The sequence below is a fragment of the Bos mutus genome, chromosome 17 (genome assembly GCF_027580195.1).
Source record: "Bos mutus isolate GX-2022 chromosome 17, NWIPB_WYAK_1.1, whole genome shotgun sequence".
NCBI lineage: Eukaryota > Metazoa > Chordata > Mammalia > Artiodactyla > Bovidae > Bos > Bos mutus.
The window spans coordinates 59,127,270-59,415,627 of NC_091633.1; the positions used below are offsets into that span (position 1 = coordinate 59,127,270).

The 288,358-nt window shown below is 39.7% G+C and overlaps 3 protein-coding genes, 1 long non-coding RNA gene, 1 other non-coding gene and 1 pseudogene across 10 annotated transcripts; 4 read left to right on the plus strand and 2 right to left on the minus strand.

The window, feature by feature from the left end:
* Window positions 1-17,131: 17,131 nt before the first annotated feature.
* Window positions 17,132-102,441, minus strand: ANAPC10 (anaphase promoting complex subunit 10). Of its 4 annotated transcripts, none has more exons than XM_070386601.1 (5): window positions 102,336-102,441; window positions 99,967-100,093; window positions 79,240-79,330; window positions 65,348-65,468; window positions 17,132-17,457 (listed from the first exon to the last, which is right to left on the minus strand). In XM_070386601.1, exons 2-5 carry the CDS (start codon window positions 100,079-100,081, stop codon window positions 17,227-17,229), a joined length of 558 nt encoding a protein of 185 aa, XP_070242702.1. In that variant the 5' UTR covers window positions 100,082-100,093; window positions 102,336-102,441; the 3' UTR covers window positions 17,132-17,226. The 4 variants fall into 4 exon arrangements, with proteins under 4 accessions (XP_070242702.1, XP_005908342.2, XP_070242701.1 ...); XM_005908280.2 differs by lacking the exon at window positions 102,336-102,441 and adding an exon at window positions 101,532-101,668; XM_070386600.1 differs by lacking the exon at window positions 102,336-102,441 and adding an exon at window positions 101,223-101,502.
* On the plus strand, window positions 99,124-99,230 carry LOC138991554 (U6 spliceosomal RNA). The gene has a single exon (XR_011467525.1). It is a non-coding gene; the product is annotated as a U6 spliceosomal RNA (small nuclear RNA).
* On the plus strand, window positions 101,744-132,456 carry ABCE1 (ATP binding cassette subfamily E member 1). 2 transcript variants are annotated; one of them, XM_005908279.3, is made up of 18 exons: window positions 101,744-101,875; window positions 107,975-108,108; window positions 110,564-110,649; window positions 113,395-113,492; window positions 114,512-114,629; window positions 114,996-115,133; window positions 115,291-115,360; window positions 115,575-115,671; window positions 116,526-116,615; window positions 121,413-121,534; window positions 124,595-124,816; window positions 125,966-126,025; window positions 126,125-126,183; window positions 127,593-127,703; window positions 127,788-127,930; window positions 128,051-128,173; window positions 130,656-130,767; window positions 132,222-132,456. In XM_005908279.3, exons 2-18 carry the CDS (start codon window positions 108,006-108,008, stop codon window positions 132,267-132,269), a joined length of 1,800 nt encoding a protein of 599 aa, XP_005908341.1. In that variant the 5' UTR covers window positions 101,744-101,875; window positions 107,975-108,005; the 3' UTR covers window positions 132,270-132,456. The 2 variants fall into 2 exon arrangements, with proteins under 2 accessions (XP_005908341.1, XP_070242698.1); XM_070386597.1 differs by having other exon boundaries at window positions 108,002-108,108.
* A 4,738-nt stretch (window positions 132,457-137,194) lies between these two features.
* On the minus strand, window positions 137,195-179,775 carry OTUD4 (OTU deubiquitinase 4). Of its 2 annotated transcripts, none has more exons than XM_070386595.1 (21): window positions 179,485-179,775; window positions 174,965-175,048; window positions 172,450-172,500; window positions 167,544-167,590; window positions 166,926-166,998; window positions 165,781-165,862; window positions 163,849-163,981; window positions 160,399-160,456; window positions 160,037-160,154; window positions 159,878-159,942; window positions 156,372-156,466; window positions 155,239-155,339; window positions 154,949-155,135; window positions 149,630-149,792; window positions 147,566-147,689; window positions 147,211-147,266; window positions 146,440-146,520; window positions 145,428-145,566; window positions 144,611-144,871; window positions 143,542-143,582; window positions 137,195-142,186 (listed from the first exon to the last, which is right to left on the minus strand). In XM_070386595.1, the coding sequence occupies exons 1-21, from the start codon at window positions 179,641-179,643 to the stop codon at window positions 140,975-140,977; spliced, it is 3,330 nt and encodes a 1,109-aa protein (XP_070242696.1). In that variant the 5' UTR covers window positions 179,644-179,775; the 3' UTR covers window positions 137,195-140,974. The 2 variants fall into 2 exon arrangements, with proteins under 2 accessions (XP_070242696.1, XP_070242697.1); XM_070386596.1 differs by lacking the exon at window positions 179,485-179,775 and adding an exon at window positions 177,962-178,040.
* Window positions 179,028-184,971, plus strand: LOC106701074 (uncharacterized). Its single transcript, XR_011467476.1, has 4 exons — window positions 179,028-179,300; window positions 183,496-183,651; window positions 183,926-184,071; window positions 184,706-184,971. It is a non-coding gene; the product is annotated as an uncharacterized lncRNA (long non-coding RNA).
* An 85,538-nt stretch (window positions 184,972-270,509) lies between these two features.
* Window positions 270,510-270,798, plus strand: LOC102281748 (small ribosomal subunit protein eS27-like; annotated as a pseudogene).
* Window positions 270,799-288,358: the final 17,560 nt, after the last annotated feature.

The window sequence follows — 288,358 nt, forward strand, 5'->3', positions numbered from 1 at the left end:
AAAGGATAGATAACTTGGCTCCTGAAAATAGAGAACTGAAACTAAGATCCCCACATAAAATTGGAAGGTCTAAACACTCAGTTGAGGGGAAGAACTCTGCCCACACAGCAAACGAAGGCAATAGACAATAGGGAAACCCGTTTTCCTGTGCTTGGGCTCTGAGTGGGTAAAATAAATCTCTTGAGAATTCAGAATATGGCCTTGCACAACAGAGGACAGAATTTATATCACACGTCATCTACGGAGCCAGAAGCCATATACATATCTTATTGTCGTTTAGTCCCTCAGTCGTGTCGGACTCTTAGCGACCCTATGGACTGTAGTCCATCGGGCTCCTCTGTCCATGGGATTCTCCAGGCAAGAATACTGGAGTGGGTTGCCATGCCCTCCTCCAGGGCATCTTCCCGACCCCGGGACTGAACCTGCCTCTCCTGTGTGTCCTGCATTGGCAGACAGATTCCTTACCAGTGAGCCATGAGGGAAGCCATATATATAATAGGCAGATTCAGTAGCCAAATAACAGATTAAAACTGAAGATATTAACACAATAGAAATAGATGATAGAGACTACTAAAGAATTATGACTAAAAGAATTATCATATAACTAATTAGTCTAAGTGAAAAAGTAAAAGTGTTAGTTGCTCAGTTGTGTCTGACTCTTTGTGACCCCATGGACTATAGCCCACCAGGCTCCTCTGTCCATGGACTTCGCCAGGCAAGAATACTGGAGTGGATTGCCATTACCTTCTCCAGAGGATCTTCCTGACCCAGGGTCCACACTGCAGGCAGATTCTTTACAGTCTGAGCCACCAGGGAAGCCCAATTAGTCTAAATCTCCTCCAAATTCTGATAACTACTACAAATTCTGCATTCCTTAACAAATAATGAAAAGTAGATGAGCAGCTGTTAAGGGAAAGATTAATAAGTGCATTTTGAGTAAAGGTCAGAGCAAAACCAGAAATTCAGTTCAGTCACTCAGTTGTATCCGATTCTTTGCGACCCCATGGACTGCAGCATGCCAGGCTTCCCTGTTCATCACCAACTCCTGGAACTTACTCAAACTCATGTCCATCACATCGGTGATGCCATCCCACCATCTCATCATCTGTCGTCCCTTTCTCTTCCCGCCTTCAATCCTTCCCAGCATCAGGGTCTTTACCAACAAGTAGGTTCTTCACATCAGGTGGCCAAAATATTGGAGCTTCAGCTTCAGCATCAGTCCTTCCAATGAATATTCAGGACTGATTTCCTTTAGGATGGACTGGTTGGATCTCCTTACAGTCCCAGGGACTCTCAAGAGTCTTCTCCAACACCACAGTTCAAAAGCATCAACTCTTTGGCGCTCAGCTTTCTTTATAGTCCAACTCTCACATCCATACATGACTACTGGAAAAACCATAGCTTTGACTAGATGGACTTCCACTGGTGAAGTAATGGCTCTGCTTTTTAATATGGTGTCTAGGTTGGTCATAGCTTTTCTTCCAAGGAGCAAGCATCTTTTAATTTCATGGCTGCAGTCACTATCTGCAGTGATTCTGGAGCCTCCCAAAATAAAGTCTCTTACTGTTTCCATTGTTTCACCATCTATTTGCCATGAATTGATGGGACCAGATGCCATGATCTTAATTTTTTGAATGTTGAGTTTTAAGCCATCCTGGTGACACAGTCGGTAAAGCATCTGTCTACAATGTGGGAGACCTGGGTTTGATCCCTGGGTTGGGAAGATTCCCTGGAGAAGGAAATGGCAACCCACTCCAGTACTCTTGCCTAGAAAATCCCATGGACGGAGGAGCCTGGTGTCCATGGGGTTGCAAAGAGTCGGACACGACTGAGTGACTTCACTTTCACTTTTTCACTCTCCTCTTTCACTTTCATCAAGAGGCTCTTTAGTTCCTCTTCACTTTCTGCCGTAAGGGTGGGGGTCATCTGCATATTTGAGGTTATTGATATTTCTCCCCGGAGAAGGCAATGGCAGATATTTCTCCCAGTGATCTTGATTCCAGCTTGTGCTTCATCCAACCCAGCATTCTGCATGATATACTCTGCATAGAAGCTAATTAAGCAGGGTGACAATATACCACCTTGACCTACTCCTTTCCCAATTTGGAACCAGTCCATTGTTCCATGTCCAGTTCTGACTGTTGCTTCTTGACCTGCAATACAGGCTTCTCAGGAGGCAGGTAAAGTGGTCTGGTATATAAAGAACTAAATTTTCACCACTGAATTATTTTGAAACCATGTAATAATATACAGTTGTGAAAGCACTTAAGAGTTAACTACTGCAAGGAAAATGACCTCCTCTTGGAAATGTGTAAATTGAGGCTCTTTCTTCAAAAGTACCTGAAAAATACAGAGCAAGCAACCACCTATACAGGACCTGGAGAATATAATCTATAAATTAGAACTAACACGGTAGTTTGAAAGTTGGGAGAGGTGGTGAAGCAAAGTGTTATACTCTTCTTTAAAATTTTCCCTATATATAACTATTTGCAATGCTTATAAATTAATGATCAATATATTCACCATTTTCTCCTTGCCTATTCTTCTGAGGCCCCCATATAATAGACACCTATATAAATATCTCAGCATGATATCAATATGTTTGTTTAAATCAATGTCTACACTTAAAATTTCTGCCTAGCCACATTTAAAACAGACAATGAATCTTGTCTGTTTTATATTTCCAGTCATTTCCTGTCACTTCCTATATTGGTCTCTCATCACAGCACACCTGGGTTTCTCATTTAGTCATCAAATATTTGACTGTAAGCTTATCATTTATTAAGTACCCTTGTTATAGACACTATATTATTTTAAAGCATACAGAAACTATCTTTATTGCCTCCAATGCTTCCTGCTCCAGTTGAATCTTACTGATTTAATCCTCAAAAAACATGTACCTATCTATTCAAAATGTACCTATCTATTCAATATGCAAAATGTACCCAGCTATACAAAACATGTACCTATCTATTCGACACTCACCTATCTGTTCAAAATTCAACAGTTGTTTCCCTGAAGGAAGATACAGGTCAAACTTCCTACTTGCATTGGTTTGGGCTGCAATTCATGGGGTCACAAAGAGTCAGACACGACTGAGAGACTGAACTGAACTGAACTGATCTTTCAAATAAGCCATATGGATTTTTTCCTACCAGAGAGTCAAAGTGTATGAAAAAAACATATATTTACAAAAAACATGTAAGAAATATAAGGATATGAAATGACAGAAAGAAAAGGAATGGAAAAAGACATAACATTTAAATACTAATCAAAGGAAAACAAGCATAGCTTTATTAAATCAGACAAAGCAGACTTTATGGCAAAAAAAATGACTAGAGACAAAAAAGTACACTTTATAATACATGGTTTGATTGTTCAGAGAGAAATAGTAACAGAGCCTCAAAATATATAAAGATAAAATTGACAGGATTACTAGAAAGATTAGGCAAGTCCACAATCATGTGGAAGATTTTCATACAATTTTCTTACTAATGGATAGAATTAGCAGACAAAGTAATCAGAATATATAATATTGGACAACACAATAAACCTGACCTAATATATATATATGGAGCATATATGATATATATGGAGCAATCTATATATATATATATATATAATTTGTATGAGACATGAATAAAAATTTGAGCACATGCTGGGCTATTAAAGCAAGTTTCAACAAACTTCAAAAAATGTTTTCCTTTCACAGGGTGACTGTGCTAGAAATGAATGATAAAAGAATATTTTGAAAATTACCAAATATTTGGACAGAAAATTAAGCAATGTACTTCTAAATAAATGATGGGTCAAAGAGAAACCTTTTTACAAAAGTTAGAAAATATTCTAACTGAAGATATGTATTAAAACATATTAAACCAACCAGAGCTGTACAAGTCCAAAGAAAATAGAAGAAAATAATAAAAAGCAGAAATTAATAAAGTAGAAAATAATAAAAAGCAGAAATTAATAAAAATAGAACAAATATACATAATAGAGAGGATAAAACTAAAATTTAAGTCTTAGAAAAGACTAACAGAACTGATAAGTTTCTACTGAGGCTGACAAGAAGAAAATTGAGACATCACATATAACAAAGTCAGGAATGATGAGGGATCTACCACCACAGATCCGACAGACATTCTAAATATCGTAAAATGACACTATGAATAACTTATGCCAATAAATTTGAAAATATAGATAAATGGATAAATTCCCAATAAAATACAAATTACCAAAACTTACACAAAAAGAAGTACAAAAATCTGAATAGTTCTCCATCTATTTAAAATTAACGATCAAACCTATAATTATGCCTTCACAGTGAATTTTATAAAGCATTTAAGAAACCATTCATCTTACACAAACTCTTCCAAAAAACAGAAAAATTTAAAAACTTTCCCATTTGTTTTATGAAACCAAAAACATGACAAGGACAGTACAAAGAAAGGAATCTCACAGGTCAACTCACTCATGGTGAAAAAGTCTTAAACTAATTTTTAGCAAATCCAGTGATTCACATGTAGGATTTATTCCAGGACAGATGATTAATTTAACACTCAAAAATCATCTAATATAATTCAACATACTATAAAATAGAGAAAAAAAATCTTATGGTTATTTCAATAGGTGCAAGGAAAGCATCTTATACATTCAATATTCATTCATGATTTAAAAACAAATAAAAGAATTATTAATCTAGAAATACAAGGGACTAGCATTGATTTTATCAATATTAAGTATTTCTCTGAAAAAAATATAAAAAACCTAAGCAAACATATAAAACAGGGAAATCTTGAAAGCTTTGCCATTGGGACCAGAAATAAGATAAGAATGACTGCTTTCAATGTGACTTCAATACACCACAGGAGGATGTAGCTAGTATGAAAAGGAAATAAAATAAGTAAAAGTATAAGAAAAAAAAAAGAAACAAAATAGCCATCATTTAGAAATGTAAAAAGAATCTACAGAAAATTCTAATTAGAGGTAAGTAATAAATTTGCTAGATATAAAGTGAAAATAAAAAATTAATTTTACTTCTATTTACCAAAATAAATTTTTTAAAAGTATCATCCATAATATCATCAAAAATACCAAATTCTTAGAAGTAAATCTACAAAACATGTACAAGATGTCTCCCTAAAAATGTATAAAACATCATCAAAAGAAATTAAAGACTTAAATACAAGGGAGTTTTTAGTGACTTAGAAGACAATATTGTAAAAGCATGTTGTTGTTCAGTCACTAAGTCATGTCCGACTCTTTGTGATCCCATGAAGTGCAGCATAATTATCAAATTGATCTATAGATTCATAGCAATCCCAAGAAAAATTCTACCCAGTTTGTGTGTGTTTGTGTCCACACATGCACGCATGTACCCTGATAAGCTGAATTCAAAATGTATATAATAATAATAATGAAAAATGTCAAGAATACTTGAGAGAGTGTTAAGAAGGAACAGACTGTACTTGATATAGCTATACCTGATATCAAACTGTTACAACCCAACAGTAATAAGACAGTATGTTTTTGGTACAAGAGACAAATGGGATTGTGTAGGGAATGCAAAAACATACCATACACATACAGACACTTGATTTGAAATACAGGTGACATTGTAGAGCAATGGGAAATTATGGTCTTCAATGAGTGGTGCTGGGTCAATGTATATGGAAGAAAAAATTGAAATTTAACTCATCATCTAAGATGGATTGCACACTTAAGTCTACACAACAAAGCAAATAAAGCTTTTAGAAGATAATATAAGAGAATATCTGTACAATTCTCAGGTTGGAAAAGCCTTCTTACTGCACAAAAATCACTAAACATCATGGAAAAGATTAATAAATTGGTTTATATTAAAAGTGAGAATTTCTGTTCATTAAGAGATCCCATCTTTAAGAGATGAAAAAGGAAAACCATAGAGTAGAAGACAGTTACAACACTGATAACTGTCAAAGCATTTATAACCAGAATATGTGAAGCACTTTTATAAATCAACAAGGAAAACAAGATAAAAATTTTAAATGAATAGACTAGAATACTTCACAAAAGACATTATCCAAATTGACAACATATGAAAAGTGGCGTGATCTCGTTAACTACTACGAACAGAAAATTAAAACTACAATAAGACAACACTACATTCATCAAAGTGGCTACAATTTAAAAGACCAACAATACTAAATTGCTGAGTAGATGGAGCAGCAGAGACTCATACCCTGCTGTTGACATGTGAATGATTACATGCACTTTTGAAAATGATGATGAGTCAAAAGACAGGTAGTAGAATTTCGTAACAGCATTATTTGTAATAGCTTCAAATGGGAAAACACAATAACAAACATCAGTAGAATGAGTAAACAAATTACTGTCGATTCCTACAAGAGGGGCTTCCTTGGTAGCTCAGCAGTAAAGAATCTGCCAGTGCAAGAGATGTGGGTTCCATCCCTGGGTCCCGAAGATCCCCTGGAAAAGGAAATGGCAACCCGTTCCAGTGTTCTTGCCTGGGAAATCCTATGGAAAGAGGGGCCTAGCAGGCTACAGTCCATGGGGCCACAAAACAGTTGGATACAAGTTAGAGACTAAACAAAAACAATATTTCAACAATAGAATACTAGATATATAGCAGTAAAAATGAACAGACTACAGCTATAAGATACAGTAATATGAATATATATTACAAAAATCATGCTGAGTAAAAGGAAACCAACACAAAAGAAAATATACTGCACATTGTATGTATTAATACATATGGATATTACATTAGGGGTAGAGGTCAATCTTAGAGGGAAGGAAGGGACAGTGGTTGAGATGGCACATGAAGAGGGCTTCAAGGAGGTACTTTAGCCGTTGGCATGGATATGGGTGTCCACTTTGACCTAATTCATTGAGCTAGTGTTTGGTGCATTTCACTGTATACACATTATGCTACACACACACACACACACATACAACTAAAAAGGAAAAAAGCTCGTAAAACCTTTAGCCAAAGATTACACAGATAGGGTTTAGGTGCTCATATAATTCCTACATTACTGAGTTACTTCCTTTTAGCTTGTAAATAATAGAAAATTTCACACATTAAAAATCTCTTGTATTCACTAGCTATACAAAGCGGAGAAGGCAATGGCACCCCACTCCAGTACTCTTGCCTGGAAAATCCCATGGACGGAGGAGCCTGGTAGGCTGCAGTCCATGAGGTCGCTGAAGTCGGACTGAGCGACTTCACTTTCACTTTTCACTTTCATGCATTGGAGAAGGAAATGGCAACCCACTCCAGTGTTCTTGCCTGGAGAATCCCAGGGACAGAGGAGCCTGGTAGGCCATCTATGGGGTCGCACAGAGCCAGACACAACTGAAGCGACTTAGCAGCAGCAGCAGCAGCAGCTATACAAAGAGCATATGCAAAATTGTTTCTATTATTTAAATCAAGAAACTGTGCTTGCACTATATCATTCTTCATATCACTAGTATATTTCATGATATAAATCTTAAAAGATATTTCATATCTTTAAAAGGGATTATAGTACGAATGGATTTCCCTGGTAGCTCAGGCAGTAAAGAATCTGCCTGCAATGCAGGAGATCCAGGTTTGATCCCTGGGTCAGGAAGATCCCCTGGAGAAGGGAACAGCAACCCACTCTAGTGTTCATGCCTGGAGAATTCCATGGACAGAGGAGCCTGGTGGGCTACAGTCCATGGGGTTGCAAAGAGTCAGACACGACTGAGTGACTAACACACACACATAGTATGAATAATACGGTTTCAAAGACTTCTTCATTTCTAAAAGAAGTCTTTATTTTTTAATCTAAAAGTAATTAGATGTAAGACAAGCACAAATTGGACCCAAAGGACTCAAGTTGTATTTCTACTAAATGATGACTTTGTTTAAACACATAACACATCCAAAAACTCAAATATTTTTATAATGGCCACTTGAGAGCCTTATTTAGAGCTGTGTATAATTTCTGATAGTTTTGCTTTCAAGTGGATTTTTCTAAGAATTCCCTTTATTATCTAAATCTCTGGAACGAAAGGAGAGAACCTGAAACAATGACTGGGCATTTCTGTGGTTCCACAAGAATCATCCACTGAGCAATTCCCTTTGGAAAAGCACAGATTTCCACCCAACTGTTCACCCCAGGCAAACTTCTGACAGTCTTCTTCAAGGTCCAATCTTAATTAAGACAAATGTTAAATAAATCTTTTGATTTACATAAAACTAGTTTAAAAAAATAGTTTAGTTCCATAGTCTCCTTCACAACTTACAATGGTGGTAGGTGTTAGGCTACCATATTGCATCTTTTCTCTTCCAAAGTTTTAATAAAAATATAGCATTTGGAAATGACATGGAGAAAAGGGAACCCTCTTGCTCTGTTGGTGGGAATGTAAATTGAAACAGCTACTATGAAGAAGACTATGATGATTCCTTAAAAAACTAGGAATAAAACTACCATATGACCAAAAAATGCCAGTACTGGGCACACACCCTGAGAAAAACATAATTGAAAGAGATGTATGTACCTCAATGTTCACTGCAGCACTTTTTACAATAGCTAGGACATGGAAGATGATTCATCCATTGACAGATGAACGGATACAGAAATTGTGGTACGTAAATACAATGGAGTATTACTCAGCTATAAAAAAGAATGCATTTGAGTCAGTCCTAATGAGGTAGATGAACCTACAGCTACTGTAGAGTGAGAAAGAAAAAGACAAATATTGTATATTAAAGCATGTGTATGGAATCTAGAAAGACAGCACTGATGAATCTATTGTTGCGAGGCAGCAGTGGAGATGCAGACATAGGGAAGAGACTTGTGGGCACAGTCGGGGAAGGGGAGGGTGGGATGAATGGAGAGCAGCAAGGAAACATGTATGTTACTATATGTAGAACAGCCAGCCAGCAGGAATTTGCCGTGTGACACAGGGAGCTTGACCCAGTGCTCTGTGGAATGAGGTGGGAGATAGCAAGCAAGTTCAAGAGGGAGGAGACAGATGCATACCTGTGACTGATTCATGTTGATGTGCGGCAGAAACCAGCACAATATTTTTAAAGCAATTATCTACCAATAAATTTTCTAAAAAATAATACAGCATTAAATATAAGAGGAATATAAGGGTATAAAACTAGTTACCCATATCCAACAGGGTAAGATTAAACTTTCACCCCATTCTGCCCTACCTTTCTTTCATCCTAAATTAACACGTTACTAAAATTAAAACCCTGCTTACTGTAATCTGAATATAATCTCCTCAGTCCTCCACAAATGCAGTTTTCCATGCCTAAAATGCCCTCTCATTTATCTCTACTTAAAATTGCACAAACTGGACCCAAATTGGAAATTTGGTCCAAATTGGATCCACTGTTCTAGAACCAGTGTATAAATTTAGAAACACTTCCTCCCTATTCCTGATGACTCCCAACTAAAAGGAAACTTAGTTCCTTTACTCTGAGCCACTCTCTACCCCGATACTCCATCCCTGAGGAGGTAAACATTTGATTTGTAAATATAGGAAAAATAAAATTCCATCCTCCTTCTAGGGAGCCTCCTGACTCATTCAGTGCAGCCAGTTATGACCTGAATCTTAAGGATTCATTATTAGAAAAGCCCAAATTAGCTAAGACTTAAAAACACATCCATCAATCTGTAGTCTGTCAAGAAAGAAGGTGATACTCTGACCTTTACCTTCACTATTTCTCAACTTGTACATAAGCTGGCAAGAAGGCCTCTTTAGATACCCTACGTGCATGAATTTCTCTTTCCTAAGAACCTTACTGACTACCCTGGGCATTGGTGATATTTATCCTTATTAAAAAGATACTTATCTGTTTAATGCAATACTACATTCTATTAAGTATGCATGAGTGTCTGTGTTCCTAGCTATCATCAGCTAGATTATAAATTCTTTCTAAACAGGAAATACGTTTTCTACTTATTTATATTCTACACAGGATATAAGGAATATAATCATACATGTTGTTTGAAAAAAGATAGTTTTTCTCTTGGAAACTATATGCAGTACAACTGACCACAGCAGTGTAGAGTCAACATCTTTTTTATTTAATAGGGATAAGTAATCAAGTATCCTTAATAACAAAAAAAATGACAGTCGATTATTTCCATCTAAATAAATCTTTATAAAATGTGTTGCATGCTTTCCAACCTTAGTAAATGTTATATGTCACTGTATTTATCTCTCTTCATTGGCACAGTGTTACTAAAATGATCAGCTTTGTTATTAGAGATAGTCTAGGAGAGTGACTATTATTCAACTGATTAAAATAGATAAAATGTACCCAAAATGACACAAGAATCCAACATTTCTTTTAGAAAATCAATCCTTATCATTAAATTCCAAAGGGCCAAGAACAAACAAACAAAAGAAGTGGCTAAAAGCAGCTAAGGAATTCAGAACTAGAATCAGCAGTAAGAGTGGGTCTAGGAGACTGGCTTAGAACTAGTTAAGACAGGGTCAGAGAACACTGGAGCTTCCTGTTCAGCGTGATACTCATTTCCTACCAGTGGGAATGCACATGTGTATTAAAGTGCAGGGTTGTTAGCATCTATTCCAGTTTGCAAGATTAGAAAGTTTTATCTGGTACCTTTTCTTTTTTTGGTAAGACTGAATTGACCTAGAAAGATGTGAATGAGGTGAAACTAAAAGTGATAATTCATGTGGAGAAAGAATCTTCAGGGTTTACAGTTACTGAGTATAGAAAGATGAAGGAGAAGATTCAAAAGTACACCCAAACACCAGCCTAGCAGTTGAAGATTTCAAGAAAGAAATGAATTTTGTTCCAAATAGCCCAAATGATGGGGACAAAATGAAAGAAGACTCCTGAAGAATAAGTTCTTTGTATCTCTTATCAGTTACTGAATGTTACCTTAAGAAATAAAGTTTTAAAATAAACAGTAAAATCCCTTTCCTTTGTCTTGATAGACACCTGAGTGTGTTATAACTCAACAGCTGTTACAACTTAACGGCTTGTAATCATCCTCTTTACTAAGCCTACAGTCTATTTTGTTTTGTCTTCACATCCATTTAACCTGTGATTTTCATGAATTTTAACAGTTGAAAAACAAACAGCTGGCTGAATGCTCTACTGCAGTCTTTTGAATACTTTGCTTCTTGGTAAGCGATCAGCATTTTGATATTGCTGTAGTAATAACAGGAAATGATCTGTTAAAATCTGGATCTCCAGCTATAGATGAATGCCAGGGTAAAGAGGATAGCCAGTCTCAGAATAAAGTCTATAAAAATAGTTGGGGGAGTTCCTTCTAGGACCACAGGGAGAGAATCGTAATTTGCTCTCAACATTGGAAAAGTAAATGCACAGTGGAAAATCATCTTACGGTGATCACTGAACTCCATCAGTGGAAAGTTTACAGCCACAAGTGCAATAATTAAAACAACCGAGATGGTAAATACTAGAGTTTCAATTATACACGGTGTGAAATATCATCTCCTGAAATATTAATTCACTCAGAAAAAGATTTCATAAGCAGGTAGACTACCTTTAAAAAGGTGTAATTTTGCTTATGTTGGCAAAATAGTAAATCGGTTCTATTAACCAGAAAGGACAAGAGAAAATAAACAACCATCGTAGGATTCCTCCTAAGTCACTTCAGTCATGTCCGACTCTGTGCGACCCACAGATGGCAGCCCACCAGGCTCCCCTGTCCCTGGGATTCTCCAGGCAAGAACACTAGAGTGGGTCACCATTTCCTTCTCCAATGCAGGAAAGTGAAAAGTCAAAGTCAGGTTGCTCAGTCGTGTCGGACTCTTAGCAACCCCATGGACTGCAGCCCACCAGGTTCCTCCGTCCATGGGATTTTCCAGGCAAGAGTACTGGAGTGGGGTGCCATTGGATTAGCCATAGAAAAAAGGGAGGGTACTTACACATAAAACTAAAATATAGACTGGTTAATATTAGTAAAAAAATAATTTCAACTTTTCATATAATATTGCCATGGATTATAGACATTTTCTTGAATTTAAAGTGGGGGGAGTCCTAATTAATTAGCCTTTAGATATGACCTGTTAATAGAATAAGTCATTATTATGGATAATTAATAAAGTAATCCCTGAGGCTTTTGTTGTTGTTGTCTTCTCTCTAATGCTTTCTAGACACCACTGCACAGAAGCAGGCTCAACTAAATGGCAGATCATGAAGCGCAGAGAGCCTCCTTGTAGATGGCTGGTAAACAGCCTTGTACAGCGAACACGTCCAAACACCATACCCCAGGGAGTCATAGCAGAAGTGAGGAAAGCCAAAACAATGTGGGCAAAAGAAGGTAATCTTGCTTTAAAAGATCCACAAGGCAAAAGTGTCTCCAAATAACCACAACTGCAAAGTATTATTTTCCCTAATGCTTTAACATATTCTGCAACTCATCATTTTAAAAATTGATGAAACAAGCTAATAACCAAGAAGTCAATTAAAAATGACATATAATAAGACATTAAGAATTTAAAGCCAGATTTTCTAACACTAGAAACACATCAAATCTCTGTATTTGAGTCAAAACTTTATACTCTTAAAAATTTGTAACTAGTAGTCATAATAACAAAAAGGACAGAGCCATGGTGTCCAAAATTACTTTTCAAGACTGGCCTGTGTTTTAATCATTGGAAGCTTTCAAACATACAAAACATCACTGGATTCCTGACATTCAAATCATCTGTTTCAAATTAATCATTGTTATTCATGTAAAAGCAACGATAGTCTGGATTTGAGAATAAGCTTGGAAAGTGAGTGAGCTAGCTGATGTTACAAACAGTCTTTCTTTCCGGAATTCCACCTCCTCCACAGTGCCTTCTCCAGCTTTACCTCTAACTTCCTGAACAGGACGTCAACTCTCTTTTCTACAGAGCGATCTTACCGCTCTAAATTCTGACCTGGTTATCAGAGACCTATTATTTCCCTCAGTAGACTAAAAGCAACTGGAAAGCAAAGTCTGCATCAGATTTACTTTGGTTTTATTATTACATCTAATTCAACACTCAATATATGTTAGTGTTTTGATAAGTTGGGTATTTACTACTCTTCAATGAACTGTTGTATTTTATAATTCCACAGTTTTATGGAGTGTTTCTTGTGACAATATTTCCTCAGTTGATAAACTGATTTTTAAAGTGTCCAATACTTTGATTACATGTGAAATGAAAACATCTAAATCTCACAAATGCACAGTTTTATCAATACTCAAAAATGTATACTGATTGCAGATGAACCCATGAATTTTCTGTCATTGTTTTATTAACTGTTAAAATGGATTTTCAATGCTAGTTTTCTCAGATTCTATACAGTAAGAAATATAACTACATTGAGTTTAGCATTTTGTGTGATTCCTATGTGAAACAGGTAGAATAAGCTATTTTTTAAAAGTCAGCTTTATTAAGGCATTTTAAATGTGTAAATTGGCAAATTTTGGAGTATGTATATAGCTGTGAAACCAGTACCACAGTCAAGATAATGAACATTTCTGTCATCCGCTCAAGTAATTCATCCCTCTGACTTCTCTCTACAACCCATCCAATGCAACCACTGATATGCCTTCTATCACTTGATGAGTATGTTCTAGAGTTTTTAAAAAATGGAATCATACAGACTATAGTCATTTTAGTGGCTTCTTTCAGCATAATTATTTTGGAAATTTATCCACATTGTTGCATGTATTCATTAACTTCATTTATTTGTATTACTTAGTATTCTATTACATGGATTTACCACAATTTGTTTATACCTTCTCCTGTTGAACAACATAGGCTTTGCTGCCAATTTTTAGGTACTACAAATAAAGCTGCTATGAACACTCATGTGCAAGTCTTAGCATGGACATACACTCTCTTTTCTCTTTGGTAAATACCTGTAAGAGGAATGATTGGTCATATAATATGCATCTGTTAAACTTTTAAAAAAATTACCAAATTCCTTATCAACATTGTTTATTTATCAATTACATCCTTATCAGCAGTCTGACATGAGGTCCAGTTCCTCCATACCTTTGCTAACACTTGCAATTGTCTTTTTAATCACAGACATTCTAGTGGCTGTGAAATGGTATCTCATTAAGATTTCGATTTGCATTTCACTAACATCCAGTGGTCATGTATGGATGTGAGAGTTGGACTGTGAAGAAGGCAGAGCACTGAAGAACTGATGCTTTTGAACTGTGGTGTTGGAGAAGATTCTTGAGAGTCCCTTGGACTGCAAGGAGATCCAACCAGTCCATTCTGAAGGAGATCAGCCCTGGGAGTTCTTTGGAAGGAATGATGCTAAAGCTGAAACTCTAGTACTTTGGCCACCTCATGCGAAGAGTTGACTCATTGGAAAAGACTCTGATGCTGGGAGGGATTGGGGGCAGGAGGAGAAGGGGACGACAGAGGATGAGATGGCTGGATGGCATCACCGACTCGATAGACATGAGTTTGGGTGAACTCCGGGAATTGGTGATAGACAGGGAGACCTGGCGTGCTGCGATTCATGGGGTTGCAAAGAGTCGGACACGACTGAGCGACTGAACTGAACTGAACTGAACTGAACATCCAATGAAGTTGAACATCTTTTCATATGCTTATTTGCCAATCATATGTCTTCTTTGGTGAAATGTTGGCTTAAATCTTTTGTTCACTTTAATTGAATTTTTTTTCTTCCTATTCAGTTATAAGAGTTCTTCATATATTCAAGACACAAATCTTTTATTGGATATATACTTTCAAGAGAGAAATAAAACTGCTTCAGGTAATTATGCATTGTTATTGTACTTCAGATAATCCTTAAAATAGGGGAACCATTACCTCCATAATCCTCCACTACCAAGTTTTCCTATGCCTAATGAGGTAGTCAGCCAGCTGGCTTATGGAAAACAGGGAAAGGGAACAGAAGCAGAAAACGTACTGAATTTCCCAACAATCTTCTTCAGATCAGATCAGATCAGTCGCTCAGTCGTGTCCGACTCTGCGACCCCATGAAACACAGCACACCAGGCCTCCCTGTCCATCACCAACTCCCGGAGTTCACTCAGACTCACGTCCATTGAGTCAGTGATGCCATCCAGCCATCTCATCCTCTGTCGTCCCCTCTCCTGCCCCCAATCCCTCCCAGCATCAGAGTCTTCCAAGGAGTCAACTCTTCGCATGAGGTGGCCAAAGGACTGGAGTTTCAGCTTTAGCATCATTCCTTCCAAAGAAATCCCAGGGCTGATCTTTAGAATGGACTGGTTGGATCTCCTTGCAGTCCAAGGGACTCTCAAGAGTCTTCTCCAACACCACAGTTCAAAAGTATCAATCTTCTTAATCCCTACTAATTTTAGGAGTTTCTTCACAACCTATTAGTATAGTAGGAAATAACAGACTGCATCTGATAAATGATAATTATTACTAATAAAACCTCCTGTAACTTTTATTAGATTTCTCTGTATTTGAGATGAAGACCTTGTGTTTACATAAATTTTTCCTTATCAGACTAACAAAGAACATCTAATACAGTGCCAACTATATATTACTCTTCTTACTTCCTTGATTCGCTCCTGTTTTTAAAACTCCTATCCATGTTTTTCTTCAGCTCTCTCTTCTTTCCCTCCCAGTACCCCACATCTGTATTTGAGATTAATTTGCTGATCTCAAATGAGTTTTGGTTACAGACTTCTTGCTGACCATATAGTCACCTACCATGCTTCTTACTCTAAGGAGAAAATGAAAATAACAAACTCTTTGTGGAACTCATAGAAAAAGAGCTGAGGTTCTGCTGAGTCAAAAAAATGAAACCTTTATTTTTTATAGCATCCACATAAATCAGTGGCCACAATAAATCAAATCTACCACAATAAAATCAAACCCATAATTATTTTTTAAACTTTGTTAATTTAAGACTTCAGTCTACCCAGTAATGCAAGAACCTCTGAGGAATCTTTCCCAAACAAGGGCCAATAAGGGGTGGGAATTCCCTGGTGGTCTAGTGGTTAGGACTCCATGCTTTCACTGCCAAGGGTCCAGGTTTGAGCCCTGATTGGGGAACTAACAGCTCACAAGCATGTAGCACAGCCACAAAAAGAAAAAAAAAAAAAATTACCCAATATAGGGAAGTTCTGTCTCCCTCAAAGTAAGAAATATGGGGCAGCAAGTAGCATTGGGAAAAACATACAGAATCAAATGGATCCATGTTAAACCATGGAAAGAAAACTCATTTAAGCACCTTTAAAATATTTTTATATGTAAAGAATAATTTCACATATTTTAAAAAATTTTGTGAGCTACATTATATTCCTCAGGGAATGGGACTTCAGTGTCAGATACAAATTTGAAACTAACTATCCTATAAGCAGCATCAGAATTAGGATAAACAGTAGATTATAGTAGCAATCTGACACAATATTAGGATATAGACAACTGGGGTTAAAAATATTTCATGAAAGTACAATAATTATGCTACAATTAATGACACTCCCCAAATCAGAGTGGTTCTCATAAGACACTGAATGCTAAGCTTATTTTGACAGTTTTTTAAAAGGCCTAAAAAAATAAATAAATAAATAAATAACAGGCCTAGTATTGGGACTTCTCTGTTGGTCCAGTGGTTAAGAATCTGCCTTGCAATGCAGGGGTTCACAGGTTCGCTCCCTGGTTGGGGAACTAAGTTGTTCCATGCTGTGGAACAACTAAACCCGTGTCACAACTAGAGTCCGTGTGCCACAAAGGAAGAGCCTGTGTGCTGCAACTAAGACTCGAACCAACCAAATAAACAAATTAAAAAAAATTTTTTAAAGGCCTAGCATTAATATAAGACATTCCTCTGGATAGAAAAAACTAATAATAATTTTGACTTATTAAAGATAATATCTATTGATAAAACATAGTTTTGTTCCCAAACATGCAATACATCATTACTCTAATGAATGATCACTATATAAAATAATTACCTAGTTAGCAAAAATACTTGTGTATATCTTAAAATTTTTTCAGTTCAGTTGGCTTTCTTTTGGTATAAGGAAAATTAAATGATTGGTTCAAGTTCATTTTTAATAATTATAAAATATGTGAGCCTTATTATATGTTAAAGAAAATAAAGATATTATGACCCAAAATGTATTTATTCAATTTACAATAAAATACTTTTCAATGCATACCAAATTGCAAAATAATTAATTTATTTTTCAATAAAGATACCAGATTTAATATGTACTGATAAGATGTTTAATGACTTTTGTTCTAAGGTCACCTTATTGAGCGATACATCATGAAATCAATGGTTGTACATCTAGGAAATTTACCAATGGAGCTCTCTTCCACTGGTGTGTATATTTTAATCTGTCTCATGTGGGTATCTCTTCCATTTTGGTGATTGGCTAGAACAGCAATCTGTATCATGAATGTGCGAGTTGGCTTCTTATGATTATCAGTTAAGGGAACGTGAATCCAGCCACTTGGTTCCACCAATTCAAGTTGCTGCCAAGAAAAGAAGAGTCAGATTATGTTTTCATCCAACAAAACATAATTTATTCTAATGAATGCATTCTAAAGTTAACTTATAATTAACATTTTTCTCACTGAGAACATGACAATATAATAAACATTATCAGTTATCTGGCACTTCTGGCATGGTCCATGGTTTTATAGTTGTTAAGCACCTATATGTACCATCTTAGACAAAATAAAAATAGAATTATTTGCAATTCAGTATTTAATGAAACTTGTATAACATACCAAGATAATCACAATGGTGTGATCACTCACCTAGAGCCAGACATCCTGGAATGTGAAGTCAAGTGGGCCTTAGAAAGCATCACTACGAACAAAGCTAGTGGAGGTGATGGAATTCCAGTTAGTTGAGCTATTTCAAATCCTGAAAGATGATGCTGTGAAAGCACTGCACTCAATATGACAACAAATTTGGAAAACTCAGCAGTGGCCATAGGACTGGAAAAGGTCAGTTTTCATTCCAATCCCAAAGAAAGGCAATGCTAAAGAATGCTTAAACTACCGCACAATTGCACTCATCTCACATGCTAGTAAAGTAATGCTCAAATTCTCCAAGCCAAGCTTCAGCGATATGTGAACTTCCAGATGTGCAAGCTGGTTTTAGAAACGGCAGAGGAACCACAGATCATCATTGCCAACATCCGCTGGATCATGGAAAAAGCAAGAGAGTTCCAGAAAAACATCTATTTCTGCTTTATTGACTACGCCAAAGCCTTTGACTGTGTGGATCACAATCAACTGTGCAAAAATTCTGAAAGAGATGGGAATACCAGACCACCTGACCTGCTTTTTGAGAAACCTATATGTAGGTCAGGAAGCAACAGTTAGAACTGGACATGGAATAACAGACTGGTTCCAAGTAGGAAAAGGAATACACCAAGACTATATTTTGTCACCCTGCTTATTTAACTTCTATGCAGAGTACATCATGAGAAACGCTGGGCTGGAGGAAGCACAAGCTGGAATCAAGATAGCCGGGAGAAATATCAATAACCTTAGATATGCAGATGACACCACCTTTATGGCAGAAAGTGAAGAGGAACTAAAAAGCCTCTTGATGAAAGTGAAAGTGGAGAGTGAAAAAGTTGGCTTAAAGCTCAACATTCAGAAAACGAAGATCATGGCATCTGGTCCCATCACTTCATGGCAAATAGATGGGGAAACAGTGGAAACAGTGTCAGACTTTATTTCCTTGGGCTCCAAAATCACTGCAGATGGTGACTGCAGCCATGAAATTAAAAGATGCTTACTCCTTGGAAGGAAAGTGATGACCAACCTAGATAGCATACTGAAAAGTAGGGACATTACTTTGCCAACAAAGGTCCATCTAGTCAAGGCTATGGTTTTTCCAGTGGTCATGTATGGATGTGAGAGTTGGACTGTGAAGAAAGCTGAGCTCCAAAGAATTGATGCTTTTGAACTGTGGTGTTGGAGAAGATTCTTAAGAGTCCCTTGGACTGCAAGGAGATCCAACCAGTCCATTCTAAAGGAGATCAGTCCTGGGTGTTCATTGGAAGGAATGATGCTAAAGCTGCAACTCCAGTACTTTGGCCACCTCATGCGAAGAGTTGACTCATTGGAAAAGACTCTGATGCTGGGAGGGATTGGGGACAGGAGGAGAAGGGGACGACAGAGGATGAGATGGCTGGATGGCATCAGAGACTCGATGGACATGAGTTTGGGTGGACAGGGAGGCCTGGAGTGCTGCGATTCATGGGGTTACAAAGAGTTGGACACGACTGAGTGACTGAACTGAACTGAACTGTATAACATACAAGTTTAGATTTAGACATGTATAGATGTATAGGGCCAATGGAAAACCATGCTGATACAAGTAAGAAAAGACTCATTATGCAGAACATAATGCTTCTGGTATATTTTATTTTAAGAACCATGCCTAATATATCCAAACTCACCAAACAATAAATCAGATTCCATATAAACTACAAGAATATCAAAAGAAAATCAGTCATTGCATAGGCATCAAAGCTTTTTTTCTTGGAAAACAGTAAGTCATTTATCTAGTCTGAATGACAACCTAAACCTAAAATCTAGATTTTTAAAATGTTTTTCCAGATACACTTAAAAAATTTTTCATTTTAACCAAGAGTCTAAACTATCCTTCCTTAACAAAAGAAGAAAAATCATAATTCAAAAAATAAACCTAAATTTAAAAAAAATTTCCCAAAGTTATGAAACAGTTTTTAAAAGATAAACACTGATTTTTAAATTATCTTAGTTATTGAATGGGCTTCCCTTGTGGCTCAGCTGGTAAAGAATCTGCCTGCAATGCGGAAGACTTGGGTTCGATCCCTGGGTTGAATACATATGAAAGATGTGCATTACAGATAATATATGATATTATTACAGATAATTATTACAGATAATACTTATCAATCCATCCCAATAGCAATGGATATCAAAGAAACTCAATCCAGATTCCACGAGTTACTCTAGAAAAACTATTAAATGAACACCACTGTATCTTTTTTCCTTCTCTCCCTTTTTTTCTTTCTTCTCTTTGTTTCTTTCTTTAGTCTTTCTTTTCATTTTTTATGAAGGAGGGTGAGTAGACAAAAGGAGAGTTGGGCAAGAGACAGAGAATTGGCATCTTAAAAAAGGTAGTTATTTTTAAGATGGAAAATTTCTTTCTTTTAATTTTAAAATATAAGAATAAATGAATCCCTATCCTTCATGGTATTTTCAGTCAGTCGCTTTCTATAAACTTCCATTAGCACTGACTTAAAATAGCTGAGTCAGAAATAAGATATTCCTGGTTTCTATGACTAACCTTTTAATCATTCAGGCAGTAAATATTGTATACTTATGATAAAAGTACAGTTAAGCACAAAAAACATAATTAAGGCCTTATTTCAAATCTTTTAATAAAGCTTTAGAGGCAGACAAAGACAAACGGCCTTTTGGTTTCATTCAGTTTTTTCATGTATAAAGTAAAGGGATTGGACAAGTTTTCATCCAATGCTCCTTTCAGCTCTGACATCCGATGATTCTAAATAAAAGGAGAAAGTTGTGGTAGGAAGAATAATGGGCCCCTAGGGATGTCCATGTCCTTCCCCAAGTTCTCTGAATATGTTAACTAACACGGCAAAATGACTTTGCAGATGTGATTAAGTTACAGACCCGGGGATGGGAAGATTATCCTGGATTACCTGGGTAGGTGCAATGTAATCACAGGGTCATTATAAGAGGAAGGCCAAGAAAGACTGAAAGGAGATGTGATGATGGAAGCAAAGATTGAGTGATGCAACCACAAGCCAAGGAATGTGGGCAGCCTCTAAAAGATGGAACAAGCAATGAACAGTTCTCCCTTACAATCTCCATTTAAGAACCCACCTTGCTGACACCTGATTTTAATTCATTAGGTCCATTCTGGACTTCTGACCTTCAGAACTGTAAGATAATAACTGTGTGTTGTTTTAAGCCCCTAAGGGTGTGGTTATATGCTATAGCAACAATAGGAAACTACTATAATGGATACCCACAGGAGTTCAGAGGAGGGGAAAAGCACTCCTGGCTAGAATAATCTATTTTCCAGGTAAGTATACAATAATGAATCTCAATAATGACAAAAAAGCAAAACTAAGATTCTGTTCATCTCCTTACTGTTGTTGTTTAGTTACTAAGTTGGGTCCAACACCATGACCTCATGGACTCAGCTCGCCAGGCTTCCCTATCTTTCACCATCTCCCAGAGTCTGCTCAAACTCACATCCACTGAGTTGGTGATGCCAACTAACCACCTCATCCTCTGTCACCTCCTTCTTCTCCTGCCCTCAATCTTTCCCAGCATCAGGGTCTTTTCCAAGGAGTCAGTTATTCACATCAGGTGGTCAAAGTATGGGAGCTTCAGCATCACTCCTTCAAATGAATATTCAGGGTTGATTTCCTTTAAGGTAGACTGGTTTGATCTCATTGCTGTCCAAGGGCTCACAAGAGTCTTCTCTATCGCCACAATTCAAAAGCATCAATTCTTTGGCTGTCAGCCATCTTTATGGCCCAACTCTCACATCTGTACATGACTACTGGAAACACCACAGCTTTGACCATATGAACCTTTGTTGGCAAAGTGATGTCTCTGCTTTTTAATACCCTGTCTAGGTTTGTCATAGCTTTTCTTCCAAGGAGCAAGTGTCTTTTGATTTTTTGGTTGCAGTCACCATCCACAGTGGTTTTTGAGCCCAAAGAAATAAAATCTGTCATTGCTTCCACTTTTCCCCCTTCTATTTGCCATGAAGTGATGGGACCAGATACCATGATCTTAGTTTTTTAAATGTTGGGTTTTAAGTCAGCTTTTTCACTCTCCTCTTTCACCTTCATCAAGAGGCTCTTTAGGTCCTCTTTACTTTCTGCCATAAGGGTGGTATCATTTGCATATCTGAGGTTACTGATATTTCTCCCATCAACCTTGATTCCAGCTTGTGATTCATCCAGCCTGGCATTTCACATGATGTACTCTGCATATAAGCTAAATAAGCAGGAGGACAATATACAGCCTTGACATTCTCCTTTCCCAATTTTGAACCAGTCTGTTGTTCTATGTCTGGTTCTAACTGTTGCTTCTTGACCTGTATACAAGTCTCTCACTGGGACAGGGAAGGTGGTCTGATATTCTCATTTCTTTAAGAATTTTCCAGTTTGTTGTGATTCACACAGTCAAAGACTTTAGTATAGTCAATGAAGCAGATGTTTTTCTGAAATTTCCTTGCTTTCTCTATGAGCCAACAAATGTTAGCAATTTGATCTCTGGTTCCTCTGCCTTTTCTAAACCCAGCTTGTACATTTGTAAGTTCTTGGTTCACATACCGTTACAGCCTAGCTTGAAGGATTTTTAGCATTACTTGCTAGCGTGTGAAATGAACACAATGGTACTCAATAGTACACAAAACTCTGAACATTTTTTGGCATTGCACTTCTTTGGGACTGGAATGAAAACTGACCTTTTCCAGTCCAGTGGCCACTGCTGAGTTTTCCAAATTTGCTGACATGTTGAGACATACTGAATGTAGCACTTTAATAGCATCATCTTGTGAATAAATTTAACCAAATTAATTATCTATCTACTTCTCCTTTTGATAGACTCAATGGTATTATTAGAGTATTTTTTAAATGCTTCACTGTAATGGAAGTTATACTAAGATTCTGTAGTGTATAATTTGGGGCATGATAGTACAGAATTGTAAACGTAGTAAATTATTCAATAAATATTATTAGTACATTATTTCTTTAGAACATAAGAAAATTACTGATCTTAGTCACTAAAAGTATATTACAAAGTATGTATAGCTATTAACATCTCTCAAATAGCTTCACAATCAACTACATTGCCTGAGAGTCATAAAAAACAACTCATGTATCAACTTCAGTTCTATTGTACCCTGTTTAAACTTCTCAGTCATCTCCAAAGAGTTATTATTCTGATCCTGCCATATTTTAACTTATTTCATGGATTAAACAAAAACTCAAATATGTGTAGTAGGTACAATTTTAATGCCTTTTTTATAACAATGATTAAAAGGCTAATATAGTTTAAGTGAAAAATATTTACACTCTTGCTTGTATTTTTAAACAGAAAATTAATAAAAGATAAAATTTTGCCAATTTAACTTTCTTCTTTTTCCCATTTGATTTGGACGTCAATGAATAAAATTTCCATCACCATTAAAATGTAAAATTTTCTATATTCCTGCTCATTCTTTCTTCTTACCATCTCCCCTTTTGGCTCTTTTCCCATATATACTCTCATTTAACATTTTTTATTGGCTAGATACCTCCAGTTCTGCTAACTATAGATGTAGGGCAGGGGTTGGCAAACTTCTGTTATGAGGAGTTTCTCTCAAGTGATCTCTCAGCCTGGCTCCAAGATCTTCTGCTTCCTATCAGCAACCTCTAGGCCACTAGCTCTACTCTGGCTGTATTAGTTCAGGATATCCTCTAAGAATATGTTGATTTAAAGGATTAACTCCACCATAAACAAAGCTTACCTTAACAAGGAAAAAAAAAAAAAAGGAAATCATTTGTTAATGAAAATCACATCAAATATCAAATACAAAGCTGCTCATATGTCGTTTCCTATTGCTAATCACATATCCCTAGAAAATAAATGAGAGAAGGAACAATGACTTGAAAGTTGCCCTCAAGAAAGTTGCTCTCTGCTCTCCTCTCTCACCACCTAGTGCTCCTTCATTAACCATAGCTGTGAGTTGATAAAATTCTACAGACTCTCAAAACGAGAACTGTTATACATGAAGCAGCAGATTCTGGCATTTTAACCATCCTTCCACTTCGGAAGGAATACAACCAGTTAACTGCAATGATGACCTACTTGTAGAGAAAGAAAGTCTAATAGGATCCAAAAGAAACTTCAGAAGTTCCAAATTTGTTGAAAGTAAGGATACCACAAAGGCAGCTTAACAAGAAAGACAGAAGCCAACTAAAAGAGCTCGCTATGGAAAGCAAGCTCTTTGACCCTAGTGAAGAAGGTGACCCCACCTAAGAAAGTCACCCTGAGGTCAAAATCAGTCACTCTGCTACAGAGGGTCAAGACATTAATTCTGGACTTGTAAGTTGGCAAGAGTTTTTATATAGAGACATTTCCTCCAGAAAGAGTTCCTGGAGAGTCAAGCTTATATAGTTTTTAACGGTGTGATCTTAAAGTTACCTGTTTGAAAAAAAAAAAAGAGGCATAACAAAGATAAGAACTAGACAGACTGTTCTACTAATCTACAGGAACAATTCTGAATTAAATTTGAAGTGAATGTCAAAAACAATAATTTCATCAAAAGCCCAAAATGGTGAAGAAATGTTAAGAAATTGCAGAAAATCTCTGGAGGACAAGAACAAGTTAGCCAGACTTAAGTATCACTGAAAAGAAAAACCGATAAGGTAAGTACTAGGGATGCAATGTACACCATGATGACTATAGATAACACTGCTAAACGATACCTGGGAAAGTTGTCAAGAGAGTAGGTCCTAAGAGTTCTCATCACAAGGAGAATTTTTTTTCTTCTTTTCATTATCAAATAATTCAGTTCAGTTCATTTCAGTTACTCAGTCGTGTCTGACTCTTTGTGACCAACATGAACCACAGCACACCAGGCCTCCCTGTCCATCACCAACTTCCGGAGTCCACCCAAACTCATGTCCATTGTGTCGGTGATGCCATCCAACCATCTCATCCTCTGTCGTCCCCTTCTCCTCCTGCCCTCAATCTTTCCCAGCATCAGGGTCTTTTCCAATGAGTCAGCTTTTCGCATCAGGTGGCCAAAGTATTGGAGTTTCAGCTTCAGCATCAGTCCTTCCAATGAACACCCAGGGCTGATCTCCTTTAGAATGGACTGGTTGGATCTCCTTGCAGTCCAAGGGACTCTCAAGAGCCTTCTCCAACACCACAGTTCAAAAGCATCAATTCTTCAGCACTCAGCTTTCTTTATAGTCCAACTCTCACATCCATACATGACTGCTGGAAAAACCATAGCCTTGACTAGATGGACTTTTGTTGAGAAAGTAATGTCTCTGCTTTTTAATATGCTGTCTAGGTTGGTCATCACTTTCCTTCCAAAGAGTAAGCGTCTTTTAATTTCATGGCTGCAGTCACCATCTGCAGTGATTCGAGAGCCCAGAAAAATAAACTCAGCCACTGTTTCCACTGTTTCCCCATCTACTTCCCATGAAGTGATGGGACCGGATCACATGATCTTCGTTTTCTGAATATTGAGCTTTAAGCCAACTTTTTCACTCTCCTTTTTCACTTTCATCAAGAGGCTCTTCAGTTCTTCTTCACTTTCTGCCATAAGGGTGGTGTCATCTCCGTATCTAAGGTTATTGATATTTCTCCCGGCTATCTTGATTCCAGCTTGTGCTTCCTCCAGCCCAGCGATTCTCATGATGTACTCTGCATATAAGTTAAATAAGCAGGGTGACAATATATACCTTTGACGTACTCCTTTTCCTATTTGGAACCAGTCTGTTATTCTATGTCCAGTTCTAACTGTTGCTTCCTGACCTGCATACAGGTTTCTCAAGAGGCAGGTCAGGTGGTCTGGTATGCCCATCTCTTTCAGAATTTTCCAGAGTTTATTGTGATCCACACAGTCAAAGGCTTTGGTATAGTCAATAAAGCAGAAATAGATGTTTTTCTGGAACTCTCTTGCTTTTTTGATGATCCAGCATCTCTTTAAATCATCATTTTACAGTTGTCAGAGAACCGCTAAAACAGAGAGGACTATAGGAGGCCACAGTCTCGGGAGGGGAGAACCTCAGGGAGGTAGCTTGTCTTTCTGAACTCACTTAAAACATGGGGGTGTTTGTCGATTCTAGGACAAGGTGAGATGTTACAAATCATGGTTTTGCCCAGATAGAGAGGTGCTTCTACAAACACATGCAACTATGACTAGTTGCGGTCTTTCAGAAAAGACATACTTAGAAACCTCAAGATCTTTAAGCACACAGCCTATTTTCCCCTCAAAACATCTGCCACATTGTGAAGTTATTTATAACAGCACAAAGAAACAGGTCAAATTAATTTCATTTTAGTATCATTTCAACATGTGATCTATGTAAAGTTACTGAGCTATTTTACATACTTTTTTTTGTACCAAATCGTTAAAATCTGACATTTTACACTTATACCATACATATCTCAATTAAGATTAGCCAAAAGCCACATGTGGCTGAACAGCACAGATCTAGAGTCTAGCCTAGAAATCAATCAAAAAACCATTACTATTATTAACCAAGCTAAGAAGAGGGAAAGATAAATAAATGAAATGATAATTTCATCTGAGAATTAGAATATACTTTTAAAATAGAAATGGTAGAGCTGAAAATAAAACATCTGAAATTAAGAATCTATCAGATTGACTCAACAGATTTTATATATATATTATATATATATAATATATATTCACATATCAGAAGACAAAGTTGACAGGCTCCTTGAAAAAATACAACTTATCAAAAATAACAAAAAAGAACACATAGAAAATCTGAATAGAACTATATCTATTTTAAAAACTGCCTTGTAATTTAAAAATCCATTGCAAAACTCCAGGTCCAGATGGCATTACCATTCAATTCTTCCAAATATTTAACAAAGAAATGGTATCAACTCTGCACAAATGCTTAGAGAATAGAAAAGGGAGGGATATTTTAAAAAAATTTTTATGAGGCCAGAACAACTTTGGTTCCAACAAGTTGTTCTGGCCTCATAAAAACATTTTAAAAATATCCCTCTCTTAAGAAAAAAAAATTAAAGACCACTTTTTCTTATGAAACATAGGAAAATCTAAAACAAAAGAGTAACAAGTCCAACTAAGTGGAGTTTAGCACAGGTATGCAAGGTTGGATTATCACTTAAAAATTAATCAATGTAATTCACTTTTATTAAGGAAAGTTATGACCAACCTAGATAGCATATTTTTAATATGCTATAACTTATGTTGACCTTGTATCCAGTGGCCTTGCTAATTAAACTTTCTTATTAATTCTAATAGTTTATAGGTTCTTTCTTAATTTTCTAGATGTACAGTCATATAGTTTAGAAGTAATATTATTTACAGAGACATTACTTTGCTAACAAAGGTCTGTCTAGTCAAGGCTACAGTTGTTCCAATGGTCATGTATGGATGTGAGAGTTGGACTGTGAAGAAAGCTGAGCTCCAAAGAATTGATGCTTTTGAACTGTGGTGTTGGAGACGACTCTTGAGAGTCCCTTGGACTGCAAGGAGATCCAACCAGTCCATCCTAAAGGAGATCAGTCCTGGGTGTTCATTGGAGGGACTGATGCTAAAGCTGAAACTCCAGTACTTTGGCCACCTCACGCGAAAAGTTGACTCTTGGAAAAAGACTCTGATGCTGGGAGGGATTGGAGGCAGGAGGAGAAGGGGACGACAGAGGATGAGATGGCTGGATGGCATCACCAACTCCATGGGCATGAGTTTGGGTGAACTCTGGGAGTTGGTGATGGAGAGGGAGGTCTGGCACGTTGAGATTCATGGGGTCGCAAAGAGTCGGACATGACTGAACGACTGAACTGAACTGAACTGAATAGAAAAAAGAGAGACACTCACATAATCATTGTCAGACAAAAAAAAGGTATTTGACAAATTCAACACCCATTTATGACTTTAACTTCCAGCAAACAGGAACAGAATACAGTCTCTTTAATATGAAAGGGCATCTTTTCAAACAAATAACCTACCCTCATCATATAGAATGGAGAAATATTAAAATATTTTCTAAAGAGATTATAAAAAGACAATCATCCACTATGACCCCTTCTATTTAACACTGTAGTGGAGGTCATAAACAGTATAATAATGCAAGGAAAATGGAAGGGAACAGAGGAGAGAGGGACAGAAGGAAAGAGAGAAGATGAATAGGATTGGAAGGGAAGAAAAAATAATATTACTTCTAAACTATATGACTGTACATCTAGAAAATTAAGAAAGAACCTATAAACTATTAGAATTAATAAGAAAGGTTAATTAGCAAGGCCACTGGATACAAGGTCAACATAAGTTATAACCGCAACAGTACAGAATTCGTGCAAAGACAGACTAACAAACCAAGAGACCAGAGTTTAGGAACAAACCCACAAATTTACAAGACATCTGATTTTTGTCAAAGATGACACTCACTGGCGCAGTAGGGAAAAGATAAACAAAAAGAACAAATAGAAGGTTTAAAATCCATCACAAAACTATGTATATTTTTGTTATATATAGGTTTGTTATTTATATAAGTTTCTTTAAGCAATGATGCTGGATGAACTGGATTTCCATTTTGAGGGAAAAATAATAATCTTGATTTCTTCACTTCTCACCATAAACAAAAAATCAGTTTCAGATGAATTTGAATTTAAATGTCAAAGTCAGAAACTAAAGCTTCCAAAAGAAAATAAAATATCTTTGTAACTCTGGATTAGGTACAATTTTCTTAAACAGGACACAAAAAGCATCAATCAACAAATAGTGGTCAACTATTTCAGAATTAAGAACTTCTGTTCATCAAAAGATATAACTAAGAGCGTGGAGAAAACAAGTCACAGATTGGGAAATATGCCTATGCCTATGTGTAGAAAAGGAATCCTATCTTAACTATTTAAAGAACTACTACAAATCAAAGAGATATACACCCAACAGAAATGCATACATATATTCAACAGTGTGTATATGAAAATATTCATAGGAGCCCTAGCTAGACAAACCACCCAAATAGATACCAACAGTCAAATGAATAAGTTGGAGTATAGTCACAAAACATAATGTTCTACAGGAATGAAAATGAACAATCTATAGCTATCCAAGTGACAGATGACTCTTACAAACATGGTATTCAGATTCATTTTGATATTGGGCAAAACTAATACAATTATGTAAAGTTTAAAAATAAAATAAAATTAAAACAAACAAACAAAGTTAGTCACTCAGTCGCATTTGCCTCCTCTGTCCATGGGATTCTCCAGGCAAAAATACTGGAATGGGTAGCCATTCCCTTCTCCAGGGGATCTTTCCTACCCAGGGATCAAACCCAGGTCTCCTGCACTACAGGTGGAGTCTTAACCATATGTGCTACCAGGGAAACCCAAGTAAAAGCAAGCCAGACCCAAAAGAGTATATACAAAATATGATGCCATCTCCTAATGCAAAACACTGAAAGATAAAAACAAAAACAAAACAGATTTTTTTAGAAATCCAAGTGAAAGTAATCCATATTGTCAGAATAATGATTAACCTCGAGAGCGCATAAGAAAGCATAAGGAGGGTTTCTGGATTTTTATTGGTTGCTGATTATATAGATTTCTTTAATTCATGAAAACTCAATGAGCCTTTCACACAGTATGTGGACTTTTTGTATCCATGTAAAAATAAAAAGTTAAAAAGAAAAAAGGCCCAGACCTTTCTGCTCTGTCATACATACTCTGTTGTCTATGATCTCTGCAGCAGCTGCAAGCATCATGTTCTCACACACCAAATGTCCAAAAAGGCTTTCTCCTGTTTTAATTATAGAGGAAAATGTTTTCCTGAAGCTATCAGATTTCCCATTGGCCATTTCTGGATCACATGCCTCTCTGCACTAATTGCAAGGGAAGCTGGAAATGGAGTACCAGGCGTTTTCTGTCTTTACTGTGGGAAGTGGTCTCTCTGGGCAAGGAAAGGAGATGGGGGCATGTGGCATTGGTAATCAGCAATACCTGCTGTCCAGGACTGTTATTCGTGACGTCTCAACCAATTTTACCATAGCTGCTTCTGTCCTCCTCCAGTCTAAGCTCAGATTAGCAGCAGAGTCATCAGACAAAAATGTAAACCTGAAACACCTTTCATTAGTTTCTCATTATAGTTAAGAATAAATCCATGATCCTTAACACTGTAAGCATGATCTAGTCTCTGCTTATCTCCTCTGCCTCATGGTGAATGGCCCTTGACCCACATTTTAGCCATATAACCTGCAGTAGGGCAAAAGCAAATTCACACTGTGCAGGAAACTGACTCTGAAAATATTCCAAAGATCGGGGAGGGCAAAGGGACATTGACTATATGTCATCTAAAATGGGTCAAATGTCTTGGATATGCTCTAGTTTAGTGAATTCTTTTTTTATTTTTAAATATAAGAATAATACAAGAACATCTGGTCTGTCACATGAGAGCCTGGCCCCCCTAACTCTAATTTTTCTTTAAGTCTGAAGTCCACTAACTATACAACCTTTTACCAAGATTTTGTTTCATTTTCAAAACCCTAGCACTCATGGTTAATGTGAACAACTATTCTCAACTTATGGCCCTCTACTTTTCAATCCCCACACTCTATTCCTTAAATGCTAACTGTAGATTCCAATTAGGTTTATATCTTTTTTCACATCTCTCCTGATATGAGAAAACACACAAGTATACAAATACATATACAAAGTACTTTTAAACTTTCCAAAGAGGATATTTAAATGCCATCATACTACCGCTCAAATCTAGTAGAATCTGTTCATCAGTCAACAAAGTGTGGACCTAACTGTGTCCTGGATTACTGGAAACTGTGACCGGTGTAGTAAAAGGAAATTATCAATTTATTGGAAATTTATTTATGTTCAGGAGTTATATCTAATCATCCATTATTTCTCATGCACATACCATTTTGATGAATATAATTTATAAATGCTTTGCAAAATAGTTTAGGAAATAATAGACTCCCAGACACCAACAAAAATGACAGCTAAAGAATTTGAAAATGTATAAATCCCCAAAAGCAGGCAGGATGGAGAAGTCAAGAAGAAGCACGGTGCACTGCACCCTAACATCACTGAAAGCGAAAGCACCAGGTAGTTCTGAAGGTAGGAGGGTCACGTTAGGTTAAAAATAAACAAATATTCAAACAGGAAAACAAGTTATCCAATGAGGAAACAGTTTAATGTCAAGATTCTCACCAGTCCCCAGCTTAAGTAGGCAGGTGACCCTCCCTTTCCTACTCCCATAGAAAACTAAAAGTTCATATTATCTGTACAGGTTAATGAAGGGAGGATCTAGATTGAGGTAAAACAAGACAAGATGGCAGCATATTATTATTTTTTTAATGGAGTGAACGTCTAGACATTTAACAGTGAACCTCAGCTCTCTTCATCTTGCTCAGCTACAGGGCTGCTGAATCCCAGGCAGATCACCCTGGAGCCCCTTCCAAATCCCACCTCCTATCCTCCACCCTTCGCCTCTAGGCCAGAGAATGAATTACTATTTTCTGGAAAAAAAATAAGACCATAAGAAAAAGAGAAAAGTGAAAAAAGAACAAATTCATAAAATGAGAGGTACACACAAGTGATGTGAGTGTCCCCAATTTAATATTTTGTGCTAGGCACTATTCCAGGTGGTTGCAAGATATCTGTGAAAATAAAAATAATAACAAAATCTCCGCTCTTGTGGAGCCAATACTCCTACTGAGGGAAGACAGAAAATGAATAACAAATATAATAAATAAGGTATTATATAATATATTAGGTAATAAAAGTGCTCTGAGGGGAAAAAAGCTTTGGGGAAAATACAGAACAGGAAAAGAAGGATCAGAAGCACCAGAGGGCAGGTGTGTGCAGTTTTAAATAAGGTGGTCACAACAGGCCTCATTGAGAAGGTGGCCTGTGTGCAAAAAGATGAAGGTGCCAGCCTTACCACACTGCTGTAAGGCCTGGTAAGCATCAAATTCCATCACGAGCAGCAAATTGCTCCCCAACTGCTAATTTGTGCCTCACGCCTAGGCTATGAGAAAATACCCAAGGCTCTCCATGCATGTAAAAAAAAAAAAAAGAAAGAAAATAAAAACAAAAAGCAAAATTGAAAAAAAGCAAAAACAAGAAAGGAAATCTGAAGAGAAGCAATAAAGGGAGGACAAGAAATTTAAAAACAAAGCAAAGCTTTATTAATATCTTCAGCTTCATAAAGGAAAGCATCCTTAACACAAGAATAGAATGCTATTTTATAAAAAAGACCAAGAAGCAAAAATAGGTCTTAGAAATATACACATACACTGTTGTTTGGTCTCTCAGTAGTGTCCGACTCTTTGCGACCCCACGAACTGCAGCACGCCAGGCTTCCCCATCCTTTACCATCTCCCTGAGTTTGCTCAAACTGGTGTCCACTGAGTCAGTAATGCCATCCAACCATCTCATCTTCTGTCACCCCCTTCTCGTCTTGGCCTCAATCTTCCCAGCATCAGGATCTTTTTCAATGAATCAGTTCTTTGCATGCATGCACATGTGCACACACACACATGTGTGTGTGTATATACATGTATATATGTATGTGTATATGTATGTGTGTGTGTATATATATATACACATACAGGGCTTCCATGGTGGCTCAGACAGTAAAGAATCTGCTTGCAATGCAGGAGACCCAGGTTTGATCCCTGGTTCTGGAGGATCCCCTGGAAAAGAAAATGGCAACCCACTCCAGTACTCTTGCCTCGGAAATCCCATGAACACAGGAGCCTGGAAGGCTATAGTCCACGGAGTCGCAAAGAGTCAGACACGACTGAGCAACACACACACACACACACACATTTAATTATACAAAATTAAATGAACTGCTTGGAATTTGAGAAAACAAAAGAGAAAGACAATAAGAAAATCAGTGGCTCAATGCAGGAAGAATCACTGCTAACAAATGTGAATTCAGAAAGAGAGAACAGAGAAAATAGAGGAAAAATATGAAGGAACATAAGAGCACTTCCCAGAAATAAAGGACAGGTGTTTCCACACTGGTGCGAACCACAAATGCTCAGTAAGATGAAGGAAACACACACACACACCATGGCGGAACCATCATAAAATTTCTGAACATCAAAGGTACAGCGATTTTAAAAGCCTCTACAGAGAAAAACAGGTCACAGGCAAAGCATCAGAAATCAAAAGTGGCATTGTATTTCTCAACATTTATACAGAAAACTATGAGGCAATGGAGAATGTGCTTAAAATTCTGATGAAAAATTATTTCCAAACAAGAATTCCATACCCAGCCAAATCATCCCTCGAGGGTGAGATTAAAATAAAGTTTTCAGTCATGCAAGGTTTCAACAGTTTTACCTCCCATATGGAGGATACATTTCACCAAAAGAGGAAGAAAGTTAAGAAAAATGAAGACCTGGGACCCAAGGAACAAGGAATCTACCAAAAAAGATGAAGGAAATTCCCAAGATGATGTTGAAAGGATGTCTTAAGAAGACAGTTGTTTGTCCAAGTCCTCTGAACAGACACCAAGACAGAAACAGATATACAAGAAATTTATTAAAGGAAACATCTGTGACAGAAAGTGGGGAGGGAGCCAGGGAAGGCTGGAAGAGCTGTTAGACAGCAGTGCAGGTCTGAGCCCAGGAGAAGGAGATGGGGGAAGGAGGAGGGTGGGGTGGACGTGTGATTCTGCAGTGCAGATCTAGTGAAAGTCTGGCACGGCTGTCCAGGAGTCCTTAGGCCATGGCTGCCTGTCAGAGGACTCCAGAGTACCCACGAGTGAGCCTCACTCAGTACCCCTGCTGTGCTCACTCTGGGGCATTGATGGGGTGCTGGATACCGAAAAGCAGCAGCTGGGGCCATCAGTCAGAGATCTAAGAGAAACGGTCTCAAGGCCACCATGGTGGCTCTCTAACATGCCAGCTCTGCTAACCTAAATTGCATTTTCTGGAATTCCCTTCCTGGCATGTTTCTGGTTAGGTGAGACATGAGAGAGATTTTCATGCAAGGTTTCGACAGCAGGAGTGAAGCAGCAGCCATTCTGCATTTGGAGGTAGGTGAGTCTACAGGTTTTGTATCATCAAACTAGGGGCCCACGTAAGTTGTCACTACATGCTGACACACCCCGCTGTCATGGCTCAGCAGCCAGGCCTACGACTGCTCCATCTTCCCCTGAATCTTCCTGTGGGTTCTCTGCCTCCCAAGATGAGTGTGCGTCTGCTCCATGACAAAGGGCATCACTCCTTCCACAGCACACTGACATCACAGGTGAGAGGCAGTGAGAACTGACGTGGATCTCAGTTCCTCAAGTTGGTGTATGGGTTCCAGCTTGCCCTTGCCCTTCACCACTTTACCATCTTCACTTCTGACCTTCTGCCCTGTGGATTTCAAGCTCTAGCATTCAGATGTGAAAGCAACAGCCTTGCAGAATTTATTTAACCAACTCTTACTTGTGTAAGACAAAATCCTTCAAACAAAACTATTCTATACAATACCAGCCCTCAAACACATACACATAAGCATACAGCAGTGCTCTGCTCCTCTGAATGGACTTCCACTGCCTGACACATGGACACAATAGCCAGGCTGAAGGTACAGTAGGGATGCTTACATGAAAAAAAATGTGAAACTGAGAGAGGATGTATGACTGTTTCCAGAAGTTTTCACAAGATCTGTCAGAGAGCTTAGGGATATATCAATAGCTGAAAACATTTTTAAAATTCAGGGGGAAAAATGAGGCAATCATTAATTCTACAAAAATAATGATTTATTTTGACTAATGTGGTCCTGACAGTGAAAACATGTATAATGATTTAGTAAATAGCAAGAAAAGCTACACTAGGAAAATAAAGAGAAGTTTTTGAGAGAAGAAATACGTTTACAGGGCTGAATCCTAATATTTCATAGTAGGAACCTGCCTGCCAATGCAAGAGACACAAGAGATGCAAGTTTGATTCCTGGGTCAGGAAGATCCCCTGGAGGAGGACATGGCAAGCCACTCTAGTATTCTTGCCTGAAAATTTCCATGGACAGAGGAACCTGGAGGGCTACAGTCCATGGGCTTGCAGAGTCGGACATGACTGAGCAACTGAGCAGAGCACAAGACATCATTAGATCATGTCTTTATGGATATGTACACACATTATGTAGACCTGCACATGTCATTTACAAATATGAAAGCAAATACCAAAAAGAACTCCCCCAAATGGCTAAAATAACTCAGAATAAGAGACGTATTCCTGAGGAGTAGGATGAAGGTGTGGGGTAGAGAGAGAAGTGCTGTTCTTGTAAGTGCTGTCGTGGTCCTTTCAGACTTTTAACTTACACACATATTTTATGGTAGCAAAAATAAACTTAAATTTAAAAAATAAAACTTAAGACAATTTGCAGTATAACTGAAAATTAAAGAATAAGACTGATTAAGTTGGCAAAAAAAAAAAAAAAAAAGAGGGGGAACGGAGAAATCTGACAGTACCAAATGAACCAGTTAAAAGATAAAAAACAGACACGAATCTATTGCTTAGGGGATGCAGGCAAAGATGGGAAAACTATTTTTTAAAAAACCAAAGAAATTATCATAAAAGGTTATGACAGTGATTACCTCTAAAAGATATGAAAAGGATTATGACCGGGATGGGAAGAGGTGTACTTTAGCTTTGGGATGCGCATTAAGTTCTTTTTCTTACATTAAGTAAGTTACATATACACATGAACTGCGTGTGGTGCTTTACTGACTCAGGGGAGGAGGGAGTGCCAAGCACACGAGAAACACCCGCAGCAATGCCTGCACAGGTGCAGGGCTTCTCTTGCCATACGAGGCTCAGCTTTTTCCCCGTCGTTGAGCTTCCAAGCAAATTATGATTTGCTATTAAATGAGCTCTAAAATAAACAAATGTACATTTCATTTACATTTTACATTAGTTTATCTTTTATCCTAGAACAAAACTGAGAAACAGAATTTGTATGCATGGTAGGTATGTTAAAACCTTGTGTTTGTACATCTAGCATACAAATTTAGACTTTTCACATATGTGAGTAATTTTTAAGGTATAGCAAATTTAAAACATATATTGTCATTTTAAAACCACAAATCTTGATAGTAAACAAATACTCAAAACAAGGACAGGTTAAAGATAGCCTTTAAGTATACATGGCAGAATTATATCTAAGGAGACAGGCAGTTTGAAGGCTTACGGCTGGATTACAAACCACTGGAAAAGAGATGGGGGGATCAGTAATTTAAGATACCAAAGAATCACTATAAAATACTTTTCATATAAATGACTTAACCTCTAAGTGAATAATTGCTTATTTAAGAAAATCCAATTGAAGTAGAAGGATACACAGAGACCCAACTACCTTCTAAAAAAATAGTTCAGAGAAATACAAATATGGTATGTTCTCATGTGGAATGTAAAAATGCCAAACCCACTGAAATAGGGAATACAATGGTGGCTGCCAGGGGCTGGAGTTGAAGGAATTGGGGAGATATTGGCTAAAAGGAACAAACTCCTAGCTGTCAAATGAACAACTTTTAGGAACCTAATGTCCAGCATGGGGACTATAATGAACCACACTAATATATAGTTCAAAGCTGTTAACAGAGCAGATCCTAAATGTTCTTGCCCACACAGAAAATGGCAATTATGTGAGGACATGGGGGTGTTAACTGACTTTACTGGGGGTAATCATTTCACAATAATACGTGTGTATCAAATCAACACACAGTACATCACTCAACTTGGCAACAGAATTGACATATGATTCTATCTCAATAAAGCAGTAAATAAATATATAACTAAATAAGAAAAAAGATGTTTAGAGTCTCCATGAAGCCTTTAAAAGGTCTTTTCACAATCAAGTTGTCTTTAAAAGGACTGTTTAAAAAACTAACCCAAGACCTATAAGTAGAAGGTGATAAACTCAACAAATACTTTCTGATCAAGAGACATGTAAACATTTTTCCTGCAAGTATGTTACAATTCTACGGAGTTAATAACTAAAAAGTAGACTTCTGATTGCATTATAATCCTACAGACACTTTCAGGAGATGTGGAGCTCTGAAGGGGACTGGAAAGCAAAGTAATGGGGATTATCTGGGAGTGGATGAAAGAGACATCACTAATTAAGGCTGACTCTATTCAAGTTTTCTGGCTCTGCAATTTTTCCTCTTCTATGAGATAATATAACAGTTAACAGCAACTAACATGTTTGGAGCACTTACTCTTTGCCAAATATTGTTTTAAGAGTTTTACAGGTACTGAGTCATTCCAGCTTTGCAACAGCCATATGAGATACACTAATTTCACCTTCATTTGATACACAAGAAATTTGAGGCCCAGAGAAACTAACTTTCCAAGGTTCAGAGGTAAGTGGCAAAACAGGAAGGAACCCAAACCCAAGCAGACAACTCCAAAGCCAACGCTCTTGGTATGTTTATCAACTCAAATATACAAATGCATATCCAACAGCTATGTGTAACTGAAGGTCTTAGTTTCATGAGATTTTAAAGAAAGGCACAGAAGCGCATGCTTTTACAGCCTAGGAGAACACTACTTGTTTCCAAGGCTTTTTTGCTCCCTACGGCTACCATCTAGTGACCTCTACCATGTGTCAGGAAATTAACTGATCTTTGATTTAATCATCCTAACGCCACAGGCCTGATTTATAGCTGAGGAACTTGGAGTTTATAGAGAGGTTATATAATTTGCTGAGGGTCACCTAGTTGGTGAAGGATGAAGCCAGGACTTGAAAGTGATTTCCCTGCCCGAACTCTGAACATCACTAAAAGAATAATGTAGTCTTGAAGTACGTCTCTCTGGAATAAAAAATGAGGCTATGATATATTCTGAGATGAGTACAAGTGAATAAATTATTTGCAGTTCAAGTATAACCCTACATGTGCTTTAAAGAGATATGGAACTCTGAAGCAGATTTGGAGGAAAAGGAAGTAACTCAAGTGTGTGCAAGTCCCACAACACTCATCGTTTCCTATTAGTTACGCTGCCTAGAAGTAGAGCATGATGTTGGGAACAAATGAAGTTCTTCTTACAAATCCAAGCAGAGGTAAAAACCCAATATACACCTCCAGGTACATTGAAAATTACAATGCAAACATCTCTAATACTCTCAATAAAGGATTTTCAAAATAACTGAAGTAGTCCCTCATATACTTTGCAAGAACAGTGATTTCCATTGGCCCGATAACTCATATATGAAACAGATACTGTTAACAAAAGTACAAAAAAGAACCACCCTTTACGTTCAAAACTGTCTACCCAAATCTAGAACATCTGTCTAGAATAGCTAAGGTGGAGTCTACAAGATTGATATTATAGAGTAAGCAGTAATGATTGTATTTTATGTTACTTTTAAAAGCACTGAACTAATTCTACTGCTTATTGCTTAGATATATAGTTCGACTTCACCTTGGCCTGAATGACTATCATCTTAAGAAAAATGTTAACTTGTTTCCTAAAACTGCAATCAGCGACAACTGAGTAGAGAAAGCAAAGACATTTCTGTTCTATTCACAAGCACCAACAAACAGCCCAGTGGGGGAATGGCAGTGTGCCAGGCTGCTCTGTGAGCAATTAGGCTTCGTGGCAATCAGCAGGCTCAGGAGTCTTAGGCCCCTAGGAAACTAGCATGTTAAGGACTTGGTGCCCTTACCCTGCTTTCTTGGAGGCATGTTGAGATATACCTTGTTTAAATGACAATCTCTTCCATCTACAAGACTGAAAAAAAGATTAAGACAACTAATAAGTAGCAAATTGAGAACATGTGAGAGATCTGAATGCAAGCATCACTGCTTACTGGACTAAACATGATAACTGATTTCAGACAGTAATCTCATTTTAATAGTCAGAAGAATCAATAATTAGAAGGTTCATACAATTGCTATAAAATGTGAAAGTGCATTTTAACTGGTGAAAACTCAGTGAAATTCAAAGGCAAAACAACCTGAAATTCTCTCTTGATGAAAAATAGTTGAAATGGATAAAAATTCAGTTTCAGCAAAAACTTTACTAACTTTTACATGGAAAGTTTCTAAGGAAAAAAAAAAAACCTTATGGGAGACTGTGGACATCAACTTCCATTTCACCAAATTTAAACCTGAAGCTCCCTATTATTTCATAAATACTTTCTCTTTTTGATATTTTATGAGTCTGAAAGAAAGGTTGAGGCTGTCAACACTCTGGATTATATTCTGTAAATCTGCTATCTATGTCTTATAAGAAACCAGCAGCATAATAAGAATAAAAATAAATGAAGTATATAAGATTAAAAGTGAAAAAATTAATCTAAGGACCCATAAATATATTTTCAAATATATTTCTTGATTAGAGCAATTAGGTAAGGTCATTTTAAAGATTTTACTAAATCAATATTGTCAAGAAGCCACCATATTTAAGTATTTGAATACTAAACATCTGAATTTTTCCTGAAGTACAGGAAATGTTTATGATATTTGTATATTCATCTCGCCAAGATAGACTTTACTTTATAAATAAAGTAGATTTTGAAGGGCAAAAGTCAATATTTAAATCAATCCTTCATATATCTCTTCAACAAAAGCTCGTTATTTCTCACCTTTACTGCTTGATAATTTCATTTAAAGCTTTTCATTATTTTATAGCCCATAAACATACACGCCTTTTCTCTACTTCCCGATGTGCCAGAAACAATCGTGTAATATACACCTATGATAACTTAGCCCATAAACAGAATTCCTCACAAATTTAAAATGTAAGGACCAACAAATGTTTCACTACACTCAGAAAACACAGAGTCTTTATTCTGAGAGGAATTTTCAGTAAAAAAATGATGTGTGAACAGCAGACACTGATGTTCACACAAGCATACTGCAGACAGCCCAGCAGGCGGTTTTCTGTTTTTTTTGGATTATGCTCTGGAGGTGCTGGCACAATGGAATTTCAATACCATAATTGCTTATTTCTCTGTGTATCTTTAAAATGGCAGGTAAAGAAGAAAAAAAAATCAACTACGAAAATAACAAAACAAAATTGTTTTTCATTCTTCCTTTCAAAGGATGTAATTTATAACCATTACACAAATAGAGAAGCAGCACGAAGAGGGGGGGAGAGAAATAAAGTAATGTTCCAAAGGTTCAGTTTACAAGGACCTCACACTAAGCTTTTTTTTTTCTCTCTGCAACTCTTACTAGAAACAGTATTATTTGCTAAAAATGCACTAGCTGCCAAGAGCCATGGTCCATCTAAAGCAAAATGCTTAAGATGGAAATAGAGTGTTAAGACAGAAAAAAAGGGCAAGATTCAGTATACAAATTTCTGTAAAAATCTATTAAAAAAAAAAGAATAAGATGAATTTGATTTGCTATTTTCTTCCTGAAAAATGATTGCAATACTAGATAAAATACTAATATATATATATATATAACTGTATTAAAACAATAAGATGTAATCAAATTCCAAACTTTCTAATTAAAACTCTTTTTTTTTTTTAAGTTATTGGGAATTCAACACTAGTCTTGGTTCACATGACAGAACAATGGGAAAATTTTCCGAGTGGTTGAACACTAACCCTGACAAGTGTGGAGAGCCAACTACAATACATTATATGGTAGCATAACCTGCCACCCACGTTGCTGAGAGAACAGCTTTCAAACACATGCACTGAGCTGTAAAACCACAAAATCCCTTATTACACATTGTCTTTTTTACTCTAGGTGAAATATACCATCAACTCTTTCCATTATAAATCTTTTTTTTATTACTATTTTTGAAGCCCATTTAACAATTTGTCTTTTTCTTATAATGAAAAAGATGTCTCTTTAAAAAAGGGAAATGAGACAGGAATGTTATCACTTTCCTACAGTATTACAATGAAGGCTGATATCGGCTGCAGTTTCTCAGGGCTGATTTTGTAAATCCCTATTACCCCAAACGAGTTTTAAGCTAAGTTCTTTTTTTTGTTTGTTTTTTCCCCTTTAAAGACCAAGGCCTGATACTGGTTCACTAAGTTTCTTAAAGCATTTGAAAAACACTTGCATTCTTTAAGACAGATGGATATATTGCTTTGGTTCTTTAATAAAATACATGGTCTTCATCATTACTCTCCTCCATCCCCACCCCCGAGAGAGAGAGAGAGAAAACAAAAACATCAAAATCTGTCATGAAATGAGTGTTCTCTCTTATTCTGCATCTCTTCCCCACATTGCTCCCTTCCCCCACTCCGGCACAAATCCAAACCTGTACCAAAAAACAAACAAACAAAAAATAGAGTTATTTTAGAATCCAGGATATAATGCTGCCCCAGATAATATCCTCCTTACGTTGCTGGTAAAACATGTAAATAAAGCAAGACAGTAGGGTGGCAAACACGTTTCATCCTTGTGTTATAGAGCTGTGCTTCCTCAAAGATGTGTTCTTCCTGCTCAGAACTCACTGCAATAATGACTATCAGATCTACAAAAAAGGAGCTAGACATACAGAAGAAGGGTGAAAAAAAAAAAAAACAACTTAAAGACACTAATTTACAGAAATTCAAAGACACGAGTTTTTAGAGATTCAAGATGGTTAAAATCATTCTGAAACGGTGTGTTTCTAATGTTTTGTCTGATCAGCTTCCCTCCAAAATTCTCCCTCCTATCCCTTATGCCCCTCACCTCCCCAACTTCCACACTCCATGACCCACCTCCATCCACAGTCTGCTAACTGAATCACAGCATTATAGGACATAACAGTTTCTTCTGGGGTTTTCATTTGCAATGTTGTTAGCAAAGAGAATTTTATCTGTAAGTGTTTCTATTATACTGACAAGGTCAATTAGTTCCGTGAACTATTGGTCTTTCTGCCTGATAGATCAGTGGATTATTCAACTGGAACCATTCATAATCTATAACTGAATGAAGCCAATTAACCTCTAGAAACATGACAATACTGGTATCTAACGAGATTTTAAGTTTATCTTAATAACATGTCACAGTAATGTCATTTTCCCCAAAACTGGCTGTTGATTATATGATAGAAACTCTTCATTTGTCTAAAATTGAATTAATTTGTAAATTATGACTTATAAATTATATATAGCAACTTCTATTTTATAGAAGTTTACCATAAAAATGTTAAAGCTTTTGAAAAACAATAATCAGCTATGTCTACATTTGCTTATATGATTTATACAACTAAATATAGAATAGGAGAACCTTTTAAAATGCAACATCCAGTACTTTTATCAAGATTTCTAACAAGGTGCAGAAAGCACTACTACTCCCCCCATGAAAGATAGTGGAAATTAATTTGTATTTTACTTCAAATACTCACAAAATCTTTAAGTTGCCAAATATTGCTTATTTTTTAAAAACACAAAAGAGAATTTGCATTGAGTGTTTGCTCCATGACAAGCAACATAAATAAGCCCTTTGCAAACTTTATCTTGTCTCAGAAGCTCACAGAAAAACACCGCTATCCTTATTCTATGCATTAGGAATCTAGGAAGTGGCAAAATTGATGTATGAGGCCAAATCTATCCAGTGTGCCAAAGTATGGTCTTTCAACATGACTTGGGCACAAAAATATGAGCTAATCCCCCATTATCTCACAGTATCATCTTGTAGTATCTGGACCACAGAGTATTGCCAGCTTCAAAACTATCCTGTAAAAGAATGATGCCCAGTTATTACGGAGCAACAAGTAGAAAAAGATGAATGAATATGGGTAACTGATACCCATATAATTATATCAACACTAAAGTTTTATTAACGGTAAGTCAATACTCCTGTTTTTATTCATTTCACTTCCAACTCAAACGTACTCCCACATGTATGAATATATAAGTGATCCACACACAGGCCTGGGCCCGTATATTACCTGCTCATACACACAAAATCATCTAAACTGTCACACTCAATACTCCCAGCTTCTAAGCCAAAGGTATTGTCTACTAGGCTGGGCCACAAAGAAGTAAAAAGCTATCTTAATACCATATATCAAGGTATCAATTTCTTTCCAAAGGATTTTTAAAATAAGTTTTAAGTTTTAAATAACTTTTTCATAGAGTAATTTTTAAATCATTTGACCTAGCGAGTCAACTTAACGTATGTTCTAGCAAAAATTGTGATTAACTCCATTTTTGCTTTATGAATTTCAAACAGAAGCAATCTGTTCAATTGTCTGGCCAAACTGCCCTAAAAGCAAAAGCCTCCCAGGAGAAGCACACTGTGCATTTCCAAAAGTCAAATACTGCTCTCAAATTCTCTGTTCTAGGAGCCTTCAGATTGGCGAGAGTGACTTTCAGGGCTTCATTCACTGCTCAGTGGAAATGTTTGCAAAAATATTTATGCAATCAGGACAGACAGAGCTTTTTTGAAAATACTGGCTTGGCTAAAAGTCATGGCAGTTAAGATGTACATAAATACATTTTTTTAATGGCATTTATACCCTCCTACTCTATAAATGTATTACTACAAATACTGTATTAATTCAAAAGAATACGTTTCCAGAGAAAGGATTTATAAGGACCAAGAAGCAGAATTCAGAGTCATCAGTATTAAGTCAGCTTTGCTTATTTTTTAAATAAATCGAAATAAATGTCATAAGCACAAAAAGCTTCAAGAACAAAATACAAAATCAAAGGAAGTATCCACATTAGTGAGCTGTTACCTTAGTAAAGAAAGCTCCAATATTTTGACACAATGGCTCAATGTGTGCTCCAACAGATTTTACGCTATTAACTGGATCATATCAGAAAGATTAAAACTGTTAAACCACTCTTTTACAAAACGCACAAAATAATGCTGTAGTTTCAAAGGATTATTCCGTATGTTTAATTCAATGCCAATGAAAATTTCATTAAGGTTTAAACAAAAACAAAACAAAAAAACAACTAGAAGATGGCATGGAATATATGCTCTATCTAATTTTGGACAATTGATACACAAATGCCAAGTATCAACACTAACTTTTTAAAAAGCAACATGTCATGTTTAGGTCTGACAGTGAGGAGCTGAATCCAAGATAACCTGTCTACTCTCCATTACTAGCACGTCTGTGTGTGTGTGAAAGTTGCTCAGTCATGTCCGACTCTTGCGACCCCAAGGACTATATAGTCCGTGAAATTCTCCAGGCCAGAATACTGGAGTGGGTAGCAGGGGATCTTCCCAACCCAGGGATCGAACCTAGGTCTCCCACATTGCAGGCGGATTCTTTATCAGCTGAGCCACAAGGGAAGCCTTATATAAGACACATTTATCTAGCATTTTTCAATCTTGTGCAATCTTGGAAAGGAGTATCCTTACTGTGAGTAAGGATAAAGCAAGCAGCCATTATAAAACTTGAGAAAAAAGGAGAATGGAAGGACATAAACTTATGTTGAGAAACTTACTAAGTATCTGATACACTGCAGATGTTTTTACACAGTTTATCTTATTTAATCTTCATGACCACCCAAACAAGAGAAGTATTGTGATTCTCATTTTTTAAAGTAAATAAATAAAGGCTCCAAGAGGACAGAGGAAATGCACCGTATCACAAAATAAAGAAGTAATAGTACCACGAATTCAACTCTGATCTGACAGACTCCAAATCTACGATTAAAGTAGCATGTGGCAAAGACAATCCAGAAACATGTTTCTTCCTCTGGCTTAAGTCTCATCCTTCTGTCCCACTTTAAATACAATATTTAAAACCCAGGCTGCAGATTATGAAACAGACTGGGTTTTTGCCCCCATAAGCCAAGGTTAGAGAACTCTGTGTTCAATGGCAAGTACAATATGACTCTGGGGGAATAACAAGTTTCAAATGACTATGACTTCAGGTTAAATGGAGTTCAGTGAGTCATGGTAATTTCATGCTACTGATAATCCTGATCCTAGTCAACAGAAATTTTAAATTTGAATTCCATATTTGCCTTTGATAATTCTCTCTCAACATAAGGCAACTCTTCATTCAAAATAAGTATTTTACAGCCAGGAACATCTCTCAATGCCTTTCATTATTCTTCCACAGAGAAATGACAAAAATTTTAAATGGATAAAGCTAAAGCTAACATTTAACAGCCAGATTTTACAAACTAGCTAAGAATAATTTTGAGTTGATTTTTATCCTTTCATTATCTTTAATGTGACACAATCTCCCAAATACTACAGTTGAAAAGTGAAGGCAGGCAGAGATTTCCTTTCATTCATCAGCTTGTTCTTACTCCCTAAGTGCCTTTCTTATCCTACTTAACCTGAGCTTATCACCACTGGGCCAGGAATAAGAGGTAAGCTACAAGTCTCCTAGATTCTCCTAGGAGGTAAATTATATTCCCTGTAGTCATCATCTTCTCCAGGATCATACGCTTACACCAGAAAGTGGGGCTGCCAGGGTGGAATCAGTTTAAGAACTAATCTGCCTAGAATTCTTTTCTTTAGTAAAGCTAAAACAGATGCCCCTCTGCTATCTTTAAAATAAATACTAGGGCCATTGCAGGAAAAAAAAAATCGCACAAACATTAACTGAGCACCTATGTGCCACATACTTAGGCATGAGGGTGATTAAGACAGATACTGTCCCTGTGCTAGTGGAAGCTACCAAAGATTTGTGGCAGCTGATAAGAAATATGGCATAAAATTATTAAATGGCAGAAAGGAAAGATGAGGGCACAGAAATACACACAGAATTGTTATTAAGTAGGTCACAAAATTTGGCTCTACAATTCCTGGCAGTCAAAAAAAAGTGGGTATCATTATTGGTTCTGACAGTACAGATGTTCTTCTACTTATAGTCCAAAGAGCTATCATTAAGTCCACTTAGTCATATGTGTGAATTTTTAACTATAAAAATCAACTGCTAATACCACATATTGGTAATTAACAGAGCTGATGAACTTCTCCCCCTACCCACTGCTCTCTTACAACAGTCAGATTTTCATGTCTATTAAAGTCCTTAAGCTCAAAAGTTCTTCAGTAGAGGAACTTGTGTGAGTGTGTGCACGCATGCATAATAAGAACCAAAACACTTTTCCTGAATTCAGATCTGGAGGAAATTTTTACTCTGGATCTGTACACTTTGTGATACAGTAGACTACATCCTCAAAAATATTCCTAACAGAATTACAACAAATTTCATAATTTCTTATGTGTCTCAAAGTAGGTCTATTGGGCCAACAAAGGTCCGTCTAGTCAAGGCTATGGTTTTTCCTGTGATCATGTATGGATGTGAGAGTTGGACTGTGAAGAAGGCTGAGCGCCAAAGAATTGATGCTTTTGAATTGATGCTTTTTGTGGTGTTGGAGAAGACTCGTGAGAGTCCCCTGGACTGCAAGGAGATCCAACCAGTCCATTCTGAAGGAGATCAGCCCTGGGATTTCTTTAGAGGGAATGATGCTGAAGCTGAAACTCCAGTACTTTGGCCACCTCATGCGAAGAGTTGACTCATTGGAAAAGACTCTGATGCTGGGAGGGATTGGGGGCAGGAGGAGAAGGGGACGCCAGAGGATGAGATGGCTGGATGGCATCACTGACTCGATGGACTTGAGTCTGAGTGAACTCCAGGAGTTTGTGATGGACAGGGAGGCCTGGCATGCTGCGATTCATGAGGTCGCAAAGAGTCGGACACGACTGAGAGACTAAACTCAACTGAAAAGATAAATTCTATAAAAGCAATTTTATAAATAATGCAGCCAAAGTACAATGGTTTTAATAGCTAGAGAACATGCATGTCTTCAAGAAATTCCCAATTTTAAAAAATGAGGAAACTCAACTCTTGGAAAATTAGTCTGAAGATCTAAAAATAAGCTTTTGAGACTACTGGCAACTCAGTCATTTTTTACATAAGTTTTATGTGTAATATCTCTTTATTGTAATTCCCAAAACATAGGAAAAGAAAGCTTTCATATTAAGCGGTTAGCAGTATCTAAAATGAGTATAATACTTAGTGAACAATGAAACCAAATGCAATCTTTTTTTTAAAGGACTATACATGTAAAGGGTACTTCATGGCAAATAGAAGGGGAAAAAGTAGAAGCAGTGACAGATTTTACTTTCTTGGGCTCCAAGATCACTGCAGACAGTGACTGCCATGAAATTAAAAGATGCTCCTTGGAAGAAAAGCTAGGACAAGCCTAGAAACCATACTAAAAAGCAGAGGCATCACTTTGCCAACAAAGGTTCATACAGTCAAAGCTATACTTTTTGCCAGTAGTCATGTACAGAGGTGAGAGTTGGACCATAAAGAAGGCTGAGCACCTAAGAACTGATGCTTTCAAATTGTGGTGCTGGAGATGACTTGATTCTTGAGAGCCCTCTGGACTTCAAGGAGATCAAACCAGTCCATCCTAAAGGAAATCAACTCTGAAAATTCATTGGAAGGACTGATGCTGAAGCTGAAGCTCCAAAACTTTGGTCACCTGATGTGAAGAGCTGACTCACTGGAAAAGACCCTGATGTTGGGAAAGATTGAAGGTGGGAAGAGAAGGGGACGACAGAGGATGAGATGGTTAGATAGCTTCACCGATTCAATGGACATGAATTTGAGTAAGTTCTGAGAGAAAGTGAAGGACAGAGGAGCCTGGTGTGCTGCAGTCCATGGGGTTGCAAACGGTTGGACACAATTTAGTGACTGAACAACAATATTCAATTTTCTCACAAATCTCAAAGAAAGTACAATTAAGGGAATAAGTCAAAGGCCACAGTTATTATTGTATAAGGTTAATGTAAAAGAAACACTATGTAAAAAACCCATATTGATTGGCAAGATTCACTACAATTAAGTGAAATGGGAGAAAAAGCAAAAACAGAATCTTGAAGGATGATATACTCGGCCTAAAAAACTTAATTTACTCTGTATCTACCATTAAACAATCACAGAGTACCTTTTCCTCAACTTCAGAGGAGTCTATCAAATCTGAATACTTAGGTAAACTCACACAAAACTGAAATTCAGTAAGTTAAAAAATACAAGATTATTTGAACAGGGACTCTTTGAAAATTAGACACTAAACACACTATTCAGTCTAAATATTTTAGGGTTAGAATCTATGTATTTTCAAAGTTGCTTTCTAAATAAGAATAAATGTATATACTAAAATAGCATTTTTAGTAATTACTGGCTATAAGTCTGTTAATAATTGTTTTATTGATTTCTATTATAAAATTGGAGATGTTTTCTTCACAAAAAAATATCAGGGTACTTATTATTATGAAATCTCATTTGTTTATTTAGCAAGCATGTTCTTCTTCAGGGAAGAAGTAGGGAAAACATTAGCTGTCAGTTTGTTATAATTACTGTATGAGTTCAGTGTGCCCATTAAACCCTAAAAAAACTGCTTACTCTCAGTGGTAGGGAGATAAAGAATATACTATTTTTTATAAAGATTATTTTTTAAAGCAGTTTTTTTATTCACAGCAAAAGAGAGACAAATGTATAGATTTCCCATATACCCCTGCCCCACACAAGCATAGCCTCCGCCATTATCAACATCCAGCACCAGATTGGCACATGTTACAGAGGGTGAACCTCTACTGACACATCATAATCATCTGAAGTCCAAAGCTTACATTCAGAGTTCTACTCCTATGTTATACCTTCTACGGAATTGGACACATGTTATTAGGTTGGAGCAGAAGTAACTGTGGTTTTGCACTGTTGAACTTTGCATTTGATACTGGAATACATTCTTGTGGTATTTGCTCAGCATTCAAATGATCTTTCGATGAATTTGTGGGGGAGAAAGTGGTCTCCCCATCCTATTCCTCCGCTGTCCTAGGACCGCCCCTCGGAATACTTGCTTAAATAAATGTGGTTATGTTATGCATCATTTTAATGCCCATTTCTCACTTAATGTGTTTTTTTTTTTTTGGTTGTGATATTACTTGCTGTTTATTTTAGACTAGAGAAACGATGTTAGACAAAAAGCGAATTCAAGCAATTTTCTTATTTGAGTTCAAAATGGGTCGTAAAGTGGCATTGACAACTCGCAATATCAACAGTGCATTTGGCCCAGGAACTGCTAACGAACATACAGTGCAGTGGTGTTCCAAGAAGTTTTGCAAAGAAAACAAGGGCCTTGAAGATGAGGAGCATAGTAGCCAGCCATTGGAAGTTGACAATGATCAATCAAGATCGTCGAAGCCGATCCTCTTACAACTACACAAGAAGTTGCCAAAGAACTCAATGTCAACCATTCTATGGTCATACAGCATTTGAAGCAAATTGGAAAGATGAAAAAGCTCAATAAGTGGGTGCCTCATGAGCTGACCAAAAATCAAAAAAAAATCACGATTTTGAAGTGTTGTCTTCTCCAATTCTACACAACAATAATGAACCATTTCTTGATTGGATTGTGACATATGATGAAAAGCGGATTTTATACGACAACCAGTGAAGACAAGCTCAGTGGCTGGACAGAGAAGAAGCTCTCAAGTACTTCCCAAAGCCAAGTGAAAGTTGCTCAGTCGTGTCCAACTCTTTGCGACCCCATGGACTACACGGTCCATGAAATTCTCCAGGCCAGAACGCTGCAGTGGGTAGCCATTCCCTTCTCCAGGGGATCTTCCCAGCTCAGGGATTGAACCCAGGTCTCCTGCATTGCAGGCAATTCTCTACCAGCTGAGCCACCAGGGAAGCCCCTTACAGCCAAACTTGCACCAAAAAAAGGTCATGGCCACTGTTTGGTGTGTTCTGCTGCCAGTCTGATCCACTACAGCTTTCTGAATCCTAGCAAAACCATTACATCTGAGAAGTATGCTCAGCAAATCAATGAGATGCACTAAAAACTGCAATGCCTGCAGCCAGCATTGCTCATCAGAAAGGGCCCAATTCTTTTGCATGACAACACCCGATCACACGTCACACAACCAACACTTCAACTTTTTAATCAACACTCAAAAGCTGGATGAATTGGGCTATGAAGTTTTGCCTCATCTGACGTCTCGCCAACTGACTATCATTTCTTCAAGCATATTGACAACTTTTTGCAGGGAAAATGCTTCCACAAAGCATTCCACATAGCAGAAAGTGCTTTCTAAGAGTTCGTTGAACCCTGGAGCACAGATTTTTATGCCATACAAATAAACTTCTCATTGGCAAGAATGTGTTGATTGTAATGATCCCTATCTTGATTAATAAAGATATGTTTGAGCCTAGATATAATGACAAAAATTCACCATCCGAAACCACAATTATGCTTGTACCAACCTGATACCACGAAATGTATCCATCTTTATAGTATCACAAAGAGTATCTTCACAGCTCTAAAAATCTTCTCAGCCCCAGCTATTCGTCTTCCCATCACACCCAACTCCTGGCAATCCGTAATCTTCTTATTCCCCCCTCCAGTTTTGCCTCTTCTAGAATGTCACAGTTAAAATTATGCAATATGTAGCCTTTCAAGATTGAATCTTTCCACTAGGAATATACATTTAAGGTTCCTCCATGTCTTTTCATGGGTTGAGAGTCCATTTCTTTTTAACACTGAATAACATTCCACTGTCAGTTTATTTATGCATTTACCTACTGAGGGATGCCTTGGTTGCTTCCAAGTTTTAGCAATTGCGACGAAAACTGCTATAAACATCTGGGTGCAGGATTTTGTGTAGATATAAGTTTTCAAGATTTTGTGTGGATTTTTCAGGATTTTGTGTGGATGTAAGTTTACAAGACCTTTTAGAACTAACACCCAAAAAAGATGTCCTTTTCATTATAGGGGACTGGAATGCAAAAGGTAGGAAGTCAGGAAACACCTGGAGTAACAGGCAAATTTGGCATTGGAGTACAGAATGAAGCAGGACAAAGGCTAATAGAGTTTTGCCAAGAGAACACACTGGTCATAGCAAACACCCTCTTCCAACAACACAAGAGAAGACTCTACACATGGACATCACCAGATGGTCAACACCGAAATCAGACTGATTATATTCTTTGCAGCCAAACATGGAGAAGCTCTATACAGTCAGCAAAAACAAGACCGGGAGCTGACTGTGGCTCAGATCATGAACTCCTTATTGCCAAATTCAGACTTAAATTGAAGAAAGTAGGGAAAACCACTAGACCATTCAGGTATGACCTAAATCAAATCCCTTATGATTATACAGTGGAGTGAGAAATAGATTTAAGGGACTAGATCTGATAGATAGAGTGCCTGGTGAACTATGGACAGAGGTTCGTGACATTGTTCAGGAGACAAGGATTAAGACCATTCTCATGGAAAAGAAATACAAAAAAGCAAAATGGCTGTCTGGGGAGGCCCTACAAATAGCTGTGAAAAGAAGAGAAGTGAAAAGCAAAGGAGAAAAGGAAAGATATTCCCATTTGAATGCATAGTTCCAAAGAACAGCAAGGAGAGATAAGAAAGCCTTCTTCAGTGATCAATGCAAAGAAATAGAGGAAAACAACAGAATGAGAAAGACTAGAGATCTCTTCAAGAAAATCAGAGATACCAAGGGAAACTTTCATGCAAAGATGGGCTCAGTAAAGGACAGAAATGGTATGGACCTAACAGAAGCAGAAGATATTAAGAAGAGGTGGCAAGAATACATAGAAGAACTGTACAAAAAAGATCTTCATGACCCAGATAATCACGATGGTGTGATCACTGACCTAGAGCCAGACATCCTGGAATGTGAAGTCAAGTAGGCCTTAGAAAGCATCACTACGAACAAAGCTAGTGGAGGTGATGGAATTCCAGTTGACCTCTTTCAAATCCTGAAAGATAATGCTGCTAAGTACTGAACTCAATATGCCAGCAAATTTGGAAAACTCAGCAGTGGCCACAGGAATGGAAAAGGTGTTTTCATTCCAATCCCAAAGAAAGGCAATGCCAAAGAATGCTCAAACTACTGCACAATTGCACTCATCTCACACACTAGTAAAGTAATGCTCAAAATTCTCCAAGCCAGGCTTCAGCAATATGTGAACTGTGAACTTCCAGATGTTCAAGCCGGTTTAGAAAAGGCAGAGGAACCAGAGATCAAATTGCCAACATCCGCTGGATCATAGAAAAAGCAAGAGAGTTCCAGAAAAACATCTATTTCTGCTTTATTGACTATGCCAAAGCCTTTGACTGTGTGGATCACAATAAACTGTGGAAAATTCTGAAAGAGATGGGAATACCAGACCACCTGACCTGTCTCTTGAGAAACCTGTATGCAGGTCAGAAAGCAACAGTTAGAACTGGACATGGAACAACAGACTGGTTCCAAATAGGAAAAGGAGTTCGTCAAGGCTGTATATTGTCATCCTGCTTATTTAACTTCTATGCAGAGTACATCATGAGAAATGCTGGGCTGGAAGAAACACAAGCTGGAAACAAGACTGCCAGGAGAAATAGCAATAACCTCAGATATGCAGATGACACTACCCTTATGGCAGAAAGTGAAGAGGAACTAAAAAGCCTCTTGATGAAAGTGAAAGAGGAGAGTAAAAAAGTTGGCTTAGAGCTCAACATTCAGAAAACTAAGACCATGGCATCCGGTCCCATCACTTCATGGCAAATAGATGGGGAAACAGTGGAAACAGTGACAGACTTTATTTTCTTGGGCTCCAAAATCACTGCAGATGGTGATTGCAGCCATGAAATTAAAAGACGCTTACTCCTTGGAAGGAAAGTGATGACCAACCTAGACAGCATATTTAAAAGCAGAGACATTACTTTGCTAACAAAGGTCTGTCTAGTCAAGGCTATGGTTTTTCCAGTGGTCATGTATGGATGTGAGAGTTGGACTGTGAAGAAAGCTGAGTGCTGAAGAATGGATGCTTTTGAACTGTGGTGTTGGAGAAGACTCTTGAGAGTCCCTTGGACTGCAAGGAGATCCAACCAGTCCATTCTAAAGGAGATCAGTCCTGGGTGTTCATTGGAAGGACTGATGTTGAAGCTGAAACTCCAATAGTCTGGCCACCTCATGCGAAGAGCTGACTCATTGGAAAAGACCCTGATGCTGGGAAGGATTGGGGGCAGGAGGAGAAGGGGACGACAGAGGATGAGATGGCTGGATGGCATTACCGACTCGATGGGCATGAGTTTGGGTGAACTCTGGGATTTGGTGATGGACAGGGAGGCCTGGCGTGCTGTGATTCGTGGGGTCTCAAAGAGTCGAAAACGACTGAGCGACTGAACTGAACTGAAGTTTTCAACTCCTCTGAGTACATATCAAAGTGCAAGCCTACTGGATCATATGGTAAGAGTACATGTAGTTTTTTAAGAAACCGCCAAACTGTCTTCCAAAGTGAAAGCGAAAGTGGCTCAGTCGTGTCTGACTCTTTGTAACCCCAGGCCCCTCAGTCCGTGGAATTTCTTCAGGCAAGAATACTGGAGAGAGTAGCCATTCCCTTCTTCAGTGGCTCTTTCCAATCCAAGAATTGAGCCCAGGTCTTTGCATGGCAGGTGGACTCTTTATGGTCTGAGCCACCAGGGAAGTGGCTGCACTATCTTGCCTTCCAACCAGCAGTGAGTGAGAGTTCCTTCTGCCCCATGTCCTTGTGAGGACTGGGGACTCGCCATCCTAATAAAATGTGTACTATCATCTCCTTTCAGTTCGCGCGTCCCTGATTACGTACGATGTGAACCATGTTTTCAGATGCTTAGGTGCCATTTGTGTATTTCTTTGGTGAGATGTTTGGTAAGCTCTTTGGCCTATTTTTAAAATCACGTTGTTTGTTTTCTTATTGAGTTTTTAAAGTTCTTTCTATATTTTGGATAACAGTACTTTATGAGAGGTATCTTTTGCAAATATTTTCTCCCAGTCTGTGGCTTGTCTTCTCATTCTCTTAACATTATATATTTCAGTCTGAGGTATCTCTAACTATACGATAATTTTGTTCATTTGGTGGCAAAGAATGGGAAGCCACAGATTATATAAGATCCAGAATAAGAACTTATAATCTTCATTATCAAAAATAAGGCAGTAGCAAATTTACACAGCTATTTAAGAAATACCATATAAATTTAGAACAAGATAAGGCTTCAGACAATAAAAATTGTTAGACAGCTAACAGCTAAACAATTTCCCTACTACTGTCTCTAAGTTACAGTATCACTTAGTCTGATTCTAGATCTTTTCTTATCAGAAGTACTTTGAAGGTCGCTTCTGCCCTACTTAATTAAGCACCAGAGATCAAGATTAGCTATGGACCATTTTAGCTAATTATCATTTTTAAGCTAATTACAAAGTAGACAATTTGTTCTGAAAATAGTACTGAGATAGCTGAACTACTGTTTCTGTTTTCTACCATCAACTATAATTGTAAATATGTCCCCCAAAACCTACAAATGCTTGTGGCCACAGAAGAAAGTTATCAATTGGCTTATATTCCCAGAGTTCCTACTCCAATATTCTCAATCTTTTATTCTGAAACTTGGAGATTTTTTTCTTTTCTCCTTAGAAATCTTATTCTCCAAATTACCCTGCTGAAAGGTCTTTGCAAAATCATTAAGCAAGAGCAATCAGCAAAAAGAAAAGCAAATATTTATAAACACGTATGCCAACAACGGGCTTCCCGGGTGGTGCCAGCAGTAAAGAACCTGCCTGCCAATGCAGGAAACCTGAGTCGCAGGTTCAATCCCTGGGTCAGAAAGATGCCCTGGAGGAGAACACAGCAACCCACTCCAACATTCTTACCTGGAGAATCCCATAGACAGAGGAGCCTGGTGGGCTACAGTTCACAGGGTCACAAAGAGTAGGATACAACCGAAGTGACCAAACATGCACGCACACACGCCAACAACTTTAGCATTACATGTATCAATAATTTTCAAGAGGATATACCAAGGGAGTAAACAATTTTTAAATACATTTCAAAAATCAATAATTAATCTATCCCACCACTTACTAATTAGTACTAACTAGCTCACTTCCTCAGGTACAGATTTCAATTTTTCTGAAAAACTTGATGAAATGTCTTGGTAACTTGTAATCTAATGTGATTTTTTTTAAGGAAAAAAATGAAAGAAATACATAGTGTTCATTGGTTCCCAGCTAAAAAACTGCTTTGTTGTGTGACATTGGGCAGCTTACTTTACTTCGTGGTGTACTGCTCGTAAATAACGGCATCGTACTTGGTAAGAAGCTGCTAACTGGTGGCCACATCCAGCAGCAAATATACCTTGTTTGCCCAGCATGTTTTAAAAATTGGGAAATTTCATATTCAAATCCAGATTTATGATTTCTCTTTAAAAACTGCAAGACTGGCAACCCTGCACCTATATTCCCTGAGGTAAGAAAGGCTGCAACTGAGTAACTGGCAGTAACGCACCACCATTAATCCATGCCTTATCCAAAGAGGGGACAGCTTTTGGATAAGGCATGGATTAACGGTGGTGGGTTACCTGCCAGTTTGTTCAGCATCTGAGTTTCTGATGAACTAAATTACCTCTAAAGTTCCTTTCAGTTCTAACGTTCTCATGTTGAGCGTGAGCCCTACAGCACAAGACCTACTTCACCTCTCTGTCTCAGCTTGATTTGAATATGATATCTGACCACCACGTGAGCTCTGGAGAGAAAAAACGGAACTGTAAGTAATGACTGCTTAGCACAGTGACATGTGCAGGAAGTACTTAATAGAACACAGAGCTAACAATAAACACAAATAATAGTGAACGCGACAACTCAAAAACGATTCTATGATCGTCAGCCCAATCTAAATCAAAACTGAGGGACTTCTCTGGTGGTCCAGAGGCTAAAACTCTGCACTCCCAATGCAGGGCACCCGGGTTCAATCCCTGGTCAGGGAACTAGATCGCATATGCTGCTACTAAGAGTTTGCATTCCTCAACTAAGACCAGGAGCAGCAAATTAAAAAAATAAGTATTTTTAAAAAATCAAAACTGACATGCCAATTCTTCTCTTCCAAATGCAACACTGGTCCTATAAAAAAAATTTTGCCTCTAATATTTGGAGAATATGAATTCTTTATTTAACACGTGTGAAATAAGAGGCTGAGAAAAAAAAATCAAAGTCTTTGAGTAGGCTTACCTCAATTCAATATATATTTAAATTATGAAAACTATTTTCAGCAGGTATTTCTTAGCAAGAAACACTGCAGCTCTTTCTGTTGCTGCTGCTGCTAAGTCCCTTCATTCATGTCCGACTCTGTGTGACCCCATAGACGGCAGCCCACCAGGCTCCCCCGTCCCTGGGATTCTCCAGGCAAGAACACTGGAGTGGGTTGTCATTTCCTTCTCCAATGCATGAAAGTGAAAAGTGAAAGTGAAGCCACTCAGTCGTGTCCGACTCTAGCGACCCCATGGACTGCAGCCTACCAGACTCCTCCATCCATGGGATTTTCCAGGCAAGAGTACTGGAGTGGGGTGCCATCGCCTTCTCTGCTTTCTGTTGCTACTACTGTTCTAATCAGGGTCATTTTAGTAGCCAGGGACAAAAACTCACTCCAAAGTCTATAGGGAGAGGGAGATTACGGAAAAGTTTATATACACATGGGAAACCAGGAGAAAATAAACACCCAGGTATCAGAAAGGTCAGGAAATGAAAATGCTGGGGCAGCAGCCACTTGTCCCACCCTATTTGTCACTCTCCTCGCGTCCGTCTCTGTCCTTACACCCACTCCATCCATACGCCATCCTGCCCACTCCTGTACCTCACAGCTTATAATCTTCTAACTTCAAAGCTTCAGTGGTGCACGGCCCTTCACCTTACCCCTCCTTCTTCAAATTACTATGTTTCTGCATCAAGTCTTACTGCTAACTTGCCTGTTTTTTATAAGCCATCCTTTGGAGAGAAGCAAAATATTACAAAACAGAACTACCATATGATTCTGCAATTCCACTTCTGGATTTATACTCCAAAGAACTGAAAGTAGGGTTTCAAAGAACTATTTGCCCACCCGTGTTCAAAGCAGCATTATTCACAATAATCTCGAGGTGGGAGCAACTGACTGTCCATTGTCAGGGGGATGGATAAACATAGCGTGGTCTATCTGTGCAATGGAATATGACTTCGCCTTAGAAAGGAAAGGGATCCTGTGATATGCTACACCGGGGATGAACCTCGAAGGCATCGTGCTAGCCGAAATACGCCAGTCACGAAACGACACATGCTGTATGACTTTCCTCATTCAGAGACAGAAAGCAGACTGGTGGTTACTGGGGTCTGAGGGTAGGGAAATGACAAGGACTTGTTTAATGGACACAGATTTTCAGTTTGGCAGGATGAAAACATTCTGGAGATCTGTTATACAACAATGTGAATATAGTTAACACTACTGGACTATATACTTAAAAATGTTAAGATGACAAACCCTATGGGGTTATTTTTTTTTTTTATCACAATTAAAACTTTTTTTTTTCCTTAGAAGGAATCGATTGGATTTATTTAGATAATCTTCCTGAAGTATACAAACATGGGTCAGTGGCAAGGCTATGGACTGACTGCTGGTTTGACTTTTTTATTAAAGTCTACTGTTTTCGACACCCGCTAGGTTTTCAGTAGGTGCTCAGTCCTGGCTCATTCAGCTGCTCACACTCAGTAAGCTTTCTTTACATAACAGGGGTTGATAATCCATATCTCATTTTCGTACTTGTAAGTAAAACACATAATAAAGTGCATTTTATTGTATTTTTGTATTACATCCTGCCATGCGCGTGTGTGTGTGAAGTCGCTTCAGTCGTGTCTCTTACGTCTCCTGCATTGGCAAGCAGGTTCTTTACCACCAGCACCACCTGGGAAACCCACATCCTGCCATATGATTAAATAAAGGGGAAGTGTTAGTCGCTCGGTTGTGTCCAACTCTTTGTGACCCCATGGACGGTAGCCCTCCAGGCTCCACGGAATTCTCCAGGCAAGAATACTGGAGTAGGTTGCCATTCCCTTCTCCAGGGAATCTTCCCAACCCAGGAATCAAACCCAGGTCTCCTGCATCGCAGGCAGATTCTTTACCAAGCCATCAGGGAAGCCCAGGGTTAAATAAAGGGCTTTCTAATTCTGGGGTTTTGTTTGTTTGTCTTCTTTGCCCTTGACTGTTACTACTGTCACTCTGCCTAAAAAATTTTTTTAAGTGCAGTCTTTCCATAACTGCTGTGAAAATGCTCTTGAAAAAAGCAACTATACAGCACAATGCTCTTGAAAGAAACCCCATCGACTTCATAGTTTCCTTCAAGTATGCATCAGCAGGACAAAACCTTCCAATTTAAAGACTTATGAAACAAGAATACCCATCAGAATCTTCTTACTTAGCACAAATACTATGATAGGAAAACTTAGAATTCTTGCTACAAAAGCAAATCAATTTCATTAGTCTCCAATCTATTAATATAAATTTAGAAACTATCCCTCCAAAGAGTGACTAAACTACTTGCAAGAACTGCCTTAGTTCAGAGCTGCATTAAATACATTGCCTATTACAACATGTCACACAGGCTTAGGAAGGAAACTCTTCAGGCCCTATCTAACTGAGTTCTTGACCATTATCAGTTCTGTGACATTATATTTTCTTGATTTTTATTCTCATCTCTGGCAGTTCCTCTCAGCGTTTTTAATTGGATGACCTTTTACTACCCAATCCTTGAATACTGGCATTTCCCACAGTTTCAGCTCTGGTATTCTTTTCAACCATACGCACTCCGTGAATGAAACTGAAACTCACACCTAAGCTGCTACTTACACATGGATGATTCCCAAATCTATACCTCTAACCTAGACTTTTTCCCTTGGGTTCAGTTTCATGGACCTGACTACCCACTGAAAAGTCTTCCATCTGAAAGGATACAAGAAATCAGAGGCAAAATTAATTTCATTAGCTTAAACTTTCTCTCCATCCCCACCTCTATGGTCCTTACTCTATATTCCATTTCCAATTAAATCGCAATATTCAACCAGATGCCAGACATAAGAAGAATGCTAGATGTCCCGTTCTACCTACTTGAATCACCTGCAGATACTCCCAGGTAGCAATCATTCACAAGTCCTGTGGATTCCACTTCAAACACATCCCTTCCTCTTGAACCCAACCGCTCTCACTTTAGTTAAATCCTCGTAATTTGTACCCTGATCCCCTGGAGGAGGAAATGGAGACCCACTTCAGTTTTCTTGCCTGAAAAATCCCATGGACAGAGGAGTCTGGTGGGCTACAGTTCAAAGGGTGACAAGAGTCGGACACGACTGAGCGAGTAAGCCCGCACTCACAGGACTGCATGCCTGGTTTTCACATTGCTCCAGTCCATTTCACCATAGCCAGGATTTCACTTTATCAATGTTTCCTCATTTCAAGTCTAAGCTCCCTAGAAGTCTGACAGCAGGCACAATCTGACTTTCACCTATATCATTTTCAGTGGAACAATTATGTATTTACTCTACAAAAAAAGGTAAACTCCTTACATACACAGGCCATTACCATCACAGTAAATATGCTGAAAGAATAAACACTTTTCCAGTCTTTCCTGTGACGCCTCACACCTACCCAGCTGTCAGGCATGCTAAACTCCTGGCAGTTCTGCCATCATGCCAGACCTGCATGCTTCCATACCTTTGTACGGAACCTTTATGTTGAAACAGCTCCACTTTATTCTCCACCTGAGGAGGCTTTACTCTATCCTTCAGATTCAGTCGAACCATCACCTCTTTTAGAAAAAAATTTCAAACTATCACTATCATTAAATTAAAAAAATTTTAAACTACTGTGTTCTCATACACGCTGCGTGTATTTACTAAACTGTGATTGTTGATTTATTTGCCTGTCTCTTCCACCAGACTACAAAGTGCTTGAAGGCAGAAATAGTGACTATCTCTGCTGTATCCCTTGTACCTAATACAGTGTCTGGCACTTAACAGCCTCTAAATAAATATTTACTGAACAAAGCAAGAATTTGTATTACATGGGAATGCCAGGCTATGCAAAAAATCTATAGTTTAAGTTTGTGGTCAAACAAAAAACAAGAGATACAAAGAAGGTTCCTCTCCTAAAAATAAATATACTCTTCTATTCTGTAATATATTTTAGTTTCAAGAAGAAACATATGCCAAATGCATAGTTATCTCAACTCCATTTTAGAAATAAGTAATGTATGCATTGATAATTATGAATATTTTTCATTATGTTTAGAAAGGGATAAAAGACAACACTATTTCTAGCCAAAAAATTGTGTGTACCACACCAAAATATTCTACACTCATTTCAAAATGTCCTAAAATTTGTTATAAAAGCTGATTTTAAAAAATATTTTCTTTCCAATTAGCTAAATTCAATAAAAACTATTTTTTCCAAAGAGCTCAGTAAATTAAACACTGTCTTATCAAACCAATTTATGTCTGTAGATACCACCTAAATCATTCTACTTTATATCAAGTTGCTTAAAATAGGCCTCTCATTAGAAAGTAAATAAAAGTAGATTTTAAGATCAATGGAGAGAGTCAGAGCCTTTGTCTGCATCTCTGCACTCTACCACACACATTAATGGAACGCAAATTATAATAGTAAATGTTATTTTAACAGAAGAGCTGACTTATTAACCACTTCTGTCAAAGTACCATATATGGACTCTCATAGCCATGCTACTGATTTAAGACACGAGGTAGACAGCCAAAATGCTCGCCCACACGGAAGAAAAGGAAAATATCATTATGGCTCTCTTAACATTAAAGACTTGTTTCAAGCCTCCTCTTAAAAAAAGAAAAAAACACTTGGTAAGAGCTTTATTATCTGAAGACAAAAGCAAGGCTTAAAATTCACTTAAGCGCTCAATTTTGGGCTCCATCAGTACTTGATCCTCTTGTGACTACAAATTTTAGAAGTAAAATACTAACAAGGAACCAAAAGACAACTTTCACATATGCTGAAAACATCTGCTTAACCTTAAATTAGCAAGTTGTTTTTCATAAACTGTGTAGAAGTAATTTTGAGAGCCACCAATATATGTTTAATAAATGACTTTCATTTTATATTTGAGAACAAAAATTTCTACAATAGTTTTTTTTATGGGAATGAGAATACACACAGAGATAAAAAGAGAACTGTCTTTAGTAAAAACTTTATTTTGTATTGGAGTATAGCCGATTAACAACGTTGTAATAGTTTCAGGTAAACAGCAAAGGGATTCAGCCATACATATACATGTATCTATTAGCCCAGCTAGAAAACATAGATTTTAAATTTTCTTAAATTTTAGCTGGGGATGTATTCTAAAATGATCACATTTAATACACAGTAGTATTCTGGTTCCTCACACTAAACAACAAAAAATTTCCTTCACACATATTTTCCTTCTGAGAGCAAAGGAAAAGAACAACATTAAACCAAAACATAATGCTAAAATACACAGGATTTAAATAGTTAAAAAGAAACCATATCTTTATTTGAAAACATCTCTAGAATAACTTCCTGGACAACATGAACATGATTTCTTGCATAAAAGTAACAAAACTGAGATTAAATATATTGAAAAGATAATGACACAGACTCTGAAATGCTAAATTCTTACTTCCATATAGAAATAGTCTCTTCTGCAGAAGCAATAAATTATAAACATAAAATGTTCTTAGGCTGTTGGTTTCCAATCTGTGTAGGATAGACAATTTTGAAAACAGGAAAGCAGAATGAGCAGCATAAATTAATTCAACTCTGGTACAAAAAGTGTTCTAATTGGCCAAGCCCAGAGTCAGTATCTTGTATCCATTAGACAGAAAGTCTAAACTTAATTTGTTTTAACTTCCTCTTCAGGAATACAGGTTAAAATATGCATTCTAGAATAGTAAAGGAAGGGCCTGATCTTTTTGCAGAGATTTTTCAACAGATGAAACAAAGATCTACATATAATGTCATACTTTATAACTGAGATGAAAGAAAGTATATGCTAGAAAACTAGAAATAGTTGGATAAACAGGATGACTGATAAGTTTTTCTCACCCTGAACTATAGTTTTTTTTCAAAGTTGCTATTTCAAATCAATAACAAAGTTACAGAAAATAGGCTTTAGAGTGTTTCAAGTAAACAAATCCATAATTTCTAGTAAAAAAGAAAACCTATTAAAACACTCCAATACACACTACACCCTCCGGTGGGCAAGCATCCATGGAAAAATATAAAAAGATTTAGTTGGATTTTCCACTCAGTTAAATCAGTCCTATAACTAATAAAATGATGGTTCTAAAAACCTCATAAAAGTTCACACTATTTTAATCACTTGTCTTAGTATCTGAGTTAGAAAAAGCAAAGATTTTTTAAAGTAACAATTTAGATGTTATAGAGGAGTAACATTAAGAAAATAAAATCATCCTTTGCTTATATTTCCTTAAAAAACAAAGTGCTATCAAATTCTTAACTTCTTTAACTTACAAAAGAAAAAAGAATAAAAAGTAAACAGAATAAATCACATTATAAAGATGTATAATTAAAGATAAAAGTATTCTTTATACTATGAGCTGCAAAGGCAACACTAATATTTTAAAGCAAAATCCAAAAATTATGGTTCCTTAGCGAGAACTGTGGCAGAGAAACAGTATGTTCATTAAGTTTTTCAGGAAAACAACTTACATTATCACCTGGTAATATTTATTATTATTGGTCTCATGAGGGTATGTGGTCACTACACAGAAATATAAACACACTTAGAGACTATTTAAAAGAGCCCTTATTCTATATGGCTAATGTTTCATGACTTAAATGATATAATAAAAGCAAAGACTAGATTAAAAGTATTCTACAATGGTCCAAATGGTCTTTAAAGTTTCTATAATTTACAGATACAAACATATATTTAACACATAGCTAGAAATTAGACATGAAGCCTACAGTTCCCAAAACGCATTAAAGAATTTTTTAATACACTCTTGAAACAACCAGTGCAACTAGGACTACTTGAGGTATCAACTTAATCTCTTAAGTTTAGGAGAACAGCAATTAAAGGACAACAGTGACATCTAGTGGACATTATAAAAATATACCATACATGCTGCTGCTGCTGCTGCTGCTGCTGCTGCTGCTAAGTCGCTCCAGTCGTGTCCGACTCTGTGCGACCCCAGAGACGGCAGCCCACCAGGCTCCCCCTTCCCTGGGATCCTCCAGGCAAGAACACTGGAGTGGGTTGCCATTTCCTTCTCCAATGCATGAAAGTGAAAGTGAAGTCGGTCAGTCGTGTCCGACTCCTAGCGACCCAATGGACTGCAGCCTACCAGGCTCCTCCATCCATGGGATTTTCCAGGCAAGAGTACTGGAGTGGGGTGCCATTGCCTTCTCCAAAATGCAAGCTAACATTATACAAATGTGCTTTGAACACCAATTCTGACTACATCATTTCCTTTTAGCAGTCTCTGTAACAATTCTGAGAGAAGAAAAGCAGCACTGTTCTAACAGGCTCTTTTTGGACGATTCAACCATACATATCTTGGATCAAAACCTTTTCTTCCTAGCGTTTCACTTATTTCAACCTGTATGAAGAATTGTATGACAAATCTTTAATTCTAAATCAAAACAAGCTGACTCTGCTCCCAAAGGTTTCTCAATATGAGTGACCCAATCATGTGATAAATATAAAATATTTAATAATTTAAGTACAAGAAGTAAATGTCTCAAGGCTTTAAGCACTGTTAGTTACATGACTGACTAATAAAAGTCTAGCAAATGGTCCAATATGACTATGATAATAAAATTTTTAATGATTCTGAATGAAAAAAGTATTGAAAAAAATTTAAATGAAGAAAATTCAGAGCTGATCTATTTGTGAATTTATTCAAGCACAGGAAGTACAAATTAACCAGTATGGTCTGTCAAGAGAAAATAAGAAAGGTTTTTAAACTAGAATAAGACTACCTTTTTTATGGCAATTTTTCAAAACCGAATTAGTCCTTGAGAAAATTTACAGAATTACTCTTTAAAAATAAAGGAAGATGGAGAAGGCAATGGCAACCCACTCCAGTATTCTTGCCTGGAGAATCCCATGGACAGAGGAGCCTGGCGGGCCCCATGGGGTCGCAAAGAGTCGGACACAACTTAGCAACAAGCATGCACGCACATCCTTTAGGCCCAACATGTGCAGTTTGGCTCATCTCATTAAAGATGCTTGATGTCGTCATTGGTTAATTTCCTTTTATTTTCCCACAGACTTTTTCATAGATGCTATTTTTCAAAATCTGTATAGCTTTTTTTTTCCTGTTTGTTTTGTTCTGCTGTGAATTGCTTTGCTTTAGTGAACTTGTGCTAGTATACTTAGCTCACAGACGTTCGAGCCATCGTGAATTTTCCTCATCTCCATAAACAGTTCATCTGTGCTTCTCCCTAATGACGTTTTATTTTTACCCCCATAAGCAACTGAGGTAGAAAAATAAAATGTTTACCATGGAAAAAAAAATAAAGGAAGATAACTCCGGAAGAAGATCAAGTATTCATCTCAAAAAGCAATGAATTTATTTCAAAGAAGATCAAACAACAATAATACCTGTGGACAATGTACGTACTTATTATTTGTTAATGTATAAGCAAGTTTCACAAGAGGAAAACACTGCACTTAATAAGAAAACAATGAAAGTACATACGATTTTTATTAAGTATTCTACTACTAACTCGGGGAAGAAATATAAATGTAGATAGATCTAAATATAAACACCAAATAAGAGTCCAGGTCACAATTTAACTAGAAGTCTTTTCAAAAAGTATAGGTCCGTCGCAGATTTCTCAGAACCACCTAATTTGAGGATTTTAATGACTATTTGAGCTCAAAAATTTTCTGAAAAGAAAAACTGCTGAATAAGGGTCACAATTTTCCAAGTGTATATTTCAAAATCACTGAAAATATGTCTGGAATGTAAATATTTGGGGATTAATAAAATTCAGGTCACAAAAGCATGGTCCTATTGGCTTCAGAAAGTTGTCAGAAGATAAATAAATTGTAGTTTATTCAAACAATGGATTACAACTCAGGAATCCAAAAAATGAAGTACTGATACATGCAACAACATGGATGGATCTCAAAAAAATGAGGCTGAGCGAAAGAATCTTTACATAAATGTATACTCTGTATGATTCCATTTATATGACATTCTAGGACAGGCAGAACTAATCTGTGGTATGAATGAATGAATGAACAAACAAAATCACAACAGTTACCACTGAGGGTAAGACAGATATGGGGACTGACTAGAAAGAAATATGAGGGAATTTTCTGGGTAATGGAAAGTTCTATATCTATCTTAATAGGAGTTGGGGCTATACAGATGTATTATACATTTGTCAAAACTCACCAAATAATTAAGATCTGTGCAAAATTTACATAAATTTTACCTTAAAAAATGAACCTTTAGAAAGAAATATTAACGACTCTGGTTATCATACACCATGCTAAAGTATTTGGGGTGAAATGTAGAAATACCTACAACCTATTTTGAAATGTACATAAAAATGAGATAATGAAAAGATCATAATAAAGTATGGCAAAACACTAACAATTGTATAATCTAGAATATGAGTATGAGTATGTTGGGGTTCACTGTTCAGTTCTTTCAGCTTTTCTGTGTATCTGAAATTTTCCATAATAAAATACTGGAGAAAAAATACAGATGACAATCAGAATTTAGAAGAAAATTTAAAATATAAGAAATATAAAGTGTTTTCTAAAATATTAACACTTTCCCTTTTAGAAATTAACATTTTAATCTGTTTAATGTCAAAAGTGACCATCTTCTAAATGGCAAATGTTACCGGACAAAATATTTAAAAAATTTTTAAAGACATACCCGAATTTCTTGAAGGTTGTGAAAATTATTTCCTACTCTGACTGAGATCTTGCTTGGAGTGTAGCTTTCATCAGATTTGTAATCCGCATAAATACATAATGTCTTCACTGTTGTTTTTCTTCTAAAAGCAATAAAGTAAAAACAACATGCTTTTATCATGTGCAAAGATTATATCCCAAACATCTTATCTTCTGATTTTAAAAGTCATACTTTGCCAAAATGAGTATTTGGATCAATGATTTCCATGTCCTTTAACAATAATAAAAATGAAGAACATGTGACAAAACACATACATGTTACTTTTACAAACATCTCTCACCTAGAACATGGTCAAGAGCCAGATGCTAAAGAAGGACCAGTTAAGCCAAAATAGGTACCTTAGAGTGCAAATAAGCATTGAGAGTTTCAGTTCTCCTCACCTGTGTTTAGACAAAGAAGATTATTCTAACAAGCTTGGTTTTCTTTTCTAGTTAGTACTTACTTAATTTCCTATGTTAATACTTGAAAATAACTAGCTAAGTGAGAAACTAAGTCTAGCAAAGAGAAAAATGTTTGAAAACTAGAAAGCATAATCTTATTACTTAGTGCAAGAAATAAACCTCTACTCTTTTAAAATATACATCTTAGAACTGCTGCTGCTGCTAGTGGCCAAAAAAAATTAAAATATATTCAATCGCCAATAATCAAAGAAACAGGAAATTAAAACACAGACATTGGTGTTTTTCTTATCATATTGGGAAATATGAAAATAACTGATAATACCCAAATATGATTGGGGAAATGTACATTCATGGTGATTTAGTAGAGGCAAAGTCTTTGACTCACAAAGAACTTCTAAGAATGCATTAAAAGACAATAACACAACTACTCTAAAACAGATAAAGAGAAATGTTCATGGTCCTGCAGTTAAGTCAATGAAAAATTATAAATAACCTAAATGTCTATCTCAATAGAGAATTAGTTAAACAAATTACAATACACCAATTCAATGAAATATTACACAACTATTTAAGATACACATAAATATATAGTTAAAGAAGGGGGAAAAGCAGATTATAAAACAGACTGGAAAAAAAGGATGTCATTTTGGGAAAAACAAAAAAAATTTTAAGTCATATAAACCTACATGCGTACAGAAAAAGGCCTATATAGAACCATACAAAAATAGTAAAAGTGAGTATTCTGATGGCATAGAGCTTATTTTCTTTTTTATGATTTCTATATTTTCTGATTAATGTTTTAAAATAAGCATGCATTATTTTGGTCATTGGGGGAAAAAACAGACAATTTAAACAGCACCAAAATAACCATTCAGAAGTCTATTTCAACTTGATTTAAAAGTTAAGATCTGGTATAAACTGGCACTCACTTAGTAACAATGAGCTACTTGAACAGAAGCAGTCTGTGTCAAAAGTCGGTCTATAAAAACAGCAGGGGATCTGTAGCTTAGTGAGGGGACCAAACTTCTATAGCCTGAGCTTTTCATCAGAAAGGAATGGGGAAAGTTAAGGGCTGTTCCTCAAGTAATAAAGACAGATCAAGATGTAAAACGCTAAATACTCAAGAACTGCTGACAGGATAAATGCCATTACCAGATTTTCAAAAGAGGCCAGCGGTATCAAACAGACATCATTCTCTGTCTGCTGGGCCAGGAAGGAGACAGGAGGGGAAACACAGGAAAAAGGGGAAATTTTGAAGGGCGTACAAAAGATCTTTTCCCTGATACACCAGCCATAAACAGGCAGTGAAAGGTCTTTCTTATCGTGAAAAGATCAAAGATCATGAAGATGACTTTTAAGGATTCCTTTTTCTTTCTTAACAAAAGCAGATCTAAAGGACCAAACTTTCTGCTCAGAATAATTTCATCTCTGTTATTAAATTCAGGATAATTTAGTCACTGAACCTAAAGATAATCAGAGTTAGCTTAGAAAGGCACACTAATAATTATAAACACAACAGCAACAGCAGAAACAGTGAGTGAATAAGTGAATATACTCTGTGTCTGGCCCAGAATGAATGTTTTATATATGCATTACCTCATTGACTCCTCAACCCTGTGATATAGGAACTATTATCATCTCAATTTTACTGATTGAAGGGAAAAAAAGTAACACTCCGGTTCAGTTCAGTTCAGTCGCTCAGTCGTGTCCGACTCTTTGCGACCCCATGAATTGCAGCACGCCAGGCCTCCCTGTCCATCACCAACTCCCGGAGTTCACTCAAATTCACGTCCATTGAGTCGGTGATGCCATACAGCCATCTCATCCTCTGGCGTCCCCTTCTCCTCCTGCCCCCAATCCCTCCCAGCATCAGCGTCTTTTCCAATTAATCAACTCTTCGCATGAGGTGGCCAAAGTACTGGAGTTTCAGCTTCAGCCTCATTCCCTCTAAAGAAATCCCAGGGCTGATCTCCTTCAGAATGGACTGGTTGGATCTCCTTGCAGTCCAAGGGACTCTCAAGAGTCTTCTCCAACACCACAGTTCAAAACCATCAATTCTTCGGCACTCAGCATTCTTCACAGTCCAACTCTCACATCCATACATGACCACAGGAAAAACCATAGCCTTGACTAGATGGACCTTTGTTGGCAAAGTAATGTCTCTGCTTTTTAATATGCTGTCTAGCTTGGTCATAACTTTCCTTCCAAGGAGTAAACGTCTTTTAATTTCATGGCTGCAGTCACCATCTGCAGTGATTTTAGAGCCCAAAAAAATAAAGTCTGACACTGTTTCCACTGTTTCCTCATCTATTTCCCATGAAGTGATGGGACCGGATGCCATGATCTTCATTTTCTGAATGTTGAGCTTTAAGCCAACTTTTTCACTCTCCTCTTTCACTTTCATCAAGAGGCTTTTTAGTTCCTCTTCACTTTCTGCCATAAGGGTGGTGTCATCTGCATATCTGAGGTTATTGATATTTTTCCGGGCAATCTTGATTCCAGCTTGTGTTTCTTCCAGTCCAGTGTTTCTCATGATGTACTCTGCATATAAGTTAAATAAGCAGGGTGACAATATACAGCCTTGATGTACTCCTTTTCCTATTTGGAACCAGTCTGTTGTTCCATGTCCAGTTAGTAACTGGCTTAAGTCACAAAGCTAGTCAGTGGGCTGAGTCGGAGTTCACACATGTGTCTGCCTGCCTCACAGGATCTTAACTATCATCACTTTTCTATTAATTGTATTTTAGCTTATTCAACATTGCTGTTGACACCATTTAACAGTAGTGTGTAGATGTTTATAATTCTTTAAATTTGATCTACATCATGGGTTCTTACCCTCGGGTCTATGATTTAATGGCTCAGTTATGTCTGACTCTTTGCAACTCCAGGGACTGTAGCCCACCAGGCTCCTCTGTCCATGGGATTTCCCAGGCAAGAATACTGGAGTGGGTTGCCATTTCCTTTTCAGGGCATCTTCCCCACCCAGGGATGGAACCTGGGCCTACTGCACTGCAGGCAGATTCCTTACCAACTGAGCTACCAGTAAGCCAGGTCTAGGTAGCCCCAGAAATCACAGGTATCAGTTCAGTTCAGTCACTCAGTCATGTCCAGCTCTTAGCGACCCCATGAATCAGAGCAGGCCAGGCCTCCCTGTCCATCACCAACTCCCGGAGTTCACTCAAATTCACGTCCATTGAGTCGGTGATGCCATCCAGCCATCTCATCCTCTGGCATCCCCTTCTCCTCCTGCCCCCAATCCCTCCCAGCATCAGAGTCTTTTCCAATGAGTCAACTCTTCGCATGAGGTGGCCAAAGTACTGGAGTTTCAGCTTTATCATTATTTCTTCCAAAGAACTCCCAGGGCTGATCTCCTTCAGAATGGACTGGTTGGATCTCCTTGCAGTCCAAGGGACTCTCAAGAGTCTTCTCCAAAACCACAGTTTAAAAGCATCAATTCTTCGGCACTCAGCTGTCTTCAGAGTCCAACTCTCACATCCATACATGACCACAGGAAAAACCATAGCCTTGACTAGATGGACCTTTGTTGGCAAAGTAATGTCTCTGCTTTTTAATATGCTGTCTAGGTTGGTCATAACTTTCCTTCCAAGGAGTAAATGTCTTTTAATTTCATGGCTGCAGTCACCATCTGCAGTGATTTTGGAGCCCAAAAAAATAAAGTCAGCCACTGTTTTCCCATCTATTTCCTATGAAGTGATGGGACCAGATGCCATGATCTTAGTTTTCTGAATGTTGAACTTTAAGCCAACTTTTTCACTCTCCTCTTTCACTTTCATCAAGAGGCTTTTTAGTTTCTGTTCACTTTCTGCCATAAGGGTGGTGTCATCTGCATATCTGAGGTTACTGATATTTCTCCTGGCAATCCTGATTCCAGCTTGTGCTTCTTCAAGCCCAGCGTTTCTCATGATGTACTCTGCATATAAGTTAAATAAGCAGGGTGACAATATACAGCCTTGACGTACTCCTTTTCCTATTTGGAACCAGTCTGTTGTTCCCTGTCCAGTTCATAGTTATACTATATATGTAGTTTCATTAGATTTGCAAAGCAAACTGTGCCTCATGAAAAATTTAAAACTATTACTCCATAAAGCCTTTTAAACTTATTTATAATTTTTATCTCGTGGTAAATTTAAAAACTAATATTGCATACAAAATCATGCTGTTTGTCCAATGGCAATGTATGTGGGAAGGGTAAATGCATAGATGAGGAGACAGTGACAGCTACTCAAATTGCTCAAATCATCATAATAATAATCACCATAACTGAATGCTTACTATATGCCAGGCATCTTAGGATAAAGTACTGTAAGAAGGGAGAAGAAAGAGTGTAATCTTTTATTCTGATGACATAAGTAATCTTCCCAGCCTTTCTCTATCCCCTCACCCACTACTCTCCCCTTCCTCTGAGAAAGTTTGACAGGAAGCAAACATGCGCTTAGAACCCTCACATCACACATTTAATAGGGGCTGGCTCCACCCATCTAGCACTTTGATGACTGGATGGGTAAGTCTGTTTAATTTTAGAGTTCAATATTATTGAACCCTAATTAGTTTGCCAGGCCTAAAATATTTACTGTCTATCCCATTACAAAAGGTACTCTAGGTTCCCGATAAAGAGGTTTAAAGTCAAGCTTAAAACAGATCAAGTTGATTCTTTGTTTTTTAATAAAGAAACTAGGTTTGGTTTTTTTGCTTTGCTGGGTCTTTATTGCTGCTTGGGGTTTTCTCTAATCGCAGTGCACAGGCTTCTCAGTGCAGCACCTTCTCTTGCAGAGTACAGGCTCCAGAGTGCACAGGCTTCTCAGTGCAGTGCCTTCTCTTGCAGAGTACAGGCTCCAGAGTGCACAGGCTTCTCAGTGCAGTGCCTTCTCTTGCAGAGTACAGGCTCCAGAGCGCACAGGCTTCAGGAGCTATGGCGGCTGAGCAGTGTGGGGCCCGGGCTCTAGAGTGTGCTGCACAGCAGGTGGTACCTTTTTGGACCTGGGATCAAACCCATGTCTCCTGCATTGGCAGGTGGATTCTTTACCAGTGAGCCACCAGGGAAACCCCATCAGCTTTATTCCTGAGTAGCTTAGCTGACTGCCAGACCAAAGTCTAATTCTCTTAAAAAAAAAAAAAAATCCAACACTCACCTTGGTAAAATTTACTATATCCAGCATCTAATAAAAAATTACTATGAAGAATCAGAAAAACCACTCTATGGTAGAAAGTGAACAGGAACTAAAAAACCTCTTGTTGAAAGTGAAAAAGGAGACTGAAAAAGTTGGCTTAAAGCTCAACATTCAGAAAACTAAGATCATGGCATCCGGTCCCATCACTTCATGGCAAATAGATGGGAAACAGTGGAAACAGTGTCAGACTTTATTTTTTGGGGCTCCAAAATCAGTGCAGATGGTGGTTGCAGCCATGAAGTTAAAAGACGCTTACTCCTTGGAAGGAAAGTTATGACCAACCTAGACAGCATATTGAAAAACAGAGACATTACTTTGTCATCAAAGATCCGTCTAGTCAAGGCTATGGTTTATCCAGTGGTCATGTATAGATGTGAGAGTTGGACTGTGAAGAAAGCTGAGTGCCGAAGAACTGATGCTTTTGAACTGTGGTGTTGGAGAAGACTCTTGAGAGTCCCTTGGACTGCAAGGAGATCCAACCAGTCCATCCTAAAGGAGATCAGTCCTGGGTGTTCATTGGAAGGACTGATGTTGAAACTGAAACTCCAGTACTTTGGCCACCTCATGTGAAGAGTTGACTCATTGGAAAAGACCCTCATGCCGGGAGGGATTGGGGGCAGGAGGAGAAGGGGACGACAGAGGATGAAATGGCTGGATGGCATCACTGACTCGATGGACATGAGTTTGAGTAAACTCCGGGAGTTGGTGATGGACAGGGAGGCCTGGAGTGCTGCGATTCATGGGGTCACAGAGTCGGACACAACTGAGCAACTAAACTGAACTGAATGAGGAAAAATCAGTCAATTAAGGCAGCTAAAGAAAAGACAGAAATGATGGAATTAAAAAATAGTAACTTAAAAAGAGAAAACATAAATAGGTATCTATAGGTATACAACAGACCATCTCAAAACTTAGTGACTTAAAAAAATAATTTTTTTCTTTGTTTATGAATCTGGAATTTGGACAGGGCCCAGAAGTGAAGGCTCCACACAGCATCAGGTGTGACGACTTGACTCGAGAGCTGAAGGATGAGCTTCTAGGTGGCTCACCCATACAGCTGGCAAGCTGTGCCGCTTGTCAGCTGGGAGCTTAGCTGAGGACTTGGGTTTTGATTCATTTTTTTTTATGGGTTTCTCTATTTGATATAGGTTTTCTCACAGCATGGTAAATGAGTACCAAGGGAAAGAATCCATTAAACAGAGAACAAGGAAGAAACTGACTTTTATGACCAGGTCTTAGAAAGAACAGTATTATAACTTCCATATTCTGTTAGACAAGAAATCCACAAAGGCCTGATTAGTTTCAAGAAAGGAGTCATAGATGCCATCTCTTGATTAGGAAGTAGCAAAACTAAAGAACAGCATATGCAATGGGAAATAAAGTGAAGTGTCAGTCGTTCAGTCGTGTCTGATTCTTTGCGATCCCATGGACTGTAGCCTGCCAGGCTCCTCTGTGCATGGGATTCTCCAGGCAAGAATATTGGAGTGGGTTGCCATTTCCTTCTCCAGAATAATGTGAACATACTGGAAAATACTTTCTCCCTTTCCTGGAAATCACAGGGTGGGACTGCAAGTTCCAACCTTCTCGTCACATGGCTGATTCTCTCCACAACTAGCTCCACCCTTGAGGGGAATCCAAAAGTCCCCTTCCCTTAAGTGTTTTCAAGAACCTGAGAGCAAGAAGTCAAATATCATCCCATTGCTCTTATCATTCAGGAAATGCCAAGGGTTTAGGGAGCTGTGAGCCAGGAAGTATGAATGAAGACCAAGTATATATGAGACATCTGAATAACCAAGTATGTATCTTTCTTACAAATCACACTATTGCGATAACGGAATATTGGTAACAACTTTGGGCCAATAAATTAGATGAATTTTGAAAACAACTTACCAAAACTGATTCAATAAAACAGATCATCAACAAGAACCTACTATTTTACTCAATATTCTGTAAGAACCCATATGGGAAAAGAATCTGAAAAACAATATGTGTGTGTATATATATATACACATATATATAACTTAATCACCTAGCTGTACACTTGAAACAAACACAACATTGTAAATCAACTATACCCAAATATAAAATTAAAATTACACTAAAAAGTAATTTTAAGACCTGCTGACAATTGAGGCATAAAAAACTATATTTTTCTGGAGGGAGAAATGTATCAATGAAATGGGAGATAAACTGGTAATTGAAGAGAAAATCTGTGCTACGGCAAGAAAGAAAGCTGATTCAGGAATAGAAAATAAATTAAAGAAATAATAAATTGTATGTTTAAAAAAAAAAACAACTTCACATAAAAAAACACTGGGAACAGATAGCTTCAATGGTTATTTTATCAAATATCTAAGCAAGTGCTGTGCTGTACTTAGTTGTTCAGTCATAGCCAACTCTTTGCAACTCCATGGACTGAGCCCACGAAGCACCTCTGTCCATAGGGATTCTCCAAGCAAGAATATTGGAGTGGGTTGCCATGCCCTCCTCCAGGGATCTTCCCATCCTAGGAATCAAACCCAGGTCTCCTGCGTTGCAGGCAGATTCTTTACCATCTGAGCCACCAAGGAAGCCTATCTAAGCAAGAAATAATAGCAATTCTATATGAATCCTAGTGAACCTGCCTGCCAATGCTGAAGACATTAAGAGATGCAGGTTTGATCCCTGGATCGGAGGAGATCCCTGGAGAAGGGCATGGCAACCCACTTCAGCATTCTTGCCTGGAAAATCCCATGGACAGAGGAGTCTGGGGGGCTACAGTCCATTGGGTCACAGAGTTGGACATGACTGAAGCAACTCAGTATGCAGACAGACTAAAAAGCAACAGAAAAGAACAATGAAACTAAAAGCTGTTTCTTTGAAAAGATAAACAAAATTGATAAATCCCTAGCCAAACTCATCAAGAAAAAAAGGGGAAGGGACCAAATCAATAAAATCAGAAATGAAAAAGGAAAAGTTACAACCAACAGCACAAAATATAAAGAATTGAAAGAGACCACTACGAGCAACTAATAAAAGGGAAAACCTGGAAGAAATAGACAAATTCTTAGAAAAGTACAACCTCCCAAGACTGAACCAAGAAGAAACAGAAAATATGAGCAGATGAATTATCAGTACTGAAACTGAATCAGTAATTTAAAAACTCCCAACAAGTAGAAGTCTAGGACCAGAGGGCTGCAGAGGTAAGCCAGGAACTATGAACTTCATTTGGAGAAGAGTTAACACATCTTTCTTAAACTATTCCAAAAAATTACAGAGGGAGAAATACTTCTAAACTCATTCTATGACGACACCATCACTCTGATACCAAAACTGGACAAAGATACCACAAAAAGGAAAATTACAGGCCAATATCACTGATGAACACAGGTGCAAAAATTCTCAATAAAATATTAGCAATCCGAAACCAACAATACAGTAAAAGGATCATACACCACAATCAAGTGAGATTTATCACAGAGATGCAAGGATATTTCAATATCCTCAAGTTAATCAATGAAATATACATTAACAAACTGAAGAATAAAACAATGTCATCATCTTAAGAGATGTAGGTAAAGTTTTTGATAAAATTCAACATCCAGTTGTGATAAAACTCCAGAAAGTGGGCATAGAGGGAACATACCTTAACAGAATAAAGGGCATATACAACAAACCCACAGCTAACATCATAGTCAATGGCAAAAAGCTGAAAGCATTTCCCCTAAGATCAGGAACAAGACAAGGATGCCCACTCTCATCACTTTTATTCAACATAGTTTTGGAAGTCCTAGCCACAGCAGTAAGAGAAGAAAAAGAAATAAAAAGAATTCAAATTGGAAAAGAAGTAAAACTGTTACTGTTTGCAAAATTACATGATGCTGTACCTAGAAAATCCCAAAGACACTAATAAAAAACTACTACAGCTCATCAGTGAGTTCAGTAAAGTTGCTGGATACTAATAGATGGAAATCTGTTGCATTTCCATATACTGCAATGAAATATCAGAAAAGAAATTAAGGAAATAATCTCATTTATCATCATATCAAATGAGAATAAAATACCTAAAAAGAAACCTACCTAAGGAGGTAAACCCTGCTTATTTAACTTATATGCAGAGTACATCATGAGAAATGCTGGGCTGGAGGAAGCACAAGCCGGAATCAAGATTGCCGGGAGAAATATCAGTAACCTCAGATACGCAGATGACACCACCCTTATGGCAGAAAGTGAACAGGAACTAAAAAGCCTCTTGATGAAAGTGAAAGAGGAGAGTGAAAAAGTTGGCTTAAAGCTCAACATTCAGAAAACTAAGATCATGGCATCTGGTCCCATCACTTCATGGGAAATAGATGGGGAAACAGTGGAAACACTGTCAGATTTTATTTTGGGGATGGTGATTGCAGCCATGAAATTAAAAGACGTTTACTCCTTGGAAGGAAAGTTATGACCAACCTAGATAGCATATTAAAAAGCAGAGACATTACTTTGCCAACAAAGGTCCATCTAGTCAAGGCTATGGTTTTTCCAGTGGTCATATGTGGATGTGAGAGTTGGACTGTGAAGAAGGCTGAGCGCTAAAGAATTGATGCTTTTGAACTGTGGTGTTGGAGAAGACTCTTGAGAGTCCCTTGGACTGCAAGGAGATCCAACCAGTCCATCCTAAAGGAGATCAGTCCTGGGTATTCATTGGAAGGACTGATGTTGAAGCTGAAACTCCAGTACTTTGGCCACGTGATGCGAAGAGTTGACTCATTGGAAAAGACTCTGATGCTGGGAGGGATTGGGGGCAGGAGGAGAAGGGGACGACAGAGGATGAGATGGCTGGATGGCATCACTGACTTGATGGATGTGAGTTTGGGTTAACTCCAGGAGTTGGTGATGGACAGGGAGGCCTGGCATGCTGCAATTCATGGGATCGCAGAGTTGGACACAACTGAGCGACTGAACTAAACTGACTAAAGGAGGCAAAAGACCTGTACTCCAAAAACTGATCATCATAAGATGGTGATGAAAAAAATTAAAGACAACACACATAGATGGAAAGATATACTGCGTTCCTGGACTGGAAGAATCATTATTGTTAAAATTACCATAATACCCAAGGCAATCTACAGATTCAATCCTATCCCTACCAAATTACCAATAGCATTTTTCAAAGAACTATAACAAAATATTTTTAAAACTTGTATGGAAACACAAAGATGCCAAATAGTCAAAACAATCTTCAGAAAGAAGAATGGAGCTGGAGGAATCACGCTCCTTGACTTTAGACTACCACAAAGCTACAGTCATCAAAGCAGTATAGTACCAGCACAGAAACAGACATACAGATCAATGAAACAGGACAGAAAGCCCAGAAATGAATCAATGTGTGACTGTGTGTGTGCTAAGTCACTTCAGTCATGTCCGACTCTGCGACCCTATGGACTGTAGCCCACCAGGCTCCTCTGTCCATGGATTCTCCAGGCAAGAATACTGAAGCGGGATGCCATGCCCTCCTCCAAGGGATCTTTCTGACCCAGGGATCGAACCTGCATCTCTTGCATCTTCTGCATTGGCAGATGGGTTTTTTATCACTAGCACTACCTGGGAAGCTCTAAATCCATGCACTTATGGTCAATTAATCTGTAGCAAAGGAGGGAAGAATATACAATGGAGAAAAGATGGTCTCTTCAATACATGGTGTTGGGAAAACTGGACACCTATATGTAAAAGGTGTCTTTTCTAACATTCTCTAACACAACACACAAAAATAAATTCAAAATGAATCAAAGACCTAAATTTAAGACCAGATACTGTAAAACTCCTAGAGGAAAACATAAGCAGAACACTCTGTGACATATATTGCCACAATATATTTTTGGATCTGTTGCCTAAATAAAAAAAAATATACAAAAGAAACCTAATAAAAGCTTTTTCATAGCAAAGGAAACTATATACAAAATGAAAAGACAACCTACAGATGGGGAAAATATTTGCAAATGATGCTACCAACAAGGGATTAATTTCCAAAATACACAAACAGTTCATAAGGCTTAATTTAAAAAAAAAATCAAAAAATGAGCAGAATACTTAAACATATTTCTCCAAAGAAGACATACAGATGCCCAACAGGCACATGAAAAGATTCTCAATATCGCTAATTATTAGACAAATCAAATCTACAATGAGGTATCACCTCATACCAGTTGGAATGGCTATCATTAAAAAGTCTACAAATAATAAATGCTGGAGAGTGTGTGGAGAAAAAGGAACCCTCCTACATGTCCGATGGGAATGTAAGTTGGTGCAGCCACTATGGAGAACAATATGAGGAAGGAAGTGAAAGTTGCTCAGTAGTGTCCGACTCTTTGCAATCCTATGGACTATACAGTCCATGGAATTCTCCACTCCAGAAGGGATCTTCCCAACCCAGGGATTGAACCCAGGTCTCCCATACTGCAGGTAGATTCTTTACCATACTGGAGTGGGTAGCCTATCCCTTCTCCAGGGTATCTTCCCAACCCAGGAACTGAACCAGGGTTCCCTGCATTACAGGCTCTACCAACTGAGCTATCAGGGAAGCCCTAGAGAATAATAGTATAAAGGTTCCTCAAAAAAGCTAAAACTTGAGTTACCATATGATCCAGGAACCCCAATGATGGGCATGTATCTGGAGAAAACTATAATTCAAAAAGACTGAGGCACCCCAATGTTCACTGCAGCACAATTTATAATAGTCAAAAGATGGAAGAAACTTAAATGTCCAAAGACAAATGGATAAAGAAGACATGGTATATATGCACAATGGAATATACACGAAATAATGCCATCCACAGCAACATGGATGAACCTAGAGATTATTATATTAAGTGAAGTAAGTCAGACAGACAAAGACAAGTATCAAATGTCACTCACAAGTAGAATCTAACAAAATGATATAAATGAACTCATTTACAAAACAAATCCACGTATTGACAGAAAACAAACGTATGGCTGCCAGAGAAAATAGCAGGGCGGTGCGGGAGGGGAGGGCAGACAGATAAATTAGGAGTTTGGGATTAACATACATACACTATTGTGTATAAAATAAACAAGGACCTTTACCTGCTGGCTCAGACGGTAAAGCTCTGCCTGCAATGCAGAAGACCTGGGTTCAATCCCTGGGTCTGGAAGATCCCCTGGAGAAGGAAATGGCAACCCACTCCAGTACTCTTGCATGAAAAATCCCATGGACGGAGAAGCCTGGTAGGCTACAGTCCACGGGGTCGCCAAGAGTAGGACACAACTGAGCGACTTCACTTCACGTTACAACGACTACTCTGAACAGCTGAATTCAGTGATTATGCGCTGCCTTCAGCTGCTTTCACGCTATAGTGGCATTAACGAGTAGCTGCAACAGAGACCAGACGGCACAAAAGGCCTAAAAGATTTACTACCAGGTTTTTTCATAAGAAATGTGTTGATCTGTATTCTAGGACAATGAAAACAAACTAAAAATACTATACACAGAATGTTAAAAGAGATGGTGTATATGGAGCAAGATAAGCAAGTTGACTGGTTCCTATCTATCAATAAATTCAAAGCAACTGACAAACATATGGCTGTTTTTCATTTACACCAAAATTAAGCATTTCAAAACTGAAAGTGTCCTTAGAGGTAATAAGGTAAATAAAGTTTTCTTCCAAATGGAAGTATAAATATGAGAAGTTACATGAACGGTTTATAGCTAACGAACTTAACATCATCACTTCTGGTATACTTAAAGCAATTCATTAAGGTGTAAGCAAAGCATATTTTTATGATATAAATCATACTGAAAACTATATCTGACAAATATCTACATAAAAGGAACTGTGTAAATACCATGAAGAATACATAAAGAAAACAACAAGGTCGTACTATATATAACACAGAGACCTCTTAATACATTCAATACCCTATGATAAATCATAATGGAAAAGAATATTCTAAAAAAAGAACGTGTACATATATACATATACACACACATATAAGTGAATTACTTTGCTGTACGGCAGAAATTAACACAACGTTGTAAATCAACTACACTTCAACAAAAAGTATTGATTAAATGGAAAAAAAAAAGAATTAATAAAGGATAAGACAGAGTAAACTTAAAACACAGAATCTAATTGAGTAGAAAAGTAATCCCTGAGGCTTATAAAGAGCAGAGTTAAGTGTACTTCACTATAATTTCTATATTTAAATTTTCTGTCAATAAAATCAACTTCTTTGTCCACTTATAACCTATACAAATTGAAAAAAATTTTAAACGTATTACCTGAATTGTATGTTCACTAAATGAGGCTGGGATCCATCTGATTGCCAGTAAGTTTCTAGATTGTCATCTCGTAACTGATCCACTCCAAATCCTAAAATCACAAGTGACAATGAATTCTCATGAAAAAGAGCGAGCCATATATTCAAAACATAAAACTACTATATGTATTTGTCCAGCAAGTTTGATAAAGAGGATGGTCAGTTCACTTCAGTTCAGTCACTCAGTCGTGTCCGACTCTTTGCAACCCCAACAATCGAAGCACGCCAGGCCTCCCTGTCCATCACCAACTCCCAGAGTTTACTCAAACTCACGTCTATCGAGTCGGTGATGCCATCCAGCCATCTCATCCTCTGTCGTCCCCTTTTCCTCCTGCCCTCAATCTCTCCCAGCATCAGAGTCTTTTCCAATGAGTCAACTCTTCGCATCACGTGGCCAAAGTACTGGAGTTTCAGCTTTAGCATCAGTCCTTCCAAAGAACACCCAGGGCTGATCTCCTTTATAATGGACTGGTTGGATCTCCTTGCAGTCCAAGGGACTCTCAGGAGTCTTCTCCAACACCACAGATCAAAAGTATCAATTCTTCGGCGCTCAACATTCTTCACAGTCCAACTCTCACATCCATATATGACCACAGGAAAAACCATAGCCTTGACTAGATGGACCTTTGTTGGCAAAGTAATGTCTCTGCTTTTCAATATGCTATCTAGGTTGGTCATAACTTTCCTTCCAAGGAGTAAGCTTCTTTTAATTTCATGGCTGCAGTCACCATCTGCAGTGATTTTGGAGGCCAAAAAAATAAAGTCTGACACTGTTTCCCCATCTATTTGCCATGAAGTAATAGGACCAGATGCCATGATCTTAGTTTTCTGAATGTTGAGCTTTAAGTCAACTTTTTCACTCTCCTCTTTCACTTTCTTCAAGAGGCTTTTTAGTTCCTCTTCACTTTCTGCCATAAGCGTGGTGTCATCTGCATATCTGAGGTTATTGATATTTCTCCTGGCAATCTTGATTCCAGCTTGTGCTTCTTCCAGCCCAGGATGGTCAGTACTGTGTAATTTAAATTAACCAAAATTCTCCCGTCCTCTTAACCAGACTTCAATTCTTAGAAGCATAAAAAATTAATAAACAGAAATCTCAGTTAAACAGAGTTGGGAGACCAGAGTGGGAGTTCTGACACCCTGTGACCATAACAGAACCAAAATGAAGAAGAAAGACTCCTCTCCTTTCCTGGCAAGGACTCAGCCAGTGAAAAGCCATGGGCTTTCTGTTTATTAAAGCCCTCCCCACTTCTTTTTCCTCCCTATAAAAGGGTGCTACTTCCCTTCATTGTGGGAACTTGCGCATGGTTTACTGTGGTTGCAGACCCTGAATTCCAATGCTCTTCTGATCCTAAGCAAACCCATCTTTGCTGGAGAAATATCTGGCAGAATATTTATTTCAGAACAAATATTTAGAAGTGGCCCACATAGGGAATGGGGACCAGTTCAGGCCTCCAAAGGTCCAGGACTGGTGAGCAAACAGGTGCAATACCCACAGTGAACCCACTCACTGCTTTCTCGCTGACCCTGGAGTATGAAAGTAAGTCTTTCTCTTGATTCTGGGCACATGCCCTCTTAGCATTTGAAGCTCTCCAGGCTTTATTTGGGATCTGTCTTAAGGTTTCATCTCTTCGGTTAAGGCTTTGTTTTGTATACAAGTATTCATTTGGCAGGTCACTCTAATTTTGAGATCAGACTGTTTCAACCAAAGCTGGCTGAAAATACCTTTGGCCCATTCATTTGGGAACAGGGGCTGTTTCCCTGAAACTGTTCCAGTTTTCTTCATCGTACTCCTTTGGAAGGGACTCTCCTCTGGAAACTGGCTTAAAAAAGTCTGGCCTGCCTCCTCCAAACCAAGCTGTCTCCTTCAAACTGGCTGAAATTAGCCTGCAAGTTGTTTGAATTGAGCTGTCTGTGCTGTAAGCTGTTTGGAAATTGTTCTTTTACTCCAGAGAAAACCTTCAGAGAAATGAGATCCTAGTGATCTAAACATTTTGAGTGTGCCCGCCCCCTGGGAGGACTCCAGATGATTTTATGTTTAAAAGCCCAAGTCCTTCCTCAGGCACATTTCTAACTAAATGGACCAACTTGACCAAAGGCAATTAAAAATATCAATGGCCATTACAGAGAACTTTTGAGATTCCTAACTTAATTGCCTTAGAGCTGAATCGGACTACCATAGCTCAAAAATTTCCAGAACTGAGTGTAATGCTTATTTTGGTTGGTATTTTGAGGCTCCGCAACATTATCAGGAGTCTAAAATGGTCTCTCTGCAAAATCAAATTTTAAGATGAACTGAGGCAAACAAATGATTAAAGAAAGATAAAATGGCTCCTGAAGCCTCAGGCTCTTCTTCCTTGGCTGCTTGTAGGCGTCACCTCAGGCACCATCTTGTCACCCTCCCGTAGCTCCTGTGGCCAGACTCCACCTCTGGTGCCATCTTCCTCTTTCTCTTCTGTGCTGACGACACCTCCTCTGTTCCTTTAATTCCCCCATACTAATTCTCTCGCCAACCTTCCCCTTGTCTCTTAAACTCTGCCAACTCCCTTTTCTTTAGAATTTGTCAGAATGTTCCTCTTTAAGCCTCCTAAGGCTCTAAAGGCTAAACCCTTAATTTCTTTTTTTTTGTGGGGGGAGGGAAGAAGTATGTCTTCTCTTTATTTTTTTTTAATGTATTTTAATTGGAAGCTAACTACAATATTGTGGTGGGTTTTGCCATACATTGACATGAATCAGCCCTGGGTGTACATGTGTTCCCCATCCTGAACCCCCCTCCTACCTCCCTCCCTATCCCATCCCTCTGAGTCATCCCAATGCACCAGCCCTGAGCGCCCTGCCTCATGCATTGAACCTGGACTGGTGATCTATTTCACATATGATAATATACATTAAACCCTTAATTTCTTATAATTCCCAGACCAAAACTGAACTGCAAGCCAAACTGATCCCAAGCCAAAAATGATCCCAAAGTAATTGAAGATTCTTACATATTTGCTAAGGAATTTAGTACAGTCATTAAAATTTACCAACCTGGTTTCTCTGATTCCTATCAACTAGTTCAAAGATAACTGGTGAGGGCCAGGGCCAGCACTGGATGAAAACCACTAACTGAGAAAATCCTGAAAGGTCTCTAGAATTATAACTGGGAAACCATCCTGCCAACTTATTATGTGACCAGCCTCAAGCAACCGATAAACAGCTTCATTGAGCCATCCCCGGGGCTTTTCCAAAGCCTGCTGATTGGAACAAAATTCAGACTTGCATACAAAAATCTGATGAACCTCCTTATGATTATTATAATCAACTTCTAATTGTTTCTGAAGAAAATTCTGGCCTTCCATCTGAATGTTGATCCCACTCAGGTCACCTCTACTTCTGTTTATTAATGGGCTGACTCTTGCCCTTCTAGTAAAAAGGACCAGGATAGAATGGAAAACTATGTTCACTCCAGATACAGTTAATCTGGTGAGCTAATTCGCTTGCATTTTAGATGAGTCATCTCAAAGGAAGACTGCCTAAATTCTTAATTCTCAATTCTAGCAAATGAAGGCTCCTAGACAGAACCAAAGCCCTCCTAGTTTCTGCTACTATTGCCAAGAGTTACAACACTGGAAAAGAGACTATTCCAAACTGAAGCACTTTAGGTGCTTTCAGCCCTCTAATCAGCCTTTCCAGTGTCCTCCCAATTTTCAACGATAGGGGTCTAAGGAGCTACAGGGACTCTTCTCAATCCTCTCAGCCAGTCTGGAGAGACATTTCTCCAGATTGAGAAGCAATCTCTTCCAGTTCCGACAGTGGAGCCACTCTCTATACCCCACTACTATAAAACAGCCCCTGTCTCAGAGAACTCACAGTTCAAATAATGGGGATCTGTGATCACCCTCAGGAGGTTCCTGAACTTTTCCCTTTTGTCTAGGCCCTTTCAAGAGTTCAGACTTTTTTTCCCCTCAGTTCCTCCACCACTATTCATTTATTAGGGGCCAAGACTTCTTAAGAGAGTTATCATGCCAGAATTTCTTTCTTCCAAAAGGGAAAATTATTAGACACTGACAGCAGCAAAATAACAAAGTATTACTTAATTTAATTAAATAATAATTCAATTATTATTATTTCAATTCAATTATTTAATTCAAAATAATTAAAATTTGAATTTAAATGACCCTTTGACCCTTTTAACAGTTAATTAAATGATCCTTTAATTAAATGACGCTTTGACATCTTTTGTTTGCTCCATCTCTGATGGTACTAGAGCAGATTTCAGAAACACCGAGCATTTTGTCCCTATTAAATCAACTACCACCCTCCTTATGGGCAAAATCTTCAACTGATACTAACAAAATTCATAGCATATCTCCCATCAAGATTCAAACAACTCCTCAAAACCTCTTCCTAGAATTAATCAATACCTTATAAGTAAAAACGTCTTTCAAGGCATAAAGCCAATAATACAAGATTATAAGGTTCAAGACCCCATTATCCCTATAAAAACTCCCATTTTATTGGTAGAGGTTTGTCCAGGACCCACTAGCAATAAGCAACACTGTTATTTATCCCTGGACACCTTGCTGTTTCTAATCCCCCCATTCCCATCAGGAATAAATTCTTTAACTGTAACTGATTTACGCAGTGCATTCTTTAGTACTCCAGCTGATGAAGGGAGCCAATACCTTTTTGCCTTCATTTGGGAAGAAATACAAGTCACCTAGATAATAAAGCCTCAGGGTTTTACTGAGGGTCCTTCTTTTTTTCTCACAAATCCCAAAGGCTGGTCTGGATGACATAAAAGTCCCTGGGGATTCTGTCTGCTTTGTTGCAACATGTGAAGGATTTGCTTCTTTGTGCTCCTTCTCAAGATTTCTCACAGGAAAAGAGCCACCACTTAAAGCTCTCAGCCTTAAACCCTGTGGAAGAGGGATACTCTCCACTTGCCTTAGAGCCATTGCAGCCACTGCCCTTTTGGTTAAGGTCAGCAAAAAAATCATTGTGGAATCCCCTTTAACCACTTTGGTACCTGATGCAGTAGAAGCTCTCCTGAATTCTCATACTTAACATTTCTCAATCAGCTGCCTCACCTCCTAAAATGTCCTTTGTACACTGTTCCTCAAATAACTCTCTTACACTGTAAAAGCCTGAACTCAGGACTCTGCTCCTGTCACTAATGAAGTCCTTCACAACTGCTTAATGCTGACAGACCACATCCTGACTCCTTATGATGACCTACAGTAAATTCCTCTAGGTAACTTTGACTTCTCATGGTTCACTGATGCTTATTTAAAAGGTGACAATGGCAAATATTGTACTGGGTAAGCAATTACAATTCCTCTTGAAGCTGTTGAGGCAGCATCTTTATTATGGCTGCTGCTGCTAAGTCGCTTCAGTCGTGTCCGACTGTGCAACCCCAGAGACGGCAGCCCACCAGGCTCTGCCGTCCCTGGGATTCTCCAGGCAAGAACACTGGAGTGGGTTGCCGTTTCCTTCTCCATTGCGTGAAAGTGAAAAGTGAAAGTGAAGTCACTCAGTCGCGTCCGACTTGTAGCGACCCCATGGACTGCAGCCTACCAGGCTCCTCCATCCATGGGATTTTCTAGGCAAGAGTACTGGTTACTATGGCTACTTCAGCCCAAAAGGCTGAATTATATACTCTTACATGATCCTGTACTTTAACCAAAGACAAAGCTGCTGATACTTAGTGGTAGTAGATATGCTTTCAGAGTAGCTCATGATTTTGAAATGTTGTGAAACCAACGTGATTTCCTTAATTACAGCAGAAATAAAATTTAAAATGGCCCCTAAGTTCAGAAATTATTGAATGTGATACTTTTACCTCTGCTTTAGCTATTCAGATTTGGGGGAATTCTAAACATGACTCTCTGGAAACTAAGGGAAATCACCTTGCTGAAATTTCTGTAGGAATGCTGCCATTAAAGGGACCAACAGCAATCAAACCTGTGTCATGGTCTACAAGGATATTTCTCCAAATGGTAATTTAGAAAAACTGTCTAGAACCCAACAGTTGGCCTCAGAAAAGAAAAAAACAAGACTGAAAATTCAGTAACTGTTTGATAAAAAGAGAAAGCTCTGGTTTGAACCAAATAATAATCCAGTTTTACTAGAGACTCAAATTCCCACTCCCCACCACTGTCCTATTGATCTACTGACATAATGAGAGTCCTCATGCATCAATACTGGTGAGAAAACATTAACAAGGCTACAAAGAGTGCCTACCTCACTTGTCCACTTGTTTGAAGTACAATCCAGGGAAGCTTGTTTGTACTGCTCCTGTACATATTAAACTGCTTAATGGACCATTTGAGGTCTAGCAAATGGATCACATACAACTTCTTCTGTCTTGCTGATATAAATGTTTTAGTCATGGTCTCTATGTTTTTTTACAAGACTGAAGCCTTGCATATAAGCTACTCCTTTTCTGTGGCTTAAGCCCTTTAGCAAATCATTTTTCCTACCTAAGAGGTTCTTCTTGAATTTTACAGTGATTGAAGAACCCAATATACTGGCCAGGTATTTCAACAAGTCGACATGCTTTGGCCAATCTTATAGCACTTGTATCATGCTTACCACCCTTGATCATCTAGTTTAGTTGAACGCACAAAAAGCATTAAGACTCAACTGGCAAAATTTGTACAGTCCCTCCAAATACTGTGGCCAGAAGCACTGTGATTGGTCCTTCTAAGTCTCAGACCCACTCATAAACTCTAGCCCTTTGACAAAATCATGAAATGCCCAGTGCACTTGGCTCCTGCATCTTCTGACCCACAACCAATATAAGGAGAGGCGCTCCAGTACTGCAAAGGCCTAACTGCTTCTATTAAGAATAACCCTGCTTTGGTACAGCAACCTTTCCACAGTCTGCTCCTGGGAGACGAAGACCTTAAGCATCATACCTTACAACTTAAAGATTTCATCTATTGCAAAACATACCTCCAGAAGAACTCTTCAACACTGCTGGAAAGGACCCTATCAGTACTGCTAACCAATCTTTGTGCCAACAAACTCTAAGAAACAGGCTCTTAGATTCACATGATTCACCTTGTCCACCAAACTTGAGAAAGCTCTCAATCAAAAGAGGGAAATGCAAAACATTAAACAGAAACCTCAATTAAACAGAGCTGGGAGACCAGAAGGGAGAGCTGACATGCCCTGGGACCATAGCAGAGCCAAACAGGAAGAAGAAAGACTCTTATTCTTCCCTAGCAGGGACTCAGCCAATGAAAAGCCATGGATTCTTTGTTTACTACAGACTCCCCCCGCTTCCTTTTCTTTATTAAAGTATGCTTCTTCCCCTGTCACATGGGAACTTGCATGTGGCTTTCCACGGCTGAAAATCCCCAAACCACAATTTTCTGCTAATGCTGAATAAACCCCTTTGTTGGAGAAATATCTCCAAGTCCATTCATTTCAGGTCAAAAGAAAACATATTTGCACACAAAAGTTATTAGGACCACATTTTCTTGGTTGTTGGCTTTAATTTTTTAAGAAGAACTTCTAAATATATTCTGAAGTATGTATTCAAACCCAGTTTCTTAAACTTTTTACAAGCTGATAATAAGAATGACCCACATGTCCTACAAAACCCTCAGAAATAAAACAGGTTTTATTAAGTTCACTATGTCAAGAAACAACAGTTAGAACCGGATATGAACAACAGACTGGTTCAAAATTGGGAAAGGAGTACTTCAAGGCTGTATATTCTCACCCTGCTTATTTAACTTCTATGCAGAGTACATCATGCAAAATGCTGGGATGGACGAAGCACAAGCTGGAATCAAGATTGCCAGGAGAAATATCAATAACCTCAGATACGCAGATGACACTCCCCTTACGGCAGAAAGCGATGGAGAACTAAAGAGCCTCTTGATGAAGGTAAAAGAGAACAGTGAAAAAGCTGACTTAAAACTCAACATTTAAAAAAACTAAGATCATGGCATCCAGTCCCATCACTTCATGGCAAACAGATGGGGAAACAATGGAAACAATGAGAGACTTTATTTTCCTGGGCTCCGAAATCACTGCAGATGGTGACTGCAGCCATGAAATTAAAAGACACTTGCTCCTTGGAAGAAATGCTATGACAAAATTAGACAGTATATTAAAAAGCAGAGACATTACTTTGCAGACCAAGGTCCATATAGTCAAAGCTATTGTTTTTCTAGTAGTCATGTATGGATGTGAAAGCTGGACCACTGAACAACTGAACAACAACAACAATGCCATACTTAATGTGACAAGAAAAAGAGACAACTTAAAAATATTGTCAAAAGTCATATACATTTTGAAACCAAGTGCTTCTGATTAACATCCGATTAATCAAAAATTAAATTTACCCAGAATTCTAAATTATCCAGTCATTCTAGATAATGGAAAACTATCCTATATAGTTCTTCCTGATTAAAACCACAATAACTTACACTAATCAAAACATAATTTGCTCGTGGCTGATTCATGTTGGTGTATGGCAAAAACCACAATACTGTAATTACCCTCTAATTAAATAATTTTTAAAGAAAGATAATTTTCTGATATGTATTAAATTAAGCTGAATCTACTAAATCCATTTCAACTATCATCTGAGTGAGATACTGAATATTTCCAAAGAAAAAAATGACAGTTTTGCAAAGCCATCTACTACCAACCACGCTATCGCAGTGAGGTAAATCTGTATCTCCCAAAGACTGATACTAACATTTTGGAAGTATATTAAAATTCTCCCTTCTATCAGTGCTCTCCTGAATTACTGCATGGCTCTTAACTCAGTTCTTTACCTCGAATCTTGCCTCACTTCAGGCCATCCTCCACAATTCTCAAATGTGAACACTGTGCTGTTGTGCTAAAATTGTTCAGTGGCACATACTACATATACAATGAAATATGAACGGCTTAATAAAGTCCCCTCTGATCAGCTCTCTTCCTAACTAGTTCCACCTATGCTCCTCTGCTCTGTTCTAGGCTTACTGACTATCCACAATTCTTTGAAAGCACCATGTTCTCATAGCAGCTAGGCTCTACATCTTTGCACAGACCATTCTTCTTGCCCCCAGGTCCTTCCTCAGTGACATTCTACCTTACCCCCTCACTCCAGATGTGAATCATCTCCATAAACACGTCCCTGATCCTCCACGGCGATCCTCCTGGCCTCTTCTCCGGCCACCACTGCACTGAGCCCACACTTGTGGAAAGCAGTATGACCTAGTGCAGACTGGCTACCTTGAATCCCAGCATCCCCACTTATCAGGTGATGTTTGCCAGGTTACTTAATTTTTCTGGGCTCTAGTTTCCTGATTTGGAAAGCGATTAAAAAAATAACAGTAAATAATACTTCATACGACTTTCAGAGACTTTACTGAGACGGTTTATTTTATACATGCAAAGTACTTACAACAGAACCTCACTCTAAAAGTTATCCATGACTACATTGTATAATAATGACTAATTATTACTTTCTCCACTAGACTGTGAACTCCTTGACAATAAGGTCTTTTCTTATTTTTTAATCTCTAACAGTGTTAGAGATTTCAGCAACTGTCTGCTGACTTAGGCTGAAAAACATCTTACTATAAAGAACCAAAGTAAAAGTTCAACAACTTTCTCAGGCTGTTTCTCATTAATAAAGAGTATTCCGTCATTCATGACATGTAAAACGATAATCACATAATTATACTTCACTGGTGAAGCCAAAGCTGCAAGTCACAGACATGAAACACATGACGGTGCACTGATGAATTTCATGACTTTCCCACCCAACGCGATTGTAAGTGATCCCAGCGTTCTTCTGGCAGTGTCAGCTACTGGTCTGCCCTGCAGCCCCAACATGTCAGACAGTGGGGGCATCTTCAGGGAACCAATGACTTACTTCTATGTGCTGCCCTCTGCCAAGCCCCACAGCATAAAACAGTGTGAACTGGCACTGATTCCTACCCTGTTACTGAGATTAGCATGGCACCAATTGAATTATGCTACTAAGTAAAGCAACAGAAGATACTCAATTTGAGTAAATTCACAGAAACATTTGGTGTTATAGAGAATATTAGAAACTTCTGAAGCAGTCTAGAACTTATGAAGCTGGAAAAAGGCACCACCCTTACTCAAACAACAAAAAATGGCTAGATAAACTAAAATCTCATAATTTTTCTTGGAGACATGAACCCTTAAAATTATGCAGCAACCAAATACCCTGAAACCCAAGAAGGATAGTTTGCAGGTTAGGAGAGAAAGGATGGACAGCCAGTCCCAACTGTGGTAGAGCATGGGAGGAAGGAACAACGACCCAATACACACATAAAAAGGAATTAGGTAGAACTTCAACAAACTGCTAAAGGCTAAGTGTGGGCTATCATAGAAAAATAGCAGCCCTGGGAGTCTCACACACAAGGTGAATTCACACTGACTCTTAGATTCTTTTCTAAGAGCCCTCACTGTGCACATAAGAGGACACTTTGCCGGGAGAACAGGAAATTGGAAAGTCAGCGGTGCAAGCACGGAGGAGGGGACTGACTACCACTGCAGGAAAAACAAAAACCCCTCCTCCCCTCAAAGCCTCTCTCCTACAGAAAAAGAACTTAAGCCGCTAAGGGAAGAAAGTCAAACCTGCTAACTCCGGCACACAGAACAGATACAGACTTGCTGGGAAAGAAGGAAAGAAAAAAACGCTATATTCTTGGAAAAGGAGCAGGAACACTCCTTCCTCTGGAACAGGACAGAAAACTCTCCCCTAGGAAAGATCGGAGTTTCACTATCATAGGTGAAAGTGAGGTGAGAGTCGCTCAGTCGTGTCCAACTCTTTGCGACCCCATGGACTAGACAGCCCATGGAATTCTCCAGGCCAGAACACTGGAGTGGGTAGCCTTTCCCTTCTCTAGGGCATCTTCCCAACCTAGGGATCGAACCCATGTTGCAGGCGGATTCTTTACCAGCTGAGCCACAAAGACCAGTTTCACTTTCATAGGTAGGAGGGACCAAAATGCTGAGAAGGTCCCATCCTGGAGACCAGGTACACAAGAGCTATCTAGGATTGAAGTCGGACTAGAAAAACAGAGAAGTCCTGCCTCTGATCCTCTGCATTGAGTAACAACCATCACATTTTACCACTGGAGGCAGGGCAAGAGCATGGAGACAGACACCCTTGAAGCCCAGGGATAGAGAGATAACTGAAAACGATTATGGAGGAGGAATACTAAGAAAACTCCTCTGGCACAACTGCCCCTGCCACAAACACTGGAATCTTTAGAGGAATCTGAAGCCTGTGATACTGAAGGTAACCATAACAAAACAGAACAAAAAAAAACCCACCAATCTAAAACCCAGGTCAATTCCTTACTCAACTTCCACTATAAAAGTCTGACAGAAAAGAGGTAATCATTTCAGAGCGTAAATACCATTTTTTTCAATATCTACTAATGTTTCAGTTCAGTTTAGTTCAGTCGCTCAGTCGTGTCCGACTCTTTGTGACCCCATGGACTGCAGCATGCCAGGCCTCCCTGTCCATCACCAACTCCTGAAGTTTACTCAAACTCACATCCATTGAGTCGGTGATGCCATCCAACCATCTCATCCTCTTTTGTCTCCTTTTCCTTCGGCCTTCAATCTTTCCCAGCATCAGTCTTTTCCAATGAGTCAGTTCTTCACATCAGGTGGCCAAAGTACTGGAGTTTCAGCTTCAGCATCAATTCTTTCAATGAATATTCAGGACTGATTTCCTTTAGGATGGACTGGTTAGATCTCCTTGCAGTCCAAGGGACTCTCAAGAGTCTTCTCCAACACCACAGTTCAAAAGCATCAATTCTTTGGAGCTCAGCTTTCTTTGGAGTCCAACTCTCATATCCATACCTGACTACTGGAAAAACTATAGCTTTGACTAGATGGACTTTGTTAGCAAAGTAATGTCTCTGCTTTTTAATACGCTGTCTAGGTTGGGCATAGCTTTTCTTCCAAGGAGCCAGCGTCTTTTCATTTCATTGCTGCAGTCACCATCTGCATTTTGGAGCCCCAAAAAATAAAGTCTGTCACTGTTTCCACTGTTTCTGCATCTATGTGCTATGAAATGATGGGACTGGATGCCATGATCTTAGTTTTCTGAATGTTGAGCTTTAAGCCAACCTTTTCACTCTCCTCTTTCATCAAGAGGCTCTTTAGTTCTCCTTCACTTTCTGCCATAAAGGTGGTGTCATCTGCATATCTGAGGTTATTGATATTTCTCCCGGCAATCTTGTTTCCAGCTTGTGCTTCCTCCAGCCCAGCGTTTCTAATGATGTTGCTCTGCATATAAGTTAAATAAGCAGGGTGACAGTATACAGCCTTGACGTACTCCTTTTCCTATTCGGAACCAGTCTGTTGTTCCATGTCCAGTTCTAACTGTTGCTTCCTGACCTGCATACAGATTTCTCAAGAGGCAGGTCAGGTGGTCTGGTATTCCCATCTCTTTCAGAATTTTCCACAGTTTAGCATTTGGTAAACATTTATGACAGACTTCCTAGGTGGTGCTAGTGGTAAAGAACCCGCCTGCCAATGCAGGGCATGTAAGAGATGAGGGTTCGATCCCCGGGTCAGGAAGATCCCCTGGAGGAAGGCACAGCAATCCACTCCAGTATTCTTGCCTGGAAAATCCCATGGACAGCCGAGCCTGGCAGGCTACAGTCCACAGGGTCACAAAGAATCAGACACCACTGAGGTTGGACATGACTTAGCACAGCACATTTACGACACACAAACAAAAGAAACAAATATTATCAAAAGATAAAGCAATCACTAGAAATAGACTCAGAGATGAACCAGATGTTTAAATTAACAAACAGGGACTTTAAATAGCTATGATTAATATGTTAAAGAATTTAGGGGGAAAGGTAGATGAAACAAAGAAACAGGGAATTTCAACATAGGAAAAACTCCTTTAAGGGTCAAATGAAAAATCCATAAATAAAAAACATAGCAAAGATGAAAGATTCCTTAGAATCATTAGTAGATTCAATAAAGCCAAAGAAAGAAGTAGTAGACTTGAAGCTAGACCAATTAAAAAACCCAAAGCAAAACACTAAGAGGAAAAAAAGGGGAAATAAATAGAGCACCTAAAGCAAAGGGACAAATACCAAATGGTTACCAAAATTAAATGCTCTGCTGCTTTAAAACTCAACATTCAAAAAAACTAAGATCATGGCATCCAGTCCCATCACTTCATGGCAAACAGATGGGGAAACAATAGAATCAGTGATAGACTTTATTTTCTTAGGCTCCAAAACCACTGTGGATGGTGACTGCAGCCATGAAATTAAAAGATGCTTGCTCCTTGGAAGAAAACCTATGATAAACCTAGATAGCATCTTAAAAAGTAGAGACATCACTTTGCCAACAAAGGTCCCGTCTAATCAAACTATGTTTTTTCCAGTAGTCGGACCATAAAGAAGGCTGAGCACCAAAAAGTTGATGCTTTCGAACTGTGGTGCTGGAGAAGACTCTTGAGAGTCCCTTGGACAGCAAGGAGATCAAACTAGTCAATCCTAAAGGAAATCAACCCTGAGTATTTATTGGAAGGACTGATGGTGAAGCTAAAGCTCCAATACTTTGGTCACCTGATGTGAAAAGCCAAGTCACTGAAAAAGACCCCGATGTTGGGAAAGATTTGAGGGCAGAAGAAGGGGGTGACGGAAGATGAGATGGTTGGATGGCATCATCGACTCAATGGACATGAGTTTGAGCTAACTCTGGGAGGTAGCGAAGGACAGTGAAGCCTGGTGAGCCGCAATCCATGGGGCTGTAAAGAGTTGGATACAACTGAGTAACTGAACAGCAACAACAACAAGCATATGTATAATTAGATTCCCAGAAAGATGAGGATGGGGCAAAAGAAAAACTAGAAGAAATAATGGCAGTGAATTTTCAAAATAATGCAGGACATCAAGCCAGAAGATCCAAGAATCTCAATGAATCTCAAGCAGGATTAAACACATACACACACTTCATATCTTTACTGCTAAATATTAAAGATAAAATCTTAAAAGAAGGCAGAGGGAAAAAAGCCACATTGACTAGAGCAGACTTTTCTTCAGAAACTATGTAATCCAGAAGATACAGAATATCATCTCTAAGACATAGAGATGATAACCTAGAATGCTAGATGATAGATAACCTAGATGCCAACCTAGAATTTCATGCAAGGAAAATATACCACAGTAATAAAAAGCAAAATGAAAATTTTTTCAACCAAACATTGCTAGCAGACCTGCAATATAAAAACTGTAAAGAAAGTTCTTAAGGCAGGAAGAATATGATGCCAGACAGAAACCTGGATCTATTCAAAGAAATAAAAAGTTCCAAAAATTGAAAGTTAAAGGTTTTGATTTTAAATCACTCCAAAACATAACCGAGCTTTTAAAACAAAAATAGCACCAATGTATCCTAAGGTTTTAAATATGCAAAAAATAAAATGTATGTCAAAATAGCATAAAGGATGGGAGAGAGAAATTGGAAGTATACTGATAAAGGATCTGTATGCCTTATCTATTGCAGTAGTATATTACTTGAAGGTAAACTGTGAAAAAGATATATAGTGAAATCCTTAAGGCAGTTCCTCAGAAAATTTCAAAAAGGAGGTATAACTTAAGAGTCAGTTGAAAGATAAGAGTCACAAAAAATACTAAATTTATCCAAAATCAGGTTACAAAGGACAGGAAAAAATGGACAAATCCCCCAATTTCAAGACAGTAGTTTTAAATCTAATTTCACCAATAGGTATATTAGGTGTAAATGATCTAAACACTCTCAGTTATAAGACAAAGAATGTCAGACTTGATTTTTTTTAAAAAGTCTATATTAAATCCACTTCAAATAAAAAGATATACATATTTTAAAAGAAAAAGGAAAAAGAGCCTGACTTGTAAAGAGCAAGGAGAATGTTACTCTCACTCTCACAACAACAAAAATAAAAAAGCTGAATTAACTGAACATTCAAAAAATTCAACATTAAAAAAGCTAAGATCATGACAAATGGCTGGGTCACTTCATGGCAAATAGATGGGGAAACAGTGGAAACAGTGACTGACTATTTTTGGGGGGCTCCAAAATCACTGCAGATGGTGACTGCAACCATGAAATTAAAAGACATTTGCTCCTTGGAAGAACCAACCTAGACAGCATACTAAAAAGCAGAGACACTATTGCCGACAAAGGTCTGTCTAGTCCAGGCTATGGTTTTTCCAGTGGTCATGCACGGATGTGAGAGTTGGACTGTGAAGAAAGCTGAATGCCGAAGAATTGATGATTTTGAGCTGTGGTGTTGGAGAAGACTCTTGAGAGTCCCTTGGACTGCAAGGAGATCCAACCAGTCAATCCCAAAGGAAAACAGTCCTGAATATTCACTGGAAGGACTGATGCTGAAGCTGAAACTCCAATATTTTGGCCACCTGATGCGAAGAGCTGATTCATTTGAAAAGACCCTGATGCTGGGAAAGATTGAAGGCAGGAGGAGAAGGGGATGACAGAGGATGAGATGGCTGGATGGCATCACAGATTCGACAGACATGAATTTGAGTAAGCTCCAGGAGTTGGTGATGGACAGGGAAGCCTGGAGTGCTGCAGTCCATGGGGTCGCAAAGAGTCAGACACGACTGAGTGACTGAACTAAACTGAACTGAAAACCAATAATTATTTAGGTCCAATAGAGGTCACAAGGCAAACCACAACTCAGAAAACTGAAGAAACAGAAAACAGAGAATCACATCTTACCAGGAGCAGAAACTATCACTGGAGTTAGCAACTGGTCGGAAAACTGAACAACAGGGAAAACTTAAGAGTAATTACTAGTGGACTAATTGCTGGAGACTGAGTACAGGCTAGCTTGAGACAGTAAAAACAGCTGGATGCTCAGCCTCAAAGAGTGTTCCACATGTTCAGGGATTTTACCTCTAGAAGCCCCACCAGGTTCTCTTCATGGTAAAGATCAGAGAAAATTCTCTAGGAAATTCTGCAGGAGGCAGACAGAGAGGAAGGTAATCATTATGAATCATACCAAAAGCATTCTCTTTCCCGTAACAAAGGCCTGACTTAAAGGAAAACTCTTTTAACAGAGCCTAACCAATATGTTTTTTGTTGCTGTTGTTTTTTCACCAGAGCCTGACACAGAGGGCTTCCCTCGTGGCTCAGACAGTGAAGAATTCACCTGCAATGCGGGAGACCTGGGTTTGATCCCTGGGTTGGGAAGATCCCCGGCAGGAGGGCATGGCAACCCACTCCAGTATTCCTGCCTGGAGAATCCCATGAACAGAGGAGCCTGGAGAGCTTCAGTCTATGGGGTCGCAAAGAATCAGACACAACTGAGCAACTAAGCAAAGCACAGCACAACTGACGCAGGGAAAGGAAAATACATGACTCCATCCTCCTCTAGCCTTTCTGTCTCACCTAAGTGGGGTAAGAAAAGGTGAGAAGCACTTGCAAAGGTACAGGCATGGACACAGGCCCACTAAAAGACTAAGCTCTAATCACAGGATTATAGAACACTTCCATTCTCCCCATAACTTAACACCATATCAACAGGACTCCAATATAGTATCAGTAGGTTAAATTCAAAGAACTGCAAGCTTAGATGCCATTTAAGGAGTCTCTGCTGCTGCTGCTGCTGCTGCTAAGTCGCTTCAGTCGTGTCCGACTCTGTTCGACCCCACAGACGGCAGCCCACCAGGCTCCCCCGTCTCTGGAATTCTCCAGGCAAGAACACTGGAGTGGGTTGCCATTTCCTTCTCCAATAAGGAGTCTCTAGAGAAATTCAAAGATAACAAAGGAGACAAAAACAAGGACACTAAAGGAATTTTAGACTCTGAATCTTAAGCCTTTATCCATCAGGCAGAAAATCAGTAAGTGTATGACTGAACTGAACCAGCACCATCAATCAGCTATATTAATTTGATATTTATAGATTGCTTCATCCAATGACAGCAGAATGCATGGTTATTCTCAAGTTTATGTGTAATATTAACCAAAATGGACCACATTTTGTGCTATAAAACACACACAAAAACATTCAAACAAATAGAAATCATTCAAATTGTACACCCAGACCACAACAAAATTAAACTAAAAATCAATAACAGAAAGCAGTGCTTTCTGAAATTTACTGCATTTATAGCATGAAATATATATATATTAGAAAAGAAGAAAGCTCTAAAGTCAATAACTTAAGTGTTCACCTTAGAAAACTAGAAAAAGAGGAGCAAATTAAATTCAAAATAAGCAGGAGAAATAATAAAAATCAGAAAATAAATCAAAATCAATGAAACTAAAAACAGGAAATTAATAGAGAAAAATCACCAATACTGAAAAGTTGGTTCTTTGAAAAGGTCAATAAAATCAATAAACCTCTAACCAGGCTAAACAAGAAAAAAAGAAAGAAGACATAAATTACTAATATAAAAAACAAAAGAGGAGCCATCACTATTGATCCCATGGATAAAAGGGTATTATAAGGAGCTCCAAGCCCACAAACTTGATAAATAAAATGGACCAATTCCTTGAAAGACACAACCCACCAAAACTCACACAAGGAGGAACAGATAATCTGAATAAAGCCTATATCTATTATAAAAATTGAATCAAAAGTTAATAACCTTCTAAAGAAATCACTAGGCCTAAATGGTTTCACTGGTGACTTCTGTCAAACATTTAAGGAAGAAATAATACCAAGTGTCCAAAATTTCTTTCAGAAAATAGAAGCAGAGGGAATACTTTCTGACTGTTTACCTATGGGTAGCATTACTCTAAAAACGAAACCAGACAAAGACATTACAAGAAAGGAAAATTAAAGAATAATATCTCTCATGAACACAAATGCAAAAATTCACAAGAAAATATTAGCAAATTGAACGTTAGTATAAAAAAATTATTCACCATAATCAATTGGAATTTATTCCAGGTATGCAAAGTTGGTTCAATGTTCTAAAATTAATATAATCTATCAAAACAACAGGCTAAATGAGAAAAACCATATTATTATACTAAGAGATGTTGAGAAAGCATTTCACAAATTCAACATTCATTCAAGGCAAAACTCTATCAGCACATCTACCGAAATTAGGGGGACTTCCTCAACTTTATATATCCACAAGAAACAACAGCTAACACCATATTTGGGGCTTCCCAGGTGGCTCAGCGGTAAAAGGTCCACCTCTAAATGCAGGAGACACAGGTTCAATCCCCAGGTTGGGTAGATCCCTTGGAGAAAGAAATGGCAACTCCAGTATTCTTGCCTGGAAAATCCCATGGTCAGAGAAGTCTAGGGGGGCTACAGTCCATAGGATTGCAAAAAAAAAAAAAGAGTCAGACATGACTTGTGACTAAACAACAACAACCCTTTTTGCCACTTCTATGTAACATCATATTGAAAGTCTTAGCTCATGCAATGAGACAAGAGAAGGAAATAAAAGTTATAGACTGGAAAGGAAGAAATAAAAATAAATGAACCCAGTCACTCTACTCCTAAGTATCTACTCAAGAAAAATAAAAATATATGTCTACATAAAAACCTGTACATGAATGCTTATGGTAGCTTCCTCCATAATCACCAAATATTGGAAGCAACCTTATCTTAGTTAACTTAGCACCCTGAAACACCAAACATGCATTACTTCACAATTTCTATGAGATAGGAATTTGGGGCCAGTTTGGTTATCCAGTGGCTGGAGGATCCATTCTAAGGTGATTTAATCATATGACTGTTGCCAGGAGGCCCCAGTCCTCCACTGGCTATTGTCAGAAGGCCATGTCTCTTGCCCCATCAACCTCTCCATGGGTCCCCTTGTTTCTTCACAAAATGGGAGCTAGTTTTCCCTAGACGGTGTGATCCAAACAAGAGCATGCAGAGCCACGATGTCTTTTATGATCTAGCCTCAGAAACTGCATACTGAGACTGCAATCTGCCATATTCTCCTGGTTCCAGAGACTAACCCTGACACAATGTGGGAGAGGTCATCAGGGGGGCATGAAAACCAGGAAACAGGAATCACTGGTACCATTTGGGAAGCTGACTACCACAAACCTAAAGGTCCATTAACTGGTGAATAGGTAACAAAGTGTGATACATCCATACAGTGGAATAGTAATCAGCAATAAAAAGGAACCAACTCCTAAAGGAACAATCACAAATATACTATACTAAGTGAAAGAAGTAAGACCTCAAAAGCTACATAAAATATGATTACATTTATATGGCATTCTGAGAAAGGTAAAAACCAAAGAGACACAAAACAGATCAAGTTGTCAGTGGTCTGGGACAGGGCAAAAGACTGACTAAAAAGAGACATGAGGAAATTTCTTTAAATGATGAAAATAATCTATATTTAATTGTGATGGTGCTTTGATTTGTGATGTGCTTGTTAAAATTCATATAACTATAAATACAAAAAGGGTGAGTTTTTCTTAAGTAAATTATACCTCAAATTACTCATAAAAAGAGAGAGAAAAGAATCTTAAGAGGAAACAGAAGAGGCTGGGTTGGGAAGATGATTTCAGGAGTCTTATGTATAAATAGTAGAGCTTTCTGAGAGAAAAATGACTACTGAATCAATAACATTATCGTTTAAATTCCTTAAGCTAAAAACTTTCCCTGAGCTTGAGTCTACAGATTGAAAATGCGTATCATATTACAGGCTTTATGGATGAGAAAAGATACACATATATCCTGGCAAAAGTCTTGAACTCTAAGAATCAATAGAAAGAAAGAAAGAACAAGTTACTTAGCAAGTAAGACAGACAGATATACACTGTCTTACCTGCAACGTGATAAAAAAGGAAATGGTAAACTAGCATGCACAACTTTTTGAGAAAAGGACTGCCACTCAAGAATTCTATCCCAGTGCTTGCTTTGACAGCACATATACTAAAATTGGAATGACAGCCAGAAGATTAGCATGGCTCCTGTGTAAGGATGACATGCAAATTTGTAAAGCACTACATATTTATTTTGCTTTAGGTCCAGGAAAAGGATGCAGTGTTAAGTCCATAAAGAAATTTTCAGTCCCTGGTGATGTGAGTTCTAGCTTGAATACTACACATTAAATGGGGAGAATTAATCCAACTTCATCCTAGTCAAAGTCTGAAGTGACCCCTTTCTCAAAATAGAAAAAAATGTACTTTATCAAATGGGGGGGGGGAGAGAAAGAGAATTCTATCTCAACCAAGAGTAAAATAAAATTATTTAGGGGTCTATAATCACTCAGAAAATATATCATTCATTTATCCCATCCAGAGAAATAGTCAAAAAAATGCCAACCAAGTAACTGAATCATAGCAAAAAGAGGGAGGATAAAGGGACCTTATAACACGTGCAGTTAAACTGAAGTGGATACTAGTAAAGCAATTAAGAAGAGGTATATAACAAATGAAAATCCAATTAGATTTTAAAATTAAAGCCTCTGAACAAAGGGCTTCCCTGGTGGCTGAGATGGTAAAGAATCTGCATTTAATGCGGGAGACCTGGGTTCAATCCCTGGGTTAGGAAGATGCCCTGGAGAAGGGAATAGCACTCCACTCCAGTATTCTTGCCTGGAGAATTCCATGGACAGAGGAGCCTGGCGAGCTAAGGGTCGTCAAGAGTCAAACACGACTGAGTCACTCACACACACATACACATCTAAACAAAACGAATATTAAAGTTAACTTTCAGTAGTTAACATAGTTTCTTCCTGTTTTGTTTTACCTGGTTTACAAGATGAGAGTGACCAAACAGCTTGTGACCCAATTTCCCGTACTGTTCCAGTCCTTTCCAACTGCTTAGGGTCAGCACCAGGAGGTGTCTTGTTTGGTGTGGTCATTTTAAAAATACTCTATGTAGAAAAAAAAGAATGTTCACATTATACCAGGACCTGAGCATCTTTATACAAATGGTAAAAGTTTAACAGCCAGTGTATCACTAATGTAACCTGGATAGTAACCATCTATTTTCAAGAGCAGTTGACATAACCACTGCAATTTAAAAGGCTTGAGAATTCAGTTTTGTTTCTACAATGTAACATATTATGACTTACAAGTTGTGCAAAGCAGCAGAATATAGTAGTCAGAACGCCATAGGATCAGGATGTCAACTCTTGAGTTGACTCTTGCCTTTAACTAGTCTAGACTTTTGAGGGGTCTGGGCTTTCCCGTTTCCTGCCAAAGGAGTTGATGTGTAACTCTATAATGCTGTGCAGTTCTATACCTCTATGAGCAAAAATTCCAATTCAAATGCAGTTTTTTCTCTAAAAAAGTCAGACTGAAATCTTAATCCTGGAATATGTAAATATTGGTTTACATCTTAAATAATCCATTAAGTGATTAAGTGATGCAGAGAAAAATTGCATCTCTTCATTAATTGTCAAAAATTCCCATTACATGTGCTCTTACCGTAGAACATAAAGTCAGAAGAATGCCTTTAATGTCTAGAAGTGAGTAACAGGCCTATTCTAAACCACAAGTTTACTTCATCTTTCACATCTTCTGTTAGTTAATCTTGGTAAGTGTGTCCAAATGTGGGGAGGAAAAAAAAAAAAACAAAAAACCTCTGGATAGTGAACAACATGTAAAATTGCTTCAGTAATGCAGTTTCAACTACTAAACATCGTTATACCTACATGCTATTATGAACCTGGCCCAGAAGGTTTGCACACTGTCTCCTTGATATCCACCTCCTATCAGATCTCAGTTGTTCCCTAACTCTTCACACTTGATACTCTTTAAATAATACCAGACACTGAACTACAGACTGGAAAGCACTGAGGCTTAAATGATCCATTAGCAGTTTTCTGAATCAGTACATGGGTGAATGGATAGGTTCAATAATAAACTAAAGTATTCCCACCTGCAAGTTAAGTAAGATCTAAGATGAGGTAATTAAACCTACGGTCACATCTCCAAATGTCCAAAAAATGCCAAACTGTCGCCGCAAAAGGCCCATCTCTATTTTGGAGCAGAATTCACCTGGCGAACTTGGCACTGGCCGCCACCAAGTGGAAAAAACACGGAGCTCGAAGAAGAATGGGTTCCGGGCCATTCCGTTCAGGAGCTAAGGTCAAGGAGAGAAGGCCACCGCGAGCAGTGTCTGGTCCAGACTCTGTCGGTTCTGCTTGACACCTCTGTCAGAAGTACTAAAACGGGCAACCTCTAAGGATCCATTTCTGACCCCCGGGCCTTGAGGAAATGGCGTAAAAGAAGACTGACAATGGAAAAGAGAAGGTGTTCGTTTAAGCTAGAACCATTCTCCCCGTCGGGGAAAGCCCACGCACTTACAGCTTGCGGACTCTGCTTGCTGCCACTCAGTTTTTCTGGATCCGCCGCAGCTCCGCGCCACTCCCACTCGGCTTCCCAGGCCCGCCTAGCTTCCCCAGAGATGTCACTGGGGTCGCAGTACAATGACGTCAGTCCCAGCCGCCCCTCCCTACCTCTTTCTACAGCTCCGCCTGGCGCGCCCTGGCGCGCACGCGCATTACGTCCTTGTGGCATGCGTGAGGCGGCGGCTGGGCACCGCCATTTTGGCCGGTGGCCGCTGGAACACGCTGTGTGGCTGAGAAGTGAAAAGCAAGCGCCGATTTGATCTCTGCGTTCCCCTCCGCAAGGGGAATCTGTTTCTCCAGGTACGTGAATAGACTGGAGGGGGTTGGCCTTTAGCTGCAGTCTGCCGCGGTCTAAACACCGTGGGGACATTCTCCGAGAGCCTTTGGTTAGGCCTCAGGTGGCGGCTGCAGCAGCGCGTGGCAGCCGGCTTGGACGAGACAGCTGGAACCGCCGGAGCACGGGTGCCGCCGAGCGCCGGGGGGCGCCTGGCGCTTTCCCTACAGCTGACCCGGCTCTCGGCCGCTGTGGTCCGGCAGCCCCGCCAAGGGACATGGAAATGGATATAGGTGTCATTCTCTCGGTGGTCCACTCCCCGCCGCCTCCACTCCCGCCTTGACCCCGCGCCTCCCCTAGCACTGAATCTTTGTGAAAGCCGCTTTTATAACTTAGAGCGTCCCCTACTGCCCCGGCTCTTCTGGCACAGGTGGGAAGCCTTTTCTTCGCGGTTTGGGGATTGTGGAATGAGTCACGGCATCTTACCGCCAAGAGTCGGATCCTCTTCGTCCACTCCCAGTCTTTATAGAAATGATGGCCAGATGTCACTGGACTTTTCTCACAGCAGCCTGTACTCTGCTGTCACCATGGTGATCTCAAATAATCTTCCAGTTGAACGCGTTTTGCATTTCGCGAGAGTTTTTACGACACTTGGTGATTTCTCCGGTTTCCTCGTTATTGTATCTTAAACCTCTGAAAATCAGGTTCTATGTCTTTACTGAAAGTACCTTTATTTCCCCTTAAGTGGTTCTTGCATCGTGGGCGCGACGGCTAAAGTCAATTCCCACATCCCATAAACTACCTAAGCAGGTTTTCTTATTTTTTACGGTAAAACCGGTAAGAGAGAAATATCTGTCAAAACACTGTATATGGTTTTATTGGAGGGAGGGGTGCTTTCTCTTCCACAGGACTGCTAACTGCATTTATGACAGTGGCATCTGTTTTTGCAGCCCTCAGTACTTTTGTCCCTGGTTCTGAGAATATGCATTCTATACCAGCTACTTGACGATAATGCTTCATTTTTGTCAGTATTAACCAAGGGCTCTTGTCGTATCTGAACCAAAAAGTGTTTGTTTTTATTTTAGTTAAAATCCTTGTTTCCCCTGTAAAAAATATTTTTAGGAAGAATATTTACTATAATTGCTGGGGCAAGGATAAAGCGATAGTAATTTAGTGTCTCTTCTAATTGTCTTCAGTTTAAGACTCTGAAATCAGAGTTGTGCACCACTCCCGACTGACACGTTTTATAAATTTAATAACCTGCAATAGCATATAATTTTAGAATATTTCACATGACATAAGCATCATTCGTTTTCATATGCTTTCACAGGGTATTAAAATAATTTTGGTTTTAGACTACAAAGTGAAAATTCGCTCAGTCCTGTCCGACTCCATGGACTGGTTCTTGAGGCCAGATTACTGAAGTGGGTAGCTTTTCCCCTTTTCTAGCAGATCTTCCCAACCCAATAATCGAACCAGGGTCTCCCGCTTTGCAGGTGGATCCTTTACCAACTGAGCTATCAGGGAAACTTCCTGGGACTTCTTTGGTGGTCCAGTGGTTAAGACTTTGCTTCCCTGGTGGTTCAGACGGTAAAGCAGATGATTCAGTCCCTGGATCAGGAAGATCCCCTGAAGGACATGGCAACCCACTCCAGTACTCCTGCCTGGGAAATCTCATGGAGAGAGGAGCCTGGTAGGCTGCAATCCATGGGATCGCAGAGTCAGACACGACTGTTCAACTTAAGTTTGTTTAGACTACAAATGCTTTCTATAAATGTCTCACTTCCTTTTTTCCTCTCAGCTGGAAGGATGATGGATGTCATTGTTCAAGTACCTGTTTTCAACAGTTTGTTTTCAGGTTTGAGATAGCTTCAGATCCCTGTTTGTTCCTAGGAGTCTGTAACTACAGTCTTCCCCTCCAAGCTTTCTTGTACTCCATCTTTCTCGATGAAAAAGAAAGGAGGGGATCCTTCTTCCCAATTCTTGAAACTTACATAGAAATTTAATTAACAATAGTGTCTACACGTTGCTCTGTTAATTAACAGTTCTACAAAGAATCTGTATTCATTTTTCTTAATTGCATTATAATGTATCATTTTAAAATATAAATCAGCTTATTAACCATCTCTAGTATGTTTTATTTTATAAAAATCATCTCGTACAGTCATTTGGTTTTTAAATGGTTTGAAATAGCAGTTGAAACAATTTAGTAGTTTGGCAGAAATAAACCTTATTGTAAACAGTTTCATTGATAAATCAATGAAGATTTATCCCCTGCAGGGGAATTAATCATGCTCATCCACCATAATTTGTATGATCTCTAGTTTTATTATTTTTAATAGCTGAAGAATCTTCAGTCACTTGGGAATTCTCTTCTAGAATGATAGCTTTTTTGGTAGCAATTCGTAAATCACTTATTTTCTTATGCTGATCTTTAGATGAGTTTCTAAAGGTTATAAAGAGGTAAAGTAAACCTATCCATTAATGTAACTCTGTTACATACAATGTTTGTTTCATTTTGGGTGATTTTTAAAAATAATATACTTTAATGTTTAATTGTCACTATAATGTATTGGTAACTTGCAGAGACTCCTAAAGTTGTTATAACCTGTAGGAAATTTATTTACTATATTTAAATTCATTTTCTCATTTCATTCAGTAGAAATATTTGCTTTCCTACTATGTGATAGACACTGGTCCAGCCGCTGAAATGAACAAACAAAAATTCCTGCACTCATGATGTAGTACTTTGTAGTTGGTGAGGGAAAAATATTGTCTGTGTATGTATATAGAGAGAGCACATAAATGCGTATACACACACAGTAAATTGTTGTGTCAGACTCTTTGTGACCCCATGGACTATAAATGGGGAATTCTCTAGGCCAGAATACTGGAGTGGGTTGCCTTTGCTTTTCCAGGGGATCTTCCCAACCCAAGGATCTAACCTAGGTCTTCCTCATTGCAGGGATTCTTTACCAGCCGAGCCACAAGGGAAGCCCAAGAATACTGGAGAGGGTAGCTTATCCCTTCTCCAGTGAATCTTCCTGATCCGGGAATCAAACTGAGGTCTCCTGCAGTGCAGGCAGTTTCTTTACCAACTGAGCTATGAGGGAAATCCTATATATACCATATACGTACATGTATATGAAATATATACTGTGTAATATAGTAGAAAGAGCTAAGAAGAATAAAACAAGGCAGTTTTATAGCTAGAGAAGACTCACTGAGAATAAACATTAAAGACTTGAAGGTGTGAGCCACTAGTGGGAGTAGCATTACCCGCGAAGGGAGCAGAAAATGCTAAGACCCTGAAGCAAATACCAGCAACCATTTGCTTTAGTCATGTAAAATACAGGGATGACCTGACAGGCTGTTTTCATGGAATGATGGACACTAATGTCTGCAGTGGGTTCCGCGGAAAATACCCAGAGAGATGTGAAACACTGACTGTAGGCAACTCGTTTATGTCTGAGGTTATTGATATTTCTCCTGGCAGTCTTGATTCCAGCTTGTGCTTTTACATAGTCCTGCTATAAAAATGTGGAGAAATGAAGCAGGGGAGGAGGTTGGGGTCAGATGATGAAGTGTTTGAATGCTGGGAATAAGCTGGGAAAGACTGAATAATTGATGATGTTAAAGACAGGAAAAAGTTGTTGCAACCTTCTCCTTGGCGGATGGATATCTTTTAGTTTGCAAAGGGACTTAGCTATGGAAATACATATCGTATGATGGCTAATTGGCATAAAGGTTCACTCGAGATGATACTAGTCAGCGTGGCTTTATTTTTTCTCTTGCCATCTGTGTGCAGGTGAAGAGTTGAATTTAACCAGAATTATAGATGAGGGTGTAAGTGACTGACAGTTTTAGGTGGGTACAAAAGACATCAAAGATACAAAGGGATGAAGGACAGTGGAAATTTGATAGAATCTAGAGACGGTTACTGGAGAAGGCACTGGCGACCCACTCCAGTACTCTTGCCTGGAAAATCCTGTGGACAGAGGAGCCTGGTGGGCTGCAGTCCATGGGGTCGCGAAGAGTCGGACACGACTGAGCGACTTCACTTTCACTTTTCACTTTCATGCATTGGAGAAGGAAATGGCAACCCAGTCCAGTGTTCTTGCCTGGAGAATCCCAGGGACGGGGTAGCTGTCTATGGGGTCACACAGAGTCGGACACGACTGACGAGACTTAGCAGCAGCAGCAGTAGAGACAGTTACAGGTCTGAGGAATGAGGGGAGTTCAAAGCGTTGTTGGATTGTTGTGTATGTGAGTGGTGAAGTGAAAAGATAGAAATGTTGGTTGGAGAATGGCGTATTTGAAAGGTTGGTTACAGAAAAATGCAGTTATTCAAAATGACGAGGTAAAGGATTTAGCCAAAGGAAGAAGGGCTGGGGTAGGGTAAAAGACAAGCTCATTAGAGGAAAGTGGTTAATAAACTGAGAGGACAGGCTAGAGGAAGCTTTCGGTCAAGAAAAATCTGGATGGGGGTTCATAGTCATGATAGAAAAAGCCAGCAGAATGTCTTTGTTGATCAATAATCTTTTGGCTTGAGGTTCTTTCATTACATGTTGGAATAAACTGGAGTAGTAAGGCGCTTTTTGGAATTACTTTGATCCCATTCTAAGAAAATTAATTTCTATCACTAAGCCCAGTATATAGAAGATTATGTTAACTTTGACTTCAGCTCTGTAATTTATGTTGCTGTTAAATATCAAGACTTTAAAATCTCCAAAATTATATACATATAGTTAATGGCACCCTACTCCAGCACTCTTGTGGAAAATCCCGTGGACGGAGGAGCCTGGTAGTGTACAATCCATGGGGTCTCGAAGAGTCGGACACGACTGAGCGACTAAACTTTCAAACTTTCAGTTACTTGGTTACTTGGTCTCTCTTTTGTGTGTGTGGATCCCTTTTAAAGTCTTTATTGAATTTGTTACAGTATTGCTTCTGTCTTATGTTTTGGTTTTTTGGACGTTGGAAGGCAAAATCCTAACCTCTGGACCTCCAGGGAAGTCCCCGGTCTCCTTTTCATATCAGTGCAGTTAACATAAAATTCATCTTGACCATATTTTCAGTTCCCAGGGAAAGCAGATTTTACTTTTTTTTCCGATTGACCAACATAATGGTTAAACCCTTAGTAATTGCCACTTCCATCAGTAGTATCATGCTGCTGCTGCTAAGTCGCTTCAGTCGTGTCTGACTCTGTGTGACCCCATAGATGGCAGCCCACCAGGCTCCCCCGTCCCTGGGATTCTCCAGGCAAGAACGCTGGAGTGGGTTGCCATTTCCTTCTCCAATGCATGAAAGTGAAAAAAGTGAAGTTGCTCAGTCATGTCTGACTCGTAGCAACCACATGGACTGCAGCCTACCAGGCTCCTCTGCCCTTGGGATTTTCCAGGCAAGAGCACTGGAGTGGGGTGCCACATTGCCTTCTCCAGTAGTATCATAGTCAAATAGATAAGACATGAAGTGATGATTAGTTAGAGGGAGGAAGTAAACATCTTTATCATATGTATGTTTCATGTCAAGTCTTTCTGTTCTATTTTATTGTCAGTATTCATCCACTGGTATCAGCATTAATTACTTAGGCCTTATATCAATTTTTTCCATATGTCAAGTATAGGTTCCCCAACCCCTTACTCTTTTCCCATTTTCCTGGCTATTACTACTTTTTGCATAAGAGCTTTAGATTTTATTTGTCTGATTCAGTTTTTTCCCTTTGAGATTGAATTAAATGTATAAATTCAGGGAAGATTGAAAACTATGATATTGACTATTCTCTTTTGTGAAAATTGAAACAGCATGCTATTCTATTTGTTCAGGTCTTTTGTGTCTTTCAGTGGTAATTTTGAGTTTCATCACACGTGTATATACTGTTGAAAGTAGTATTTTTTTCCTTCTACATATAAGTTTTCTGATTAATGGTGTATAAGTAAAATTTTGTTTTTCCAGACATAACAAGTTATTTTATTGCTTTCACTAGTTGTTTTTTTAATTAGTTCCAGGTATTAATATCTGAAATAGTGATATCTCCTCCTCTTGAATTTTTTATACCTGTGACTGACTTCTCTTAATAAACTGCACTGACTATGCCATAATTTTGTTAATCTTTTCTTTAATAGAGGAACTGGATATTCTTACTTCCTTAGAATCATGGCGGATAAATTAACAAGAATTGCTATTGTCAACCATGACAAATGTAAACCTAAGAAATGTCGGCAGGAGTGCAAGAAGAGTTGCCCTGTGGTTCGGATGGGTAAGCTGTGGATCATTTAAGGATAAGAGAAAGTTTTAAAAGAATACATTATCTTCGTGGTTCTCTAGGCTTTAGTGTACACTTTTCACCCCTGTTAGTTTCTTTAAAATGTAAAAATAAGACCAGATATTATTCTAAATTTCTTTTAATACTTTGTGACTAAATGATCCTGTTTAAGTTCAGTTCAGTTCAGTCACTCAGTTGTATCCAACTCTTTTTGACCCCATGAATGGCACACGGCACGCCAGGCCTCCCTGTCCATCACCAGCTCCTGAAGTTTACCCAAATTCATGTCCATTGAGTCGGTGATGCCATCCAACCATCTCGTCCTCTGTCGTCCCCTTCTCCTCCTGCCCTCAATCTTTCCCAGCATCAGGGTCTTTTCAAATGAATCAGCCCTTTGCATCAGGTGGCCAAAGTATTGGAGTTCAGCTTCAACATCAGTCCTTCCAGTGAACACCCAGGACCGATCTCCTTTAGGATGGACTGGTTTGATCTCCTTGCAGTCCAAAGGACTCTCAAGAGTCTTCTCGAACACCACAGTTCAAAAGCATCAATTCTTCAGTGCTCAGCTTTCTTCACAGTCCATCTCTCACATCCATATATGACCACTGGAAAAACCATAGCCTTGACTAGACGGACCTTTGTTGGCAAAGTAATATCTCTGCTTTTTAATACGCTGTCTAGGTTGTCATAACTTTCCTTCCAAGGAGTAAGCATCTGTTAATTTCATGGCTGCAATCACCATCTGCAGTGACTTTGGAGCCCAAAAAAATAGTCTGCCACTGTTTCCCCATCTATTTCCCATGAAGTGATGGGACCTCTTGCCGTGATCTTAGTTTTCTGAATGTTGAGCTTTAAGCCTACGTTTTCACTCTCCTCTTTCGCTTTCATCAAGAGGCTCTTTGGTTCTCCTTCACTTTCTGCCATAAGGGTGGTGTCATCTGCATATCTGAGGTTATTGGTATTTCTCCTGGCAAGCTTGATTCCTGCTTGTGCTTCTTCCAGTCCAGCGTTTCTCATGATGTTGCTCTGCATATAAGTTAAATAAGCAGGGTGACAATATACAGCCTTGACCTACTCCTTTTCCTATTGGGAACCAGTCTGTTGTTCCACGTCCAGTTCTAACTGTTGCTTCCTGACCTGCATACACGTTTCTCTAGAGGCAGGTCAGGTGGTCTGGTATTCCCATCTCTTTCAGAATTTTCCACAGTTTATTGTGATCCACACTGTCAAAGGCTTTGGCATAGGCAATAAAGCAGAAATAGATGTTTTTCTGGAACTCTCTTGCTTTCTCAATGATCCAACGGATGTTGGCAATTTGATCTCTGGTTCCTCTGCCTTTTCTAAAACCAGTTTGAACATCTGAAGTTCACAGTTCATGTATTGTTTAAGTTCATTGACTGTAAAATCAAACCAGTGTTCAAATTAGTGAGAGTCTTCCAGGTCTACAAAATCCTTTAGTTACTTTAAATCACGAAGAAAGAACTACCAAGATGTTTGCGTTTGATAATATTCTTTTTAAAAACAGCTTAGTATGAATGACTGTTCATGAGCTTTTGCTACATTTTCAAGATTAAATAAATTCTCAAAAATTCAGAATTGCTAGTCTTTAAAAGCTATGCTAAATAATTGTTACTTTAAACATACTAGTGAGAAATAAACTTACTAAATCTTAAAAGAAACTTTAGATGTCATATCTTACAGTCTACTGTGCTATTCAGAAATGCCATTATTGGTATTCTTAATGCTAAATTTAATTTAGTCTGTGTATTAGATGCATGTCTTTGGGGAGCTTTCCTGATCTAGCTAATATATTTCATTCTCCTGTCGGGTATACATTACCATTGTCAAGGCATATTTGGTGGATTAAATATTCAGGTTAGTCAACTTTTAAGATCAGAAATAGCAACCCCTAGGACTTCCCTGGTGGTCCATTGGCTAAGACTACATGCTCCCAGTGCAGGGGGCCGTGGTTTGAACCCTGGTCAAGAAACTAGATCCCACATGCCACAGCTAAGATCCAGCACAGCCAAATAAAAAATAAGTAAATATTAAAAAAAAAAAGAAATGGCAATCCACTCCAGTATCTTGCCTGGAAAATTCCATGGATGGAGCCTGGAGGGCTACAGTCCATGGGGTCACAAAGAGTTGAACATGACTTAGTGACCCAATGACAACGAATACTTTAACCAGCATCTTCTTGTAGTAAATTAAAATAAGTATATTAGTCACCTCTGTCTTGCATGACAAATATTCATATAAGTAAATAAGTCCAGCAGTGTATCCATACAAAGCACTGATTTAAGATATTATCTCAAGTGTATTTCTTTTTGTGATCTTTGAAAATTTGATTCTTTATGGAAATTTGGAACAAGAATTGCTGAAATAACAGCGTTGTCAGAAAATTAGACTTATCAGAATAAACGTCTTAATTCTGTCTTTTCCTTTGCAGGAAAATTATGCATAGAGGTTACCGCCCAGAGCAAAATAGCTTGGATTTCTGAAACTCTTTGTATTGGCTGTGGTATTTGTATTAAAGTAAGTGATATTTTATTTATTGTATTAAATTATAACCTAAAAATGAAATTTAAAAATTCTGAATACATTATAACTGTTTTTAAAGAGCCAAGTATGAAACAGTGAAAAAATAATACAAATTTAGAAAAATGGTTTTCTTGTATTAGTAATATTATTGCAGCTTCAATTAATTAAGCCACCCCATTTAAACGTTATCCTTTTAAAAAATAATAATAAAAGTTATCCTTGCTGTATGCAATTTTGTAAAGCCATCTCAACCAAAATTAATTTCTTTTTTTCACCCTCTTATGAGAAGAACATTCTCCAGATCTTTACCAGAACTTTTTGGAAATATAAATACAAAAAATATGAGTCATATTATATATTATTTTTTTCAAGTCTTTTAAATTTTAAATTCACACTTTTAAATAAAAATGGACACAGCCAAAAACTTTTCTTAGTTTAACCTAATCCTGAAGTGCTGCTTTTGCTGTATTCTTTTATTGTTGAATTTATCCCAATAGTGTAACTTTTCAAAATGCTTCAGTTTTTGTTATATTGAATAGTTTGATTAGGGATTTTCTTCAAGAGTGATGGATTTCCAACTTTGGTTCTTAAAAGATATTTAGGAGCCAGAGTATAAAGTTCTTAAATTAGTTATTTTTTATTTGCACATAATATATTTTAGAAAGGACCTTTCCTGGAATATGGCTACCACGTATTATTTTTTCTAATTAGGCTCAAGTATATTTTAAATTGGTTTCTGAATTTTCAGTTAAGTATCCAGAAGTACCAAGCTCGGTACCTGAAAGCGTTTTTTCTTCTTTTGATAGTATAAGCAGGAGACATTTCTTCCAGCAAATATTTTTTGCCTGCCAATGTTGTGGGTGCTGGAAATCTTATTTTGAACACTATATTTGATTTTATTTTCTTTCTTGGCTACTATAGAATATTGAGATTCCAGAATTTGGGTATGTACTCCATGGCAGAAAAGATACTGATGTAATGAATCTCTTTGGGGAGAGGGGTAGTGTATACTTCCTGAACACTTAGGATACTTGAAATGCAGCATGTATATGAACAACATGGATATTTTTTCTTTGAAGATTAAGAGAAGTTTAAATTACTTGAAGCCAATAAGGCATTTTATGTACATTGATAGAATAATAGAGAATTCTGTAAATGGCAGTGACTCCATTTGTAAAAAAAAAAAAAAAAAAAAACCATCTTGCATAAGGAATTAACTTGAAAATAAGAGTTTTGTTTTTTAAACTTCTGTGTTCTTATAACTTAGAAAATGGGAATTCACTGAAACCTTTGTATATAAACTTTTGAATTAGTTCCCTAAGCTCATTGAACAGATTTCTAATCTGCATTTATACATTTCGCTTGTACCCTTTTGGTTTTATCTGTACTTTGGAGGAATTTTTCTAGCCGCATTACCATTCTTAAATCACCTTCCAATTTTTACCATTCTTGTTCCTTGGGCATTTATCTGATTGACAGTCACCATTTGAATAAGTTTTTCTATGAATAAATGTTTTTCTTTTTATGTGAATTTACTCACTTGGAATATGAATATCTTTTTCATGTGGAATGGTTAAAAATCACAATGGAAAGACATTAGTCCTTTCTCTGTGCAGATACTATGCTAGCTGTTGTTGAGATGTAAATAGACCAAGAAAGGTACAAACCATGACCTTAAAGGACTTTACAAAGTTGTAAAGGAAGCGTACAGAAGACAGGAAGAAGGAAATAAAGGGACGATGTTTCTCATTGATGAGATAGTACGCTCAATAGAAAAGAAAGATAGCACCAAGTGGTGTCCGACTCTTGCCATCCCATGAGCTGTAGCCTGCCAGGCTCCTCTGTCCATGGGATTCTCCAGGCAGGAATACTGGAGTGGGTTGTCATTTCCTTCTCCAGGGGAGCTTCCCAACCAAGGAATTGAACCCAGGTCTCCAGCATTGCAGACAGAAGCGTTACTGGCTGAGCTATGCCAGATAATCAAGTTTTATCTTGCTCTTAACCTTCTTTTATCTAATAATATTTTTTAAAAAACGCAAAAATCTATCTCCAGGTCTGTAAGGTTTTTAACTAAGTGTTAAACAGATTAAATCTCCAGCATTTTGCCAGTTACTAAGGGGAATACAGATTTATTAGTTAAAATTCTTGCCTTCGAGTAACTTAACTTTTTTAAGGATAGGAAGTGAAACAGTACTTAAACACCTGTGTGAAACTCCCACATTTGGAAAATTAATTATAAAAACTTCTGTGTACGAGATAGCAAAAGAGACACTGATGTATAGATCAGTCTTATGGACTCTGGGAGAGGGAGAGGGTGGGGAGATTTGGGAGAATGGCATTGAAACATGTATAATATCATGTATGAAACGAGTCGCCAGTCCAGGTTCGATGCACGATACTGGATACTTGGGGCTGGTGCACTGGGACAACCCAGAGGGAGGGTATGGGGAGGGAGGAGGAAGGAGGGTTCAGGATGGGGAACACATGTATACCTGTGGCGGATTCATTTCGATATTTGGCAAAACTAATACAATATTGTAAAGTTTAAAAATAAAATAAAATTTAAATAAATAAATAAAATAAAAACAACTAAAAAAAAATACACGGGACACAAAATGTACTTACATATTTGAATAAAAATGTTCTATCTCAAAAAAAAAACTTCTTAATCTGTTCGTTTTAGTCATGCACATATTTCTAAAAATTAATGGAAACTTAATTCTTTATTTTAAATAACAGAAATGCCCCTTTGGCGCCTTATCAATTGTCAACTTACCAAGCAACTTGGAAAAAGAAACAACACACCGATATTGTGCCAATGCCTTCAAACTTCACAGGTATATTTCCAAGTCAGCATTCTTCTTTGCTTCAGTCAAGAGTAAAATACATTTGAAATTTTCAGAGAAACTAAAAAATGGAAAATAAGTGGTAATAACTTTTGCATCCACTAAAGCAAAATATAATATTATAACATCATGCAGAATAGCATTGTATATGTCAGTGGTTCATTCAGGCTGACATTAAAATTACCTGAGAGTCTTTTTAAAAGTACTCATGCCCAGGTAATTTCAACCCAGTTGAATTACATCTTATCTCTGGATGTATAGTCTGGACATTAGTAAGCTGATAAGGCTCCCAGGTGATTCTAGTATACAACTGGGGTGAGAATCATTGTTGTTACGAAATCCTTCTCCCCAAAATAATTTTTAAGGGGCCTTGTGTTGATTTTATTTATCTATTAATCTCATGATCTACAGAGAATATTACCCTGAGCTTCAACATATACTGTTATTGACAGACATTCTTTGAGGTTTTTAATCTGCTGAACACTAATATTTTGAATCGGGGAGTCTAGATTTAACTAATAAAAAGGTATTTCTCAACCTGCCAGCTTTAAGGGGCCCTACTGCAGCAGGGAGTATGAAGTGGAATATTTCTGGTTGATGTGGCACTTCTCTCCTTGTAAGTAAATGGCAGGCCAAAAAAAAGAAAGAAGGAAAAAGACTGTGAGGTTGCACCTGCTCTGCAGTTTTGTACCAAAGCATTTTATTGTACATTAAAACTGAGCCTTATATGTAAAGAAAAATTGTTACTTTAGACTGTGAGTGAAAGTTGAATAAATAAAATTTGGAGTAATATTGGTCATGGATGCATTTCTAACAATTAACAGTTTAAGTTAATCTTGGCTGCTGTTTTTGTTTTTTCCTAATAGCCAATAATATCTGGCATATTTCTCTTTTGGCTTATTAATGAATGTGTGTGGAGTGCAAATGCATCAGAAGACATCATTCTGGTATTACGTAGCTTTTTCTACCTAAGTCTGAGTTGTTTCATTATTTTTGTACACTTGTGACAGGTTGCCTATTCCTCGTCCGGGTGAAGTTTTGGGATTAGTTGGAACTAATGGTATTGGAAAGTCAACTGCTTTAAAAATTTTAGCAGGAAAGCAAAAGCCAAACCTTGGGAAGTATGATGTATGTATTACCACCTTATAAAAATGAGTATCTTGCGTCAGTTTTATGAGGCTGTGAAGGAGAGAGTATGTGTGATTTTATTTTTTAATGTTCTTATTTTCAAGATTATTTGTGTAATTAGTGCTGAGAAACTATAAACGAAACTCCTTTTTAGTTAAAAATGTGTTAATGCTACTTAATTGATAATTCTGAGATTTTGTAAACTGTTATGTTCCTTGATTTGAAAAAAAAAAAAAATCCACCTCTGGTATTATTAGTATATTAGAAGCAAAAGTATTCTATTTAGGTATATGTTCTATTTTGTATAACATTTATCCTCTTTGCAATTGTATTACTAAATTCAGATAACTATACATACATTTCTAGGATCCACCTGATTGGCAAGAAATTCTGACTTACTTCCGTGGATCTGAATTGCAAAATTACTTTACCAAGATTCTTGAAGATGACCTAAAAGCCATTATCAAACCTCAGTACGTAGACCAGATTCCCAAGGCTGCAAAGGTCAGTTGCTTTTTAGGAGATGTGTAGTGGGTATTACAAATATTGGTGGACATATGAAAGATAAATTAAACTTGTTTTACTTTGTGACTCTTCTTAATATTGAAGGGACTAGTATTGAAGGAAAATAGTAGTAACTGTTACTGATATATTGTGACAGGGGACAGTGGGGTCTATTTTGGACCGAAAAGATGAAACAAAGACACAAGCAATTGTATGTCAGCAGCTTGGTAAGTGTTTATTTTGTGTATGTGTTTTAATAGGCCATGAATTTAACTCATAATAAAGTTTGATGCCTTTATATGGATTACTGAAATAAATGGGAAAAATCTCTAGTAATTGTCATACTTTCAGCTGAAATATTCAAATGCAGGATGATTTGCAATGCACATTTTACCCTGAAGAGGTAAAATAGAATAACATTAAAGACAATTCCTCTTATAGATTTAACCCATCTGAAAGAACGCAATGTTGAAGATCTTTCAGGAGGAGAGTTGCAGAGATTTGCCTGTGCGGTCGTTTGCATACAGAAAGCTGATATGTAGGTTACTTTATATTCTTGTAAATGTTACCCTTACTTTAGAGTTTTTATTTATAATGCTGCTAAAAGAGCAGTGGTTTGGGATAAATTGTTAATATTAGAAGGAGTAGTGAATGTTTTAACTTTTGAGTTCAGATGTTGAAGCAGCTGTGCATCCATTGCCCATTCCCCTGTTACTCCATCAGGGGTAAAAACTTTACAACTTATGAATTCTAGAGCCTTTTAATATAAGGTCGGGTATTTTGTAAACTCTATTTATACATAGGAAGATTATTTTTTTTAAGATGTAAGGTCTCCAACGAGGCCGGCAAGGTTTTTAATAGTTCAAGTGGAACATGAGGTCTTTTAGGTTATCCTAAATCAGGGTGGCATGCCACGTGAGAGACAAATGTAAAGGCGAGTTTCCTTCCTACCTTTTAATGTCTCTCTTTTCCCAGATATTTTTTGCTCTCATCTTTTTCCATACTTCTACTCTGGCGTCCAATGTAGGCTAGTTTTTCTCCGTATTCTATAATTTTTTGCAAGGCCCTCCTTTCCAAAAACTGTTTGCTTTAGTGCAACTGATTTCAGCCAATTATAAGAGCACTCTGAATTATTTTGGAGTATATCAGAATAGTTTTCATGAGGAGATAACAGTTTGTAAGTTAGCCTAATCTGTGAGCCTCTCCCCATACTTGATATGCTGTCCTGCTTTTCATAATTTCTTCCTTCTACTTCTGAACAGAATATAGAAATTTTTACCGTTATGGGATTTTTGTTGTTGTTAAATCAGAAATATTTCAGTGCTTTAACATGCAAGATAGAATAATTATCATACTTGCTATTCATATTATGTTTGCTTTTCTTTTTCATAGTTTTATGTTTGATGAACCTTCTAGTTACCTAGATGTCAAGCAGCGTTTAAAGGCTGCTATTACTATACGATCTCTAATAAATCCAGACAGGTAAGTAAGATTTGGTGTGTGCCTATGCTGTTCTATTTAAAAAGTTTTATAAATTTCTAAAAATGCAACACCAGGACCATCAATGTCATATACATGTGCATATATTCCATCTTGGTTTTTGAGCTATCACTTGAACTTAACCTTCCTCTGTCTAGAACAGAAATTCTTAATGCAAGATGCATTTACTACCATACCTGTTTCCAGGGAGCCTAAGAATTATGAAGTGAAGTGAAGTGAAGTCACTAAGTCATATCCAACTCTTTGCAACCCCATGGACTGTAGCCTATCAGGCTCCTCTGTCCATGGGATTTTCCAGGCAAGAATACTGGAGTGGTTTGCCATTTCCTTCTCCAGGGATCTTCCCCACCCAGGGATCGAACCCTGGTCTCCCGCATTGTAGGCAGACGCTTTTACTGTCTGAGCCACCAGGGAAGCAACTATAGTGATATGCAAATTTTTGACATATATTTATGGGTTTCTAGGAAGCAGATCCTTAACTTTTGTCAGATCCTCAAATGGATATGTTGCTTATACACATCATTTAAAACAGAGTAATTCCAGTTGTCCCAGGTCTTTACTGAGCACAAAAGAGTTCTTAAAAACTTCTTAGTAGTCACAACATCATGTATTCGTAGGATGCTGTTGTAGTTTGCAGTTTTTATATCCGTTATCTCATCTGAGCCTCATTAATCTCATAAGTTAGAATCTTTAGGTGGTATTCCCATATTGCAGATGAAGAAGTTTAAGGTCAAAAAAATTAATTATTTCTAGATTTCTAATTTATGATATGGCAAGACTATGGCCAGAACACAGAGTGTTTTTCCTGCATAGCATTTTCTGTTCCATTCTTTAATAGTTGATTTCATAACTTCTTTCATAAGAGAAATCCCTGGGGATCAAAAAGCGAACAGAGAACTATAAATTACAGGGGAGTAACAAGGATGGCTTTCCTGAAGGTTGTGCTTGTCTCTGTAATAAGTCTTGCGCTTTAACAACCGTTTGTGGGCAGGTAGCAGAGCCTCCTTTTGAATTATCACACAAAATGCCAGGACTCTCAAACAACTGCTTTCTCAGCAAAAGAGTAAATAAACACATGAGGATGTCAAGGAAACATACTCCTGTCACTCAGTGAGCACCTTGGGAATGGAGGGATGGTTCCCCTTCAGATCTGTTTATGGACTGGCAGCTCACATGGATATGGAATTGAAATTTATGTAATCAGGGATGTCTAAAAACCCTCCAAGCTGAGAAAGTAACACAGACAGAGTCCTGGACTCTTCAGTTCTATGGTACGTAGACGACACAAATAAAAAACACTCCAGAGACATACGCTCTCAACCCTGGTCACACAGGATTTCTTCAGGTAAAGACCAAGAGCTTCAAAGCCAGGGTTGTAAATGATAGAAGGAAAGTGTACGAGTGAGCCAGTAAACAACAAACAGCAGGACTTAGATCTTCAAGAACTGAAAGGGGCACTCTAAGGGGCTGGAAGGCAGTATTTAACATGAGTCAACATAAAGGTTTAAAGCTCTAGAAATATAATACTCCAAAAAAGGTAACAGGTAAATGTTTTAAAAACCCAAACGAATCTAGAAATTAGAAATATAGTCATGACATTGAAAACTCACTGGACAGATTAGACAGGTTAGGGACAACAGAAGAGCATCAGAAACTTTAAAAGTTGACCTGAGCAAGCCACCAGAGTACAACAGAGAATGAGATGGAAAAACACGAGGAGATTCAGGGACATGGAGAATAGAACAAGATAGAGAACAGAATGAGAAGACAATTGCGTATGTCTTTATAGGCATCTGAAAAATCAAACTGTGAAAAGATAATGGCCAGGTTTTTTCCAGAATTGAAAAACTTGACTCCTTAGATTCAAGGAACAAATGATCCCTGTACATACTTTGAAGTAAAACTTCGAATATCAGTAATAAAGAGACAGTCTTAGTTGAGGTAAATGGTGACCATTATTTTCACTCCATGCATAGGTCAGGGCATTATGATAGGCTCTTTGGGAAATTGTTGCTGTTGTTTAGTCACCAAGTAATGTCCAACTCTTTGCGACCCCATGGACTGTATCCGACCAGACTCCTCTGTCTGTGGGATTTCCCAGGTGAGAATACCGGGGTAGGGTACCCATTTCCTTCTCCAGGAGATATTCCTGACCCAGGGATTAAATCCACAGCTACCTGCATTGGCAGGTAGGTTCTTTACCACTGTGCTACCAGGGCAGAAGCCCCTTTGGGGAATGTAAGAGTATAAAATGCGGTCCCAATATTCAGGGACCTTAGGATCTGGTAGATTAAGGAATACATAAGCAGAGAAATAAAAGGATAATAATTTACAACCAGGTGACATGTATTCAGTCAAGTCACTATTTTCTACGTTATGAGAGCGCAGTACATAGTGGTAAAAGGGATAACATACCAAAACAGATTAGATTGGCAAAGTGAAGAGAATGATTGTTAGACGTTCTCTCAGTTGTGCTGGGTCATGATTTTATAGGCATAGGGTCAAAATAATCTCTTTGTAGTGCTAGACGATAAAAAGTTTCAGGAAGTATGTCTGCATTCTGAAATTCTATGATGTATCAAGGCACCCATTCAGTCTTTAATGCTGTAAAAAGATTTTGAAGATCGTATCCTCCAGGAAACAACAAGAAATAGAGGATGGATTAGTGAGAGGAACAATAATGCAAGAGGAAGATTAAAATCCAACAGATAACCCAAAATTAAGTGTAGGGCATAAATTTTCACAGCATAGATTTCTCATTATGCTGTAGATTATTGTTCCAAACCCTCTGAAAATAGAGTGAGTCTTCTAAATATTTTTTAATAACATTTTGGACTTCTGCATAAGATTCATATGAAAGTAGAGAAAGCAGGTGACTTATTTTTTTTCTTTTCAAAAGTACCTTAAAAACCACTAGATAAAACTGCTGCCATATACTGGGTCTTGAAGATTTCAGTGATAAAAAAGCAGAGAATTATTCCAAGTAATGGAACATTGCCAGTAATGATACCACGGCAGGATAAGTATTGGCTCACTTGGGTGATTTGCCATTTTTATTGATGCTTACCACTGTTCAACAGTGGGGGAAAGTTTATTGCACATTAAGAAGGGTATTTCTGCTGGAGGTAGAATTTGAGGTGAACCTTAAAGAGTTACATAGGACTTCAACAGATGAGGATTTTAGGCAGGAGACCCTTTGAATCATAGACTAGCCCTTAGACACAGAGATAGAAGAGTAAATTATTCAGGAAACAAAGATCCATTTTTTGGTATATCCTATATACAAATGTAATAAAAGAATGTACAGATACTTTGGTTCAACTCAAGATTTTTTGACTTTACAGTGTTGTGAAAACAGTACATATTCAGTAGAACTATACTTCAGATTTTGGTATTTTCTTGGTCTGTGGTGCTGAGCAGCAGCAGCAAGCTGCAGCTTTCGGTCAGCCATATGTTGAGAGGACAGACAGCTGGCACCCTTGCCACCGTTCTGCTTCTCACTTTGAGTGTAGTAGTCAACATATTACATGCGACAGTCAACACTCTATTGGAAAATAGTAAGTGTTCTGAACACATTTCAGGTAGGCTAGGCCAAGTGTCGTGTTTGTTAGATTAGGTTAAGTATGATGGATTTATCAGAGTGTAACTTTATAAATTGAATATCTGTAGTAGCTATAGTTTTGGAAGGTCTTAAAAGAAGATTTGAGGATGTTAAATTTGTTTCATCTGGAACTAAGAGCCTTATCTGGGGCCCTGAAGAAAAAAATGAGATTTGTTAAAAGCATATAGCAATATTAAATGGAAATATGACACCCTGAATTAGAATCTCGATAGAGAAAGAAAACAGTGAATTAGACATGCTTGACAATTTAAACAGTATATCATCGTGAATCAAATAGAGTCAGTTTTTATGGGAGTAATGATTTCATTAAATGATTAAATGATTTCATTAAAATAAAAATATGGCTGGTTTTTGTACAGAAAGCTATTAAATTGGAATTTGATGTCTGCAGGTCATTGCTTTTTGAAAATCTTAAACTGAGTTGAATAGGAATGAAATACTACATAAAAGCTTTATGACTATTATTTATTTGCCTGTTTCTACTAGAAGTACTTTTTTTCTTACTAATTAAAAAGTCATGTCCTATTCTATCCCATTTATTAAGTGCTCCATTTCCAACACTAACCTGTTTCCTTCCTGACTTTCATTAGGTTTTTATCACCTGTAAAACTTTGCTACGTGGTCTTTTTGGTATTGTTTTATATCAATTCCTAGTCTCCACAGCTAATATTGAAAGTTCTCAGATTGAGGATTATGTCATATTCTCTACGCATCCCCTGCTACACCTGTACTGCAACTAGTGTGGGATAGGACAAGTAGAAGGGTTTAATACATAAGTTGACCAGCACAGTAAACAGTGTAGGCCTATTATATAATTATTTCTGCTTTGTAAAGTTTAAAAATGCTTTGAAACATTTTTAGTTAAACATTTAGTAAAAAAATGTTTTTTTATTAGCAAAACATTTATTTCATATATTCATAAATTTTCATGTTAACTTTTTTCTTTTAGTTTAGGAAAATAATTTGAAATATGAACATTGATTAGAGTCTTATTCCAAGAAAACATTTTATAACTTGCTTAATGTGGTCTTTACAGTTAATTTTTTTAAATGTATTTATCTTCCTAAAATTTCCACTATAGTTTTTTTAAAGCTATGTAAATGTTTTAATTATAATTAATATTGCATTTTTAAATAAACATCTGTATTGATTTTCAGATATATCATTGTGGTGGAGCATGATCTAAGTGTATTAGACTACCTCTCTGACTTCATCTGCTGTTTATATGGCGTACCAAGTGCTTACGGTGTTGTCACTATGCCTTTTAGTGTAAGAGAAGGTAACTTGAAAGACTTTTCACAGTGCTCTTTCACATCAGTGCTTAGAAAATGTATTGCTGATACTAAGTAAAGTGTTGCTGTCATAGTACTCATCCAAAACTCTGGCCTTATTAAATTTAATCTCACAATAGAATATACATATATAAGGTTCTATATGTCAGTTGTTAAACATAACCTATTTCTTTTTGGAGAAGTTTTTGTTGTGGCTAAAAATATTCTATCAGTTTCACTATTTGTTTGCTATACTAAAATGTTCTTTTATATTTTGGCCTCTGTAGCATCCCTGTATTATTAGTCATGTTCTGCTTTATCTTTGACAGGCCAGTACCAGTAGGAAAACTCTTGAAATTCATTTAGTGCTCATCTTGTTTTCATGTTTCAAATTTATCTTTAATCTGTATCCTAAGTTTGTGGAACTAAGGTTATCCAAAAGTCTAATAAAACAGTTAAATATAGTCTGGTGAGTGACTAAAATTCTAATACAACAGCTCAGTATGTGTATTTTCACTTATTCCTACTACTTGCAGGAAAGAGGGACTAGGGACTGTCTCTCTGGTCCATGTGTTTTCCCTACCTAAGCAAGTTAGGCAAGCAAGGTAGGCTAAGTAAAAACTAGCCTACCACTTGGAGAAGGCAATGGCACCCCACTCTAGTACTCTTGCCTGGAAAATCCCATGGACGGAGGAGCCTGGTGGGCTGCAGTCCATGGGATCACTAAGAGTAGGGCACGACTGAGTGACTTCACTTTCACTTTTCACTTTCATGCATTGGAGAAGGAAATGGCGACCCACTCCAGTGTTCTTGCCTGGAGAATCCCAGGGATGGCAGAGCCTGGTGGGCTGCCATCTATGGGGTCGCACAGTCGGACACGACTGAAGCAACTTAGCAGCGGCAGTAGCCTACCACTAAATGGCTCCTGAAGCAAAATCAGTACACGCTCCACCTGGTATGCCTTCTTCCTTTTAATTTCTTTCCTGTTTTCCTTCACTGCTTCCTCACTCCTATTTTTACTTTTTATGTTTCTTCTCTCCAGCTATGTCTTAAACTGATAATCTAGACATGAAAGGTCTCCTTAGTCCATATCTTGAAAATCCATGCTTGAAAGTCCATATTCCATAAGAATAATTATTCATGTAGCTTTATAGTTCCCTCAGTTGGGCAGGCTTTTCTTTTTTTAAAGCTGTAAAAAGGGTATAAATAGTTTAAGATGTGGGGAAGGACTTAATATCCTTATCTACCTATATATTTGAGATAGATACTATCCATCTATTGAGATAATATATTTTAAGAAAAAACTTGTGAGATTGCCCAGTTTTTTTTTACCAGTAGTCTTAAGAGATGATAGCAGAAGCAATTACTGTTTTATTCTCCTCAGTTAGCAACTAATATCAGAGCATCTACTCTCTGCCTAAAGTATTAAGTAGTTCTAGAATCATATTGATAATAATGACATGGATACGTGGCAGTCACTTTTCATAATTCTAGTTAGAGAAAAGTGAAAGTCGCTCAGTCATGTCTGCCTCTTTGTAACCCCATGAACTATATACATATACAGTCCATGGAATTCTACAGGCCAGAATACTGGAGTGGGTAGTCTTCCCAACCCAGGGATTGAACCCCGGTCTCCCGCATTGCAGGTGGATTCTTTACCAGCTGAGTCACAAGGGAAGCCCTGAAAGTGAAAGTCACTCAGTCGTGTCCGACTCTTTGTGATCCATGGTTGCTAATTCTATGTAACTATATAATTCTAGTTATAGATGCCATGTCTAAAGCATATGCTGGGAAATAGTTCCTGGTGAGGTTTTAATGTACCCTATCCGTTAAAACTATTGAACTAACAAACTGCGCTTAATCTTTCTGCTTTCCTTTAATATGCTGAAATTAACACGTTATATGTAAAAGCTCTTTATGAACTATAAAGGAATTTTAGCTTGAACTCATTTTTAAATTAAAAAGAAAAACATTGCAGTTGGAGTGTATACAGCCGATTTGTTAATTTTTTTTCCACAAAGTCACTTCTCTGAGCTTTTCTTTTCTTACCTAATGGATTGGGCAATTGTAGTAAATGGTCACTTAGATTCCTTTGAGTTTATATTTTTATTTAATGTTTGGTTTTAATTTTTTAACCTCACATTATTCTTAACATGAATTCTTAATCTTAAATGGCTTAAGATTAAAAATGCTAATTTGGGCAGAATAAATGGATCTGGTGATGTGTTCTGTCAGTATATATTTATTGAGCCACCTGTGTTCTAGTCTGAGAAGGCCTAGATTTGGTTCTTAATTGCAAATGAATAACATCCTAGACCTTCTTTCAAGACTTGTTGAAACTTCAGCTACTGTTCTTCTGTTACACATAGTAAACACAAAAACAGATCTTTTCATTGTTTCCCAAATAACACGCTTTTCCATTTCTGTGCATCTGCCATTGTGGTTCTTAACAACCTTAGTTTGGAGGGATTTTCATGTACCAGTATGTTAGTTTTTGTTCAGTTATTAAAATCTGTTTAGATTATGTTGTTTGCACAGTAAAGCCAAGAAAAGTTCAATGAAGTTCTTAAAAATCTGCAAAGCTAAACTGAAAACAAATGCAATAAATCATAAGTTCAGCATATGGTTATGTCTCACATGAAAATGAATACTTATAACTTAAATTCTTAACTATTTTATTTCATTTTATATCAATCTGTGAAAATACTCCATTTTACTTGTCATTTTTTAAAGAAAAATTACAATTTTTTTATTTTAAAATACAGAATAAATGGCATCAGAGCCTTTCACATAAAATCTGATGGAAAAAGTCTTATAAAAATCACATAATAATGAAAAGATGTGCTTTGTGTATGTGTGGTTTGTATATATAGGCATGTATGTGTGCATGAATTAAACTTGGTATTAGGTACATGAAATACCATGTCGCACTGCTTGCTGTTTAAATCTATGTATAGATTGCTCACAAGAGAGCCTAGGGTTTGGTTTTTATATGATAATTTATTGCTGTGGGAAAAGTCTAGTCTTTAATTGATCTTTGCTAATCTATTTCAATAACTTTCCAATAGGCATAAACATTTTTTTGGATGGCTACGTTCCAACAGAAAACTTGAGATTCAGAGATGCATCACTTGTTTTTAAAGTGGCTGAGACAGCAAATGAAGAAGAAGTTAAAAAGATGTGTATGTATAAATACCCTGGAATGAAGAAAAAGATGGGAGAGTTTGAGTTAGCGATTGTAGCTGGAGAGTTTACAGATTCTGAAATCATGGTGATGCTGGGGGAAAATGGTAAGTTTCCCTTATTCTGTGATATTTGAAAGTTGATTCTGTTTATCCAGGGGCTTCCCTGGTGGCTCAGACGGTAAAGCATCTGTCTGCAATGCAGGAGACCTGGGTTCGATCCCTGGGTTGGGAAGATCCCCTGGAGAAGGAAATGGCAGTCCACTCCAGTATTCTTGCCTGGAAAATCCCATGGACAGCGGAGCCTGGTAGGCTACTGTCCATGGGGTCGCAAAGAGTAGGACACGACTGAGTGACTTCACTTTCACTTTGTTTATCCAATAACTGAGTTTTAATTACTCTGAAAAATTTTGACTCAGTTATATTATAGGTCTGGGAACTAGATTGAATTCCTATATTTCTCAGTGTGGTTCACATTTTGTGACAGCATATGATTTAATTTGTCATTTAATCAAGTTCATATTTCTTATTTTGTTAACCTTCAGTGAGAATTAGATCTTTTTCTAAGTTGGTTTTTCTATGTATATATTGATACAGATGACATTTATTCATCCTAGAAACTGACCAGAAAGGAAAGAATTGGTAATTCTAAAGCAGTCTAGTTTAAAATGTTTTCCTTGCAACTTTGTAAACAGTTATATTACTGACATTTTTAAATAATAGGTTATTGTCATAAATATAGTTAGATGATTTTGAGTGCTGATGACTTTGAGATGATTTTGGAATTTTGTGCTTACAACTTACAAAACTGGAAGAAAAAAATTTTCTGAAGATTGTTGCGGTATATCAGTCTTTAGTTAATGTGTTAGTCTTTAGCTTGGTTGCAATTAAATATTTCATGCTAATGGCCTTTGTGATGACAGTGTCAATCATAACAGTTATTGTCCTGTTTTAACAATAAATTGTGTTCATCAATACTTTAACTAAAAAAGTCAAGAACTAACCCAAGACTTTATAGATCCACTTATTAAAATGGCCGTTATAAACTTTAAATAGTATGTATTCCTCCTAATGAGTTTAGAATGATGCTTGAGAGGTGAATCATGAAAGTTCAAGTAGATTTTCTATATAGCCTCCAGAATTCTGTAGTGTCAGTATGTTTTTTCAAAACTAGTTTCCCAGTTACAACCCAGTAATGCATAGTGATTTACTCTAAATGTGAAACATTTTTCAAATCAATTTGCTTTGTGTTGCCAGGTACTGGTAAAACAACATTTATCAGAATGCTTGCTGGAAGGCTTAAACCTGATGAAGGAGGTACTGTTGTAATGTTGAGTTTTTTTACTCTTTTCCATGTAGTAGATTCTAAAGATCTGAGCAGTTTTCAGTGTCTTATTTATTTGCATTATTTTGCAGGGGAAGTTCCAGTTCTAAACGTCAGTTATAAGCCACAGAAAATCAGTCCCAAATCAACCGTGAGTTATACTGGTATTTTTTTTTATTATTATTAAAGAAGAGTTTATATGTATATATACCTAGAGCATTATTACTCTTACACTCTGTCAGAATGTTTCTCCAAATCAGTCTGGGGCCCCCAAGTGGCTCAGTGGTAAAGAATCCGCCTGCCAATGCAGGAAACAAGGGTCTGATCCCTAGGTGAGGAAGATCCCTTGGAGAAGGAAATGGCAACCCACTCCAGTATTCTTGCCTGGCAAATCCCAAGGACAGAGGAGCTTAGTGGGCTACAAGTCCATGGGGTCACAAAGAGTTGGGCATGACTGAGCAACTGAGCACACACACACAGGTGTAATAAGGTAGCAAAGGAAGATATTAAGACTACTGCAGTCCTTAGTTTCATTTCCACTACTGGGAAAACTATTTTAAGTCTGTTTGGCATCTTTTTCCAAAATAAATCTTCAAAAACCTAATGTGTTTGGTGGTGCAAATGACATCAGGAAAGTGAAAGGCTACCCACAAGACTGGAGAAACTGTTTGCAAATTATATATCTAATAAGGTACTCATACCCAGAATATATAAAGAACTCTTAAAACTCGATTTTTAAATGCACAGAGGATTTGAATAGACATTTTTCCGAAGAAAGGAAACAAATGGCCAATAAGCACAGGAAAAGATGCTCAGCATTGGTAGTCATAAGGGAAATGCAAATTAAAGCCACTGTGAGACACCACATCACACCCACTAAAATGACTTCAATCAGACAAGAGCAAGTATTACTGAGGATATAGAGAAATTTGAACCTTATAGATTGCTGTTACGAACGAAAAACAGTAGAGCCACTGTTATTCAGCCATTAAAAGGACACGGATATATATTACAACATGGATGAGATTTAAAACATTGTGAAATTAACTTCCTTTGATTTCTGCAGGTGTTGTAATGAACTTATTAACTTCAGTAGCTCAGTACTCATATTGAAAATACTTATGATGACTTGATTTACATTAAAAATTTCATCATTGATGTTTTCTATAAACTTAGCTTTTTAAGTTCTCAAGACATCTTATATTCATCCCTGTCATACTGTTGCACATTTTGTTACCTCCCAGATTGCCTAAGATTACTTGATACACATATTGACCTTTAGAAGTATTCCTAGTCTGAAATGATTTCTCCCTTGAAGCAGTCATTTATTTCTTTCAGATTTTAAGATTATTGCTTTATTTTTTTTACTTGGACATGATGGGTTTTTAATTTTTTAAGTCTCAAAACATGCCCTAGCTGATAGATAAGCATCAAAATACTATGGATATCTGTTGGCAACAAATTGTTACACTTTTGCTTTGTGGCTTAACTTTGTCAAGGTGCATAATCAGAGTAGTTTTGTACTGAAATAAAATTTGAATACTTTTCCCTTAAAAACAGGGAAGTGTTCGCCAGCTACTACATGAAAAGATCAGAGATGCTTACACTCATCCACAGTTTGTGACTGATGTAATGAAGCCTCTGCAAATTGAAAACATCATCGATCAAGAGGTACTCTTAAAATAATTTTTGTTGTTTTATCATTTTAAATGTTGGGTATCTCTACATGGTTTATTGAACTTCTTCTGCAAATAGGTGCAGACATTATCTGGTGGTGAACTGCAGCGAGTAGCATTAGCTCTTTGTTTGGGCAAACCTGCTGATGTCTATTTAATTGATGAACCATCTGCATATTTGGATTCTGAGCAAAGATTGATGGCTGCTCGAGTTGTCAAACGGTAATATCCCGTTCATAAGAGTATTACATGTGATCATGTGTACTAGAAGACAAATGTGCTTAATATAGCACTTGAATATTTGATGATATAAAACTAAGATCTCAAAATCATGTGTTTTAGTTTCATACTCCATGCTAAGAAGACAGCCTTTGTTGTGGAACATGACTTCATCATGGCCACCTATCTAGCAGATCGAGTCATTGTTTTTGACGGTGTTCCATCCAAGAACACAGTTGCAAACAGGTAAACTATTTTCTAAACCATTCAACCTGATTATAAGTTCCATCACTTTTCCAATCAGCATATAAACATTACTCATACTATTTTAATTTTTAATAAGGAAAACTCTTGAAGTGATTAACTCCAAAGATTATTCGTATACCATATTGGATGACATTGGTTAGAATAGTGGGTTTTAGACTGTGGTATAACACTGACTCATGGGAATAAGGATGCAGAGCTTTGGGCCCCTCACCGTCTCTTTCTGGTTATGTTTTGTCTGCTTCTTTATTTGGGTGCGTGACTTGCCCAATTTACAAAGTTAGTGGTAAAGCTTACTATCCCCCAAATATCTGGTATAAATGTACAGCCAAGTTTAAAATGAATGATTTTACCTCTCCTCTTTTTTCTTTCATTTCTCCTTATTGGCTTGATAGAGAGCACTTGAAATATAAAGAAGCCTAACTTTCACAGTTTATGAGAAAGTTTTTTGTTTTTTGTTTTTTTTATTTTATTTTATTTTTAAACTTTACATAATTACATAATTGTATTAGTTTTGCCAGATATCAAAATGAATCCACCACGGGTATACATGTGTTCCCCATCCTGAATCCTCCTTCCCCCCTTCCATCCCTCTGGGTCGTCCCAGTGCACTAGCCCCAAGCATCCAGTATCGTGCATCAAACCTGGACTGGCATCTTGTTTCATACATGATATTTTACATGTTTCAGTGCCATTCTCCCAAATCTTCCCACCCTCTCCCTCTCCCATAGAGTCCATAAGACTGTTCTATACATCAGTGTCTCTTTTGCTGTCTCGTACACAGGGTTATTGTTACCATCTTTCTAAATTCCATATATATGCGTTATTATACTGTATTGGTGTTTTTCCTTCTGGCTTACTTCACTCTGTATAATAGGCTCCAGTTTCATCCACCTCATTAGAACTGATTCAAATGTTTTCTTTTTAATGGCTGAGTAATACTCCATTGTGTATATGTACCATAGCTTTCTTATCCATTCATCTGCTGATGGACATCTAGGTTGCTTCCATGTCCTGGCTATTATAAACAGTGCTGCAATGAACATTGGGGTACACGTGTCTCTTTCCCTTCTGGTTTCCTCAGTGTGTATGCCCAGCAGTGGGATTGCTGGATCATAAGGCAGTTCTATTTCCAGTTTTTTAAGGAATCTCCACACGGTTCTCCATAGTGGCTGTACTAGTTTGCATTCCCACCAACAGTGTAAGAGGGTTCCCTTTTCTCCACACCCTCTCCAGCATTTATTATTTGTAGACTTTTGGATCGCAGCCATTCTGACTGGTGTGAAATGGTACCTCATAATGGTTTTCATTTGCATTTCTCTGAGAAAGTTCTTTTTTTAATGAGAAATTTATTATGCTTTTAGTGCTTAAATCTTACTGGGTTGAACTATATGAAATTATGGATATTTAACCATTTAACCTATAAAAACAGTAAGTTCATGTGATTCCAACGCAATATTTCATGGTGGATTTGCTGTTTGAATAATGCATCCAAGAAATAAAAGTACTTAAGTAAACTTCTTAAAATTCTTTTTTTTATTTAAATTTGAATAATGCATCCAAGAAATAAAAGTACTTAAGTAAACTTCTTAAAATTCTTTTTATTTAAATTTGAATAATGCATCCAAGAAATAAAAGTACTTAAGTAAACTTCTTAAAATTCTTTTTTTATTTAAAAATTGTCAATTATTGAAAATAATGTACTTTGTTAGGGAAATTGCTTAGACTGTGTGAAAAAAAATGAAAGTGTTAGTTGTTCAGCTGTGTCCAACTCTGCGATCCCATGGAGTATAGCTTGCCGGTCTCCTTTGTCCATGGGATTCTCCAGACAGAATACTGGAGTGGGTAGCTATTCTTTCTCCAAGGATCTTCCCAACCCAGGTCTTCCCCACAGCAGGTGGATTCTTTACCGTTTGAGCCACCAGGGAAGCCTTCAAATAATGATCCACGCTTTGTATTTAAAAAATACTTAAATGTTCTACAAGTATGATATGATTTAGAATGGTTTTAGTAGTAGTTTAGGTGAGAAAAAATGATTAGTATAGAAATAGTATGGAAATTTTAAAAGGAATTATTACTAAAAACCATTATGTTGTACATAGTCTTTTCAGTGCCAAATTTCTAACATAATTGTACCTTCTCTGTTAAATTTTCTTCTGTCCTAAAAGTCTTAGATCTGAAAGTCTGCAATCACCTAATTTTTCTAAAGTAGTACTTCTGGCTAAATGTTTTTTTCCATATCATAAACATTTTAAACTGTGTTTGTTTTGCACAAAAATACAGCCAAACTAGCCAAGCAAAGACATTTTTTAATATAGATTTATATTGTGATTATACTATTATCGAGATGACTTATGATTGAGGAATTAGAGGAAACAGTTATTCTTAATGTTCTTAAAAAGTAATTAAATTGGGGGGAGGGTAAAAATCAATTGTAATTGATAGACTCTATTTTTCCCCCTAGTCCTCAAACCCTTTTGGCCGGCATGAATAAATTTTTGTCTCAGCTTGAAATTACATTCAGAAGAGACCCAAACAACTACAGGCCAAGAATAAACAAGCTCAATTCAATCAAGGTATGTAAAAATCTATCTCAAGTCACGGGTACTTTCTCAGTGTGGATAGTTGGAGAGTATGTTTTGAATTGAAGACTGTGTCATTAAAATTCTGTCATTTCCTTAGTTGTGAGATTCTGGTTTTTCACGTTTTAGTCCCTGATGGCACACATCAGTCTGGAGGCAGCACTTGTGATAGAGCTGCCACCGCTGCATTATCTGAGTCACACGCGTTGTACTACTTGTGTTGAGGGTACTTGCCATTTAAAGTGTTTTCAGGGAAACTACACTTGAAATAGAGAAGTTTTTAGTTTTTTTACGCATTTTTTGTGCTTGCATAAGAACAATACGATTAAAATGTATGTTTTAAGAGTCTTAAACACTTCTTCAATGAACATTAAATTCTAAATAATGAAACAAAAAATTTGGTTAAATCTGTAGTCTTTTAATCGGCAGTTTTTTCTCCTTTGTGGTATATAAAGTAATTGTGCACCCTATACTTGACGTTAAATATGGTTTTTAGAAAGCAGTCATTTCTTCATGCCCAAAAAAAATGCTAAAAAAGCGTTTCTGTGTTTCTAGTATGCCTGCAATGAATGCCTCCTTAAAGCACAGCTTCCGTTTCATGGCCCTCTCGCTATCGCCCTTTCATATTCTACTCCCCTAGCTTGGCTACTAAAACGTAAGCCCTTGGAAAGAAGAGACACAGTGCATATCACTTATTCTTAAGCACCTAACACAGACTCTGGATGCCTTTAGCCTTCACTATAATATTTTATGTTTACTCTCTAGCCAGGACAATGAAATGCAAGTTTTAAATTAAAACTGAATAGTTCCTCGGTTTTGAAAAGTGAATTAAGCAGAGAAAAGAACTAAATTTTAGAGCACTTTCATAAGAATCTCTTCTGAAGCCTTACCCTTTGTGCTGTAGTTTTCTTGAGTAGAGACTCAGTTCAGTCCCCAAGGACACTTATTCAGGATAGTCTCTGTATCAGTTCATCCTAGACAATCACACCTGAGATCTAATAAGGGAGGTGCTAGGCAGATAGGTAGATAGATCATTACTTGCCAATCTGCAAATGGTACTGGGAAAAACTATTTTTATATACATTTTGTATACTAGGCAGTTCCCAAACTGACATGGTTATATTTTTATCAGGAGCTTAAAGTTAAAAGGAAGAAAATGGAATTTTAATAGTTTTTTTGGAAACAGAATTTTATATAGCAAAATTTTGTTATGTAAAGGAATTTTGTGTGAGGTGTACCAAGGAAGGTGTCTTTGGTAGGTAGTGGAGGTGAGTAGCAGAATAGTAACCTTGCCTTTGAGCAGTGGGATGAGGAATTTCCAGAAGCAGCCAGTGAGTACAGAGGAGATTGTGGGACGCTGTTGTAAGCACTGGTACTACTGTGGGTAATCCAGCCCTGGCATACCGGAGAATGGTGTTGATTTCTGTTTGCTTCTCTTTGTTTTTTAGGATGTAGAACAAAAGAAGAGTGGAAACTACTTTTTCTTGGATGATTAAAGTGAATCGGAGAATATTGATAAGCCATTTATTAAGAGAAACATTTATTGGGATTTTTGTCATATAAAATTTAAATCAGGTTTTATACACCACATGCTCTAGAGCTTGAAGTATAATTTACTTACTGTAACATCAAAAGCCAGTTGTGTTATAAATTGTCTGAATACAGAAAATGCCACTTTTCTGATCTTGATGATAGAACCCTTTTTGTGCATAACATTCTAAAATGAAGACATTTCAAGCTATACAAATTACCTCCAGGTTTCCATAATGTATAGGAAGATTTTCAGTAGGTTTATTATATATTCATGTACCAAATGCTGAGCAGTGTTGCCCCCTTTTAAAAATCTTGAAAAAGGTTTCTGCACTTACATGGTTTGCCAAGTATGCAATTATAATGAAACTGCCCTTATTTTAAAATCCAATTGATTACTTCACTGATTAAATTTGATAAACAAACATCAGGATTATATTTGTTTTCAGTCTTTGCATTAAATTGTCAGTGTATTTAGACTTTGAAAGGAAGATGACTGCGGAACACCACTGCTGGAAACAATTACCAACTTGAGCATTGTTTACAGTGTTTTTGGTGCTTATAAATATCCTAAGCAAAAACAAATCATTTCAACACACGTTCCTCTTCCCCACCCCCCCAGAAAAACCTAAGTTGATTCTGAATTAGGTGTAGCATTCCATAAGATTCTATATTCTGTAGTTACTCTCAAGGTAATGTCATTCTTTAAATATACCTTTCTGTAATCACTGATCAAGATTTAGAAAAAAGTATTTTAAAGAATGTTTGTTTCCCTTAAAAGTACAGTACAGGTTCAAAATCTTTAGAGTTGGTCCCTAAGCATCTGTGTTTTTAAACTTCCACAGATTTCTGATGGGCAGCCAAGGACTGTGAGCCACTTTCCTAAAGGCAACAATACCGCCAAGGAATGCCCAGATAGCAATACAAAGTATCCCTTGGTACCAAATATATTTATTTCTAGGTTTTGAATATAGAGGATATTATCTAAATCTGTTTGACTTTTTTTTTTTTAAGTTTTAGATAGTATGTAGCAGGAGTTCTAAAAACTGATCCAGATTTCTTGAACAGTGGGATACCTGTAGTGTGAAACCACTTTCAAGTATACTTCTGCCTAATGCCCTGAACTGGGACTAACTCACACGACAAGTGGGAAAAGGAGTTTGCTGCTGCTAAGTCGCTTCAGTCGTGTCCGACTCTGTGCGACCCCATAGACAGCAGCCCAGCAGGCTCCCTCGTCCCTGGGATTCTCCAGGCAAGAACACTGGAGTGTGTTGCCATTTCCTTCTCCAATGCATTAAAGTGAAATGTGAAAGTGAAGTCGCTCGGTCGTGTCCGACTATTAGCGACCCCATGGACTGCAGCCTACCAAGCTCCTCCATGGGATTTTCCAGGCAAGAGTATTGGAGTGGGGTGCCATTGCCTTCTCCCGGAAAAGGAGTTTAGGACATAGAAAAACTTTTAGAGCTCCCTGAAACTACAGAAGCTTTAATTAATATGCAAACAGTTGGTGAAAAGTGGTTTAACTAAGACCCATTAGGCCTTTTAAAAAATTAATTTATGTGAGTATAATGTTTGTGAAAATTTCAAATATACAGAAATAAATGGAATAAAGAATTATGATTTCCCTTCATTTTACCCTCCCAGAGATTACCAGTGTTTAATAATATATATCCTTTCATGCTTTTTAATTAAGTGTGACTATGTAAAGGGTTTGCTTTGTACATAAATGGGATTATATTGAAATAAGTAGTGCCTATTTTTAAGGATAGGTTAAACTTGTGAATGATTATTTCAAATATATTGAATAAAATAAGACAAAAGCTATTTTTAATTACTTATTCTGTACTATGTCCTTAAAATATTTTTGATATAAGAACCGAGTTCTTTCTACTTATTGCTGATATAGAATATGTATCAATTGTATTTTTCATGTAAATGAAAATTTTAAAAAGGAATTCGATGTTACTTAAAATTTTGTACAATAGAAAAGGACTTAAAATATTAACACAAAGAAAAGTGTTTTATAAAATCTGTTAACCAACTCAAATACCTCAGTGCAGATGTTAACTCTCTTAAAAAGAATGAGACTGCTCATTATATCCTGATTAGAAAAAATTTCTAAGCAAAAAAGCATAGTGCAACGTAAGTTTATTATGACACCACTATTTATGAAAATGTGCAAAGTACTAAAATACATAAAAGGATACTCAGAAACAATGCTTTTGAGAAGGGTAACTTGATGGTTAGGAACAGAGAACAAAGGAAACACACACACCTATTGCCTTTTGAATTTTACATTTTGTACATATCAACTGTTTAACATAGCATTTAGCAGTCTAAAAGAGTAGTGTATATGCAACTTAAGTTAACCTAATTTTACACCATAGCATCTTGAAGTCCAGTACCTTCTCTTGCTTACCAATTCAATGTGTAGTTTGGTGTCTGACATGTAGTTTTGCCTACTACTGTGTTGAAGGAATCAATCTACTCATCAGAGGTTCTGTTTCTATAGGACTGGGTAACTACTTACTTGGTTGTGTACACTCCCTCATTAGTATTTCATGTACGTATATGTAAAGCCCTGAACCCCAGTGTCTGGTGAGTTACGAGTACCACGTGGTTCTGAAGAGAGAGTTCTGGGTTGGAGAGTCAGAAAGGGCTACAAAAGAGGCAGCTGCCACGGAAAAAGAACCTATAAAGATGGTATAATAATCCATGTGAACCAGAAGACAGGTCAGGTCAGATATATCAGCGTGGGCACCCAAGAGCTTGGTGAGAGGAATGGATGCAGGCAAGAGTGTGGTGAACTGTCAAGTGCCTCAAAGATTTAACGTGAAGTTTTTACATGGTTTGAGTAGGAATGAGGAAACAAAACCAGCTAGAGAAACAGAATTGTCAAATAATTGGTTCAGCAGCTTATAATTCTTTAATTTTCATTTTATTATTACTCACCAGTACCTCCTTCTTGCCTAATTGGTAGGATAAGCCGTGTGCTCAGCTGCAGCTGGTGTATCATAATTGGGCTAAGGCCATCATGACAGTTCTCTTCATAATATCCTAGTTGCTTGCAGCTCAGCATGGCATGTTGAGCAGTTATAGCCAGTAAGCTGAAGGAAGCCTCTTGGGAGTTTCTGGAAGCCCTTTTGCTTTCCTAATAAAAAGAGATATGTATCTGGTACACTCTTTTGAGGCGGTGTTGTGCCCACAAGGTGACAAAAAGGGAAATGCTGAGAAAGTCACAAGGATGCTAGCCCTGCCATTAGACACCACACAATGCCAGCAGCCACATTCCTTCCAGATTTCTTAGGAAAACAAATCCCTGTTTAAGCTGATAAACTCACGGATTTCTCTTGAGGTAAGAACCTTGGCTCTGACATCTCTTCAAAGGCTTCCCATTTACTAGTGCCAGGGGACTGGATGACCAGCTCAGAACCACTTTTCATCTTAGCTTGCAGATTCCTGGACATCAAACCTAACTAAACAAGTACGACTACAATCAGTGGATTTTTGTTTTTTCCTTAAGAATCTGGAAACCAGGCAAGGAGAGGCTTGTCTGTAGGAAATGTTTAGCTACCACTATTGTCCCTTTGACTGGGGTGCTCCTGGTGGCAGTGGTGTAGTCGCTTAGTCGTGTCTGACTCCCGCGACCCCGTGGATTGTAGTAACCTGCCAGGCTCTTCTGTCCATGGGATTCTGCAGGCAGGAATACTGGAGTGAGTGGCCATTTCCTTCTCCAGGGGTGCTCCTGATGTGAATGCTAATATAGGAGTTCAGCTCCCAAATGCACATACCTGAGTCTGCCTCCCTAATGAGACTGGTAACCATGTACATCTATCCCCTCGTGGAGCACAGCCTTGTGTCATTTCATGTCTGTACCTCTGGTTTCTAGTCTCCATTTTTGGCCCCCAATTTCTGAACATATAAAAATATAAAGGACTAAGTTACACTACTAGTAAGAGGCATATCCTAGGTGGGTACTAAAAACAGCATTACTTTCTTAGTCTAGCTGAAGGCATTTAATCCAAAGTTTTCATTTTTAAAAAAACTAGCTTACTACAAAGATTTTTGTTACTGAAATCAGTTAATAATCTCCTAGTTCAGTATTTATATAACATTCGAAGAGATACAAGGCCTCTTCCCACAGTTTACTATACTTAACATCCCTAAGACTTTTTCTAAATGTGAAAAATAAAACGTGATCATAGAAATGACATGTATTTTAAAAGTTGATTTTTTTAAAAATAAAAGTTGATTTTTAAGCTCCAGTTTCTCTAATGAACTCAAAGGATCAATCTAAAAAAACGGACATTCATACCAACATCTGTAGCTGGATGATTCTGAGGAGTGCATGATTCACTTTTGGTAGAGCTTATAGGGTCTGTGAAGGGAAATTGTACTTCCTCTTCTGCAGTTTATTCACATTCTTGTATCATTCCCTAGAGCTGCACTTAATTCAGTTAAGAGAAAGGCAGAAACTTGGGCTTAAAAGTATTTCAGTATACTGGCTACATTTTCAAATAAAACTTTCAAACAATGCTTTATCTAACTTAAAAATTCATTTAATCTGTAAATTATTTGCAAATATTCTATACATTCCCATTTCATTTAATGACTGCTGAGAAAGAGAACAGGACTAGCTCTCAAACCACTTGGGGCTAGGTTCAAACCTAAATTCTACCACTTACTAGTCACATGATCCCAGCTTTATTATATATGTAATGTACCCCCACAGATCATAAATCCCACGTGGTGTTTAAATGCACATACTATTTCCTGACTGGATAAAAGCCATGGAAACTCTTAACTTCAGAATTTCACTTAAATTCCTCCAAAGATTTATATCCTATATATTACTGGTTAAAACCCTAGAGCCAAAGAATCACAAGCAGAATCGAGAGACAAAATTTAATATATGCACACGGTTTTATATATAATGCAGCATCACACCATGTAGGGCATTTACTCTTATTTTATACATTCAGATATGTTTGAAACACTTCTTAAGGCTACAAAACAGAACATAGAAAAATAAACAGGAATATATTCAACACTTACAAAAAGTGATATGATAAAGAATATAAAGTACTATTTTCCTTTCAACACTTCAAAAGATGTATATATACTTTTTTTTTACAAGTAACATCACAAATAATCACATCTTCACATGCTTTAAGTATTATTTGTACTCAGTGTAAGGCTATTATCATTTTTCATACATAAATTTTTTTCTAGCTCTGTAACAATGCAATTTTTTATCCATTCAAGTAAATTCAACCCCAAAGTTGCTGTTTCCCAGCATTAAGACATGCACCCACCCCTCTTGTAGGATTTTCTAAAATTTGTATTTCAGGGGAGAAAAAACCTAAATTAGTGGGAATTCCCAGTCAGTGGGAGAATAAGTGGCTTACACTAACAGCAAAACCTTAGTTCTTTGAAACTGACATACTGGAACTGAGCCATTATTAAGATGTGAAACAACACAATAGCATTTAGACGTTAAATAGGAAGCAAAATACAGTAAACAGAAATAGTGTAGCCAAATATGCATTCTTTTCAGCTACACTAAAATGGACCTTGCTTAGTACCCATAAGTGAAAGACTAAGGTAAAATAAATGAGGCATAAATAAATATTGCTAGTTCTAGGATGGCTGAAAGTTTTCTAAACCAGAAATGGTTAGAAAGGAACTTTATTGCACCAAGTCAATTATAAGCAAGTTTGCAGTTCACAGGCATTATTCAACCTTGAGTCACAAAGGAAACACACTGCAAGAATATAGAGTTGGCATCAAATATGATGACATACCAGTAGGGAAAACCTACTCCGGCCAGGCCCCAGCAGGGTCTGAGCTTAGGTCAGCCGTGAAAACGCACACACAGGTTAACAGGGAAGAACAGGATGAGGACTACCCAGATGCTAGCATCCTGCCGCCAGTGGGTATGTGGAACAAGAACTGAATCTATATGAGAGGAAATGAAATATACACAATACTAAAAGGAAAGGGGCTGGAATCAAGTTTAGCAAAAGCCAACAAAAATGAGAAGAAGTGAGCTTTGGTCATGCTAAACGTTTGTTCTTCAAAATGTATATGATCGTTAAGAGAGTAAGTTTCATAATTTCCAACTCAAAATACAAATGATTCTCACTTCTAAGCTTTTGCTTTTCTCTGAAACATTTTTATCTCATGTCAACATACTATATAACTCAGTTAAAATGGAGGACAAAACTTTCTTGGCCCTAGTTTGACCTCAGCATAAGGCAAAACCCCTGGACTGATATACTGAAAACCTAAAGGAAAAACAAAACAGACCTTCCTGCAAAGACTGATAATTTTAAAACCTAATAATCAAAAGTCAGAGTTCTTTCTTCTTATTCCAGAGGTCACTGACTAAAGTACCAACTGCTCGAGTTCTCCTTCAGCAGTTTCCACCATGTCCTGGAGGTAAGTATGGGAAACAGGAAGCAACTCGGCATTTCCTTCGGGAACTATAGAGTATTCTGTTACTCAACTGAGGTAAGACAGAGGGACAGTGAAGAGACAAAACAGTATTCTTTCCTATCCAATTTTAAAACATTTCCAGAAGAAACAGAGATCAAATCCCAGTCAAGAAAACAAAGGACACAGGAAAAGAATGAATTTTTTTTTTTTTTGGACTCCTGAGATCAAACATACACTGCTGAACTTTTCAATCTTGTCACTATAACTAATGTAATTTTCCTTAAAATGATCAGGTAAGCTAATCTTAAAAGCATGAGCTGAAAGTGGAGGACCCTCTCATCTTCTCATTCTATAACAACTGTTGATGGTGACTAAGAAAAAAAATTCTTAAGCAGTACCTTCCCCAGTTATCTGGCTTAGGTGACAACAGAAATTCCTTTCAACAGGTTCTCTCAAGAATCTTTTTCTTTTCCACACAACAATCCCAGTCTACAAATTTCTACCTAGCACCATCATAATAAAATGTTATCTTTCAAAGTGCTCTCTAAAATCCTATGTTACAAAACATCTACACACTAATCACTACTCAAATCAGCAGTTACACAGACATCAGGTAATTAAAACAAAGAGGTAAATAACCATTATTACAGTACAGTGGAGATTCACTGAGCCGAGCTGGCATCCAAACATTCCCGTAGGTTAGCAGAGAACCCAGAAAACTCATCTGCTTCAGTCTGTCAAATTCAAGTGAATTGTATTTGCTTTTAAAGTAATTTGCTAAAAAAAAAAAATCTACTTTTGGCTAGGTGTACTACACATGGCATGCAGAGAGAAATTACTACATTATTTGCATAGCACTCAAACTTCCTGATCAAAGGAGAACATAAAAAAGCATAGATTTCACATTGATATGTACAAATAAGAAATACAAGCTACAGCAATTTTCTTCCACAGTAACACAGATGAATGAATACTGTGTTAATTCAGAGAATGGAATCTCCTCGAAATGGGAACAGAGTGCAACATGCAGAGGGAACTTCTAAATGAATACTGCAGAGACCAGAAGGAAGCAGGATCAGAGACACATTACCAAAAGGGCAACAAGCTACACGATGCAAAGCAAATCCATAGTCTAGCAGCATCCTCCAGAAAAAGAACTCAAAGTCACAATCATCCTTTTTTGTACAATAGTTCCAGCCGAGACAAATCGAACATGCAAGTGTCAAGTGGTACACATAAACTGATGGTGCAAAAAAGGAAAACGAAACACAGTAACTCTATAGAAACCTATCAGGCTAAAAATTTAACATTTCTTCTCACAAAATATTTAAATCTGTCAGTGCATTAGTGTTAAAGTGGCATTAAAAAACTTCTGCAGTTTTAACAGATGCAGATTATTTTCAAAATGCATAGCATCTACATTTCTTTCGAGTAGGCACCATGATATTTACACCAGTGCTAAGAATTCTTGGTGGGAACAGCCATTTCATTAGATTTCCTATGATTTCTTAAACATCTATTCTTGTATGCAATCTCAAGTTCAACAAATACTCACCAAAATTCAAAAATATACCCTATGAATATTAAAAGAACTATATACAACATTTCTAAGACACAGGTTAATAGGCTGCCTTATGTGTAATATTAAAGAGAAGACATCATTCAAGTTTGACAGATATTGAGATGAAAGGCCTTTGGGTTGGAAGCGTTTCAAAAGACAACAGTGTTTTAGGCTAAGACCTGTTTGAGCCCAGTTTATGACTAAGGCATTGCATAATAAAATATACGTTTCTATTTGGTGCGATGTTATGTTTTGGACTCTATAGTGTGTCAAATGGTGTATTTTGTCACTTTAGTAAACACTACAAAGCACACATTTCCAACATCTGAAATTAAACTTATATAAGGAAAAACAAAAACCAAACACTAAATCTATAATGGTTCATATTAAGCTGTTTATAAAAAATACTTTAACAAACTTATTTCCTACTTTTTATAGGGGCAGTCACCCGATAAATAGACAGGTTTTGTACGCAGAAAAATGGCAACACCAGGAATTCACCTGCCCCCGTGAACACATATCCAAAATCTCCTGTCCAGAATGAGAGTGAAGGTAAAGGGGGAGGGGTGGAGAGAGTTCCAATTTGGGTTTTTATTGGTTTTGTTTGTTTTAAAGCCTTCAGAAACATCCCGCCCAAGCAAGGGCTTCCGCTCTAAAACGGCAGCAGCGGCGTCAGGTGTGCTGCCCCCGATGGCCGTCCCCCATCCCCGACCTCCTCCTGTCCCCGCGGTAGGGCCGGCCGCGGGCGTTCCGGTGGTACTGGTAACCCTCGTCGCGGCTCCTGCTCGGCTGCCCCTTCCAGGACTCCTCGCCTCGAGCGTGCGGGTACCCGCCGCGGCCCGAAAAGCCCCAGTCGCTCTTGTACTTCCTACCCCCGAAAGTCTGGTTATAGAACTGCTTGGAGCGACCGCTCCTCAGAATGTGAGACACCTCGTTTTCATCCTCTGAGCTCTCTTCTTTTGGTCTCTGCACCCTGCTGTCCACAGAGTTGGCCCCGCTGACCACATCAGCAGCAGTCTTGGGCTCTTTCCCTTTTTCTGGTTTTTCTTTCAGGCTTGGAATGGTCCTTTTGGGCTCAAGTCCCGCGGGCCCAGCTTCCCTCTCTCTGTTTAGAAGCTGAGCAGGAACGTGCGCCTCGCCCTCGGCGGCAGGAGGGCCGGGAGCCGCGGCCGGCTCCGCCTTCGGCGTCTGCGAGGAGCGCTCAGCCCGGCCATCTGACTTGCTCGCGCCGGCTTCAGGGGGAGCATGGGGGTCCTCGCCCCCGGCCTCGGGAAACTCCTCTGCTGCTGACACGGAAGCACACTCTTTAGAGAGATCCAGGTTTTCCAGGGGCAGATCCAATTCTCCTTTCTCATCGGAGGGCAGAACGATATTCTGCCTCATGACTGGATTCTCGATGAATCCCTGAAAAGGGTACCCATACCAAACGTGAGGAAAGAAAGGCGGTGCGATGGGGACCGGGCCTAAGAATGGGTTCGGGCCAAAGGACGGCTGCGGGAACATGTTCTTGCCGCTCAGCGACTCCTCATAGTCGGCGTGAAGGAGCTGCCCCGCATTCTCCGATTCTAGGTCCGCCGGGTAGGACAGCTGTCCGTGACTGTCAGACACCTGAGACGGAGGCATGACCAGGGGAGAGGAAAACGCGGGCGGCCCCATCTCTGCCTGTGGCATCTGGCCGTTCACGCTGCCTTCGGGCTCCATGGGGAAGTGTGCATCTGGACACGTACAGTCACTCTCGTTCTGAGCAGAAGGAGCTTCTTGGAACCAGGGGTTTTGAGGATACATAGGGACAGGGACCTTTGGGTACATCCTGCAGGCCGCCAGGTAAGCCTGGTGCAGAGGGTACAGGTAAGAGTGTGGGGCCCACATAGGACAACTATATGCCTGAAAGAGACCAAAAAAACCAGTAAGATAAACTACATGGCAGGGGGTTTGCAGGGGGAGAAGTTTGAGTGGGCTCAAGATAAGTTTCTCACGTCTGCAAAGACCAAAGACGAGACCCCTCTGACACACAGCATGCAGAGGAATCACCAAAATAAGTCACTGCCAAAAGACTGCATTCCTTGTTCCTGGCCTGAAATCAACTCACAGCCCTGATACAGAGGTTTGACCGGAGACAGTAATGAGCCTACCCACAGACTACTGTGATCAATAATTCCACCCTGTAGACCTAACTGCACAGAAGGAATCTGGGGTGACAGAGATCTCAAAAACCACCAGCAGCAATCAAGCCTCCAATTTCCAACATCTTTGGAATGACCTCCACTCATGTTCTGGCCCTACCACTAACTCAGTATGTGACCCCATTAGCCAGCTAGCTACCTAGACTGGACAGGTTCTATCATTAAAAATGCTGGTACAGAAGTAGGTGATCCCCAACATTTGGACTCCATGGTTATAGAAGCCCCCAGAGCAATCCAACTGCAAGGACTAAATTTAGACCTCTAGTCAGGTAAGGCTAAATAATGAAATGAAATACTCCAAATTGTTGCCCGGCAAAAGGTTCAGCCTAAACAACAAAACAAAGAAAAACTTACCAGATTACTGGCTAATTAATCAATTAGCTGTACAGCCAACATTAACTAGAGAAATATAAACTAGGCAATGAATGTAGTAGATGGAGAAATTAATCAAGCCTGTTTTTATGAACTGGTCTGTAGGCCATGATAGCACTTCATGTTTTAACCGTCCAGAACCCACAGAAACGAATCCGGACAGGAGATAACACTACACTGACAAGAACAGAGCCCTCCAGCTCTTTCTAAGACGAGCCATCTCCAGGCTGACCACCTCCTGCAGGAACCTCTGCTCTGCCAGGGAGCCCTGCCTTCCACGGCTGGCTTCCTCTCAGCCTTTCAACGACTGAGGCAGGGAAAAAGAGCACCACCCCATTCCACAAATGCAAACAGGCAGGCTCCGACGCACTCCAGAACTCGCCCAGGGCCGGAAGTGCAGACCTCTCACCTAACTCAAGAAGCGCTTCCGCTAGGCTGGTTCCCAAACACACTCTCAGGGTTAAATCACTGTCAATCAAAAGGAAAAGCGGGCAAATGGCGGAGCCTCAATCACCACCAAAAACAAACTGTAAGGCACTGAAAATGCCAGTTCTTAAAATAATAAGATTAAGGAAGCCTTAGGTTATTGACCAACAGGTTAGAATTAGTAATTTAAAACAGTATTAAAAAAAAAAAAAGACAGTATTAACTTAAAATAACTTTAAAATGATAAAATGTAAATACCTTTACACCAAGATTGAAGAAGAATCGAAGAATGTTCTTATCTGAAAATAAGCAACATCAACACTAAAATTATACATTCACAAAAAGCTTTTTCTCATTATCTTCAAATGATACATAGTTCTAAGGACAATGGTGCCTACTTGAACTGTTTTCTCTCACCTGTAATACAAAACATGAATTAAAAATTATAACCAAAACCAGGCTCCATTACTGTAGGGTGATTCCGGGTTCAACACACTTTTTCTACTCTAACATGCAAGTCCCAAAATGGCTTAAACTGAGATTTTTATGACTAAAAACAAATCTGTACAAAGAAAACCCACATGTTCACTGCATTTTTTTTCAACTTCTCTGTGGGATTTAAAACATCATGAAATAAAAATGTTGGGGGATAAGAGTAAAAATCAACATAAAACTCATTAACAAGATTAGTAGGATAACACTAGCTCGGGTATTCATTTAACATTAGCCAGTTACCCACAGAGTCAAACATCAAATCGTTGACTAATAAAATTATCTACAACTATCCAGGCAAAGAGCAGTCACTGCATTACTCTCTCAGTTTTGCAGTTAGGAAAGTTCACAAACTAATCTCTTTAGAAAACAGAACAAATTTAAAAAGAATTCCTGTAAAATATATATACATATATATATATACATGATTGCATGCAGTACTATAATGACAGCTATTATGTGTTATACTCATTTCTTATAATTGTTTCATGGACATAAAAAGAATAGTTCCAAACACCAAACCACTGATATGAAAAACTCAGTAATGTTTAGTTGTCTAGTTAGTAACACTATTAAGGCTTAATTCAAAACGGATTCAGGCTTTTTGCAAACATGATGGGGGATGCTGCAGTTACTAAATGTATAAAAACATATCCCATCATAGAGAAGCTGAAACAAGAATGAGTGACGGACAGACAGCCGCACCTCTGCTGTCCTCCCCAAGCCAAATCCTCCAGCTTACTCGGCAACCTGACCTCTGTCCTCAGAATTCTCACTGAACTCACAGCAGTACTTGATAAATAAAATTAACCTGAACCTGGGAGGAGGCGCTCACCTTTAGGCAGGTCCTCCCCTGTGTGACACAGTGAATAAGGTGGTGCGATGGCTCGATCTCCCTTTTCGTTACAAGGAAACCCAGGATACAGTGGGTCCTGGTAAAGGCTCAATGTCTGAGGCAAAGGCATCAAGGGCTGGTTCACGGCCTGTATTGACACAGGAACTGGAGACGGTGTCAAATGAGCTTGGGACACAGCAGAATCAGGTCCGGTAGTCAGAGTCTGTGTCACTGACAAGACAGGAATTTGGGCAGGGACACCTACGAAAGAAAGGGAAAGGAATCAAAAGCTATGAAGAGGTAAAAGATAATTCTCCTCTGCAAATAAAAGGTAACGTTAGGCTAACAGGTAAGGAATGCCGTCTCATTACACAGCTGGGAAAACAGTATGCGCTTAAGCAATCTAAAGAAGTACTTATGTCAACCAAGCACCCTCCTGGCCATGCAGGAGGAAATGAGGACAAAAAACCGGCTCTGGGCCAGTAACAGCTCTTACACACACACGTAAGACACACAGCCTGTGTCTCGTGGGGCCATAAGGAGCTGAGGGGGTTGGAGGGGACTGAGAACTGCACTGCCAGCGCCAGCAACCACAGCTCACAGGCCTTGCTCCCGAGACCGTGAGGGCGGGTCTTCAATGAGCACCACATGAACCCCGCCCTCCACCACGGGAAGCAGAGCAGCACGGAGGACCACAGAAAGTTCTGAGGCTCTGTGCACCTGACCCTGCTCTGAGGTCAAGCTCACACACAAGAATGTCAAGACTTGGAGGACTTTTGCTGGTTGGTTCCATCAACTTTTAAAAATGTTATCTAACCTGTTGGTCCAAACGTTGTAGGTTCGCTCGGCCAGGCGGGCACAGTGGCTGGTAAGGAAGGCACCGCAGGAGTTAGATGTACCTCTGGAGAAACTAGAAGGGGAGCTGGATTTGACAGAGACACATGTTCTGCTGGCTTCTTCAAGAAGAAGGGGTGCAAAAAGACAAGAGTTCATTGTGCTTAACACTAATTCATCCACCGAATGCATCATGAGTTGCCTGCCTCTTACACAGCTGCAGTTTCTACATAAATGGTCTTTCTTCTGGTCTTCGAAATGAAAGGAAAAACACAGGCGCTAAAAATCCCATACTAACAAATTTGATCCAGTGACTGCCCACCAAAAGTCACAGAAGTCACCAGTGGGGTTAGAAACAAACTATAAAGCAACTTGAACCAAATGCTTTAAGGCAAAGACGCAAAGTCATTGAAATCACCCTGCAATTCATGAGTCTAGAACAGCTCCTCACACAAAGAGCTAACATAAAATCATACGCTTTCTACACAACATGAAGGATGTTAACTGAAAGACACAGAATAAGAACTTTCTCTACTCCTGTATTAGACCAAGAACCAAAACAATCTGTTAGAACTCAGGTTCTTTCACCATTAAATCTGTAAGCTGGCAGTACTGCCCTTTAGACATGTCCTTTCTAATTTCTTCAATCATTACATTCCTTCCCTTCTATGACATAATTGGTAAGCATGCAGAAATGTCTCTTTAAGTTCTGAAAGAAAACAAATTTCCCTTCAAAAATCTTATTTTCAAGCCAACTCATCACAAAGGCTCATCACAACATAAAGTACCAGATAAAAACTTATTCAAATTCAATTCAGAAGAATGGTTTCTATGTCCAGAAAACATTCCACTGAGACCACTCCAGACTAACCAAGAACACAATTAGAGAAAAATTGTAATTGGATTCCAATTATGATCTATTAATAAATTCTCCCATTTCCTATTATTTTCTATTTTTAAATAGCATTCAATGTCAAATGCAACAATGTACTTACTTGCTCTGTAGGAGGTGGGCACTCTAATGTCTTTGATTTTGATGGTGATGAAATTCTTGCACACTTATCATTGCTAATATTCTTTGGAAGCAAAAAAAAAAAAGGGGGGAGGGGGATCATTATCTATTTCAAACACCCACATTCTGGGATAACTGTGCTACCTTTATAGCTCACCTATCTGCACCTGACTGAATCCTCTAACAACTGAGTATTTTTTTCAATTGTATCTGGTCTTCAACAGGTAGCTAATTTTGCCTGAATGTCTTTATTACATCAAACTATATGGCAGTTTTTACCTTGGGCATGGTTCCAAAACAGCATTTTCCCCTCAAAAATCTGTAATACTATGGAGTAATGGAAAGTAAAGGTCATCATAATGTACCATAGAAGAAATGGTTATAATTTGTGAGTGCATCAATTTTCCTCAAGCATTGTAACTTTCTCCCAATTTTTTTTCTACTTCCATAATACTTTGTTACAGCTTCCCTGATGGCTCAGTAGTAGAGAATCTGCTTGCTGATGTCGAACCCCCTGGATTTGGAAGATCCCCCAGAGAAGGAAATGGCAACCCACTCCAGTATTCTTGCCTGGGAAATTCCATGGACGGAGGAGCCTGATGGGCTACAGTCCTTGGGGTCGCAAAAGAGCTGGACACGACTTAGTGACTAAACACCACTTGTTATAAAATGATGAAATCATCTCCATCTTTTTCTGCACTACCACAGTGTTAAGGAAGAAGAAAAAGACGCAATCAGTATTTAAAACATTTACCTCCAATGTGCCTGGCTCAGGTTTTTTATCCAAGGAAATATGTCCATGGACAGAGTCTATAACAGATCAAGATAAAAGAGACAGCATCAGCCACTAGTCAGGTGTGAAGACAGAACAACAAAACATGGAGACAGAGAAAGCTGGAAGTGCCAGGTTAACCATGATCAGTCAGTGAGTAATAGTTTCCACAATTATACACCATGCTTTACCTAGCTTGAGTCAAGGCTTCTCTGCAACAGTGAGATGCGACAGTACATTGCTCAATCATTAAAAACTAAGAGTTCTTTTCCCCATGCCTGACTTTAGGCCAGAAACAGATCTCCAGCATCTGCTTTCCAATGATGAAATAACATGCCTTTATCTTTCCGTTCTTCGGTGTCCATTCTCCGCCTGCTTCCTTTTCGATCGCTTCCATGGGACGATTTTCTCTGGACGCCTGGGTTGCTACTCTGAGAAGCTGACTGGCTGACTGATGAACTCTTAAACAAAACCCAACACTTTGTGTTAAAAGATTTACTCACAAGTATACAAACAGAAGTCTTGTAATTAATCTTACTGTTCACACATCTGACTAAAAATCTCAAAATTCACCACCTTATATCTGTAAACTTCCCAGCCCACAAAAAAAAAATACAACCTAGGGTTCATATTAAATACTCTACAGTAACTGGCTTATTAATAAGCCAAAGGCTGAGGCAGTCAGACGCTTGGCCTAGTAAAGACTTCTTCACATGCCCACATTTCAAGAAGCCACTGGGACCGAACCTTTACTATGCAACTTACATTTCCATTCTTTGCACAAAGAATAGCACCCTTCACACCAACCTTCAAAAGCAGCACTGCAGAGCCACAGTCCTTTGGGGAAGTTGGAGGGGGGCACCCCAAGGGCAAGGGGCAGATACAGTCACTAGGACTCTTCTCACTAAAATGCCACTGACTGTCAGCAAACCCCTCCAAGCCCTGCATGAGCTCCAGCTTCTAACTGGTGAAGCACAGGGACTGGAGTAAGTCTGGCTTTTCAGCTCAGTTACCACTGAAGGCCTCTGCTCCCCTAGGATCTCTGAGGAAATACCACACACAGCTGAGAAGAGATCTCAGCCTTCAGTGGCAGGCGTTTTCTAGAAGAAAACCTGAGTCACTATCAAGTCCAAGACAGGATCAAAAGACTGTTTAAACACAGTAAGTATAAAGACCTCATTTTAACAATCAAAACATTTCACCATCTATTCCCACATTATAGTAGTTCTCACCATTCACTAACTGAAAGACAAAAAGCTGTGAGTAGAAGCTTAAAAGATCGGTAGTTTTGTATTATCTAAATATTATGGAAAATAACATATCACAGAGATAAACTACACAGAATAGAGATGATGCCTAATTCAAATGTGAATTTGGGCACGTCTTCCAACGATTCCTAAACTCCAATCCCTGTGCCAGCCTGAACTATTCTACTCCAGGTGAGCTGGTCTCAGCTCAGCCTCTCCACCTCTTTAAGAATTCCAGAGGCCAGAAAACAATGTGTGGCGCTTTACTGTTTTATATTGCTATAAATATACATACCAAGAGATAATATACATACACATATACACATACATATATATCCTATAAGGTAGCTTCTATAACATTCCATTTTGCTTGTTTATTCCACTGTTAAGAAGTGTTCCAACCACAGCTCATGTGCCTCCCAGGTGCTCACAGCTGCGTCACAAGTCACTTAGTGCCACTCATCACTATGTCAGACCACAGGCTCAGGGAGCCCGGTGCCCCCACACTCAAGCAGCTACCCTGCCCCCGTGTGCCAATGACCTTCCTCACACAGCATTTACTGTTTCCCCTTCTGACTCCCTCAAAAGAATTAAGACACTTAAAGGCAGAGAACGTTTGTCTCTTGTCTCATCAAGAAGCACCCGTCACAGCTCAGCATCTGACACAGGAAGCAACGGCGAAGCCACAGGGTTGCACCCACCACCATCTCTAGCACTGACTGCTCTGAACCACAGCTCTCATCTGTATGTACCAGGTTTTTCTTAATAGGTCCTGGGTATGTTTAATAAGGAACACTGAAAAGAATGTCCCAAATTTACAGAAGTATCCTGTTGACTAAATCATACACCTCCACGGCTTAGGGTAAGTCACTGGCTTTGGCTAGCAAAAACAAACAAGCTTCAGTTCAAAACAAAATACTCAACTTGAAGTCAGATAAACAATCAACTCATCTCAACTCTGCCACCAACTAGAAATATCTTTAGACCTCATTTGCCTCATGAAGATGACAAGGAAGGGAGGCTACGTCATCTCCAAGGTAACCGTCAGTGTAAAAATGATTCATCTACCATTAGAAACTATGGCTGAGTACAAAAACTGGACTAAGGAGAGACTTCTGAAGGGTAACTTTTCCAATTCCTTTTTATATACATACAGAAAGGGCTGGGAAAGCCTGTTCATCTCTGTTCTGAATCTCATAGAGTAAGCGAGACTCTTCTATAGCTTGCTTCTCTCTGCGCTCTTCTGGAGAGAGGCCGAAATAGTTAGGTTCTCGAGTCGTGGCATCAAAATCCTCAGCTCTCTCACGATCAGGTTTTCTGTCAAATAAGACATTCTTGGATGAAAAAAAGACAATGTATTGTGTACCTAAAATAATCTAAAATAACATTTTTAGCAATACAAATATTTGCTATCTTAGCTACACTGTGACATTACAGAACTCTTAGCTGCCTGATTAAAAATGTTTAGCAAGAGGAAGCACCTGAATTATTCGGATTTCAGAGTCAAGATGACAAACTTACAATGCAGGAAAAGAAAAATATAACTCACTTCCAAATGATACACATTATCACAGATTTTTCTTCTCAATGGAACATAAATATAAGCATTGTATCTTTTCTTTATGCCATATTCCAATATTTTCATAAGACTTCTCTTTCCAAGGAAAGGGAAAGTTACTAGTTTAGACCTCAAAAGCATTCTCATTTTCTATTCTAAGTAAAGGACAATATTAAAAGAAACACCAGGACCACCTTCCTGCTTCTTAATGACACTATCCAGAGAAGATGAAAGCTGGGGGAAAAACGCACGAGGCGAGATACTAATTGTACTGCTGTCATTTCAACATAACTTTGGTCAAAGGGAGGAGATGACAAAGTTCATGAATAGAGTCGAGTAGCCCATAACATGACTCTAACATTTCACTATTACAGGCAATATGAGTACTATTTCTTCTACGTCTAACGGTTTCACAACAGTGGGAAATGAAAATCCAAAGCCTACAAGAAAAATCTGTGAAGAGATACCATCTCCCTAAAAAGAGTGGGAAGGATACAGCTGATAGCATCTGATTCTTTTCCTCTGAAAGAAAGAAAGGCCATTTCATGTCCTCAGTCCCACTTAAAACCACATCCTAACTCCAATGGAGCGGATGTCAACCCCAGGGTCCTAGGGGAAAAAACAGGAGCATCTTAGACCGGTCCTTCTCAAACCCCCGTGGTGAAAGACCCCGCAGACGGCTCAGCGACGGCCGGGAGCTTCCGCACAATCAACACGTGCTAACCGCTGTGCGCGCCTCCTCACCCGAGGCGCCAGCCGCCCCGCCCACCAGCCCACAGCACCAGCCCGCCCCAGGGCCGAGCTGGAGGGGAACGCCCAGCCCGCGTGTCGATCACGCTCAGCACCTGCGTACTGAAAGCCCACAAAGCAATCCCGCTGGTTTCTGTTAGACTCTGTTTTCTTCTCAAAAGGAAGAGAGAATATCAATGAGAAAGAAATTTTAAAAGAGTGAGAGGTCACAAGGTCTCATGTCCAACGTCACTCGTCTTTTATTCTATAATGAGAATTCCAAATTACTGTTAAATATTAGAAATAACGTCAAGATGAATTCTAATGAACATTAAATCGAGTATTTAGCTATAAAATTCTAAATTTTGACTATAATTTTTAAAATCTTACTTTATTCAATCATCTGCAGTCTCTAAATTTAATACATTAGCAAAATTCATTCTCACACCTACATCCGTGAAGGCTTACTCACTGCAAATACAAGTGGGTTCCTACACCATCAATCACAATGTCAAAAATTCTCCCGTTTCATATCTATGCACTATCCACTGCCTGCTGCCATCAAGTGTTTTTATACACCAAGTAATGTATGCCTGACATAAACAAGAAAAGGACAACACCTGTAGGATCACTCAAAGTCCTACCAGACTGGGTAAACCAGTAGAAAACACACTGGATAAAAATCCAGTTTGTGGTAAACAAAAGTGCATTTAAGCCAGCCATTCGGTAGTCTCCGTATTTACTCCTCTTAGGTATTCTGCCTGTAGTGAGGAAGACTTCAGATGCTAGTGGAGTCTGGTCAGTGTCCACATGTCAGACCTAAGCCACAACTAGGCAATTAAGGGCATCAGTTTCATCTTTTGGGGGAGGTAACCCACCACGGGCCCCCATTGCTCCTTCCCAGCATCACTGGATATGCCAAGAATGCAAGGCCCTGATTACTCTGTAATCAGGTCATTGCTCAGGGCTGTGTATGTACTGACCACCCTTGAGACATGAGGTAATTCTTTATGATTGATTTTTAATCATTTGTTCTCATTAGAATTTCTGGACAATTAGCTTATGAATACATACATATTTTTTACACATGTTAAAATATCCCTGCCCTTGGGATACACAAGAATCTGTTAACACTGCCTCTGCAGAAAGAGAAGGAGAAGACTCTTCAGAGTCCCTGCTGCTGCTGCTAAGTCACTTCATCGTGTCCGACTCTGTGCGACCCCATAGATGGCAGCCCACCAGGCTCCGCCATCCCTGGGATTCTCCAGGCAAGAACCCTGGAGTGGGTTGCCATTCCCTTCTCCAATGCATGAAAGTGAAAAGACAAAGTGAAGTCGCTCAGTCGTGTCCAACTCTTTGCGACCCCATGGAGTGCAGCCTACCAGGCTCCTCCATCCATGGGATTTTCCAGGCAAGAGTACTAGAGTGGGTTGCCATTGCCTTCTCCATGAGAGTCCCTAGGACAGCAAGAAGATCAAACCAGTCAATCCTAAAGGAAATCAACCCTGAATATTTATTGGAAGGACTGATGTTGAAGCTGAAACTCCAATACTATCGCCAGCTGATTCGAAGAACTGACTCACTGACAAAGACCCTGATGCTGGGCAAGAGTGAGGATAGGAGGAGCAGGGGACGACAGAGGATGAGATGGTTGGATGGCATCACCGACTCAACTGACATGAGTTTGAGCAAACTCTGGGAGCTGGTGAAGGACAGGCAAGCCTTGTGTCTCAGTCCGTGAGGTCACAAAGAGTTGGACACAACTTAGTGACTGAACAACAACTGCAGAAGGAAGGTAGACAGTTTGGATTAACAGGGATGGCAAGGAGAATACTCAGAACAAATTTCTGAGTGTTTTGGATTTTGAACGATATCAATTTTCTATCCTAAATAGTTTGTTCAAGTAAAAAGAAAAATGTAATGGATGTGAGGTATTGGTTTGAGTTATGAATTGGAACTGTGTCTCCCAAAAAGGTATGTTCAAGTCCTGCCCCTTGGGGTCTGTGCATGTGACTTTATAAACAGGGTCTCTGCAAGCAAGAGTAATCACATCAAAATGAAGTCACTATGGAGTAGGGTAGGCCCTAAACCCACTGTAAGTGGTTCCTCACTAGAAGAGACACCCAGGGAGAACATGCAATGATGGCGGCAGAGACTTACACCCACAAGCCAAGGATTGCCAAGGACTGTGGACAACACCAAAAGCAGGAGACCCCTGGGACAGATTCTCCCCTAGAACCTTCAGAGAGGGCAGGCAGGGCTCTACCACACCGTGACTTCAGACTTCCAGCCCCCAGAACTGTAACTCACTTCTGTTGTTTTAAGCCTGTCTGGGGTAGCAGGCTGCCACAGCCCCAGAAAACTACACAGTACTGGGCATCATGCCAGCCTAAATCCCACAACTCTGTCCTGGAGATGGTACATGAACCATCTTCAATGACAAAGTGTAAAGACTTTCCCAAGAAAGGGGAATGCCCAAAAGCCAAAAAATAAAGAAGCTGAAGACCAGAGCTTGGCAAGAACATAAGCCAGTGCTACAGCGGTTCAGGTAACCGGGGAAGTCAACTTTGGATGGGGAAGGTATCGGCCACAAGCACCCACCGGGGACACGGACAAGGCTGCAGGAAGAGGACGGCCTCTGCTTCAGACACACTTTCTCAAGCAAAGTCCCTCTGAAGGACATGAATCACTCTACAGCTCCATAAGCCACTTGGAAGAAAAGCAGATTAGGGAAAACTCAAAATCAACAACACAGGAAACCATGACCCGGAAGCATATTCAGGAGCACAAGCCTCTGCACATTCAGTCAGAATGCGGATCATGATCACAACAACCTGTTCAGTATTAGACATGTGACCGCAAACAGTCGTAACCTACAAGAACAAAGCAAGCTGGCCGTTTTGGCTGATTTAAGTTCACATATGAAAGAAAACTAACCTTACCCTGCAGGGAACTAGCAGTGCAAGCTGGAATTCAATATTTAGCACATTACAGACTACCCGAAAACTACACGGTGCCGGGAAAAGATCTGTCTCGGGTAAGATCTAAATCACTGAAAAAAGCCATTCAAAAATAAAGATGTCTAATTAGTAATCCAATCCTGAGAATATAAAGAAATACTATGTTGTTAAAAAAAAAAGTTAACGTGATACAGTATTATTAACTACAGATTTTGTTCAAATTTCACAAAGTTTTATGCTAGTGTCCATTATTTTGTTTTCATACTTGATTCCACACTGTGTTTAGCTGCACTGAGCAGCTTCAGCTGCATGCAAAAAATTCTGATAAATTCTTTTCATTTTTTTTCTGCTACAAATATTTTCTAATTTTCCTTCTTTTAGCTTCTTAGACACACCCATCACTTCAAAGTGGACATTTAGTTTCCGAATACATGGGGTTTTAAAAGTATCATTGAAAAAATAAATAAATAAATAAAAGTATCATTGAAATTAATTTCTCATTTTGATATTAATTTTTCATTTAAAATGCTTTCTTCTCTGCAATCACCCTCTGTTTTTCACTCTTGTAGCTTTTACTGAGGCTTCCAATGGCTAAGTCAAAGATCTTAGTAAATGTCACACTGCACTTGAAAGTATGTGCTGTTGTTCAGTCACTAAGTCGTGTCCGACTTTGCAACCCCATGGACTGCAGCACACCAGGCTTCCCTGTTCTTCACGGTCTCCCAGAGCTTGCTCAAATTCACGTCCACTGTGTCAATGATGCTATCCAACCATCTCATTCTCTAAAAATATGTGGGTTATTTTCAAACATCTTTTGATACTGATTTTCAGTAGAATTCCACCATGAAAAGCGAACAGACTCTGTATGATTGACTTCAATACCTTTAGGCCATGAAATTTCTGTACCTCACCGTATGTCCCTAGGTATGTTCCAGTGTCTCCTGGTTTAGAATCTATGGTAACTCAAATACAATTTGTATCCTGCTGTTGTGTGAAAAATAAAAAAATCAAAATGTCTTAAACTATAAAATTACTTTGATTTGTGTGATGAGAGTATACTATGAAGAACTGAAATCCTCACATTATTTTATCAACAATACTCTTACTATTAAGGCTTTAGACAAGTATATGAACAAAAAATTGTAACTTTCTAAATGCATGTAACACAGCAAATAAGAAATGCTGGCTCACTTAACTTCCAGCTCTCTTGCATTCAGTAAGGTTACCTTATGATCTGTGAGGGTGTTCTGCTAAGATTTTTGTGCTCGCTGGAGGTTTTCTGAGACTGTGGCGCAGCAGAATGACCGGAGGATGCATGCTGTCTCGCTCCTGAAGGGTGCTGCAGGCGAGGAGGTAGAGCTGACGGGGCTTTTATTGGCTTGCTTGAGTTCTTTGGCCCTCTGTAATCCATGTCTATGACACGAAGCCAAAAATACTTCATAACTCTCCTCCTATTGTCAACAACTCCAAGTACCATCCCCTCCCCCAAAGGAAGACTAAGTTGATGAGCTCCTACCAGAATGGAAATTCTGTCCCGAAGGGGGTTTTTTCATCTTCTTTCCTGACACTGTGTTCCAGCTTTCTGAGGGAGGCGGTTTGAGGTTCTTCGGTGAGTATCTTTAAAAAGAAGAAAAAGACTTGAAGTAACCTAAAGTACTCTACTGAGACTGTGCACTTAAGTATTCTACATAAATCTTTTATGTTCAATTTACCTAAGAATTTCCAGTCTTAGTTCTTATAGTAAAAACACACTATCAAATACAAAGCATTCAGCAATCCATATGTAATTATAATCAAATGACAAAGATCAAAAACCTATTTTCTAACCTAAAAGAACAGAAGATTGAGAGGTCTTAATCACAATCTAAGCAAAAGGTTAGATAAGGAAGGAAAGAAAACTATTCTGTGAGGTGTGATGACAGTACTGTAGCTAAGGATGGGGAATGGAGAAGCCCTTACTGTGTTAGAGACACACACAGACGCACAACATCTATGAGAAATGGTGAGACATCTGGGATTTACTTTCAAATATTCCAATTCTGCTCCTTTCTTCTGCTTTAAGGGGTTAGGGAGAAGAGATTAGAAAAGATGGCAAACCTGCTGTCAGCTATGAAACTAGGGTGACAGTTATCTTGACTACCCACCTCAGCTGCGCATGTTTGAAATTCTCCATGGTAAAGTCTAGGTGGATCTTACTACCTTTCCCTCAAATAAAGGCTGCAGCAGCTGAAACAAAAGCTGCTCTAAAGTAACACTGTATCATGGCAAGTATTTCACTCCACCAGATAATCATTTACTGAAAACTACATGCAAGGCAGCAATGAATGCAATCAGAAATGAATACTGCCCCTGTCCTCCAAAGCATCAGTTACAATAGGTTAATTTTCTAAACTGCCTTAGTGAAGAATGGCACATTTTAAACAGTAAGCAATGAAGTAAGTACCTTTTATTTAAAATACCTTAACACATAAACACTAAATTTGAACTCAAACTATTTTTCAGAGATCTAAAAAAGTATATTTCTGTATACACCCACAACACATTTAACTGAATTCACAAATACACAGGGACATTTAGAAATGCTCGTGATTACATCAGGCTAAGTGGAAGAGAAGGTGAATTAACACCTTAGCTGCAAACAGTACGTACTTCTTTCCAAGTTCTGCGACCAAAACTGGCCCATTCTCAGCGTGAACCCCTTGAAAGTCTGCATTAGAAAATTTTCCATCGTGATCCAACCTAACCTGTTGAACAAATTCGCAAAGAAAAATCAGTCACCTGATGCTTTAGCATCAATGATTCGTTTTTAAACTGCCATTTCATTTTCAACTAAAGTGTAGAGGAACATATGTAGTTAAAAACAAAACTAAGTTCAAAAGAGTACACCATAATGCCTCTGATCTTCCAGACCTGTGTATCTCTTTCCAAAATACTTTCCTTTGCTTACTTTTCCATGTTTTTTCTAAACTGTCTGGGTTCTGAAGGCAGGGCTGTGGCACCACACACCAGGCTTCCAGGTCCCGCTTTTCTACTCAAGCAGCAATATGACCTCGGGCCAGTAGCTTATCCGGTGCTTCACTGAGCTCATACGCAATACGGGGCTGATTAGAGTCTCTACATCACGGGCACCAGAGGCATGATAAGGCACACATGAGGCATATAGAGGACACCAGCCTGCACACAGCAACCGCTCAACAAAGGCGAGCACCTGCTATGAAAATTATATTATCTTCTCACTTTTCCAATATTTCAAACATTGTAATATGTAAATGTGACCTTTCTGCTCCCTAAAAATAGATGCATCGTCTCCTCTCTAACACACAGCTGGTTATTACACAACGGCACATCAGGACAGGAGAGTCAGCCTTTTGCTTTCCTTCTGGCAAAGGGCACCCCTAACTCTGCTCTAGCAGCCAGATGGACACAGCCTTGCTCAAAGCCATCTCCCGTTATCAGTACCGCCAGCCCTCAGCATCCACAGGGGGACTGGGTCCAGAACTCGAGAACACCAGAACTCCGGGACGGGTACTAATATGGCACCAGCAGTCACCCTCACCAGCCAGAGGCGGAGGGATGCACCGCCCATTCCAAGCCCTCAAGCTGAGATTCCATTCTTTGGTCACAGCAGGACACTGCTTCCCTCTCCTCAAGAGCTGAACAATAAAAAAGATTTTCTGAAGCTAATGTTTATTTAAAATTGAAACTGCATTTACATGCTTACTCAGATACGCACAAGACACCACCCTTATGGCAGAAAGTGAAGAAGAACTAAAGAGCCTCTTGATGAAAATGAACAACGAGAGTGAAAAAGTTGGCTTAAAGCTCAACATTCAGAAAACTACGGTCATGGCATCTGGTCCCATCACTTCATGGGAAATAGATGGGGAAACAGTGACAGACTATCTTGGGGGCTCCAAAATCACTGCAATGGTGACTGTAGCCATGAAATTACAGATGCTTACTCCTTGGAAGGAAAGTTATGATCAACCTAGATAGTATATTCAAAAGCAGAGACATTACTTTGTCAAGAAAGGTTTTTCTACTCAAGGCTCTGGTTTTTCCAGTGGTCATGTATGGATGTGAGAGTTGGACTGTGAAGCAAGCTGAGTGCTTTAGAATTGATGTTTTTGTACTGTGGTGTTGGGGAAGACTTTAGAGTCCCATGGACTGCAAGGAGATCCAACCAGTCCATCCTAAAGGAAGTCAGTCCTGGGTGTTCATTGGAAGGACTAATGTTGAAGCTGAAACTCCAATACTTTGGCCACCTGATGAGAAGAGCTGAATCATCTGAAAAGACCCTGATGCTGGGAAAGATTGAGGGCAGGAGCAGAAGGGGACAACAGAGGATGAGATGGCTGGATGGTATCATCGACTCAGTGGAAATGGGTTTGGGTGAACTCCAGGAGTTGGTGATGGACAGGGAGGCCTGGCGTGCTGTGATTCATGGGGTCGCAAAGAGCTGGACACAACTGAGAGACTGAACTGAACTGAGTAAATAAAAGTCATCTTTGAGTCAGAGACTCTGTAGACAGGATAGAATAAAGACGGTAGAGAATCTACCTGCCAATGCAGGAGAACTGGGTTTGATCCCTGGGTCGGAAAGATCCCCTGGAGGAGGAAATGGCAACCCACTCCAGTACTATTGCCTGGGGAATCCCATGGATAGAGGAGCCTGGCAGGCTACAGTCAGTCCATGGGGTTGCAAAGAGTCAGACATAACTGAATGACTAACACTTTCACCTTCACACTTTCCATAATAAAATTTCAATTAAATTTTATCCAAGTGAAATAGTCAAGTAGAAGAAAAGGAAAATACTCTAAAAAAGAAAAAATTAAAACAAGTACCTGCTTTACCTTCTGCTTTATCAAGAACTGAAAGCTCAAATGAAATATGCTCAGTTTACAACAATGAATAAAACAATTTTAGCGATACAGTATAAAAAGTACTTTCTTTTCTCTACTAAGAAGGGTGGGGAAGGAGGGCCCTCTTCTGTTTTGTTCTCTGCCAAGTTCCCCAAATCACTACAGTAAAAGATTCCCAGATTCGGTTCTATGCTTAGAGCACATTTCTGACAACCCTGAAAGAATCACATCCTCTTCTTCCTCTACTTTCAAAATACCCTCGAATCACAACACTACTCAAAGTTCTTAAGGTAAAGTCTGTCACTGATACCCAGAAACAATCCTGGTCCCCAGACACTTTTCACAAACCACTTTATCATGAAGGAATGACTATTTCCTCCACAAGTCAAGAAGAAATGTCTGTCAATGGCTATTTCAAAATAGTTTTTAAAAGGTAACACTTTTTGATGAGAACCATTCTTGATGACAATTATCTTCCAAATAACAATATTTTTGGTGTATGGGGGTTGCTTTTGTTTTAGAAAGAGTCATATTTTTTCATAGAAGTTTCTCCAGTCTTGGCATTAGTAATACTTTGGACCAGACGACTCCTTGCTGTGTGTGTGTTGGGGGTGGGGGAGTGGGGGTGGGGGGTGTCCTGTGCGTTCTAGGATGTCTGGCACCATGCCTGGCCTCTACCCACTAGGTATCAGTAGTACCTTCCCAGGTGTAATGACCAAAAATGTCTGCAGACATTGCTAGAGGGGAGGCAGGGGTGCAGATCACTCCATGTAAGAAACGCTGACATAACTCAATTTTCCCCTTTACCGGTCAGCTGAGTAAGCCCAGAGCAGCAGCTTATTCAAGGTAAAAGGCAAAACTTCTCCAACTGTTCCCTTTCTTTTACTCAATCCAACAAAAGAACTACGTGTTATATCAAAATTTTCCAGGATGACTTTCATAAACCAAACTGACCTGTAGTGTCAAGTCTGAATCAATGTCAGTATATTACCTGTCAGCTATAATGAAAATATCTAAAAATCTAAAAGGTTACTGCTACATCTTTGAAGCAAGTACTATCAAAGACTGAACTGCTTTAAAGAGCATGTGAAGGGTCACACAGTTTTAGATATACATGATTTTGGTAATGTATTCAAAAGCTAAATATTTTTAACTGTTAAAATGTATACATGATAAAATATATTCTGAAATCGCAAATTAACAACACATCCAAACTTAAGCTGTTTTTTAGTTCCTATTAGAATAAATAAGATTTCAAGTAAAATCTTTTCTTCCTCTACATAATCACTTACCTGGCATTTATCTCCAACTTCATACTGTAAGCCAGCAGCAATGGAATAATCATGTTTTTGTTGAGCTGTAAAGAATATCAGCATAATATCAAGTTGATGTAATCATTTTCAAGGACCTCAAAGTAAATTTCTGGAAAATACAGATTTTTTTTAACTCACCTTGTTTAGACTTTAGCCAAATTTCATATTCCACATTTCTATAGACTGCTGGACTGAGTGACTTAAGAACCTTTCTAGACAAAGGAAGGCTAGGAGAGTTTCCATTGCTTTTCGGATGCTAAGTAAACAAAGTCAAGAAGCCCAATCAACAAAGAAACGCTTTTAAAATGTGTTTGAGATACGTATAAGAGAAAAATCAAAAGAATAAAGCTTTAAAAAATAGGAAGTCACCGAAAAAATGTCTTACGAGATGATCCTGACTCTATTGAAAATGTACCAGAAAAGAGAAAAAAAATTAAGGCTATAAACTTGTATGCTTTCTTATATTGAAGAGATAGTTAAAAACCATTAAATAAAAATACCTGGTCACTTGACAAAGTTTTAAATCCATTCACATCATTAATAGTGGTAGGTTTACTCCTACAAAGGAAGAAATACAGGTATCATTAGGAGTACAAAAATGTTCACACACATTTTTCACTTACTCTAACTTCAGAGAAAAATCTCAGAGTTACAGTCCAAAGTCAAAACTGTATCCCAAGGAGCTCAAACAGACGGAAGTGTGGATATGTATATGTAAGCACATACAGAGTATACATGTGGGTATGTGTATATGCATATAAGGCAAAGTTTTTTTTCCTTTAAGTTTACCAGTTTATTGCTACCAACCCACCTCCTCCACCCTCCTCATGCATGCGTGCTCAGTCATATAACCCCAAGGACTGCAGCCCACCAGACTCCTCTGCCCATGGACTTTTCCAGGCAGAAAGACTGGAGTGGGTTGCCATTTCCTTCTCCAGTCAAACATTTTTATCGTTAATTTGTACTGACTTAATCAACAAGAAGAGAGGAACAGAAATAAACTATGAAATGTGGGATGATACAGTAACTGAGTTTATAAAAACACTTAATGTAAAAACTTCCTTTCAGAAATACATCAGTAGATATGTGTGTATGTATGTGTGTGCACTCAGCCGTGTCCGACTCTTTGTGATCCCAGGGACTGTAGCCCGCCAGACTACTCTCTGTCCATGGGATTTTCCAGGTAAGAATACAGGGGTGGGTTGCCATTTCCTTCTCCAGAGGATCTTTCAGACCCGGGGATCAAACCTGCATCTCTTGTGTCCCCTGCATTGGCAGGTGGGTTCTTTACCTAATGAGCCACCAGCAAAGTCCATCAATAGATGAGGCTCCATCAAACAAAATACTCCACTACAAGATATACAATCTGGTGAAAGTAGATACAAGCTAAATAAGTTATCAGTCATCATTAATGCTGCTAAGTGCTTTGGGGGGAAAAAGGTAGAAAAACTACAGTGTTGAGGCCTAGCTCAAATAATAAAAAATGGGATAAAGAATGATATGTTTTTGAATAAAGAATTAAAGGTGACAAGAGAGCAAACCATATGGCTGTTTAGTACTGCAAGCAGATGGGAAGCAAGTGCAAAGACCCTGGGGCAGCCAAGAGGTTGGTGAGGCTGGACAGTGATGGCAGGTGACTGGGTGAGAAGGTACCTGTATTCTTCTGTCATATAATTCCTCCTCCTTCATAAACCAATCTCTAGTCTTTAGGTGTCACACCCCTAAATGCAGCAATATTTAAGAGACTCTATTAGAGTCTAGACAACTATCTAGAGTCTGGATTAAAAAAGCACCCTAATTGCTGATGCTTCCAGATTCATCAATACGAATGTGAAAAGAATCCAGGCACAGAAGTACAGCGGCATCCTTGCTTTCTCCTCATTACCATACCGCGCCTATCTGTCTTGCCATGATTATGGAGCAGTCTCCCCTAAATGAAGCTTTGTCTTCCCTAAGCCAGACATGACACTAGTAAAGGAAACCCTAATAATGCAACAAAAAATTCATCAGAAAGGCTTCCATGCTCCCAGGGCTATAGTAATGCAGTATAAAAATGAAAACTGATCACGACAATGTACACACCATCCCTGGCAAACTTCTACAAGCTTACTAGCCTCTACTCCATACTTCACCTACTTCACCTGCCAGCTGCCATCCCAGACCCAGTTTTGCTAAAGCCATCAGCAGCACCAACCACAGGGTATGTGCTCAAGTCCCCCCACATCAACTCATGGTGATAAGTTAAACAAGCGAATCATCATTCTCCATCCCAACTTCTTGTATGCTCCATAACATGCCTTAATCACACTGGGCACCTGGAGAAAACCATGTAGCACAATTCCCATCTGTGCAAAGCCCCTTAATCAATTCTAGGATTAATTTACAATGGGAGACCCAGATTTTAATCTGACTCATTTCTTTCTTATGTAGAAACAATGGTCAATCAAACTTTCAATCAGGATCAACCATTTAATTCAAGAAATGCCTGGAATTACAGATACAAGGGGATATATTTTATAAGTCTTTAATAAAGAATTAGATATCCTGAGGCTTTAATTTCATCTTCCTCTAGTTTCACAGTACGTATCATAGGATACTTTCATACTCTCATACAAAAGGAATAATATACTTTTAGCTTCACTGAGGATGAAACCGATTGGTTCTTAGAACATACAAAGTACATTTCTTAGTATCATTGATAAAAATTCATACACATTGGACACTATACCTAGAACTGGGCTGTGCATTGCACATGTACATCTCATTTCATTCTTATAAATTATCTACTTTAAAGAAATACTGACATATCCTCATTTATATCTATAGGACTGAGGCTTTAAGCAACTTGCCCTAAGTTCAGTTAGTTGGCAGGAACCCAGGAATGAAACCAGGTCAGAATGTCCACAGCCCAAGCTCTTAGCCACTACCCTGTATGTCTTAAGTGGAAAAGAAAAATAAGTTTCAGACTCTAAGTTAAAAGGTGTTTATTCACATCATGCTGCTGCTACTGCTAAGTCGCTTCAGTTGTGTCCGACTCTGTGCGACCCCACAGACGGCAGCCCACCAGGCTCCGCCGTCCCTGGGATTCTCCAGGCAAGAACACTGGAGTGGGTTGCCATTTTCTTCTCCAATGCATGAAAGTGAAAGTGAAGTCACTCAGCAAGTGTCTCACTCTTCTCGACCCCATGGACTACAGCCTACCAGGCTCCTCCGTCCATGGGATTTTCCAGGCAAGAGTACTGGAGTGGGTTGCCATTGCCTTCTCCGTAATCACACCATAAACAAACATAAATAAATAACATTATTATCCAGAGCTGTTTACATATACTTATATTCCAACTTTGGATTTGTATTATATAAAAAGGGGAGGCATTATCTAAGAAAGAGAACAATAAAAGAAAGTCAAGGAAATCAAAATGGCCATTTTTCATCACTGGTTATGTAAGCAATTGACAGCCTAACCTGAAAACTTTAGGATATACACACATATGAAGTGAAAGTCGCTCAGTCGTTTCCAACTCTTTGCGACCATGGAAATCTCCAGGCCAGAATACTGGAGTGGGTAGCCTTTCCCTTCTCCAGGGATCGAACCCAGGTCTCCCACATTGCAGGTGGATTCTTTATCAACTGAGCTATGAGAGAAGCCCCCCGCCCTCCACACACACACACAGGTAGAACCAAATCTATTTCAGAGATATATGCATGATTACATAGAAATAAAAATAGATGCTTAACAAAAACAAACAAAAAACCAAATTCCGAAAGAAACAGTCCCATAATAGAAATGAAGTAATAGCAGTGGCAGGAAAAAAGAAACTTCTGCTGCACGTTGCTGTACTTTAGAAATACCATAATACCTCACTAAGTGAGGCAACGCCGTACAAAAACGTTTACGGAACTGTTTCCTCGTATGGCACTACAAAGGTACTTTAGGACAAAGCCACTCTTACTTGCAACTGTCATCCTCTGAATCTGATATTTCACTGTTGTCTTCATCCGCTACTTCAGAGCTATCTAGGCCCATCAAGATTTTACTGACGTCAGTTTTAAATACCTTCTCATACAGCAATTCATAAAGCAGAGCTGAAGTTAACAAGAAAGAGATGTTACACAGCATGAATTTTACGTCTAACATAAAACGGAGGCGCCCAGGCTCCTAAAACCTTAACTGAATACCTTCTAACACCTTATGACCAATAACACAATTCAATCAGAAAATTACCTAGAGACCAACTAGACTCCCGTCTTTGCAGTTAGTTAGTTCAAAATTATCACTGCCTGTTGTCTGGATGATACTGAGGCAGATACAAGATGGTGAGAAAGGGGGTCTCTTGGGGACTCGTTTGAGGGGTAGACACCACTGTGATGGATTCTTGGTGTACTTGTTTTGGTAAGGTTTGCTGTAATTAAAGCAAATGAGAGTCCTGAACTCCATGCAGAGGTTTTGAGCATTTGGTAAGATATTTCTGTTTTCTGGAGTGTGGGTTTGTTTTTGTTTTCCTCTTTCTGTAAAGCAGAAACATTGTCTCAATATGCTTCAGTGGTTGCTGAGAATACATTTTACAATGGTTTCTTTTTAGTCCATTATGAAAAGGTATCTTCTTTCTAGCAAACTTGGTGTTCCTTAAGTTTTCCATCTGAGCTTCTTCAGGTTGGGTAGGCTGTGCGGTCTCTCTGGTTCTCAGTTCCTTGATGTGAACAGCTGGAATGAGAGCACTTCACCGTGCTAGGATTAACTATGAAAGCAGATGCAGAGGCTTAGCACAGTGTGTACAACCACACTTAAGTCACTGCTCACTGGGCGTGTTGAATTTCATCACCCCTGGCTCACAGCTGTGATACCTTTTTGTATTACTGTTAGCTTTAAATACATCAATACATTAAATACAAGTAATATAAAATTGTAAATTGATCTGTTTTGAGATCCTGGGCTATGTTCTCTGCCTCTCCCAGTCAATCAAAAGCTGGACATTCCAGCTTTGAAAAGGCAGGCGTCATGTGCTGTCTTTACTGGTCCTCCTTAGCTAAAGAACAGGGGAGAAGAGGCTGTCATATGCCCGGCACTGTGCTTCGTATGGGTCATGTGCACCTTGTCAGAACAGATGATAAAGGAAATAAAGAGGGGAGGAAGGCACTGCCACAGCAGTAATTCTCAACTGGGAGAGGTGGAGAGGCTTTTATCCTCCCAGGAAATACCTGGCAAAGTCTGGAGACATCTGTGGTTGTCACACGGGAGAGAGCGCTCTACTGGCATGTCAGAAGGTCAGTCACTTAGCTGTGTCCAACTCTGCAACTTCGCAGACTCCCCTTCCACAGAATTCTCCAGGAAGACTACGGAGTGCATTGCCATTCCCTTCTCTAGGGGATCTCCCGGACCCAGGGACCAAACTTGGGTCTCTGGCATCGCAGGCAGATTCTTTACCATCTGAGCCACCAGGGAAGCCCCACTATTGGCATAATAGATGCTAAACATTCTACAAGGCACACAACAACCCCCAAAACAAAAAATTATGTGCCCTATATTTTAATAGTAAAAGGTCAAGAAACCCTGGTCAAGTGACAAATACAATCAAATACTGATTTCCTGAATCATTGAGATTTTCAAGCTATGCACTAAAAGCTTTATAAACATTCAAATCTTTATTAATGATATTAATTACCACAGGAAAATATAACTTCACATTTACAAGCCAAACTCTAATCTCTTAGCACCTTTTTCCTATTGAAACAAGTTTTTACTAGAGTATTAAAATTTTTGGTAACCTAAAGTTCTCAGAAATATATTTTTACACAACAAAACAGTGTATCTGCCCTGAGTTGTTTGCGTAAGACAATAAAGCTTAGGAAGAAAATTTCTATACCAACGCAAGGGTGATACTTACACTGACACATAGCCGAGCTCTCTTTATACTTTATGGGATAGACAATATCATAATGATTTCCATTTGAAAAACACAGTAATACCTGAAAGGGAAAAACAGAATACACCTTTCAGCCCTTCACATACAACACTTACACAGCTACTTCCATCTCTAATATCTCTGAGTTACTAGTAAACAAATTTCCAGGTAGAATGTTTTAGAAGTAACCTAAAGCTGTAATGTGGTCATGGTACATCCGTATGTTGAAATGTTACAAAGCCAAGGAATCAGAAATTCCTAATGACTTGGGGAAACGCTTACTGCATCACAAAAATCACACACAATCTGTAAGAACAAATGATTTCAACTATTGCAAGAGAAGGGTTAGAAGACTGTAAGAAAATATTCTAAAACTTTAATGATGCTTACCTCTAAGAAGCAGAATCAAAAGTACATTTTTTTTCTGCTTTACAGCTTTATGTACCTTCTAAATAATCGATCACTTACGCAAAGAGCAACACACATTGACTTTGCTTAGACTACGTTATGTTCCAAAAATTACACTGTAAAGGCCAGATCCAGAGCCAGGCACCTTGGACACCCACGAGTCCTTACAAAGGCGTATTTACCTCGGCTCCCTGCCCCCTGCCACCATAAACATGGTGACGAGACACTTCAACTTGGGCTGGATAACCCAATGCAGATCATGAAAACAAAATTCTCTAGTAATGAATCATGGTGTTCCCCCCGCCACCCCTTTCTAGGCTTCACATCATTTTTCAGTTGTTTCTGCTTTGTGACTAGGTAACAACACTGTAGCCAGTGAACTATCCCTGTAATGGGAAATATATCACAGTTAAGTGTTTCTGGATGCAGTAGAACCTATTTTCACAAGTTATTTTTCTATCTAATGTATATACTGATGTAAAACAGTACAGTCTAGTTAATCACATACACTGGCATCTCAATTATTTTTCTCTAATAAAATGTCACAACAGAGTTCAACATTTGTACGGAAAAACAAATACAAAATAACAAAACTTGTGAATGATTAATAATAACTTAAAAAAAAAAAGTCACTTAAAAATTATAGCTCAGGCAGTCAAGATGGCAAGTGAGTGGTTCCTTTACTTAAATCCTTTAGAAAAACTTGGAACAATTCTTACCTTTTCAGGAAAATTATTTTCAGTTACTTGTGAAGGAGAAACATTTGGTTTCTGGTAAATTATAAAATCTTTCCTGAAAAAAACATTTAGAAATTATTTCTGATGAAATACACTTCATAAATTGAGATTCAGTCATTCATTCATTCACTCACTCAAGAGTCAAGTGCACCAAGCAACATTCTAGGCACCTAGAAACAGCAGTAAACAAAAGGCAGTAATGGGTAACCAAGCTGCAACATACTTAAGCAAAAAGTATCCTTTTAAACAAGTAAAATTTTAAATATAATTTTATATATAACTTCAGATATAATTCTAAAAGTAGACCTCAAAACCACAGAAAGCGTGGAGATGAAATTTATAAAGACATTTTGAAAAGAAAAAATACAGCATTCACCTGATCTGCTAACAGACAAAAAGCTGTAAAACTGACAATACGGTGCTCTGCCTTTGCCATTCAATTTGCTTTGCCATTCAGTGCTACCAGCCTTGAGAAAGCAGGAAACCATTTCTCTAGAAGGTCTGTTAAGTGATTCTGCTATTTAACAACTCCATTACAATGGAACATGTTAATTTCCCACTGGCTTTATTTTTGTTTACCTATGTGATTACAGGGCTTACCTGTACATAAGAGAAAGGGCACTTATTTCCACTTGTCCAACCCATTCCTGTATTGAAGAAAAAACATTGGCCCATAAGTGTCTACTTTTTATAGCACCTTAATACACATCTTTATATGATACACCTAATTAGCTAGAGGAGCTCATTCATATTTTTTTAATTTATTTAATTTCAGGATAATTGCTTTACAATATTGTGTTGCTTTCTGCTGTGTGTCAACATGACTCAATCACAGGTGTATTTATGTCCCCTCCCTCTTGAAACTCCCTCCCACCTCACACCTCAGCCCACCCTTCTAAGTTGTCACAGAGCACCAGTGTGAGCTCCCGGCATCACACAGCAAATTCCCACTGGCTATCTATTTTACATACAGTAATAAATATATCCTTCCAGTCTACTCTCAACTCTCCCCACCCCTCCTTTCCCCACTGTGTCCACAAATCTTGCGTCTGTCTGCATCTCCACTGCTGCCCTGCAAACAGGTTCACCTGTACCATTTTTCTGGACTGCACATATATGTGTTCATATATGCTGTTTGTTTCTCTCTAACTTACTTGGCTCTAGGTTCATCCTGGAACTGACTCAAATGCATTCTCTTTAATGGCCCGAAGAGCTCATTAGTAGTAGTACTGAGAATACTATAAAAATATTTTCAAAAAAAGGGCTATAATATACACTAAAAAGCAGCCCAAGTCTTGGTAACAAATATCCTTAGTAACAGGGCTGGAGTGAGAATTCCTATTGATGTGACAGGACAACAGAGTAGTGTCTCTAAGTTGAGAACCTGCAGAAGGCAAAGACTGCAGCTGAGCACTCAGGACAGAGCCCAGCACAGAGTGTGTGCCCAGGAGACAGGACACTGCCCAGAAGCAGAGCTCAAGGGTCAGAAAGGGTGAAAAAGGGCAGGTCTGCTCTCTCCAGAATAATCGAAGGCACAAAGAAAGCAGTGTGCCAGGAATCATTTTAACGTGTGGCAGGAGCTTTAGTACTAAAGGAGTCACTTTAAGTCCTTAAGCTTTTCAGAAGGAAATGGCCAGCATATATCAAAAAGTTAAATACTCTTTAATTTAACCTAGCAATTCAACTTCTATAAAACTATCCTAAAGAAATATTTCATATGTCCACAAAAATGTATATAAACAAAGGTGGCCACTACAGTTATCTGTAATAATTAAAAAAAAATTTTTTTTAAGATAGCCCCAAGATTCCACTAATAGATAAGGAAGAATTAAATAATTTATCATTCACCCAAACTATGTATGGAAATACCATGCAATCACCAAAAAGAATGAGCTATATTCCTATGAAATGACCTCAAAAGATCACTCCAGGCTATTAAGTGGAAAAAGTAAGTCAGTAAAATAATCCTATTGTGTACAACAAAATAAATATATATAGACACATACACACAGAAAGAGAACTAGAGACAGTGGAGACAGGAATTTAAAGATGACTGGAAAAGTAAGGATTTTCACTCTTCATTCTGTAGTAAATCTTTGACCATGAGAACGTATTCCTAAACCACCTGTGAAATTAGTAAAGACTTAATATCAAGAGTTACTAAAAATAAGAACTATAGTAAGTGAACGCTGGCACTTTCACCTTCAAAGAAGAGAGATTTGAGATAAGAAAAGGATTTGGGATGATGGTTTGAAATCCTCTCAGAAGAGGATCATCTTTCCCCACAGACTTTGCACTTCAATAAATCTTTAAAGTTGGCTTTGTTTTCCAAAATGAAATAGGTGCCATACATTACAACAGATTTATTAAAATAGCCTCTGCCTAACAATCACAGCCTCTCATAAACTCCACAAGCAATACCTTCTGGTACAGAGGAGATCCTTCCCTGAAACCATCTGCTGAGATCATAAACCCAAGCTGTTCCATTCTGTGCGGAATGCATTGCATCACTTCTGGTGTCAACAAGACACTACATCTCAAATAAGGCACAATTTTGTAACTACTTAATCTTCAGAATAAATTCTGTTGTAGTCTGGTTAAGTAGACAATGGCCATTATAGCTTGCCTTCTCTAACAATTTTGAATTTTTTTTTAAATTTATGTTCTGTCTTCTACCTAAACGCTATAATTTTACTTATACAACACTCTATGGTTAGTCTACTTTGTCATTGTGGGTAAGAGCACAGCATTTCTACAAAATCTATTTTTAATGTTGTAAAGAACCATACTGTATCAAAAACACTAATTAAATGTTCTTAGATAGTCATCAAAAGCAAACTTTTGTTCCTCAAAAGACACTATTAAGAACACTAAAGACAAGATACAAATAGGAAGAAAGTACTGGAAAATATATATCCAGTACAGAATTTATTATACTCGGTATAAAATACTCTTATAATTCAACAAAAACAAAATAATAAAGGACAGAATCTATGAGCAAGACATTTCACCAACAAAGACATACGGATGGCAAATAAGCACATGAAAAGTTTCTCAACATTACTAGAGAAATGCAAGTTAAGATCACGAGATACCACCACACAGCCACTAACTGCGTAGCCACAGCTCAATTTTAAAAGGCTGACGATACTGAGTGTTGATGAAGATGCAGAGCAGCTGGAATTCTCACTTATTGCTAATGACAAAGCAAAGCGGCACAGCCACTTTGGAAAACAGATTAGCAATTTCTCATTAAGTTAAACATGCATTTACCATATGACCCAGGGATTCCACTCTCAATAATATTAACAATATTAATTAAGAGAAAAGAAAACATATGCCCATAGAAAGACTTGCAACCAAATAGTCTTAGCAGCTTTAATAACAGCAGCAAACTGGGAAGAAATCATGTATCCATCAACTTGTAAATTGCTAAAACAAGTTGCAGTACATCCATCCAATGAATGGCCACTCAGCAATAAAAATGAACTATCACACAAAGTACAACACAGATGAATCTCAAAATGCGTCCATTACGTCAGTCAAAGAAGCCAGACACCTAAGACTACAAACTATACCATTCTATTTGTTCGAGGCTCGAAAAGGCAAAACTTCGCACATGGGTGGGTGGAAGGGGTCTCTACTCCAAAAGGTATGAGAGACTTCTGGAGTGACGGAACCGCCCTGTGCGGTGTCTGTGGTGGAGATCACGTAGCTGTATGCATCTGTCAGAGTTCATCAAATCATAAACTTAAAACACCTATTACATGTCCATTTTACCTCTGTAAAGCTGACAAAAATATATTCTTTTTGAGGCATTTTTCAAAATGCTCCATTGATACTTTTAAGAAAAAAGGAGGAAGTTCTCTTTCTCTGAGAACTGGGTGAGGCAATGGAGCTTATCAGTTGACTACGTTTCTCTTTTCCTTTCATACATTCCATGTATCGGGGAGAAAGAGAAACGGACAGAAATATTTATCACTAATAAGAACAAACACTTGTTCTGTTTGGAAGATACCTGCAACATCTGGAGAAGGCCTGCCCAGCGTGGGGAGGGGGGTGTCCTGGGAGTAACACACCTGGCCGGCTAGCACCCTGGGAAGGAGACAGCTGTTCCCAGGCGCTCAACACGCAGCACCTGCCACCCCCTCCCCTGCAGGGCCCCGAATCAGTCTCCAGTCCCCTTCCACCGCCTCACTCCCCTCCCTGTCCCCTTCTCTCTGGGATGTCTCTTCTACCCTTTCTCAGCCCAAGAGCCAGAACTGCTCACAAAGATCACCGTAAAATGATATTGTGGGCTTTTTTCTGACTAAAAATTAATAAATGTTCTTTGTCCTTCCCTTCATCTTCTACAAAGGAAATAAAAATCACCAGGTACAGCCGGCGAGAACTGTTAACATTCCAGTGTTTAATCTTTTCTATCTGTGACACAGGCTTCCCAGGTGGCAGAGTGGTAAAGAATCCACCTGCCAATGCAGGAGACTCAGGTTCAATCCCTGGGTCAAGAAGATCCCCTGGAGAGGAGAATGGCACCCCACTCCAGTGTTCCTGACTGGGAAATCCCATGGACAGAGGAGACTAGCGGGCTTACAGTCCACAGGGTCACACAAAGCCAGATGATGACTGAAGTGACGGAACAGCAGCAACTGCAGCATCATGCCTATACTTCTCAGGACACACGCGCCTTCTCACTGGTACTAGACACCCTTCCCTACTGCAGGGACACGCCTGAGAACAGCACCCAAAGCCCAGTGACTTCTGCATCCCCGGGGCCTGGCCCTTCCTAGCCCACAACAAGCACTCAAATTAGAGTCGGGGAATGGGAGAGACCCCACACAATGATCAAACACCTTACCCCTGTTAGTATACCCTTTCCTCCCTATTTGACTCCTCTTGGCCTCTTCTTTGTTGTCATTTTAAATCTAACAGTGATTATCGCTGGGGATGAGGGAACATTCTACATAGCCTTCTGTTAACATTTGGATTTTTACACAAAGAGCATGAGGAGAAAATAGCAAACAGAAAAATTCTCTTAATTTCCAAGTGACTGAGAAAGTGCTGGCCGGGGGAGTCGGTGGGGGGCGCTGTCCTTCAACCCTCAACAGCCTCTTCCTACGTCTCATGTGACCACGTTAAGGGGAATGGATGCAACCTGTCTCGTCAGCTGCCTAATAAGGAAGCAATCAAACACCGCCCTGTCCACCAAGCCCGACACACACACCAGCACCACACTCTGGAAATCCTCGGCAGTGTCATTTCAGGTCTTTTATACTACATTCGCGGGCCACCACGAAAGAAAGATCAAGATCAAGAAAGCATGACTGTGCCGACTGAGGCAACGCTCACGACAAGGTGCACAGCACCCGCTGTCTTCCAATTACACAGGCACCTAAAGCAGGAACTCCTCCATACACTGTAATGCTAATCTCACACTGTAATGAATTTGGAATACATTATTTAATATATTTAAAAAAAAACAGAAATATATTACAAGATTACTACATACCTGTGGATTTTCCAAACGTTTTAAATATTCTTCAAATGACCCTTCTATAAACTGCAAAAAGGGAAAAAGGCCTATTAGAAATCCACCAAAAGTTAATTTCTTCACTGTGAATTACTGAATTTTTACAAAAACCTTGGCTACAATAGTAATATATATATACACACACACACACAGAAAAAAATCTAAATATGAAAATATGTACAAAATATTAAGAAATCATAAAGATACAGCAGAATTTAAAGGAGGAAACACTGCCGGGAACCACTTCCTGGACAGGGTCTGGAGGGTGGGCGGCACCCTGGGAGGCGGCGGCAGTGGGGAGGAATCGCCTGCACAGCAAGAGCGGGCCGCGCTGTGGGGTGAGCACTCCTGCCTGTGCCAGAGCAGAGGCAGGCCCCTCAGACGGAGGGAGGGGGGTGCAAGGTCACGCCCGTGACATCAACAGAGAACTTACATGATCACAGCAGCACTCAAAGACTAACTGGGCAATAGCCAATGCTTAGAAGAGAGCTAAAGACAGATGCAGGAGCTAAGAGATATTAGTTTCCTAACAGATGTGAATAATCATTGTCTCTTAGATCAATTATACTAAAAACAAAGATAAGAACTAATAATGCTAAAGATACTTTGAGGAATCAACAATATTTTTCTAATCCAGCTTGTCTCATTGTTATTTTAACAAAAACACACAAAAAAAATCTGATTTGATTCAAGCTATATGATTACATTTTTTGCTTTTCTCATAGCAGTTGCACTAATTTAATTGAGAAAGCTCTAAAAGACATTCATCTGAAACACCAATTTCAGTTTTATTTCAATTAAAGTCTTGGTTAATTTAGCAAAGTGATATACTTAAAAACATTAAAATATACTGCTTGGTCTATAAAAATCTTTTAAATGCCCTTTTTTTAAGACAGAGATTAATTATTTTATAGATGATATACTCTAATTTCCAAAAGTATCCTAAGTTTAAATACATACTTGCACTAAAACAGCCACATATTTGAAATTTTCCACCAATCAGAGGCTACTGTTCTCTATTAGTTTATTATTTATAGAATTTTAAAAAAATAAAACAACCCCACAGAACCATTTAAAGCTGCAAGAGACTGAAGTAAGCTGTGGTCTGACACAAGCCTGCATCCAACTGATTCTTCTTAATAATCAGAAAGTACTTACCTAGGCCCTGACTAAACATTTTCAACAAAAAGGCACACCCCTCGACCCTAGACAGTCTTTTCCACTTCTGGTCAATAGAAACTGGTAGAGGCATTCACTGTAAAGAAAGTGAAACTTTCCCCCTCAGAACTTTCCCGCTCTGATCGTACCGCCTAAGACTGTAAGAGCTGAATAAATATATGCAAAGCACTCAATGCCTGCTGACACAAATGCTGGCCATTTCCACTACTGTCAACAGAGCTTTCCCCTCTGGAGCCAATGTTAACTAGTTCACTTGTAGTTTCTTCAAATAGTTGAAGACCACCTCTCTACCCTATTCGTCTCCACCGTATCTATCAATACTGTCTTACCTAGCCTCCACATCACCAGCCTTTTAAAATAAGACAAGTTTTCAAATCTTCTGATCAAGCAGGTAACTCTCCTTCCTGGAATATATTACCGTTCATCTTACAACACGGCATCCAGAAAAATGTCACCAGTAATAAAATTTTGCTTACAAATAGGAATTCCAACCCAAGAGCACCTTTAAACACTATTTATCTATTAAGTCTTAGAATTGAGTTACGTGCCAAGTGTCAATGTTCTTTTGGCAGTCAACGGGGAGAAAATACCACTAAAGATTGTCAGATGATAATTCTACGTCATAAAATCAATAACCAGTAAATCTTACAAGGCTTTCAATGTAAAGTGAAAATAGGTCACCGTGGCATCTATTTAAAACACAGCCTACTACATACTACTAAGAAAATCACAGTCAGTTGATAAGATATTCTGTTAAGTACTAATTAACTATACTACATTCTATTAACTACTAATCATTATTTATGTAATTACAATGTTCTGATATGTGGTTCATAATGATGAACCCTGTAAATTAAAAATCTATAAATACCTCCTGATAAAATCAGAGGCTCAACATTAGCTATGCTCAGTATATTTCTTATACTCCAAGGTCTGCAATTTTTTACAGTTCACAGGGGATCACCAATCATGGAAACCTGTTAGCCTCCCTGATCATGTCAGACAAGGCTCACTAGTAATACGCTCAGGTCCCGCCCAAGTCACCCTTCCAGCCTCCACAGCTCTGTGATCCATCTGTCACAGAAGCTTTCTAAATGTCTGAATAAATGAACACCACACGATGGCCTTTAAAAAAAAAAGAATCACAGCTGACTATGGATTTGAATTTGAATTCAAAAAAGCAATTCGTTTTTATAAGGTTTATCTTCATAACCTACAATCAGATCCAACCTGTGAAATTCCCACTAGACCACTAGAACGGCTATCATGTACCTATAAGTCAAGGCACCATTACACGTTTAAAATTATAAATCACCTCTTCAAATTTCTCCCGGTTCTCCCGAAGGTAATGAATGCAGGCCATCCTGACTTCAACGTGGCGAGACTGGGAGTGCAGCACCTGTGGAGCAAAGAGCAGCACGTTCTCAAGCCCTCCGTTAGAAGACGCTATGAAGCTATGACCCAGCACCTTCCTTCACACCCAACGTGACCTCACCACCAACACGTCAGTCTCCATTTCCCTTTCTGTCATTTCTAACTCTGCATTCACTCTCACCTCTTCCACTAACCTGAGAGCTGACATACCACATACCAACTACAGTACTTCTTAAGCCAGAGGTCACTCGATGGAGAGCTTGTTACCATTTCTCCTTTAGGTCACTGAGACCATGCCTTTGGGGAAATTTTTGTAAACTTACACTTTCCTCTCCTGGCCACCCCTCTACTATTACTTTGCTCGTCACAAAGCAGAGCTGACAGAATCCCCGCTACACAGTGCTCCGCTTCATCCTCGGCTTGTTGGAAAAGAGAATGAAGAGGTGACTTCAACAAAAAAAATAAGTCTTTGAGGCTTTCTGCCCGTAATAGGGAAATTACTTTTTCCCAGTAACTTTGAATTACTTGCCTTATGTATAAATGTAAGTCCACCGTGGTTTGAGAAAAATTAAGGCACTCATTCTTAAATCCTCACCCGTCAGGCTTACACGATTCTGGAAAGAACATCCAGGGAGCAGCACAGAGGAGGCAATCGTGTTTCTGTGTGTTATCATCTCAATGGCTTTTAAACGCACTCTTCTGCCCCAAATCTTAAAAGCACCAACGGAAATAAGCCATACTACGAAGATGAACCACACCCTCTCACTTTGCAGCCTCTGTTGTCTTCTGTTAAACAACTAGTTCAACCAAAGAATAACTTACTGGCATTTTGCCTCTTAATAAAAGTCTAAAGCTTTGGTTTGAAACCCTTTAAGTTAGTGAGTGAGTGAGTGAAGTCTCTCAGTCGTGTCCGACTCTCTGCGACCCCACAGACTGTAGCCTACCAGGCTCCTCTGTCCATGGGATTTTCCAGGCAATAGTCCTGGAGTGGATTGCCATTTCCTTCTCCAGGGGATCTTCCCAACCCAGGGATCGAACCCGGGTCTCCTGCATTGTAGACAGACACTTTACCATCTGAGCCCCCAGGGAAGTCTTTGGCCAGTCTCTAATACTTTTCCATGCTAAAAAAAGGAGATTAAGATTGTTTTCTACTACTAGGTGTCCCAAACGAAGGTGTTCCTGCTACCCTACAAGGTCAAAGTAGGAGGGGAAAAAAACTGACATTTAAAATAACATCTCAAAACTACTATCCAGGGCTCTTGAGAATTTCTATTATTATAAAGTAGCTTTAAGAGTTACAGTTTCAACTGAGTGAGTGTCCCTTATGTTCACGGTGAGCACAGAATTCAGGAAAAGGGAAGCTCCGGTTGCACCTGTTACAGGTCTCTCTGGATAACAGCCAAGGCTCATTTATATCCACGGAACCAAGAGGCGCAACTGCCTGGAGAGCTAGCAGGTCCCTTTACATTCAATTCAGATACTCAGACAATGCACTAACTTAGGTTAGCAGTGCATTGGTTTTCAGCATACTAGCTGGCTTTCAGCTTAACAAGTATGCGAACACTGATGTCTTTAGGAACTACAAAAAAGCATCCATCCTTATATACTCTAAGCCTCCAGTACTGGAAGGACTATCCACCCAAATGCAAAAATCACCACCACACAATTTTTTTGCCCATTCAACAAATGATATTTAGTAACATTTCCTTCACAGAAGCTACGCTAGATGCTATTATTAATCAACATATTAGTCTGAGTAAACCAGTGTCATCCAATAGGGCATTTCTGCCATTTGCAGAGTGAAGCTAGTCTTATAGCCATTTACCTAGCAACAGGTGGCAGACATTAGTGAATAAAGCTTATGACTTCACATCAAACACAATGACAGGCATGTTTTTTCTCTTTTAACAAACATTTCATTAGCACATGAAATCTGAACCCGTTACTCAGAAGCAAAATTCTCAGTGCGAGGTGCCCAGGGTGCTGGGGCTTTATAGAGCAAAGCAATGTCAAGAGAAAGGAGGCTAAATCACAACTGTTGAAAAGCAAGTTCAAGGGCACTCAGGAAGAGTTCAAATGGTATGACAAATATCTTTGGAAATTATTATATACATGAAAATAACCTAGAAATAGGAGGCTTTCCAATCTTAGGGCAGACAGAGATAATAAACACAGAGAAAGGCTGAGACACTCTGCTTCACCAAGCCTTCTAAGAGGGCCCTATTTTTAGCTCCAGGGCCACTGAGCTGATTCAGGTCAGGCCTCCTGCAGGCCCTAGGCCAGAAGCGTAAAAAGGGAAGGGGTTATTTAAATCAGGTAATTTGGAGGGGAAGACTCTGGCTAAATCAAGTCTTTCTCCCTACATTTCTCCCGCCAAAGGCTGCCATTTAGATCACTTACTGCGACTCCCTGGTAGAAATGGTAGTTATTCTAATATTACTGGAGAAATTGTTGGCAAAAAGTAAATCCTTTGTGCACACCGTTAAAGAGTAGCCTGAGGATGCCGTTACTTCCCTCCGCACCACCAACACACACGCCACCTTTGGCCATGAAGACTACACCTGTGGTCCATACCCACCGAAGAACAGAGTTTGCGCCAAGAGTCACCGTGGCAAACTTTCTCTAAGCTCAGTATACTAAAAGGCAGCCTCCCGAAAGGACATTCCCTCATGCCTAATTTAAATCTCATCACAGTGAGATATAATAAAATGCATGAACTACTGTTAGCAATGAGCTCTTAGTGTAACCAGCTAGCTATTATTGTTCATTTCTACTTAAAAAGAGAGTCTATACAATCAAGTTTGCCAATTATCTATGGTATGTAGTTCTGAAACCAGCCACACCTTTCTGCTTCAATATAAACTATGATGTGGATAATCCAACTCCAAACAAGCACTACACTTCTCGTATTTCTATTTGCTTCCACCTCTTTCCTTACCAAACTCTTGCTAGAGCCAATAATATGTTTCAATAGGGATTGAATTCACTTCCACATCTTCCCTCTGCTTCTGGAGGTGATGAGGAGACTCAGGAGGCTGAGGCGGACAAAGCAGGACAGATGGTGATCCGGAAAACTCACGAATGGGATAGACTGTTTACCTACTAATAGTAAAGACTGGGATCTGTTTGTATGAACATCTCCCAAAGCAACATTAGAACATCTTTAAAAATTCTAAAAATAAGAGAAATCGATTGAACTGGAAAAGACACAGCTCAGTTTGGAGAGCTTTGCGAAGAATGTTTGAATGACAATGCCAGCCACATAATGCAAAGGTTTGGATCAGCTACACCAATTTCTTGTTTCCAAAAAAAAAAAAAGATCTTATGCTGCTGATGTGAAAACTAGGGCCTTTGGAAAATAAGTGGCTGGTCTCTGGACTTTGAAAAAAAACAAGAATAGACTGGTCTATAGATGTTTAGGAAAACATTTACTCACAATAAGAAATTTCAAAAGCTACTTAGCATTAAAAAAGGTGAGAGAAAGACAAACAGAAAAACTCCAAAGGCGGGCAGGAGAGGGAAGGGGTAGATCTTAGGCCAAAGGGAAGCAGACTGGGAACGGTAGGAAATACCCACCAGGTTGGTAATGTGAAACGTATGTCCAACTAATTCAACAGCTATTTTTCAATACAGGATGGATCTGGGTGGCTGCACACCTACCGACTACAGTGTTACATAATAGGGAATAAGCTCTCTTACCAAAAAAATAAATCAGAAACATCCTCCCAAGAACTGTATTACAAAGTGCTTTTAATCAGTAAGGGGGAAGAATTCGGCCAAGGACCTAAAGGACCCCAGATACAGTCTTCCTTCCCACTACCAACTTTAAAACACTTTCTCTAAGTCAATTATTTTTTTTTAGCTCACCTACAGTGCCTTGCAGGGCATTAAAATAAGGTGAAATCTACTCAAAGACAATTCTGTGCAAACATTCTACATTTTCTAAAGTCTGGTTTTCCCAAACTGCACATTTCCCCCACTCCTGACTCAGACGGACATCCGCGGGCTTGGCTTCCCCACGCTCCAAAGTCCAGTAACAGGGGGGGGAAAAAAAATCATGATCCCACGAGTCGAGTCTGGTGCACCACCTCCTCTAGTCAACATTCTGCGTACTGGTGTGAACGCTATGCTTGTAAAGCCAAAAGGGGAGGCGAAAAACAGCATTTCGCCAAGTTCCCACCCCTCCAGCAAGGGTGCAGACTCTCCGGCAGGCCTCACGGGCTAGCTTCAACTCATTACCTCTTCGCCAGGAAGGACGACACCCAGATCATTTACAGGTTTTTAAGTTTCGATTCGGAGCTCCCAGTCCCAGGGCAGCGTCCGGTTCCGGGGCGACAATGGGCCGCTGTGACGCCTGCGGGGCCACGCGCAGCCCGGGTTGGGGGGGGAAGAGGGACAGCCCGCCCGCCGCTTCCCACCCGGGCCCCCGCCGATCGTCCCCTCCGGCCCCCGCCCCGTTACCTGCTCCGCCACGGCTCGGAACAAGCACGACCCGTCCTTGGCGACCAGTTTCCGATACAAGCCCAAGGTCCGCAGATAGGCGTCCATGGGCGTCGCGTCCTCGCGGGGCGCCGCGCCGCCCCGGTCGCCGCCGTCGGGGGTGCCGACGGCCGCCTCCATGTTGCCGGTCGCGCAGCAGGCCCGGCGCGGAGCGGGCTAGCCCCACATGGCCGCGCCGCCGGCTCCTGGACGCCCCGGCCGGGGGCGGGCAGCGGCTGGGGCTCGGGCTCGGGCTCGGGCTCGCGCTGGGCGGGCGGCGGCAGGCGGCGGCGGCCCGAGGCGGCGGTCCGCGAGCATAGGGAGCCCTGCCTAGTGCATGGCCGGGCGCACGCGGCCGCCTCCCGCGGGGCCACGCGCCCGGGGGAAACGAGGCGGGGAATTCACCAAAACCCGCAAGCGAGCAGTCACTTGACGCGGGCCTCGCCGCCCGGCTCAGCCACTGGGGCCCCGGGGTCCCGCCCCCCACACACACACAAGTTTCCTCGCCAGACCCGGCGGAAGCGAGGAAACCCCCGCAACCCGAACGCGCCGGCCGAGACTCTTGGTGAAAGCGAGGCCTGCGGGCCCCACACCGGGAGCCGAAGAAGCCGAGAGAGAAAGGCGCGGCCTGATCGTCTCCCCACCTCGCAGGAGGCCGCCGGAGGGGCGGGGAGGGGGCGGGGGCGCCCGGCGGGAGGGCAGCACCCTCGCTGCCCAGAATGTGTTTTCGCTTTCGGCCCCGACCGCGGAGAGGACGGCGGGAGGTGTAGTTTGGGCAGCGGCAGGAAGTCGGCCTGCGGCGGGCGGGGACGCGCGGCCGGCCTACGCGGTGGGGGGAGGCGCCCGGGAGGCGCGCGGACTACAAGTCCCTACAGCGCGGCCGCCGCCGCCGCCACCCGGAGCCGGCTTCACGCTTCCCGGGCACCGCGCGTCCTCCAGCAGGCCGAGGGTCTCCGCCTGCAGACGCGCGGAGACCTGCGCGCGCCGCCCCGCCCGGCCGGCCGCCCGCCTTCTGCGCCGCGGGCCTGCGGGATGTGCGCGCGCCCTGCATGCGTGGAGTTGCCAGGGACACGGAGGCCGCTGGGTCGGCCCTTTGTGTATTTCCAAACAGAGGGCGCACCTGTCTGCTCCCCTCCCCCACCCCCCCACCCCCTCCCCGGCCTCTTCCCCTGACGTTTCCATGGAGGTGGCTTTAACGGCTTAAGCAGAAAATAGACCTAATTGGCGAAGGCTCCTGGAACTCGCATCGTGCGGGGCGATACAGGCTGTCCATAAATCAGCCGTGGACTGCTGATTCCTATTCAAGACTAGAAGTACAGCTCTGGCGGTATATAGCAAGATGATGTCTTTGCCACAGACATTTTGGTTCACCCTGCCACTATAGCTGCCCACCCCAGCACAAAGGGGTGTCACTAGTCGGAAAAACTTAAGATTTTTTTTTTTTTCCCTTTTTAAAAAACCATCTTGTAATTGTTTGATAGCGTGCTGGACGTGCCCTGGGTTCCAGCGGTGTTTGCTGGAGGATTCCTGTTCAACTTCCCACCCTGCGAAGTTGAATGACATTGTATGCCTTTACAACCTAGAATTTATCCAGCTTGTTTTTGTGACACCAGAATTTTATTTTTATTCAAGTACAACAGCATCTGGTATCCCAGTCTTTTAAATACACGGTTAATCATAAAATCTACTCTTGAAGCCATGGTGCAGCAGGGTGGGGCTGGGGAGACTGACGAGTTAGTTACTGTAGATTTAGACATGTGGTCAAACAGACTCTTTGGAATAGGGGGGCAAGGCAGGCCAGATGGTGAGAGTCCAGTGCAAATTACTGAAAATTCTATTTGAGAAATCTGTTTTCAGTACTTGGTGCAAACAATGACTCGTGTGTTCACTCTCCTTGGAACGTTTAGATTTGATTTCTTAAGGTTTAAAGATTCAAATATCCAATGGTGCTGTTTTTAGAGAAAGCAAAAAAAGGATTCTGACCTAAATGAATTTTCTTGTCCCACTATTGAATTTTGTACATTTTGTAGAGAAATACACTTCAGAATCCCTTTTAGAAAAATCTAGTTTCAAATCAAACCTGTTGCTTTTCCTTCTTCAAAAATATATAATTTAAAATATATGATTGCACTCATTCCACTCAAAAAGAACTGCCCAGTTTTGCCACTACTTACAATATGGCATTTTCTTTTTATAAATATGACTTGCCTTTTAAACCCACAGAGGAATGGAAAGTAAAGTAATATCTAAACAATAGCTTAAATATCGAATTCTTAAAATGAGTAGATTCTGTAGTATTAATAAGCAACAGACTTTCATATATGCCAAAAGAAAACCATGCCTTTCCTAACATTTATGTAATTTAGAATTAAGAGTTCTGAAGCTAATCTCCAAATCAATAGGTATTTGGAAAATCTACTGTGTCTAGCATGCTAGACAACTGCATTGCTAATTATCTTGAGAACATATTAGAAACATATTTCCAGGGGCCTCACGTTTGAAAATTTATCAAGCCTTATTTTGTAATTGAAATGTTTATGACTACATTGTTCGTGATTACATTAATTTTTAGAAGTCATTAAAAAGCTTTGCTCACCTTTTATATGTGCAATAATTCCATTTTGAGTGGCTAATACTGTTTCAAGCATATTTTCTATCTTAAGCTTTATCTATATTTTAATCTTATTTGAATGTGCTTACATACATACATTTTTTTAATGGAATATCACTATTTTTTAAAGCCTCCAGATTCCTTTGAAACACTTTGAAGAGGAAACCAAATACATCATTAACACTACCATGTCTTTATTTTCCATTTACAAAAATGTAATTCACTCACAATTGTACAAATAAATGAATACAATCATTTAAATAAGTACTCTAGTTGACACTACAGTTGACTTAGAGTATTTTTTAAACGAATCATTAAATACTAAGAAAACAGAGGCTCTAATCAGAATTCATCACCATTCTATGTAATCTTATAAAAATGTGGTTTGTTATCAGAGTACTAGAAGAATAACACATTTCCAGTCATCTCTACACTTGATGTCCTGACAAAATTACTTATTATCCTCATTCCTGCTAAATGAGTGCAGATCAGCCTCACTCTAAACTGCCTGCTTCTGCTTCCAAAATTAGAAGTAAAACACCTGTTGTATCTGACCAGGGGCCTGTTTAAGGAAATCCTTTAGGTATTTTGAGACCTGATCCAAGACAGACCCTCTGTATGCCAAATCCCCAAATATAGCTCCCTGTTTAGACAACATTAAAGGATCCTGTGACTTTAAACTGAACCAATGCTTATAGAAATTCACTTGCTAACCTTAACCTCTGAAAGTTTTCCAAAAACTACATCTGACTGACCATGTTCGCTCTGAGGAAGCCGTTTCTGATCAGCAAAAGTGAAGAGCAGACATTTTAATCAAATATAATCTGAAGGATTCAACGCTCCTGAGAAGTTAACGAAATTAGTCATCCCAGGCAAATGTGTCAACTGTTTTTCTTGTACACAGTTAAATACCTCAAGTCTGCTTGCTCTGACAAACTTTGGAGCTAATAATCATTTTTGTTTTAAAAATGATAGATTTTGTGCAGCTTTTTTTCCAATAAAAAGTTAGGTGTTATGGTGGTGGTGTTTGGTCACTCAGTTGTGTCCAATTCTGTGACCCCATAGACTATAGCCCACCAGGCTCCTTTGTCCATGGTATTTCCCAGGTAAGAATGCTTCAGTGGGTTGACGTTTCCTTCTCCAAGTAGGCATTCTCCAGTATTCATTTACCGTAGGCATTCTCAAAGATGGCCCCCAGTGATCCCTGCCTCCTGTATTCACTCTCCTGTGTAGTTGCCTCCACTTTATAGCAGGATTGGTCTCTGTGATCAATAGAATAGAGCAAATTGTACAAATTTAATATATTGCTGCTGAGATCAGGTTATAAGAGATGTTTTTGGTTGTTCTCTTATATTTCCTCTTTTGTGGGTGACTCACTCTAGCGAAAGCTGGTTGCTATGGGGAAAACTTAGACGTCTCCTGGTGGGGAAATGGAGCCTCAGCCAACAGCCACATAAGTCAGCTTTGAAGTGAGTCCTGCAACCAAATCAAGCTTTCAGATTACTGCAACTCCATGAGAAACCCCTCATCCAGCCAAGGTCTGAGATTATTTTTTTCTTTGAATTCAACCCCCGCGCCCCCCCCCCAACCCCTACCAAGGATGCAACCCAAGCCCTGCCAGTGAAAGGCACAGAGCCCTAACCACTGGGCCACCGGGGAATTCCCCAGGGCTAAGCTGCTTAATTCTAAGATTCTTGATCTCACAAGCTACGTGAGTTGATGCTTTTTTCTTGTGTTAAGCTCCTAAACGTTGGAATAAGGTTCCAAAAGTAAATAAGACAAACATAACACTCCACTGTTTCTCTTTCCTAGGTGTGTATGTCACTTCAGTTGTGACCCCATGGACTGTAGCTCGCCGGGCTCCTCTGTTCATTGGACTTCCCAGCAAGAATCCTGGAATGGGTTGCCATTCCCTTCTCCAGGAGATCTTCCCAACCCAGGGGTCAAACACATTGCAGGTAGATTCTTTACCCACTGAGCCACCTTGGGAAGCCCCTTTACTAGGTAGACATAGAATATATGTCAATAATTCATGAAAATAATCACTAATTTAATATCTTTTGTGCTAAGCAAAGTTGCCAGTAAACAGATTTTTTTTTCCTAATTCATAAAATCCTTTACAAAATTACAAAATCCTAAGAACGTCTGAGCTTTATTGCCACATAACATTTTGGTTTGTTTTCTATAAAAAATCAAGTAATTAAATCCTACAAAAAACCTGTTTTCAAAGAAAGAACTATTTCTCTCAGACTCTATATGCTAGACTACTAACTGTCCTCCAGTTTATACTTTATTGCTCCTGAATATTACCTGCATGGTCATGCACATATTTCCTATCTTGGAATTAAATGTGACCATGTCACTAATGTAGGCCAGTGAGATGCGAACAGAATAGATGAGTTTAACATTCAGTCTATTTGTGTTAGTTGCTCAGTCATGTCTGAGCATGTTTGTGACCCCATGTATTTGTAGCCCGCCAGGCTCCTCTGTCCATGGGATTCTCTAGACAAGAATACCAGAGTGGGTAGCCATTCGCTTCTCCGGGGTTATCTTCCTGACCCAGGGACTGAACTCTGGTCTTCTGCATTGCAGGCAGATTCTTTACCATCTGAGCCACCAGCGAAGCCCTTAACTTCTAGTTCATTTCCTTAAAGATGAAGCCTCCTGCCCTCGACAGTCTTTCCTGCTTTCCTTCTGCTCATTTGAAAACATGGTTGAAACAAAGCCAATACTAACTACAAAGACAATACTCTTAAGAGAACAGATGAAGAAGTTGAAAGAAAACAGAGTCCCTCAATGCTTCAAGGCCGGAAGGCGTGGACTGTTTTATGAGAGAAAAATAAACTTACTTAACCAAGCATTTTTTGTTGTTGTTCTTGTTACAACTACTTAGTCTATGTATCCTGGCATATTTTTCTTTCAATATTAAATAATGGTGAGTGAAAGTTGCTTAGTCGTGTCCAACTCTTTGTGACCCCATGGACTATACAGTTCATGGAATTCTCCAGGCCAGAATACGGGAGTGGGTAGCCTTTTCTTCTCCAGGGGATCTTCCCAACCCAGGGATCAAACCCAGGTTTCCCATATTGCAGGCGATTCTTTACCAGCTGAACCACCAGGGAAGCCCAAGAATACTGGAGTGGGTAGCCTATCCCTTCTCCAGTGAATCTTCCTGACCCAGGAATTGAACCCAAGGTCTCCTGCATTGCAGGCAGATTCTTTACCAGCTGAGCTATTTGGGGCCAAATAGAATTTAATTTACAAGAGTTACTTTCTTAGTTGCACAGAACATTTTTTTTTTCCTAGAAAGCTCGAAATTTTTTCTTTTTCTGAAAATTTGGGAATCCCAAATGTTAAAGGACTTCCAAAAAGGTTTTCTGATGTTATTTCTTCATCACCAACCCACATTCGCCTTCAGCTGCCGCGTTGCCACTGTTGGCTACCTCCTCATTGTGAAACAGAATGAACTGAGTCAGTTCTAAACCCCAGAGCTCAGACTGTAGTCCTGACACCCTATTCCCAGTGTGATTGGAGGAGTCAAACTATGGTTTAGTTTCTCTCAGCAGCTGTCACTTCCTTATGAGGTCAGCACATTGCTATGCTCAAGTTGGAAAGACAAAAAACCTCACAATAGACTGAGGCTCTTGTATAAACAGCTAGTCAGAATCCATCATCTCTGTAAATAAACCCCACCTATTTTCAGGCTTTTACCTCTAACTCATCTCATAGCACGCGAGCTTAGTCGTGTCTGACTCTCTCTGACTCCACGGACAGTAGCTGCCAGGCTCCTCTGTCCATGGGATTCTCTAGGCAAGGATACTGGAATGGGTTGCCATGCCCTCCTCCAGGGGATCTTCCCCACCCAGGGATCGTACTTGAGTCTCTTGTGTCTCCTGAATTGGCAGGTGGATTCTTCACCACTGTACCACCTGGGAAGGCCCTCCTTTCACTACCACTTCTCAATTCTCACTCTGACCCAAGCAAATTTACAAAGTCACCTTACAAGGAATTTACGATATCTCCCCAGTGTGGGATTGTAAAGTCTTTGTAGGCTTGCAGAATTTATGATTATTTTGTATTTCCCACGTGTCTAAGAGTGTATTTGCTTTTATATATTCAGATCAGCAGTTTAAGGAATAGTCATTAAATATTTTCCTGTGTTTCCAATAAATCTCTCAATGAGAAAAACATTTCAAATGAAAGTGTAGGGATTTCTCTGGTGGTCCAGTGGTTCCATGCTCCCAATGCAGAGGGCTTGGGTCCAATCCCTGGTCAGGGAACTAGATCTCACATGCCACAACTAAAAATCACACATGCTGCAATAAAGATCAAAGATCCCGAGTACCTCAATTAAGGTGGGTACAGCCAAATAAATAAATTTTTTTAAAGAAAAGAAAATGTGTAATTCTTGAACCTGTAGTTGAGACCTAAGTATTTTGCCAAGACTGTGTGTCTAGTTGTACATATTTTTCTTTATAAACAAAGAATTGAAGATAATCTAAATGTTAATAGAAAATTGACTACATTTTAATATGCACAATTAGAATACTATCGAGCCTCTTAACTATGTGTGTGGGTCTATGTGTTGATCACAATCACCCAGAAAAATTCTGAAAAACAACAGATCAATGGTATTAAAGGGAGAGTTAGTTAGTTAGTTCAGTCGCTCAGTCGTGTCCGACTCTTTGCAACCCCATGAATCGCAGCACGCCAGGCCTCCCTGTCCATCACTAACTCCCAGAGTTCACTCCGACTCACGTCCATCGAGTCAGTGATGCCATCCAGCCATCTCATCCTCTGTCGTCCCCTTCTCCTCCTGCCCCCAATCCCTCCCAGCATCAGAGTCTTTTCCAACGAATCAACTTGTCGCAAGAGGTGGCCAAAGTACTGGAGTTTCAGCTTTAGTTAGCATCATTCCTTCCAAGGAAATCCCAGGGCTGATCTCCTTCAGAATGGACTGGTTGGATCTCCTTGCAGTCCAAGGGACTCTCAAGAATCTTCTCCAACATCACGGTTCAAAAGCATCAATTCTTCGGTGCTCAGCTTCCTTCACAGTCCAACTCTCACATCCATACATGACCACAGGAAAAACCATAGCCTTGACTAGACGGACCTTTGTTGGCAAAGTAATGTCTCTGCTTTGAATATGCTATTTAGGTTGGTTGACCTAAGTATTTTGCCAAGACTGTGTGTCTAGTTGTACATATTTTTCTTTATAAACAAAGAATTGAAGATAATCTAAATGTTAATAGAAAACTGACTACATTTTAATATGCACAATTAGAATACTATCGAGCCTCTTAACTATGTGTGTGGGTCTATGTGTTGATCACAATCACCCAGAAAAATTCTGAAAAACAACAGATCAATGGTATTAAAGGGAGAGTTAGTTAGTTCAGTCGCTCAGTCGTGTCCGACTCTTTGTGACCCCATGAATCGCAGCATGCTAGGCCTCCCTATCCATCACCAACTCCCAGAGTTCACCCAGACTCACATCCATCGAGTCAGTGATGCCATCCAGCCATCTCATCCTCTGTCGTCCCCTTCTCCTCCTGCCCCCAATCCCTCCCAGCATCAGAGTCTTTTCCAACAAGTCAACTCTTTGCATGAGGTGCCCAAAGTACTGGAGTTTCAGCTTCAACATCAGTCCTTCCAAAGAAATCCCAGGGTTGATCTCCTTCAGAATGGACTGGTTGGATCTCCTTGCAGTCCAAAGGACTCTCAGGAGTCTTCTCCAACACCACGGTTCAAAAGCATCAATTCCTCGGCGCTCAGCTTTCTTTATAGTCCAACTCTCACATCCATACATGACCACTGGAAAAACCATAGCCTTGACTAGACGGACCTTTGTTGGCAAAGTAATGTCTCTGCTTTTGAATATGCTATCTAGGTTGGTCATAACTTTCCTTCCAAGGAGTAAGCGTCTTTTAATTTCATGACTGCAGTCAACATTCAGAAAATGAAGATCATGGCATCTGGTTCCATCACTTCATGGGAAATAGATGGGGAAACAGTGGAAACAGTGTCAGACTTTATTAAAGGGAGAAGATGGGGATAAAGACTGGGTTGTGGAGATAATTATTGTTGAAATTAAGACGTGTGTATGGGTGTTCATTATACTATTCCTTCCACTCTGTATGTGTTTGAAATGTTCTATAATAAAAAATGGTTAGGGGCTTTCCTAGTGATCCAGTAGCTAAGACTCCCACTCGCAGTGCAGGGGGCCTGGGTTCAATCCCTGGTCGGGAAACAAGATCCCACGTGCTACAATGAAGATTGAAGATCCTGCACGCCACAACTAGAACTAGCCCAGCCAAATAAGTACATTTTTTAAAAGGTTAATTTTGTGAATCCTACTCCAGGTTTCTTGAATCAGAATAGCAACAGATAGGACAGAGGAATCTATGTTTTATGAATTTCCCCAGGTGATTCTGAAGATCATCCAGCATATCTGGGAACATCTGAAAATTCGGATGGCAGTGCCTACTACACATGAAAAAGGAAATTATACAGACAACTGACCTGTATTCAAGCCCATAATCCCTGTTCTAAATCACCACAAAAAAATTCTTAAAGATTCCAATCTTTAGGTTGTACTGCCTATTTATGTAGATAAGTACACCTCAGAGATATTGCTGGTTTGCTTCCAGACCTTTACCATAAAGTAAGTCACATGAATTTTTTGGCCTGGAAAATCCCATGGATGGAGAAGGCTGGTAGGCTGCAGTCCATGGGATCGTGACTGAGCGACTTCACTTTCATTTTCCACTTTCATGCATTAGAGAAGGAAATGGCAACCCACTCCAGTATTCTTGCCTGGAGAATCCCAGGGACAGGGGAGCCTGGTGGGCTGCCGTCTATGGGGTCACACAGAGTCGGACACGACTGAAGCGACTTAGCAGCAGCAGCAGGGCATATAAAAGTTATGCTTATATGATACAGTAGTTTATCACATGTGCAATAGCATTATGTCTAAAAAAATTCAATGTATGTACCTTAGTTTAAAAATACTTTATTGCTAAAAACTGTTAACCATCATCTGAGCCTTCGGTCAGTTGTAATCTTTTTTGCTGGAGGGCCATGTCTCAAAAATGTTTGCAATATTGTGAGAATTGTGAAAATGTGACCTGGAGACATGAAGTAAGCAATCATTCTTGGAAAAATGATGCCAAAAAACTTGTTCAACATAGGATTGCCATGAATTTTCGATTTGTAAGAAACACAGTATCTGTAAAATGCAATAAAGGAAAAAACAATAAAATGAGGTATGCCTATCACACCATGAGACAAAGACACAGAAAAATAAAATTGTATTGCTTAAGATTATTACAACATAAAAATACCAATATTTTAAAATTAAAGTTATAATAAGGAATTATTAATAAAAATACAAAAGTGTACCATCATAATTAAAACTAACAAAGATATGGAACATACTACTGCAAAAAGCAGTGTAAAAGTTAACTCAAATCATTTTAATAGCTTTCTTGAGAATTCAGATCACACAATAAAATATATATATATTTAAAGTATACAATTTAAGAAACCTTGATATATGTCTCTGTCTATGAAATCATCACCAAAATCCAGATAATGAACATACCCATGACCCCACTGAGTTTCCTGTCCCTCTATGTAATCGGTTTGACCCAGCCTTCCCCCGTCCTCAGCTCTCCATACTCTGTTTTCTGTCACTGCCTTAGTTTGCTGAAAGTGAAAAGTTAAAGTGTTAGCCACTCAGGCCTTTCAGACTCTTGGCGATCCCATTAGCCCACCAAACAGAGAACTCTGTTCATGGAATTCTCCAGGCAAGAATGCTGGAGTAGCCATTCCCTTCTCCAAGGGATCTTCCCAACCCAGGGATTGAACCCCAGTTTCCTGCTTTGCAAGCAGATTTTCTAGGACTGTATAATAAAATACCACAGACTGGGTGACTTAATACAGGGTTTCCCAGGTGGTGCTAGTGGTAAAGAACCCACCTACCAATACAAGTTAGACACAAGAGATGCAGGTTCAATCCCTGGGTGGGAAAGATCCCCTGGAGCAGGGCATGGCAACCCACTCCAGTATTCCTGCTTGGAGAATCCCATGCACAGAGGAGCCTGGCAGGCTGCACTCCACAGGGTCTCACAGAGTCAGACATGACTGAAGCAACTTAGCACACACACAGCTGACTTAACAGAAATTTATTTCAGCACAATTCTGAAGGGTAGAAGTTTGAGATCAAAGTGTTCTCAGAGTTGATTTGAGTACTGTTTCCTCAGCTTGTAGATGGAAATTTTTTCCAAGAGACTTCACATGATTTTTTTCTTTGCATCCATCTGACTAAAAATGTCCTCTTAAAAGGATGCCAGGTAGATTGGATTAGAACTAATTCAAATGGTCTCATTTTAACTGGGGTCGCAAAGAGTTGACTCGCCTGAGAGACTGAACAACAACAACCCCTTTAAAGTACTGAAAGTGTTAGTCTCTCAGGCATGTCTGACTTTTTGCAACTGCACAGACTATGGTGACCCCACAGACTGCAGCCCAGCAGGCTCCCCTGTCTGTGGGGTTCTCCAGGCAAGAATACTGGAGTGAGTTGCCATTTCCTTCTCCAGGGGATCTTCCCAACCCAAGGATCAAACCTGGGTCTCCTGCATTGCAGGCAGACTATCTGAGCCACCAGGGAAAATCAAAATACTATCTCCTTAAATAGTTATATCCTGAGGTACTGAGTGTTAGAACTTCAACACGTAAGTTTTGGGGAGTTTCTACAATTTTACACGAATTAAACTCTTTCAAAATGAACCCTCTTTTTGCCTGACTTCATTTGTGGGGCAAATTCATCATGAGATTGATCCATTCATGTATCAGTAGTTCATTTCTTTTCATTATTGAGTAATATTCCATTCTCTGGACACACTACACATTGTTTATCCATTCACCTGTTGATGGGCATTTGGGTTATTTCCAATTTGAAGCTATTAAAAATAAAGCTGCTGTGAACTCTTTATTTCTCTTGGGCAAATTACCTAGGAATGTAATGGCTAAGTCATTTGTTAGGCATGCATATAACCTCATAAGAAACTGCCAGTGAAATTGAGACTTATAATAAGAAATATATATATGGTCTTTCTTCCTCTCAGTTGCTGAACAGAGCTCCTAAACTCTTGGAATTTCCTAAATGAAGAGATTGATAGAGGCGCCTTTGTTAATAGGCAGCTTTTGGAAAATCCCTAAGTAACCTAAGGATGGGCTGGTTGCCTGGGGAACCAATAATGAATAAAGGGTTGGGACTTTTAGTCCTACCCCAACTTCCTGGGAGGAGAGAAGAGATAAAGGTTGAGTTCAATCACAGATGGCCAGTGATTTAATCAACTGTGCCTATGTACTGAAGCCTCCATAAAATTCCACAAGGACAAGATCTGGAGAGCTTCTGGGTTGATTAACACTGGGAGATTCAGGTGGAGCACTCAGAGGAGGTCGGAACTCCATGCTCCACTCCCCATATCTTGGCTTTTGCAAGACTTTGCCTGGGTTCTCTCTGTGCATGCAAGCGTACTCAGTCACGTCTGACTCCTGGTGACCCCATGGACTGTATCCCACCTGGCTCCTCTGTCCATGGCATTTCCCAGGCAAGAATACTGGAGCAGATTGCCATTTCTTCCTCCAGGGGATCTTCCTGACCCAGGGATCAAACCTGAGTCTCCTATGTTGGCAAGCGAATTCTTTACCACTGAGTTACCTGGGAAGCAATCACGGCCTAAAGCCTCTCTCCAGACATTAAGCTGGGATGAGCGTAGAACTCACAACATCTGTTTCTCACCTTCAGTCATCACTGTCCTTTGTTTGCTAACATCCATTGTCTTGAAAACCATTGTTTCATATATTTCGCCTGGACTTTTGGTTATTTCAGGAAAGAAGGTAAATAAACTCCCTGTTATTCCCTCTTGAGTGGAATAACAGAAGTCTGAAGTAATGCTTTAAAAATAAATTCAGAACAACATAATGATTGTTTTCACAGGTTTTTTTCAATTAGGGATCACAAAATAAGTCTGAATTTCTCTGATTTTGCCTCCAGGGCTGCTGTACTATCTTGACTCCTACTGAAGATTCTTTGATCCAGTCAACTCTGTATCTTTATCTCTCCTGTCTGACTGAGATGTTGTTGCTCGGTCGCTAAGTCATGTCCGACTCTTTACAACCCCATGGGCAGCACACCAGGCTTCCCTGTCCTTCACTACATCCCAGAGTTTGCTCAAACTCATGTCCATTGGGTCGGTGAGGTCATCCATTCATCTCATCCTCTGCTGCCCCCTTCTCCTCCTGCCCTCCATCTTTCCCAGCATCGGGGGCTTTTCCAATCACTTGGCTCTTCCCATCAGATGGCCAAAGTATTGGAGCTTCAGCTTCAGCATCAGTCCTTCCAATGAATATTCAAGGTAATTTCCTTTAGGATTGACTGGTTTGATCTCCTTGCTGTCCAAGGGACTCTCAAGAGTCTTCTCCAGCACCACGATTCAAAATTATCAATTATACAGCGCTAACCCTTCTTTATGGACCAATCTCACATCCATACATGACTACTGGAAAAACCATAGCTTTGACTAGATGGATCTTTGTCTTTGACTAGATGGATCTTTGTCAACAAAGTAGTAATGTCTCTGCTTTTCACTACTCTATCTACGTTTTTCATAGCTTTTCTTCCAAGGAGCAAGATCTTTTAATTTCATGGCTGCAGTCACCATCCAGCCTGATTTTGGAGCCCAAGAAAATAGTCTCTCACTGTTTCCACTTTTTCCCATTCTATTTGCCATGAAGTGATAGGACTGAATGCCACAGTATTGGTTTTTTGAATGTTGAGTTTTAAGCCAGCTTTTTCACTCTCCTCTTTCACTCTCATCAAGAGGCTCTTCAGTTCCTCTTTGCTGTCTGTCATTAGAGTGGTATCATCTGCATATCTGAGGCTATTGATGTTTCTTCTGGCAATCTTGATTCCAGCTTGTGATTCATCTAGTCCAACATTTCACATGATGTATCGTGCATGTAAATTAAATAAGCAGCGTGACAATATATAGCCTTGACATACTCCTTTCCCAATTTTGAACAAGTCTGTTGTTCCGTGTCTGGTTCTAATTGTGATCTATCTTTTAGAAGATGCCCTGTGCCTTCTTCCCACCATGCGGCAAAGGACAACCACAAACCGATATACACCAAGATCATTCTTCATAAACAGCATAACTTTAAGAAATTGTTTATCTCATCACTTTTACATACTGATCTATGTTTGTTAATCTGCTTGTGTGGATATACTTTTATTTGAAGATTTGTTCAGCAAATCTGTGCAGTGGCTGAATTTACAGGCTACACAAATGCAGCAGTACTATCAGAGGAGCAAGAGTTTAAACAAAAGTTGACAATATAATTGTAAGTGAGGAGAAAGTTTTTCTAAACGTAAAAGAAGTGTATATATGTGACACATACCAGAGATACATTTTCACTCTGAAAAAATACAACAGGATCCACCAGAAAACTTTAAGAATTAAGAAACAATTCAGCAAGTTTGCAGGATACAAGATCAATAAAAAAAAATCAATTGTATTTCTACACATTAGCAATGGACAATCTAAAAATGACATTAAGTAAACAACTCTATTTAAACTACATCAAAAAGTAAAATCTTAGTAATAAATTAACAAAAGAAGCTCAAGAACTTGTGCAAAACTATATTGTTTGTTGAAAGAAATTAAATACATAAATTCACAGGAAAACATCACATATTTATGGATCAGAAAACTTAATATTGTTAAGATGGCAATTCTCCTCAAATTGATCTACACATTCAACGTACCTTATTTGTTTTTCCAAAAAGATATACAAATGGCCAATAGGCACATGAAAAAAATGTTCTTCATTAATCATGGGTATGTAAATCATACCCATGCAATCATGTCCTGACTCAATGGACATGAACTTGAGCAAACTCCTAAAGATAGTGGAGAACAGGGAAGCCTGGCGTGCTGCAGTCCTTTGGGTCACAAAGAGTTGGACACAACTTGGTGACTGAACCACAATATAAATCAGAAGAACAACGAGATGCTCCGTACAAACCAGACGGGATGGTTACAATTAAAGAGACAGACAACAAATTTTGGTGAGGATATAAATAAAGTGAGACCCTCACACACTGCTGAAGGGGCTGTAAAATAGTGCAGCCACTTTAGAAAAACAGTTTGCCAGTTTCTCAAAATGTTAAGCTTAGAGTTACCACATTATCTAGCAATTCAATTCTACTCTAAAGGTATATGTTCAAGAAAATTAAAAACACATGCCCACACAAAATCTTGTATAACTAATGTTCAAAAACAAGACAAAAGGTGGAAATAACTCAAATGATGGATGGGTAAGTAATATGCTAGAGTCCTTTAATGGAATATCATTCAGCAATAAAAATGAAAAAAATACTGATACACACTACAAAATAAATGAACCTTGAAAACGCGCTAAATGAAAAGAGTCTGTCACAAAATGCACATGTGTAATTCCATTCATATGAAATGTTCAGAATAAGCAAATCCATAGAGACAGAGAGCAGATTTATTGGTGCCACAGGCTGCAGTGGTGGGGAAAAAATGGGAGTAAAAATAGTACAGTTCTTGAGGAGAGATGGAGGTGTCTAAAATTAGATCATGGTAATGGTTTCAGAGATCTCTGACTATACTAAAAATCATGAAATTGTGCGCTTTAAAAGGGTGAATTTTATGGCGTGTGAATTATACTTCAATGCAACTCAACCTTGTAGCTGATGTGAAGGCAAAGAGTAAAATGCATTTGTTTGGGGGTTTTTAAGTTTATTTCAGCTATTGCACTCCATTTTATTTAAATAAAAACAAATGCATTTTACTCTTTGCCTTCACATCAGCTACAAGGTTCAATTCTACAAACGGAGGAACGTTTTCTTGGGCCAAAATCTACTATGCGTTCGGTCAATTCAATTAGTGTCGGTTTCCTTTTCCTCAATTAGCAAAAGCAGTTGAAATACTTAGACTGAAAAGTTAGGTCATATAATAAGCTTATTGGGTATTATTCCTCTCAGAAAAATATTTGTAACTTTACTAATAACACGTTCAGTCTTCTAATTAGCCATTTTAAAGAAAATCTTATCCACAGTTAATCTAAGACGCAGAACAGGAAAATAGAGTGCCAAGAAAAATTAAAAACGTAATGCTAATAGAATGAGAAAAATGTAACAGTGTATGAACTTCCTACTTGTTTTAATATCTTTTCTTTCTTTGCAACAAACACATTCCAGAAAGAAGGTACTTTCACTGCCACTGCTGAGAACAAATGAACACGGTATTTCCCTAATCTGTGAAAAAACTCACTAGAGACCCATGGGCTATTGATCTAAGCATGGGGCTTTTTGTTGTTGTTGTTAAATATTTTATTTATTTATATGGCTGTGCCGGATCCATCCTGTGGCAGGCAGAATCTTAGTTGTGGCACATGGGATCGAATCTAGTTCCTTGACCAGGGGTTGAACCCTGGCACCCTGCCTTGGCAGTGAGGAATCCTAGCTGCTGGACCACCAGAGAAGTCCTTAAGCTTGGGTTTTAACAGGGCATCAAGGTCTATGTTGAAAGAAATTTAAGAATAGGACATTTGATTTGTGTGACTATATAAATAAATATATGTGGGCTTCCCGGATGGCTCAGCGGGTAAAGACCCCACCTGCCAATGCAGGAGACACAGGAGATGTGGGTTCAATCCCTGGGTCAGGAAGATCCCCTGGAGTAGGAAATGACAATCCTTTCTAGTATACTCACCTGGAGAATCCCATGGACAGAGGAGCCTGGTGGGCTACAGTCTATAGGGTTGAAAAGAATCAGACACGACTGAGTGTCTAAGCACATGTAAATAAAAGCTGAAAACATGTGGGGAGAGGTGAGATAGGGGCTGATTCTTGGGATACAAACATAGAAAAAAATGTCATAGAAAGTAGGATTCTCGTGCCCACAAAATGCCAGATAAATGGACTAAGGATTACTGGGAGGCCCTATGGCCATCCAGCTCCCCAAGCCTTCAAAGAGGTAAACTTCAGGCCCCTACACACACAGATTCCCTTGGCGGGCATGCTGGCAGTGCCCCAGCTTGACAGCTGACTACGAACTGAATGCAGAGGTTTCACTCCACGGCATAAGCTTTGTCAAGGTCCCAGTAGGGCCTTTGGCCACCACCCAGAGTAATGAGGGTGCTAGCTTAAGAAAAAGCCACATTCCGTGCTCTACTCTGACATGTAGTGATGGCTACCCTTTCCTTTCCCAACACCTGAAAAGACAAAATAAAAAAGAAGAAAAAAAAATTCTTAAATGATGCATTTTAGCTACCTTACTGGATTGATTATTTACCCATAGTCTCTCAATCCCAAAGTGACCCTTTCATAGCTTCTGTAATGATGCCAGAACTAGAACTTTGTGAATTCCCAGACTCCTTTGCCAGCCGGCTGCTAAATTCTGCCAGTAGGAGGCGCTAGAATGAGACTAGAAGGTGGGAGAAAGAAAAGGAGACTGCTTTCCTGACTTCTTTTTTTCCTGTTCTTGGCTGTGCTAACCTAGCTTCTTTCAGCACCCTCAGCTTTCCGGTCCCCTCAGAGGTAGCCAGGCTTCCCAGATGGCTCAGTGGTAAAGAAGCTGCCTGCCAACACAGGAGACACAAGAGATGTGGGTTCAGTCCCTGAGTTGGGAAGAGAAGGAAATGGCAACCTACTCCAGTGTTCTTGCCTGGAGAATCCCATGGACAGAGGAGCTTGGCGGGCTACAGTCCATGGGGTCCCAGAGAGCTGGACACATGAGAGACTGAGTGCGTGCACACACACACACACATATACAGAGCTAGCCAGGCAGCATGCACTTCTCAGATGCTGGATCCCCAGTTCTAGAGGGACCCTTTCTCCTGGGAGGTGAATGGTAATCCCAATAGCCTCCCTTCTGTCTCCCCTGACCCATAGGCAATTGCTGCCTCTACTGTCAGCTCTGGGTATCTCCATCTGTGAAATTTCCTAGTGTTTTTCTTTTATCTTTCTTTCCCTAACTGGACTCCGACTGATACAATACCAAGCGCTGCTAGCTGTAACATGAAGAGCCACCCAACTCTTCCTTTACAAAGATATGGAAAGACTGAACTGAAAAAGAAAAGGAAAACTGGCAAGTTTCGTTCCTTCAGTTGCTCAACCTACATCATTTTCCTCCTTCAGTTTTGAATTCATCTCAGTTTGAACATGCCCTATATGTTTTTTCAACATGTATACCACCTAAACAGCTTCCACTGCTAGTGAATGAATTCCCATATAAACATTTGAGCTTCTTTTCCTTAGAGTATGTCACACATTTTTATAAAACTAAAATTTATTTTAGCAGTACATCATTTCCATTGCATCTGTAGAGCTAAAGGTCACTTAGTAATATATTTCCATGCGATTCCCCAGATCAAAGTAAGAGACTACCAAATTCTCATCATCAGTCATCTCTTCTAAATCAAAACAGCTTTTCTCATGGCAAGACTTTCAACCCTTCCTGTTACACTTTTAAGTAGTAACAGGAAGTCTCCTTTCACCTGGAGACTTGGTAGAATTTCCTTGAGGCATTATCTGCCCTCCTCCTTCTCTGACTAAGGTCTACTGGAGAAGAGCAGAATAAAGCTAATGGATAGTATTTCTTCAAAAATGGGTACTTCAGAAAATTCCATAGATACTTTGTGCCTGTGACCGATTCACTGCCTCTCAGCTCCAAATTCACATTTCGTTGCCTGTGCTGGTGCTCAGTCCTGTCCAACTCTTTGTGACCCCACCAGGCTCCTCTGTTCATGTGATTAACAGAGGCAAGGATACTGGAGTGGGTTGCCATATGCGCCTCTATGATAATGAAGCTGGACTTCCTCGTTTGTCAGTAGTGGGGGCTGGAAGAACACTGGAGCAGAAAAGAGTTTCTCTTGCTGGTTGCAGCATAGTCTTGTCCTCAGGCTCCCCGAGTGGTCATCAGCACCCAGGAACATTAGCATTTGGCACCTCCCTAGGAGCGGCTTCTCATGGTACCTGTTGGGTGACCTTGCAGCAGAGTGCTGAAGGCAAGGTGTTTCCCCATGAACAAGTTCTCCTGGAAATTCCAGGGGTAGGTTTCCAACAAGTTTCACCAGTATGGCACTTTTTTTAACTTTGTCATCTGATGAGCGAAGGTCATGCTATTTCCAAAGAAGTCGATGTCAGTGGCTTCCCTGGTGGCTCAGCAGTGAAAAATCGCCTGCCAATACAGGAGATGTTGGTTCCATCTCTGGATCAGGAAGATCCCCTGGAGAAGAAAATGGCAAACCACTCTCATATTCTTGCCTGGGGAGTCCCATGGACAGAGGAGCCTGGTGGGCTACAGTCCATGCAAAGAGACAGACACAACTGAAGTGACTGAGTATGCACACACACACATATATTAGAAGGGGGAGTGAAATTTTTAAAAGACTTGATTCATGTTAGTGTAGATTTTTAGCCATTGTCCTATCCCATTCCTGCTTCAACCTGACACAGACTTAGCTAGTTTTTTTTTTTTTTTAATTTTTTTAATTTAAAAAAATCCCTGACCAGGGACCAGGCCCATATCCCCTGCATTGGAAGATGGAGTCTTAATCACTGGACCGCTAGGGAGGTCCCTTTAGCTAGCATTTAAACACCAGCTTTTGTGTTGCACATTGCAGTTTTCTGTCTGTCCTGCAACTGCTGCTGTCTCATTTTGGAAAATTATTTCTCTGGTGGGTCTGCTCCCTCCCATTTCTATCCACTGTTCTAAATGTATGATTCTAAGGAGGCAGGCAGTATACACCCTGTTAGAGGATTGGGTACAGAACACAAACCAGAGACTTTGCTTGGTATTTTCCTGAATTAGAAGTTAAGGAAAAGGGACTTCCCTGGTGGTCCAGTGGTTGAGAATCTGCCTTCCAATGCAGCAGATGCAGGATTGATTCCTAGTTGGGGAACTCAGATTCCCACGTGTCCTGAGGCAACTAAGCCCTTTTACCACAACTATTGAGCCTGTATGCCACAACTGCTGCTAAGTCGCTTCAGTCGTGTCCGACTCTGTGCGACCCCATAGACGGCAGCCCACCAGGCCCCGCCGTCCCTGGGATTCTCCAGGCAAGAACACTGGAGTGGGTTGCCATTTCCTTCTCCAGTGCATGAAAGTGAAAAGTGAAAGTGAAGTCGCTCAGTCGTGTCTGACTCTAGCGACCCCATGGACTGCAGCCCACCAGGCTTCTCCGTCCATGGGATTTTCCAGGCAAAAGTACTGGAGTGGGGTGCCATTGCCTTCTCCGTAACTACTGAGCCCAAATTCTGAAACTAGAGAAGCCCATGTGCTGCAATGAAGACCAGAAACAGCCAAATAAATATTTAGAAAAGAAGAAGCAGTTAAAGAATAAAGTCATTTTCTCTTTGGTCAAGGTGGGAAGATGTAAACTGGGAGATAGCAATAACTATGGGGCCAGCCTTATGGAAAAAGTCAATCTAAGAAAATGAAGTTGATATACAGAAAAAATATATATAAAGAAAAAAAATTTTATTGGCCTTTAAGCACTTGGTTTTTGTATTATCAGAGGCACAAATGTGCCCGTGTCCTTCCCACAATTCAGTTAGTTTTTCCTAAGCTACTTTGAGTTAGGTTTTTATCACTTATAATTGAGTTCTAAAGTATTATCTTTTCTTAAGACCTCTGGTTACATTCTTACGTCCATTCCTTAATTCCTTCAGCGCACTTTATCTGTACTATTTACTGTACTACTTTATACTGTGCTTTTCCCCTAACTGCCCATATGGTGCAACTTAATATTTAGCTTTAGTACATGAGACCATATTTGTGTATATATATTCTGCTCTCACCAGTTAGATGGTAATCTTCATATGTTTTACAGTGCCATGCCAATGGGTTTGCTAATTAGCTGATGGATGGGAATTCCCTGGAGCTATACATGCAGTTATCTGTCTCTCATTTGGGATCTTGTTTAACTGCATATGTAACTGTGTATGTACCATATGTAAACAGTCCCTGGTGGCTCAGATAGTAAAGAATCTGCCATCAATGCAGGAGACCTGGGTTCGATCCCTGGGTCAGGAAGATCCCCTGGAGAAGGGAATGGCAACCCACTCCAGTATTCTTGCCTGGAGAATTCCATGGGCAGAGGAGTCTGGTGGGCTACAGTCAATAGGGTTGCAAAGAGTCAGACATGAATGAACGACCAACACTTTCAACTTTTCATGGTAAATGGTGCCTAGGATATATTCAGATAGCATACTGTGATAACAATAATCTCATTTATGTATTTTTTAAATTTACATGTTTTATTTATATATATATTTTGAGATATAGTTTATTTATGATATTAGTTTCAGGTGTGCAATTTATTGATTCAAAATTTTTATAGCTTCTATTCCATTTACAGTTACAGTAAAATATTGGCTATATTCTTTGTCTTATACAATATATGCTTTTAGGTTATCTATTTTATATATAGTAGTTTTTACCTCTTAATCCTCTAGTGCGTGCACGCATGCATGCTAAGTCACTTCAGTCATTTCCGACTCTTTACGATGCTATGGACTGTGGCCCACCAGGTTCCTCTGTCCATGGGATTCTCCAGGCAAATATACTGCAGTGGGTTGCATGCACTCCTCCAAGGAATCTTCCCAAACCAGAGATCAAACCCTGGTCTCTTATATCTCCTACACTGGCAGGCAGGTTCTTTACCACTAGAGCCACCTGGGAAGCCCTAATCCCTTCTGTACAGGATCTTCTAAAAGATGATCCTAAAAGATGATGCTGTGAAAGTGCTGTACTCAATATGCCAGCAAATTTGGAAAACTCAGCAGTGGTCACAGGACTGGAAATGGTCAGTTTTCATTCCAATCCCTAAGAAAGGCAATGCCAAAGAACGCTCAAACTACTGCACAATTGCACTCATCTCACACGCTAGTAAAGTAATGCTCAAAATTCTCCAAGCCAGGCTTCAGCAATTTGTGAACCATGAACTTCCAGATGTTCAAACTGGGCAGAGGAACCAGAGATCAAATTGCTAATGTCCTCTGGATCATTGAAAAAGCAAGAGAGTTCCAGAAAAACATCTATTTCTGCTTTATTGACTATGCCAAAGCCTTTGACTGCGTGCATCACAATAAACTGTGGAAAATTCTGAAACAGATGGGAATACCAGAGCACCTGATCTGCCTCTTGAGAAATCTGTATGCAGGTCAGGAAGCAATATTTAGAACTGGACATGGAACAACAGACTGGTTCCAAATAGGAAAAGGAGTACGTCAAGGCTGTATATTGTCACCCTGCTTATTTAACTTCTATGCAAAGTACATCATGAGAAATGCTGGGCTGGAAGAAGCACAAGCTGGAATCAAGATTACTGGGAGAAATATCAATAATCTCAGATATGCAGATGACACCACCTTTATGGCAGAAAGTGAAGAGGAACTAAAAAGCCTCTTGATGAAAGAGGAGAGTGAAAAAGTTGGCTTAAAGCTCACAGGGAAATAGATGGGGAAACAGTGGAAACAGTATCAGACTTTATTTTTGGGGGCTCCAAAATCACTGCAGATGGTGATTGCAGCCATGAAATTAAAAGACGCTTACTCCTTGGGAGGAAAGTTATGACCAACCTAGATAGCATATTCAAAAGCAGAGACATTACTTTGCCAACGAAGGTCCATCTAATCAAGGCTACGGTTTTTCCAGTGGTCATGTATGGATGTGAGAGTTGGACTGTGAAGAAAGCTGAGCGCTGAAGAATTGATGCTTTTGAACTGTGGTGTTGGAGAAGACTCTTGAGAGTCCCTTGGACTGCAAGGAGATCCAACCAGTCCATTCTAAAGGAAATCAGTCCAGGGTATTCTTTGGAAGGACTGATGCTAAAGCTGAAACTCCAATACTTTGGCCACCTCATGTGAAGAGTTGACTCATTGGAAGACTCTGATGCTGGGAAGGATTGGGGGCAGGAGGAGAAGAGGATGACAGAGGATGAGGTGGCTGGATGGCATTACTGACTCGTTAGATGTGAGTTTGAGTGAACTCCGGGAGCTAATGATGGACAGGGAGGCCTGGCGTGGTGCGATTCATGGGGTCGCAGAGAGTCAGACACGACTGAGCGACTGAACTGAACTGAACTGATGGTAACCCTGTTTTAGTATTTAACAGAATCTCCATACTGTTCTCCTAGCAGCTGCACCAACTTGCATTCCCACCAACAGTGTAGGAGGGTTCTCTTTCTTTATACACTCTCCAGCATTTATTGCTTATAGATTTTTTTTAATGATGGCCATTCTAACTAGTGTGAGGTGGTACCTCACTGCCACTTTGATTTGCATTTCTCTAATTATTAAGGATGTTGAGGATCTTTTCATGGGCCTCTTGCCCACCCGTATGTCTTCTTCAGAGAAATATCTCTTTAGATTTTCCATCTATATTGTGATTGCGTTCTTTTTGAGCTACATGAGTTACTTGCATATTTTAGAGATTAATCCTTTATCCATTGCTTCATTTGCAAATATTTTCTCCCATTCTGGGGGTTTTCTTTTTGTTTTTTTTGATGGTTTCCTTTGCTATGCAAAAGCTTTTAAGTTTAATTAGGTCCTCGGTTTGTTTGTTTTTGTTTTTATTTTTACTACTCTTGAAAGTGCATCAAAAGATCTTGCTGTGATTTATATCAGAGAGTGTTCTGCCCATGTTTTTTTCATTTTATTTACTCATTTCTTCTCTGTTTGCTGTGGTAGGACTTCCAAACCTATGTTGGTTAAAATTGGAGAGAGTGGAATGATCTTAGAAGAAACGCTTTCTGTGTTACACTATATTTTAAAAGAAAGATCTTTAGCTATATATTTTTACCTTTAGCTATAGGAAATGGTTTAGGAAGAATAATCGTTTAGGTGGAGTGCAATGTACCAAATAATCATTACTAAACATTGGACAACATAAAGACAACTTTTATTTTTTCCTTTAAAATTCCAAATCTACTCAAGATAGGGATTCTCTTTATTGGCCTATTTAATGACATATACATAATGAGATGGGGGCATTGTTAGGAATGTGGTCTTATCTGCCTGATTTGCCCTGAATGTTGCTCTGTTTTGCAGTAAAGAGAAGCCCTGATTACAGTCTTCAAATGACACTAGTGACCATTTAAAGCTAATTTTTTTCTTCTGAGAAATATAAAACAGATACACACAAATAGGCCTGTAGTTGTCTAATGTCTAATATCCACTGAACGAATTGCCTTCTCTTATTTTTGTTGAAATTTTTCTTCATATATAGAAGGAGATAACTTCAAGTATAGAAAATTTATATGCTTCAAATTTTATATCAAATTAAGTTTATACATTGATTAAGATATTCAGAGCAGCATTTTCTCAAGTAATTAGCACTTTTTTGGGGTGTGGGGTTATTAAAGTTTAAGTCATAAGTCAAAATTACTTTCAGTTTCAAGGATTTTTTTTTTGGTGAGTTGACTCAGCTAATTCCCTTTTTTCCTAAGCTACTTTGAGTGATTATTCACAATAATGTAGTAATACTTGCTGGAGTTTTTATTGCTAGTATTTTTTTAAGAGGACTATTGTTGATATAAATAAAGTAATCGCTAATTGCAATTCATTGCTGTAGTTCACATTTCAGCTTTACATCTGTTCCCGGGGAGAAGCCTGAAAAGATTGGAGGAGCGGTATTGACTATTTGCAGTCAGAAAATGTTTCAGTAGCTCTATTTACCATGTCAAAACAGAAGAAAAGCAACACATTTGTTACATCAGTCGCTTTTGTTCTCAAGTGTGGCTGGCAAATAACAACTTTGTGTTATTATCACACAATAGACTAGGGTTCTGCTTTTATTTTTCTCTTTTTTAACTGAAATTACAAGTCATCCAGAGTTCAGAGGCTAATTTTGTACCAATTACCAAGCAGCAAGGATAAAAGTTTCCCTCTGAAAGGCATCATAAAGCTGCAGTGGGTTAAATCAGGCCTCACTTAATACTGAATCTGACTTTACAAACAACACTGTTAAAGGCAATTCTAATGAGAGCGTAAAGCCTTAGAAGCTTTTCAGATACAATCCTATGGTTTGGCCTGTATGCAGAAGACGGTTAATCTACAGACAGGCACACATTCGTGATGGACTGCTCAGGGTTGCAAACACACACATTCAATCAAAACCTTTCTGCAAATGGGCAGATTTTCACATGTGAACTCCAAGTGACAGGAACACACACTTAACACGCCTCTCTGATGCTTCTGAAAGGATATCTTAAAGGAACTTTTCCCCTGTGACTAATAACACTAAGGAATTGTACACGGATTTACTTCTGCTCTGTGAGATTTTCCAATAGCTCAGTTGAATTTTTTTTTTTCCCGATCACTGCTGAAATTAAAAAGAAATTCAGACAAGCAGACAGACTTTTGTCCTTGAAAAACACTCTTTATTATAATCTTAACTCTTGAAAAGTATTTAAGTCATGAGGGCCACACCAGAAAACAGAGAACTTTTCTGCTCAGAGGGCCTGAAAATTAAGGTCAAATCTCTAAGTTCCCCACTCCCACCTTCCATGTTCTGCCAATAAAGAAAACAAACCAGTCTCTTTCTCAAAAGCTGGAGGGCAGCACTGCAGAGAGCCTCAGAGACCAGAAAAACACCTGCCAAAAGACACCAAGAAAAGGTCTAAACTCAACAAATCCCCGGGCCCGTGAAGCAGTGTGTGCTCCACTGTTTCCCTATGTGGAGGTTTCTTATCTCTTTCCTATTTAAAACATGGAGTGGGAAGAATGTTTTAATCCAGAGTTTTTACTGTTGTAACCTAGGAACAATAATTTGAGGTTTCTAAGTATGTAAGTGTCACCATGGAGACAAAAAGAAACCTCTCTGAGATACACTCTGCCTGGAGCTTATCTCTTAAAAAAAAAAAAAGAAAGGACATCAAATTCAAAGTATATGTAGACTTATGGACTGTTGAGCTAGGTGAATCTTTGGTCTTTTACTAGCCCTGAAAATGGATTTTAAAATTTTTATTTATTGAAGTAACAGTGGTTTATGGGCTTCCCAGATGGCGCTAGTGGTAAAGAAGCTGCCTGCCAATGCAGGAGATGTAAGAGACACGGGTTCAGTCCCTGGGTGGGGAAGATCCCCCGGAGGAGGGCACTGCAACCCACTGCAGTATTCTTGCCTGGAGAATCCCATGGACAGAGGAGCCCATAGCCCATAAGTGACTGAAGTGACTTAGCACACACACAGCACATAATACTAGCTTATAATGAAAACAGATTTTTTTAAATGTCCAGATAATTGTTAGTTGGTTACAAAGTGCTATAACCGCTATTGGGAACAATTTACAAATCATCCTCAAAATTACAATTACACATACTCTTTGACCTAGCAGGACTTCTTTTAGGAATTTATCCTACAGATATATTATAGTATATATTATAGTGTATATATATATATATATATATATAGTATACTACATATATTATAGGATGACATTCCTATTAATAGGGCACTGGTTAAAATAAAGTATGGAGTACTATGCAGACATACTGATATGGGATCATATATAAGCTATACTGTGAAAGGTTGAAAGCAAAAGGAGAAGGGGACAGCAGAGGATGAGATGGTTAGATAGCATCACTAACTCAATGGACATGAATTTGAGCAAACTCCTGGAGAGAGTGAAGGACAAGGAAGCCTAGTGTGCTGCAGTCCCCAGGGCTGCAAAGTTCGGGACACAACTTAGCAACTGAACAACTACAGCAACCTACTATAAAGCAAAACTAGCAGGTTTTCCCTGGTGGCTAAGACTATGCTCCCAGTGTAGGAGGCTTGGGTTCGATCCCTGGTCAGGGACTTGGAATCCACATGCTGCAACTAAGTTCACAAGCTGCAACTGAATTCGAATGCCACAATTAAGACCCAGCACAGTCAAATAAACAAATATTCTAAAATAAACAAAAATAGCAAGTACAGTGTACAGTACACTACTATTTATGCGTGAGGGATGACTTTGTTATTTGTTTGTATATGTGTAATATACCTTTGTACAGATTCACCAGAGAGTGCTAATATTGGTTTCCTCATGACACATGGAGCTTAGTAATTGGGGGGAGGGGGGTGGGGGGTGCGGGTACAGGGAATGGGAGGGAGTCCCTTCACTCTATACCTTTTGCTGCTGCTGCTGCTAAGTCGCTTCAATCGTGTCTGACTCTGTGCAACCCCAGAGACGGCAGCCCACCAGGCTCCCCTGTCCCTGGGATTCTCCAGGCAAGAACACTGGAGTGGGTTGCCATTTCCTTCTCCAATGCATGAAAGTGAAAAGTGAAAGTGCAGTCGCGCAGTCGTGTCCGACTCTTGGCGACCCCATGGACTGCAGCCTACCAGGCTCCTCCGTCCATGGGATTTTCCAGGCAGGAGTACTGGAGTGGGGTGCCACTGCCTTCTCTGTACCTTTTAGTACCTTTTAAATTTGAACCATGAAAAATGTACTATTTGAAAAAAAAAGTAAATGTAAACTATGTGTGTGCACGCATGTGTGTGTAATTTTTACTTTATATAAAACAGTAAATTTAAACAATGCGTGTGTGCTAAGTCTCTTCAGTCATGTCCGACTCTTGGCAACCTATGGACTGTAGCCTACCGGCTCCTCTGTCCATGGGATTCTCCAGGCAAGAGCACCGGAGTGAACTGCCGTGCCCTCCTCCCGGGTCTCCTGACCCAGGGATCGAACCTGAGTCAGGTGAGACAGAACTGTTCACTGACCTATAGAAGTTTCATTAGTTCTACCCACATTCAGGAATGTCTTAACATTTCTGTTTTTCATCTTGTATAAAAAGATTTTCTCTCGTGGAAAAAGTGTATCTGGAAAATGTATCAAAATAGTCATAGCTAATTGAACATATGCTATGCGCCAGGCAGGGTACGCATCGCCTCACATATGTGTTCTCAGTTAATCTCAACTCCATGAGATGGCCACTCTTCTTCCCTTCACGTTACAGAAGATGACACTGATACATCACAGCTACAATTCACACCCAATTCTTACTCACTCAAAAGCTTGTGTTTAGTCATTCTGCCATGCTATCGGTCTTAACTTCTTTCAATATACTTAAATTCGTCAAGGAATTTTGGCTGTATATCAACTCAATAAAATTGGATAAGTAGAAAAAAATGTCTAGGTATTATCTGGCAACTGGTTATCTCATTTGATCAGTATAAAAAAGAAAAAAATTGTTCCAGAATAAGGCCAAATATGTTGGCTGCGTTCTTGCATGCCGATGTGGTGTAATCTTGAGGCCATCTGGTCAAAATCTTAAGTCATTAAATATAATTTGTGATTAAATAGGAACTTTCAACAAGGATAGAACGAACCATTAGGAAAAACAAAACAAAACAACCCACTCTTCTTTGGTGGCTTGGTATCAAGAGCCAGATGTGAAAACATCAGTTAGCTTTGGGTTGGTGCAGATTTAAAATTTCTTAGGTTCATTGGACTTTAGTCTTGTGTGGTTCAAGTTTCACTTAGCATTGGAAGTATGAAATTTTGGTCTTCAAAGGATAAAGATATTTGAAAAGCATCACAGGACTTCAAAAGTTTTATACCAAACAATGCTGATTACTTAAATATAAACAAATCAGTACCATCTGGATTATCTGCAAGTTCACATAGAATCTTAAAGGGAAAAAATTTAATGCCTGGAAGAATACACTGAGGGCTTGGTCAAATGTAAAAGTTGGAAAATAGATTTCTCTGGGTAGGTTTGTGGACTCTCCTCCACTCAAAAAATTATCTATATTCATTGTGTAAATCAGAAGACTAAAATTTAAAGGGTCATTTCTTTGCCATATTACCAAAAAAATTCAACAACATTCAAATATTCATGTAAAAAAATAACACCACCTACCTTTAAGAGCTTTGTTGTTTACAAAAGGACAAAGCTTTTTTCTTTTACATGGATACCTGTGACTTTTGAAAGAGATCATTGTGATACATCTTCAAGTACTTAGATGGCACTAATATCTTTTTTTAAACTCTTATTTACATCCCCCAAAGCTTGAGATAGTTTCTAATGAAATACATATATTGTTTCTATCAGAGTCCAGGCAAGAAAACAGAAACCACTCAAAGTCTTTCACAGAGGGAATTTTAATTCAGTGAATGACATGGTCACAAAAAAGTGATGGAAAAGCTGAGAAGGTAAGCATACGACACTGAGGCAACCCAGGAATGAGCAACACAGGACCTATAACCAGCCTAGATGAGGCAACCAGAGGAGGCAGAGTGATCAAATCTAGAAAACAGGCTAGAGTGGGCAGCCCGTTCCACTGAGCTGTCATTAGCCAGTGTCTGCCAGCCAGGAGGTGCTGCCCGGCAGAAACTGAAACCAAAAATGTGATGCAACCACTCCTGTAGGAGCTGCCTGGGACAGAGTTACAAATAACTTGCCTTCTCCCATCCTCTACTGCAGTCTTCTGCCAGTGCCTCTCATCAGCTAAACCTACCTGGAAGCCAGGGAAAGAAGGAACTGGGACAATAATTCCCTTTGATGTACAGAAGCGCATAGCAAGAGCAGAGAATGGATCCCAGAGTGTAGCCTTTTTGCTGGTGGCTCAGAGGTTAACGCGTCTGCCTGGAATGCGGGAGACCTGGGTTCGATCCCTGGGTTGGGAAGATTCCCTGGAGAAGGAAATGGCAATCCATTCCAGTACTCTTGCCTGGAGAATCCCATGGAGGGAGGAGCCTGGTGGGCTACAATCCATGGGGTTGCAAAGAGTCAGACACGACTGAGTGACTTTCACTTCACTAGACCAACTCAAGAGAGACTTCTACCTAATGTGAGTGCACTATCCCTCACGCAAGCAAGGATGCTGACGTCTTCAGGAGACACAAAGTCCTAGCAGCCATTGTGTCCATCTCAAGGTTCTCCGAGTGGTACATAATCCTTCCTCCCTCGGTGTGGCTCCCTGTGGTCCTGGTGACCTATGAACTCAATTGCAAAATTAAGCACTACCAACTCTCATTTGGGCTTCCCAGGTGGTACCAGTAGTAAAGAATTCGCTGGCCAAGGCAGGAGAAATAAGGCTTGAGTCTGATCCCTGGGTCCCCCTGGAGGAGGGCATGACAACCCACTCTAGTATTCTCACCCAGAGAACCCCATGGACAGAGGAGCTTGGCGGGCTACCGTCCATGAGGTCGAAAAAACTAGAGCAACTTAGCACGAAACTCTTATTCAATGTAATGGGGAAGAGAAAAGGGAAAAAATCTGAAAGATAGAGAAAAAATATGGTGTATGTATATACGAATTTTATATACATAAATATAACTTAGGTGTGTGTCTGTGTATTTTTTAAAGGCACAGTTGCTACAGTCACTGTTTCTGTTAACTATTACAAGGTCAAGGGTGGTATTTATTACTTCCTTCACCACCCATTTTATAATCCTCTCGTTCGCATCCCTCACCTTGACTGGTTGGGATTCCTTACTTGATTGGAGGACTAAAACCTTATCCCACGATAGTCCATCCTTTATTGGGTTGTTTTGGCTTAGAGCTGTCTCCTCCTGGATCACACCTTGCTATTTCCTCCCTTGGGCATGATGGCATCTGCTTCCAGTTATGGACCAGGAAGCAAAGCTAGATGAACGACAGGAAAGGATTGGTAATTAAGCCATGCAGCATGGCTGTTCCTTCTCCAGCTAACAGTTCCTCTCTCTGTTGCTGGAAGACTTGAGAGCAAGGTCCTAGGTCTTGTTTGGCCTTTTCCTCTACCCCTCAACTGCAGCCACAAGTGCTGGCCTTATTTTATATTCCACACCAGGCAATCCTAAAGGAAATCAACCCTCAATATTCATTGGAAGGACTGATACTGAAGCTGATGCTTCAATACTTTGGGCACTTGATGTGAAGAGCCGACTCACTGGAAAAGACCCTGATGCTGGGTAAGACTGAAGGCAGGAGGAGAAGGGGATGACAGAGGATAAGATGGTTGGATGGCATCATCAACTTAATGGACATGAGTTTGAGCAAACTCCAGGAGATAGTGAAGGACCGGGAAGCCTGGTGTGCTGCAGTCCATGGGGCTGCAAAGAGTCGGACACGACTCAGCAACTGGAAAACAACAACTGAACAACTGGATCAGGTAGGCCTCTCAGGCTATTCTCACACATGGCCTCTTTCTACTTTGAGAACATATCATCTGTACACTGAGGTTCACACTGGGACGTTCTAGTTACCTCAAGTGTCTCCTACAAAGTCAATGACCAGCCTTACTACATGTGTGGTTGAAACAGAAATGGAACACAGAAATCAAATTTGGGAATCATAACTGTTGGGGATAGGCACAAAGAGGAAAGGGTTAACCTGCAGAAGAAGACTTGCAGAACAGTCTTCCAGAAAGAGTTGGCTTTCTGCAAAGTTCCACTGAAACTGATTACAGTTTTGTCATAAAGACACCGGCTAATGACAAGTGTTGGACCCAGACTCCCTCATCCTGATCATAGCAAGGAAGGGAATGGTGCTTCTTCAGCTGTGGCTGTAAAGGAGCTGAGTCATGCAACCGACTCACCACATTCAAGGCTTGACCTTTACTCCCCATTTCACGGCAGGAGATAAGGGAACCATGCTGAACTAGCAGGATAGAGCCAGAACCAAGTTTCATTTTGCTGTGTTATCCCAGGCTCTGATCATGCCCAGTGGTTGAGTAAGAAGGCTGACACGTTTCTAATAATGCAGCTTGAAAGCTTCATAACCCAAGGATGGGGGTCCATCTCCCATAGGCTAATTCAACTGGAAGTCTCTGCGCTGCCCTAGAACAGATGGGCTATGAGAGAATCTGTAGTCCTGAGACTTCTGGGGTCTGGGTTCTTCTCTTATAAATGTAACTATTTGTGTGTGCTGTGTGGTCAATTTCCTTGTTGGCTCTACACCCATCTTGAGGCCTCTGTTCTGATTTGCATATTGTTTCATTAGGGTTATTTCTCAAGTACTTTTCTCAGATTCAATACAGGAGTGATATATTCCTGGAATCTTGGATTATAACTTTCTTTCTCAGTCAGTTTTTAAAAAATCTATGTAAAGTATTGCAGAGTTTCAGTTCTTTTTATAATAATACGTAGATGTTATTCTACTAATTTCTAGCTTCTGATATTATAGATTTGAAGTCAGATAGCAGTTTGTCTTTCTTTGTCAGTAAAATCTTTCTTCTGGGCTTTTCTGGTGGCTCAGCAGTAAAGAATCTGCCTGCGATCCAGAAAAGGCAGGAGAGATGTGGTTTTGATCCCCGGGTCAGGAAGATCCCCTAGAGAAGACCACAGCAACCTACTCCAGTATTCTTGCTTGGAGAATCCCATGGACAGGAGCCTGGTGGGCTACAGTCCACAGTGTCGCAAAGAGTCAGACGCGACTGAGCATGCAGGCACATAAAATCTTTTTTCTACCTGGAAGCTTTTATGATTTTCTTAAAATCTTTGGAGTTTTTAGTTTACCACAATATGCCTAGTAATGTATCTTTCCTTATTAAGACCATCTGAAATTCAACAAGCCAGTTCAGTTTGCCACTTTTTAGCTCAAGGAAATTGTTCTTGTTAGGTTTAATTATTCCCTTTTTTCTATTTATTCTATTATTTCTTTTTATTCCACTAAGGAATGCCTATTATTCATATATTGGGTCTTCTGGACCTAACTTTCAAATCTCTTATCATTTCCCTAATGATTTGCATCTCTTTCATTTTTGTTTTATGTTTTGAGATCTTTTACTTGAACTTTAGACCAGTAATTACTGCCGTTCATTTGCTCAGTTGTGTCTGACTCTTTGTGACGCCATGGACTGCAGCACACAGGGTTTCCCTGTCCTTCGCCATCTCTCCGAGTTTGCCCAAGTTTATTTCCATTGAATCAGTGATGCCTTCCAACCACCTCATCCTCTGTTGCCCTCTTCGCCTTCTGCCTTCAATCTTTCCCAGGATCAGGGTCTGCTCAAGTGAGTTGGCTATAGACCAGTAATTTGGGTCTTAACTTCAAACACCTTCTCTTTGTAATAGTATGTTGATTCCCAGTTATTTTGTGCAGTTCATGAAACTCTTTTAATGAGTTTTCATTATACTTTTAATTCTCTCCTGGTTCTCTTTGAATAAGGAATTATTCTGAGTATCCTGTTTATGCATCTTCTCTCTGGCTGCTGGACCTAGTTATATTGACCTTCTCCCCTTTAAGAATTGGAACTACAGATTTCAGATGCTAGCATCAGTATTTTCTAGTGTTGGTCTAGAGAGATTAATGAGAGATTAATCTCTCATCTGGCTCAGAAACGAGAAGGGCCTGCAGCCACTCCCTCCCAACCAGAGGTTATGTTCACTATTGGCTCCACACCTCCACTCCTCCCTATATGACCCTGTAACATGGAGGTTGGAGAAGGAAATGGCAACCCACTCCAGTATTCTTGCCTAGAGAATCCTATGAACAGAGGAGCCTGGTGAGCTGCTGTCCATAGGGTCACAGAGTTGGACACGACTGAAGCAACTTAGCAGCAGCAGCAGCAACATGGCAGTACCTTTCCATACTGGATGGGATTTTCTACCTAAGTCATGTGACTTGATGTGACCAATGGGACACTTGTAAGCAGAGGCTTGAAAAAGTATGAGCACATTTCCATTTGCTATGTGTTTCCTTTGCCTTCACCCCAGGAATGCCTCTGGGCTAACGTGTAGAAGGATAAGACACATGGAACAGAATTATATCATCCAGTTGACCCTCCAAACACCACCTCATCTCATTCTGGTCTGCTTATAAAGCTAATAACATAGGCTAATATAGATAATGCTATCAAAGATATCTTTAAATTGTAAAAAATAAAATAATATAAATAGTTATTTATGTTTCCAGGCTTCACAGGCATTTTTGTCCATTAGAAGTCAAAGTTCTTATAATGATCTCCAAGGAGGCCTTAGACTAGCATCTACTTTCTCCACCTCCCTGACCTCTGAAAATCTCTGATTTTCCTTCTTGTTCCCTCTGTTCCAGGCACACTGGCCTCCTCGCTTTTCTTCCTTGGGCGAGGGTGAGGGGTAGGGGTGCTCTCCTGCCTCAGGGCCTTGGCATGTGTCTGGAATGCCCTCCACCTTTTTACCCAAATAGCCAAATACATGGCTTACTCCCTCGACCTTCCTATCTCCTCTGAGGTCACCTTCCCTCATTGCCCATTGATTACCTCCCACACTCTATTTTTTTTCTGTTTATTTTTCTCCATAGCACTTGTCATAATCTAACATACACTACATTTTACTTATTTTGCTAGTGTGCTCCCTTCCTCACTAGATTGAGGGCAAGGATTTTTGTTTTGTTTTGTTCTCTGCTACATCTAATATCTAGGCAATGCTTAGTAAATACTCATTGAATTGAGTAAAGCAATCAATACTTTAAAACATTATCTTTGGGAACTTCCATGGTGGTCCAGTGGCTAAGACCCCACGCTCCCAATACAGGGATCCTGGTCAGGGAACTAGATTCACACGCCACAGCCAAAGATCCCACACGCTGCAACATCGAAGACCGAAGATTCTGCATGTCACAACTAAAATCTGCTGCATCCAAATACAAATGAATAAAAACCATTTTTTAAAAGAAAAGAAAAAGAAGAGGGTAAAATTAACACAAATAAATAAAACATTATCTTTGGCCTAGAGTCAAATGCTTATTTTTATTGTAACAGAACAAGCATTCTGTTAGTCGCAAAGTGGCATCATGTCATTTAAGTTCAAGCAAAATCTAATGGTGGCTGAAGAGAGATGGTCATTTTAGATACAGTTTATTTAATCTATTAAGGGCCTATCACTGTTCTCATTGTGGTAGATATGATGTGAATTCTTAATAAATTTGAATGTCCAGATAATTTTTTTCTCCGAAATAAAGGGCTAATTATGTCTCCACAAAAGCCTTAAAAATTCTTAAACACTCTCAACAGATTTCTCATCAAGTTAAAACAGAATATAGCTTTGGTCATTAGTGAGATGTGACATGAGTTATGCAGAAGCTTGGCTTAGATAAGTGAAAGTCGCTCTGCTGCTGCTGCTGCTGCTGCTGCTGCTAAGTCGCTTCAGTCGTGTCCGACTCTGTGCGACTCCATAGATGGCAGCCCCCCAGGCTCCCCCGTCCCTGGGATTCTCCAGGCAAGAATACTGGAGTGGGTTGCCATTTCCTTCTCCAATGCATGAGTCATGTCCAATTCTTTGCAACCCCATGGACTATATAGTCCATGGGATTCTCCAGGCCAGAATACTGGAGTGGGTCGCTGTTCCCTTCTCCAGGGGATCTTTGCAGTCCAGGGATCAAATCCAGGTCTCCCGCTTTGCAGGCGGATTCTTTACCAGCTGAACCACCAGGGAAGCTTAGATAAAATAACCTCATAATGTATTTCAAATAGAGAATTAATTCAGCTTTTCCATGTTCACAAATTGTTGACACACAGGCTTTTTCCCCCAATTAATAGTGAGAAATGCTTATAATAGAATACTTATAAAATACACAAAAATAAACAAGAATCTCCCTTTTTCCATTTAATTCTGCATATTATTATGTATTCTTCATAAATGTGTTTATAATTGCAACAACCCAATCTATACGCTGCTGCTGCTGCTAAGTCACTTCAGTCGTGTCCAACTCTGTGTGACCCCATAGATGGCAGCCCACCAGGCTCCCCTGTCCCTGGGATTCTCCAGGTAAGAACACTGGAGTGGGCTGCCATTTCCTTCTCCAGTGCATCAAAGTGAAAAGTGAAAGTGAAGTTGCTCAGTCGTGTCCAACTCTTAGCGACCCCATGGACTGCAGCCTACCAGGCTCCTCGGTCCATGGGATTTTCCAGGCAAGAGTACTGGAGTAGGTTGCCATTGCCTTTTCTGTATCTGTATGGGTCCTCCATAATTTATCTATTACCCTGTTATAGAATTTGTAAGCTGTTTTCTATTTTTCTTTATTATAAATAAAGCCTTGATGATCATCCTTGTACATAATTCTTTGAATGTATCTGTTATATGTATTTTGGATAAAGTCACAGATATAGAACTAATAAATCAACATTTAAAAATTTGTTGCTACATATTGTCTTACTATTTTCCAGAAATACTACATCACTTTTTACTTCCATCAGCAGTGAGTTAATGCATCTCATCCCTCTCCCACCAGCACTGAATTTTTTTCTATTGTGGTAAAATATATATAACATAAAATTGACCATTCCAACCATTTTTAAAGTGTACAGTTCTGTGGCAATCAGTATTCTTACATTGCTATGCAACCATCACCACATTCCTTTTCAAAACTTTCATCTTCCCAAAATGAATTCTGTACCAAATAAACAATAATTTCCTCTCTCCCCTCTCCTCAGCCTCCAGCAACCACCATTCCATTTTCTATATCTCTGAATTTAACTACTCTAGGTACATCATGTAAGTAGAATCACACAATGTTGTCCTAATGTGACTGGCTTGTTTTGCTTAACATAATGTCCTCAAAGGTCATCCATGTTGTAGCATGCATCAGAATTTCCTTCATTTTTAAAGCTGAATAATATCCCATCGCAAAGCTGACCATGGATAAACATTATCCATTCATCTGTCAATGGATACTTGGTTTCCTTCCATCTTTTGGCTATACAGCATTATATTTTAAAGACTTCTCCCTATATAGTTTTAATTATATTTATTTACTTTATTGTGATGCTAAATGTCATAGTCTGTGTGCGAGTCAGAAAAGAATTTCCAGACATGAGGCAGAATAGAGTTTATTAGAGTGGGAGATGCTGTTAGCACAGCAGGCCACCTAGTTGCCAATTTTGAGAAAAGTAAAACAGAAGAGTGAAAAAGCTGGCTTAAAACTCAGCATTCAAAAAACTAAGATCATGGCTCTGGTCCCATCACTTAAAGGCAAATAGATGGGGAAACAATGGAAACAGTGACAAACTTTATTTTCTTGGGCTACAAAAGAAATTTTGTGGCTGTCCAGGAAATTAAAAGATGCTCGCTCTTTGGAAGTAAAGCTATGACACACCTAGACAGTGTATTAAAAAGCAGAGGCATCCTTTTGCCAACAATGATCCATGTAGTCGAAGATAATGGTTTTTCTGGTAGTCATGTATGGATGTGAGAGTTGTACCATAAAGAAGGCTGAGCTCCAAAGAATTTAGGCTTTTGAACTGTGGTGCTGGAGAAGATTCTTGAGAGTTCCTTGGACAGCAAGGAGATCAAACCAGTCAATCCTAAAGGAAATCAATCCTGAATATTGACTGGAAGAACTGATGTTGAAGCTCAAGCTCCAATACTTTGGTCACCTGATGAGAAGAGCCAACTTATTGGAAAAGACCCTGATGCTGAGAAAGACTGAGGGCAGGAAAAGAAGGGGACGACAGAGAATAAGATGGTTGGATTGCATCGCCAATGCAATGGACGAGAGTTTGAGCAAACTCTGGGAGATGGTGAAGGACAGGGAAGCCTGTATGCTGTAGTCCATGGGGTCGCAAAGGGTCAGATATGGCTTAGTGACAGAACAACAGCAGCCAATTTTTATAACCTCAAGAGAGAGAAAATTCCTACTGGAAGGGTGGCATTAGGTGATTGGTTAGGATGCTAAAGAGTGGGTAACAGTGTGGGTATTTTACCTAGTATGGGGCCAGGGAACTGGCCAATTTAGATTCAGAGACTCACATCAACAGTTGCTATGGGGCTTGATTTGTTCCAGAGATTTTTGTCCTGTGACCTTGGTACAGTACTCCACACTGAACACATAGACATTTTTTTCCCCTCTTGATTAGTTTCCTGGATTTTAAATTTGCTTATGCTGGATTTTGGGAGAAGAGCTTCACGTACTTTAATAAGTATTACAAAAAATCAACACAGGAATATGTTAAGCTAAGAACATCTCATGTACGTTTGTATCCAGAGTCAAAAGTTCTAATATTTAATCATGTGGGTTTTTTTTTTTTTTTTTTGCAATTTGCCATAGCTGCCTTTAGATGGCATTAGATCCTTGGGGATGTGTTGTGGAGGTTTTTGGATACTGTATGGAAATGGGTATGTTTTGACAAGCATGGTGGATTTTAAATCTGGCCCAAATATTATTTGGGACCTAGAATACAGGAGAAATCAATATAGAAGCTGCACACCTGGAGGTCATATTCTGGCTATATTCTAAACAAGTCCTGGCCTTTCGCTTTTTCCTAACAGCAGATTTGTCCAGGTCTTCACCTTGGATTGCAATGTGGGAGACCTGGGTTTGATCCCTGGGTCAGGAAGATCCCCTGGAGAAGGAAATGGCAACCCACTCCAGTATTCTTGCCAACCTGCTCCAGTATTCTTGCCTGGAGAATCCCATGGATGGAGGAGCCTGGTGGGCTACAGTCCATGGGGTCTCAATGAGTCGGACACGACTGAGCGACTTCACTTTCTTTCTTTCACTTTCACCTTGGATTAGTTTTAGAACAAAAATCTTAAAAATGTTTTGAGTTTTTTTCAATGTGAGTTCCTAAGCAAAGCAGAGACTATCCTCTCTCCCCACACATGGTACAAGTTTGGGCAGAAAGGGATTTTTTTTTTCATACACGTAAGTGTCAGGGGAAGCACACTGATTGAAACCACGCCGTCCAGGCACCATAGTAACTATTTGCATACGTTTACAACAGGAGGTCCTGGTGAGGAACATGGAACTAATAAGCCTCCACCAACTGGAAGAGTTTGGGAAAGGTCAAAAGGAGATACCACCTGTTCGATCACCTCCCAGAATCCTTCTCTCTGGCATCCATCTTGGCTGAACAAGGCATGCACCACCAGGAAGGACTCTGAGTCAGAATGATTGGCTAAAGACAATCCGGAAACTAATCCCATTTTGGTAAAACCCAAGAGTGTGAGCCACGTGGCAGAGCAGTTCTCCTGGGTTCCCTTACCCTACTGCTCTCTGCCCTGGTGCCCTTACCCAATAAAATCTCTTGCTTTGTCAGCACATGTGTCTCCTCAGAAAATTCATTTCTGAACTCTGTTAGAATTCAGATTCAATTCTGTTAGACAAGAGCCTGCTTTCGGTCCATGGAAGGGGTCCCCCTTCCTGCAACAAAAGGAATCCCTAACGTTCATTTTTCTGAATCAGCACTTCAGACAGCAGAGGTTCTCCTTGGTAGAATAGGAGCTTAAACCAAATACCTTGCAATGAAGGATGAAGGGAGCTGCTGTCTCCATGATTGTGATGTTTGGATTTTGATATTAAATAATGATGTTTGTATTCCTACTTTCTGCTACTACTTTCAGAGCTTGTTTTGCTGAAAGAGACTTTTTATTCTAATTTTCAAGTTGCTATAGTTTCCTGAAAAGATGCTTTACTCTCAGCAAAAGGGAACCTGACTGTAACACATTTCCCTTTTTTGGCATGGATGTGAAGGGCTAGTGGTAAAGAACTGACCTGCAAATGCAGGAGACTAAGAGATGTGGGTTTGATCCCTAGGTCTGGAAGATCCCCTGGAGGAGGGCCTGGCAACTCACTCCAGTATTCTTGCCTGGAGAAAGAATCCCATGAACAGAGGAGCCTGGCGGGCTACACTTCATGGTGCTTCACAGAGCTGGACACGACTGACTGAATGAGCATGCATTCACGCACACATGCAGGAGATCAAGGGACTCTCCCAGGGCTTCAGGTTGGTGGCTTTGTGGCCAGCCTTTCCTCCAGTGTGGGAACTGGCTGGCTCCAAGATCTTGGTTAAGTGGAGCCCCTAGACCATACTGTCTTCCAAATGAAACCAAAGTGCTGCTGAAAGCTGGAAGGAAACCTTTCAAACACACTAGATTGTTTGCACAAAGACTTCTTTTAAGGCAAGGGGGGTTGGGTGGAGACAATAAGAACAAGCAACAATATGTTGCTTTTTCATAAGCAAGTGCCTTGGCTCATCTCTACCTCTTAAACCATTAGCTGTTTCTTTAGTAAATTATTGCTAATAACACAGGGCCTGTTTGTGTTATTAGCAACAACCTACATCACATATGTGATAGTACTTTGAACCCTTTTAAAGAAAAAAGGGTATTTCCATTATAACTCTGGTGGAGAGCTAACAAATTTTGAAAACCTATTATGTACCAAGTGCCTCATATTTCCTAGTTAAAATATTATGTACAACAACCCACAATAACTTCACAATAAGTATGACTGTCTCCATTTTATTAACAAAGAACTGAAAGTTGGAGAGCTTAAAGAAAAAATATGCTCACAGCCACTATGGAAAACAGCATAGAGGTTCCTCAAAAAACTGAAAATAGATTTGACGTATGATCCAGAAATTTTCCTGCTGGGTATACACTCAGACAAGGCTATAAAGCAAAAAAAGACATGCACTCAATCTTCATAGCAGTACTGTTTACAATAGCCAGGGCATGAAATTGACTTAAATGTTCAATGAATGGATAAAGAAGATGTAGTACATATATACAATGGAATATTACTGAGCTATAAAAAGAATGGGATAATGCTATTTGCCACAACATAGACTAGAGATTATCATGTTAAGTGAAGTCAGAAGGAGAAAGACAAATGTCATTTGATATCACTTATTTGTGGAATCTAAAATATGACACAAATGAAATTATCTATGGAACCATAAACAGACTCACAAAGAGAAGAGATAAATGGTTGCCAAGTGGGAGGAGAGGTAGGGAAGGGAAGGATTGGGAGTTTGAGATTCAGTTCAGTCGCTCAGTCGTGTCTGACTCTTTGCAACCCCATGGATTGCAGCACGCCAGGCTTCCTGCGCATCACCAACTCCCGGAGCTTACTCAAATTCATGTTCATTGAGTCGGTAATGCCATCCAACAATCTCATTCTCTGTGGTCCCCTTCTCCCGCCTTCAATCTTTCCCAGCATCAGGATCTTTTCCAATGAGTCAGCTCTTCATATCAGGTGGCCAAAGTATTGGAATTTCAGCTTCAGCATCAGTCCTTTCAATGAATATTCAGGACTGATTTCCTTTAGGATGGACTGGTTGGATCTCCTTGCAGTCCAAGGGACTCTCAAGAGTCTTCTCCAACACCACAGTTCAAAAGCATCAATTCTTTGGCACTCAACTTTCTTTATAGTCCAACTCTCACAGCCATGCATGACTACTAGAAAAACCATAGCTTTGACTAGATGGACCTTTGTTGGCAAAGTAATATCTCTTCTTTTTAATATGCTGTCTAGTTTGGTCATAGCTTTTCTTCCAAGGAGCAAGCATCTTTTAATTTCATGGCTTCAGTCACCATCTGCAGTGATTTTGGAGCCCAAGAAAATAAAGTCTCTCACTGTTTCCATTGTTTCCCCATCTATTTCCCATGAAGTGATGGGACCAGATGCCATGATCTCAGTGTTTTGAATGTTGAGTTTTAACCCAACTTTTTCACTTTCCTCTTTCACTTTCATCAAGAGGCTCAACTATACATCAGTAAAATTTTAAAAAAATCTTGCTCAAGTTCATATAATTATCAGTGACAAAACCAAGATCATGGTTCATCAGACTGAATATATGGTGGATACAGAAACAATTTATTTAAACTTGAAACATAATTGGCTGTGTCGACTGAAAAAAAATGCACAGCTTAAAAGTTGGGAATTATGTTTTATTCAGCAGACTTCCTGAGGACTATAGCCCAGGATGGCAGCCTTTCAGATAGCTCTGAGGGACTGTTTCAGAGAGGTAAGGTAGGAGTCACAATGTATAGCAAGTTTTTGCAACAAAGACCAGACAGTTGGAACTTCAAAGAGTATTGTTAAATAAAGAGAACTAGACATCTGCTGGGAGGGATTGGGCAGGAGGAGAAGGGGGCGACAGGGGATGAGATGGCTGGATGGCATCACCGACTTGATGGACGTGCTTTTGAGTGAACTCCAGGAGTTGATGATGGACAGGGAGGTGTGCTGCAATTCATGGGATCGCAGAGTCAGACACGACTGAGTGACTGAACTGAACTGAACTGAGACATCTCAAGTTAAGTAACTTAGTGCTTTTCTATCTATTGGAAGGTGCAAGAGTCTGGGCTTATTGAAATTATCCCTTTGATAAGCATCTTAACTCTCTAGCCAGTATCCTGGTTTTCTTTTTTCCCATCCTTAATTCCCCTCAGGGTGTACCGACAGGGTCCAGTGCAGTGGCTGATGGCTTTATGGTCACAATATCCTTTGTTTACTGAAGCAGCCGTCGACATTTTTTGTCCACACCTGCTTAGCCCAAATTGACATCTTTTGAATCTTTGTAAAATTTTCATACCTTTTCTCTCTTTAATAATCTCTGATCATGATAAACTGTAGATATATTTCACAATTCTTCTTTCTGTAGTTATATCTTAACCATAATTGACAGCATTTTACCTTTTATTCATTGAATTTGTAGTTAGTCTAGTCGAGGTTTGATCAATGGAAAGGATGACCAAGACAGACAGCAACACACACGTTTTACTGAGTAGTGCTTGAATGAGGATACAAGAGAGGTGACATCTGTCGAAGCAGGTGACCATCCAGAGGCTGACCACAGCGGCTATCGGCTGGAAGATGAAGGGTAGTTAGGCACCAGCTATCGGCTGGAAGAGGAAGGGTAGTTAGGCAAGGGAACTCCCAGGGGAGGGAGGGATGAAAGAAGGAGCTTACATGGAGCCTCTGGTGAGGCAGCTCCAAGGGCAGCATCAGCTTCGGGTCTTTTTATTGCAAGGCTGTCTTATCAATAGGTAACAACAGTTGGGCGATGTTTTAGAGGTATATGCAAAGCAAGTAGGCACTGAGTTGCTAACATTTGAATTGTTTAGGCTATTTTAAAAATAACTGGGGACTTGCCTGGTAGTACAATGGGTAAGAATCCACCTGCTAATGTAGGAGACACGGGTTTGGTCCCTGGTCTGGAAGATTCCACATGCCGCAGAGAAACTAAGTTTGTGTGCCACACTACTGAAATCTGTGCTCTGCAACAAGATAAGTCACCACAATGAGAAACCCACACGCCACAACAGAGAGTAGCCCCCACTTGCCGCAACTAGAGAAAGCCCATGCACAGCAAACGAAGACCTAGTGCAACTAAGAAGAAGTAAACAATTTTTTTGATAATTGGAAGTGTAAGAACTTGAGTTTGGTGCCAATGGGCTTTTTTTTTTTTAAGACATTTAATTAATTAATTTATTTGACTGGGCCAGGCCTTAGTCGCGGCGTGCAGTATCTTTAGTTGCAGCATGCGAACTCCTAGTTGCCACCTGTGGGGTCTAGTTCCCTCACCAGGGATGGAACCCAGGTCCCCTGCGTTGGGAGCCCGGAGTCCTGCCAATGGGCTTTTGAGCTAATGGAGCTCAGCCTGCGGGGAAGAAATAAAGAACCTGGGGGCCAGTATGCAGAGGCCATCTTTGCTTTGTTTATGTAACAATCTATCTCAAGGCACCAGATGCGCTTACTTGTTCTGGGAACACAGAATAGCTTCTTTTGATCATAGAAAGTATCTAATCCAAGTAAACTAACAGTTTATGAGTTCAATGATATTACCTATGCCTTTATTTACCTATACTTGTATAGAGAAAAAACATTATTTGTGCTAAGTAAAAGTAGGTGACTCTAGCTTCAGATATAGTTGCATTTTGAATTTGAATTTCTTATGATTACAAAGGACTTCCCTGGTGGCTCAAATGGTAAAGAATCTGCCTGCAATGCAGGAGACCCAGGTTCGATCCCTGGGGGAAGATCCTCTGGAGAAGCGAATGGCTACCCACTCCAGTATTCTTGCCTGGAGAATTCCATGGACAGAGGAGCCTGGTGGGCTACAATCCATAGAGTTGCAAAGAGTTGGGCACTACTGGGCTTTCTTTCACTTTCTTTCATGATTACAAATTTTGGTATCACTTTGGAACATTCAAATATTTCTGCCTCCAGCTAGAACCACCTAAGGATTTATGTTTAATTGCTTCTTATCCATATATATAAACTACATACACATGGATGAGAAGTCCAATGAAACTCTAAACTCCCCTTCCACCTTGTAGATGCGTATATATCTATCTTTAGTTTGTAAGGCAGTTCTTATTCTGATATGTTACTAGCTTTATTGTAACTCAGAATATTTACAACTGGAGTATACGTTGACTGCAGGTTTTCTCCTCTTGGCCTTGGCATTGCTGGCAGCTCCAGCCAGCCTCCTCTGCTCAAGTTCATTGAGGCACCAGCACCATTCTTTGCCCTCAAACTCCAGGGGACATATGACAAGCCTTCCTAAGAATTCTTAGTCTCTATACGTTGTATTGCAGCCTTGGGTCTACACAGCTGCCGTGCTATCTGCTCTCAAGATTTCCATGAAGGGAAATCTCGACGGAATCCCTAGGCTCTTAGTGGATGCTGGATGTTGGATGAGTTTAGTGATGTTGAACTAGACAGTTCCTTATTAGTGGTGAGCATCTTGTTTAGTACAACAGACCTTAATTGCACCCTTCTCTGGGCTTCCCTGGTGGCTCAGTGGTCAAGAGTTAACTTGCCAGTGCAGGAGATATGAATTCAATCCCCGACCGGGGAAGATCCCACATGCCTCGGAGCAACTAAGCCCGTGTCACACAACTAGTGAGCCTGTACTCTAGAGCCCACGTGCCGCAACTACTGAAGCCCAAACTCCTAGAGCCTGTGCTCCACAAGAGAAGTCACGGCAACGAGAAGTTTGCACATCCAGAGAGCAGCCCCTGCTCACCACCGCAACGGGAGGAAAGCCCACCCAGCAACACAGACTCTGCACAGCCAAAAAACAAATATAAATAAACTAGAAGAAACTGTGACTTCACTTCCTGTATATAACCATACACATATGTTCAGTGAAAGCCATAAATCGCAAAGTTGTTTGTCTTGCATTGTCTACATTTTTAAGCTGCTTTATTCAGATATAATTGACCTATGATAAATTGCATATTTTAAGGTATATACATTGGTAAATTAAAAAAAATTTTTATTTTATTTTGAAGTATAGTTGATTTACAATGTTGTATTAGTTTCAGATGCACAGCAAAGTGATTCAGTTATCCATATACATGAATCTATTCTTTTTCAAATTTTTTTCCCATTTAGGTTTTACAGAATATTGACCTGAATTCCCTGTGCTATACAGTAGGTCCTTGTTGGTCATACGCTTTGATAAATTTTATACCTATGAACTCATCGCCACAATCAAGACAATGAAAATCTCCATCACCCTCAAACATTTCCCTGTATACCTTGATAATATTTCTCGCGCCTCTCTCTCCCACTCAATAATCGACTTTATGTCACTAGAGATTAGTTTATATTTTCTAGAGCTTTAAGAAAATCAAAACTTTTAATATAGTCTCTTTTTGTCTGGCTTCTTTCACTCAGCATTTTGTTCATCTGTGTTGTTGACTGTATCAGTAAATCATTCCTTTCTATTATTGACTAGTATCATTGTAGAGATACAGTACATTTTGTTTATCCATTCACTTCTTGATGGACATTTGGATTGCTTCCAGTTTTAGGTTATTAAAAAAATCTTCTATGAACATCTGTCTTTGTTTGAACATATGTTTTCATTTCTTTTGGGTAAACACTCAAGGTTGGAATGATTGGATCACAGGGCAGGTATATGTTTAACTTTTTAAGGAACTGTCAAATTATTTTCCAAAGTGACTGTACCATTTTACATGCTATCAGAGGTCTATGAGAGTTTCAATTTTTGAATGAATTTTGGCCCACACTTTGCATGGTCAGTCTTTTTAATTTTAATCATTCTAGTAGGTGTGCGGCAGTATCTCCTTAGTAGTTTTAATTTCCTTTTCCCTAATGACTAATGCTGTTGAGCGTCTTTTCGTATGCTTATTTTCCATCCATATCTGTTCAAATCTTTGGCTCATTTTAAAAAATTTAGTCCTTATTTTTCAAAAATAAAAAGAAATAAAATAATATTGGTTAGAAGATCATTTCCTGAAGCAAAAAAGTAGATATCTGTGGATATCAGAATCAAAGGAAAATTTTAAATTTTAAAGTTATGCATTTCTGAATTTTTTTGCAGTGAGCATGTATTACTTATTAGGAAAAAATGATTTATCTTTCTTTCTTTTGCAAATGTACATTTAAGCCAATCTTTATAGATTTGATCATTTGGTGAAGAGGATCCAGAGAATCACCTTGGAATAATGAGAACTGAATTATATATAGCTGCTGTTACCGCCTCTCAGATAGCATTATAATGAACAGTACATCTGGGAACAGCTGGCGGAAGAAGGGTATCGCTAGAGACAGTGCTAGAAAGGAAGTTCTTTGATTAGTCTTTGTTTTGCTCTGCAAGCATGGGGGATTGGGAAAGAGGCTGAGCTACGCCTCTAGAAAGACAGGTGAGTCCTCTACAAAGATGTGTGCTCAGATGCTCTGCCGTGTCTGACTCTTTGGGAGGATGAGCAGTCTGCCCTCAGGGAAGAACTTTGGGAAGAGATGTCAAAGAAGGAGTATTTAGGCAAAATTGTCCTGTGCAAGGGTGATATAACCTTCTTCTTCATCTGTCCAGGAAAATATCTTTAAAACCAACATTATTCATTAATGCTTTCTGGAGCTCGACTTACATTTTCTGGGGAATCTCCAGGTTGATACGGAAAGAGGGCAGGGTGTGGACCAAGGAGTAACTTTATGACCTTCAGCTCACAAAACAGATTGAGAGGAGAAAGTGGTCCAAGAAAAGAGTGTTGAACAAGGACAAATTGAGTCTTTTTTTCTTTTAAGATTTATTTATTTTGTTTTTGGCTGCACTGGATCTTCACGGCTGTGCATGGGCTTTCTCTAGTTGCAGCAAGTGGGGCCTGCTCTTCGTTGTGGGGCACAGGCTTCTCTTTGTAGGTGGCTTCTCTCGTTGCAGAGCATGGGTTCTGGGGCACAAGGGCTTCAGTAGTTACTGATCCTGAGCTCTAGAGCACAGGCTCAAGAGTTGTGGCGCACAGGCTTAGTTGCTCTGAGGCAGCTGGGATCTTCCCAGGCCAGGGATCAAAACCATGTCACCCGAATTGGCAGGTGGACTCTCAACCACTAGACTACCAGGAAAGCACCACACATTTAGTCTTAAATCACTTAAAATAAATTTAAAAATTGTAAAGATAATTTTTAAGAGCAATTTTTGGTAGCTCTCAACAAAATTGAGAGGGAGGTACAGAGGTTTTCCACACACCGCTTTTCTCACACATGCACAGCTTTCCCCTTTATCAACTACAGTCTCCAGAATGGTATAGATTCTTACCAAAGATGAGCTTACACTGACACATCACTGTTACCCAAAGGTTATCATTTACTTTAGGGTTCACTCTTGGTATTGTCCTTTCTATGCTGCTGCTGCTGCTAAGTCACTTCAGTTGTGTCCAACTCTGTGTGACCCCATAGACGGCAGCCCACCAGGCTCCCCTGTCCCTGGGATTCTCCAGGCAAGAACACTGGAGTGTGTTGCCATTTCCTTCTCCAATGCATGAAAGTGAAAAGTGAAAGTGAAGTCGCTCAGTCGTGCCCGACTCTTAGCGACCCCATGGACTGCAGCCCATCAGGCTCCTCCGTCCATGGGATTTTCCAGGCAAGAGTACTGGAGTGGGGTGCCATTGCCTTCTCCTGTCCTTTCTATGAGTTTGGACAAATGTATAATGAAACGTATCTATCATTATAACACCATATACAGAATTTCACTGCCTTAAAAACAGCTCTGCTCTGCCTATTCATCTCTTTCCTCTCTCTACCCTGGCAACCACTAATAATTTCAATTGTCTCCAGAGCTTTGTCTTTTCCAGAGTGTCCTGTACTTGTAATCATGCAGTATGTAGCCTTTTAGGACTGGCTTCTTTCCCTGAGGAATATGCATTTAAGGTCCTCATGTTGCTTCATGGCTTGATAGCTAATTTCTTTTTAGCACTGAAAAATATTCCATTTCCTGGACGTACCTCAGTTTGTTTATCCATTTACCTGTTGAAGGACATCTTGGTTGTTTTTATGTTTTGGCAATTATAAATAAAGCTGCTATAAACATCCATACACAAGTGTTTTACAGAATCAAGTTTCAGCTCCTTTGAGTAAATACTGGGGAACATGACTGCTGGATCCTATAAGAAGAGTATGTGTAGTTTTGTATGAAGTTGCTAAACTGTGTTCCTAAATAACTCTACCATTGTACTTTCCCACCAGCACTGTATGAATGTCTCAATTGGTCCATATTCTTGCCAGCATTCGGTGCTGTCAATATTCTGAATTTTGGCTGTTCTAATGAGCTTGTAGTGGTATTTCATTGTTGTTTTAAATTGCATTTCCCTGGTGATATATAATGTAGAGCATCTTTTCATATGCTTATTTACCATCTGTTTATCTTCGTTGGTGAAGTGTCTGTGAAAATCTTTGGGTCATTTTTAAATTGGGTTCTCTTAAAAGAGATGGGAATACCAGACCACCTGACCTGCCTCTTGAGAAACCTGTATGCAGGTCAGGAAGCAACAGTTAGAACTGGACATGGAACAACAGACTGGTTCCAAATAGGAAAAGGAGTACATCAAGGCTGTAATATTGTCACCTGCTTATTTAACTTATATGCAGAGTACATCATGAGAAACGCTGGGCTGGAAGAAGCACAAGCTGGAATCAAGATTGCCAGGAGAAATATCAATAACCTTAGATATGCAGATGACACCACCCTTATGGCAGAAAGTGAAGAGGAACTCAAAAGCCTGTTGATGAAAGTGAAAGAGGAGAGTGAAAAAGTTGGCTTAAAGCTCAACGTTCAGAAAACGAAGATCATGGCATCTGGTCCCATCACTTCATGGGAAATAGATGGGGAAACAGTGGAAACAGTGTCAGACTTTCTTTTTCTGGGCTCCAAAATCACTGCAGATGGTGACTGCAGCCATGAAATTAAAAGAAGCTTACTCCTTTGAAGGAAAGTTATGACCAACCTAGATAGCATATTCAAAAGCAAAGACATTACTTTGCCAACAAAGGTCCGTCTAGTCAAGGCAATGGTTTTTCCTGTGGTCATGTATGGATGTGAGAGTTGGACTGTGAAGGAAGCTGAGCACCGAAGAATTGATGCTTTTGAACTGTGGTGTTGGAGAAGACTCCTGAGAGTCCCTTGGACTGCAAGGAGATCCAACCAGTCCATCCTAAAGGAGATCAGTCCTGGGTGTTCTTTGGGAGGACTGGTGCTAAAGCTGAAACTCCAGTACTTTGGCCACCTGATGAGAAGAGTTGACTCATTGGAAAAGATTCTGATGCTGGGAGGGATTGGGGGCAGGAGGAGAAGGGGACGACAGAGGATGAGATGGCTGGATGGCATCACCAACTCGATGGACATGAGTTTGAGTGAACTCCAGGAGTTGGTGATGAACAGGGAGGCCTGGCGTGCTGTGATTCATGGGGTCGCAAAGAGTCGGACACGACTGAGCGACTGAACTGACTGACTGACTGACTGCTACTATTGAGTTTTAAGAATTCTTCGTATGTTTTAGTGGCCCAGTGATTAAGAAGCACTCCAGCACTCCCAACGCAGGGAGCACAGGTTCAATCCCTGGTTGGGGAACTAAGATCCTGCAAGCTGTCTGGTGCGGCCAAAAAAAAAAAGGAATTCTTTGTGTATTTTGGATGTGTGTGTGTTAGTCACTATGTCGTGTCTGACTCTTTGTGACCCCATGGACTATGGCCCACCAGGCTTCTCTACCCATGGAATTCGTCAGGCAAGAATACTGGACTGGGTAGCTATTCCCTTCTCCAGGGGATCTTCCCAACCCAAGGATCGAACTTGGGTCTCCCACACCGCAGGTGGATTCTTTCCCATCTGAGCCATGATGGAAGCCCATATTTTGGATAACAGTCCTTTATCAGATGCCTTGCAAATATTTCCTTCCATTCTGTGACTTGTGTTCTCATTTTCTTGACATTGTCTTTTGCAGAGCAAAAGTTTTAAATTTTAATGAAGTTCAATTTATTAATTATTTCCTTCATAAATCAGGTCTTCAGTGGCAAATCTCACTTAAAAAAAAAAAAAACCATTTAGAAATTCACGCTTCCAAGACAGGGCACCAGGGTTTGATCCCTGGTCAGGGAACTAGACCCCACACACTGAAACCAAGACCAGGCACAGCCAAATAAATAAATAATTTAAAGAAATAAAGTCCTCTTGATCAGGCAAAGTGAAAGAAGAGAGGCAGCATGCATCCATCAGAGTCCTAACAGAAAACACAGTCATAAAGTCACTGAGAAGATTATAATGAAGATACTACTTACCGAGATGTGGTCAGGGTTACGGGAAATATAAGATGATGACTGAGTTTCTGGAAGCAGTTGCCAGTCATAGACCCAAAGGGGCCATGGGAAGGGGCAGCTCCTAGATGCTAACGGAGAGGGGCTGCTGGACAGGAGTGTGGTCCTAAGTAGAGGAACCATCAGGGAGCCAGAAAGCAGGGAAGCCGTGATGTATTCTGCACAGATCAGTGGCCAGAGGTTCAAAGAAGAGCTGGGATGGACAGTGAAACTGGACGTGCCCATCCTCACACAGAGTCCCAGTGAAACCCCACTCTGTCCATCCATTCACTCCTTACCCCAGTCACTTCCAGCTAGAAAGTAAGAAGAATGGTTTCAACCTAGAGACTGGTGATTCCTAGTTTCTTTTGGCTCACAGACTCCAAAAAGCACATTAAAGCACCTTCATAAATTTACATATTATACAATACTTTTTCTCCTTACAGACAGGGAGCCTTTATTAAACAAGTAGATTTTCCCTACTGATATTCTTGAATGAAAAAAAAAATGTGGCCAATATCTGAAAATCTTTTTGAAATAAATCCAGGTTGAATATTTAAAATTAGAATTCAATAGGAAATTTTTGCTCAAAAGGAAATTTCAAAAGTATGTGGCTTTTTTTTTTCTTTGCTTCAATAAGAATAATTTCCTTTGGAATGGTCAGTGGCATGCTGAAATGTCATCTTTGACATGTTCACATGTCAATTCTGACAGGTCTAAGTTATGAAATCCCTGATAACAAAGGTAGGTACTGCAGATGGAATGACAATTCCCATTTCTTGCTTTGAAAGAGAAAAAAGTCAGAATTCTCAAACAAGCTGTGAGTTGGATTCCTTTTGTACCATTTCTTTGTCCTCCAGTCTCAGAGGTCATTTTTGCTTTTGTTTTTTTGGCCAATGCAGCACAGCATTTGGGATCTTAGTTCCCCGACCAGAGAATGAACCCTTGCCCCCTGAGTGGAAGCACTGAGTCTTACCACGGGACTGCCAGGGCAATCCCCAGGTCATCTTTTCCAAGATCTGCTCCACTGATACTACTTAGTATTTTGAACAGAGGTAACATCCAGAACTCTGCAATGCTTCCCCGTTCTAGAGGTTTCTTCCTGAGGAGAACTTGCCACCCTGGATTCCAGCTGGCAGAAAAAACTTTCCCAGATCTATACTTTCCTTAGCTGTCTACCTCCAGTCTTCACTTCCAGAGAGTAGTCTCATCCAGAGAGTAGGTAGTCTTCTAGAAACTTCCCTCATAATAAGGGACTTTGATCAAGTGTGTGTGTCCCAAATTTAGACTGTTTGAAGCTGGAACCACCCTTTAAAACCTTGGGGACTTAGCCAAGTGACTTGTTTCTGTATGCCTCAATTTCCTCATCAGCAGATAATAACCACCTATTTGATAAGACTGTTGTGAGGATTAGATTAATTTAGATAAAACTTTACAATAGGGGCAGCCACCATTTTGGTATTATTCTAATATCCACATACCTTTGGAGAGTGAGTGTTAGTCACTTAGTCGTGTCTGACTCTTTACGACCCTACGGACTATAGCCCGCCAGGCTCCTCTGTCCATGAAATTCTCCAGGCAAGAATCCTGGAGTGAGGTGCCATGCTCTCTTCCAGGGGATTTTCTTAACCCAGGGTCAAACCCTAGTCTCCTGCATCACAGGCAGATTCTTTACCACCTGAGCCCTACCTCTGGAAGGCTGTGGAAAGGCTCTTCCCTGTACTCACTCTTCATTCATTCATTCATGTGTTTCTGAATATTTACTGAGATCAGCACTGTGCTCTGTGCTAGAGACATGATGATCAACTAAAACAGAATCAATCTCTGACCTCCTCGAACCCACAGTCTAGTAAGGAATGACTTATATGAATCAAAGAATCATAACTGCAAATATAAAATTACTATAGAAGAAAGGTAGTTTTATGAGAACCAATAATGGAGAGATATGACCCTAAAGAAGTGTGGTTTAATCTGAGATCTTAAGGCCAAGAAGGCGTTCTCTACCTTGAATTCAGTTAAGTGCTGTGAGATTTGCTTTTCAGACAGCTGAGATTTTCTGTATAGCAGAGGAGAACTTCATTCTGGTTTCCTAGCAAAACTTCAGAAAAGACAGAAGTTCAAGGTTCTGACATTGGATAGGTCGATGACTTTTGGGGTAGTAAACAATTTTAACCAGAGTTTGTCTTTGACATGAATGCAAAACAGTCTACAGTGGAATGAGTCTCGGTGATGTGTGGAATTTCTTTTTTCACCAAGCTAGAAAGCTCAGAGGTGCTGCCCAGTATGGCTGGGTCTCCAACCGTGCAGTGTCTGAGCTGAAGCTTTGTTCGGCAGATAAAGTTTTTACAATTTCAAAACCACAGGAAATCTCTGAACTTTCCAAAAGGATTCCCAACATAGGAATCCTCCTTTGATACTGACTTTGTACAAACAACATGCAAAATAGGACTTGGCTATGCTAAGAGGTGTCAATACTTTCATGAAGAGAAATGGTCCCCAGTGTTCACAGTGGCTCTATTCACAATAGACATGATGTCAAAATATCCATTGACAGAGGAATAGATGAAGATATGATAAATACATATATGTATACATGTATTAAGAAAGTTGAGCGCTGAAGAATTGATGCTTTTGAACTGTGGTATTGGAGAAGACTCTAGAGAGTCCCTTGGACTGCAAGGAGATCCAACCAGTCCATTCTAAAGGAAATCAGTCCTGAATATTCATTGGAAGGACTGATGCTGAAGCTGAAAATCCAATACTTTGGCCACTTGATGCGAAGAACTGACTCATTGGAAAAGACCCTGATGCCGGGAAAGATTGAAGGCAGAAGGAGAATGGGACGACAGAGGATGAGATGGTTGGATGGCATCACCGACTCAATGGACATGAGTTTGAGTAAGCTCCAGGAATTGGTGATGGACAGGGAAACCTGGCGTGCTGGAGTCCATGGGGTCGCAAAGAGTCAGACATGACTGAGCAACTGAACTGAACTGAACTGAAACACATCTACACACACATATGTATATTCATACATACATAAAATGAAATACTACTTCATCCATGAAAAGACTGAAATAATGCCATTTGCAGTAACAGGAATGGATCTAGAGATTATCATACTAAGTGAACTAAGTCAGAGGGAGAAAGATAAATAGCATAAGTTATCACTTATGTGTGAAATCTTAAAAATCATGCAAATGAACTTATTTACAAAATAGAAACAGATACACAGATACAGAAAACCAAACAATACAAATACAGAAAACAAAACAGAAACACAGATACAGAGTTACCAAAGGGGTAAGATTGGGGGGGGAGGGCAATGAATTAGTAGGAGTATGGGATTAACAGATACACACTACTAGGTAAAAAATTGATAAACAACAAGCACCTACTGTCTAGCACAGGGAACTATATTCAATATCTTTTAATAACCTTTAATGGAAAAGAATCTGAAAAGATGTAGATAATACATATATATATTTAAGTGATATATAAAAAGAGAGGGAGAGAGAAAGGCAATTCCTCAATGATCTGCTCAAAATAGATTTTAGTGATTCTGCAATGGATGAGAATATTTGACACAGCATTGCCTGAGTTTAAATTTTCCTCCAAGGCATAAATAAGCTTAACCATTTCCAAGACATATTGCTTCATCAAAGTCCTTTGTCTGGTAACAGATAAAACTACAGTAAGCAGTTTTCTAGGATGACTGAAGACAACATTCTTTGGGTTGAAGCAAATCCAATTTTGGTGAAATTTTAATGTTTTTCAACTGAGCCTGTCCCTTGGGCAAAAAAGCAGACTGGGTGATAAATTCTCAGGATGGATGGACCACTTCGGCTCTGTGTTTTCCTACTTCCATAGGTAAGCATCTTGCCACACAAGACGCCTTCTGACTTTTGTTTTGTGTGCAAGCTCAGTCATTTCAGTCGTGTCTGACTCTTTGCAACCCTCTGGACGATAGCCTGACAGTCTCTTCTCTCCATGGGATTCTCCAGGCAAGAATACTAGAGTGGGTTGCCGTGCTCTCCTCCAGCGGATCTTCCCATCCCAGGGATTGAATTGGCATTTTCTGCTTTGTAGGAGGATTCTTTACCACTGAGCCACTGGGGGAGCCCCAACTTTCGTGTTCCATTGATACAAACAAACTAAACTATATATATGGTGATATTTCCTAGCCTAAGTTGGTTTCAAGGTATAGATAGATAGATAATAGATATTCATAGTCAATGACATGAAACGTTTGCAATTCATATTAAAGGAAGGCCTGATAAATATTATCACTGGTCAATGATGACAGTTATAAACGACCAAACAGTACTTTGCTTTACAGGTTTTCTTTTTACTTTAGTGTGAAATAAATGTTTTAGTTTAAAAAAAAAGCTATGCAAAAAGTTTTGCTCCCATAACTATAACTTTAAATATTGGAGAAGACATAAAAGAAAAATATATTTTCCCATAGGTTGGATCTTCGGTCAGAAAGCTCAGACTAACCTGGACTTTAAACCCCACCTGGGTAGTGTTTAATCTTACAGTACTAACCTCTCTCTGGTTTCTTTTCCTCTCTGTTTAATTTCAATTTCACCTTTACAGTACTTTATATATTAGACATAACTGTCTGAAGTGAGATACAGCATCATCTTAATAATTCAGAGCAGCAATTTATAAACTATGGTACAAATGCCACTGAAGCCCAGTGAGAAACCGCCTCACTTTCCCACCCTGGCCCAGCCTTTGCACTGTCAGTCCTTCTGCACCTCCTCCCCTCTCCTCAGACTTCTTTTAACCCCAATAAGTTTCTCAAGAGTTGTGTTTGTGAGTTTTTTTTTTTTTTAATATCAGGACTGATCATGTGTGTGCATGTCTCAGAGAATATTCTCTTCTCCTGGCAAGGTTTTTCGATCTATGTAGGATCTGAGAAGTCTTAGGGGATTCAGAGATGTCCTTTAAAGGAAGGGGTCTGGAGCCAAAACCTCCACATTCATTACTCTATTTGGAGTTGCATGTATCACAATTCTTTTCTTCCTATGACTATTTTTTCCTAACCTCACTCTTATTTTTCCAGAAGACTCGTTACTTTGGACCATCCACTCATCATCACTTTTTCTTGTATTCTTTTTCTTTCCTCATTCTATATCCTTATCCACTTAAGTTTCTGAGTTTGCAGCCTCCCAGTTAATGGCACCCCACTCCAGTACTCTTGCCTGGAAAATCCCATGGATGGAGGAGCCTGGTAGGCTGCAGTCCATGGGGTCGCTAAGAGTCGGACATGACTGAGCGACTTCACTTTCACTTTTCACTTTCATGCATTTGAGAAGGAAATGGCAACCCACTCCAGTGTTCTTGCCTGGAGAATCCCAGGGACGGGGGAGCCTGGTGGGCTGCAGTCCATGGGGTCGCACAGAGTCAGACACGACTGAAGTGACTTAGCAGCAGCAGCAGCAGTTACCCTAAATGTGGCCTTGTATGGAGCGTCCTTCACTTCATGTCCCCAGCAGGGGTCAGCCTAGTTCCTTCCCAGAGAGCCATATAGTTCAATTACCCATGATCAAGTTCAAAAGTTCCAGTTTCCACATAACATTATAAATACCTAAGAGTCAATATTCACATTGTACTCTTCTCTATTCTTATTTAATACTGGCTAGTGCTTTAAGCCTTTTTTGAAGCTAGTACTTTTATTTCAGAATTGTATTTATTTTTGCTATAATTCCTACAGGAAAGGCCAAATCATGCCTTAAGTATATTACAGAGTAAAATTACTGCACTTTTCTCTTTTTCTTCAATTCACGCTTTATCCTAATAAACTGGGAATTTTTTTTTCTATGAATGAATGAATTAATTAGCTGTGTTGAGTCTTAGTTGCAGCACACGGGATCTTCAATTTTGTTGTGGCATGCAAACTCTTAGTTCCAGCACGTGGGATCTAGTTCCCTGACCAGAGATTGAACCATTGGGAGCATGGAGTCTTAGTCACTGACCACCAGCGAAGTCCCACTGGAGAATTTTGTATGTATGTAATTGAAGCACTTAGCATCTAAACAATATAACAAAAATATAATTGAATTAGGATATATTTTGTTTAATCAAGCATTCTCTTTAAAATTCTTTTCTTTAAAATTATTCACTTTCTTTAAAATTATTTATGCCATTAAAAATGCATTGAGTTTATTATCTAAATAAAAAAGAATCAGGAAAAATTAGCAACATAATAGCTAGTTATGAAAACATAATAAAGTACCAATTAAAGTAATTATTAGAGTTGAGCTCAGGGAACAACTTGATTTAAACAGAAATATCACACCGATGATTCTATCAATACCTTTTCATTCTTGCTTCATTAAATTAGATCATTCCCTCAAGCATCAAACATGCTGTTGTTTTTCTCCTCTTAAAACATAAGCTTTTTTTGAGCCTTCTTCTCCAGCCATTATCCTGATTTTCTGCTCTTTGAAACAAAACTATGACTGAGTTGGTTGTATTTTCCGTCGTTCTCTCCTTTCATTCTGCCTTAAGTCCATTCAAGTCAGGCTTTCCCCAACACTCCTCTGAACTTGGCTTGTCCAGGTCACCAGTGACCTTGATGTTGCTAACTTCAATGGTCAAGTCCTGGTTCTTATCCTGTTTGACCTAGGAGCAGCATTTGACAATCACGCTTCTTACTTCAAACGTTTTCTTCACTGGCTCCCAGGATGCCACAAGACCTGATGTTCCTGCTACCTTGCTGATCCTTCACTGTCAGTCTCTCTTCCTAGACTCCCTGCCTCCTTCTCTGGATGCTGCAGTCCCATAGCTCTGTCTGTTGCATAATCTTCTGGCCTATAACTTCATTCATTTCCTAGATTATCTCTTCCAGATCTATGGCTTTAAATTCCATCTGTTCCCTAACGAATCAAGTTCCCCTGCTGATGACTGAGATTAATGACGATAGCTTACACCCAGAAGAGTTAGTTCACTCTCTCACCTACCAGGAGTCAGAAGGAGCCAGAAGGACCCAGTCCACAGCTGATGTGGCAGATCCACGAAGTCATCAGGGACTCAGGCTACTGTTAATTTTCTGCTCCGTCATCCTAGCATGGGACTTATATTCTCAGGTCCACCTCGTGATTTGAGATGGCTAAGTTAGCTCTAGACATCATCTACACACATCAGGAGGAAGGAAAAGAGAAAGGGGAGCTACCCAGCAGACCAGTTCTTCTAAAGAAGACTCTTTTCTGGAAGCCCCACCCCCCAACACATATATACATTTGCAAGTTTGTCTCAGTTCAATGGCTAGATTCAGTCATGTGCTTACCTCTCGCTACAAGGGAAACTGGTAGTTGTGGCCTTTATCCCAGGTAGCAATATGCTCAGCTAAAATTGAAGTTCTGTACTAAGGAGGAAGAGAAGAAAGAATATTTGATAAGCACCTAGTAATCTCTGCTGGGCTTCCTAGGTGGCTCGGTGGTAAAGAATCTGCCAACAATTCAGGAGACACAGGAGATGTGGGTTTGATCCCTGGGTCGGGAAGATCCCCTGGAGGAGGAAATGGCAACACTCCAGTGTTCTTGCCTGGAGAATCCCATGGACAGAGGAGCCTAGGGGGCCACAAAGAGCTGGACATGATTGAGCATGCAACAACAATCTCTGCTATAATATCAATATGTTGAAGGATCCCATGTAAATATCTCCCACCCTATACTCTTCTCTGAGCCTCAAGACTTACTTGTTAGCTCTGCTTTAATTTCTATGTAGCAACTCAACATGAGCAAAGTATTCCCTTTACAATGTAGTCTCAGGCATGAATGCCTGGTTGGGATGAGTTGAGGAAAGGAGGAATGAGAAAGAAAAGAGCATGAATATGGAGAATCCTTTCAAGGAATTTTGGTATTAAAAGGAGCAGAGGGGAAATAATTGCAGTAATGAAGTCCTCAAGAAGATAAAAGTGGGAATTCTCTGATGGTCCTGTGATTAGGACTCTGAACTCTCACTGCTGAGGGCTCGGGTTTGATCCCTGATGGGAGAACTGCCACATAGAATGGCCAAAAAAATAAAATAAAATAAAATAAAGAAGGCAGGGTGGATGAAATGCAGCGTGTAAGTGAGGAGTCTGGCTTTTGATGGAAACAAGAGTTTACAGGTCCAGCTTTTAGTCAAGACAGCTCAATAAATTGAAGCTTTGATAACCTACCCTGCACCAAATAAATGGCAATAATATGTCAAACCTAAAGACAGAAAACAATCAGTATAAATCCTGGTTAAAAAAAAAAACAAGACAAACATTTCCTAGGTGGAAATAGAGCAAGTACGTCAAAGCAAGTAGGCTGAAGCCACAGACTTTATAGGAAATCCAGAAAGCGCAGAGCTCTGGCCAGAGGCATAGCGGACACTAAAACTGCTCCATGAGAAATCAGATTCAACTTTATAGCTTAAAAACTCCCTTCTCAGAAGTGAGAAAATATAAAAAAATGTTATATATTTATATTAAGTAAAAATACTGAAAAAGATCAAAACTCTAGATAACTTAAACTTGGAAAGGTGGCTTTTATAAAGCTACAGAACTAGGGAGATGGGGGTACCCAGATACAATTAAAAAATTGAGCCAAGCTGCCTAATTGCCCTGTGACCAGATCTGCAGAATCTACAATATTACCTTGGGTCAGGAATTCCAAGTTACTACTATAAGACTTGGCTTTTGATCAAGGGTCTGCTGACAGAGAGGGGTGAGCTCATGGTTGAAGGCATGGGGAAGGATAGAAAAATGTTAAAAGCTTTCAAATGCTTCAGCATGCGACTGTAACCTCAAATTCCAAAACATGTGGATGAGTTTAACACTGAGAAAGAAGGCCAACAAAATCAACAATTAGAATGTGAGTTGACTACAGATAAAATCAGTTTCATCTCTGGAGTAGTTTGATAAGATTTTAATATAAATATGATTGAAATGATCAAAGATTTAAAGGCATAGCTTTTACCAAAAAGAACAAGAGATTGTGGAATAAAAATGAACAAAGATGAAACATGAAGGAGATGATCAAAAATTTGTACATAAAAAATACAGTTGTTGAATCCAAAAGGGAGGGGGTATATGTATAGATCTAGCTGATTCATTTTGCTGTGCTGTACCAGCTAACACAACATCGTAAAGCAACTGTACTCCAATGAAAATTAATAAAAAATACAGTCATTGGAGTACCAATGTATTCGATTCGAATTCCAATACAGTCAAAGGGAAAATTAGTGACTTGCAAGACTGTCAAAAGGAATAGCCCAGAACTCAGAAAAGGGAGCAAAGAGAGAGGACAAGGTTATGGACAGAGGTAAGACGGTGTATTTGGTGGTGGGAGACCAGGCCAATCTTTTTGTATGACTTTATTTTCTCAGTAAAATTAGAGGTGAGGTATTCAGCCCTGGAGAAGGAAATGGCAACCCACTCCGGTACTCTTGCCTGGAAAATCCCATGGACAGAGAAGCCTGGCAGGCTACAGTCCCTGGGGTCGCAAAGAGTCAGACACGACTGAGCGACTTCACTTTCCCTTTCACTTTCATTCAGCTGAGGCGGAGGAGGATGTGCTGAATGTCAGAAGAGAAAGTGTAGCAAGTGACACTCCTTGTAGAGATTGGGGAGTAAATTAAGGAAATATGGAAGGATTGCCAGGAAGTACTGGTGGTCCTCTCCAGCCTGTGAGGAGTTTTAGGAGACCCCCTAAAAAGATCTGTTGCCAATGGGACAAATTCTGGGCAAAGGGCAAGAAGTAAATCAAGTGGAAAGACAAATGTTAGGAATATACTGAATTCATTCTGATTATTTACTTTCATACTTTTCATTGAGTGAAAAGGTTGATTCTGTCTATAAAAAGCCAGATTTTCAAATGAAAGTATAGAGAAAAGTGGAAATAGGTGACCTAAGAGGAAAGAAGAGCAAAGAGAGGGGAAAAAGAAGAAAGCAATAGAGATAAGTTACAGTCACGTGTAGCAGAAGCAGGTATAGTGACACGCTGCTGCTGCTGCTAAGTCACTTCAGTCATGTCCGACTCTGTGCGACCCCGTAGACAGCAGCCCACCAGGCTCTCCTGTCCCTGGGATTCTCCAGGCAAGAACACTGGAGTGGGTTGCCATTTCCTTCTCCAGTGCATGAAAGTGAAAAGTCAAAGTGAAGTCGCTCAGTCTTGTCCGACTCTTAGTGACCCCATGGACTGCAGCCCACCAGGCTCCTCCGTCCATGGGATTTTCCAGACAAGAGTACTGGAGTGGGGTGCCATTGCCTTCTCCAAGTGACACGCTATTATATATGAAATAGACAACCAACAAAGATAACCAACAGGGACCTACTGTATAGCACCAGGAACCAGCCTCAACATTTTGTAATCATTTATAAGGGAAAATAATCTGAAAAAGAATGTATGTGTATATACATACATGTATATACATACACATCTATATATGAATTGGGCTTCCCTGGTGGCTCAGACAGTAAAAAAAATCTGCCTGCAATGTGTGAGACCTGGATTTGATCCCTGGGTCAGGAAGATCCCCTGGAAAAAGGGATCACTACCCATTCCAGTATCCTTGCCTGGAGAATTCCAGCGACCGAGGAACCTGGCAGGCTACGGTCCATGGGGTCACAAAGAGTTGGACACGACTGAGTGGCTAACACTTTCGTTCCATGGTATGCATAGATGTACTACTACATACACAAATCTCTGTGCTTACACCTGAAATTCCAACACTTACACATCACTTGTTACCCACGGTTGTTAACAAGCATCATAGAGATTGAAAGAAGTAATTCATGGACTTGTTGGCTATCTTAATAATGACACTAATCATTTCCTTGTTTTGATAATCATTTTCTTTTACTTGCTGGTTATTAATATACCTAAGGATATCCACAAAGCACAAAGTAACTTCATTAGTTCATATTTGTATGAAGCATAGTTTTTTTTTACACATTGAAAGTGGAAGCTATTTCATTCTTTAATAGAAGACACATTTCTTTTGGTCAGGAGTTTAAAATTCACATTTCTAGCAGTCCCTTTGCAGTGAAAATCTAAGTACTATTCTTGCTTCATATCATTTTAGTCATTGTCTTCCTCATCCTTTCTCTCTTCTGTTTCACATTGAAGATCTGTGAAATTTGTGATGTTTATTCTTTTGCCATATGGTGTCATATGAAAATAAATTCTTAATATGTTTTTTTCTCAAATACTTGTATTATTTACGTTAAAGGTGGGAAGTTGCTGGCACTTTCTATGAAGTTACATTAAGCACTTGCCTAGAGTTTGGCGTTGCTGTGGTTTGGCCATTGTCAGCCTCCCTATACGTTTGTCTAAGAAGGAAGGTCCTGGAACCTCCTTGGTGGTCCAGTGGATAGGACTCCGAGCTCCCAGAGCAGGGAGCCCAGGTTTGATACCTGGTCGGGGAACTAGATCCCATATGCTGCCACTAAGTGTTCTCATGTGGCAACTTAAAGACCCCACATGTCACAGCCAAGACCCACTGCAGCCAAATAAATAAAATAAACATGAAAAAAAGAAGGAAGGTCCTTTTCTGTTCAGGAAGATGGATGGGACCTTTGATGTACTGGTGGAGACGTGTATCAAACTTCAGACCTACAGGAGCCTGGAAAGGTGGTGAATGAATCTACATACGGATATAAGATGTCTCTGCTGAACAGGCAGGAGAGAGGGGAAGAAAATTGTGGGGACAGGAGCTGCCGTGTGATGTGGGGCTGAGGAAACACCGAGGTATGTTATGTACAGTAAATTCTCTTAGCTGCTCCTTGAGAACACCTGTGAAGATCTACATTTTTCTTCAAGGCTCTTAGAGTTGAATTTGTACATATTTCAGATCTGTCACTGTGGGTCCTAGGAGCACAGCAATCTGACATTTGTATTATGCTGCTGCTGTTGCTGTTAAGTCGCTTCAGTTGTGTCTGACTCTGTGCAACCCCAGAGATGGCAGCCCACCAGGCTCCCCAGTCCCTGGGATTCTCCAGGCAAGAATACTGGAGTGGGTTGCCATTTCCTTCTCCAAAATTTAATTAAACACATATTTATATACGGCCCTCTTCTAGGTGCTTACGTAAGAAAAAAAATTGTATTTTGATGACAATGCAGAAACGTTCAGAACCTGCACGCTAAGGGGTTCCTTTTAAAGACCGACTGAATAGAATATGGACCAATTTTTAAAGATTATCTAGAAACTGCTAAAATGTTGTTAGTAGTCTTGAAAACTAGACGAATGAGCTTCTCTGGAAAAGTAATCAGTATCATAAATGTCACAGACTATGGGCTTTAGTTTAGAAATTTATTCACAAAGGTTCTTAGTTTTTCTGGAAATGAGATAGTAGCATTGTTTCAGCAGTTTTCCTGAAGTGTCTATGTGGTTGGCTTTACCACCCTGTTCGCTAGGAAGAGTTGGCCTGTAGTTCTCCCAAGTTAGCAGAATCGGTGAAATTTAGTACAAAGCTGTCATTTTTTCCAGTTAACCAATTTTGCTGTCAAGTGAGTGACTCTTTGCTGATTGGCTCCACCACAGACTTATGATTTCCAGCCTCAATTGGGTCTTCAGTGCTGTTAGGCAGTCATTCCTGTGGCAGAGACCATGGATGAGTTCTGCAAAATAATCCCTTATCTTCATCTATAACTGGAGCTAGAAAACAAGAGTCCTCTATTTCCCAGAGTCCTTTGCTGCTAAGAGGTGGCCACATAACATCGTTCTGGCCAATGAAGTAAAGGGCTTCCCTCTGCAAACAGAAAGGAAATGCTCTCGGGGACAATTTTTTTCCTTTAGACCATCTTTTCCTCCTTTATTTTTTCAGCATTGAACTTGTATGGGATGCCTGGAAGTGCAGCAGCCATCTTTTGGCCATGAGGTAATAATCATGAGAAAGGAATCCAAGTTCCAGTCAGTGAGCCACTACACCAACATTTGATGGACTCATTGTGTTTCATTGAATGAAATAAATACCACCACTTCCCTTCCCCCCAACTGCTGTCCATTTGCTCCATGTTAGGCTCTTGTTGATCAATAACAGTTTGGACTAAACCATTCCTTAGACTCAGTTGGCATCTCTCTTTTTTCACAGTGGCAGTTCTTAGTGGCCCCTCCAAACATCCCACAAAATTCTAATTTTTTTTTTTCCAGAATATATGTGGTTTATAGGAAGCCATTCCCTTCCTGTATCTAGTGATGAAGCACTCAACCTAAGCTAAGCCAATTGATACATTGCATATTCCAGCCATAATGTTTGGCTCATTATTGATTATATGACCTAAGATAGTCCAATCCAATCGAGTTTCAGGGCTTTTACTGGAAACTCTGAAACATCGTCCCTCCCTTTCTCCAGCAAACATGGCGCGCAGAGGCAATGCCAGGAACTGTGGCAGTCATTTTGCCACCATGTGGCAAGGCAGCCTGAGCACACAACTGTCACACTGAGAAGGACAAATCTTACACCCTCACAGCCAGCCTTCTGATTGGACCTGAAGCCTGTCCCATAAATCCTCTTCATTGTTTAATCATCTCAGGTGAGCTGAAGTCTTACTGATGCGCAGTTCTAGTGTGGCCGCTAACTCTTGGCAAGAAACGTCATGTCCAGGCTATCTTCCACTTTCGCCTCCAGATTCACTCTGCCCACTTTCCTGTTCTGTGCCTCATGAAGCCGAACTGTTTTGACCACATCAGTTGGTATCCTTACCTCCGACTTCTAGTTGGATTTGACCAACAGGAAGTACCAGCAGGTGATCAGAGGTAAGCGGGGGGTGGATTAAAATCAAGGTATCTAATTTCCTGGACCCCTCCTTGTGGGGTCACTGCAGACTGGCTGGGCCCCTTGGCTGAAGGCCAGGGCTCTGGTCAACCGGTCTCTCTGCACAGAGTATTCTCTCTTCCTGTTTAATAACCACATCCTCCTCTTGCCTTTCAGTCTTATGTGGGTATGGGTCCTCAGCGATGCAAACTAGAGGACTGCCCCATGTCTGCGGTTTCCCTGCACTCTGAGCAATTGAACCATGTCATCTGCTTCCTGCTGAGGCCCTGACTGACACATCTTATTCTCTACTCCACCAACAAAAAAGAGGTCACACCTCCCCACATCTTCAGTCATCACCTGGAGTCCCCACACATACTTCAGCTCTGTGCTTCCGAGATTGCTAGGGAAGATGCAACAGGTTCATGTCTCTGTTCTTTCTCATGGGCATAGCAATAACCATGCTTTTCCTGCATGTCTTACCAGGAGTATTCTAAGAATCAGATGGATGTAAATGTACTTAGAAGAGCTGAAAGTGAAAGTGAAGTAGCTCAGTCGTGTCCGACTCTTTGCGACCCCATGGACTGTAGCCTACCAGGCTCCTCCCTCCATGGGATTCTCCAGGCAAGAGTACTGGAGTGGGTTGCCATTTCCTTCTCCAGGGGATCTTCCCGACGCAGGGATTGAACCTGGGTCTCCCACATTCCAGGCAGACGCTTTAAGCTCTGAGCCACCAGGGAAGCCTAGAGGAGCTGAGTACTGTACATACATGAAGCATTGTTACCATTACTGTTGCTAGTACAGAGATAGATCAACCCAAGTTCTAACTGTGGTTCTAGTGAAAGATGTTTGCGTGCTCTCTCTTTTTCTTTCTCTCAGTTTAGCTACTACCTAAGCACATACAGGCTTCTCTGGTGACTCAGCGGTAAAGAATCCACCTGCAAAGTAGGAGATGCAAGAGATAATGGGTTCGATCCCTGGGTCAGGAAGATCCACTGGAGGAAGGCATGGCAACCCATTCTGGTATTCTTGCCTGGAGAATCTCATGGACAGAGAAGCCTAGTGGGCTACAGTCCATGGAGTTGCAAAAAGAGTCGGACACGACTGAGTGACTAAACCACGTCAACAAATACATAAGTGTGTTTTAGCAACAGCTGCAGATCTCTCTAATTCCTGGCCATGTACTCCAATCAACCACCATTTTCGTACAAATCATACTCGTCCTTCATGTCCTTTCTTCCATGGCTGGTTGTGCGATGGGATGAGCATGAACTTTGGAGCCTTCCGGATTTAGCTTCAGGTTCTGTTCTATCATTTACTCATTCTTGGTTAGCAGGGAAATCACCTAGTCTCTCTGAACCTTAGTTTTTTGTCAATGAAATGACGATGATGGAAAGCTTGGATTATTAAAATAATGTCTATAGAGGGCCTGCACTGATGTTCTTCCCTCTTCCTTACCTGGCTCCAGGAAAAGATGTTGAGCAATGGTGCAGCTCATGTTTCTTGGACCCGAACCAGCAGGCCGTGGCTTATCTTATGTATGAGGGACAGGAAACTAGAATGCCAAGAGATGGACTTTGCGCTGATTGTGGCAAAAGGCCTGGGAGATGACAGCATGTTCAGGTCAGGGAGGGGACACTCCCTTTGACTGAAGCTTACTGGAAATCACACACTGTGGGTGGGACTAACTGCCTATGGGAACCCTTCCCAGAAGTAATCCATGTGATCTGAGGATACTTTACTGATGAGATTAAGATGCCATCATGAAGCAGCCAACCTAAAGCACAATTAATGTCTAACCGGCTATAAACTTGGAAATTGTAATATTCTGTGGGTGTCGATGGAAGTGATGATATTGGGATGATGGAAATACTAGAATTTTCAGAACATCTACATTGGGCCTGGTCCTTTATATATGTTATCACATACATTATCACACTGAAGTCTCATATTAAGCCCATACAATGGACATTAAGATGTTTATTCCACTTGACTGATGGGAAATTTGGCATTCCAATAGCACATAGTGTGTAAGTATGGACCAACTTCTCAAACTCACAGGAGGCTGAAGTATGTAATATGTATGGTGGGTGTGACTCTTGCTGTTGTTCAGCCACCGAGTGCTGGACTGGAGCATGCCAGGCCTCCCTGTCCCTCACCGTCTCCCAGAGTTTGCCCAAGTTCATGTCCATTGAATCAGTGATGCCATCTAACTGTCTCATCCCCTGTTGCCTCTTCTACTTCTGCCTTCAGTCTTTCCCAGCATCAGGGTCTTTTCCAATTAAAAAAAGGGGTATGACTCTAAGGCCAAAAATTTAGGTGAACAAGATACATACCAACTTTATTCTTAAGTAACTTAGTTAAATTTCTATTCTGAGTCACCATTCCATAAGGATGGCAGACTCTTAATCTCTGCCAGTTTGGACTCTTGCCTCCTCCCTTATACATGGCATTTCCCCTGAGTACTGACTTGATCTGGCTTATGTAATTTTATTGGTTATATGGATTATATGGTTCCAAAGCATTGGTGGCAGCAGTTACGGTTGAAAGAAATCCAGTCTTCATTGAGGTGGGAGTCAGGGAGGAGTCTCTTCCTCCCTGAACGGTCCATGCAGGTTGTCATGGAGAGACAACTTTTGTTTTCATCTCTTCAACCCTTCAAATCTAGTGAGTTCCTCTCAACTATTCCTTTGCCTCCTTTGGATGCATGAGACTCAGTCTGTTACTGCCCCATCACGATAGCTTAGACACGGAGGCTATCTGCCTGCATAGATCACAGAGCTATTTAACCTCTGATATTATGGTACCTCCCAGGATTCTGCCCAGTTTCTTGGCCTCAGGTCTCTTCTGCTATTGGATTCCATCATCCCAGCTGGGGTTTGGCCCTGGCTCATGTCCCGGTGCCCAACCTGGAGGGCAAGGCACAGACAACCACCTATCTTGGGTCATACTGCTGTCAAAACTCATAATTTCCCCTTCAGTTCTGTTCTTTCGCCAGATGTAGTGAATCCTTTTTTGTGGGGGGTGGGGGGGGCAGGATTCCCAGGAGGTGCTAGTGGTAAAGAACCCACCTGCCAATGCAGGAGATGTAAGAGACACAGGTTCCCTGAGTCGGGAAGATCCCCTGGAAGAGGAAATGGCAACCTACTCCAGTAGTCTTGCTAGAGAATCCCATTGACAGAGGAGCCTAGCGGGCTACAGTCCGTAGGGTCGCAAAGAGTCAGAAATGACTGAAGTGACTGAGCACACACACACAGTGAATCCTTTTTTAATTGCTAAGAAAGGTGGTCAGAGAAGGCCTGTTCTTCACTGCTCTCAAACCTTGCCATCATTGTTTTTTTATTCTAAGGAGCTAGTTTTTGAAACACAAACCTAAAAGACTTTCCATCTTTTTCCTATTTTCTGCTAGCACGTGTCTTCCCTGAGCTGATGAATTTCTAATGGTTCAGCTGCTTTCTGTGTTTTTTGTTTTTCTGTCTGTGCTGCTTGGCTTGCAGGATCCCCGCTCCGGGATTGAACCTGGGCCCCCAGCAGTGAAAGCACAGAATCTTAACCACTGAACCACCAGAGAATTCTCTAGCTGCCTTAATAGAAGGAAATGCTAGGAGTTTCAAAACTATTATCTTGTCTCTGTACAAATGACTTCATGTTTTAATTTAAATACAAGAAGAAATAGAACTGCAGAGTGGATCAGAATCACACCTTAGTCAGTTTTCCCTCTGCTGACTGAGACATGTTTCTCTGTGGGCAAGCCAAATGATCATTAGATTTGCTGTCAGAGTAATTAGAGACAAGTGGAGAATGGGCTGAAATGCCTCCTTGCTGCTGCTGCTGCTGCTGCTAAGTTGCTTCAGTCGTGTCCAACTCTGTGCGACCCCATAGACGGCAGCCCACCAGGCTCCCCCATCCCTGGGATTCTCCAGGCAAGAACACTGGAGTGGGTTGCCATTTCCTTCTCCAATGCATGAAAGCGAAAAGTGAAAGTGAAGTCGCTCAGTCGTGTCCGACTCTTCGAGACCCCATGGACCGAAGCCTACCAGGCTCTTCCGTCCATGGGAGTTTCCAGGCAAGAGTACTGGAGTGGGGTGCCATTGCCTTTTCTGAATGCCTCCTTGAGAAAGATCTAAATGGGACAGAGACTTATATACTGACCTTGGGAGCTGGCCCTCAGGTGGGGCTAAATTCTTGATTTCCAAACCACACTTCCCTTGGCTCCACCATGCCCATCTCTCTCTCAGTTTTCCCATCACTCTTTCCTTGCCTCTCATTTTGGCCCTCAAGTCTCTCTAGGCAGGGCATGGTAGAGCTGTGTAGACCTTAATTTTCTGAAAGTTGTACATCTATTTCCTGCCTGCTAAAGAGAGACTGCATACAAGATAGCCTAGCTGAGCTTGGGTGTGCCCCAGACGCCTGAGTCTTGCAATTCTGGGCAACCTTGTGTATTCTCGGTGTGTTTTGAAATGAAAATACGTGCACATGGTTAAAACACACACACACACACACACACAGGCAGAAAGAGAAGAGAGCATAGCATCAAAGTCTGTTCTTCACCTTTGATCTCCCCACTGAACTTCAACTTAGTGCTTCCAATTTCTCGGAAGCAATCATTCTTGTTTGTTTTTATTTGGGTTTCTTGTTTGTTTGTTTTAATTTTTTAAACTGAAGTATAGTTGATTTAAATATTGTCTTAGTCTCTGCTGTACAGCAAAGTGACTCAATTAGACACATACATTCTTTTTTAGCATTCTTTTATAGTTTATCATAGGATATTCAAGATAGTTCCCTGTGCTATACATCAGGACATTGCTGTTTATCCATCCTAAATGTCATACGTTTGCATCTATCAACTCCAAACTCCCCCTCTGCCCCTCTCCCTCTCCCCTTCCCTTGGCAGCCACAAGCCTGATAGGGTCATTTGTGCCAGATTTTATTTTTATTTTTTGTGCCGTATTTTAGATTCCACATATAAGTGATACGATTTTTTTTCTTTCTGTCTTACTTCACTTAGTATGATCATCTTTAGCTGATCCATGTTGCTGCAAATGGCATTATTTCATTCTTTTTATGGCTGAGTAGTATTCCGTTGTATATAAGATTCCTCAAGAAAGAACTGAATCCCATATAAAACGGAACACTAGGTTTGTAAAGAATCTGCCTGCAACGCAGGAGACTTGGATTCGATCCCTGGCTCAGGAAGATTCCCTGGAGAATGGAATGGCAACCTACTCCAGGGTTCTTGCCTGGGAAACTCCATGGCCAGAGGAGCCTGGCAGGCTACAGTCCATATGGCCGCAAAGAGTCGGACATGACTGGGTGACTAGCCCTTTCATATACCAACCACATCTCCTTTACCCATTCATCTGCCGATGGACATTTAGGTTGTTCTCATATTCAGGCTATTGGGAATAGTACTCTATAAACATAGGGGCGCATGTACTTTTTTGAATTAGAGTTTTGACCAGGTACAATCCAGGAGTGGGTTTGCTGAATCACATGGTAATTCTGTTTTCAGTTTCCTGAGGAACCTCCACACTGTTCTCCATAGTGGCTGCAGCAATTTACATTCCCATCAACATGCAGGAGGGTTCTCTTTTCTCCACATCCTCTTCAGCATTTATTTGTAGATGATATTTGTTATTTTAATAATGGCCATTCTGACTGTTTTAGGTAGTACATCATTACAGCTTTGATATACATTTAATAATCAGTGATGTTGAGCATCATTTTATGTGTCTACTGGCCATTTGTATGTTTTCTTTGGAGAAATGTCTATTAAGGCCTTCTGCTCAATTTCAATTATGTTATTTTGTTTTTTTGTTGAGTTGTATCTATATTTTGGAGATGGAGCCCTTGTCTATTGCATCATTTACAAATATTTTCTCCCATTTCATAGGCTGTCTTCTCAATTTGGGGTGGTTTCCTTTGCTGTGCAGAACTTGTAAGTTTGTGTAGGTCCCATTTGTTTATTTTTGTTTTTATTTCTATTGACTTGGGAGACTGGCTGAAGAAAACATTGCTATGATTTATATCAGCGAATGTTTTTCTTATACACAGAGGCAATCATTCTTCCTAGTTTCTTGTGAGTCTTTCTAGAGACATTTATATCACACATGGGCTTCCCAGGAGGCACTAGTGGTAAAGAACTTGCTTGCCAATGCAGAAGACACAAGAGTTGTGGGTTCGATCCTTGGGTTAGGAAGATCCCTTGGAGAAGGACATGGCAAACCATTTCAGTATTCTTGCTTGGAGAGTCCTGTGAACAGAGAAGCCTGGAGGGCTACAAAGGGTAGCCTTAGGGTCACAAAGAGTCGGACGTGACTGAAGTGACTTAGCAGCAGCAGCAAATCTTATACGCTCCACAAATTGTAATATATTCTGTTCCCTGCTCTGCTCCCTGCCTTTTTCACGTCATAGCATATCTACCTACTATGTTTTGAGTGTCTCACTCTCAGTCCTACTGTTTGAAACTACTCCACAATCGCTACATATCTAATTGTCGCTCCTAACCTTCTCTTTACCCTCCATTCATCATTATATCCTTCTTCAGAGGAAGTTATCTTCCTTCCTATTTGAAGTCACCATTGTTTGAGGACAAACCACTTGATACAGGCCATTAACAAATCACTTGAAAAAGCTCCCATAAAACTTAACAGTACCACAAACATGCGGCTATTTACAAAGTATCTTCTTAATGATGAACAGAGCATAAAGGCACTCATATCTCTTGAAAAGATAGAGACCTATCTTTGTCTCGTGTTTTTATTCCTGTGAAAAGTGAAAGTTGCTCAGTCATGTCCGACTCTTTGCAACCCCATGGACTATACAGTCCATGGAATTCTCCAGCCAGAATACTGGAGTGGGCAGCCTTTCCCTTCTTCAGGGTATCTTCCCAACCCAGGGATCGAACCCAGGTCTCCTGCATTGCAGGCGGATTCTTTTCCAGCTGAGCCACCAAGAAAGGCCAAGAATACTGGAATGGGTAGCCTATCCCTTCTCCAGAGGATCTTCCCTACCCAGGAATTGAACCAGGGTCTCCTGCATTGCAGATGGATTCTTTACCAGCTGAGCTACCAGGGAAGCTCTTTTATTCCTCTACCTATAATCTATGACCATGTCTAAGACCAAAATAATGTCCTTTAATGTGCTATGACTAGAAAATTTGACAGTCCCAAGTTCTGAAAATGGATGCTGAAGTGGCTTACTCTTTATATTTAAACTATTTCTACTCTAATAATATGAATTGTTTGTAAACCTACGCATCAAGATGGAAGACTCTGCTTAAAAAGAGACATTTCTTTTTAAGAAATATCATGGACTGTGCTTTATGGCATAGAAAGAAAGAGATCTAATTGTCTGGAAAGAACCTTTGAATTCCTGATTTCTCATGCTAGAGACACTATGGGACAGGGTGGTCCTCGGGGAGGGTTGTCTGGAATAATTGCCATATCTCCTTGCTGGACAAGAGAACCAACTGCTCTGTGGGCCCTTGGTACCTCCTTAGCTATTGGTGAAAAAGCCAGGCTTGAAAGATTCTGCTGTGCTTCTGCAAATCTACGCACACTTTACATGAGAAAACCTTGTTCTTGAGAACTTTATGTGAAGATTGATTACTTCCTCCTTCATGTCCTGCTCTATTTCACTCTAAACTTGGCCTTTGGGGTCCAGACAGACCTGAATTTGGATATCAGTTTTGCCACCAATAACTGTAAAACTGTATAAATTTGGACATGTTACTCAACCTTTCTTAGGCTTGGTCTGAACATCCATGATAATGGCATTAATGATATCGACCTCCCAGGAAATTTGTAGCACTGAATGAGATAATATACATACAGTTATTAACAGATAGCCTCAATACCTACTCAGTGTTTAGTAGTTCTTCTCAACACATATTCGTTGAGAGGATAGTATATGTCAGAAACATATTTCAGGAGGAAGCTGAACTTTGCATTATAAATAAAGACTAGGCACTGAAGGTGGATGGCAGGGCCCCGGAAGCAGGGTGAGAAGTGTTCTTCCAAACAGAGGGAACAGTGAGTGCAGATTACAGAACACCAGTGAGGTTTGCATTCTAGGAGTGGAAAGGGGACGGAGATGATTGACCAAGAAATGCAAGATAGGAGAAGGCCAGGGTGAAGCTGGAGATCTTCACAGAGGATTTATAGGTCAGGCTAAGATAGTTCTATTTTATATATGTAATATAAAATATTTATAATATATTTAATATACTGTCTTTGGCTGGGCTGGGTCTTCATTGCAGTGTACGGGTTCTTTGTGGTGGTGTGTAGGCTTCTCTCATTATGGCATGTGGGCTGGGCCTCCCTGTGGCATGTGGCATCTTATTTCCCCAACTAGGGATCAAAGACATGGCCCCTGCACTGGAAAAAGAGATTCTTAACCACTGGACTACCAGAGAAGTCCCTGTGTTGTCTACTAAAAGCTGTAGCTAACCCTTATTAAGCCTATTCTTCAAGTGGAGAAAGAGATCCAAAGGAAAATATTTGCCTACAGCAAAATAATAAGTGCGTGGCAGAGCACCGAAGTGTTTTAAGTAAAAAGTGACGTGATCAGATTCTGCTTTAGGAGTAGCATGAAGGCAGCAGAGTGGAGTCTGCGTGTGTGGAGGGCCGTGGCGGTGGGTAGGAAGGCTGAGAGGCAGGGAGGCTGTGGAAGTAACAGACATGAAACACAATGAGATGAGACCCTAGGAATCAGAGAATGGGGGCGAGCCTGAAGTGTGCCTTCTTCCCCATGGGGCATGGCGATCCTGGATCCCTCACTGGTGACACATCCCTCAGCGTCCCAGGCTTCAGGGACTTGGGTGTGGACTGATGGATTCAAAGCAAGGGCAAGGCATGGGAATGACAAGGTGAGGAGAGGGAAAGACGAAGCCAGATACACCCTGTGGCAGGTCAAGCAGGAGGTGGGAAACAAGGGAAGGAAAACATCAAACTCCAAACACGTAACCATCTCCCTCGGGGGATGGGAAGCTGTTTTCAGGTGTGTGTGTACTTGTTTAACATAAAGCCACCGAAAAGGAAAGTCAACTCTACTTGTCCATGCAGAGGCTAAGGAGAGGCCACTTAGGCTAGCTGCCTTGAGTCAGGGACTTGGGAGGTTGCATTTTTGTTTGTATTTGATCTCGGCCGGTCCCCTTATTTCACTGCTCTCAATTTTCTTATCTCCACAATAAGTCTACTGAGTGCCTGTGTGTGCCAGATATTTTACATGTGTCTATGCATTTGCACAAATGAATCTCCTGTAAGGTAGATATATCATCTCCATTTTACAGAAAAAGGAAACTGTAAAATGTTTGTGGAGAGAGTAGATGGTTTTGATATGTATAATTATACCAGGAGAAATTCTATTACTTTATTGCATTGGAGAAGACTTTCCTAAGCAAAATTAAAACCCACAAGCTTATGGATAACCAACAAGGACCTACTGTATAGCAAAGGGAACTCTGCTTAATATCTATGTAACAATCTAAACAGAAAATGTATCCATTACAGCACAATGAATCACTCTGCTATGTACCTGAAACTATCACAACATTGTTAATAAACTCCAATACAAAATAAAAAGTTAAAACCCCACACACTTTTAAGAAAATAATTACAAAGTATTCTCTATACAAATTTTAATTGCTGACATTTGAAAGACACATTCAGAAAACGAAGATCATGGCATCCAGTCCCATCACTTCATGGGAAGTAGATGGGAAAACAGTGGAAACAGTGTCAGACTTTATTTTTGGGGGCTCCAAAATCACTGCAGATGGTGACTGCAGCCATGAAATGAAAAGATGCTTACTCCTTGGAAGGAAAGTTATGACCAGCCTAGATAGCATATTCAAAAGCAGAGACATTACTTTGCCAACAAAGGTCCATCTAGTCAAGGCTATGGTTTCTCCTGTGGTCATGTATGGATGTGAGAGTTGGACTGTGAAGAAGGTTGAGCGCTGAAGAATTGATGCTTTTGAACTGTGGTGTTGGAGAAGACTCTTGAGAGTCCCTTGGACTGCAAGGAGATCCAACCAGTCTATTCTGAAGGAGATCAGCCCTGGGATTTCTTTGGAAGGAATGATGCTAAAGCTGAAACTCCAGTACTTTGGCCACCTCATGCAAAGAGTTGACTCATTGGAAAAGACTCTGATGCTGGGAGGGATTGGGGGCAGGAGGAGAAGGGGACGCCAGAGGATGAGATGGCTGGATGGCATCACTGACTCGATGGACGTGAGTCTGGGTGAACTCCGCGAGTTGGTGATGGACAGGGAGGCCTGGCGTGCTGCGATTCATGGGGTTTCAAAGTCGGACACGACTGAGCGACTGAACTGAAGACAAGTTAAATGTCAAGTGACAGGCTGAGAGAAATCATCTGCTCATATATAACAAGCAAAGTGTCAGTATACAAAGAGCACTCACAAATAAATAAGAAAAATCACAAATGACTCAAGAGGAAAAAGTGAGCAAAAAATATAAACAGGCAGTTCAAAGAAAGAGTTATAAATAGTAAAAAACAAACAAACAAACAAACAAACCATGAAAAGGTGTTCGACATAACTAAAAATCAAGGGAAAAATCTTATTTTTAATATTAAAATAGCTGTAATACTTTAAATTTAGATAGTCACATTTTAAATTTCCAAGAACAGTAACTGATTCTTTTTCACAGCCACCTATTCTAATAGGTGCAATATCTAGAACATTTCTCTTCTTCTAAATTAAACCAAGCTTCAAACTTAGGCCCACCTTTGAAAATGTATCTCTAGGGAAGGCTTTTCCCTAAACCCTCTAGATTACGTTAGGTTTCTTCAATGTATACCTTTGTCTTATGATTCAATGATTTGTCAAGTTTGCGTTCATAGTTGGGAATTGTTTTAAGGTTTATTTTATGTATATTTATTTATTTGCCTATTTACTTAGCTGCATAAGGTGTTGGTTGCAGCAGGAGGGATCTAGTTCCCCAGAGATGGAACCCAGGACCCCTGCATTGGGAGCACAGAGTCTTAGCCACTCGACCACCAGGGAAGTACCAAGAAGTTTTTTAAATGAGGTAATAGTGGAAGAAAATAATAAATTCCTTTTCAAAACAAGGAGACTCAAAACTCTGAAACTGCAATGGGCTGAGCTCAGCGTTTGAGCCGGCGCCTCTGTCATCACCTCATCGGACTTGCTCAGTTAGGCCTAAGTGAGCTTCTCCAAGAGGCAGCAGTCTTCCCGGAGACTGGAGGGGTTATCATGGGCACCTTCTTGTGGAGAGGGAAGGCTCATGTCTTGCCTCAGCGATTACTATTTGCTTTACTTAACTCTTCAATTTCATGGGGGGGTGGTGGGCAAGTAGGAAAAGCCTTTAGAGAAATGGTTAATACAAAATACAAAAAAAAAAACCCCAAAATTACAAAAAACTGAACTGATCTTTCCTTTATGGAATTTTGAGTAAAATTGATGTTGCCTTTTAAATTATTTTTTAACTTAACTTTTTACAATTGAAGTATAATTTATTTACAATGCGTTCATTTCTGCTGTACAATAATGTGAGTCAGCTCTATGTATACATATATCCCCTCCCTCTTGAGCCTTCCTCGCACCCCTACCCCGTCCCACCCCTCTAGGTCATCACAGAGGACTGAGCTGAGATCCCTGTGCTATAGCCATCTATTTTACACATGGTAGTGTATGACTTTTTAATTATAATTGGTAATTATTTTACTATCACGATCATACCTTGAACAGCAGCATTAGGATTGAAACTATTATTACTCGTATAATGTTACTATTAAGATAAACCAATGTCTATATTACAGTGGGACCAAAGAAAGGATGCTTTCTCTCACATCAATTAGGTTTGAGTTTTAGAAACTTGAACTTGAAAGGTTTTCTCTAGCATGTAGAAACTTGAACAAATTATCTGAGTCACTAAGTTAAAATTGCTGAGAGTCATTTAATGATACCTCACTTACCTGATGAAGAATCTCCAAGTATGAGCATAAAACGTCAGAAAGTTTACTTGAAATGCATTGAAAGCATAGGTTTTGTGGTCCTCTGGATCAAATTGTACTTCCTGAGGTGGGGGGAGGGTGAAATTAGCAGTTTGGGATTAACAGATACACACTGCTCTGAATAAGCACAAGACCTACTATACAGCAGAGGCACCTATACTCAATATTTTGTAATAACTATAAGGGAAAATAATCTGGAAAAGGGGGTGTGTGTGTGTGTGCATACATATATATACACGTGTGTATATACGTGTATACATATATACACACACACACATATATATAAACTGAATCATTTTGTGGTATGCCTAAAACTAACACAACACTGCATATCAACTATATTTCAATAAAAATTCTACCTCCTGTGTACATAGCAATATTGACCAAAATACTAAAATTACAGCCATTTATCACATAACGAGTCATGAGCTGACTGCTATTTAGCTTTTACCAACACTTGAGTTGAAAAGCTTGTTATCTGAGAGTAACAATCAAAGGGGGGATGTACTAGCTTCTATTTCTCTTGCTCTCCATGCTCTATCCCTGAGGAAAATTATATTCCCCAGGAAGCAATATAACTAGACTATATAATCTTACGGAGAAGGCAGTGGCACCCCACTCCAGTACCTCTTGCTTGGAAAACCCCATGGACGGAGGAGCCTGTTAGGCTGCAGTCCATGAGGTCGCTAAGAGTCGGATATGACTGACCGACTTCACTTTCACTTTTCACTTTCATGCACTGGAGAAAGAAATGGCAGCCCACTCCAGTGTTCTTGCCTGGAGAATCCCAGGGACGGGGGAGCCTGGTGGGCTGCCGTCTATGGGGTCGCACAGAGTCGGAAACGACTGAAGTGATTTAGCATATAATCTTAGCTTCCCATGGAAATAGCTTTCTGAGATACAATAATTTTACTCTCTCAACTTTTATAGAAGTTTGCTATACAAAGAACTTTTTTTTCCTTTTTTTAACTTTATTTTTTTAATTTAAATTTATTTATTTTAATTAGAGGCTAATTACTTTACAATATTGTATTGGTTTTGCCATACATCAACATGAATCTGCCACGGGTGTACACATGTTCCCAATCCTGAACCCCCCTCCCACCTCCCTCCCCGTACCATCCCTGTGGGTCATCCCAGTGCACCAGCCCCAAGCGTCCTGTATCCTGCATCGAACCTGGACTGGTGATTCATTTCTTATATTATACATGTTTCAATGCCATTCTCCCAAATCATCCCCCCCGCCTCTTAATAAGACCCTAATGTTAAAATATAGTCTAGATTGTACCTAATGTCCTTTATGAAAAATTTTTTATATTTAGTGAAAGGAAATTTCTGTCTTTAATACACTTTTTTTGGTATATGAAAGTTTATTACTACCATGTTTGAATCATCAAAACTTTTCATCTTAGTCTTTTCTTCTAGCTTTTGCATAAGGCCAAGAGAGACACTGGCTACTTTGACAACTTTAAAGTGGACTCTAGGAACGTCACCAAGAGCATGCTATTTTGCAATCAAATCCAGCAGTGGAAACGTCACTGTTTTTTGCAGTAAAGTTCAAGCAATCATCATTGGGTAAGAAACTGTTGAGTTTCTTGCTCTTATTGATCAGTTGGCCCCTGAAATACTTCCCAAAGCTAGAATTTACCTGTTTGGCTTCAACTCTGACATTTTCTAGCAAAATTCCCTTTGCATGTGAAGTGCCTCCAAAGGGGCTGATCTTCAGGGCTGGCCCAAACGGGCTTTCTTGTATCATTTATCATGCCACTTCTGGTCCTGATGGTGGCTGCAGAGTTTCCTGGCAATATGAAGATCTTGACACTTGCCCATCCCATTGATGCTGCAGGCCTAAGGAGAAAATCTAATATACATTTTTTTCCCCAATTGTGGTAAAAGATCAGATCAGATCAGTCGCTCAGTCGTGTCCGACTCTTTGCGACCCCTTGAATTCCAGCACGCCAGGCCTCCCTGTCCATCACCAACTTCCCGGAGTTCACTCAGACTCACGTCCATCGAGTCAGTGATGCCATCCAGCCATCTCATCCTCGGTCATCCCCTTCTCCTCTTGCCCCCAATCCCTCCCAGCATCAGAGTCTTTTCCAAGGAGTCAACTCTTCGCATGAGGTGGCCAAAGTACTGGAGTTTCAGCTTTAGCATCATTCCTTCCAAAGAAATCCCAGGGCTGATCTCCTTCAGAATGGACTGGTTGGATCTCCTTGCAGTCCAGGGGACTCTCAAGAGTCTTCTCCAACACCACAGTTCAAAAGCATCAATTCTTCAGCGCTCAGCTTTCTTCACAGTGCAATTCTCACATCCATACGTGACCACTGGAAAAACCATAGCCTTGACTAGACGGACCTTTGTTGGCAAAGTAATGTCTCTGCTTTTGAATATGCCATCTAGGTTGGTCATAACTTTCCTTCCAAGGAGTAAGCATCTTTTCATTTCATGGCTGCAGTCACCATCTGCAGTGATTTTGGAGTCCAGAAAAATAAAGTCTGACAATTGACCATCTTAACCATCTTACAGTTCAGTAGTGGCAAGTGTATTCACACTGATATGCAATCAAGCTCCAGAATCTTTCATGCTACAGTCCCAGAATTCCATACACATTGTACTGGTATAGTATGGTATTTTATGCACCAATTTTTATGTGATGGTATTTTATGTGTCAACTTGAGCAAGCACAGAGCCTAACTATGTGATAAAACATTCTGGATGTTTCTTTGAGGGTGTTTTTGGATGAGACTTACATTTAAATTTGTAGACTGTGCCCAAGCAGACTGCTCTCCATAATGTGGGTGGGCCTCATCTAAGCAGTTGAAGGGCTACATGCAACAAAACATCGACCTCCCTCAAGAAAGAAGGAATACCTTCAGAAGACAGTCTTCAGATTTAAACTGAAATACTGGCTTTTCCCTGGGTCTCCAGCCTGATGGCCTACCCTGCAGATTTTGGACTTCCCAGCCTCCATAATCTCATGAGCCAGTTCCTTCAAATAGATCTCTGTTATAAACATCATATTGGTTCTGTTTCTATGGAGAACATAATACTCCCATTGAACAATAACTACCCTTTTCTGCCTCCTCCTAGCTCCTGGCAACACCATTCTACTTTCTGTAACTATGAATCTGACTACTCCAGATACCTTATATGAGTGGAATCATACAATATTTTCCTTTTTGCGACTGGCTTATTTCATTTAGCATTATGCCCCCAAAGTTCATGCTTTTGCCATGTGCCAGAATTTGCTTCCTTTTTAATGCTGAATATCATTCCACTGTGTGTATATACCTCATTTTATCCATCTGTCAATGGACACCTTGACTACTTCCATCTTTTGGCTGTTGTGAATAACACTGCTACGAACATGGGTGTATAAATATCTCCTAGAGACTCTGCTTTCCATTCTTCTGGGTATATATATATTCAGAAGTGGAATTGCTGGATCATATGATATTTCTATTTTTAATTTTTTGAGGAATCATCATACTGTTTGCATAGCGGCTGCATCATTTTACATTCCCACCAACAGTGTTCGAGGATTCCAATTTCTCCACATCCTTGCCAACCACTTGTTATTTCCAGCAATAATAATCCTGCAGGAACCCAAAATAACCCTCAGTAGGGGTCATTTTTGTTACAGGATGGTATTTTGTATGTGGGTGGTGGGGGGAATACTGATATAGATTTGATCTTAGAAACTATGATGTTAAGACTTGATTCCTACATAATTTAGGCAGAATCTACATGATACGAAAAGAAGTATTTAAACGTGAAAGATTGTGTCAACAAGTTACTTTGCCCTGTGGTACTAAATGATCAAAATGGCAGGTTTTCTTGTTTGGGATTTGCATTCAAGCAGCCTTACTCAAGGTTTTTCTTTAGAAAAGGTACATAGATAATTATAAATGTCACTGAGTCATTCTGAGTGGTAAGCATTTTTAAACTCAGGGAGAGTTTCTAATGTAAAGCAAAAAGGTGAGCCAAATCAGGCCTGCAGACTTATTTGACTTGGCCTGCACATTTGTTGGCCCACACATTGTTTTTAAAAATTTTGAATTAGTTGACAACTTTTTAAATGGAGCGAGTTAAGGCAAAAAATCTTGATTCCTCGCTTCTTGGGAAAAAACGAGCTGACCTGGCAAGATGGGGCCCTTCATTCCCACATGGCAACAGTTGGCTGAGGTTTCGCAGCAGCTGCCCTTCCGCCTGAGCCTCTACTCTCCAGTTCTGCACAGTCCCCACCCACCCTGAGACAGGAGAGTGTGTGGACACCCGGCCGCAGACTGTCAGTTCTGTCAGGAAGCGCTCATAACCTCCTGTAACGTCTAGTGGGACATGAGACCCCCGGTGGGTGCTCAGTGGTTATTCACTAGCTTATTCACTGAATCGGTTTCTTCATGTGCTAAAATTATTTAGGACCTTTTGCTTTCTATCTTGGTGGACAAAGAGACAGTAAGATGATGGCTTTAAATAAAGGGAATACAAAAGGAAAGGGACTTAGATAATGAGAGACAGAGAAACATGTGGAAAGAAAATAATCACGCGAATGTAACTTTTTTACTAAGGAATTCGTCTTTGAATTCTTTTTCCCATGAAGGAAACGGCACCCAGGAAATGATTCAGGCGAAGCCCTCTGTTTAATACAAGACAGAAGCAAGGGGCAGAAGTTTACTCAGCTGCCTTACAGTGGCAGAATTCCGGAGTTAACATAAATAGCAAGAGATACAGAAAACGAGGACCATATGGTTGGCTAGATCAGCTACGCTCAAGGCCACCCACGGAGAAAAATATTCAACTCATTGTGTCTTAGCACATTAACTCCTCCTTTTTAATTACTGAGGCACTTGGAGAAGTTCTTTTACACTTTCAGGTGATAGCAAATGAAAAAGGTGTTAAAGAAAAATGCAAGCAGCACTTCTCTGTCTTTGGTGATTGTGTGGACTGGGAGAAAATGAAAGTCTTATGGAAGATGTGCCCTAATCTCCAACTCCAAATATTGACCCAAGAAAACCGTCATTTGGAGACTTTCCTGGCGGTTCAGTGGGTAGGACTTCATCTTCCAATGCAAGGGGGTGTGGGTTTGATCCCTGGTCGGGGAGCTGAGATCCCACATGTTGCTGTTGGTGATTAGTTGCTAAGTCATGTCTGACTGTTTTGCAACCCCATGGACTGTGGCCCACCAGGCTCCCCTGTCCATGGTATTTCCCGGGCAACAATACTGGAGTGGGTTGCCATTTCCTCCTTCAAGGGATCTTCCTGACCAGGGGATTGAACCGTGTCTCCTGCACTGGCAGGCAGATTCTTTACCACTGAGCCACCAGGGAAATCCAGATCCCATATGCCTTGTGGCCAAAACCCCAAACATAAAATGGAAGCAATATTGTAATGAATTCAACAAAGACTTTAAAAAATGATCCACATTAAAAAAAAAATCTTAAAAAAATAAATTAATTATTTAAATTTCCTCTTGCTATTATTCCACGGGCCAGAATAAGTCATACAGCCAACTCAGAGTTAGCCTGGAAAGGGACTATCTCAGGGTGTGGATCTAGCAGGGTGTGCTTTCAAGACAAAGGACCTGTTCTAGAATGGAAAAATAGAAGCTGGGTCAGCTCCCAGTCTGAAGAAACATAGTAGTTGACCCTTATTAAAATTAAGTTTTAATATTTTTATTCTTTCTGTTAAAGATAATGTTCACTTAAAACATTCAAGAAATATAGAAACTACCAAGAGGAAAGATAAAAACCACCCAAAGCCCACAATCTAATTAAAGTTATTCTTAAAAGGTGGTGTACGTGACTCCCGGAACCTCTCTGCCTATCTACCTCTCCACCTAGAAGTGGTTCTGACTCACTCACAAGCACCTCCAGAGACAGTAGAGAATAGTAGCCTGGACTGAACTTAAATCATCTTTTATTCTCCTAGAACAATTATTTTTAAAAAAATTTATTGATTTATTAGATAATAACTATTGGGCTTCCCTGGAGGCTCAGATGGTAAAGAATCTGCCTGCAATTCAGGAGACCCAGGTTCAATCCCTGGGTCAGAAAGATCCCCTAGAGAAGGGAATAGCTACCCGCCTCCAGAATTCCATGGACAGAGGGGCCTGATGGGCTATGGTCCATGGGGCTGCAAAAGAATCAGACACGACCAAGCAACTCAGCACGCAAACTGTATTGGTTATTTCCTATAAGCCAGGAACTGGGCTAAGAGCTTTCTGAATAGCAGCAGTTCACTAAACCCTGACAGTAACCACATTAGTCCATGTTTCTGTTAAGGGAATTGGAACTTAGAGAGGTTAAGAAGGTTGCCAGAGGTCACACAGCTAGAGAGTGGCAGAGTCAGAATTTGCTGAACTCAAACAGCCAGACTCTAGATGTTGCACTGTGTTGTACTGCCAGAGAGGAAACCAAATTTTTAATTTTAATTTTCAAAGAAATCCTTCCCTCCGTCCACTCTGGGTTTCAGCCACAGAGGCATTCCCTTAGTAGAACAGTGTTTTTTTTAATAAAAAAATTTTAATTGTCATACAGTTGATTTATATTATATTAATTTAATGTGTATAGCATAATGATTCAGTATTTCTACAGATTATACTCCATTAAAAGTTATTACAAGAATAGCTGTAATTCCCTGTGCTGTACAATATGTCATTGTTGCTTGTCTACTCAGTTCTTGAACTCTGTCAGTTAGTACGCCTTGGCTCGCCAGAGTTGGGAACCTATGGAGAGAAGGGAAAGAGACGACCTGTACCCGTTGAAAATATTAGCAATAAAGAAAAAGAGAGAAGAAAGGAACAACAAAAGCAGTCAAGGATGGAGAAGTCTGATACATCAGTGGAGATTTTTCGATGTAAGCAGGGCTAACTTATCAAACAGGCACAGTTACTGAGGGCTCTTCGCTACTTTTAGAGCCCATGAAAATCTTTTCATTCCTTTAACGTCAGGAGAAAAATAAACTCTTAGGTCAAGGAAAATAGTTCAACTTAAAATGTTAATGTATTTATCATTATATCAATGCAATCATAAAATATATCTTATAAATGTCTTTTTATAAAGGAAGGGCCACGAAGGCAAATGTGCCTAGGGTCCACACAAAAGTCACACACAGCCCTGGATCCAGTGGCATGTCCTAACCTATTCAAATTTACTCAACATGTGTGTGCCATGCATTCTAGGATTTTTTTTTGCCACTAATGATATTATTATTCCAATTATAGAAATGAAGATTTCAAAACCTGGGAAGAAGTCAGGACACAGAAAGTGATGGAGTTGGGAACTGCTCCAGAAATCCTGATTTTCAGTTCAGGTCTCTGCACAAATGTCTCATAGGAAGGGACAGATGTGGGGTGGAGATCAATACAGGAAAGAATGCAATAAAAATTAAAAATATAAGAGGTTTTATCATTGGCCAAGTATTTCCTCAGGCATCAAACTTCCTTTCTGATGTGACATTTAGGTGCCAAAAAGAAGATTAGGCAGCTCAAGAGGGCGTGCGGGAAAGTGAGTGGACACTGCTGGGTGCCCAACCAAAACCAGTTTCATTGACAACCTATTAAAACGAGAGGAAATATTTGCAACTCATATATATGACAACATCCAAAATATATAAAGACCTCATAAAACTCAATAGCAAAACAAACAATCCTATTAAAAATGGGCAGAGGATCCGGACAGACATTTTCCCAAAGAAGATATACAGATGGCCAGTAGGAACATGAAAAGATGCTCAGCATCACTGATAATCAGGGAAATGCAAATCAAAACCACAGTGCGATATCACTTCACGCCTGTAAGAACGGCTTTAATCCAAATGAAAGGAGACAACAGATGCTGACAAGGATGTAGAGAAAAGGGAACCTTTGTGCTCTGTGGAGGGGAATGTAAATTGGTATAGCCACTATGGAAAACAGTACGGAGGTTCCTCAAAATATTAAAAGTAGAACTGCCACCACATGATCCAGCAATTCCACTACCAGATATTTATCAGAGAAAATGAAAACACTAACTCAAAAAGATATATGCTGCTGCTAAGTTACTTCAGTCGTGTCCGACTCTATACGACCCCATAGACGGCAGCCCACCAGGCTCCCCCATCTCTGGGATTCTCCAGGCAGGAACACTGGAGTGGGTTGCCATTTCCTTCTCCAAGGCGTGAAAAGTGAAAGTGAAGCCGCTCAGTCATGTCCGACTCTTAGCGACCCCATGGACTGCAGCCTACCAGGCTCCTCCCATGGGATTTTCCAGGCAAGAGTACTGGAGTGGGTTGCCATTGCCTTCTCCTCAAAAAGATATATGCATCCTCCATATTCATAGTAGTCTTATTCACAACAGCCAAACATGGAAAGGACCTAAGTGTCTGCTGACAGATGAATGGATACAGAAGATATGGTATGTACACACACACACACACACACACAATGGAGCATGATTTAGCCACAAAGAGAATGAAGTCTTGCCATTTGTGATAATACAGATACACCTGGAGGGCACAATGCTGAACGACTTAAGTCAGACAGAGAAAGACAAATACCATATGATCTTATGATACGTGGAATTTAAAAACAACAGTAACAACAAAACACCAGGTTCACAGATACAGAGAACAGATTGATGGTTGCCAGAGTTGGGGTGGGGATAAGTGAAATCAGTGAAAAGAGTCAAAAGGTACAAACTTCCAGTTATAAGATAAACAAGTCCTAGGGATGTAATGTACAGTATGGTGACTGGAGGTAACAACACTGTATTGATTGCACATTTGGAAGTTGAGAACAGATCTTAAAAGTTCTCAAGAAAAGGAATTCTGCAACTATGCATGAAGACAGGTTAATTATACAGAGTGAAGTAAGCCAGAAGGAAAAACATAAATACAGTATACTAACGCATATATATGGAATTTAGAAAGATGGTAACAATAACCCGGTGTACGAGACAGCAAAAGAGACACTGATGTATAGAACAGTCTTATGGACTCTGTGGGAGAGGGAGAGGGTGGGAAGATTTGGGAGAATGGCAATGAAACATGTAAAATATCATGTAGGAAACGAGTTGCCAGTCCAGGTTCGATGCATGATGCTGGATGCTTGGGGCTGGTGCACTGGGACGGCCCAGAGGGATGGTATGGGGGGAGGAGGAGGAGGAGGGTTCGGGATGGGGAACACATGTATACCTGTGGCGGATTCATTTTGATATTTGGCAAAACTAATACAATTATGTAAAGTTTAAAAATAAAATAAAATTAGAGAAAAAAAAAAAAAAAAGACAGGTTAATTAGACTTACTGTCTAACATGTATCTCAAGATAATGATTTGATACTTGTATATATTGTCAAATGATTTGCAATACATATGAATATATACCTGAAACTGATATAATGATTTATGTCAATTATACTTCAATAAAAAAATAATTGAAAAAAAATTTTAAAAAAGGGAAAGAAACTTTGCCAAGTGGTTTACTATTAGACGTTTCACTTTCCTTTGGAATCATGTTCTCTAAAGATAAATAAGACACTAGAAAAACAGGATTGGTTTAGGCCTTTTGCAGAAGTTAAAGCTTTCTCATGAAATTTACTAATATTGCGTGCTGCTATTACCATATTTAAAGAAAGGTTGCAATAAAATGTAGTAATGGGTTAAGGTTCTTCACTGATAAATGTGTGGTTTCTAAAAATAGCTTCCCCATAAAGATTGCTTTTGTTTTTTATAAAACATATATACACAAATATCTGTATGTCTGCTATATACGTATAAATATGTATATACACATATACCCTTTTGCTGTTTATAAGTTAATTTTACCCTGAACCTGGACTTGTGATTAGATAGGTAGCACCACATGAGTCATGCAAACAAAAAAAGACATGATCTCATAAGCATTATTTAAAAGTTTACCCTATTATTCTAAAGTCTTCATGATTCTAGAAGCAGCAGTCTCTGCCTCCCAAACGGCCAACTAAGGGAAATGAGATAACTACCCTTGCAAAAGCGTAAGGAGAGGATAGTACCCCTGGGAGTCAAGATCTGATAATCACACCCCCAAAGTCATGATGGTCGAATCTGAGACAAAGCCCATACCCAAATCTAACCCTCCAATGTCAATGATCAGGTCCATATTAATTCAGACTGGGGTTTGCCTGAGGTTCACTTTATGTAGATCTGAGAAAGCTGTAACAGGACTTAGAAGAGACACAGAAGCATATTTTCCTTGTTAGCTGCAGGGGAGAATAATGTACAGGAAAAGGTGACGTAGTGATTGTCTCCCTTATTCTCTCCCAAATGAATAGCCTTGCACACCAAGGATGAGCTCACTCACTGTTAGTGGAACAACATCTGGTGAGCAAGAGCCCCCAGCCGAACATGCTGTTGGTTTGGGACTATATTTAACAGACAGAAACCTAACTATTGTTGCATGTATCACATATGCAGTCCAATTATACTGTGAAAAAAAAAATCTCAAGTGGTAAGGAAATACTCCTGAAAGTATTTTAACATACAAGATTTTTCCTTATGAAGCAAGGCATTAACCTGTTCCAAAAGAGATCCTAGGCTATTATTAGAGGAGAATATCTTAGACATGTGACAGGGGCCTTCTCCTCTTTGGCTGAGGCATGGATGCCTGCCATAGCTATCTAAGTTTAAATTTCAAATCATGGATAGGAATCTCTCTCCTTCAATTTCCCTTCCCATTCTTAATTTCCAGGCAGGCCTGCCACACTGACGATGGTGAATTCTGCAATGTAATTTATCTAATAGATTTACTGTAAATGATGAATCACCCTAGTATTTAAATCTAATGAGTAATGCTGTAAGTCAATTTTGGTTTTTTAAAAATGCAACATAGCTAAGGTCATCAGTTAAATGTGCAAATACAGAGTAATGTGTTCGGAACACGCACAGTTGGTCCTAACAGTCATAAGGCTGGAATACTCTGAAATCTGCTGTATGCCAAAGCTTTTAGGGGAGATTGCTCATTTAAAATCATGACATTTGGAATAAGAGATAACAATTTTATTCCATCAGGACTTGGGAAACTCCCTCAAGTTTAGGCATCTCTCATAGTTTTGCCCTGTGAGATGTAGTAACATTTTGCTGTGAAGAGGCTACTAATAAGCTATTATTATTTGCATATAAAAGACTGATTATAAAAAGAAGGTCTATTTACTGAAGAAAATGTGAGAAATTCACAAAAGCACAAAGAAAATACAATTCATTCTGATTCCAATCACCCAGCCCTTTTTGTGTACGTCAGTCTTTTTCATTTGAGTATATGTAAGCGTTTTCTTATGTTATTAACAATTTTTCTACAATCTCATTCTAAATAGCCATGTTAATATTACATCATATGGCTATACCATAATTTATCAAATCAGTTCCCTATTGGACACTTGGCACACTTCTAATTCCTGTTGTTATACTAGAATGGGTTGCCATGTCCTCCTCCAGGGGATCTTCCCAACCCAGGGACTGGGAAGTTTCCCGCACTGCAGGCAGATTCTTTACCCACTGAGCCACCAGGAAAGCCCCAAAACGCTATTATAAAGAAGACTGTGGTAAAGATCTATGCCACTAAATCTGTGCACACAGAGGTGATCATTTCCTTAGGATAAATCTGCAGAGATTAAACTGCTGAGTCAAAGTGAATGTTTTTAAGGGTTTTGATTCCTGTTGAGAAAGGCTTTATGAGAGAATAAGAGATTTGTTTCCTTCTTTGCACAGGGTATCCCCAAGACCGGATGCTCAGATCTTCTTCTTCAGTCTGCCTCTGGTTCCTCAACTACAATACAAAAAGGAAAACAATGATGCTTATTCCACTTAAGGACTTATATTTAGTTCCTTATTTAATCTGCGCAAGCATCCTGTGAGATGGGTCCAGAGAAGCCAGAACTTGAACCTGAATTTCCTGTCTCAGAAGTCCATGCTCTAAAACCACTAAGCTACAGAGTTTCTTCCACGTGTATCACTTATCCATTCGTATTTTGTTTAATTCAACAGACTGCACAAGACCTCCTGTTCTGGTATAGGAGATACGGTGGTGAACTGAATGAAGTCTTTGACCTCAGGGACTTTCTAAGCGAGGAGACAGATGTTAAGTTATAATATCAGGTAAATTCTATAAAGAAAGATAAGGCAGGGAAGAGGGATAAAGCATGACAGGAAAGCTGTTTTAGATAAGGTGATCAGAGAAAGCCTTTTGGAGTGGATAAATGATGAAGGGAGGTCATGGGGGTATAAGGAGGACAAGCTCTCCAGAGAAGCAGCAGTACCAAGACTCATGCCTTGGGTGTGTGGGGGAACCACACAGAGACTGTTGGGGCTGGAGCACAGTAAGATGCTGGGGAGACTGTTTATACTGAATCTATGAGTTCAGGCTCAGCAGATTAGGGGCTGGGAGGTGTTAGAGATCAGAGACGCAGCTGAGAGACACAGTCGAGCTCCCAAGGCTAGGGGAGTTGACTGACATTGCCTCAACGGTTCTGAGGGAAAAACAGCCAACTACACATTATTCTTTTATTCTTGAATTGCTTTAGGTAGCTGGGTGTTTAGGCCACAGTATTAAAACTCTAGCCCTCTATGCATAAGAGCAACCCATGTGATCATATTCCTGGACTCAAAGGAAAATTTTAAACCTACGAATCATTCTGCCATATTTATTACCCCTCCTCTCCAGGCAAGGGTGATGCCTGCTCTCTATACCACTGCCTATAGAAAAGAAACAATCATTTTGACTTGAATGACCTTGCAGAATTAGGAAAACAGCCATTCTGACATTCCAAATGATGTGGTTATTAATCACTTTAGAGGATAAACACATCTATCTGGAGACCAGCTGTTTCCTGATGTCATTTAGCTTCTTCAGTTCCCCCTGTTCTGCTGCAGGAAGGAATCTAACTTCCTTTCCATTCTCGGGAATGTGTCTTTTGAAAATTAATTTGGGATTCAATTAATGTATTATGCATTATTAAAAATCCAAGTGTTCTTACAGACAAATTTCTAAGTGTATAGTGACAATATTATTGGTTAGCGGGACTTACCTGCAGCAAAGGAACTGGGTAACACAAGGCTCTCAGACGCAAGAGACGGGGAGTAAGTTGAGAGCTTTCATGGTTCCAATGTAAAAACCCAAGAGACGTAGTGCATGAAAAGAGCTAGAGTCCCTTAGAATCATCCAGCTTCAAAATTTAATTCATTCTGTGTATGCTATAGGGAAAAACCTTAACAGTGGGGTGAGAATCTGCTTTAGGGAAACACTCCATAAGTTACTTGGGTGGCAGGTGCATCCTGAGAGCCCAGGTACCTGGAGACAAAGAAAGAACAGTCCTAGCTATAGTTCTGTACAATAAACACCTACAGGTGGAGAAAACTGAACAGATAGGGAAAATGGGAGAGCGAAGGTGGAGAAATACAGGGATGTATCTTAAAATCTCTTAAGATGCAGACTATGCAGTGTTCTGTTTTATGACCTTTTTATTTCTGTGATGTAGATCCTACCTTTACCATCCAATCTTTAGTGAGTTCTGTTCTATACATAAATGCCTTGTGAGAATGCAGTGTATGTGTGAGACTGTGTTTTGTGGGAATATACGGACTGAGCTCCCCATTAGGGTTGATGTGGTGCAGAATAGGCAAAGTGTGTGCCACATGGCAAGATAATCTGTCAATTACACTAATCAGCAGAGGCAGGATTCAGAGCTAGAAACAACAATGAGAGTGACAGTCCCCCAGGAGTTTTCAGAAATTTGGGGTTGGGCACTGGGCTTTGGAAAAAATATGAAATGGGAGTTTGAATCGTCTTAAGAGGCAAAGGGACTCATCTAACATCTGGGTTACAAGGTAAGAAGTCATTTTGCTTTTGAAGTCTATGGCTGTAGTTAAGATATAAAATTTAGACACTGAAGTTTCTCATTTAACAACTTGGGTCTTGGGCTGAGTCTCTAGAAGTTACACAGCTCTGTTTTCAGTTCAGTTCAGTTGCTCAGTTGTGTCCGACTCTTTGCAACCCCATGGACTGCAGCATGCCAGGCTTCCCTGTCCATCACCAACTCCCAGAGCTTACTCACACTCAAGTCCATTGAGTTGGTGATACCATCCAACCATCTCATCCTCTGTCATCCCTTTCTCCTCCTACTTTCAATCTTTTCTAGCATCAGGGTCTTTTCCAATGAGTCAGGTAGCCAAAGTATTAAGAGTTTCAGCTTCAGATCAGTCCTTCCAATGAATATTCAGGACTGATCTCCTTTAGGATGGACTGGTTGGATCTCCTTGCAGTCCCGGGGACTCTCAAGAGTCTTCTCCAATACCACGGTTCAAAAGCATCAATTCTTCGGCACTCAGCTTTCTTTATAGTCCAATTCTCACATCCATAATGACTACTGGAAAAACGATAGCCTTGACTAGATGGACCTTTCTTGGCAAAGTAATGTCTCTGTTTTTTAATATGCTATCTAGGTTTGTCATAGCTTTTCTTCCAAGGAGCAAGTGTCTTTTAATTGCATGGCTGCAGTCACCATCTGCAGTGATTTTGGAGCCCAAGAAAATAGTCTGTCACTGTTTCCATTGTTTCCCCATCTATTTGTCATAAAGTGATGGGACTGGATGCCATGATCTTAGTTTTCTGATGTTGAGTTTTAAGCCAACTTTTTCACTCTCCTCTTTCACTTTCATCAAGAGGATCTTTAGTTATTCTTTGCTTTCTGCCATAATGGTGGTGTCATCTGCATATCTGAGGTTATTGATATTTCTCCCAGCAATCTTGATTCCAGCTTGTGCTCTGCTTTAGCTATTGGTAAAAACTGCACCAAATTCTACATTTCCCAGTATTTCCTGATTTCTGTGACCTTAAAGTAGTTCTTCATAGGGTCAGAGACTTTGTCAATTGACACATGAATCTTACAGAAGTTACACGCAGTTGTAATATTCCTCCCCGCTCCACAAAAAAAAAAAAAAAAAAACCTACAGCAAAGCCTCAGGAAGTATCAGGCTGGGAGATTTGTGGAATGCGGTTCCTTGAATCTCCCCAGTTCTTCACAGGAGACCGGCCTAGTGTAGTGGCAATGACATGCTACATGACCATGGCCGTCCTCTCAGATAACAGGAAGCCCCAACTAGAGACCTACACAACTTCTCATCAAGCACCCAACTCTAAAACTTGATCCTAGGGTCTTTCTTGGTGGTCAAGACTCTGTGCTTCCCCCTGCTGGGGGCATGGGTTTAATCCTTGGTTGCGGGACTAAAATCCCACATGCTGTGTGATGCAGCCAAAATAACAAACAGAAAAACCCTCTATCCTACTTTTCATAAAGTTATAAGAAGATCTTTCTGGTGGTGATGATCTCCCAACAAGAACATGCCTCTCACAAAGGTTGTCCTTCATCCCTCTCCAGAGGAGAAGAGGAAACACAAGAAGAGGCGCCTGGCACAGAGCCCCAGTTCCTATTTCATGAGTGTGAAAGGCCCAGGATAGTGCACAATCACCACCATCTCCAGCCACACACAAATAGTAGTTTTGTGTATTGGCTGTTCTACTGTCCTCTGCCAGCCTACAGGAGGCAAAGCTTACAGAAGGATGCTCCTTCAGGCCGGAAGCCGCACTAAAAGTATCCTGTATCAAGATGGGTGGGAAACTATCCCCATAAACACAGTTTGGACACACACACAAAAAAACAGTTATAAGAAGAGAAAAAGCCTTCAGCAAGCTCTATCACTCGGCTAAAATAGATTCCAAGCACAGTTCTCAGTACGCCACATCACCTTTGCCCCACTGAGCAAAGGTTGCTGAATAATTACTAGACACCACATGTGTGGTTGCTTCGCAGTTACATCCTGAAGACAAGCACAAATTAAATCGCTTCAGTACTTGGGAGGGGATGAGCCCAGCAGGACTGGTCAGGGCCTCCCACAGAGCTCTAGTTAACAACCGGTTGATTGGGATATACAGGACCTGTGATACTATGCTAGCATGGTCAGACATCCTTTACCAAAGGGTTGCACTGGGCTCTCTGTAGAATAATGCTGTGAGCCAGAGAAGGACTTTCTGATTTCATATGTAGGATTTTCTTATGTTCACTGAAAGAGTAACTTTTCCTATCTTAACTCCTACCTTTAGAGAAATCAATTTGGTCTGGACAGGGTACAATCTCAGGAACATTTTGCTTGCAATTTGAACTCAATTCAATCCAATTTAAGTAAAATCGGAACAAAATTAAAAGAACTTTGAACACTTAAAAAAAAAAAAGAATACTGAAATATCTCAGAGAGTTGAGGCATGATTCTTAGGATTTATAGCAGTTCTGAAGACCTCAGTGACTGGAACCAGGCACTTAAACACTCAACACTGTCTGCGGTTCTTCTGGATCTCATTCTGCTACCTTGAGCATATTGATTTTATTCTGTTTTACTATAGAAAGTAGGCTCTTTCTTTGTGGTGGGAAACAAAGTTTTAGCCAGTCCTGGGCTTTCATCACGCCTGAAGGAAAAGGGGCTTCTCTTATCCACTACAAGGTTAAAAAAAATCCTGGGGCAGGACTCTGATGGGTTGGGTTTAAATCATGTTTCCAATCCTTGGATGAATTCTTGCAGCTGAAAATAAGAACCATGATTGGCTCAGACTGGTTGCAGGTCCACCCCTGAGGTTAAGGGGGTAGATTCCGTTACCCTAAAGAAGGGTGTGGGGTCACTGTGCTCCAGGCAGCTACAGTCCAGTGTGTGCTAAGTACTGTCTGACTCTTTGTGACCCTATGGACTGTAGCCTGCCAGATTTCTTTGTCCATGGGATTCTCCAGGCAAGAATACTGGAGTGGCTTGCCATGCCCTCCTCCAGGGGATCTTCTGTACTCAGGGACCAAACCCACACGTCTTACATGTCCTGCATCGGCAGGCAGGTTCTGTACCACCAGTGCCACCTGGGCTTCCCGGGCACCTATACCAGTTTGTACCATTCCCCCCATTCCATTGTCTCCTTTACTCTAACATAATTCCTTTAGCGGGAAAGGACTACCCATGAAGTCAACCTGGCCCAAAGAAAGAACTCTGAAAGCTTCCTCTTCATCTTGCTGTAGCTAATGTTGGCCATCAGGATGGATGGTCTTGTTGCTTTGTGAGGTACTATGGTAGGTTTTATGTCTGAAGCATAGGTAGGCTTCTGGAAATTACCTGAAGGTAAGAAAAAGAAATCAAAACTTCTTGGAAAACTGTAAAGTGCTATTTCCATTGTGATCAGGGGAATACATATAGGCAGACAGCCTCACATTTAGAAAAAGCTTGTCATCTTTAACATAAATTTAGAGGGCACTATCTTTGAAAAGTATTGTTTCTACCAGAAAAGGAACATGGGACATGTTTAATCCCACAGTTATCCACTGGGAAACTGCAAGAATGATGAGGGTGCAGAGGTTCACATTAGCCTGGCATGGAGACTTCAAATGAGTGATTGGACCTGTAGTGCAAAGCTCATCTTGGCTGCCCTTGAAGTCTCCCAATTAAAAGAGTGGATTGCCATAGCTATTGTGTCCTTGAGTTATCCATGCAGGGTTCAAGGACAAAGGATGGGGTGAGGTAGCAGTAAGGATTTGGCTTTGAAAGACTAAAGAACTAAGCCATTCTTAGAAGTGGCAAGAGGAGACTGAAGTTCAAGCAATGGAGCAAAGTTAGGAACTAAGATATTTTCACAAGAGGACACTTACAGAGGACTTACAATGTTTTCCCTTGGGCTGTGGGAAAATGATAATTTGTCTTCCCATTTTTCCTCTCCTCCTGTATTATAAACCTCCCTAGTTTTCACTGGATGCTTCCCAGGTGGCACAGAGGTAAAGAATCTGCTTGCCAATGCAGGAGACGCAAGAGACATGGGTTTGATCCCAGGGTGGGGAAGATCCCCTGGAGAAGGAAATGGCAACCCATTCCAGTATTCTTGCCTGGAGAATCCCATGGACAAAGGAGCCTGGCAGGCTGCGGTCCATGGGGTTGCAAAGAGTCAGACACAACTTCGTGACTGAGCATGCTAGTTTTCACCAGCCATTTAATTAAGCATATGAGATACACACAAGTTCTGCATTGGTGTTATGGGGAATCAAAAAGAAGAGCCACAGAAGGAAGTGTGATTTTATATCCTTCCATGGAAACCATCGTCATTTCATGAGAAAAGGAATCCTAGATCATTCAGGTGGGAACCAGGATGAGAATCAAAGCAGAGCTGGGGGCCATGGGAAGCAGCAAGTGACTCACAGAAGCAGCTGCAGAGGGTGACTCAGGAGCAAATGCGAGGCAAACATCCTTTCTCTGAAAGAGTCTAGGGGAAGGTGACTCGGGTTGAGAAATGGGAATGGCGGGGGTGGGGAGGGAAATACTGATTTTATTCTCTGCTATTATATTAATAGATCCTTTCCTCCTCTTCCATACCTCCCACTCTCTTCCTCAACAGTTATTGAATTAATTCCTCCTCCAAAGATGGCCCAAATGCACTTTGCTTATACAAGTATTATAGAATTTGTTTTCTTATACCATGGATTTTTATTACTTATATCTGTTGTTCCCATTAGATTGCAATGGCAGAGACAATGATCTGTTCATGAGGGAGGAAAGTATCTGAGACAGTGCTCTGCATACTGTAGGTGCTTAATAAATGCTTCTAACTTGATTTGAAAGTGGTTTGCTGAGTTGATTTCCTTTTCTGCAAGAACCAATCAACTTCAGGTCTAATCCTATCTGCAAACTTAAGTTTCCATTTTATCTATAATATTTTAACAATTTCTGCTATTTTGAAATAATATTAACTTGAATGAATCTCTTGGTTAGCTTCTCAAGGAAGCAAAATCACAAATTTTTCAGGTGTCAGAAAATCAGAGGTACACATTGTTCTTCCATGAAGGGAAAAATAACACCAGGGTGTTTGCACTTCAGCAAAATTCCTGATGGTTTTAAAATGATCTCAACTTCCCCTTAGGAAGTTCGGCTGCTTAGGAAAAGAGTAATTGTTGGGTCAAAGGGGAGCCAGGTTTTCTAGTGATCCAAGCAGAAGGGTCAAATACTGAACAATTGATACTTTAAAAATTTCTGCTCGACAAATAGTCTGCAACTCCAGCCTTTTGTTTATGAAATTTTTTCAGTTTATTAAGATATACCTGATATATGACATCATGGGATTTTAAGTTATAAAATGTGGTGATCTGATATGTGTATATGTTGAAAATATACCACAATAAGTTTAATTAACACATCTATCATCTCATGTAGTTATGATTTGTGTATGTGTTAAGAATTTCTATGATCTACTGTCTCAGCAACTTTCATACACATGGTACAGTGTTATCAAATATACATAAAATACATTACATCCCCAGAAATTATTTATCTTATAACTGGAAATTTATGTATCCTTTAATCACTTTTAATTGGGGTATAGGTAGCTCAGCTGGTAAAGAATCTGCCAGCCTGCAATGCAAGAGATCCCAGTTTGATCCCTGGGTCGGGAAGATCTGCTGGAGAAGGGATAGGCTACCCACTCCAGTATTCTTGGACTTCTCTTGTGGCTCACATGGTAAAGAATCCACCTGCAATGCAGGACACCTGAGTTCAATCACTGGGTTAGGAAGATCCCCTGCAGAAGGGAATGGCTACCTAATCTAGTATTCTGGCTGGCAGAATTCTATGGACAGAGGAGCCTAGCAGGCCACAGTCCATGGAGTCTCAAAGAGTCAGACACACCTCAGTTACTTTCACTTTTTCATAATTGACAAAACACTGTATTAATTTTAAGTGTACAACATAATGATCTTATATTTGTATTTATTGAAAAGTAATCACAAGTTTAGTTAGCATCTGTTGCCTACATGTTTACAAAATTTTTTTTCTTCTGATGAGAAATTTTAAGATTACTCTGTTAGTAATGTTTAAGTATGCAAGGCAGTATGATCAACTACAGCCACCATGCTAAACATTATATCCCCGTGACTTATAACTGGAAGTTTGTACCTTTTGATTTCCTTCACCTACCCCCTATCCACTCCCACCTCTACCTATCAGTTCAGTTCAGTCGCTCAGTCGTGTCCGACTCTATGCGACCCCACGAATCGCAGCACACCAGGCCTCCCTGTCCATCATCAGCTCCCCGAGTTCACTCAAACTCATGTCCATCGAGCCGGTGATGCCATTCAGCCATCTCATCCTCTGTCGTCCCCTTCTCCTCCTGCCCTCAATCCCTCCCAGCATAAGGGTCTTTTCCAATGAGCCAACTCTTCACATAAGGTGGCCAAAGTATTGGAGTTTTAACTTCAGCATCAGTCCTTCCGATGAACACCCAGGACTAATCTCCTTTAGAATGGACTGGTTGGATCTCCTTGCAGTCCAAGGGACTCTCAAGAGTCTTCTCCAACACCACAGTTCAAAAGCATCAATTCTTCGGCGCTCAGCTTTCTTCACAGTCCAACTCTCACAGATACATGACCACTGGAAAAACCATTGCCTTGACTAGACGGACCTTTGTTGGCAAAGTAACGTCTCTGCTTTTGAATATGCTATCTAGGTTGGTCATAACTTTCCTTCCAAGGAGTAAGCGTCTCTTAATTTCATGGCTGCAATCACCATCTGCAGTGATTTTGGAGCCCCCAAAAATAAAGTCTGACACTGTTTCCACTGTTTCCCCATCTATTTCCCATGAAGTGATGGGACTGGATGCCATGATCTTCGTTTTCTAAATGTTGAGCTTTAAGCCAACTTTTTCACTCTGCTCTTTCACTTTCATCAAGAGGCTTTTGAGTTCCTCTTCACTTTCTGTCATAAGGGTGGTGTCATCTGCATATCTGAGGTTATTGATGTTTCTCCCGGCAATCTTGATTCCAGCTTGTGCTTCCTCCAGCCCAGCGTTTCTCATGATGTACTCTGCATATAAGTTAAATAAGCAGGGTGACAATATACAGCCTTGACGTACTCCTTTTCTTATTTGGAACCCGTCTGTTGTTCCAGGTCCAGGTCTAACTGTTGCTTCCTGATCTGCATATAGGTTTCTCAAGAGGCAGGTCAGGTGGTCTGGTATTCTCATCTCTTTCAGAATTTTCCAGAGTTTATTGTGTTCCACACAGTCAAAGGCTTTGACATAGTCAATAAAGCAGAAATAGATGTTTTTCTGAAACTCTCTTGCCTTTTCAATGATCCAGAGGACATTAGCAATTTGATGTCTGGTTCCTCTGCCTTTTCTAAAACCAGCTTGAACATCAGGAAGTTCACAGTTCACATATTGCTGAAGCCTGGCTTGGAGAATTTTGAGCATTACTTTACTAGCATGTGAGATGAGTGCAATTGTGCAGTAGTTTGAGCATTCTTTGGCATTGCCTTTCTTTGGGATTGGAATGAAAACTGACCTTTTCCAGTCCTGTGGCCACTGCTGAGTTTTCCAAATTTGCTGGCATATTGAGTGCAGCACTTTCACAGCATCATCTTTCAGGATTTGGAATAGCTCAACTGGAATTCCATCACCTCCACTAGCTTTGTTCATAGTGATGCTTTCTAAGGCCCACTGACTTCACGTTCCAGGATGTCTGGCTCTAGGTCAGTGATCACACCATCGTGATTATCTTGGTCATGAAGATCTTTTTTGTACAGTTCTTCTGTGTATTCTTGCCATCTCTTCTTAATATCTTCTGCTTCCGTTAGGGCCATTCCATTTCTGTCTTTTATCGAGCCCATCTTTGCATGAAATGTTCCCTTGGTATCTCTAATTTTCTTGAAGAGATCTCTAGTGTTTCCCCTTCTGTTGTTTTCCTCTATTTCTTTGCATTGATCGCTGAGGAAGGCTTTCTTATCTCTCCTTGCTATTCTTTGGAACTCTGCATTCAGATGCTTATATCTTTCCTTTCCTCCTTTGCTTTTCGCTTCTCTTCTTTTCACAGCTATTTGTAGGGCTCCTCTAGCAACCTCCACCTCTAGCAACCACCAATCTGTTCTCTGAATCTATGAGCTTGGTTTTTTTTTTTTTGTTTTCCACACGTAACTGAGATAGTACAGTATTTGTCTTTGTCTCACTTACTTCACTTAGCATAATGTCCTCAAGGTCCATCCACGTTGTTGCAAATGGCACAGTTTCATTCTTTTTATAGCTGAATAATATTCCATTGTGTGTGTGTATATACACAGACACACAATGAAATATGTAAGCCACATTTTCTTTATCCATCCATCCATCAATATATACTTGTTTCCATACCTTGACTATTGTAAATAATATTGAAATGAACATGGAGATGCATGTGTCACTTTGAGTTAGTGTTTTTGTTTTCTTTGGGTAGACAACCAGAAGTGGAGTTGCTGGATCATATGATGCTAAAGCTGAAACTCCAGTACTTTGGCCACCTGATGAGAAGAGTTGACTCCTTGGAAAAGACTCTGATGCTGGGAGGGCTTGGGGGCAGGAGGAGAAGGGGACGACAGAGGATGAGATGGCTGGATGGCATTACTAACTCGATGGACGTTGAGTCTCAGTGAACTCCGGAAGTTGGTGATGGACAGGGAGGCCTGGCGTGCTGCAATTCATGGGGTCGCAAAGAGTCGGACATGACTGAGCGACTGATCTGATCTGATCTGATCTGATGGTAGCTCTATTTTTAATAGTTTGAGGAACCTCCATAATGTTCTCCATAGTGGCTGTACCAATTTACATTCCCCCAACAGTGTACAAGCGTTCCCTTTTTTTCCGCACCTTCAACAACAAATGTTATCTCTTGTCATTTGGATAACAGACATTCTAACAGGTATGAGGTGATATCTCATTGTGGTTTTGATTTGCATTTCCCTGATAATTAGTAACAGTAAAATATTTTCATGTACCTGCTGGCCACCTGTATGTATTCTTTAGAAAAATATCTGGTCAGATCATCTGTCCATTTTTTAATCTATTGAATTGTGAATTCTTTATGTATTTTGGATATTAATCCCTCATCAAATATATGATTTGCAAATATTTTCTCCCATCCAGTAGGCTACCTTTTCATTTTGTTGATTATTTCTTTTTTTGCAGAAGCTCTTTAGTTTGATATAGTTCTACCTATTTAATTTTGTTTTTGTTGCCAGTACTTTTGATGTTATATCCAAAAAATCAAGCCAAAGCTAGTGTGAAGGAGCTTTTCTTCTAGAAGTTTTATGGTTTCAGATCTTACATTTAAGTCTTTAATACATTTTGAGTTAATTTTTATGAATGATGTAAGGTAGAGCCCAGTTTTATTCTTTTGTGTGTAACATCCAATTTTCCCAGCACCATTTACTGAAGAGACTATCTTTTACCTATTGAGTATTTAGGCTCTCTTGCCAAATATTGGGCTTCCCTGGTGGCTCAACTGATAAAGAATCTGCTTGCAATGCAGGAGACCTGGGTTCAATCCCTAGGTTGGGAAGATCCCCTGGAGAAGGGAAAGGCTACCCACTCCAGTATCCTGGCCTGGAGAATTCTATGGACTGTATAGTCCATGGGTCTCAAAGAGTCAGACGTAACTGAGTGACTTTCACTTTTACTTTGGGGCTTCCCTGGTAGCTCAGCTGGTAAAGAATGTAGGAGACCTCGGTTTGAGTATTGAGTATTTTTGGCTCCCCTGTCAAATATTAGCTGACCATAGATGTATGGTTTTTTGGTGGTGGGGAGGGGAGCCAAATAGCCACATTTGAAGGAATGACACTAAAGAAAGAACTGAAGGATCGTGGTATATGAACCTTTTAATGAAGAGAAGCAAAAAGCAAAGGAGAAAAGGAAAGATATAAACATCTGAATACAGAGTTCCAAAGAATAGCAAGAAGAGATAAGAAAGCCTTCTTCAGCGATCAGTGCAAAGAAATAGAGGAAAACAACAGAAGGGGAAAGACTAGGGATCTCTTCAAGAAAATCAGAGATACCAAAGGAACATTTCATGCAAAGATGGGCTCAATAAAGGACAGAAATGGAATGGACCTAACAGAAGTAGAAGATATTAAGAAGAGATGGCAAGAATACACAGAAGAACTGTACAAAAAAGATCTTCACGACCAAGATAATCACAATGGTGTGATCACTGACCTAGAGCCAGACATCCTGGAATGTGAAGTCAAGTGGGCCTTAGAAAGCATCACTACGAACAAAGCTAGTGGAGGTGATGGAATTCCAGTTGAGCTCTTTCAAATCCTGAAAGATGATGCTGTGAAAGTGCTGCACTCAATATGCCAGCAAATTTGGAAAACTCAGCAGTGGCCACAGGACTGGAAAAGGTCAGTTTTCATTCCAATCCCAAAGAAAGGCAATGCCAAAGAATGTTCAAACTACTGCACAATTGCACTCATCTCACATGCTAGTAAAGTAATGCTCAAAATTCTCCAAGCCAGGCTTCAGCAATACATGAACCGTGAATTTCCTGATGTTCAAGCTGGTTTTAGAAAAGGCAGAGGAACCAGACATCAAATTGCCAATATCCGCTGGATCATTGAAAAGGCAAGAGAGTTTCAGAAAAACATCTATTTCTGCTTTATTGACTATGTCAAAGCCTTTGACTGTGTGGAACACAATAAACTGTGGAAAATTCTGAAAGAGATGAGAATACCAGCCCACCTGACCTGCCTCTTGAGAAATTTGTATGCAGGTCAGGAAGCAACAGTTAGAACTGGACCTGGAACAACAGACTGGTTCCAAATAAGAAAAGGAGTACGTCAAGGCTGTATATTGTCACCCTGTTTATTTAACTTATATGCAGAGTACATCATGAGAAACGCTGGGCTGGAAGAAACACAAGCTGGAATCAAGATTGCCGGGAGAAATATCAATAACCTCAGATATGCAGATGACACCACCCTTATGGCAGAAAGTGAAGAGGAACTCAAAAGCCTCTTGATGAATGTGAAAGAGCAGAGTGAAAAAGTTGGCTTAAAGCTCAACATCAGAAAACGAAGATCATGGCATCCGGTCCCATCACTTCATGGGAAATAGATGGGGAAACAGTGGAAACAGTGTCAGACTTTATTTTTGGGGGCTCCAAAATCACTGCAGATGGTGATTGCAGCCATGAAATGAAAAGACGCTTACTCCTTGGAAGGAAAGTTATGACCAAGCTAGACAGCATATTCAAAAGCAGAGACATTATTTTGCCAACAAAGGTTCCTCTAGTCAAGGCTATGGTTTTTCCTGTGGTCATGTATGGATGTGAGAGTTGGACTGTGAAGAAGGCTGAGCACCGAAGAATTGATGCTTTTGAACTGTGGTGTTGGAGAAGACTCTTGAGAGTCCCTTGGACTGCAAGGAGATCCAACCAGTCCATTCTGAAGGAGATCAGCCCTGGGATTTCTTTGGAAGGAATGATGCTAAAGCTGAAACTGCAATACTTTGGCCACCTTATGTGAAGAGTTGACTCATTGGAAAAGACTCTGATGCTGGGAGGGATTGGGGGCAGGAAGAGAAGGGGACGACAGAGGATGAGATGGCTGGATGGCATCACTGACTCGATGGACGTGAGTCTGAGTGAACTCCGGGAGTTGGTGATGGACAGGGAGGCCTGGTGTGCTGCGATTCATGGGGTCGCAAAGAGTCGGACACAACTGAGCGACTTATCTGATCTGATCTGAATGTGTTGTTGAATTCAATTTTCTAGGATATGTTGAGAATTTTCACATCTCTAGTCATTAGAGTTATTGGCCTATAGTTCTCCTTTCTTGTTGTGTCCTTATCTGGCTTTGGCATCAGAGTAATGCTGGCTTTGTAAAAGAAGTTTGGGAGTGTTCCCTTTCTCTTCAGTTTTGGGGAACAGTTTAAGGAATTTAAATCTTCTTCTTTAAACATTTGGTAGAATTCACCTGTGAAGCCACTGGGTCCTGTGCTTTCTTCATTGGGAGGTGTTCGATTACTGATTCAATCTCCTTACTTGTCATGGGCCTGTTAAAATTTTTATATTTCTTTATCACTCACAATTGGTAGGTTACTGCTGTCATTTTGTTAGTTGTTTTCTATATATAACATGTAGCATTTTTGTCTCATTTACTGCATTACTGTCTTCTGTTTTGTTTAGTGGATTTTTTTTTATAGTGAAATGTTTAAATTACTACAGCAGGGCTAGGCAGGCTCTGCAGCTCAGTGGTACTGTGGATTGCCCAGGGTCACTGTGTAGCCTCCCGGGTTATGGGGAGTCAGATGCATGCTCAATAATGTCGCCAGTGTGCTGGCTTGGCCCCTGCTCTACTGGGGCTGTAGGCTGGGCTCCGTGACTGCCCAGGTTCTCTGACCAGGCATCCTGGACTGGCGGGGACTGCAGGCTTTGCTCAGCAGTTGAGCAGGACTGCACATTTGCTTCAATGTCTGGGCTGGGTGGCATGACAGGCTCCAAGGCCAGTACAACTCCTTGACTGGAAACCCTAATCAAATGAGCTCCCTGACCAGATACAGCTACCAGCTCAGCCCTGCAGATGGGCAGATCCTCTGTCTGGAATCTCTGTTGAGGAGCCACTGCAAGCAGGATGGTGGTTTGTCAAGATCTGAGCAGTGGCTGCTGTAAGCTCCACCCTTTCTATATCTCTATTTGATCCCCAAGGGGTCGAGCCTGCAGATTCCCTCAGTGATCTCTGAGATCTGAAGCTTGAGTCAGCTTCCTGGGAAGCATCCTGCAATTGCTGGGGAAGCTGGATGTTCACTTTGGGCTCTCTTTACTGACTGGAGAAACCAGAGGCCAAAGGGGAATGTTTCCATGCATCACTGGGCTGACCTGGGAGAGAAGTGATGCAGTTGGTATATAGCAACTTCCTCTTACTTTATAAGTGGCCCTTCCCTGACTCTGTGGTCCAGGGTGCTTCAGCCTTACCCCTGGGCTCTGGGATGCTCACAGTGGTGTCCTGTCTATGGATAGTTGCTAGTTTGGTCTTCTTGTGAGGGGAATAAAGTTGGGAGTGACCCATGTCACTATCATGACAGCGTCACTACCTTCAATCTTCTGTAATCACTATATACTGTGGATACAATAGTCACATAAAAAGAGAATCTCAAAAAAAAATTTTTTTTTTGCCTTGTACATCCTGAGTGATTTTATTTTCTGTTTTAAAATAAATAACTGAAGATAATTTCATTCTGGATAATGGTTGTGATATGGGAAATGAAAATAACAGAGTGCAAAGTAACACCTTCACTGTGATTGCAGCTATCAAAAATATTGATACCCATGGAAGACAATATTATAGAAATGAAAGAGTTGTGCTGGGAAAGAACAAGAAAAAGAGAGAAGCTGTATTATCTGGGATAGACAAACCTGCTGTAAGAGAGACCCCTGGCAATACAGTGGTTTAGTTTTCTTCACATCAGTCCAGGGCAGCAAGGCAGACACCTCTGCTCTACGTGGCCATGTGGGGACCCAGGCCCCTTTGCCTTATTCCCGTACCATTCCCATGCCCTCACTGGCTGGGTTGCCCTCATGCCTCTGTTCAGCTCAAAGAAAAGAGGCAGCATGGAGGCATTTCTGCAGTGTCATTGGGTCCAGGCTTAGAAACAGCCCTCATTATTTCTGCTCTTGTTCCTCTGGTGAATATTGCTATGTGGCTAGACCTAACTGCAAAGAAGGTTGGGAAATGGAATCAAGGAGGGCAGCCTCATACCGTGAGCAAGGTAGAGAATGGATTTTGGTTGATAATCTTTTGCTATTGTAGTTATCAGTCAATGAGAACTGTGCTTGATGATTTACAAATACTGCCTCATTTAATCCACACAAGCCTCAGGCCCCCTCACCTGTAACAGTCATCAACCGTGTCTCCTCGCGTTGCACCTACTGTCATTAAAATATTTTAATGCTGTTATACAACAATTCCAGCCTAAAGAATCCATATGTCATTATCTCTGAAGCTCCTTTTGGCTTCAAAGTATCCCTTTTTCATTTCCGACAAAAAAGAAATATGACAGTACCTTATATTATCCATATGACAATTATATGGATCACTCACTGCAGTTGAATTACAAAAGAGGAGTAAAGACTCTGAAAGAAATTATGAGATGAAAATAACTAAGAGTGACTGATTCATGCCTTACGACTTTTATACTCTACATATTTTTATTTCATCCCCATCAATATCTACAGTAAATTTGCTTTTCACATACAAAAAATTCAGTAAGTTCCTATAACAGAAATGTGATTAGGGTCAGAACTCATATTTATTAAATAAGAGTATGGATTTGGAACATCAGAGAATCCACAATTTTTATCACGTTTCCTAGTGTTTAACCTATAAGAACACCTTCTCACATCACACACCAGCTAAGCAAAGTGTAAGTTTTAGAGTCATCCGTGGGTGACTGCTAAATCTGGTAATTCATCAGGTGCTGTCAATTTGACTCCTAAGTGTGTCTTTTTGTTCCTTTTCCTCTACTTCTCCCTCCCATAGCATATGACGATAGACTTCTGCTTTCTTCATGTCTGGTCCTGCTTTGTTCTAATGCATTCTGCCACAGTGATATTTTCTTTTTTTAAAAATATATACACGTGTTTATTCGCTGTGCTGGGTCTTAGTTGCAGCACGTAAGATCTTCAGTCTTCACTGCGGCACGCAGACTTTAGTTTCAGTGTGCAAATTCTTATTAACAGTTGCAGCATGTGGGATCTAGTTCTCTGACCACGGGTTGAGCCTGGGCCCCTGGCACTGGGAGCTCAGACACAGTCTTAGCTACTAGACCACCAGGAAAGTCTCTAGAAAGATAGTTTCTAAAGCACAGACCTGATCAAGTAACTGCCTGGTGCTTCCAGTGGCTCCCCAATGTGTTCAGTGTGTAGACCACATTTTGTTTGTACTGACATTCCTCTACCTCACACTCCACCTTTACAAACTCTGTGCAGCTCTCAAAATACGTTTTGCATGCTTCTGCTTTGGGGCCTTTGTATATGCTGTTCTGTCTCACCTGGCTAACTCCCAGTGCACCCTCAGGTCTAAATTTTGATAACCAGTTTAATCAGAACTTCACCTTGATTGCCCCAAAAGAGTCTGTTGCCTTTTGTGCTTCCCTGGCAGTCTGTGCTTAAACCTCTCAGCATTTATCAATATTTTGGGTATCTTGTGGTTACCAGTTGACTTCTCGATCTTTCTACCTAAACTGTGCATGCCTTCTAAGTTGCTCCAGTTGTGTGTCTGACTCTTTGTGATGTTGTGGGTTGTAGCCCACCAGGCTCCTCTGTCCATGGGATTCTCCAGGCAAGAATACTGGAGTGGGTTGCCATGCCCTCCTCCAGGGGATCTTCCAAGCCCAGGGATCGAAGCTGAGTCTCTAACATCTCCTGCATCGATAGGCAAGTTCTTTACCAACTGGGCACCACACGGGAAGCCCAACTGTAGGCTCCTTGAACGTAGGGGCTACATCTGATTTGTCTAATCTTCAGTGCCTGGCATCAGTCTGACACCAGATAGGCACTCAATCAATATTGTTTGGAGAAAGGATGGAAGGATGACAAGCCCTGACATCAACTTTGCCCTTCTAGAAGTGATGAGGACTCTCTGTTTACTCTGACATCAGCCTTTACTAGGCCCGCTGAGTAATAAAGTGAACGATTCAGGGCTCTCTGACTAACAGAGATGATGGGAGTAATTGCTTGCCCCCACTGCAGGAGCCCATAAATAAATTGAATGAATCATGGCTAGGTTCCAGGTATGGATGCCACAAAAATGGCCTGAGAACGCGTGGCAAGACTCTCAAAACGAAGACAAATTTCAGAGTTGGCTGCTCAAAGTGCTTTCTGGCGTTTATGTTTCCGAGCAGCACACCTGGCAGAAAGACGGTCCCATAAAAGTGACCCTGACGGTGTTGGACAAGTCAGCTGTGCTTCTGGTAATTTAAGCATAGAAGCTGCCTTTCCAGGCTCTTCCTTTGAGGTATGTAGTGGTGACTAACGAAGACATATCTGAGATGGGTGTGAGTCGAGGGTAAGGTTAGAGCCTAAATTTGGCTGCTGAATACATGGCCAGTGACCTTTTCAATATCTGGCAAACTCTATTTTGAAAACAGATTCGATCTTTAAATTATGACTAGAAAAATCTTAGCCAGGCACAGGTTCCCACCCATTGCTCCACTCCCAAATAAGACAATAATGGTCTCTGTCTTTAAAAAAATTACAAACTATGCTCTGAATAGGTAGGCTCCACATGACAGATACTTTTTTAATTGCCAGAGCCTTCACTTAGAAATAATTGTGTAAGTTAGGGAATGAGTTCTGTTGTGAATACAAAAATCTCTGAATACACAGAGGCTTAGACCCATGGGGGCTTTATTTTCCTCATGAGTTCAGAGGGAGAAAATCCAGAGCCGGTGAAACAGCTCCAGAATGCCATTGGGACTGGTGTGGGTTGAATTATGTCTCCCCAAAGATGCTGAAGTCCTAATTTGTGACGGTGACCTTATTTGGAAAAAGAGTCTTTGCAGATGTTGTCAAGCTGAGGTCATTAAGATGGACCCTATCCAATGTGACTGGTGCTCTTACAAGAAGGATACGTAGGTAGAGGCACAGAGGAAGATGGTCATATGAAGATGAAGGCCCAGAGGGAATTGATGCTGTCATAAGCTAAGGAACACCTGGGGCCACCAGAAGCTAAAAGAGGTAAGGAAGGCTCCCCTAGGGGCTCTGAAGGGAGCATGGCCTCTTGAAATCTTGATTTCAGACCTCTAATTTACAGAGCAGTGAGAGAATAAGTTTCCATTGTTTTAAGCCACTTAGTCTGAGATTCTTTGTTATGGGAGCCCTAGGAAACCAACAGAGGGGCCCAGGCTTCTTACACTTTTCTGCTCAGCGGTGCTTATTGCCTTGTTTTCACATGATGGCTGCTCCACACCTAATATCCTGCTCCAGTTGCAGGCGGGAAGAAAAGAAAAGGCCAGTGAATGAAAGAAACCACTGGGGAAGTCTACCCATTTTGAAAGAGCTTTGCTGGAAGCCTCGCCGAGCAACTTCTGCTTCCGTTTTGTCCTCTCCCCATCAACAATGACATCTGAAAACCCAGTATTTTAGCTGGATGCAATGTTGTCATACATTCAATCCGACTTCTTTTGGTGAGGAAGAGGGAAAACGGACGTCCACTGGACAGTAATGTTGCAAACTCTCCTTTACTAAATTAGAGGTTTATAAATAAATTGAAGATGGGGTAAAACTAAGAGATCCGAAATTAATAGACTCTGCTGTGCTTCCGTTAAAAAAATTAAAAATTACAGACTCTAAGAGCTAGAAGTGCATTTAAAGGCTGTCTAATCAACCCCCCTCGTTTTATGTATGAAGAAGAAGTGTCTGAGATATGTAAGAAGCACAGCCAGAGTTTACAAAGATAGTGGTAGCAGAGTCCTTGATCTTCATATGAGCTTTGGCCATTATACTTGCTTTAATAATTAACACAGTCACGCAGTTAGTTCTTCGGTAGGAGGTAAGACCCTAATAATCTCTTTACCAGGCTAAATGCTAATATTCTACCAGGCACACACACAGACACACACACACTGACCCTAATAGCTAAGTATGGCATCGACTCATTTTGCTTTTTAGGTCTTATTTCGTCGAAGCAGAAAATGACAGGTTTTCAGCTCTAAAACCACAGGGGCAGCAACCTTGATGCTGACCAACATTTGTGTAAAAAATCCAAAAACCAACAATAGTTTTCATGTGAATCAGTCTACTCAACTTTGTCTAATCCATGGTTTGATTTCTAGACCAAGAAATGTAAGATGTAAACGTTCAGCTTTTTTCAGACCCTGCAGAAGGGTGTGGAGAGTAATTTAGTTGCATCTTTCCAGGAAAACTGTTTGTTAAAATTCAGTCATTTGGAGAACCCCACAGAAGGCCTTTGGATTGCTATACTTAGTGGCTCAGATGGTGAAGAATCTGCCTGCAGTGTGGGAAACCTGGGTTCAGTCCCTGAGTTGGCAAGATCACCTGGAAAAGGAGATAGCTACCCACTCCAGTATTCTCACCTGGAGAATTACATGGACAATACAGTCCATGGGGTCATAAAGAATCAGACACGATTGAGCCACTAACACTCTACATCCTTGAACTTGGTGTCTGAGTATTAGAAGTTCAGACGACTTTCTGATTACTGTATAGGAAGTACACTGCAAAGTTAATGGAGCTAGGCTGAAATGGCATGAAATTTTAGGTAAAATGTTTGTCATTCAGGTAAGATAAGATATGCTCATTTCATTAATGAAAGTTACTCCCACAATATACATGGTGGTCACATGATGAAATCTAACCTTCTCACTCAGTACCAGGATATAAACCTATCAGTTAGGTTAGGAAAACAGGCCACGATCCTAAATCAGACGTTAATAGCAGTTTGCAGACCCAGTGAAACTTGCATGGAAAAACTTGCTTCAGAATGATATATGCACTAATGCTCAGGGGTACTATTCTCTGAGTCATTCTAATATTGGCTTATATTTTGCTGAATTAAGCATTGCCTCAGAATGAGCGGTCATGAGACAATCTGAGACCAGCAGGAGATCAGAACAGGCAGACTCCAGGAGAAAATAATCAGTAGCTTGTCTTCGGCGCAAGTCACTTCCTCTGCACATCTGCCAGGGCAGTTTAATAACTTTTGTTCTAGTTATGAATAGACAACACATTTCAAAAAAATGTGTTGTCTATTAATAACATGTATCTTTCTTGACGCTGAAAGATACAAAAGAGGAAGAAGCAGGGCAGAATCCCCTGGTATTCCTGTTCACAACCACCCTCTTTCTTAAGACAACTGATATCATCAATTTTAATGTATCGTCATTAGATCGCATTGATATACTTGTATATTTATTTCTGTATGTGCTTGTTCTTTATTATGCAAAACTTCTAACACATTAGAGTCAAGAGAACAGTAAAATGAATAGTCATCCTCCATTTATGATCACTTCTTATTCCTCCACTGGATTACAGTGAAGTGAATCTCAGACATCATATTTCATCGATAAATATTTTGCTATATATCCATCGAAATAAGAACTCTTTCTTTAAAAGCTAACTGTAATACCAATTTTGTACCCCCCCAATTCACAATAATTCCTTAATGCTGCTGCTGCTAAGTCGCTTCAGTCATGTCTGACTCTGTGTGACCCCATAGACAGCAGCCCACCAGGCTCCCCCATCCCTGGGATTCTCCAGGCAAGAACACTGGAGTGGGTTGCCATTTCCTTCTCCAAAGCATGAAAGTGAAAAGTGAAAGTGAAGTCGCTCAGTCGTCTCCGACTCTTAGTGACCCCATGGA

Bases quoted from the DNA above. Each gene is read 5' to 3' on its own strand.
- ANAPC10 (XM_070386601.1), bottom strand. From the start codon at position 100,081: ATGACCACACCAAACAAGACACCTCCTGGTGCTGACCCTAAGCAGTTG. The intron at 65,469-79,239 runs GTAATACGTTTA...TATTGCTTTTAG, and splicing joins TTAGTGAACATACAATTCAG to AAGAAAAACAACAGTGAAGA. The intron at 17,458-65,347 runs GTATGTCTTTAA...TTTTCTTGGCAG, and splicing joins ACAACCTTCAAGAAATTCGG to CAACTTGAATTGGTGGAACC.
- ABCE1 (XM_005908279.3), top strand. From the start codon at position 108,006: ATGGCGGATAAATTAACAAGAATTGCTATTGTCAACCATGACAAATGT. The intron at 116,616-121,412 runs GTAAGTAAGATT...ATTGATTTTCAG, and splicing joins TCTCTAATAAATCCAGACAG to ATATATCATTGTGGTGGAGC. The intron at 130,768-132,221 runs GTATGTAAAAAT...TTTGTTTTTTAG, and splicing joins ACAAGCTCAATTCAATCAAG to GATGTAGAACAAAAGAAGAG.
- OTUD4 (XM_070386595.1), bottom strand. From the start codon at position 179,643: ATGGAGGCGGCCGTCGGCACCCCCGACGGCGGCGACCGGGGCGGCGCG. The intron at 165,863-166,925 runs GTAAGAATTGTT...TTTCCCTTTCAG, and splicing joins AAAATAATTTTCCTGAAAAG to GTATTACTGTGTTTTTCAAA. The intron at 145,567-146,439 runs GTAAGTACATTG...TTCTTCTTGAAG, and splicing joins GCCCACCTCCTACAGAGCAA to AAGCCAGCAGAACATGTGTC.